Source organism: Alternaria triticimaculans (genome assembly GCF_023758025.1).
Source record: "Alternaria triticimaculans strain BMP 0046 chromosome Unknown scaffold_14, whole genome shotgun sequence".
Classification (NCBI taxonomy): domain Eukaryota; kingdom Fungi; phylum Ascomycota; class Dothideomycetes; order Pleosporales; family Pleosporaceae; genus Alternaria; species Alternaria triticimaculans.
In genome coordinates, this window is record NW_026055971.1 from 222709 (window position 1) to 500230 (window position 277522).

At 46.0% G+C, this 277522-nt stretch overlaps 72 protein-coding genes and 1 non-coding gene across 73 annotated transcripts in view; 34 read left to right on the forward strand and 39 right to left on the reverse strand.

Annotated features, from left to right (window-relative positions):
* Positions 1-24524: 24524 nt before the first annotated feature.
* On the reverse strand, positions 24525-26033 carry J4E78_008270 (uncharacterized protein; the record flags this gene model as incomplete). The annotated part of the gene is made up of 1 exon (XM_049368872.1): positions 24525-26033. One exon carries the CDS (start codon positions 26031-26033, stop codon positions 24525-24527), a length of 1509 nt encoding a protein of 502 aa, XP_049219316.1.
* A 41856-nt stretch (positions 26034-67889) lies between these two features.
* J4E78_008271 (uncharacterized protein) lies at positions 67890-68330 on the forward strand (the record flags this gene model as incomplete). Its single annotated transcript, XM_049368873.1, has 1 exon — positions 67890-68330. The coding sequence occupies one exon, from the start codon at positions 67890-67892 to the stop codon at positions 68328-68330; it is 441 nt and encodes a 146-aa protein (XP_049219317.1).
* A 1404-nt stretch (positions 68331-69734) lies between these two features.
* J4E78_008272 (uncharacterized protein) lies at positions 69735-70145 on the forward strand (the record flags this gene model as incomplete). The annotated part of the gene is made up of 1 exon (XM_049368874.1): positions 69735-70145. One exon carries the CDS (start codon positions 69735-69737, stop codon positions 70143-70145), a length of 411 nt encoding a protein of 136 aa, XP_049219318.1.
* Positions 70146-70392: 247 nt separating this feature from the next.
* J4E78_008273 (uncharacterized protein) lies at positions 70393-71149 on the reverse strand (the record flags this gene model as incomplete). The annotated part of the gene is made up of 2 exons (XM_049368875.1): positions 70393-71024; positions 71074-71149. The coding sequence occupies 2 exons, from the start codon at positions 71147-71149 to the stop codon at positions 70393-70395; spliced, it is 708 nt and encodes a 235-aa protein (XP_049219319.1).
* Positions 71150-72113: 964 nt separating this feature from the next.
* On the forward strand, positions 72114-73001 carry J4E78_008274 (uncharacterized protein; the record flags this gene model as incomplete). The annotated part of the gene is made up of 1 exon (XM_049368876.1): positions 72114-73001. One exon carries the CDS (start codon positions 72114-72116, stop codon positions 72999-73001), a length of 888 nt encoding a protein of 295 aa, XP_049219320.1.
* A 1246-nt stretch (positions 73002-74247) lies between these two features.
* Positions 74248-76482, reverse strand: J4E78_008275 (uncharacterized protein; the record flags this gene model as incomplete). Its single annotated transcript, XM_049368877.1, has 2 exons — positions 74248-75431; positions 75480-76482. 2 exons carry the CDS (start codon positions 76480-76482, stop codon positions 74248-74250), a joined length of 2187 nt encoding a protein of 728 aa, XP_049219321.1.
* A 1693-nt stretch (positions 76483-78175) lies between these two features.
* Positions 78176-80932, reverse strand: J4E78_008276 (uncharacterized protein; the record flags this gene model as incomplete). The annotated part of the gene is made up of 2 exons (XM_049368878.1): positions 78176-80891; positions 80928-80932. The coding sequence occupies 2 exons, from the start codon at positions 80930-80932 to the stop codon at positions 78176-78178; spliced, it is 2721 nt and encodes a 906-aa protein (XP_049219322.1).
* A 1233-nt stretch (positions 80933-82165) lies between these two features.
* On the reverse strand, positions 82166-82469 carry J4E78_008277 (uncharacterized protein; the record flags this gene model as incomplete). Its single annotated transcript, XM_049368879.1, has 3 exons — positions 82166-82254; positions 82284-82380; positions 82464-82469. The coding sequence occupies 3 exons, from the start codon at positions 82467-82469 to the stop codon at positions 82166-82168; spliced, it is 192 nt and encodes a 63-aa protein (XP_049219323.1).
* Positions 82470-84653: 2184 nt separating this feature from the next.
* J4E78_008278 (uncharacterized protein) lies at positions 84654-85514 on the reverse strand (the record flags this gene model as incomplete). The annotated part of the gene is made up of 1 exon (XM_049368880.1): positions 84654-85514. The coding sequence occupies one exon, from the start codon at positions 85512-85514 to the stop codon at positions 84654-84656; it is 861 nt and encodes a 286-aa protein (XP_049219324.1).
* Positions 85515-88166: 2652 nt separating this feature from the next.
* J4E78_008279 (uncharacterized protein) lies at positions 88167-89168 on the reverse strand (the record flags this gene model as incomplete). Its single annotated transcript, XM_049368881.1, has 3 exons — positions 88167-88609; positions 88660-88955; positions 89011-89168. 3 exons carry the CDS (start codon positions 89166-89168, stop codon positions 88167-88169), a joined length of 897 nt encoding a protein of 298 aa, XP_049219325.1.
* A 544-nt stretch (positions 89169-89712) lies between these two features.
* On the forward strand, positions 89713-91053 carry J4E78_008280 (uncharacterized protein; the record flags this gene model as incomplete). The annotated part of the gene is made up of 3 exons (XM_049368882.1): positions 89713-89803; positions 89850-90866; positions 90917-91053. 3 exons carry the CDS (start codon positions 89713-89715, stop codon positions 91051-91053), a joined length of 1245 nt encoding a protein of 414 aa, XP_049219326.1.
* A 269-nt stretch (positions 91054-91322) lies between these two features.
* J4E78_008281 (uncharacterized protein) lies at positions 91323-93659 on the forward strand (the record flags this gene model as incomplete). The annotated part of the gene is made up of 2 exons (XM_049368883.1): positions 91323-92756; positions 92805-93659. 2 exons carry the CDS (start codon positions 91323-91325, stop codon positions 93657-93659), a joined length of 2289 nt encoding a protein of 762 aa, XP_049219327.1.
* Positions 93660-94766: 1107 nt separating this feature from the next.
* Positions 94767-98291, forward strand: J4E78_008282 (uncharacterized protein; the record flags this gene model as incomplete). Its single annotated transcript, XM_049368884.1, has 4 exons — positions 94767-95534; positions 95584-97248; positions 97312-97778; positions 97832-98291. 4 exons carry the CDS (start codon positions 94767-94769, stop codon positions 98289-98291), a joined length of 3360 nt encoding a protein of 1119 aa, XP_049219328.1.
* A 396-nt stretch (positions 98292-98687) lies between these two features.
* J4E78_008283 (uncharacterized protein) lies at positions 98688-99410 on the reverse strand (the record flags this gene model as incomplete). Its single annotated transcript, XM_049368885.1, has 1 exon — positions 98688-99410. One exon carries the CDS (start codon positions 99408-99410, stop codon positions 98688-98690), a length of 723 nt encoding a protein of 240 aa, XP_049219329.1.
* Positions 99411-100185: 775 nt separating this feature from the next.
* J4E78_008284 (uncharacterized protein) lies at positions 100186-101358 on the forward strand (the record flags this gene model as incomplete). Its single annotated transcript, XM_049368886.1, has 3 exons — positions 100186-100620; positions 100671-101262; positions 101315-101358. The coding sequence occupies 3 exons, from the start codon at positions 100186-100188 to the stop codon at positions 101356-101358; spliced, it is 1071 nt and encodes a 356-aa protein (XP_049219330.1).
* Positions 101359-104874: 3516 nt separating this feature from the next.
* Positions 104875-110756, reverse strand: J4E78_008285 (uncharacterized protein; the record flags this gene model as incomplete). The annotated part of the gene is made up of 5 exons (XM_049368887.1): positions 104875-108630; positions 109083-109824; positions 109876-109997; positions 110044-110312; positions 110393-110756. The coding sequence occupies 5 exons, from the start codon at positions 110754-110756 to the stop codon at positions 104875-104877; spliced, it is 5253 nt and encodes a 1750-aa protein (XP_049219331.1).
* Positions 110757-111483: 727 nt separating this feature from the next.
* Positions 111484-113498, reverse strand: J4E78_008286 (uncharacterized protein; the record flags this gene model as incomplete). Its single annotated transcript, XM_049368888.1, has 3 exons — positions 111484-112450; positions 112500-112929; positions 112979-113498. The coding sequence occupies 3 exons, from the start codon at positions 113496-113498 to the stop codon at positions 111484-111486; spliced, it is 1917 nt and encodes a 638-aa protein (XP_049219332.1).
* Positions 113499-114463: 965 nt separating this feature from the next.
* Positions 114464-116021, forward strand: J4E78_008287 (uncharacterized protein; the record flags this gene model as incomplete). The annotated part of the gene is made up of 2 exons (XM_049368889.1): positions 114464-115632; positions 115889-116021. 2 exons carry the CDS (start codon positions 114464-114466, stop codon positions 116019-116021), a joined length of 1302 nt encoding a protein of 433 aa, XP_049219333.1.
* A 44-nt stretch (positions 116022-116065) lies between these two features.
* On the forward strand, positions 116066-118301 carry J4E78_008288 (uncharacterized protein; the record flags this gene model as incomplete). Its single annotated transcript, XM_049368890.1, has 2 exons — positions 116066-116073; positions 116267-118301. The coding sequence occupies 2 exons, from the start codon at positions 116066-116068 to the stop codon at positions 118299-118301; spliced, it is 2043 nt and encodes a 680-aa protein (XP_049219334.1).
* Positions 118302-119555: 1254 nt separating this feature from the next.
* Positions 119556-121630, reverse strand: J4E78_008289 (uncharacterized protein; the record flags this gene model as incomplete). The annotated part of the gene is made up of 3 exons (XM_049368891.1): positions 119556-121224; positions 121274-121296; positions 121346-121630. The coding sequence occupies 3 exons, from the start codon at positions 121628-121630 to the stop codon at positions 119556-119558; spliced, it is 1977 nt and encodes a 658-aa protein (XP_049219335.1).
* A 344-nt stretch (positions 121631-121974) lies between these two features.
* On the forward strand, positions 121975-122825 carry J4E78_008290 (uncharacterized protein; the record flags this gene model as incomplete). Its single annotated transcript, XM_049368892.1, has 3 exons — positions 121975-122070; positions 122126-122607; positions 122660-122825. The coding sequence occupies 3 exons, from the start codon at positions 121975-121977 to the stop codon at positions 122823-122825; spliced, it is 744 nt and encodes a 247-aa protein (XP_049219336.1).
* A 378-nt stretch (positions 122826-123203) lies between these two features.
* J4E78_008291 (uncharacterized protein) lies at positions 123204-124511 on the forward strand (the record flags this gene model as incomplete). The annotated part of the gene is made up of 1 exon (XM_049368893.1): positions 123204-124511. One exon carries the CDS (start codon positions 123204-123206, stop codon positions 124509-124511), a length of 1308 nt encoding a protein of 435 aa, XP_049219337.1.
* Positions 124512-127516: 3005 nt separating this feature from the next.
* Positions 127517-128304, reverse strand: J4E78_008292 (uncharacterized protein; the record flags this gene model as incomplete). The annotated part of the gene is made up of 2 exons (XM_049368894.1): positions 127517-128155; positions 128299-128304. The coding sequence occupies 2 exons, from the start codon at positions 128302-128304 to the stop codon at positions 127517-127519; spliced, it is 645 nt and encodes a 214-aa protein (XP_049219338.1).
* A 4755-nt stretch (positions 128305-133059) lies between these two features.
* Positions 133060-142839, reverse strand: J4E78_008293 (uncharacterized protein; the record flags this gene model as incomplete). Its single annotated transcript, XM_049368895.1, has 1 exon — positions 133060-142839. The coding sequence occupies one exon, from the start codon at positions 142837-142839 to the stop codon at positions 133060-133062; it is 9780 nt and encodes a 3259-aa protein (XP_049219339.1).
* Positions 142840-143328: 489 nt separating this feature from the next.
* On the forward strand, positions 143329-145603 carry J4E78_008294 (uncharacterized protein; the record flags this gene model as incomplete). The annotated part of the gene is made up of 6 exons (XM_049368896.1): positions 143329-143462; positions 143513-143530; positions 143580-143633; positions 143681-144806; positions 144855-145261; positions 145315-145603. The coding sequence occupies 6 exons, from the start codon at positions 143329-143331 to the stop codon at positions 145601-145603; spliced, it is 2028 nt and encodes a 675-aa protein (XP_049219340.1).
* Positions 145604-147811: 2208 nt separating this feature from the next.
* Positions 147812-149254, forward strand: J4E78_008295 (uncharacterized protein; the record flags this gene model as incomplete). Its single annotated transcript, XM_049368897.1, has 1 exon — positions 147812-149254. One exon carries the CDS (start codon positions 147812-147814, stop codon positions 149252-149254), a length of 1443 nt encoding a protein of 480 aa, XP_049219341.1.
* Positions 149255-150486: 1232 nt separating this feature from the next.
* On the forward strand, positions 150487-152207 carry J4E78_008296 (uncharacterized protein; the record flags this gene model as incomplete). Its single annotated transcript, XM_049368898.1, has 3 exons — positions 150487-151486; positions 151647-151964; positions 152023-152207. 3 exons carry the CDS (start codon positions 150487-150489, stop codon positions 152205-152207), a joined length of 1503 nt encoding a protein of 500 aa, XP_049219342.1.
* Positions 152208-153438: 1231 nt separating this feature from the next.
* Positions 153439-155657, forward strand: J4E78_008297 (uncharacterized protein; the record flags this gene model as incomplete). Its single annotated transcript, XM_049368899.1, has 4 exons — positions 153439-154480; positions 154613-155041; positions 155098-155141; positions 155334-155657. The coding sequence occupies 4 exons, from the start codon at positions 153439-153441 to the stop codon at positions 155655-155657; spliced, it is 1839 nt and encodes a 612-aa protein (XP_049219343.1).
* Positions 155658-157597: 1940 nt separating this feature from the next.
* Positions 157598-159290, forward strand: J4E78_008298 (uncharacterized protein; the record flags this gene model as incomplete). The annotated part of the gene is made up of 4 exons (XM_049368900.1): positions 157598-157765; positions 157816-158192; positions 158245-158390; positions 158437-159290. The coding sequence occupies 4 exons, from the start codon at positions 157598-157600 to the stop codon at positions 159288-159290; spliced, it is 1545 nt and encodes a 514-aa protein (XP_049219344.1).
* Positions 159291-162547: 3257 nt separating this feature from the next.
* On the reverse strand, positions 162548-162918 carry J4E78_008299 (uncharacterized protein; the record flags this gene model as incomplete). Its single annotated transcript, XM_049368901.1, has 3 exons — positions 162548-162796; positions 162850-162872; positions 162912-162918. The coding sequence occupies 3 exons, from the start codon at positions 162916-162918 to the stop codon at positions 162548-162550; spliced, it is 279 nt and encodes a 92-aa protein (XP_049219345.1).
* Positions 162919-163475: 557 nt separating this feature from the next.
* On the reverse strand, positions 163476-164159 carry J4E78_008300 (uncharacterized protein; the record flags this gene model as incomplete). Its single annotated transcript, XM_049368902.1, has 1 exon — positions 163476-164159. One exon carries the CDS (start codon positions 164157-164159, stop codon positions 163476-163478), a length of 684 nt encoding a protein of 227 aa, XP_049219346.1.
* Positions 164160-164618: 459 nt separating this feature from the next.
* On the reverse strand, positions 164619-165617 carry J4E78_008301 (uncharacterized protein; the record flags this gene model as incomplete). Its single annotated transcript, XM_049368903.1, has 1 exon — positions 164619-165617. One exon carries the CDS (start codon positions 165615-165617, stop codon positions 164619-164621), a length of 999 nt encoding a protein of 332 aa, XP_049219347.1.
* Positions 165618-165814: 197 nt separating this feature from the next.
* Positions 165815-166447, forward strand: J4E78_008302 (uncharacterized protein; the record flags this gene model as incomplete). The annotated part of the gene is made up of 1 exon (XM_049368904.1): positions 165815-166447. One exon carries the CDS (start codon positions 165815-165817, stop codon positions 166445-166447), a length of 633 nt encoding a protein of 210 aa, XP_049219348.1.
* A 1551-nt stretch (positions 166448-167998) lies between these two features.
* Positions 167999-169390, reverse strand: J4E78_008303 (uncharacterized protein; the record flags this gene model as incomplete). Its single annotated transcript, XM_049368905.1, has 1 exon — positions 167999-169390. One exon carries the CDS (start codon positions 169388-169390, stop codon positions 167999-168001), a length of 1392 nt encoding a protein of 463 aa, XP_049219349.1.
* A 200-nt stretch (positions 169391-169590) lies between these two features.
* On the forward strand, positions 169591-171071 carry J4E78_008304 (uncharacterized protein; the record flags this gene model as incomplete). The annotated part of the gene is made up of 2 exons (XM_049368906.1): positions 169591-170940; positions 171060-171071. The coding sequence occupies 2 exons, from the start codon at positions 169591-169593 to the stop codon at positions 171069-171071; spliced, it is 1362 nt and encodes a 453-aa protein (XP_049219350.1).
* Positions 171072-171235: 164 nt separating this feature from the next.
* J4E78_008305 (uncharacterized protein) lies at positions 171236-172967 on the reverse strand (the record flags this gene model as incomplete). The annotated part of the gene is made up of 3 exons (XM_049368907.1): positions 171236-172299; positions 172357-172459; positions 172512-172967. The coding sequence occupies 3 exons, from the start codon at positions 172965-172967 to the stop codon at positions 171236-171238; spliced, it is 1623 nt and encodes a 540-aa protein (XP_049219351.1).
* A 1228-nt stretch (positions 172968-174195) lies between these two features.
* Positions 174196-175963, reverse strand: J4E78_008306 (uncharacterized protein; the record flags this gene model as incomplete). The annotated part of the gene is made up of 4 exons (XM_049368908.1): positions 174196-174921; positions 174968-175627; positions 175682-175809; positions 175858-175963. 4 exons carry the CDS (start codon positions 175961-175963, stop codon positions 174196-174198), a joined length of 1620 nt encoding a protein of 539 aa, XP_049219352.1.
* A 2832-nt stretch (positions 175964-178795) lies between these two features.
* Positions 178796-179700, forward strand: J4E78_008307 (uncharacterized protein; the record flags this gene model as incomplete). The annotated part of the gene is made up of 2 exons (XM_049368909.1): positions 178796-179421; positions 179472-179700. 2 exons carry the CDS (start codon positions 178796-178798, stop codon positions 179698-179700), a joined length of 855 nt encoding a protein of 284 aa, XP_049219353.1.
* A 2708-nt stretch (positions 179701-182408) lies between these two features.
* On the reverse strand, positions 182409-184094 carry J4E78_008308 (uncharacterized protein; the record flags this gene model as incomplete). Its single annotated transcript, XM_049368910.1, has 3 exons — positions 182409-182840; positions 182901-183714; positions 183763-184094. 3 exons carry the CDS (start codon positions 184092-184094, stop codon positions 182409-182411), a joined length of 1578 nt encoding a protein of 525 aa, XP_049219354.1.
* Positions 184095-185207: 1113 nt separating this feature from the next.
* On the forward strand, positions 185208-186565 carry J4E78_008309 (uncharacterized protein; the record flags this gene model as incomplete). The annotated part of the gene is made up of 3 exons (XM_049368911.1): positions 185208-185214; positions 185337-185603; positions 185691-186565. 3 exons carry the CDS (start codon positions 185208-185210, stop codon positions 186563-186565), a joined length of 1149 nt encoding a protein of 382 aa, XP_049219355.1.
* Positions 186566-187197: 632 nt separating this feature from the next.
* Positions 187198-187872, reverse strand: J4E78_008310 (uncharacterized protein; the record flags this gene model as incomplete). Its single annotated transcript, XM_049368912.1, has 1 exon — positions 187198-187872. One exon carries the CDS (start codon positions 187870-187872, stop codon positions 187198-187200), a length of 675 nt encoding a protein of 224 aa, XP_049219356.1.
* A 544-nt stretch (positions 187873-188416) lies between these two features.
* On the forward strand, positions 188417-189772 carry J4E78_008311 (uncharacterized protein; the record flags this gene model as incomplete). Its single annotated transcript, XM_049368913.1, has 1 exon — positions 188417-189772. One exon carries the CDS (start codon positions 188417-188419, stop codon positions 189770-189772), a length of 1356 nt encoding a protein of 451 aa, XP_049219357.1.
* Positions 189773-191055: 1283 nt separating this feature from the next.
* Positions 191056-193108, forward strand: J4E78_008312 (uncharacterized protein; the record flags this gene model as incomplete). The annotated part of the gene is made up of 2 exons (XM_049368914.1): positions 191056-192642; positions 192692-193108. 2 exons carry the CDS (start codon positions 191056-191058, stop codon positions 193106-193108), a joined length of 2004 nt encoding a protein of 667 aa, XP_049219358.1.
* Positions 193109-195116: 2008 nt separating this feature from the next.
* On the reverse strand, positions 195117-196736 carry J4E78_008313 (uncharacterized protein; the record flags this gene model as incomplete). The annotated part of the gene is made up of 1 exon (XM_049368915.1): positions 195117-196736. One exon carries the CDS (start codon positions 196734-196736, stop codon positions 195117-195119), a length of 1620 nt encoding a protein of 539 aa, XP_049219359.1.
* Positions 196737-197522: 786 nt separating this feature from the next.
* J4E78_008314 (uncharacterized protein) lies at positions 197523-197780 on the reverse strand (the record flags this gene model as incomplete). Its single annotated transcript, XM_049368916.1, has 2 exons — positions 197523-197713; positions 197765-197780. The coding sequence occupies 2 exons, from the start codon at positions 197778-197780 to the stop codon at positions 197523-197525; spliced, it is 207 nt and encodes a 68-aa protein (XP_049219360.1).
* A 5606-nt stretch (positions 197781-203386) lies between these two features.
* On the reverse strand, positions 203387-207675 carry J4E78_008315 (uncharacterized protein; the record flags this gene model as incomplete). The annotated part of the gene is made up of 3 exons (XM_049368917.1): positions 203387-205233; positions 205281-206750; positions 206802-207675. 3 exons carry the CDS (start codon positions 207673-207675, stop codon positions 203387-203389), a joined length of 4191 nt encoding a protein of 1396 aa, XP_049219361.1.
* Positions 207676-208846: 1171 nt separating this feature from the next.
* On the forward strand, positions 208847-210206 carry J4E78_008316 (uncharacterized protein; the record flags this gene model as incomplete). The annotated part of the gene is made up of 3 exons (XM_049368918.1): positions 208847-209063; positions 209111-209239; positions 209290-210206. The coding sequence occupies 3 exons, from the start codon at positions 208847-208849 to the stop codon at positions 210204-210206; spliced, it is 1263 nt and encodes a 420-aa protein (XP_049219362.1).
* A 1092-nt stretch (positions 210207-211298) lies between these two features.
* J4E78_008317 (uncharacterized protein) lies at positions 211299-212900 on the reverse strand (the record flags this gene model as incomplete). The annotated part of the gene is made up of 4 exons (XM_049368919.1): positions 211299-211406; positions 211457-211516; positions 211599-211653; positions 211885-212900. 4 exons carry the CDS (start codon positions 212898-212900, stop codon positions 211299-211301), a joined length of 1239 nt encoding a protein of 412 aa, XP_049219363.1.
* Positions 212901-215132: 2232 nt separating this feature from the next.
* Positions 215133-216039, reverse strand: J4E78_008318 (uncharacterized protein; the record flags this gene model as incomplete). The annotated part of the gene is made up of 3 exons (XM_049368920.1): positions 215133-215779; positions 215836-215842; positions 216034-216039. 3 exons carry the CDS (start codon positions 216037-216039, stop codon positions 215133-215135), a joined length of 660 nt encoding a protein of 219 aa, XP_049219364.1.
* A 621-nt stretch (positions 216040-216660) lies between these two features.
* J4E78_008319 (uncharacterized protein) lies at positions 216661-217323 on the reverse strand (the record flags this gene model as incomplete). The annotated part of the gene is made up of 1 exon (XM_049368921.1): positions 216661-217323. One exon carries the CDS (start codon positions 217321-217323, stop codon positions 216661-216663), a length of 663 nt encoding a protein of 220 aa, XP_049219365.1.
* Positions 217324-218473: 1150 nt separating this feature from the next.
* Positions 218474-218929, forward strand: J4E78_008320 (uncharacterized protein; the record flags this gene model as incomplete). The annotated part of the gene is made up of 3 exons (XM_049368922.1): positions 218474-218602; positions 218676-218752; positions 218806-218929. The coding sequence occupies 3 exons, from the start codon at positions 218474-218476 to the stop codon at positions 218927-218929; spliced, it is 330 nt and encodes a 109-aa protein (XP_049219366.1).
* A 7631-nt stretch (positions 218930-226560) lies between these two features.
* Positions 226561-228300, reverse strand: J4E78_008321 (uncharacterized protein; the record flags this gene model as incomplete). The annotated part of the gene is made up of 2 exons (XM_049368923.1): positions 226561-228166; positions 228212-228300. 2 exons carry the CDS (start codon positions 228298-228300, stop codon positions 226561-226563), a joined length of 1695 nt encoding a protein of 564 aa, XP_049219367.1.
* A 1894-nt stretch (positions 228301-230194) lies between these two features.
* On the forward strand, positions 230195-231298 carry J4E78_008322 (uncharacterized protein; the record flags this gene model as incomplete). The annotated part of the gene is made up of 3 exons (XM_049368924.1): positions 230195-230264; positions 230326-230414; positions 230468-231298. 3 exons carry the CDS (start codon positions 230195-230197, stop codon positions 231296-231298), a joined length of 990 nt encoding a protein of 329 aa, XP_049219368.1.
* A 1542-nt stretch (positions 231299-232840) lies between these two features.
* J4E78_008323 (uncharacterized protein) lies at positions 232841-233956 on the forward strand (the record flags this gene model as incomplete). The annotated part of the gene is made up of 1 exon (XM_049368925.1): positions 232841-233956. The coding sequence occupies one exon, from the start codon at positions 232841-232843 to the stop codon at positions 233954-233956; it is 1116 nt and encodes a 371-aa protein (XP_049219369.1).
* A 384-nt stretch (positions 233957-234340) lies between these two features.
* On the reverse strand, positions 234341-234412 carry J4E78_008324. The gene has a single exon. It is a non-coding gene; the product is annotated as a tRNA-Met (tRNA).
* Positions 234413-235019: 607 nt separating this feature from the next.
* On the forward strand, positions 235020-238361 carry J4E78_008325 (uncharacterized protein; the record flags this gene model as incomplete). The annotated part of the gene is made up of 3 exons (XM_049368926.1): positions 235020-235251; positions 235299-237284; positions 237334-238361. The coding sequence occupies 3 exons, from the start codon at positions 235020-235022 to the stop codon at positions 238359-238361; spliced, it is 3246 nt and encodes a 1081-aa protein (XP_049219370.1).
* Positions 238362-238517: 156 nt separating this feature from the next.
* J4E78_008326 (uncharacterized protein) lies at positions 238518-240237 on the reverse strand (the record flags this gene model as incomplete). Its single annotated transcript, XM_049368927.1, has 5 exons — positions 238518-238682; positions 238739-239270; positions 239320-239734; positions 239783-239988; positions 240041-240237. The coding sequence occupies 5 exons, from the start codon at positions 240235-240237 to the stop codon at positions 238518-238520; spliced, it is 1515 nt and encodes a 504-aa protein (XP_049219371.1).
* Positions 240238-240719: 482 nt separating this feature from the next.
* J4E78_008327 (uncharacterized protein) lies at positions 240720-243119 on the reverse strand (the record flags this gene model as incomplete). Its single annotated transcript, XM_049368928.1, has 3 exons — positions 240720-242256; positions 242303-243056; positions 243104-243119. 3 exons carry the CDS (start codon positions 243117-243119, stop codon positions 240720-240722), a joined length of 2307 nt encoding a protein of 768 aa, XP_049219372.1.
* A 1133-nt stretch (positions 243120-244252) lies between these two features.
* Positions 244253-244829, forward strand: J4E78_008328 (uncharacterized protein; the record flags this gene model as incomplete). Its single annotated transcript, XM_049368929.1, has 3 exons — positions 244253-244642; positions 244694-244725; positions 244778-244829. The coding sequence occupies 3 exons, from the start codon at positions 244253-244255 to the stop codon at positions 244827-244829; spliced, it is 474 nt and encodes a 157-aa protein (XP_049219373.1).
* A 1688-nt stretch (positions 244830-246517) lies between these two features.
* On the reverse strand, positions 246518-248122 carry J4E78_008329 (uncharacterized protein; the record flags this gene model as incomplete). Its single annotated transcript, XM_049368930.1, has 1 exon — positions 246518-248122. One exon carries the CDS (start codon positions 248120-248122, stop codon positions 246518-246520), a length of 1605 nt encoding a protein of 534 aa, XP_049219374.1.
* A 2590-nt stretch (positions 248123-250712) lies between these two features.
* J4E78_008330 (uncharacterized protein) lies at positions 250713-251525 on the reverse strand (the record flags this gene model as incomplete). Its single annotated transcript, XM_049368931.1, has 3 exons — positions 250713-251015; positions 251122-251388; positions 251409-251525. The coding sequence occupies 3 exons, from the start codon at positions 251523-251525 to the stop codon at positions 250713-250715; spliced, it is 687 nt and encodes a 228-aa protein (XP_049219375.1).
* An 834-nt stretch (positions 251526-252359) lies between these two features.
* J4E78_008331 (uncharacterized protein) lies at positions 252360-253937 on the reverse strand (the record flags this gene model as incomplete). The annotated part of the gene is made up of 1 exon (XM_049368932.1): positions 252360-253937. The coding sequence occupies one exon, from the start codon at positions 253935-253937 to the stop codon at positions 252360-252362; it is 1578 nt and encodes a 525-aa protein (XP_049219376.1).
* Positions 253938-254399: 462 nt separating this feature from the next.
* Positions 254400-255062, reverse strand: J4E78_008332 (uncharacterized protein; the record flags this gene model as incomplete). The annotated part of the gene is made up of 1 exon (XM_049368933.1): positions 254400-255062. One exon carries the CDS (start codon positions 255060-255062, stop codon positions 254400-254402), a length of 663 nt encoding a protein of 220 aa, XP_049219377.1.
* Positions 255063-256022: 960 nt separating this feature from the next.
* J4E78_008333 (uncharacterized protein) lies at positions 256023-256657 on the reverse strand (the record flags this gene model as incomplete). The annotated part of the gene is made up of 2 exons (XM_049368934.1): positions 256023-256444; positions 256492-256657. 2 exons carry the CDS (start codon positions 256655-256657, stop codon positions 256023-256025), a joined length of 588 nt encoding a protein of 195 aa, XP_049219378.1.
* A 522-nt stretch (positions 256658-257179) lies between these two features.
* J4E78_008334 (uncharacterized protein) lies at positions 257180-259087 on the reverse strand (the record flags this gene model as incomplete). The annotated part of the gene is made up of 1 exon (XM_049368935.1): positions 257180-259087. One exon carries the CDS (start codon positions 259085-259087, stop codon positions 257180-257182), a length of 1908 nt encoding a protein of 635 aa, XP_049219379.1.
* A 1539-nt stretch (positions 259088-260626) lies between these two features.
* J4E78_008335 (uncharacterized protein) lies at positions 260627-262117 on the forward strand (the record flags this gene model as incomplete). The annotated part of the gene is made up of 4 exons (XM_049368936.1): positions 260627-260995; positions 261047-261344; positions 261397-261511; positions 261565-262117. 4 exons carry the CDS (start codon positions 260627-260629, stop codon positions 262115-262117), a joined length of 1335 nt encoding a protein of 444 aa, XP_049219380.1.
* Positions 262118-262529: 412 nt separating this feature from the next.
* On the forward strand, positions 262530-265095 carry J4E78_008336 (uncharacterized protein; the record flags this gene model as incomplete). The annotated part of the gene is made up of 3 exons (XM_049368937.1): positions 262530-262608; positions 262703-263353; positions 263414-265095. The coding sequence occupies 3 exons, from the start codon at positions 262530-262532 to the stop codon at positions 265093-265095; spliced, it is 2412 nt and encodes an 803-aa protein (XP_049219381.1).
* A 201-nt stretch (positions 265096-265296) lies between these two features.
* On the reverse strand, positions 265297-265684 carry J4E78_008337 (uncharacterized protein; the record flags this gene model as incomplete). The annotated part of the gene is made up of 2 exons (XM_049368938.1): positions 265297-265335; positions 265382-265684. 2 exons carry the CDS (start codon positions 265682-265684, stop codon positions 265297-265299), a joined length of 342 nt encoding a protein of 113 aa, XP_049219382.1.
* Positions 265685-268809: 3125 nt separating this feature from the next.
* Positions 268810-269750, forward strand: J4E78_008338 (uncharacterized protein; the record flags this gene model as incomplete). The annotated part of the gene is made up of 3 exons (XM_049368939.1): positions 268810-268908; positions 268986-269110; positions 269201-269750. The coding sequence occupies 3 exons, from the start codon at positions 268810-268812 to the stop codon at positions 269748-269750; spliced, it is 774 nt and encodes a 257-aa protein (XP_049219383.1).
* A 108-nt stretch (positions 269751-269858) lies between these two features.
* J4E78_008339 (uncharacterized protein) lies at positions 269859-271155 on the reverse strand (the record flags this gene model as incomplete). Its single annotated transcript, XM_049368940.1, has 4 exons — positions 269859-270392; positions 270440-270817; positions 270918-270964; positions 271080-271155. 4 exons carry the CDS (start codon positions 271153-271155, stop codon positions 269859-269861), a joined length of 1035 nt encoding a protein of 344 aa, XP_049219384.1.
* A 2323-nt stretch (positions 271156-273478) lies between these two features.
* Positions 273479-274368, forward strand: J4E78_008340 (uncharacterized protein; the record flags this gene model as incomplete). Its single annotated transcript, XM_049368941.1, has 2 exons — positions 273479-274073; positions 274136-274368. The coding sequence occupies 2 exons, from the start codon at positions 273479-273481 to the stop codon at positions 274366-274368; spliced, it is 828 nt and encodes a 275-aa protein (XP_049219385.1).
* A 1379-nt stretch (positions 274369-275747) lies between these two features.
* On the forward strand, positions 275748-276724 carry TIF6 (Eukaryotic translation initiation factor 6; the record flags this gene model as incomplete). Its single annotated transcript, XM_049368942.1, has 4 exons — positions 275748-275854; positions 275963-276049; positions 276122-276546; positions 276603-276724. The coding sequence occupies 4 exons, from the start codon at positions 275748-275750 to the stop codon at positions 276722-276724; spliced, it is 741 nt and encodes a 246-aa protein (XP_049219386.1).
* Positions 276725-277373: 649 nt separating this feature from the next.
* Positions 277374-277522, forward strand: part of J4E78_008342 (uncharacterized protein) — a gene marked incomplete at both ends in the record, with an annotated part of 1449 nt that continues 1300 nt past the window's right edge. The window contains one exon of the mRNA XM_049368943.1: positions 277374-277522. This exon is cut by the window's right edge and continues 1300 nt beyond it. Coding sequence (XP_049219387.1) covers positions 277374-277522 — 149 coding nt within the window.

Here is a 277522-nt window from a genome sequence, read left to right on the forward strand (position 1 = left end):
TATAGATATAATAAGTAATAGTATTAGTTATTAGAGGCTAGTAGTAGTGCTAGCTAATAAGGTAATATATAGGCTTTTTACTACTATATTTTATAGAAAGGCTATTATAATAGAAGCTAATAATATAGTTATATAGATTATTATTAAAAAAGATAACTAGTTAGTTATAGAAGTAAATAAGTCTATTACGCACTACGTAGTTCTTAAGCTCTATCTTAAGTCTTATCTTAGTAACTAGGCTATAGAGAAGGTAATAAGCACTTTTAGTCTTAGCTCTAATAATATTCTTTATTATACTATTCTAGTTATACGTAGCGTAGATAGTAGCTATAAGTTTATCTAGAGTGCTTTCTATAGATACTTATACCTATAAAGCTAGAATATCTAGTAAAGAGTTTTTTATAAACTTTCTCTCTAGTTTAATGTCTAAGTTAAATACTAGGTTAGGCGCTTTATCTACTAAGTTACTATTACTATTAAACTTCTTACTTATAAGATAAATTATAGCTACTAGTGTAGGCACTAATTTAGTATAGTTATTAAATAGTATTCTAGCTAGATAAGCTATATATATAGCACTATCTAAATAGTATATCTATAAGACATTTTTATAAAGAGTAGAGTTAACGTAGTAGAAACTTAAGACTATCTAAGTCTAGTATAGAATATAAAGATTATTTAGATTTATAAGTATATTACTAGAATACTAAGTAAGTGCGTTAGGCTTTAAGCTAAGGTAACTAGGCCTATAAGTAATCTTAAAGTTAAATTTACTAAGAAACTCTACCTAGTAGACTTATTACTAGTTAAGTTTCTTATTTACTATAAAGGTTTATAATATAGTATAGTTAGAGATTACCTTAATAGAGTTAGTAGTGCTAGCTAGTTTAAAACGCTATTTCTTAAATACTTTAATAATAGCTATAAGCTTCTTATTATAGATAGCGTAGTTATATTTAGCTAGTAATATCTTAGTAGATATAAAAGTAATAAGCTTAAGTATACTATTAGGCTAAAGCTATAATAATATAGTAGCTATAATAGTGTCTAAAGCATTAGTCTCTACCTAAGTTTCTAAGTCTAGATTAAAATAGAAAAGAATAGGCGTAATAGTAAACGCGTACTTTAATTTCTTAAAGGCTTTATATATAGAAGACTCTTAAATAATAAAGAAGTTAGTATAGATATTACTATTAGTCTTTCTATAGATTAAGTTTATAAGTAGTTTTATAATATATAAGAACTTTATAATAAAGTGTTAATAGAAGTTAGTAAACTCTAAGAAGGTTTATAGCTTCTTAAGAGTTATTAGTAAGCTCTAATCTAGAACTATCTTAACCTTTAAGAGATTTATCTTAAGCTTATTAGTAGTTAAGATAAGCTCTAGATACTTAACCTCTATAACTATAAACTTACTCTTATTAATATCTAGATATAGGCTAGCTTTACTAAGTTTATTAATAATAGTATAGATATAAGTCTTATAAGTCTCTAGTATAAAGCTATATACTAAAACGTTATCTAGGTAAGTAGAATAAAAGTTATTAAGATACTTCTAAAGAACTTTATTAATATAAAACTAAAAGGTTCTAGATATATTATAGAGGCTAAAGAGTATTACTAAGTACTTAAATAGTCTATAATAAGTAAAAAAGGTAGTCTTATACTTATTACCTTTCTTAATATAAATCTTATTAAACGTAGTAATAATATTAACTACTATAAAGTATATAACCTTAAATAACTTAGTAAAAGTTTCTTTAATTATTAGTAGAGTATTATAGTTTTTAATAGTAACTATATTAAAAGCGTAATAGTTAATATAAATATAAAAACTACTACCTAGCTTCTAGATAATAAGTACTAGTAAAGCGTATTTAGACTTACTCTTATAGATCTTACTCTAAAAGTTTATATTATAGATATATACCTTAACTACTATACTCTTATCTCTACCTAGGCTATATATTCTAGTAGAAAGATACTTAGAGCTAGAGATAATATTAATAGTATAGTTAATAGAGCTTCTATATTTAGAAAAACTAGTTATAAATAGGTTTAAGTTAAACTAATAGACTATATTATAAAGCTAACTAAGTAACTTACGTATAATATCTACGCAAGACTTAGTAGATATATTAAGCTTATTATAGAACTTCTTAATATTTTCTTAAGTAAAAGTACTAAGCTTAATAGAGAATATTAAAGTAAATATCTAATAAATATACTTATAATTATTATTATTATTACGCTCTAAACGCTTAAAGTTTTAAGAATATATTTAAATAATATTATAATCTAAGTAGGTAGCTATAGTAGTAGCTACTACGCTAGTAATATAATAAATATCTATAAGCGCGTACGTAGAGTTAGTCTTCTTATTAGTAGATTTACACTTATAATACGCACTATAAATAAGAATATTAGTGCTATAGATAAGATAATTAGTGTAATAGTGCTTACTAGTAAAGCGTATAGTCTTATTCTACTAGTTAATATAGAGGTTATACTTCTCTAGCTAAAATAGGCTAAAGATAAAGTTATAGCTAGTTATATTAACCTAGTAAAAGAGCTTCTTAGTCTTATAGTTACTATAAGTAATAGAAACTAAAACGCTACGCGTAATAGTCTACTTAATAATACTACTATTACTAAGATAGAGTTATAGTAGTTACTTAAAAGTAAATATTTATAGTTTATATTATTACGTAAATAATATAGATATATAGTTACTAGTAGCGCTAGAGTTTATTAATTCTTTTATATTAATAGTAGTGCTAGTAGATAATATAGCTTTATATTTAAATATAAATTACTATTCTTATACTAGCTACTTACTCTTTATAATTATATTTAAACTAAGTATTACACTTCTACTAGCTATACTACTATTATTTTTATATATCTAGTTCTCTAAATATTATATATAAACTTAAAGTATATCTACCTTCTACTCTAGTAAGTAAAGTATTAGTAGAGTTAGAAGTTTAGAGAAGAGTAGTTTAGTAAAAACTTTAAAAGAAGTATTAGAGTAAGTAGATAATAAGTATTATAGTAGAGAACTTAGACTATATATATTATAATTATTCTTCTTTTTTATACGTCTCTAGTAGTAACTATTACTAGAGATATCTAGTTTTCTAAGCTAGTAATATTCTTAATAAAGGCCTAAAGAGTAGCGTTAGTAAGAGTTAATATTAGCGCTAAGATCTTAGAGGTAGTAATAATAGAACTATTTTTATAAGTAGTAGAGATATTATTATTACTAGCGCGATAGCGCTTACTACTATTATTAGTAGTACTACTATACTTAAAGTACTAGCTCTACTTTAATAAGATAGTAAGCTAAGCCTTAGTATAACTATAGTTATTATAAGTGCCTACTATAGTAGTCTTACTACTATCTAAAAATATAGCGCTACTACCTCTATAGCTACTATAACTACTATTATTACTACTAGAGCTAGTGTTAGAAGTAGTAAGATATAGAAACTACTACTAGGTATAGTAGTTATAAATAAAGCTATTCTAGGTATTACTAACGTAATACTAAGACGTAGTATTATAACTATACTTTATAAGCTAGATAGTGTGCTAGATAAGCTTACTATTAGGTATATTTATAGGTATAAGAACTAATATAAAATAGCTAACCTAGATATTAAAGCTCTTACTATTCTTTTATATAAGACTATTAGAGCTTTTATTATAGAAAGTAGCTATAGTATTAGTATTATAGTAGTAAAACTAGTAACATAATAATAGGCTAAATAGCTATTAGGCTTAAGAGTTAGTACGCTAGAAAAAGCTAGGTCTAAATAGTGTTTAGATAAGAATAATAACTATAAATATACATAATATAATTAACTATATTAAGTACCTATTCTAATAGAGATACTTCTAATCTCTCTACTATATATAGCAACTAACTAAAACTTAACCTATTTAGTCTTTTACCTTAGAAAGGCTACGCACTACCTTTAAGTGCGCATTTTACCTACTAAAGGCTTATTAGAATAATAGTTTAACTAGGCTTTAGAAGAGACATAATTATTACGTAATATAATAAAATAAGTAATAGGTAAGTATATAAAATAAAGAATAAGATAATACGTAGAATAGTATACTTAAGAGATATATAGAAGTAAACTATAAGCTATAAAAACCTAATAGTATAGACACCTAAGAAGTAGGCGTACTAAGAGACCTCTAATAATATAAATAATTAGATAATAATAACTACTACGTAGGCTAATAGATAATATAGCTATAGTAGCGCTACGCTAAGTAACGTAAAGAGCTAGATAAAAGGTTTAGACTAGGCTAATTACTCTTTAGATAGCTATATAGATAGAAAATAATATAATAAAAAGTATATAGCTATATTATTCTACTAAGAATAAATAATAAGACTTAAGAAAGGTTAGAAGAGCTAACGTAGTAGATCTTAATTCTAGTACAGCTAGAAAAGAAGAAGCTAAATAATAAAATAGTAGTAGAAAGCTATTATAGTATATAAAAAAAGTAGTAATAGTTTTTCTAGTAAAAGATATCTAACTTTATTAGTAAGTAAATAGTTAAATCTAATTAATAGTACTTATACGTTTAATATTTACACTAGCTATTATACTATTTATAATACTTATATACTACTTTATATAAATAAGTAAGAGTTAATCTAATAAGACTAAGATTAATAAATAATCTAAGTTAGTTGCTAAAGCCTTTTTAAAAGCCTAGTTTGCTAAATAACTATTTTTACCTTTCTAAACTAAGCCTATAAAACCTAAAGTAATACTTATATTATTCTAGAAGAATATTAAGATGCTAGATATTCTAGAGTTCTTAGGCACTACTAGCTAGTAGCCTTAGGCATAACTTCTAGTATAACTCTAGAATAATAATATAGTAAAGCTTCTTTAGATAATAGCTTAGTCTCTCTAGTAGCTAAGTAATTGCCCTCTAGTCTATTCTATCTAGCTTTTTCTATACCTATTAGAAATAGTTCTAGTGTTTAATAGAACTAATATTACTATATTTCTTAAGCGTTTTAAGAATATATTAAAGTACTATAAGTTTATAGATAAGATAAAGATTAATTATCTTTTAGCGTACTATAAACTTAAGTAGAAAGTAATTATCTAAGCTTTAAATAAATATTCTAATACTCTAGTTACTAAATTCTAGAAGAAGTTTAGAGAAGCTCTTAGAAAGCTTTTTTATACTAATAACAAAGACTAATAGAAAGCTTAGACTAAGTACTTTAAGCACTAGCTTCTCTAGTACTAAGTAAGGTTTAATCTAAATATTAAGAAGTACTTATAAAAGTTTTAGATTTATAGTAAGCGCTATGTTAAAGTATTAACTATTAATAAAAATTACTAAAGTTTCTACCTAGTTAAGAGACTACTCTTTAGATATGCTATAAAGATACTTAATAAGTTTAGTTTAAAGACTAATAACCTAAAGGCATTTAACTACACTAAGATTAGTAACTACTTTACTACCTATCTAGAGGTAGAGAAAAAAGCTTATATACTTAACCTCTCTAAAGTAGTTAAAGAGATTATTCTAGAAGTTAAATTTAACCTAGCGCAGCTAATAGCCTATTAGTAACTTTAGTAACTAGCACTAACTCTCTAAAATAACTACATGTAGGCTTTCTAGCTACCTAAGCTTAATATTTTACTCTAAGATAAGCTGCTTAGGCTCTATACCTTCTAGTCTTCTCTAGAAAAAGTACCTACTAATATAGAGGTAGATAACTTAGTTAATAAGATACTTAATCTAAAGATTAATTATACTAGCCTAAAGATAGAACTATAAAAGATCTAGTAGATTTACTATAAAACTAAACTTATAAATAACTTTAATATACGTAGTAAAGTAGACTATTAAGCTAATAAACGCGCGAACTACCTAAGAGCGTATCTACTCTAAGGCTAGAGGTAATTCTAGCTAAATAACTAGTATTAACCTTAGTAGTAGTAGTAATATAGTAGTTACTAATAGAACACTAGTTAGACTTTCTATAATAACTTCTAAGGCTTTTAGAATCTAGAAACTAGATATAATTAAGGTACTATAAATAGATAGACTCTTAGAGTAACTATAAATTATTAGGTATATAATAAGAGTAATTATTATAAGTAGAACTACCTAACTCTTTAAGTATATATAGATAAGAGCTAGCTTTATATAGATAAATAAAACATGCTTTAGTAGAGTACGCTAGAGAACCTCTAGAGTTATATTAATAACCTAGGCTAGAGACTATAGGCTAAGAGTATTTTAGCTAAGATTAAGTAATAATTTCTAAAGAAGAATATTAACTTTTTTATAGTTAACGTCTAGTTTAGTAACCTAAAGGCTCTAATTAGTGTAGAGACTAACGCTATTTTAGTTTAGCTTATACTAGACTTTACTAAAAGCCTCTAAGTAGATAATATAGAATAATTCTAGAAGCTTTTAAGCATCTTTACTAAAGATAAATTAGACTACTACTTACGTCTAGTAAACCTAAATTAATATAATAACACTATTATAGCTATAACTATTTCTAGAGTATTCTTAGAATCTAAGAAGATAGTATCTTATAATTTTTCTAAGGTTTAGAAGAAGATAATACTATAAAGACCTAGTAATAATTACATCTTTTATCTCTAAGATTATAAGAATAGAATAGAACACTCTTTAAGCTATTAGGCGCTAAATAAGAAAAAAGTTATCTAATTTAGTAAAGAAGATAATCTTATATAACTAGATAATAAAGTATCTAGAACACTATAAGAATAATTAGAACTAAAGTCTAAGATAACTAATAAGTAACTAAGAAAGCGTAAGATTATTAATAAGCTTAAGCCTAATATATAGGCTATAATCTATAGTATTCTAGGCACTTTAATCTCTCTTTAGATTAGTACTCTTCTTAGTAATATACCTAAAGTCTATAAGACGCTATTTAACTCTAACTATATAAATAAGAAGCTAGATAAGTTTAAAGTTAATATTATTAAGATATTAAAATAATAGGCTAGATAAGAGAAGCTATAAAAAGAGAAAGAAGAATAGAAGTTTAATAAGCTTTTAGGCGCTGTAGTTAATATAATTACTCTTAGCACTTTCTCTAACTATATACTAGTAGAAGTAGAAGCTAGTAGAGTAGTTAACTACTATAGCCTAAAAGTAGAACACTAGACTAACTAGAAGATTAGCTATATATAATAGTATATTATTATAAATTAAGGCTAAGAGTATAACTCTAAAGATATAGATTATAACTACCTAAGAGATAATTAAGCGTATAACTAACTAATAGGTATTAAGTACTTACGTTAAGACTGCCTAAAGGTCTCTATTAATATTAGAGAGAACTCTTTTCTCTACCTCTTAGACTTAGACGCTAAGCTAAATACTATTAAAAAAGAAGTAGCTAAGAAAGCTATATTACTAATTATATTACTACTAGGTAGTATAAAAGCTACTTAGATAGTTACTATAAATAGAAGTATAGTAAGCTTTATAAGTATTATCTAGAGTATCTTTATTATTATAGAGTAGATTAAAGTTTAAATAAACTTCTTTATTATAGAATTCTACACTAATCTAATTATTCTAGGTAACTCTTTTCTAATAGACGCTTAGGCGCGTATTAAGTATATAACTAATAGATTAATATACTATTATATCTTTAGCGTAGATAGCTAAGCTAATATAAGATTTATATATACTAGAAGTAATAAGCTTATAGCTTCTAGTCTTTATACTAGACCTATATTAGAAAAAGATATAAAAGTATAGTAGCTAGCGCTATACTCTAGCACGTAACTAAAGAGCTAGTAGATAGTATAGCGTACGCGTATATAGAGATAGTAGGTATAATAATAGAAAAGATTAGAGATAATAGACTAAATAGTAGTTAGATATCTATATAACCTATTAGTAAATAGATTTTATAGAAAAAGCGTAGAGCTTTTAGAAAAGATCTAATAGCGTACTTATTAAGATTAAATAGTAAGTTAATAGACTTTAGGCCTAATAGAAGCCTACTAATAAGAGATAATAAAGGCCTATATATTTTTAAGATAGAAAATGTTAAAAAGTTATTAGCTTAACTTCTAAGTAATATTATAAAAAGTATTAGTAATAAAGATACTATAAAATAAAGTAAAGCGTTCTTTTAGGTAAAGAACTTAGCTAAAGTAGATAAAGGCTTTATACTAAAGGTTAATATAGTTATAGTATTATGTAAACCTACGCGCCTATCTACTAAGTATATAGTAAGTTAGCTAAATAATACTTAGATTAATAAAGCTTATAAGCGTAAAGGCGTTAAGATTAAACCTATTAATAACTTTAGCTAACTAACGTAACCTATTAAGAGGTAGTTAGACTAGAAGAAGAGAGTAGTAGTAAAGTAAGTACCTAATACTAATAGCTAATTAGCTCTATTTACTAAGTATTTTAAGCTATAATATACTATATTTCTCTAAAGTACTTAAATAATACCTAAACGTATTTTAGAGATAAAAATCTTATTAGAGTTATTACTAGTAGAGAAAGATATACTCTTAGAGGTTCTCTACTAATAAGAAGTAGCACTAGCCTAGAACTTTAGAGAATCTAAAAGAGTTAGTAAAGACGTTATCTCTTTAGTTATTATTAATATAGTACTATATTAAGCCTAGAAAGCTAACTAGTTCTCTATTCTAAGAAAGCTTTAGTAGATTATAATTAATATAATTTAGAACTATATTAATAAAGGTATCTTAGAGTTATATAAGAGCTAGTATTATAACCTATAGTTCTTAGTTACTAAGAAAGACAAAAGGTATTACCTAATTAATAACGCTTAAAAACTTAATAGAGTTATAATTTATAACGCTAACCTACTACCTAATTCTAATAAGTTTTTAGAGAAATTTATAAAATATATTATTATAAGCCTATTAGACTTCTTCTTAGAGTATAACTAAGTAGAACTATATAAGAACTTAAGAGACATAATAGCTTTTTTAACACTATTAGAACTTATATAATAGTGTATACTTCTAATAAATATAATAAACTCTCTAGTAGAGTTTATACGTATTATAATAAAGATTTACAAAGACTATATCTTTAATAAGTATATACTATACTTTAATAACGTATATATTAAGAGGCTAAAAAAGCGCTATAGTAACTATAAGATAGAACTAGGTATAAGATAGTTTATTACTAAATATCTTTTAAATATTAATAAAGTACTTATAGATATTAAGCGTATAGGCGTAATAATATTAGGCTATAAGTCTAACTTTTACTACTTTTCTATAATTATTATTAGCTATTAAATTAATAAATATAGCTACTACTTTAATAAAAAAAAGGTTAATAAAATTACGCGTTAGCTAGATTATTACAACGCTAAGAAAGTCTAAATATTTCTTAGAATCTACGTTTACTATAGAGTATAGGTACTAGGTTTTACTATTATTATAGCCTTTTTATTTAAGCTTTTTTATAAGAATGCACTATTTAAATAGAGCTTAGAGTAGAAGTAGATAATAGAATATCTTAAGGCAGCTCTAATAACTACTCTAGCGCTAGTTTCTATTAATTATACTAAGCCTATCTAAAAGATTATTCTTATAGTTAATAGTAGTAAGAAGAGTTAGAGTATAGTTATTATATAGCTTAATCTAAATAGCTATTATTACTTTATACGCTTTAAGAGTAAAGTTTAGTCTACTACTAAGAGAAATTAGAATTTAAGTAAGTATAAATATAAGGCTCTTCTACTTTCTCTAAAGAAGTTTTAGTTCTATATTTATAAAGTAAACTTCTAAGTTAAAATAGACGTAAAGATACTTATTACATAACTCTAATAAAGCGTAATAGATCTCTCTAAAGCTTTAATTACTTAGTAGCTTACACTTTTTAATATATAGAAGTTTAATATTATCTATATAGCTAGTAAGAAGAACGTTATAGCTAATGCTCTTTTAAGAATACTTAAGCTAGATAGCTAGAAGCTACCTAATAAACCTAAGAAAGATGTAGAAAACTTTATTAATGCGCACCTAAATATAGTTTAGCTTATCTTTAGTAAAGCTCTAGCGCACGCGTATAGAATATACTAAGTAGATCTTTCTTTTAATAATTAACTACTAGTAGATAGCTATAGTAATAAGTTATAAGTAATTATAGGCTAGCTTCTATTCTGTAGAAGGCCTAAGTATATATCTACTACTAAGTTTTATAAGTTTAAGAAGAAGGCGCTCTAAATAACTATTAGAGAATAATATTTCTTTATAATTCTCTTAGAAGGCTAGCCTCTATAAAAAGTAGTTAACTTAATAGATAAGTAGTATAAAATTATTAGATCTTTCTATAATAAGTCTAGCTACTAAAGTAAGAAAGATACTTAGCGTAAGATATAGGCGCGCTACTATTAGAAAGAATAGTATAATTAAGTTAAATACTATATATAGTTCTACTCTAAGTGCTAATTATATATATTAGTAATAGTTTAAGAAAAGCTTTAGCCTATAAAGCTACTAATAATACTATTTATATAAATTACTATTAACGTTATTTATATACTATCTAGCCTTAATAGTAAGAAGTTTCTTATTATTATCTAAGACTACCTTTTGTAATAGGTAGAAGCTAAGACCTTAGCTAAAAATAACTTAAAGAGTATTTAGAAGTTTCTACTATATAATATATTTTATTAATAGAGTATTCTACTTAAGATATTAGCTAATAGAGGCTCTAAGAATAAGAGCCTTATTAAAGAACTTTAGAAGTAATAGAGAATTAATAAAGTTATTTTAAGCGCCTACTACTCTTAGAGGTAAGAACTTATTAAGTAAGAGTACGCGCCTATTATAGCTACTCTAAAGAAGCTTTCTAGTAACTAGGTAGATAATCTACCTAATATTCTATAGACTAACTATATAACTATTAAGTAATCTATAAATAAGATACTAGCTTACTTAGTCTTAGGCTAGTAGTATATCTTGCCTATTAAGCTATCTATTCTAACTTAGTAAACGCTTTTATAGAATAATGTTTAGAATATATCTACTCTTTTTATAATATAAGTCTACTAGTTTAACTATAGAGATAAATAATTTAAGAAGTTTATTAACTATACTATACGTTTTAGGTATAAGAATAAAAACTATTTTAACTAGTTAAGAGTTCTTTAGCTAAGTAAGCTTTCTTTAGATAATTTTATTCTATTAAAAGACTCTTTCTACAAAAATAACTAATTTATACTTACTAAGTTTCTATCTAAGTAGAAGAAGCTATTTTGCATTTACAGCGTTAATAAGAAAGGTTAGTATTAGTTAGAAGAACTTAATAGTACCTCTTTCTAAAGTTATATACTAGAAAACTACCTAAAGGCCTTTTACTAGCGCATAGTAGTAGATCTTACTAAGATTAATAGACTAGACTACGCTGTAACTATATTCTCTACTAATAAAACTAATAATATAGATTAAGAAGTAAGTAGTAATAATAATAATAAGACGCCTAAATAGCCTACGTATAGCTAAGATATTCTAGATACTCTAGAGTTAACTAAAGTTTAAAGAAGCCTATAGCTAAGAGCTTAACTAGATAATCTATTAGTTAATATAGAAGAGAAATAAGACATAGAATAGGTATTATCTAGACCTTAGTAATTATTAGTAGTTATTCTAATAAAGAAGCTAGATTTTAACTAGAATAAGTATTAGGTATATATATTATAGGTATAGTTTTAAGTAGTTTTAGATATATATATATTAAATACTATAACTAAGCTCTAAACTATATCTATAAATATATATAAAAAATAGCTACTACTATTTTAGCCTATAACTAAGTAACGTACCTACTTTTTACTCTTCTTCTTTTTCTTACTAGAGGTCTTCTAGACTAATAAGCCTTTAGACTTAGATAGAGTAAGAAATTTATTTCTTTTATTATTATTAATATCTATAGCCTTAGTAGAAAGCGTAGTAAGCTTATAAGTGCAAAGAGTACATATAAAGGTAGGTAGTAGTACTAGTTTCTTTATCTTCTTAGTAGAGGTAGACTTTATAGTACTTTTAGAAGAAATACGCTTACGCTTAGAAGATAGTAGAGCTAGAAGACTCTTTAGAGTAGCTATAGCCTTTTCTAGCTAAGTAAGCCTTAGCTTATAATTCTTCTTAGAGATACTTTTACTATAGTTACTAATATCTAAGTTCTAAAACTTCTTAGTAAAGTTATAGTTATTATTACTAACTAGCTTCTTAGAAGCACGTAGAGCCTAAACTATAGAACTCTTCTTATATAACTAAAGTGCGCTTAGACTATTAAAGCTATTAAGAGAGAAGAATAGCTAGAATAATTAATAAGAGAGGTAGAATACTATAGAAGGCTTATTAAGATCTACTAGCTTAGTAAATATAATCTTCTTACTAAAGAAGTTAAGCTAACCTAAGAATAAGTTAGCTATTATACTAATACTAAGAAAGTAAATATCTAAAAAGTAGTTAGAAACTTATAAGTAAAAGAGCACTAAGGTTTTACGCTCTTTGCGTAGTAATTAGTGTAAGTTCTCTATAGTATTAGAAAGCTATTTAATATAACTAAGTAATATAACTTAAATAGAAGCTTTAAACTATATTTATAATAGCTATATATTTTATTATATCTACTAAGCTTTTTATTCTTATCTAAAGCTAACTTATACTTAATTACGCTAATAAAATAATAGTATATAAGTATAGTAATAAAAAGCTTAAAAATAATTTACTTATAGTTTATACTAAGAGAGAAGAACTTATAGAAGAATAAATAGTTTTTAAACACGTCTAGAGGCGCTAAATTAATTTTACGCTTAATCTAAGATTCTTTACTCTAAGTTAGAAAGTAGGCTACTATAAGAACTAGTCTAGCTAGAGTCTCTAAAGTATTAAGGTTAATAATATATTTATAAAGGTCTTTAACCTAGTTAATAGTAAAGTCTATATATAATATATATATTACTATAAAGAAATATAATATTAGTAGAATATCTTTTAGAAAGTAAGAAAGAAAGATAGTAGACTTACTCTAGCTAATAATAGTATTAGAGGTAGAAATACGCTTTAGTAGCTTATATAACTCTACTACCTAATTACTAAGAGCTCTAGGTACTAGATACTTTTTTATAAGTAACTTAGAAAGAACTTTAGACTTAGAAGAGCTAGAGCTCTTAATAAAGAGGCTAAATTTCTTAATATTAGATAGAGTTTTATAGTAGTTAGGTAGCATAGTAGAGTATAAAGTGTTCTTATCTATAATACTCTAAAGCGCCTAAGAGGTGCTTAGCACGTAATTAAGGTTAATATCTATTTATATAATATCTAAGAATATCTTAATATTAATCTACTCTTAAAGACTAAGAAAAGATTTCTTATTATTTAAAGTAGAGAAGTTAAAGTTATTAAAAGGCTGCGTATTTAGCTTATTAAACTTATTAGCACTTATAGGTATAGGCTAAGTAGTAATAGTAGCTAAATAGTTCTTAGTATTAGACTTAGTAGTTATCTTATTAGTAGAAGTTAGCTTAGAAGTAGTAGCCTTTAGCGTAGTAATAGTAGATACTTACTTAGGCGTAGCGCGTAGAAGAGCTTATAGAGTAGTAGAGTAGGCGTTATTAAAGTTAGAGAAGATAATAGACGCGCTTTTAATAAGAAGCTACTTAATAGTTTTATCTTTAGATATAGTATTAATAGAGCTAAAAGCTATAGTAAGAATATGTATAGAATAATAGTAGTAGTAGTAAAGTAAAGAGTAAGAAGAGATAGAAGAGCGCGTAGAAGAGTATAAGGTAGTTAAAGCGTAGAAAGAGTAGAAAGTAGTAATAGAGATATTATAAAAGAATTTACTTAATGTATTTACTACCTAAAGAGCTATTAAGCCTATAGTAATAGACTTACTTTTCTTATAAGAACTACTACGTAACACTAGATTATAACACTAGAATTTTAAAGCTAGCTAGTATATAATAATACTCTTAGAATATATTAGTAATATAAGAAGAATATTATAATACTATAATATAGAATATAATACATTTAGAGTAGTTAGAAATTTAACTAAAAGCTACTTAGCTAAAGCTATAGTAAAACTCTAACTAGATATCTTAAGTAGACGCTTAGATTAGTATCTACTAATAAGAAAAGGCTTTTAGACAGGCTAGAAAATAGCTTTAAAAACCTTAGAAATAGATCTTAACTTTATAGAAAAATTATTTTAATTTAGAAAGATATTAGAAGATATTCTATATAATTATAAAGGCTGCTAAGGCTATTACTATTAGTACTTCTTTATTATAGCTTAGAATCTAGTATTATTATAATAGCTACTAGAAATCTAAGAATATTATAATAGAAAGATTATATCTAAATAATATTTAGAACCTAAGGCTAAAGAAGAAGAGACTTTCTTTCTTTTAAGTATAGAAGAAAAGTAATATAAGTTTAGCTATTATAATATTATAGGCGTAAGAATATAAGATAATAAAAGAAGATATAAAAGTATATTATAATTTTATTTACTATAACTATAGAGTAGAATAGATAGATCTAAGAGTTAATTAGAGAAAAAAGAGACTAAAAAACTACCTACGCATAGAAGAGCTAGTAGAGCTAGAAGTTATAGAATTAGTAGAAGTTAAAGAAGAAATAAGCTTAGTAGTTCTAGTAGAAGTAGTAATAGAAGTAGTAATAGTAGAAGCCTTAGACTTAATAATATTATTACTAATAGTATTTACTTTATTAGTAATAGCTTTCTTAGGCTTAGACTACTTATAAAGTTAACTATAACTACTACTTAGAAGCTAAATAGAAGAAGAAGTAGTATAGAAAGTGTAATAATAAGGTTTTCTAGTTAGTATAATAGGCTTAAGAACACTAGTAGCTAAATAGCTATTAGGTCTAATAAAAAGCGTAGTGTCTAGAGTAGGCTAGCTAGTAGATAGATTAGACTTTATAAGTTAGCTCTAACACTTAGTAATAGTTAACCTAGACTTATTATTACTCTTACTAAGAATCTTTAAGTATAGTAATAATAACTAAATATAAGGCGCGCTAGTAGAAGTAGAAGTAGCCTTAGTATTAAAAGCTTTTTTAGGCAAATTATAGCTAAGATCTTTTAGGCTTAGTTAGAAAGCTAAGTTATAACTAGTGTTAATATTACTTAAATAGTATTTATACTAAGTAGCTAGACTATTACTAGCCTAGGCAAATAAAGCCTTATTACTCTCTTTAGATATAGTAGTTAGCTTCTTACTAGTTTTAAGATAAGTAAGAATACTCTTAGAGAAACTAGTAATTATATTAGAGGTAACTATAGACTTAGTAGCTATAGTAGACTTAAGGCTACGCCTTACTACTTAAGTCTCTAGAAGAATATATTAGTAAAGATACTAGAAATAAGAAAGTAAGTATCTAAAGAATAGTTAGTAACTTACTATAAAAAGAGTAGACCTAATAATTACTATACTTTAAATAATTAGTGTAAACTCTACTTTTTATTAGCTAGCTATTAATATAGACCTAGATACACTAGCTAAACATCTTTCTATAATTTAATAACGTATACTAACTATAGATAATAATCTTAATAGAAGAATTCTTAACTAAAGAGTTAATTACACTAACTAACTTAGCGCTAAAATAATAAGATAGTATAAGCGCCTCTATATTAAAGTTAAATAGCTAGCGTATAGACTTATTATCTAACTAAAAGAATTTACTAATAGTTATTTCTAGATTAGCTAAGTAGAAGTTACTATAAGTATTAACTTATATATTAGACTAATAGCTTTTCTAATTAGTAGCTAGAATAGATAGAAAAGGTCTAAGTATACGTTCTACGCTTTGTAAGGTATATAAGTAATCTTATATATCTATAGTAAAGCTAAAAGTAATAATATAAGCTTACTAGTTAGTTACTAATAAGATAAAAGATATTAGAATAATATTTAGTTAAAAGGCTCTAGAGAAGAGAAAAGACTTACGCTAGATAATATACTAATTATAACTAGAGTTAGAAGTTTTATACTTATATAACTTTACTATATATATACTACGCCTACTTTCTTTAATAGCTTTAGTTAGAGTAAAAATAGAAAGACGCAGAAACTTACTCTAGTTCTTCTACTTCTTAGAAAGATAAGATATAAGCATCTAAAAAGCTTTTATTAGAGCTAAGTTAGGCTAAAAAAAGCTAGTAGAGTTAATATTATAAATAGAAAAGAGTAGTAGAGTAGTATTAGGTACGTTAGTTATAATAGTATTAGTTTAGCTAATACTAGCGCTAGTCTTAGCTTTAATTAAGAGCGTAGTTTTAGGTAGAGTAAGTAGAGTAAGTTTAGCTAATAGCTATTTAGGCGTACGTAAAGGTTAGAATAATAGTATAGTATTATTACTAGTACTTTTAGTTATAGGCTAAGTAGTAATAGTAGTAGAATTATCTATAGCCTTAAGCTTAGTAGTTATTTTATTAGTAGAAGTTAGCTTAGTAGTAGTAGCTTCTAGCGTAGTAATAGTAAACGCTTACTTAGCTATAGTAGGCTTAAGAGTAGGTATAGTAGTAGAGGTAGTAAAGCTATTATTAGCTTTAGCTATAATAGCTAGCTTAGTAGTAAGCTTTTAAGTATAGAAGATAGATATAGTAACTAGTATAGTATCTATAGTAGCTAAATTACCTTTAGAGCGCTTAGGTAAAGCTATAGTAGAAAAAGAAAGTTAAGGTAAAGTAGAGTAAAAGAAGAAAAGAAGATAGAGAGAGAATAGTAGAAAGCTACGCGCGTAAAGATAGAGTTAAGAGTAGTAATTACTATACGTAAGAAGAAAAGTTATAATATTATTATTTTAATAGCCTAGTTACTAAGCGCTAAAGAGCTCTTAGGTAAAAAAGTAAAGTAACTAGCGTATAGGTTCTAATAGTAGTATAGCACGTATAAACCTTCTAGAATATCTCTATAGATATACTAGTAATATAATAAAGATAGTAGAATATCTATTAGAGAAAAAACTAATATTATAGAGAGTTAAGAGCTAAATAGGTAGACGCTATAAAAAAGCAAAGGTTAAACCTAAGAAGAATATAGATTTAAGCCTAAGAGATTATTAGCTGCTAATATTAAAAGTAATTAAGATAAAGTTTAGAATATACTAGAGAAATAGAGAAAGAGGCTATAGACTAGTAGAGAAGATTAGATTAAAACAAGAAGAGTAATAAAGAGAGATGTACTAAAATAGAAATAGCCTAAAGAGATTTTGTATTTAGATTTCTAAGTAGAAGTTTAGTGTATAGTATATTTAGATTAAGTAGATAGAATCTAGTAATATAATAGGTAGAAAAGAATATCTAAGAGCTATTCTCTTTTTTATACTTAAGAAGAAAAGAAAGCCTTCTTCTTAAGTGTAGAAGAGATATAGTAGTAAAACTAGTAATATAATAATAGGCTAAATAGCTATTAGGCTTAAAAGTTAGTACGCTAAAGAAAGCTAGGTCTAAATAGCGTTTAGATAAGAATAATAACTATAGATACACATAATATAATTAACTATATTAAGTACCTATTCTAATAGAGATACTTCTAATCTTTCTACTATAGTATATATATTAGAGGTATTATAGATATAGTCTAAAGTAGTAAAGATTTTATTTACACTAATAAACTAGTTATATAAGATAGCGTTAGCGTAGTACTTAACTTACTAGGCTGTAGAGCTACGTAAGTAATTAATAATATAGTCTATCTAGTTCTAGATAGTAGTATAAATATTAGACTTTAAGAGAAAGTTCTTAGTAGTGTAGTACTAGTACTTATACTTAGTATAGTTAGTATTATTACTATAGAATATCTTAATATTCTTAAGCTTTACGCTAGTAGACGTAAGGTTATTAGAAATATAAAAGCGTAGTATAAATAGATAAGCTATCTACTATAGCAGCGTAGGTAGTAGACTACTCTAATAGATAGTAAAGCTATATAGTCTACTAGGTAGAATAGCTAAAGAGTTATTACCTTAACTAATAAATAAGTTAGATAGAAGAATAGTAGGCCTATTAGAGAGACTACTACTATAGATATAACTACTAGCAACGCTACTACTAGCTACAATACTACTACTATTAGTAGAAATACTAAAGCGTTACTAGAGCTAGTTCTTCTTATTAACTAGCTTACTAATATAAGTCTAAAAGTAGATATTAGAGTTATAGAACGCTTTAATCTTATTATTAATAATAGCTAAGTAAGTAGCGTATAAGTTCTTAGTTATAATTATCTAGTTATACTTCTTAGTTAGGTTCTTAATAGTAATATTAGTAGTAGCCTAAGTCTATTAGTAGGCCTACTTAATATATATAAGCTTTATTAGTAAGTTATTTAACTTTATTATATTAATTATAGTAATTAGTTATAATAGTAAGAAAGTAGGTAAAGATATACTTACTATACTTCTTAACTACGTTAAGAAACTACTTTATATTACGCATATTAGAGATAATTTCTTATTTATTATTCTTATAGACCTAGAAGAGATAAATATATATAATATTAGTCTTGTTGTTGTAGCCTATATCTAAGATAGTAGACTTAGCTAGCTTAGTAGCTACCTTAAGAGACTAGTAGTAAAACTTATATTAATAATAAATATAATTAGTATTATTATTACTATTATTACTATTACTACTACCTTTACTACTATTACTATTACTACTAGTAAACTAGACGTAGCGCTGTTGCTAGTATTCTATAAAGGCGTTAGCTTACTTTTAGTAGAAGTTAGCTTTTTTATTATTATTAAAGTTATTATTATTTTTAAAGTTACCTAAGTTATTATTAAAGCCTTTAGTGTTAACCTAAGTGCCTATTACCTAAGTGTTACTATTAGCGTTAGCGTTAGCGTTAACATTAGCTAGCGCTAGTATTACTAAAGTACTACTAGCGCTAGAGTTTAATTAGACTATATTACTACTTATTAGCGTAGAGATATAGAATATAAGAAGCTATAGTAACTTTATATTACGCGCTAGAATATAAAAAGCTATAGTAACCTAGTATTACACGCTAATATATATTAGTATTACTTTATAACTAATATATAATTTGCGTATAAGTAGGTAGAGCTTATTTTAAAAAGAAGCTTATATAATATAAAAGATATAAATAGTAATAATTAGATTTAATAAAATATAAGCTATTATACAAAATATAAAGGTGTAAGACCTTTATATATAGAAAGCTAGTAGGTAGCTTAGCCTAATTAGGCTAGGCTAGTTACGTAATAACGTAATAGAATAGAAACTAGCTAGAACTATAATACTAAGTTAAATAGTATTTAAAGTTAAAAGTAAGTAATATATTAGTCTAGTTAATATATAGATTATAAAACTAGAACTATAAAGTATTTAGAATTATCTAGACACTAGTAAGCTTAGTAATATAAGTAAAAACGTCTTTAATATAGCTACTAAATATTACTATTACTTATAATATATAGATAACTTCTACTACTTTAGACTTATTAGTAAGTTCTAAAATAGTAAAATAGTCTAGTAGTATAAGTTTATATTTATATACGTAAGTATAAGAAGAATTAATAAATATAAATATATAGCTAAAGTTACTTATAAGTTTAATATATTAAGAAAAGAAAAGATAGTTAGAAAATATAATAATTTCTTTAAAAACTAATTACTAATCTATAAGAAGTTAGTATATATTACTATATATAGTAGTAGTAGTAATAGTTAAGATAGTAATATATAACCTAGTTAAAGTCTACTATTTTAGAGCTCTAACACGTTTAGTAATTATATAAAAAATAGAATTAGAATTATTATTATTAATACTACTAACTTCTATATAAGAAAACTAAGTGTTAGTCTAAGAGTTAATAAAATAAATAAAAAAGACTTCTTTCTACTTATTAATATTCTCTACTAAAGGTAGAGATAGTTAAATAAAGATATTAGGTACTAGAGCTAGTATAGATAGCTTCTTATACTAGAGAGGTCTCTAGAAATAACTATTACTAGAGACTAAGCGTTTTCTAAGTAGATAAAGAAGAAATTAGTAGTAGTACTAACTTTAATAGTAGTACTTTAGATTTTAGAATAGATAGACTTACTAACTAAGACGCTTCTATTAGTAATAGCCTTTTCTAATATATCTTAGACCTTATAGTAGATACTAAAAGATAATATAGATTATTCTAAATAATAACTACTTTAGAACTTATAACTATAGTTCTTCTTTAAGTAGTTAAAGCACTAGTTTATATACTTAAGAACTTTAATTTAAATATTAAAATATTCTTAGAGATCTAAACCTAAAGTACCTCTATAGCTACTAGTAGTAGTAGAAGCCTTAGTCTATCTACTACTATTATTACTACTTTTACTTTTATAGTTATTACTATTATTACTTTTATAAAAGCTAGTAGATTATAAGTTAGCTTATTTAAAAAGATAAAGAGTCTAATAAAAGTTTATAAAAAAAAGCTAGTTATTAATAATCTTTATAGTAGTTATATTACACTACTAGACTAGTAGATAGTTATATATAAACTAGATCTTAACTAAGTCTATTTACTATAGAGTAGTAATACTAATATTAAAGTAGATAATATACTTACTTATAAACTTACTTATCTTTAAGTAAAACTTATTACTTTTATACTAGTTTATAAAGGTAATATTACTATTAAAGGTATAATATATAAAATTAAAAATAGTCTAGACTTACTTAGAGTTTATAAATTTAGCGCTAAAGATAATAAAGCTCTACTAAATACTACTAAATACTAAGCTCTTAGTCTTCTAGTATAAGTAGTTTACTTTCTTTATTTTTATAGTAAACTTATATTTATAGTAATTAAACTACTTTAGAATATCTATCTTCTACTTAATATAGTTAGCTTTAGTAGTACCTTTACTAGAAAAAACTTCTAGCTTAGACTTTTTAGAGTAGAGTAAGTAGTAATAGTCTTAGATTATCTTCTTAGCTTTAGTGTCTAATAGTAATATACTATAGAGTTATTAGTTCTAGTAGCTAGAGAAGTAAAAGAGATAGAAGGTATAACTAAAGTTAGAGTTATTATTATTATTATTCTTATTAGAAAAAGAGTCTAAAGTATTAAAAGAGTTAGATTCTATAGCTAAGTAATAGAAGAACTTATACTTTTTCTATATAGTCTCTACTTTCTTCTATATAGCCTTAGCCTTCTAAAGTTAAAATTAGAAGTTTAAAATACTAACTTATTATTTATACTTAGTAATAAGATAAGCTATATATTTATAGTAGTAATAGTTTTTATAAATAGCTTTACTTAGCTTAATTTTCTAGAGACTAGTAGATATACGCTAAAGCTTCTATTAGTTAATATAAATAGCGCTTTTAATATTATAAAGTTACTTTTCTATCTAAATAATTTATTAGTTAGAGCTAGTAAGTTATTCTTATAGATAAGTAGCGTGCTTAATAACTTTATCTAAATTACTCTTAAAGCCTTTATATTTATTTTAGATATTCTCTATCTATATAAAAAAAGTCTTTACTTACTTAGACTATATAGTATAGTAGTTATAAAGAAAGTTTAATTAGTAGCGCTTATTACTAATATCTTTCTATATAGAATATAGTTATTTTATAATATTAGTAATAATAAATAGAAGCTTAAGATTAGCTTTTATATATTTTAGATTATTAAGCTTAAAAACTTTATTCTAATAGAAAAGCTTACTCTTATTATCTATCTTCTATAGCTTAAATATAGTAATATTATTTTTCTAGAAAATAATATAGAACTTAGAAAGCTATTACTTAAAGTATAGATAGTTAGGTAGAGTTATAGATATAATAGAAGAGGTATTATATAAGGCTTAGTTACTAGTAATTAGTAAGCTATTAAGTAAGGTATAACTCTACTATAAACTTTACTAGGTACTTTCTATATCTAAATTATCTATAATATATACTAGATATAATACGTAGCGTTATTTACTTATAAAGAGATAGTAGATAAAGTCTATTACTTTTAAGATATCTTTAGAGTTCTTAAGACTACTAAAGGTAATAGACTTCTAGGTTAGGTAAGTAGTAATAGTAGTAGATAGCTTACTTTTAGAGTTAGATAGGTTAGTAGAAACTTTAATAAACTAGAAGCTATTATAATAAAAAGTATCTTTACTATAGAAGATAAAGTAGCTAAAGACTTATATATTATAATTAGAGCTATAATTAAAGTAGAAGTCTATAGTATCTAGTAATTACTAAAAACTACTACTAGAGGTATAAAAAGCTATAGATAGCTATAATAGAAAGTAAGTTAGTTATAATAGTTATAAGAAAGTAGTTATTTAAGAGAATATACTACTAAGAGTATATAAAAAGTATCTAGAAGTCTAAAACTTCTAGGTAAGTCTCTTAGCTAGACTATTCTTAGCGTAGTTTATAGTAGTAGTAGTATTATACTAATAATAAAGTACTAGTATAATAGTGTATAAGTTAGTAGTCTAAGCTATAATAGACTTAGAAGTCTTAGAAGTATTATATTAGTAAGTAATCTACTTAATAGCGTTATCTATAGTATTACTAGAGCTTCTTTTATAAGTTACGCTAGTAAATAAATATATAGTATTAACTATAATAATATATAAGAGTTTTATAAAAGATTAAATAATAAATATATATAAAATAATAAAGTTATTATAGTAGAGAGTCTATATAGAGCTTAGTAAGAATATATATATATATAAAGGCTATATAAGCTATAAACTCTATATTATATAGAGGCCTAAGGCTCTAAACTATTATAGTATATTTTATAAATAAGTATTATATATACTTATTTAAGTACTTAGAAAAAGTAAGTATAATTTTATATTTTATATTTTTTAAGCTAAGTATAATAAGTAAAGTTACTAATAAATACTAAGTATTTTTAAAATAAGTTTACTAGTAAAATATAAAGTTAGTAAGTAAGCTAAGTAAGTATAAATATTAAAGTAAATAATTATAAAAATAATAACTATTATAAAAAAAAAGTATAATTACTATAATTATATATATATTATAAAAGTAATAAAGATACTATAGTATACTTTATATACTTCTCTCTTTAACTTATTACTATATATATAAAATTTAAAGTTTATAGTTTAGTATTACTATTTTATAGTACTATAATAACTTAAAAGTAACTTAAAGATAATAAGCTAACTATATCTTTTATATTTTATATAACTTATATATAAGAAGATACTTTATAAAGAGAGAAGTATTATATCTCTAAGAACCTCTAATAGTTAACCTTCTAGATATCTTAGATACATTCTACTAAAAGTGTGTCTAAACTAATATCTTTTAGGCAAATAAAGCGTAGCTAGATTATTCTTCCCCGCTTAAATAGTAAAGTAGAACCTTGTAGTGTTAAATAATAGTCTAAAAAAGGTTAAAAATCTTTAAAATCTAGGACGTGCTTACGTTCTTATACGCCTGTTACACGTCTTAACACTATATAGCTACTAACATATCGAGACATATACAGCATCTAATTAGTTAACGTATTTAACGTAGAGAAATCTAATAACGTAACTATCTTACGTAAGACTCTATATTAGATGTTACTATTGCAAATTAATTTAGAAAAGCATAAAGAGCAGTGCAATGCAGTTATATTCTACACTACACAGAAAGAAAACAATAGTACAGAACACCTTTACTCAAGCTTTATACCATCCAAAATGCAACTTGCGTCCCTCTTCTTCTCTGTCCTGATCACCGTGGCAGCCGCCGCTCCAGTCGCAGAGCCTCAAGGTCTTGGCTTCCCCGATGGTGGAGGCCGTCTTGCGCGCGCCGCTGATCCCCAAGTTCGGTGGAGTCCTCCAGCCGCCCGAGAAGCTGAGCCTCAATTCATTAACGACGATAACAACATGATCGATTCAGCTATCGCGAAGAGAGCTCCCGTTCGATTTGGAATCGCTGAACCCCGCGCAGTTCGACCAAAATGCGGCGACCGCGGTTGCCCTCCTTAGAGGCACGACATCCGAGTTCTGGTAAGCAGTTCAAAAGGCATGAACCCTATGAAAGAGGCTTATTATCCTGTAGATTGGAACAGAGCTGTACCGAGAGATCAACAGCTGGATCCGGAGGGCCTGAGATTAGTTGATGGCTCGGAGCGTCTGCTGTACTTCATTGGATACGTGGGCTTGAAAGAGATCTAGGTTGTTGTGTGGGGCGGATACACTGTCGTTACATCTAACCCTTTATGCTGTTAGTCATGGAAAGCTCATAAGGAAAATGATAACATATGCGTATCGCACAGGATTTGAAGTGCATAGCAGCGTGACAATCTAAACATGTGGACGTGATTTGTTAGCCTCGTGCGGGTCGCTTGTATAATGACTGCTGGTTACTTGTGATTGTATTGTAACGCCATAACAGTCGCTAATGTTGATGTATGTATAGTAGAAACGTCTAGTAGATCGATAAGCTACACATCAACGTCAGCTGTCCTTTCCTTCTCAGCCTCCTCCAACTCTACCGTCCAAAGATGATATTTCGACTTCGCTCTAATCCTCGGACCAAACCGGAAGAATAGCCACGGCACAGGCGCCATGAGCAAGCCAATAAAGCCCAGCGTACTGCTAGCCCACGGCGTCCCCATCTTAACGTACATCTGCCGCGCAAACAGCGGGAAACCAGCCGTGAACAAAGACCGCATCACCGCATTAGCAGCGAGTGCACTTGCGGAGAAACGCCCGTAGCAGTCGGTGAGATATGCGTTGGTGCCAAGGAACAGCGTGACAAAGCCGATGCCAAAGGGTATACCAGAGAAAATGCATACGATCCAGTGCGTCGGCGGATTCGCCGTCCATCCGAACCAGAAGAGTGCCACGGGTATGAACCACGCTGTGATGGTGAGATGAGGGAGTCGTGCTTCTGGCTTTGGGCCTCCAAGCTTCTTGACCCATATGCCGTGTACATCGTTGATCCAAGGTGAGCTCGCCGTTGCAATCGCCATGCCGAGTCCGATGCCCAGGAAGGATAGACCTGCGACGCCTTCACTCCAATGGCGTGTCTGCCGGAAAACTACTGGGTAGGCGGTGAAGTCGAGATACAGTATACCCCAGACGAATGCGGAGTAGAGTCCCAGGACGAACAGGATGGGCTCTGTGAAGAGCATGAGCCATGGTCGAGTTAGGTTGGTGGAGTATTGCTCTTTGAAGGATTGGCGCGGGGGCTTGATGCCTGCTTTTGCCATTTTACGTTCTAGCAACGTTGTCGTGTATGTCTCGGGAAGGAAAAAGAGCATGGCGGTATACACGATCGCGGCAATGATGGTCACGACCCAATAGAGCCATCTCCAGTTCAAGTGCTGCGAGATAAAACCTCCGACCACCGGCCCTAAAACCGGACCAAGGGAACTACCCGTCGTGAACAGTGCGAATGGCACCGAACGATGGCTTTGGGGCCAGATGTCTGCCAAACACCCGCCGCTGTTGGTCACAACAGGTGACCCAAAGAACCCACTGAAGAACCGAAATGTCAGAAGAGCGGCAAGGTTAGTCGATAGCGCACAGCCGATGTTGAAGCAGAAGAAGAGAAACATGGTAATGCGGAAGACAATCTCTCTTCCCAATGCTTCCGAGAGCGGTGCGAACAACATTGGGCCCGAGGCAAAGCCGACGAGGAAGGTCGTCACTCCTAACGTTGCGACGGTCGGGGAACATGCGAATGTTTTAGTGACGCCAGGGATTGCCGCTGCGTGAATACTTGAGCAGAATGTGATGTTCGCTGTCATGAAGACAATGACTATCGTCGCCATCCACTTCTTTCGCGCGGGCCAGTTGAACGGCTGTTCTTCGGGGTTGAGTTTAATCTGGGAGCAGTCATCTTGCACGGCTTGATCGATGAGCACTGCCTTCTCGGCTGGTACGCATTTGGTGGGGTGAGAGCTGAGACTTTCGGGGTCTTGACTAATTGTGGCGTCTTGCTGCATCGTGGACGACGAAGAATGATGAGAACGAAAACGAGTGCGATTTGATGAGAGATGAACTTGGCTACACTCTGGCCTGGCGTCATTTATGGGCTTAGATCATGAGAGCAGCGTTCATGGGGGTTGGCGGAGCTGTCAGCGTCTACCAGTCGAAACGATTGCTGATGTGCCCATTTCAGTATGCCGTGAGTCATATCGACCGTGGCTTTGGTGGCTTTCATCTCGTATGGCGTGTGACTGGTGGACATGGCGAGGATATTCAGAAAGGTACCAGAGCTCTGCATGTCGTGATGCGCTCAACCGGATTGTAGGCGAAGGACTAGGATCATGGCCTGGCGGTATCAGACGGTGACGGGACAGTTCGCTTCGATCTAAGGGTACCCGCAAGTGATTCGTGGTCCGAATAGGCAACGTGTTAGGAAAGTGATTTCCGGGTAATTTCGCTTTGCAGACTGAAAGAGCAGCAGCGCGGTACTAGGTGTCAATGCGCAGGAATGCCTACCCGCGTGATATCCCCAGACTCCAATGACGGGCGCTATCCTGACCCTGTGGGGTATCTGGTGGAGGCAGCATGCGGAGCAAAACAGAAGAAGAACACAGTCGTGCCAGGGGCGGTCAGGCTCTCGTGCCGACATGAACAAGCTTCGGTTCCATGGTCTGAGGATTCAGCGCGCCCTTATTGTGCCTCGGGAAAGCGACAAGGGCTGATTCTAGAACGGCCTTCGGCTAAGCGACCTATGCGGCGTCGAGTAAGACCATGAGCATTGGTGGGAAAACTGCTGTCATCGACGCCCTGCGACAGTCATGACACCCTCGTCTGATCCCTCATTGACGTGAAGACACGTAAGGCGCAGGGCGTAAAGTCGAACAGCCGACCAATGTCGAAAGAATGTCTGCATCCAACGAGGCAGCATAACTGACTATTTCATTGCTGCTAAAGACGCGGTGAAGCATCCTCGAGTTCATACTGCGATCGCAAAGATGTTCCGCTCCGAGTAGTGGGTAGAGGTCGCAGTGGTTCTGCATCGGATGAAGAATCAAGTCTTGTCGGCTTCTCTCTAAGAGATGCCGTATTCAACTTCAAACGACTCCACACCGCGCTGCTTATTCGGGCTGTCCAGGTCGCAGTAGGAGGAGCGGCGACGCGATCATCACCGGGCTCATTGACTGGGGGCGTTGACCCTCTTCCCGATTCCGGTACAATATAGCCGTAGCCCTCTTCATGACCGATGAACCAACGGAGTTCATAGTCTTTGCCTTCAGGTCCATCTCCGCAGCTTCTTGCAAGCACTTGAGTAGGTGGCGAGTTCACAGCGAGTGCGAACAGCTGCGCTGGTTGGGTGAAATCGGTTACAAGGCCCGGGTGCATAATGAAATAGCATAATACGGAAGCGTTGATGAGGAAAGTGGAGATGAGAACCACCAGCCAGCCTTTTGATGCGTTGTCGGCTCCACCGGAGGCATATTCTTGAGACTTGATCTTTGCCTTGTACCATTGCGTTGCTGGCTCGTCAAGTACTGAACTAGTATGATTCTTGGAGTCGTTAGTGCCGAGTGGTGCAAGTCTAAAGCACGATGAAGATCCATCCCTGTCAAAGACTTACCCACTGGTCCACAAACGGGGAATTGTGCAAAGAGCCAAGTATAGTGTCAGCAGCCATGACAGCCAACGTTTCAGCTAAGCTTGGAAGACGTGGGTTGAGCGAGACCTGGAAGCTCCCAGGATTGGGATTTTTGGGTTCTAGGGCTAGCGTCATCAAGACTTGCTGGAGGTAGGTGATGCCCGTTCCAAGAGAAAGACTGTTGGCCCACCTGACACCAACATCTCCCCAGCTCTTGACACCCCGGATCGTCGTAGCATTTGCATTAGTTTCAGAGTACGCCATGTTGCTTGCTCGATCGTCACACAAAGCTTTGGCCAAGGTCCCAGAGACCAACACACTGTGGAGTGTGCTACAACGGGGTGTTATGTCAACCTCGAGCTTGCAAAGCGGGTATGCACCGGTCAGATTTCCTTCTCCAGATTGTGCTGGGCCACCCTGCCCCAGGATGTATATGGCGGCTCTCCCCCAAGCCCAACCCGTGAGGTTAAGAACTGTGCTGAACGGTATTGGTCATCGACCACTGTCTTATTCACGGTTGTTGCATTGTCGCGTTCTCCTGGAAGATCGAGCCACGTAGTAGAGTTGACTATCCTACTGTTTGGCCAAGCATCGTAAATGATAGGCTCGAGTTCCGTTCGGTTCATATGAACACATAGAACTTTCATCACAGGTGAGGGCACCGATGCCCATAGTGAGTATGGCTGGATAGAGTCCGAAGTGTCGGATAGTGGCATAACGTTCCTCTGATCGTATGCGGAGCTGAAAACGCCAATATGAGGAAAAGCAAGCGAAACGTTATTGATGACTCGGTTGTATGTCCCTGAAACTTCAGCAGTCTCGATGACGTCGACCCATTGGGGAGCAACATATGTCCCGTTATAGGGTAACCCGATCCAGGTGGGTCGATGCTCTTGACGTGTTGACATGTTATGATCAGGTGTTACGATGCTGCGCCAGCGGCCAAGGAATTCTGCCAGGTTGGAAATACTCCTTCCGGTATTTTCGACATCCACACACGATCCGTACAAAGGGTATAATGGAGTCTGACAGATGCGTCCAATGTGAGTGGCGTGAACAAATTCGCCCCTGACCGAACCCATCATGACCTTGTCATGCCAATCGCTTTGCTTGGCGACAGGTTGAACAAGAGTAATTGCAGCTGTCATATAGACCGTAGACAGAATAGTACTAAGCAATGTAAGAACTCCGAGAGCAGAGAGCCCAGCGTACCGACCGATCTCGAATGATGTGATCATGGACCCGGGTTGTACTACCCAGCGCCACAGGGTTAGTTCTGAAAGCGATGCACCTTGGCTCCTACTCGCTATGATGGCTTTTCGGCTCACAACCTGGCCTAATAAAGTAACGACACAGGTGGCGAACGATAGCTCGATTGTTTTCGCGATGATCGAGGTCCAGAGTATAGCCGCGGAGATGTTCAGCTTCGCTTCCGGACTGTTCCCAATGTAACCTCCATAGCGTTGGCCCTTTAGCGCCAATGCAACAAATATACCTGACAGCACTGTTGACACGCTGCATGTGAAGATGATGGCACCGCTGAACCATGTGAAACGAGGACTACCGAAGTCACGTCGCGTTGGGCAGTCATTGCCGGGAGGCAAGTCGTCTTTCGTGCTCAAGGGTGAATCTTCTGACGCGCCGAGGGTGGCATCGGTCTCTTCGTCTACTGGGTATACGTGGGAGAACGCGTGGAGTCGCGCGGCTTGCGGATCGTTGTGCCGTGTGCCTTCGACGTCATCGATGGCCGTAACTGTCGGAGTGTATCCTCGGATTTGTGCGTATCTGAACGTGTCTTCGGCTGCTACGTTGGTGGTTGGCAGCGTGTTCCTCGCGAGTGATACGCCTCTCGCGACCTTGGCATCGTGGCTATTGACTGGGTCGGTCACCCTAGCATGACGGCGCCGTGTGTCAGGACGGCAATCAGGTAGTTGTTTGCGTGATGCTTCGAAAGGGAGGATATGATCCTCCGACCCTAGTGCAGGTGCTGCGACATGTGTGCCGTGGTAGTTGAGAGAGCGTCGCGTTCTCTTAATATATTAATGTAATCCTAGTTTTATTTACTAAGGCGCTAGTCTAGAAGTAGATTTTTCTTTTTATAATTCTACTTACTTATATAAATTAAAAATGCTATAAAAGCTTAAAACTAACTTATAATACTTCTTTTTTACTTTTACTAAAATTACTTATTATAGTAATTAATTAATATATTTACTAACGCTATTTACTACTTAAGTCTTTTTACTTATTTAAAAAAGATTTTTTTACTAAGTATAAGCTATAGCTATACTAAAAATAGCTTTTAAAGTAGTATTTTAAGCTTTATAAGCTTATTAGTTTAAAAGTTAAAAAAGCTAAAGACTAAAAAAAATATTAGTAACTTTACGCTATTACTTAAGTAAATTATATACTATTATTAAGCTACTTAAATATAAATATAGCTACTATTACTCTAAGCTTATAAAGTATTTACTACTTTTTTTATATATATATATATACTTTTAATAGCTTTTTAGTAAATAAAGCTTTATAGTAGATTATATTAAGTTTAAGATCTAAAGTAAAGACTAAAAAAGTAATATAAGCTACTTAGTTATTAGTAAAAATAAAAAAATAGTAGTTAAAAAGATTTTTAAAGTATAAAATATTTATAATTATAATAAAAAGATAGAAATAGTAGTAGTAGACGCGCTTTTATAAATATATTATTTAAGCTTTAACTCTAGTTTTATATAAGCTATTTCTATTTTATAAGCTATTATAATAACTTATTATATATTTATTATAGAGTTATTTTTAGCTACTATAAGTATATATAAAAATAACTACTTTAAATAAATAGCTTAGTAAACTACTATTACTAAATATTTTCTTCTTTAATATATATAACTAAAGTATATAAAAAGACTTTTTAGGCTTAAGTATAAAAAATAGAAAGTATTATATTCTCTTATTATTTATTATTATTAGAAGCTAGTACGCTAATAATATTTAGTTAGCGTAAGTAGCTAGTGTAGAAGAGTTTCTTAAGCTATTAATAGTTATATTTATAGTACTCTAAGAACTATTAAGTCTAGTCTAGTAAACTTAGAAAAGAGAAGTTTATATTCTTTTTATCTATTTTAGCTTATAAGTAGTCTATAGAACTAGAAAGTAGTAGAACGTATAGCTACTTTATTCTCTTTATACTATACTATATATATAGCTACTAATAGCTTTATTATAATTATATAGTTTTATAGTTAACTTATAGATATAATCTTATATAACTTTACTTAGTTTACTTTTATATAAAGCTACGTAAGATAGTAGCTAATATACTAGTATATAAGGTGTTTTTATATAAATTAGATCTTTAATAATCTAAGAATTATCTAAAGAGAGAACGTCTTTTAATAAGAGCTCTTTAGAATTATTTTATTATCTATAATTTTATCTTTTACTTATACTTTTTAGTATTAAACTTTTATATAATACTTTAGATAATAGAATTTCTTTATAATAGAACTCTTTTCTACTAAACTAATATCTATATACTTTCTTACCTATACTAATTACTTTATATTCTTATAGTAATATATCTTTATACTTTCTAATATCTATATAAATAGTAAAGCCTATAAAGATGTATTCTACTACGTAGTATAAGAAGTAGTTAGTATATATTAATATAACGCATATAGTAATAATAGCTACTATAAATATAATAAGTATAGACTTAGCTTTTTTTTTTAGATTAGCTAGAACTATAATAGTAGTTATATTTAGGCTAACTACGTTCTTACTACTAAGTAATATTAGATAAGATAATTATGTAAATAAAGTAACTACTTAGAAATACTAGAAAATAGTAATTTAACTAATACCTAGAATAGTAACATTAGAAGTATAATAAAATGCTAAGCTAACTAGGTTAATATAATACTATAATAGTATATTTAGAATATACACTAGTGTAGAACTATAGTTTAATAGAACTAATAACTTAATAAAGTATTATAGTAAGTAAAACGCTAAGCTATACTAACTATAAAGATATTTAGAAAGTATTCTCTACTATTAGATAGAGAGTATTAAATACTATTAAGTATTTAGAACTTATTTTTTAATTATATAATCTCTATAGTATAATATCTATTTAGTATTTAAGCTATTAAGTAAAAAAGAATTAGCTTTTTTATAAGTTATTTAAAACTATAATAGCTACTAAAGAAATAAAAAAAGTATAAAATATTAAAAAATCTAGTAATTCTCTTTTCTAAGTATTTATCTACTACTTCTTTAACTACTTTAACACTAAAGATACTAACTTCTAAAACTATCTCTAAAGTAGAGAGTATATTATTATTTATAATAGTAACTAATAGTATAGTCTTTATAGTTTACTCTAGATATACTACTTTAGTCTTTACTAGTAATAATATTACTAAGTTTCTTAAAGACTATAACTAATAAGCTAATAATAAAGGCCTCTCTAATAAGATAAGAGTTTCTATTCTTCTAGATTATATTAGTAATAAGAATTACTCTATTACTTATATTATTAAGCTTTTTACTAGTTATAAGAAGAAGAACTAGGCTAAGCTTAAAGTAAATATAAAGAAATACTAAGTAAATAAGAATACTACTATTAAAATAAGTAAGCGCTTATACTTATAAGCTTTTATCTATAAGTATATAAATAATCTACTTAGTCTTACTAAGTATTATACTTACTTCTACATAATAGTAGAAGCTTATATTACTAATAAGTAAGTTCTATAAAAAAAACTTAGCTTTCTCTTCTACTATAGACTTCTAAAGTATAATAAGTAGATAGTTACTTTTATAATATCTAACGCTTCTAAAGATAATAATTAAGCTAAGTACTATGTAGATAAGATTTATACCTTTTTTAAGAAATACTATAGAAAAAATAATACTATTAATAATATATATACCTAGAAACGTAGTAGTATAGATACTAAGATAAAATGTATTATACTTACTAATAAGCGTACTACTTTTAACCTAGAGAAGATAAAAAGTATTATTACTAATCTTAAGAAGTAATAAAAGAAGTAAGAATCTTTACTTTCTTCTAATATAAATTTTAAAGTAGAATAACTTATAACTTTACTTAATAGACTAAGGCTTAATATAAATATAGTTTATTTCTTTATAGCTTACTTATTAGTTACTTTAATCTTTAAGAACTTTTATAATACTCTATACTTTATAGACTATATAACTAAGAAAAAGCTCTTTATTAAGAGAAATAATAGTTTTTTTATTACTAAAGTACCTAGAAATATAGTATACTAGTGTATAAGGTATTCTTATATAAATTAGATCTTTAATAACTTAAGAATTATCTAGAAAGAGAATGTTTTTTAATAAGAGCTCTTTAGAATTATTTTATTATCTACTATCTTATCTTTTACTTATACTTTTTAGTATTAGACTCTTATATAATACTTTAGATAATAGAATCTCTTTATAATAGAACTCTTTTTTACTAAAACTATTATCTATATACTTCTTTACTTATACTAACTACCTTACATTCTTATAGTAATATATTTTTATACTTTCTAATATCTAAATAAATAGCAAAGCCTATAGAGATGTATTCTACTACGTAGTATAAGAAGTAGTTAGTATATATTAATATAACGTATATAGTAATAATAACTATAATAAATATAATAAGTATAGACTTAGCTCTTTTCTTTAGGTTAGCTAGAACTATAATAGTAGTTATATTTAGGCTAACTACGTTCTTACTACTAAGCAATATTAGATAAGATAATTGCGTAGATAAGGTAACTACTTAGAAATACTAGAAAACGCTAATTTAACTAATATCTAAAACGTTAATATTAGAAGTATAATAAAATACTAGACTAGCTAGGTTAATATAACACTATAATAGTATATTTAGAATATATACTAGTGTAGAACTATAGTTTAATAGAACTAATAACCTAATAAGGTATTATAGTAAGTAAAACGCTAAGCTATACTAACTATAAAGGTATTTAGAAAGTATTCTCTACTATTAGATAGAAAGTATTAAAGACTATTAAGTATAAAGAACTTATCTTTTAATTATATAATCTCTATAGTATAATATCTATTTAGTATTTAAGCTATTAAGTAAAGAAGTATTAGCTCTTTTATAAGTTATTTAGAACTATAATAACTACTAAAGAAATAGAAGAAGTATAAGATATTAAAGAATCTAGTAATTCTCTCTTTTAAGTATTTATCTACTACTTCTTTAACTACTTTAATACTAAAGATACTAACTTTTAGAACTATCTCTAAAGTAGAGAGTATATTATTATTTATAATAGTAACTAATAGTATAGTCTCTATAGTTTACTTTAAACACGCTACTTTAGTCTTTACTAGTAATAACGTTACTAAGTTTCTTAAAAACTATAACTAATAAGCTAATAATAGAGGCCTTTCTAATAAGATAAGAGTTTCTATTTTTCTAGATTATATTAGTAATAAGAATTACTTTATTACTTATATTATTAAGCTCTTTACTAGTTATAAAAAAAAAGACTAGGCTAAGCTTAAAGTAAATATAAAGAAATACTAAGTAAATAAGAATACTACTATTAAAATAGATAAGCGCTTATACTTATAAGCTTTTATCTATAAGTATATAAATAATTTACTTAGTCTTACTAAGTATTATACTTACTTCTACGTAATAGTAGAAGCTTATATTACTAATAAGTAAGTTCTATAAAAGAAACTTAGCTTTCTCTTTTACTATAGACTTCTAAAGTATAATAAGTAGATAGTTACTTTTATAATACTTAATACTTCTAAAGGTAATAATTAGGCTAAGTACTATATAGATAAGATTTATATCTTTCTTAAGAAATACTATAGAAAAAACAATACTATTAATAATATATATACCTAGAAATATAGTAGTATAGATACTAAGATAAAATATATTATACTTACTAATAAGTATACTATCTTTAACTTAGATAAGGTAAAGAGCGTTATTACTAATTTTAAAAAGTAATAGAAAAAGTAAAAATCTCTACTTCTTTCTAATATAGATTCTAAAATAAAATAACTAGTAACTTTACTAAATAGACTAAGGCTTAATATAAATATAGTTTATTTCTTTATAGCCTACTTATTAGTTACTCTAATCTTTAAGAACTTTTATAATACTTTATACTTTATAGACTATATAACTAAGAAAGAGCTTTCTATTAAAAGAAATAATAGTTCTTTTATTACTAAAGTACCTAGAAATATAGCTTCTAAGAGAGAAACTATTTAGTATAGAAAGACTAAGTATACTAATACTTACTATATATATAATAAGAAGAGTTATAAGATTACTAATTATAAACTCTATAATAACTTTTATAATCTAGATTAGATTAGTTACTATTAGAATAGTAAGTGTAAGTAAGAAACGTACTATTTTAGCCTACTTTATAATTACTTTAACTAAATCTCTAGTACTTTTTTATTAATCTATAAGCTTAAATAGCTTAGGTCTAAAATTAAAGAGTATTTTAATATTACTAATAATATAATAGAATAGCCTACGTTTAGTATTCTTTCTAAGAAATTTAAGAAAGACTCTTACTTTAAGTATATTCTTAAGTAATTAAACTTAGCTAATATAATTACTTACTTAGACTATTACGTTAGTTATAAGAACGCTTAATAGTAGTTTATTTAGTTTTAGAAAGCTATTAAGTACTCTAAGAAGGCCTAGCTACTTAATAATATTAATTCTAATAGTATTATTATTAGTAGTAAGAATACTACGTTTCTCTATAGCGCTAAAGGTAATACTATTAGATACCTAAATAAGAGTATTCTTAATAACTCTAATTAAGTTTATAATAGCTATATTAAGAAGAGAGGTAGACTCTCTAAGTAATTATAAAGCTCTTAGCTATTACCTAAGAAGAATATAATTAAATAGATTTCTAACTTATAGGCGTTAAATACTACTATAATACTAAAGAATAGTTAGTTAGAATAGCTATTTCTTCTATAAGCTTCTAATACACTATTTATAGTTATTTATTTACTAGCTAATATCTATATTAATAATAGTATATTAGCTAATTCTAGATATTTATTATAAGACTATAAAAAGAAGGTAGTTAAGTTCTTAGATGCTTTTTCTAACCTAGAACTTAAGAAGCTTATTAAAGAATAACTTAATTATATTATAATAGCGCTTCTAAGTTAGAAAGTATAAGAAGTAATAGTTTCTAACCTAATTAGTTAGAATAATATTACTAATCTATTACGTAATTTTCTAAAGAAGAATAGTATTAGTATAAATAGTATTAGAATAGTAAATAGCTTTAAGGCTAGCTACGCTATAGATTTTAAGTAGACTCTATTTTTACCTAAAATCTATACGCTCTTCTACGTATCTATACTCTACTATTATATCTTCTATAAATATCTATTATAACCTTTACTAACTATATAGTTATATTAATATAACACTAATACCTCTTATAACACTATTAATATATACTACTTAAATACGTAAACTTAATATAAAGTTACTAGTTATAGTAACTTATAAAGTAATACTCTTAACTATATATCTACTAAGATAGTATATAAAGTATAGAGACGTGCTAGACGCGCGTTTATATAGATAGACTTACTAGAGGCCTAGATTTATATTTATAGTAATTCTATTAAATACCTTATTAATATAGGTGTATAGATAAATATCTTTTACTTTAGCGTAGCGCGCGCGTTAAAGATACTATATAAATACTAGATATAGAAGCTTAGCGACCTACTATAAAGTATTACTTCTACTAATAGTAGCTATAAACTATTTATTAGTACTACGTTTAATATCTTTATATATATTAGTACTATAGTTATTTATACTACCTTCTATATTATTATAAATCTTATATACTTAGCTATACTTAGAAAACTATAGTATATAGCGTTATATATTAGAATATAATATAATATATTTAGTAGAGTATAATATTATATTTAGTCTAAGAATAGAACTAAGTTAGTTTTCTTTATTATTTTAGACTCTAAGCCTATATATCTATTCTCTACTATAGATTATAAGTAAGAGAATAAAAATAATAATACTATAGAACACGTATAAGTTAGTACTATAACTAACTCTACTTTAGAGCTACTTTAAAATCTTTTTATAGTTTAATATCTATACTAAAGAGCGTAGTGTAATCTAATATATAGTTTTAGGTAATATAATATACTATTTCTAGTAAGTATCTAATAAATATAAAAAAGATAAATACGCTCTCTCTTTAATAATAGCGTAGAAGTACTTTAGATAGATAAGAATACTAAGCTAATTATTTAGTATAAATAAAAGCTTACTAAGTATATAGTTATATATAAGATTAACTATAAGAAGATGCTTAATTACGTACGTAGAACTTATTAGTAACTAGAAGTTACTACCTTATATAAAATAGTAGATAAAAAGATTTAACTTATTAATATTTCTTAAGTAGATAAGCTAATAGAGTTTAGATAGAAAGACTAGAAGAAATAAGCTATTTAGCGTTAATAACTTTACCTATCTATTTATAAACTAGACCTAGAGCTATATAATAATATATTTAAACTATAATATACTATATTTTTATAAGAAACTTACCTTATATCTAAAAGACTAGCTAACCTTTATATTAGATTATAAGTTACGTAAGAAGAGAAAGATCTCTTTATCTAGATACTCTATAATAGAGAAGTAGCTTTATTATAAAAATTTACTAAATCTAGTAAAATATACTCTAATATATACTTACTATATAAAATCTATATAGTTAAATATAAAGCTTAGTAAGTGTAAGACTTTACTATTTCTAAGAAGCTTAAGTAGATTATAGTAGATATAGCTAATACTTATCTTAATAAAGGTATCTAAGAATGCTATAATAGTTAGTATTATAACTTATAGTACCTAGTTTCTAAAAAGAATAGAGAAGCTTAATAGATCTCTAATATATAAAAGATTAATACTATTAGTATATGTAATATAAACCTACTTCTAATAGTAGATAAGTTCTCTAAATACTTTACTAGATATCTTATTAACTCTTTTATAGATCTTTATTTTAGTTATAATTAGATTACTCTTTACACTATAAGCTAGAATATAATAGTCTTCTAGATACTAGTTAGTTTTTTTTATTTATATACTATAGTTATAGAGGTAACTAACTTAGTTATAGTATTCTAGCGCGTTATAATAAAGATTCTTAAGAATTATTAGCTAAATACTATAGTATTTATTAATAACATTACTTATAAAGGTTCTAAGATAAACTATAGTAGTAAGATAGCTATACTTAGTATTTATTACTACGTCTATAAATATATTCTCTAACTTAACTACGTTTTTATAAATATTAAGTACGTAGAAAAGATAGTTTTTAGTAAAAAGTGCTACTTTCTTATAGAACGCCTAAAGGTTATTAGTTATAAAATTAGCTCTAAAGAACGCTATTCTAATAGTAAGAAGGTTTAGAAGCTTTTAAACTAGCTATCTTACTATAATATATATAATATTTACTCTTTTCTTAGGCTATATATCTACTACTATATCTAGGTAAAAGAATTTACTACTATTACTAAGCCTCTCTTTTATTTTCTTTATAGAGATATAAAGTATAAGTAGAGTCTAGATTAGAATTAAGTAATATATATACTTAAGTATGCTATATACTTAGCACTAGCGCTAGTAAGCCTTAACTACTCTAATACTTTAAAATATAAAGTTTTTCTTATAACTAACACTAGTTAGAATAGAGAAGAAGCCTATCTTAAATAGCTATAGGCTAATAGTAAACACTATTCTATTTAATTTAAAAGCACACTCTAGTTAGTAAGAGAATATCTTTAGTATTCTACTAAGCTAGAATATAAGATAGTACTATAAACTTTAAAGAAGTTTTATATATACTTATATAGTATATACTTTACTATTAAAACTAATATAGTAATACTTATTACCTAGCTTAATTACTCTTCTACTAATAACCTAGAATTAGTTATAAATTAGTAAATCTCTACTATTCTTCTTTAGAACTTTAATATTATTTATATTTCTAAAAAGAAGAACATTATTATAGACGCTTTCTCTTACTACTCTAAACCTAATAATTAGGTTCTACTAGAAAAACCTAAGAATAATCTTAAGAAGTTTATTAACTATATAATTAGAAGTATAAAAGAAGAGCTACTACCTATTAGAGTATTTTAGGTACTTAAGTATAAGTATACTAAATAATTTAAATAGATTACCTAGTTTCTTATTAATCTTAAGATTTCTAAAAGTATAATACTAAAAGAGCTTTGCGTATAGAAGAAGAGAGCTCTAAACTTCTTTATATATAATTATACGCTCTTTTATAAAATCTTAAGAAATATTACTATACACTATGTTATTAATAATACTAATATCTACTTATAAGCTATATAGTTAATATATAAGACTATTAGCTATTATAAAACTAATACTATATACTTTATACTCTTTTAATATTACTAGTAGCCTAATATATATAAAAACGTTTAAAGAAGAATTTAGCATTATTCTAAATACTAGCTTTACTTCTCTAAGAGAAGAGTTAATATATTAACTAATATATATAGCTTTATAATCTAGAAGTTAGTTATAATTAACGTAGTTTATATACTTTATTACTAAAGTAAGAAGTATCTTATTATTACTAAAGAATACTTAAGTAGATAGCTAGAGGCTAGAGCGCTTTCTAATAATAAGTCTAGCACTATTACTAAGTTTATTTATAAGAATATTATTTATTAATAAAGTATAATATATAAGCTCTTAGTTAATAGTAGACTAGACTTTACTAAGATAGTAAAGTATCTTATAGCTAACTATAAGATTAAGTGTATTTAGTTATTTTTATATAATCTATAGACTATAAGTAAGATTAAGAGTAGATATAAGCCTATTATTAATGCGCTTACTAAGCTATTAGACTTATAAATAAATAACTTATCTACTATTCTTCTTACTAACTATATTTTTACTTAGTTTTAGATAGGTTATTTACTATACTAGTTAATTATAAAATAAAACCTAGTTCTTCTATTAGAATTAGAGCTTCTAATATAGTAGACTCTTCTATTCTAGAAAGTAAAGAATTACGTATAACTTCTAGTAATACGCGTAATATAACTAGACTTCTAAAACTAATTTACTAAGAATACTATTACTTATACTAATTAATTATATTAGACTAAGAAAGATTATTAAGATAATACTAAGAAGATACGCTATAAGAAGCTCTAACTTAGTAATCTAGTTCTCTTATAAAACTCTATATAGAAGATTAATATATCTAGAGATAAAAAGCTTAATACTAAGTAGATAGATCTATATTGCGTTTAACACCTATAGCTAGAGTAAAGTACTTACTAGATTAAGAATCTTAATAGAACGCTACTTCTATACACTATTTTAAGAAAAAAGCTAAAGCTCTTTTACTAATAAATACTAGAAGATATTACTAAGTAATATTATAGCTAGATAAAGCTCTATAACTTAGATAACTAGAAAAATACTAACGTTTCTACTAACGTGCTAGCTAGCTCTATTAATAATAATAAGAAAAATAGTTAAAATATCTCTTTCTAACTATAACTTAAAAAAGAGAAAGTAAGTAATACTCTAAGACTTATTAGCTAGCCTAGTATTCTTCTAAAGCTTATTAGTTAGCTAAGTATAGTTATTACTAAGCGCTTTATAAAAGAAGAATAGAAAGTATTTAGACTAGACTTTATTTCTTTCTCTAATTTTAATATATTATTAGTATTAGTAGAAGAAAGAGCTTAGGCTATAGAATAGCTTTTACTTAAGAAAAAGAAAAAAGAGCTTACTATAAACTCTCTTATCTAAAAGCCTCTTTAATAATATAAAGTCTACTATTACTAAGTATTTAAAGTATACTTCTTTATTCTTTTTTTATTTCTTTCTCTTTTAGTGTATTAACTATACTATAAAGAATCTTAATATTATAAATATATATAAACTATATTAGTTTTATAAAGAAGTATTCTATAAGTTCTACTAAAACTAGAAAGATAACGCTTTCTTTTCTTTTAACTTTAATTTATTCTAGCTTCTTTTCTACTATACTTATATCTTAATAGTAATAATAAGTCTTTACTTATTATACTCTCTTTCTAGCTTTTATTAACCTTTACTACTACTAGTAAAAGAAGTATCTAACTTCTCTATAGTCTTAAACTATACTAGATAAATATATTATAGACTATAAGATAAGTAGTAATAAAAATAGCGTAGTGCTTATAGTAGCGTTTAGCTAGAAGCTACTACTAGAGCCTAAGGTAAACGCTACTCTAAGTACTTTTTACTACTTTTAACTTTTTTACTATAATATTAATACTAGATAATATAAATAAAGAGTTTACTATATATATTAATACTACTTTTTGTAAGCGCTAGATAGTATACATTTAAATATTTTTAGTAGAGTATAAGTACTATAAACTTTAAGATAAAGTAGAGAAGATAGCTACTACTATTCTTACTATCTTACTATATTCTATCTTATATTAAATTCTTTACTACTAGTTTACTAGACTATAGAGTTATATAACTACTAAGGCGTTACTTCTACTTAGTAATAACTACCTAGACTTAGTTAATTTACTATTCTAAGCTTCTTAAGCTACTTAAATTAGAGCTTAGAATAGTAATTTCTAGTTATATTAGTCTACCTATAGTTAGGTCTTTAGAAAGTAACTACTACTAGATAGATAAGAATATATCTATTCTACTACTATCTTAATATACTTAGAACGCCTAAAGAACGTAGTAGCTATAATTCTATATATAATAACTAGCTATAACTCTACGCGTAACTACCTAGAAACTACTATAATAACTATAACTATCTTATCTTTAGTAACTAATTCTTTATTATTTTTATACACTTTTAGAAGTAATAAGAGAGAGAGCTATAAGTATTATAGCTCTTTTATAACTTTAATATTAGAAATACTAGTACTAATTATAATAAGTATTACTTTTTTAACTATCTTATCTAGCTTTAAACTTTCTTTAAACTATATTTATATAGTTATTATAGTCTTTTAGCTATAATTCTAATAATTATAGGCTAAAATAGTTCTAATATATAGATTTTAGGTAGGTTAGAATTTTACTTAAAATCTAGTTATTACTACTATAATAATATAATACTATCTATTTACTAATACTATTATACGCGTAAGAACACTACTAAGTATAATAGCTAATTACGTAATTAATTGCCTTACCTTTACTATAATTTTACTTTCTAACTTTACTTATTAATATTATAATATTATAATACTATAATAGATAGAGATTTCTTAATTATATATATATATATACTTCTTCTTAGCTATTACTTCTTTTTTTCTTCTTTAATTTTCTTAATTTTTTTTTCTTACCTCTATACACTATAGTTACCTCTTAGAAGTAAGCTATATCTTTTTTTTCTTTTTATTAATCTAACCTTTCTTATTTCTCTTTTTAGTAATTATAACTATAACTATAACTATAACTACTACGCTTAGTATAAAGAAGTATAATAAGTCTATAAGCTATCTAAACCTTCTCTATAACTTCTAGTTACTATTAACTTTATATATAAAAGCGCGCGCTTAGCCTACTATATCTATAACTAATTTTATAAATAAGCGTATAAGCGTAACTATATATATATATATATAAGCTTAGTACTATTAGTTCTATACTCTAAGCTAGTTTAGTAAGAGTTTCTTTATAAGAGCTAGTTTTAGATTACTAAAGAAAAATACTTACACTACTAGAGGCTTAGTAGAAGATAGCTAGTAATAAGAATAAGAGTAAGAGTAAAGCTATAGATACTAGAAAGTTAACTTTCTTTTATAGCTAAAGCTTTTTTTTATAAAAAACTCTTTTTTAGAAAGGTCTACTTTTTAAGCTCTATATACCTAGTCTATTTAAAAATTTTACTACTTTAGGTATCTAAGGTTAAGCCTCTAGAAGCAACGCTAGCTCTTTTTCTACTACTTCTTCTAGTTTATAACTAAAGAAAGACACTCTTATAATTATCTAAGCTTTATATACTAAAGCTAAGAACTAAGTTCTTATCTTAGCTTAGAACTAAAATCTCTAGAATCTAAATATTAATAGTAAGGTAATAGAGTTTATTACTAGTCTTAAATAGTAGTTTTCTAAGTAATAGAAGGTTATTCTTAATATATTTATAACTAATATAACCTTCTTATTTAACTAGATTACTAACTTTATTCTTAAAGTATCTAATATAGTTAAGATACTACTAGAGCTTATAGATAAGTATAGTAGTATTAAAGTATTTAATAGCTAGTATTAAGTCTTAAGCTAAGCTAAAAATACTAAAGATAAGTATATTATAGAGCTAGCTACTACTACTAAGAGTATTAACGTATTAGAGCCTAGTCTTATAAGCTACGTCTTTTACTTTTTAAGTAAGATTCTATATAACTACTAGACTATATCTAATATATAGTTCTACTTTAGGCGTCTAGATATTAGTAACGTAGCTCTTTTCTTAGTCTAAGTAGTAGCTATTTATATCTATACTTTACGTAAAAGTACTAAGACTAATATTATTATATAAAACTAAGCTATTTTAAAAATTTTTATTAAAGTAACTATTTAGTTTACTAAGAAGAATCTACTTTCTAAAACACTATTTCTTTTAAAGTATTCTATTAAAGTATTAAAAAAGAACTATAAGAAGTATAGTATAACACTAGATATACTTAGTCTTACTACTAGAAATATTATAGTTTCTTTTACTTGTAAGTATAAGAAAGATAGTACTTATAATAGTTAATATAAGTTTTAGTAATATATCTTTCTATATATAGCTAATAGGTATTCTAATAAGAACTACTAGATTACATATACTTTTTATAGTAGTAATAACATAATAATTACTAATACTATAGCTAGATACTAGATAAAGCTTTACTCTACTTATTAATTAGCTATCTCTATTATAATAGAACTTAGATTATCTTTATATAAGTTAAGAGTAATTAATAAAAGTAGTAATTATATTAAAGTAAAGCTAAAGAAGATTAGAGTAAGGTAACTTAGTAGAGCTAGATTAGTTACTTCTTTAGTAAATCTAAAGAAGTAGGTATACTAAGAGTACTAGGCTAGTCTTAAGGTAGTTAAGAAGAAAGTAGTAGTAGCTAAGTTATAGAAATTAAAGCTTTATAGTATATAAACTAGCCTTTTACTACTACTACTACTATTTAGCGCTAGCGCTCTAAAATCTACTCTAGCTTACTAATTTTTATTTAAGAAGATAGACACTACGCTTAATAAAGATAATTTAGAAGATAAAGACTAAAATTCTAATAAGCTTAAAGCTTTAACTATAGCTAAGAACTATAAATATTTAGATAAAACTTCTAATTTTCTTTAACTAATTCTTAATAGCTACTCTAAGTATACTAAACTTAATAACTATAAACGTATTAAAGTTATCTAAGCGTAGTATTAAAAAGTCTATATTAGTTACTACTCTAATAGCTTATTAATTAATAGTACTTATATTTATTAGACTTATATATAAGTAATAGCTACTTATATAGATCTTTTTAAGTAAGCTATAAATATAAAAGCTATAAATAATATTCTTCTTCTTTTATATCTTTTCTAAGATAAGTAGTATAAACTCTAAATCTACCTAGTTATATCTATTCTCTTTATTAAGTAATATAAGCTAGGTAAATAAAACTCTAACTTTCTTAGCTATTACTTTTGTTTTTAGATAGCTTATAATTTATATCTAATTTCTTTCTAGAAAGTAGTTAGTAAAAAGATAAGTTAGAGTAAGCTAGTAGAAGACTTTAAGTAGAAGAGTAATATTACTATAGAGAACTTTAAGTAGCTATTCTTTAATAATAAAAAACTTAAAAAGATTATTAAAGAATTCTTTAAGATATACTATTACTACCTTTAATATATTAATAGTAATAAGAACCTTAGCTAGCTTTATATTATATACTATTCTCTTATTTAATAAGCTATTTATACTAACTTTTATTACTAGATACTTTACTTAGTACTTTATAAAGAATATACTATAGTTTTCTACTCTTACTACGCTAAGTACACTATACTAGGTAATAAGACGTTCTTTTACTATATTAATCTTAATCTATTATTTACTTACGCTTAAGGTTAAAGTATAAATATAATCTAAGAATTAGTTTTAATTAATAATAAGAACTCTTAAAACTATATAAAGGTCTTAGAAAGCTTTTATTAATCTATAAAGCTATACTTATAATAGCGTAAGACTACTAAAAAGAATTCTACTAGCTTTATTAAAAGATAGTATAATAATATTAACTAGACGTAAGAAGTATAAGTAATAGCGCTAGACGTAAAGTAGAAGAAGTCTATTTATAGAGAAGAAGATATTTATATTATCTACTCTATAACGCTCTATAGCTTTATAGAACTAGTAACTAAGATTTATTAAATAATTCTTTTATAGTATATTATAGTACGCTAGAGCGTTATAGAGATTCTAGCTATAGAAATATATAATAAGATTTTAAAAGCTTATTATAATCTTATAGCTTTTTCTATAATACTATCTAAATATTATAATAAGTATAGTAGTATTAAGTAGATATTTCTAGTAGATATATATATTAACTTTTCTTTCTAGATCTAGAAGGCTATTCTTGCGTAAGTCTTCTAGAATAACTCTTTTGTATATAAGAAGATCTATAACCTTTTTAGTAAGAATAAAAATAGTATTCTAGAGTATATTTAAAAAGAGCGTAAGTATATTATTAGAGAAATTAAAATACTATAGCTAGTAGTTAAGAAGCTTAAGAAGGCTGTCTTTGCTAAGAGTACTAATAGTAAATATCTAAATATTTTCTTCTTTACTAATAAAAGTATACTTTCTTCTTATAAGAGATAGTAGTATATTTAGAATTATAATTATAGTATAGAAAATACTATTAGATATTTTATTAATAAAATTAATATAAAACTAGATATTTATTACTACTTCTATAACACTACTAACTTTAATACTATATCTACTTTTTTCTTTCTATTTAAGACTCTTTAGGCTTACGCTAGTAGTCTAGCGTCTAGTCTATTATTACTTTCTAGCTTTTTACGCTCTCTAATAATATTACTACTACTAGTTCTACTACTTTCTCTTTAGTTTAAGATACTAATACTAGCTTTATTAGCTTTTTCTACTAGCTTATCTAAGCTATATTATAGTAGATAAAATATAAAGTAGACTAGATATACTAGTAACGTTACTAGTACTTAGATTTTAGATAAGCTTCTTATTTTATTTAAAATCTAACTACTATCTATACTATAGTAGTGTATTACTAATATCTTTACTTAATTATTTATTTTACTTTTTACTTTCTTTCTTATATTTTTTCTTTATCTTTTCTTTATACTATAAGTAAGTAACACGTTCTAGATAGTATAATAGAACTATACTACTAAAAAGAGAAAGTTTATACTAGTGTATAAGGTGTTTTTATATAAATTAGATCTTTAATAATCTAAGAATTACCTAGAGAGAGAACGTCTTTTAATAAAAGCTTTTAAGAATTATCTTATTATTTACTATCTTATCTTTTACTTATACTTTTTAGTATTAGACTTTTATATAATACTTTAGATAATAGAATCTCTCTATAATAAAACTCTTTTCTACTAAAACTATTACTTATATACTTTCTTACTTATACTAACTACTTTACGTTCTTATAGTAATATATCTTTATACTTTCTAATATCTAAATAATAGCTTTTAAGAGAGAAACTATTTAGTATAAAAAGGCTAAGTACACTAACACTTACTATATATATAATAAGAAGAGTTATAAGATTACTAAATATAAACTTTATAATAACTTTTATAACCTAGGTTAAATTAGTTACTATTAGAATAGTAAGTGTAAGTAAGAAATATACTATTTTAGCTTACTCTATAATTACCTTAACTAAATCTCTAGTGCTTTTCTATTAACTTATAAGCTTAAATAGCTTAGGTCTAAGATTAAAAAGTATTTTAATATTACTAATAATATAATAGAATAGCCTACGTCTAGTGTTCTTTCTAAAAAGTTTAAGAAAAACTTTTACTTTAAGTATATTCTTAAGTAATTAAATTTAGCTAATATAATTACTTACTTAGACTATTACGTTAGCTATAAGAATACTTAATAGTAGTTTATCTAGTTTTAGAAAAATATTAAGTACTCTAAGAAGGCCTAGCTACTTAATAATATTAATTCTAATAGTATTATTATTAGTAGTAAGAATACTACATTTCTCTATAGCGCTAAAAGTAATACTATTAGATACTTAAATAAGAGTATTTTTAATAACTCTAATTAAGTTTATAATAGCTATATTAAGAAAAGAAGTAAACTCTCTAAGTAGTTGTAGAGCTCTTAGCTATTACCTAAGAAAAATATAATTAGATAGGTTTCTAACTTATAGATATTAGATACTACTATAATACTAGAGAATAGTTAGTTAGAATAGCTATTTCTTCTATAAGCTTCTAATACACTATTTATAGTTATACGTCTATCTACTAATATTTATATTAATAATAGTATATTAGCTAATTCTAGACATTTATTATAAGGCTATAAGAAGAAGATAGTTAAGTTCTTAGACGCTTTTTCTAACCTAGAACTTAAGAAGCTTATTAAAAAATAGTCTAATTATATTATAATAGCGCTTCTAAGTTAGAAAGTATAAAAGATAATAGTTTCTAATTTAATTAGTTAGAATAATATTACTAATTAATTACGTAATCTTTTAAAGAAAAATAGTATTAGTATAGATAGTATTAGAATAGTAAATAGCTTTAAAGCTAGCTACACTATAGATTTTAGATAAGCTCTATTTTTATCTAAAATCTATATACTCTTTTACGCGTCTACGCTCTACTATTACACTTTCTATAAATATCTATTATAAACTCTACTAACTATATAGTTATATTAATATAACACTAATACCTTTTATAACACTATTAATATATACTACTTAAATACGTAAACTTAATATAAAGTTACTAGTTATAGTAACTTATAGAGTAATACTCTTAACTATATACCTACTAAGGTAGTATATAAAGTATAGAAACGCGCTAGACGCGCGTTTATTTAGATAAACCTACTAGAAGCCTAAGTTTATATTTATAGTAATTCTATTAAATACCTTATTAATATAAGTATATAGATAAATATTCTTTACCTTAGTGTAGCGCGCGCGCTAAAGATACTATATAAATACTAGATATAGAAGCTTAGTAACTTACTATAAGAAGTTACCTCTACTAATAGTAGCTATAAGCTATTTATTAGTACTATATTTAACATCTCTATACGTATTAGCACTATAGTTATTTATACTACCTTCTATATTATTATAAACTTTATACGCTTAGCTATACTTAAAGAACTATAGTATATAGTATTATATATTAGAATATAATATAATATATTTAGTAGAGTATAATATTAAATTTAGTCTAAAAATAGAACTAAGTTAGTTTTCTTTATTACTTTAGACTCTAAGCCTATATATCTATTCTTTACTATAAACTATAAGTAAAGAGATAAAAATAATAATACTATAAAATACGTATAAGTTAGCACTATAACTAACTCTACTTTAGAGCTACCTTAAGATTCTTCTATAGTTTATTACTTATACTAAAAAGCATAGTATAATTTAACGTATAGTTTTAAGTAATATAATATACTATTTCTAGTAAGTATCTAATAAATATAAAGAAAGTAGATATACTCTCTCTTTAATAATAGCGCAGAAGTACCTTAGATAGATAAGAATACTAAGCTAATTATTTAGTATAAATAGAAGCTTACTAAGTATACTATTATATATAAGATTAACTATAAAAAGATACTTAATTATACGCGTAGAACTTATTAGTAACTAGAAGTTACTACCTTATATAAGACTATAGATAAGAAAGTTTAATCTATTAATATTTCTTAAGTAGATAAGCTAATAAAGTTTAGATAGAAAGACTAGAAGAAATAAGCTATTTAGCGTTAATAACTTTACCTATCTATTTATAAACTAGACCTAAAGCTATATAATAATATATTTAAACTATAATATACTATATTTTTATAAGAAACTTACTTTATATTTAAGAGACTAGCTAATCTTTATATTAGATTATAAGTTACGTAAGAAGAGAGAGATCTCTTTATCTAGATACTCTATAATAGAGAAGTAGCTTTATTATAAAAATTTACTAAATTTAGTAGAATATACTCTAATATATATCTACTATATAAGATCTATATAGTTAAATACAAAGCTTAGTAAGTGTAAAGCTTTACTATTTCTAAGAAGCTTAAGTAAATTATAGTTAATATAGCTAATACTTATCTTAATAGAAGTACTTAGAAATACTATAATAGTTAGTATTATAATCTATAGTACCTAGTTTCTAAGAAGAATAGAAAAGCTTAGTAGATCTCTAATACGTAAAAGATTAATACTATTAGTATATATAATATAAATCTACTACTAATAGTAGATAAGTTCTCTAAATACTTTACTAGATATTTTATTAATTCTTTTATAGATCTCTATTCTAGTTATAATTAAATTACTCTTTATACTATAAGCTAGAATATAATAGCCTTTTAGACACTAGTTAGTTTTCTTTATTTATATACTATAGTTATAAAGGTAACTAACTTAGTTATAGTATTCTAGCGTATAATAATAAAAATTCTTAAAAACTATTAGCTAAATACTATAGTATTTATTAATAACATTACGTATAGAGGTTCTAAGATAGACTATAGTAGTAAGATAGCTATATCTAGTATTTATTACTACGTCTATAAATATATTCTCTAACTTAATTATGTTCTTATAGACGTTAAGCACGTAAAAGAAATAGTCTCTAGTAAGAAGTACTACTTTCTTATAAAGTACCTAGAGGTTATTAGCTATAAAATTAGCTCTAAAGAACACTATTCTAATAGTAAAAAAGTTTAGAAGCTTTTAGATTAGCTATCTTACTATAATATATATAATATTTACTCTTTTCTTAGGCTATATATCTACTACTATATCTAGGTAAAAGAATTTACTACTATTACTAAGCCTCTCTTTTATCTTCTTTATAGAAATATAAAGTATAAGTAAAGCCTAGATTAGAATTAAGTAATATATATACTTAAATATACTATATACTTAGCGCTAGCGCTAGTAAGCCTTAACTACTTAGATATATTAAAGTATAAGGTCTTTCTTATAACTAATACTAGTTAGAATAGAGAAGAAGCTTATCTTAAATAGCTATAAGCTAATAGTAAACGCTATTCTATTTAATTTAAAAGTATACTCTAGTTAGTAAAAAAACGTTTTTAGTATTCTACTAAGTTAGAATATAAGATAGTACTATAAGCTTTAAAGAAGTTTTATATATACTTATATAGTATATACTTTACTATTAAAACTAATATAGTAATACTTATTACTTAGCTTAATTACTTTTCTACTAATAATCTAGAATTAGTTATAAATTAGTAGATCTCTACTATTCTTCTTTAGAACTTTAATATTATTTATATCTCTAGAAAGAAAAACGTTATTATAAATACTCTCTTTTACTACTCTAAACCTAATAATTAAGTTCTACTAAAAGAACCTAAAAATAATTTTAAAGAGTTTATTAACTATATAATTAGAAGTATAGAAGAAGAGCTACTACTTATTAGAGCGTTCTAGGTACTTAAGTATAAGTATACTAAGTAATCTAAATAAATTATCTAGTTTCTTATTAACTTTAAAGTTTTTAAGAGTATAATACTAAAAGAGCTTTATATATAGAAGAAGAGAGCTCTAAACTTCTTTATACGTAACTACGCGCTCTTTTATAAAATCTTAAGAAACGTAGCTATATACTATATTATTAATAACGCTAATATCTACTTATAAACTATATAGTTAATATATAAAACTATTAGCTATTATAGAACTAATACTATATACTCTATACTCTTCTAACGTTACTAGTAGCCTAATATATATAAAAACGTTTAAGAAAGAATTTAGTATTATTCTAAATACTAGCTTTACTTCTCTAAGAGAAGAGTTAATATATTAACTAATATATATAGCTTTATAATCTAGAAGTTAGTTATAATTAACGTAGTTTATATACTTTATTACTAAAGTAAGAAGTATCTTATTATTACTAAAGAATACTTAAGTAGATAGCTAGAGGCTAGAGCGCTTTCTAATAATAAGTTTAGCACTATTACTAAGTTTATTTATAAGAATATTATTTATTAATAAAGTATAATATATAAGCTCTTAGTTAATAGTAGACTAGACTTTACTAAGATAGTAAAGTATCTTATAGCTAACTATAAGATTAAGTGTATCTAGTTATTCTTATATAACTTATAGGCTATAGATAAGATTAAAAGTAGATATAAGCCTATTATTAATACTTTTACTAAGCTATTAGGCCTATAGATAAATAACTTATCTACTATTTTTTTTACTAACTACATTTCTACTTAGTCTTAGATAGGCTATTTACTATACTAGTTAATTACTAGATAAAACCTAGTTTTTTTATTAGAATTAGAGCTTCTAATATAGTAGACTCTTCTATTTTAAGAAGTAAAGAATTACGTATAACTTCTAGTAATATATATAATATAACTAGACCTTAGAAACTAGTTTACTAAAAATACTATTATTTACACTAATTAACTATGTTAAGCTAAGAAGAATTATTAGAATAATACTAAGAAAATACACTATAAGAAGCTTTAACTTAGTAACCTAGTTCTTCTATAGAACTCTATATAAAAGATTAATATATCTAGAAATAAGAAGCTTAATACTAGGTAGATAAGCCTCTATTATATTTAATAGCTATAGCTAGAGTAAGATATCTACTAAATTAAGAATTTTAATAAAACTCTACTTCTATATACTATTTCTAGTAAGAGGCTAAAGCTCTTTTACTAATAAATACTAGAAGATATTACTAAGTAATATTGTAGCTAGATAAAGCTCTATAACCTAGATAACTAGAAGCATACTAATGTCTCTACTAACGTACTAGCTAGCTCTATTAATAATAATAAAAAAGATAGCTAGAATACTTTTTTCTAACTATAACTTAAGAAAGAGAAAGTAAGTAATACTCTAAAGCTTATTAATTAGCTAAGTATTTTTCTAAGACTTATTAGTTAGCTAAGTATAGTTATTACTAAGTACTTTATAGAAGAAAAATAGAAAGTATTTAAACTAGACTTTATTTCTTTTTCTAATTCTAATATATTATTAGTATTAGATAGAGAAAAAGCTTAGGCTATAGAATAGCCTTTACTTAAGAAAAAAGAAAAAAAGTCTACTATAGGCTCTCTTATCTAAAAGCTTCTTTAATAATATATAGTCTACTATTACTAAGTATTTAAAAGCTTACTTCTTTAGTTTTTTTTTATTTCTTTCTCTTTTATTATATTAACTATACTATAAAGAATCTTAATATTATAAATACGTATAAACTATATTAGTCTTATAAAGAAGTATTCTATAAGTTTTACTAAAACTAAAGAGATAACGCTCTTTTTACTTTTAACTTTAATTTATTCTAGCTTCTTTTCTACTATACTTATACCTTAATAGTAATAATAAGTTTCTACTTATTATACTTTCTTTCTAGCTTTTATTAACTCTTACTACTACTAGTAAGAGAAGTATTTAACTTCTCTATAGTCTTAAACTACACTAGATAAATATATTATAAACTATAAAATAAGTAGTAATAAAAATAGTGTAGCGCTTATAGTAGCGTTTAGCTAGAAGCTACTACTAAAGCCTAAAGTAAACGCTACTCTAAGTACTTTTTACTATTTCTAACTTCTTTACTATAATATTAATACTAGATAATATAGATAAAAAGTTTACTATATATAGTAATATCTTTTCTTATAAGCGCTAAGTAGTATACGTTTAGATACTCTTAGTAGAGTATAAGTACTATAAATCTTAAGATAAAGTAGAGAAAATAGCTACTACTATTCTTACTATCTTACTATATTCTATTTTATATTAGATTCTTTACTACTAGTTTACTAGACTATAGAGTTATATAACTACTAAGGCGTTACCTCTACTTAGTAATAACTACCTAGACTTAGTTAATTTACTATTTTAAGCTTCTTAAGCTACTTAAATTAGAGCTTAGAATAGTAATTTCTAGTTATATTAGTCTACTTATAGTTAGGTCTCTAGAAAGTAACTACTACTAGGTAGATAAAAATATATCTATTTTACTACTATCTTAATACACTTAGAACGCCTAAAGAACGTAGTAGCTATAATTCTATATATAATAACTAGCTATAACTCTATACGTAACTACTTAGAAACTACTATAATAACTATAACTACTTTATCTTTAGTAACTAATTCTCTATTACTTTTATATACTCTTAGAGATAATAAGAAAAAGAGCTATAAGTATTATAGCTTTTTTATAACTTTAATATTAGAAATACTAGTACTAATTATAATAAGTATTACTTTTTTAACTATTCTATCTAGCTTTAAACTCTCTTTAAACTATATTTATATAGCTATTATAGTCTTTTAGCTATAATTCTAATAGTTATAGGCTATAATAGTTCTAATATATAGATTTTAGGTAGATTAGAATTTTATCTAAAATCTAGTTATTACTACTATAATAACACTATACTATCTATTTACTAATACTATTATACATATAAGAATACTACTAAGTATAATAGCTAATTACGTAATTAATTACCTTACCTTTACTATAATTTTATCTTCTAACTTTATCTATTAATATTATAATATTATAATACTATAATAGATAGAAGTCTCTTAATTATATATATATATATATACTTCTTTTTAGCTATTACTTCTTTCTTTCTTCTCTAACTTTCTTAATTTTTTCTTCTTACCTTTATACACTATAGTTGCCTCTTAGAAGTAGACTATATCTTTTTTCTCTCTTTATTAACTTAACCTTTTTTATTTTCTACTTTAGTAACTATAACTATAACTATAACTACTACGCTTAGTATAAAAAAGTATAATAAGTTTATAAGCTATTTAAATCTTTCTTATAACTTCTAGTTACTATTAACCTTATATATAAAAGCGCGCGCTTAGTCTACTATATCTATAACTAATTCTATAAATAAGCGTATAAGCGTAACTATATATATATATATAAGCTTAGTACTATTAGTTCTATACTATAAGCTAGTTTAGTAAGAGTTTCTTTATAAAAGCTAGTCTTAGATTACTAAAGAAAGATACTTACACTACTAGAAGCTTAGTAGAAGATAGCTAGTAATAAGAATAAAAGTAAAAGTAAAGCTATAAATACTAGAAAGTTAACTTTCTTTTATAGCTAAAGCTTTTCTTTATAAGAAACCTCTTTTTAAAAAAGTTTATCTTTTAAGCTCTATATACCTAGTCTTACTAAGAATTTTACTACTTTAGGTATCTATAGTTAAGCCTCTAGAAGTAATACTAGCTCTTTCTTTACTACTTCTTTTAGTTTATAACTAAAGAAAGATACTTTTATAATTATCTAAGCTCTATACACTAAAGCTAAGAACTAAGTTCTTATCTTAGTTTAGAACTAGAATCTCTAGAATCTAAATATTAATAGTAAAGTAATAGAATTTATTACTAGTCTTAAATAGTAGTCTTCTAAGTAATAGAAGATTATTCTTAATACTTTTATAACTAACGTAACCTTTCTATTTAACTAGATTACTAACTTTATTCTTAAAGTATCTAATATAGTTAAGACGCTACTAGAGCTTATAGATAAGTATAGTAGTATTAAAGTATTTAATAGCTAGTATTAAGTCTTAAGCTAAGCTAAGAATACTAAAAATAAGTATATTATAAAGCTAACTACTACTACTAAAAGTGTTAATATATTAAAGCCTAGTTTTATAAGCTACGTTTCTTACTTTTTAAGTAAGGTTTTATATAACTACTAAACTATATCTAATATATAGTTCTATTTTAAACGTCTAGATATTAGTAATATAGCTTTTTTCTTAGTTTAAGTAGTAGCTATTTATATTTATACTCTACGTAAAAGTACTAAGACTAATATTATTATATAAGACTAGGCTACCTTAAGAGATTCTATTAAGGTAACTATTTAGTTTACTAAGAAGAATCTACTTTCTAAGATACTATTTCTTTTAAAGTATTCTGTTAAAGTGTTAAAAAAGAACTATAAAAAGTATAGTATAATACTAAGTATACTTAGCCTTACTACTAGAAATATTATAGTTTCTTTTACTTATAAGTATAAGAAAGACAGTACTTTTAATAGTTAATATAAGTTTTAGTAATATATCTTTTTATATATAGCTAATAGATATTTTAATAAGAACTACTAGATTATATATACTCTTTATAGTAGTAATAATATAATAATTACTAATACTATAGCTAGATACTAGATAAAGCTTTACTCTACCTATTAATTAGCTATCTCTATTATAATAAAACTTAGATTATCTTTATATAAGTTAAGAGTAATTAATAAAAGTAGTAATTATATTAAAGTAGAGCTAAAGAAGATTAAAGTAAAGTAACTTAGTAAAGCTAAATTAGTTACTTTTTTAGTAAACCTAGAGAAGTAAGTACACTAAGAGCGCTAGGCTAGTCTTAAAGTAGTTAAGAAAAGAGTAGTAGTAGCTAAGTTATAGAAATTAAGGCTTTATAGTATATAAACTAGCCTTCTACTACTACTACTACTATCTAGCGCTAGCGCTTTAAAATCTACTTTAGCTTACTAATCTTTATTTAAAAAGATAGACACTACGCTTAATAAAGATAATTTAGAAGATAAAGACTAGAATTCTAATAAGCTTAAGGCTTTAACTATAGCTAAGAACTATAAATATCTAGATAGAACTTCTAATTTTCTTTAACTAATTCTTAATAGCTACTCTAAGTATACTAAACTTAATAACTATAAATATATTAAAGTTATCTAAGCGTAGTATTAAGAAGTTTATATTAGTTACTACTCTAATAGCTTATTAATTAATAGTACTTATATCTATTAGACTTATATATAAGTAATAGCTACTTATATAAGTCTCTTTAAGTAAGCTATAAATATAAAAGCTATAAATAATATTCTTTTTCTTCTATATCTTTTCTAAGACAAGTAGTATAAACTCTAAATCTATTTAATTATATCTATTTTCTTTATTAAGTAGTATAAGCTTAGTAAATAAGACTCTAATTTTCTTAGCTATTACTTTTATTCTTAGATAGCTTATAATCTATACTTAATTTCTTTCTAGAAAGTAGTTAGTAAAAAGATAGATTAGAGTAAGCTAGTAGAAGACTTTAAGTAGAAGAGTAATATTACTATAAAAAACTTTAAGTAGCTATTCTTTAATAATAAGAAACTTAAGAAAATTATTAAAGAATTCTTTAAGATATACTATTACTACTTCTAACGCATTAATAGTAATAAAAACCTTAGCTAGCTTTATATTATATACTATTCTCTTATTTAATAAGCTATCTATACTAACTTTTATTACTAGATACTTTACTTAGTACTTTATAAAGAATATACTATAGTTTTCTACTTTTACTACGCTAAGTATACTATACTAGGTAATAAGACGTTCTTTTACTATATTAATCTTAATTTATTATTTACTTACGCTTAAAGTTAAGATATAAATATAATCTAAGAATTAGTTTTAATTAATAATAAAAACTCTTAGAACTATATAGAGGTCTTAGAGAGCTTCTATTAATATATAGAGCTATACTTATAATAGCGTAAGACTACTAAGAAGAATTCTACTAGTCTTATTAAAGAATAGTATAATAATATTAATTAGACGTAAAAAGTATAAGTAATAGCGCTAAGTATAAAGTAGAAGAAGTCTATTTATAGAGAAGAAGATATTTATATTACTTACTCTATAACGCTCTATAGCTTTATAGAACTAGTAACTAAGATTTATTAAATAATTCTTTTATAGTATATTATAGTACACTAGAGCGTTATAGAAATTCTAGCTATAGAAATATATAATAAGATCTTAAAGACTTATTATAATCTTATAGCTCTTTTTATAACACTATCTAGATATTATAATAAGTATAGTAGTATTAAGTAGGTATTCTTAGTAGATATATATATTAACTTCTTTTTTTAGATCTAGAAAGCTATTCTTACGTAAGTCTTCTAGAATAACTCTCTTATATACAAGAAAATCTATAAACTTCTTAGTAAGAATAAAAATAGTATCTTAGAGTATATCTAGAAAAAGCGTAAGTATATTATTAGAAAGATTAAGATACTATAGCTAGTAGTTAAGAAGCTTAAGAAGGCTGCCTTTACTAAAAGCGCTAATAGTAAATATTTAAATATTTTCTTCTTTACTAATAAAAGTATACTTTTTTCTTATAAAAAATAGTAGTATATTTAGAATTATAATTATAGTATAGAAAATACTATTAGACGTCTTATTAATAAGATTAATATAAAACTAGATATTTATTACTACTTCTATAACGCTGCTAATCTTAATACTATATCTACTTCTTTCTCTCTATTTAAGACTTCTTAGACTTATACTAGTAGTCTAGCGTCTACTCTATTATTACTTTCTAGCTTCTTACGCTCTTTAATAATATTACTACTACTAGTTCTACTACTTTCTTCTTAGTTTAAAATACTAATACTAGCTTTATTAGCTTTTTCTACTAGCCTATTTAAGCTACGTTATAGTAGATAAAATATAAAGTAGACTAGACGTACTAGTAATATTACTAGTACTTAGATTTTAGATAAGCTTTTTATTTTACCTAAAATCTAACTACTATCTACGCTATAGTAGTGTATTACTAACATCTTTACTTAATTATTTATTTTACTTTTTACTTTCTTTTTTATATTTTTTCTTTATCTTTTCTTTATACTATAAATAAGTAACACGTTCTAGATAGTATAATAGAACTATACTACTAGAAAGAGAAGGTTTATACTAGTATATAAGGTATTCTTATATAAATTAGATCTTTAATAATCTAAGAATTACCTAGAGAGAGAACGTTTTTTAATAAGAGCTCTTTAGAATTATTAAATTATCTACTATCTTATCTTTTACTTATATTTTTTAGTATTAGACTTTTATATAATACTTTAGATAATAGAATCTCTTTATAATAGAACTTCTTTCTATTAAACTAACGTTTATATACTTTCTTACCTATACTAACTATCTTACGTTCTTATAGTAATATATCTTTATACTTTCTAATACCTATATATTACTAAGTATAGTAATATAGTTACTTAAGAGTAAGCTAATAATATTTTATATTATAATAAGCGTACTATCTAGAAGTACACTAATAAGTAGTATACTTATAACTTTAAAGCTAAGAATAAAGTAAAGTAAGAGTATTATAACTAAATTACTTATAAGTATTATATTACTAGTTAAGCTATAGAAAAGAAGTAGTATATATATTATAAGTATAATAAGTAGATTAAGCGTAAATTAAAGTATAGTAATAAGAATTCTAAAGCTAAGATAGTTACTAAAACTAAGTATATTAAGTCTAAGAATAAGTACTTTATTAATAAGTAGTATACTAAGTAAAAATACTTTAAAATTCTACTTCTAAAAGCTATTAAGCTCTATTAAAAGATAGTTTTAAAAAAAGTAATTTACTAAGTATAGTAGTCTACTAATTCTATTAGCGTAATAGAAAAGTATAATAATAAGTAGACTAGTAAGACTACTTAGAAAGAGTATACTAACTATAATTTTAATATTACTACGCTTTCTTAAAAGCTTTTTAGTAATTTTTATAAATAGCCTTCTAAAGTTACTATTATAGTTTCTAGTTCTTTAGCTACTAGTAATACTTATTTTAATATTCTATTTCTAGATTTTTTAAGTTCTAAAAGCTTTACTTCTAAGAACTCTACTTTTATCTTTTTTAATACTCTTAAGCTTTCTACTAAAGTCTTAGATAAGCTTTCTATTTCTTAAGAGAGTAGTACTATTTATAATACTTTACTTTTTTTTAGCTCTACTTTTAAAAAAAAGTAGTATTCTTTTATTATTATAAGTAGTATAAAGAGCTCTTTCTTTAATCTAGAGCTTTTTATCTAGTTTAATAGTTTAGATAGTACTAATTCTTCTAATAAGTATAATAATAAAAAGTATAATAATAAGAAGTATACGCTTAATAAAGATTTTAATAATAAAAATAATAAAGCTTTAGTAACTAAGTTTATACGTAAGTATAGCTCTAAGAAGTCTACTTTTATTACTACTAGTAAGCTCTATAAGATAGTATACTTCTAATACTTTTAGTTTATAAGTACTAGAAAGGCTACTAACTCTTTTTATAAAAACTATATAAGTATTAATAAAAGTAAGAAGTCTAAGCGCTACCTTACTAGTACTATTAGTAATTATAGATATAATAATATATATATATATACTCTTTTTTAAGCTTAAAAAGCTTTACTAACTCTTTTTTAGATCTAAGTATATAAAGAAAGTTACTAAGTGTATAGTTAATTAGTTTTATAATATAAAGTAAAACTTAAAAACTAGTTATCTACTTAATATTAAGAACTCTTACTTTTATAAGCTTATTTATAACTATAATACTACTTTTAAGTAGTATCTTAAGTATAGCTATATAATCTAGAGGCGTAGTAAGAAGTAAAGCTTTAATACCTTAAAGATAAAGCGTAACGCTAATAAGTTTAAGAATACTTCTAGTATTAAGTAGTCTTAATCTAATCTTAATAATAAAGCTAATAATACTTCTACTTCTAAGTAGCGCTCTTCTAGTAAGTTTTATTTTAGTACTTTAACTTTTTAGTACTAATAAGCTTTATAGAACTTTATTTAGTAGTTAAGTAAATTAACTATAATAAAACTATAGATAATAGTATAGCGTTCTTTAATAATAATAATAGAAGTATATCTTCTAAGACTATTACTAATAATACTATTATAGTTACTTATAAAAGTATTACTACTAAACTTAGTTATATATTTATATCTATAGAAAAAGTTATACTCTTTTAGTTTTTTATCTTAGAGTTTAAGTATTTTTAAGCTTATAAAAATACTACTAATAACTAGTAGTACTTTTCTAACTTTGCGCTTAGATAACTAAAAAAGTATTACTCTAATTATAGTTTTAAATATATACTTTTTTATCTTACTATACTCTTTAGAGTATATACTTTAATAAAAGCTTTTTTTAATAAGTAGTTTTTTATAAGCCTATAAGAAAAGCTATACTAAAAATATACTTTTTACTACTTTCTAAAAAAAGTAGCTAAAAACTCTTTTATACTTTATAAGCTTTATAATACTACTAATAATTTAATATTCTTTATATTTAACTACTTCTTAAAGTAGGTAAATTACTAAACTAATAGATTTTTAGTAAGTCTATTAGCTAGTATACTTTTAGTCTTTAAGTACTTAACTCTAAAAAACTCTTTAGTATACTTTTATCTTAGCTATATATTTTAGATATTAATATATCTAAAGCGTATTATTATATACTTATTAGCGCTAACTACTAAGTATATAGTTTACTAGTTATTATAAAAAATTATCTATACTACTTCTAAAGTAAGCGTAAGCTTCTAAAATAGCCTCTTAAGAGCTATTACTTCTTTACTAATATACTTAAGAGTAAAAAGCTTTACTTTTATAGTTAAAGTTATTATAGTTACTTATTATACTACTTTCTAAATAATAGTATTTTTAAAAAGTATAATAAGATAGCTCTATAAAAAGTGTCTAGTCTCTAGATTATCTATAAAAGAAGTATTACTATAAATTATAAGCTTTACTCTAAAGTGCGCTTTATAGTAGATAGTCTAATAGTAAGTTTTATATAAGTATATAATTACTTAGTTAACTACTTTAATATACTCTTTACTTAGATTTATAAGAAAGTATAAAAGCTTTAAAATAGTATATACTATATTAGACTATAGTATAATAGCTATATAGAGTAGTAATCTAATACACTCTTAGTAATCTTTAACTATTTTCTTATCTACTTTACTTATTAACTTTATAAGCTCTTAACTTAGAAGTAGTATAGTAAAACTTAATAAAGTACTTTCTAAGTTAAACTTCTTAGTAAGCTTATCTAAATACTTATTATATATAAGTATTATAGTATAAGTAGCATAATTATATAATACTCTTACTTCTAGAAACTATTTAACTAAGCCTTTCTCTTCTAAGTTATATACTACTTTTATTATATTAGTAACTTATAAAGCTTTTTAATAAGTAGTATAGTAATATATAAGTAGTATATTATTAATATAGAAAAGTAGAAGAATCTTTTTTTATTTATTAAAGAAGAAATAAAGCTCTTTTTTAGAAGTAATAAAACTTACTTTTTTTACTATATATAAAAGCTCTTTATACTAGAGTAGTAGAAAGTTCTTTAGTTTATAAAGAGTACGCTTAAGCTTTATATACTTACTAGACTTTTTAAAGCTATCTAGTATATTATATACTATAACTAGCTAGTACTTATAGTGCGTATAAAGAAATACTCTTATAATATTAAACTAAAGAATCTCTAGATTAAACTTAGCTACTATTACTATTACTATTTTAAAAAAGTATAAAGTAAGTATTACTATATACGTAGAGTATATAGAGTTAATTACTTATAGATTTTCTCTTACTACTATATAAGCTTTATACTTAATAAAGTAGCTATTCTAATTAACTTTATATATAAATACTTACTTTAGTAGAAGTAGGCGCTCTTATACTAAGAAGCGCTTAATCTTCTTTTAGGTACCTACTTTATAAAGTATATTAATTTTTTTTTTATAGACTTTATAGAAAAGCTTACTATATAAATAATTACTAAGATTCTTATACTTCTTTAGAAGCTATAGTAGTTAATTATAGTATATATATTTAGATAGCTTATACTTCTATAGAAGTATATTATCTAAGATTATAGCTACTATAATTAAGTAAACTATTATAAGCTTTTTTTAGTTTTTTTCTACTTTATATAAGTATTAGAAAAAACTATTTAGAAAGTTATTATCTTATATACTATTTTATAGATTATACAGCGTATAAACCTTTAGTTCTTCTACTTCTAGGTCTTTATATTACTCTCTAATTCTAAAGCTTAATTATATTAGCTTTTTATAATTATACCTCTAGCGTGTTAGTTTAAAAGTAAGTAGTAGTTCTATTTTACTTTATTCTAGAGAAGTTCTAAATATAAAGTATACGTAGAAATATAGTATACTTAAAGATACTCTATTTTAATAAGTACTATATATCTTATTCTAATAAAAGCTTTCTATATTAGAAAGCTATTTATTACTTAGTACTAGTAAGTGCTTTTCTCTAGTTTAGTATACTTTTTAGGCGCTACTATTATACTTCTAACTAAACCTTATAGTTTAGTATACTTTAGGCTTTAGTATTTACTCTAGAGTAAATAGGCTAGTATACTCTTAAAAGTTTATATAGATTTCTAGTAGTTAGCTAGCTAAGCTTTCTATCTATATAAAAAATATATTATATACTACTTATTAATTAGGCTAGCTAGTCTATTTAATAGTAAGCTATAATATACTACTCTCTAGCTTCTAGATAAAGTTTTTAGAAGTATACTAGTTTTATATTTTATCTACTATAGTATAGAGCTAGTTAAAGATATCTTTATATACTTCTTCTATATTATATAGCTTATTCTTATATAAAAAATTAATAATATATATAAGCTCTTCTACTAAGTACTTCTAGCTACTTTTAGTACTACTTTTATAGAAAAGCTTTTTATTAAAGCTTACGTTTCTTATTATAATTATTTAATTAAGCTTTAGAACTTATATTCTATAAATATTAGATACTTTATATTCTACTAGGTATCTAATATAGTCTTTTAGTATAACTTTAAAGTTATACTTATTTTATTTAGCTACTTACTCTCTATTAAGTAGATAAGCTTTATAGCTATAGATATAAATAGTACTTTAATTTAGGTAAAAGTTAGCTATAATAGTATAGACCTTCTTACTATACTTTATATACTATATATTAAGTATAGTATTAAGTACTAAAAGATTATAAGTATATAATAGGCTTATATTATATAGCTAGGTTACTACTTCTATAATATTTAGCTAGAGCTTTTTAGAAAGATTTATACTAACTCTTATCTTAATAGACTTAGTAATTATTTTCTAATCTACTCTCTTTACTTTTTTATTTAGTTTATAAGTATAAATAGAAGTACGCTCTATAATAATACTCTACTCTTTAGCCTATATCTTAAAGCGTAACTTACCTCTCTAAAGTAGTATTATAATATTATTATCTTAGATAATAATATAAATATTAAGCTTATACTAAGCTATAAGAAAGCTTATAAAGTTATAAAAAACTTTTATAATCTTTATAAGCGTTTTAGCTTAGAGAGTATATTAATAGATCTTACTACTATAATTATCTTTAAGTACTATAATTTAAAGCTCTTTATTATAACTAGTAGAAAAGTTAAAAAAATTCTATAAGATTCTCTAATAAGGTCTTAGAGCTTTCTTATATAGTTACTTAAAAATACGCTACTTTATATAAGTAATAGCATAATACTTATACTTACTTTAGCTTATTTCTTTAATATATATATTATATATATTTTTAATAAAAGCTTAGAGCGCTTTTAGATCTAAGTAGTTTACTCTTATATACTAAAGCTTTTCTAAATTAGACTAAGAAAAGCTTCTCTAGAATTATTATAAGCGCTAGTTATTAGTTATACTTATTATAGTAGAGTAAAACTTTAAAAAATTATATTTAATAAACGTAAGCTTATACTCTCTCTTAAGCTTTACTAGTATAAAGTTATTAGTAAGTATTTCTATATAAAGTATTAAGTCTAACTCTAAGTACTATAGTCTAGCTTTATTAAGAGCTACTTCTAAAATAATATTAATATAGAAACTCTTTATAAGTACTATACTTATTAGAATAAAGTTCTTTATATATAGTTTTCTTTTTCTAGTTAAAGCGTTTCTAATTTTTTATATACTATATCTAAGTACTTAAAAGAAAAAGCTTTCTACTTTTATAGTATAGAATTTATATACTTTTATAAAAGTCTTTAGCTTAAGTAGAGATATATTATTAATAAGATATACTACTACTTTATTATCTAAGATAGTACTTATAGAAAGTAAGTAGATATTAAAATTTATAGTAGAGTATATACTACTAATACTTAGCTAACTTATAATAAAAGTAAAGTTAATAAGTATTACCTAAATTAACTCTAAGTAGATAGAGTTTAGGCTCTTAATCTATACTTACTATAGAGTAGTCTATTAACCTCTATAAAGATATTTACTTTTATTTTAACTATAGTTATCTACCTACTTCTATAGCTAATAGAGAGACTTCTAGTTAATATTACTAGCTCTAAAAGCTTATCTAGACGTATATTTCTAGAATTTTAATATTTCTATAGCTCTATAGCTTGCCTATTACTACCTCTAAGTTCTTTAAGTTCTCTAGAAAAGCCTCTATTACTATTACTTCTTATAAGTACGTTACTATTATTATTAAGGCACTATATCTATAGTAAATATTATAGAAAGAGTTTTATTAATACCTACTACTATATTATAGTAAATATAAGATATTTAGAAAATATACTTATATTAAGATTACTATATAGAGTTACTAGACTATGTTTTATTACCTTACTTTATATTAATATTCTACTATAATAGAGTAGTCTATCTCTTCTTATTAAAAGCTTTTTATAAGCTATTATACTTTAAGTTTCTAAGCTTAGTAGTAATCTTAGCTTTAGCTTTATTAGAAAGCTTTAGAAGTTTATCTATAAGCGCTGTTTCTAAATACTTATATATAGTAGTAGACTACTTATAGTACTATTTATATAAGTAATTTTTTTTAAGCTTTTAGAATAAGTTATTATTATTAGAAGCTTACTATAATACTTTTATAATAGTAAATATACTATCTTTACTAGTAAAGTAAGTAGTATACTCTTAAATTAGTATAGTAAAAATCTTTAATACTTATTTAAAAGTAATCTAAGTTTTACTAATAGTAAAAGCTTTAATAAAGTTTTACTATATAAAGTACTTTTATTCTAAAGTAAGTCTAACGCTAATTACTTTTAAATAGTTCTAAATAGTAAGTATATTATTAACTTTAGTAAGTTTATATACTTTAGCTTAGGCTAAAATATAAAAGTATTTCTATTACTAGCGCTTAGTATTAATATATTCTTATTATACTTTCTAAAGGTATACTCTATACTATAAGTATATAAGATTTTTAGTATAGTTCTTTTTTAAAGAAAGTATAAACTTAAAGTATTTAATAAGTACTTATAATATAGCTTTTTTCTTTATAAAGATAAAAAGTATAGTAAAAGCTAAAAGCTTTAGACTAATAGTCTAATTAATCTAGTTCTAAAAATACCTAATATAAGTACTCTTTAACTACTATTTTATTACTTATACTTTATACTTTATAATAGATAGATTATACTTATTAGCGTAAAGCTTATTAACTAAAGTATTCTATATAATTACTACTAGCTCTAGAGTAGTTAAAACACTTATTTAAATAAAAGTAGCTATTTTAGTATTAGAGTTAATATTAGCTTAAATTTCTTTACTTAAAGTATAGAATTTAAACTAAGTAAACTACTTAAGCTAATATACTAAGTTAGTAAGTATAAAAGCTTTTATAAAGATTATTATAGAGTTACTTATTATAAGTAATAAAGTAGTACTTTTATAAAAGCGTAAAGATTAGTAATAAAATTAGTATTACTATACTCTATTAAATATCTTATGTCTTAAGTATATAAATATAGAACTATATTATTTTTTTAAAGTACTAGGCTTATAACTATTACGTCTAGAAGTATAAAAATAAATAAAAGATAAATTATTATATTATAAGCTTACTTAAAAAGCTTTTTTAAGTAGTAAAGCTTCTAAAAGCTTATCTTAATCTATACTAGTATAATTATATACTATACTCTTAGAGAGTATCTAGAAGTACATTCTATAATACTTAATTATCTAGCTATTATTTTATACTTTAGTATTATTATATTTTTTAATAAGTACTTTAGTTTTTATAATTATTTTTATTACTTTTAGTAACTAGCTACTAAAGTACTATTTTAGTAGTAGTAATAAGTATACTTACTTTTAGTTAAGAACTAAAACTAGAATTTTAAGCTAAGTAAATATATTAATAAAGAGTTTAAATAAAAATAGTATACTATAATAAAGAATAATAATAGTACTTTATATATCTAAACCTTAACTATAGTTCTATAGTATAAGCTATTTTATTTTAGAGTTATTTTAAAAACTTATTACTATACTATAAATATATATAAAAATATACTAGCTTAGACTTAGTTATTAGTAAATTATAGTTATTATATACTTAACTATTTAAAGTACTATTAAAGTTATTATAATTAGATTATTACAAGATAAGCGTGTAAATAAGAATATATAATCTTATAGCATGTAACCTGCTAAGGCATTTCTGATTTAAAGAAGCGAGCCTTGTGGGGGCCAAGAAAGTGCTTTTAGTCACGATGCAAAGGGCGGCAGAGATGTCACCATATGATGGGAAATTGCAGAGTGAGTCGACTCGGGACATGACTGAGACTTGCATCACGATGAGGAACAAGAGTGACATCAAGAACGCGCGTCGGGAATAGGAGAGGACGATCAGAGATCAAGATGTTGGTGCAGAATGCCATGGCACGGGAGAGAATCCTGTGGGCTAGAATCACGGCAAAATCGGGCTTGGCGGCATCCGCGACAGGGGACCCGAGTAAGGCTGCCAGGTACACCACCAATCTTGGTCAACGTCGCCAGCTAACGTCTGTCGAGCCACAATTCACCCAAGATTGCTCTCCGTCATGGTTTCGAGCTCGGTCTTCTTATTGACATTCGCCTGGTTTCGGTGGAGCGGTTTGCGTCTCAGAAACTGCTTGCCTCGGCGTCCACGACGAAGCCGGGAATGACGACATGCACGTCTCATCATCTTCTTGGTACACAGAACATGCACCGAACTCCGGGCCCCCAAACAACGCGTGGCTGGTTGCCTTGACAGCAGGTGGACCCGCGTATACACTTACCTTGGTGCAGTTGCTGGGAGATGGGAGTTGGCAGCAGCGTCGCGGTACGCAGATGTCGAGCTAGAGGAAGCGTGGTGCTGGTTGCTATAGCGGTCGCTGGTCGCACGCCGGTGAGCACCTGCATTTCAGGGTCATCAAGCTCGACGCCGCACTCGCGTCGCTGTAGCATTAAGAAAGCTTGGCCAGACGACAAGTGCTGACTTGTTTCAGAGTGAATTGATCACTGTAACGCTGGAAATAGCACTGGCACGCCTTGCCATAGCCCGAATTGTCCCATGGGCAGCTGCAGAGACATGCATGGCTCCGCTGTCGATGAGACGGGGCGTCGCAGGCTGTGGCTTGGATGCAACGCCTCTCGCCCCAGTTAATCTCGTTACACGGCGGACAAATGTTCGTCAACAGACGTCATAGGCTCAAACAACCAGAGGCGGCCCCGGATCAAGCTTCACTCGAAAAAGCAGGAACGGCTGCCGATGACTGGGATGGGCTGTGATGGCTTGCCGCATCTGGGCAAGGACAAGGACAGTGCGCTTCCATGTGGCGTCACTTGCCTCACTGGCCAGTTAATTGCGTGCATTACGTGGCTAAAAAAATGTGGAGGAGGCGCAAGCGAGCAAGGGCGGTGGCCGCTGTGTTTGTTGCTGGCCGCTGGGGCTATGGCGACATGCAAGCGCGCTAGTTCTTATGCACTCACCTGGTATAAGAGCTCTCCTTTCGCCCTGCCTTCTACTCCCCATCTACAGCTCAAACAATCTCCACATCAAACCAACTACACTCAACTCTTTACCCACTCACCCAACCAATTCACCCACCCAAACCATCAACATGCGTTTCTCCACCATTGCCACCGCTGTCATCGCCGCCGGCGTTGCCAACGCCCAGGTCGACTCCATCATCTCCCAGATCACCTCTGCTGTAGGCGGCGTCCCTTCTGACCTCGCCTCCGTCGCCTCATCCGTCGGCTCTGAGATCACTTCCGCTGCTGCCTCCATCACCAGCGCGGGCGGCTCTGCCGCTGCCTCCGGTGCTTCTTCCATCCAGAGCGCTGCCGACTCTGCCATCAGCAGCATCGCCTCCGAAGCCGCAAGTGCTACTGGCTCTGCTGCCAGCGAGATCTCCTCTATCACCCAATCGCTCGGATCTGCTGCCAGCTCTGCCGCCAGCGCTGCCGAGAGCGCCACCGGCACCGGTGCCGCCGACTCCAACAACGTCCCCGCCATGGGCGCTGTTGCTGGTGGTCTCCTTGCTCTTGCCGGTCTCTTGTAAGCGGGTCGACACTCAACCGCTTCCTTCCAACATCGTCATAAAACGTCTCCTTTGACAGTTTCTTCGATCGGTTAGCGACATCAGCCATGAGCTGACATCGCTTCGTCTCTCGTGAGACAGGTGTGGGACCAGAATGATTCACAGCGACACTTGGGATTTACCAATCGGTATACTTATAATAAGTCATTTCAATGAAACATTCAGAACACCCCAAAGCTTCCTTTTCTCTTCTTTGCTCTACTACCCATTGCTGTGATGTTCTTTTTATTCATCTCCACCTTACCAGCGGTTTTCAGGGCTGCGTGGTTTTTTTAGGGCTGCTGATTCGATCGTGTTCTATTGTTAGAGTTCAGCATCGCAGCTGAGTTGCATGATGTGAGGTTCTCGCTTATGACGTAAAGCCGCGCGTTCAATTCGGTGGCGTTTTCCGAAACCCAATGATGCGGCTGCGGTTAGCGGCGTCCCGTATGCACTCCGCATTCTCGCATGCGCATTCTTTATTCAACCCCTTCCAGATCACCTTCTCACCGCTGATCAGACAGGAGATGCGACGAATTGGTCGTACACAATCCTTCATCGCGCGCATTAGAAGGCTGACAGCATGATCGAGATGCACCGGCTCATTCGAGAGATTAACAGGTGGGAAATGTACCTGCAACGCGCCGTGCAACTGACACAGTGGCTGGCCGCCTGGCTTGCGGCACAGCCACGGAATGATCCCCGACATGCATTTGGCCGGGTGATCTGCATCGCGACACATGCCTCCCGTTATGTTTTTCGGCGCGCCCCCGGGGACACCTGGTTGATCTTAGCAACGAGAACAAACACGGAGAAAGTTCCTGGAGATGCGGAACGCACACCACTTCGCTCCAAGGGCGATGCAATGACGACTGGTTGCTCGATTGAATTTGGCTCAAACAAGAAAGCTGGAGGCTGACGATCTGCGGAATTGCTTTTCCTTGGACCTTTGCCGCATCGAGTACCACGTCTTTTGCAGGCTGCAGCACTAGCTGCTTCGCGCCTTGGAGATACACGCTGCATCACATTCCACAACACGTTAGTGCACAAGACGTCGCATTGCGCAAGGCTGCGGTGTACTCAGAGGTGCAACCAAGAAGCAACGAGCGTCTTCGTAATGTACTTACACAATGGGCATACTGCGTTTAAAGTACGGTATGTCGAGGAACCCGATTCACGACATTATTCACGGACATCACTATCCAAGTACACAACACTACAACTACTTCATCCGAAATTACCACGAAGCTTCTCAGTCTTTCGTCATTTCGTCAGCCGGACAGGGAAATTAAAGCGCTCCACCCGGTATTGTCTTCTTTATACCGTCCTCACTAACACTACATACGCACCACCAACCTGCCCCCGAAATCCATGACCACAGCGACCATGTCAACCCTATCCGGCTTCACCTGGCCCCGGAACGCCAAGACCAAGCGTAGCTCACCCTCCTCGCCTATCCTCATCTCCGACCACCGTCCCCTTATCATCGGTCTGGCTGTCGCAGGTGCAGTGACGAGTATAGTCTTAATCTACACAGTCTTCTTCTTTATTCTCAAATGGCGCAAACTTCGTGCGGCTAAACAAAGCAAGGATATCGAATCTGAAGGTAAAATCGAGCTCCAAGACAATGACCCCTCACCGTATGTGGGCAACGGCCACCAGGGTGGGGATTTAGGCGATAGTCGCAGTGCGCGCATATCTTCAGAATTGCTTGTACAATATAGTGGTGTGAGGAAGGAGAATGGGAAGCTGGATTTTGTGGAGGTTGACTTGGGTGAGGAGAAGAGCAAGGAGTGATGTGAGTTTGGTGAGTAGGCATGGCTTGAGAGGTAAGGTTGCACGTTGACGAAAGTATTTCGTTGTATCAGTTTCATGGCTTGAGCGAGGCGAAGCGATGACTAGCAGTGCCTCTGCGTGCCTAATTCGTAAGATCCGAACAATGGACAATACATTTATCTCGCACTATCTATATTGATAAAGGTTATTCGAGAAGACAATGTAAGACGGTGAATATGTCTTAAAGCTACATGTATCGATTGAACGCTTACGGAGAGACCAGATCATTTCGACTCCCCAAGTCTTCACCCTCTGCGGTGTCCTCATCCTTCTTTCCTGTCCATGTAAGGAACGTGTATCGTCCCTCAATAGGCTCTCTAGCAGTAACTAACGTCTCCAGCTCCTCGACTGTACGAGCTTGTCCAATCAAGCCCCCCTGAACGTCCGGGATGAAGCCAGACTTGATCGCGGTCTGCATCCACTCAAACACACCGTCAAAGAAGCCGGATGCGTTGAGTACAACCACCGGCTTCGCGTGAATGCCTAGCTGGCTCCATGTCGTCATCTCGAGTAACTCCTCGAGCATCCCGAAACCACCAGGCAGCGCCACAAAGGCATCAGCCTCCTCAGCCATCATCCGCTTACGCTCGTGCATGTTGTCCACGACCGTTGTACGCCCGAATTCTTCCGGCGCGGGCGGCGGCCCGCCCAGTAGAAGAGCACGTGGAATGATGCCATGTACCGCGTCGGATCCCTGCGATGCCACTACGTTTCCAGCGAGTACGCCCATCAACCCCATAGTCCCGCCTCCGTACACTAACGACCACGATCTCTTCGCCATGATATCCGCTAGCGCTTTGGCGGCATCGCGGAACCTGGGATCTTTCCCTTCACTAGACCCTGCCATTCATCAGTATACATTCACTCCTGGGTACTCATGGGGACGTACCGCAGAATACGCATAATGTGAATGGTTTCGAACTTGTTCCATTCGGTGGCTTTGTGTGTACTTGCTTTGAGCCCATGGTTGACGATATTCAGCTTGCGAAGTTCTGCGTAGAATAATGGGAGTAGTGGCCGAACCTTCAGATGATCGAGTTGTGAGATTGTCTATTGGAGCTCATCACCGCGATTTATACATCGGAGTTGACTCAGCAGACTATCACGAAGCCTGTTGTGCCATACGGTTGTTGTAAGCTTTCACGTTCAGCCTAAACTACATCTCGCTAACAGTAGCTTGTATCTTGTTTCAGAGCCACGAGGTGGAGTGTTACTATGTATGTACTCGGGCCAAAAGAATAATGGCCCGGTACCCAGGTAGCCAAGGTTTTGGCCAATCAAAGGACTAGTGCTGTGTCCGACACTTGGACCACTCGGGTTATTATCTGTTTAGTCCGGGTACCTAGGCACACAACACTCTTCGCATTCGCTAAGACGGTTTCACATGCCTTGTGTCTTCTCGGCCCCGTAAGTGACGTAAAATCTAGTAGCTAGGTACAACTTCAATGACGAGCCCAAACAAAGTCTTGGGCGTCTTAGTCAGAGTCAATGGCGCACTCTCCGATGTCTTCTTCGTTGAGATGTCGCTAAGACTTAGCAGTCTATCTACCCTCAAGCGACGTGAGTTTTAACTTTGCCCTGAACATGAGCCACCGGAAATGCTGTAGGTTACATCACTCTACGATCCTTTGCGGATGCATCTTCCTGGCCGGATCTGTTACATCATTTTGCGCCGGCTTGTCGCACCGCTTATGGGCGAGCAGGAAGAATGAGGTTTCAGGGAATCGACCATGTCATAGCTAAAGTGTATTCTGGAGAAAGTTGGTCGACGAAGGAAGCCTGGACTTTGTGAGCAGCCACTCCTCTGTTCATAAAGACACCCTGTGGCGCACTGTCTATCTAACCCGCTCACAACTATCAAATCTTTTTTGTTTGCGAAGTCTACGACACATTTCTCATCTGTCTTCTGTTCGTTCAAATCATTGCACAATGGGACGCCAATCTATCATCGCGATCATTGGTCCGACCGGCGTTGGAAAGACCAAGCTTGGTATCGCACTCGCCAAAGCCATCAATGGCGAGGTCATCTCCGTGGACAGTCTTCAGATCTATCAGTGTGGAGGAATCATAACGGCGCAGCCTACTACGAAGGAAATGGATGGTGTCAAGCACCACCTGATAGACTATCTGCAGCCCGATCAGGAACCAACCACCTTTGTCGACAATGCTATCTCAAGCATCCAGCAAATACACGACGACGGCAAGACCCCTCTTCTGGTCGGTGGATCCATCTCGTTGACCGAGCCACTCCTCTCGCACCCGTTCGTCCAGCAATGCGACCTGTCAGTCATCTTCCTCGACTCCAAGCTGTCGCACCTGAAGCCTCGGCTGGAAAAACGGGTAGACGAAATGATCGACGAAGGCCTCATCGAAGAAGTACGCCTACTCTACGAGCTCGAGCAAAGACTGTTGGGCTGCCCAGACTTCTCCAAGGGCATCTGGAAGGCTATCGGATACCCCGAGCTGCGACCGGCCGTCGAGAGCTGGAGAGAAGACAGGAAGAACCAACAATACCTGGACGAGGGGATCGCGGAGATGAAGAAGCGGACGGTTTCGTATGCTGAAGAACAGCTCAACAGGATACGCGGCAAGCTTATACCGGGAGTGCACCAGTGGGCCAACAACTACATGGTGCTTGTTGTACAAGACGTCGCGACGTTTGAGGAACGCGTTGTTCAGCCTTCCGTCTCGGCGTGTCGGGGTTGGCTCTCGGAAGAGATACGCCAGCGCATGATGGAGACGAAGCGCCGCAGTAGGCCGAACGTGCCAAGGGTAGACAGTTTCTCGAGGCAGGCTGTGAAAATGGCGGAGAATTAACGCATGGTGGATGGGATAATGTATCTTTCTTACTGGTCGGGGAACCTTTGATGGTTTTAAAATTTGCTGTATGTTAATGAAATAAACGATTCTCTTGTCACTTCCATCGAGCCTACAACAGTAGTTGATAAGCTATCGCCTTTTGATTATTCTATAATCATCATCAACCAGAGCCGTCTACTCTAAATACCTCGATACCCCTTCTGCAGTCTCCCTGCTGTCCTCTCCTGCAGCGGAAGCGGAACCTGCTGCTGCTGTGGCTCATAACTCACCGGTCGCGCAGGGCGATAAGCTCTATAGCCGCCTACAGGCTGAAGAGCATCCGGATGTGGATACGTGTCCTCTGACCGCGAAGGTAAGCGCGATGGACCCTTTTCTGCGTCATCGTCGTTGTCGCGTTTGCCGAAACAACCACCGAAACAATCGCAGACGTTGATACCGCGGTATGCTGCGAAAAGTGCGTAGATTGTCAAGCCGAGGAGGATGAAGCCAAACACGGAGCCAACAACTATACCGGTGATTTTACCTCTGCTTAGCCAGGGGCCGGGATCGACATCTGGGTGAGGGGTTTGAGTTGGAGATGCGGTGGGAGATGTTGCGGATGCTTCCGTGGACCTTGTTCTAGTTTCAGTGGAAGTCGGAGAAGCGGTAGTAGTAGCGCTGGTCATTGTAGACGGTCGTTCGGTACTTGTCGGCGTTTCCGTCGTGGTTGACGGGGCTGGTGGAGGTGGTGGCGGCTCAGAGGATGTATCTGGACTACGCGAAGGCACGATGACTGTACCAGACGGCTCGGCAGTTACGAATGCTATCGAGGTAAGGAAGGTGATGGACGTGACAAAGGGTGGCGGCTTTGTATCATCTTGGCGAGCCACTAGAGTCGCGGTAGAGGCTGGCGACGACACGGCGTTTGTTGCGCGGTTTGAAGAAACTGACTGCGAGGCAACGAGAAAGCCTGCAGCGGCGATAGTGGTGGCAATCGGAAGGCGCATTATGGACGAAAGAGGTGTGGTGTTGTAGCAAGAGAAGAAAACAACATATACCACTTCTATGGCGTCAAGTCTGGTCTTGTCCATTGTGTGTCTACGTATTGCATAGTTACGAACAATCACTTTCGATGAAGAGAATGCTGGCGTGATGAAATGTCACGTATGACAGAGTGAAGCGGTGACTATCACCAGATCGCGACACGTTGTCAATTGACAGTGTCAATACTTTGGTGTGTCTAGGTTCGCCCGATTGTTGCTTGCTACAGCTCACCACCACCACCTAGCAGTGCTGTAGGCTCGTTCAAAACGACTGGACAAACATCTAGCCCCACACCATAGGTCTCAAATGTCATGTTTCCACTCTCGTCGACCTGAATCCACCTGCGATTAAGTAGATCGCCATCCTGCGCCCTGTCGAAGAAGTTTTGCGGAGCGAATACAATACTGGAATAGGCCTCCGTATACAATGTCACAGGTACATCTTCGCTCCTAGTGTAGTGATGCATGCCAAGGTTGAACCAAATGACGAGATCTTCACCTTCGATGGATTCGCCGTCAAAGAACTTGCTGAAGTCCTGCTGCGGCGTGAAGGGGAGATTGATGTTCTGAACGCTGTTGGCAAATGGCTCGTTGTCGTGCTGCTTCGTAACGGCTAGATGTGATTTGGCGAATTCGGAGTTCTTGCGTGACCATGGAGAGTTGAGGGTCGAGAGGTGAATATCGGAACGGCCGGGTACGAGACGATAGCCGCGTTTCTCACCCCAGGCATTGGTAGCGTTCGGGTTCAATACGACGTACATAGCCTGGTTGTTGGGTGCCCAGTTAAATTGCTGCTCTTCGGCCATGTATGAAATGTTCATCTCCATCTGTTCAAATTCGCCAAGCTCGGGGAACCACGGTTGGGTTTGGTTCACAACTACCAACTCCGAAACTTGGAGCGAGTTGGCTGCACCAACGATGTCGAAGTCGGCCTTGTACGTAACAATGTGATCGTGAAGTGAGCCTTGGGTGGCTTGTTGGATTCTCGGTCCGAATTTTGCTTGCGCCGGATAGTAGAAGCTAGATTGCAGATACCCAGATGCTCGTACAATGACTTCTAGCGAGCCGTCCATGTGAAAGGAGTAGTCAAACATGTAGTCATAGTTGCCAACTGTAGCAATCGCGCGAACAATCAGTCCAGCGCCTTTGACGCTGCCGAGGTTGCTGAAACCGTATTCGTTGGATGCGCCCGTGCGATGACGTGAGAGCGGGAAGTTCATGTCGGTTTCGAAGATGCAAATTGCGTTCTTGTTGACAGCCGTTTTGTTGTAAGATGGGTAAGTGATGTTCCAGAATGTCGATCCCCATGGGCAATCGAAGCCTTCTACCAAGCTGCCCATCTCAGTACCAAGCTGGTAGTAGGTATCGTGGTATACTGTATTGGCAGCCTTCGGTTGGTTGCCACCTTGTAGTAATTAGCTCTTGTCCAGTAAGAGACAGAAGGAATACTCACCGTATTGAGCAGTCGCCTCTTGCATCGACAACTCGTAAAGAATACGTTCACCTTTGAACTTGATGTCATAGAACATGATGCCAAGCGTCCTCGAGAATGACATGTAAAACGACCAACCCATATACTCAACATACTGGTTCTCTTTATCAAGCTTGTATCGCTTTCCTCCGATTTCCAGAGTGCTTGGCGCGAGCCGCTCCTCCAGATCCCTCACGCCTAGCTCAGGCTTGTAGTCGACTAGCGCCCAACTCGCGTCGAGAGTCTGGTCGAACTCCATAGCAAGATCGCCTGACTCGAATCCACTCCGTAGGTCTGCGATGGTAGGGTAAAACTTTTCATTTGTCACGAATCCTTTCAGTGAGTAGAGAGAAGGATCAGTGCCGCTACAGTCGATTAGGAGATAGAAGTCTAACGGTGTCATGTAAGTTGCTGGACCTGGAAAGCGGAACATGATGTTACGAAAAGCGCTAGAGCCATCGAAAGAGATAGGCGTGCCAGTCGTCGAGGAGAGATTGGTTCTTTCGTCGGCCGATCCGAAGTAAACACCTCCTTGGAAGAGAGCTGCTGTAATGTCTGAGATGTTCGACATGATGGATGTGATGAGCGGCTCGGTTGCCGTCGTCCTTGGGCCGTCGAAGTACCTGGCGTTGTATGGCACGGAACCACCGGAGCCGCCGTTGTAGATGTAATCCAGCTTCTCGATCTTGGTTTCTGCAGATACGGGAAGTGGACCGATCATGTACTCTTGGGAGTCTGGCTCAGCTTTCCCACCTTGGAAGATGATGGCTCGGGCGTATTTGGCGGGCATTGCTGCACCCTCGTCCATGTACTTCAGGACATCGGTCTTGTTGGTGTGCAATGCATCAAGCCAGAATCTGGTACCTGTCAGCCGCGTGTTCTTCTCCTCAAACACCACTTCGAGCATAACGTACACGTAGTTGTCCGTAAGCACAGCTTTCGTGGGATCAGTAAGATTGAGACCGGAGGATGGCGAATGGAGCATTGTCCAGACGGCGAGATTCTCATCCGGTGTCAAAGGAGCCCATGGATTAGTCTTTGGCGCTACTGTGGTGGTAGCAGCCTCAGTCAAGCAAGAATATGCCGTTCCATTGTCGGTGCGTTTGTCAAAGTAGTCTCGCGCTACTCTTCTATCATATCCAAGGAAGGGGATGGTGGAAGAGCTCGCTATACCGAGAAGAACGGTCGAGACCAGAGCTGAGCAACGCATGTTGATCAACGGTACTAGCAAAGGATGCTGTGGACATTCCCCGGCACTTCTCTTACACTTTATACACCGTCGCGAGCGCTGCGGTCCCAGATAAGACTCTAGTGACTTGCGACGATGACAACGAGGAAAGATGGTATCTCAGGCTCGAACAACGATAAGAGGAGGAATCAAAGGTAGTAAGGGCCTGCAAGGAACAGTCTCCACTCAGCCTGACCACTTCCGGGGAAGGGCGCAGCACGGACATCACCGCGTCTTACAGTCCATGTCTTCGTACACTGTCTCGAACTTGACCCTATGTCTGGTATCTGTTATCATCTTGTTCGTAACCAGCGGAGCACTTGTCTTGCTGCTATCCAATATCTTCAGGGTCCTGTTCAGTGTTTTATCAGGCTGAAACATCCGAATCTTGTGGGAAACCGACCGTAACATTATGAATGCTTCGTATCCGCGACGCATGAGACTATTGCTGTATAGGAAGTCGTAGCCTTGATGCGTCGTTAACCCACCTGGCGGAAAGGTGGGGTTACATGCTGTGGTGTATCTTATCGCTGCGAGATAGTGTCTTTGCATGTGCCAAGCCGTCCCCCGCTTCTGTCATTGGGAGCAACGAGGACTGCCAAGATCGAGGCACTAGTACCGCCGAAGGAATGAGTGGTGGTTGAACTATCGGTTAGGTAAAGAGGAGAACTTGTTATGGCACGCCTCGACTTCGGCGTTCGTTCAAAACTCCAAGTGTCTTTCGGCACATCGGGTGTCAGAGATCGGCATAACGTCTCTAGACAGTTAGAAGTGTGGGTCAGCTGTAGTGAGGCACTATCGCATGGTTATATGTTAAAGATTCCGTAACATGGAAGATGCAGCTGCGGCCTGAACATGACGAAGATCCGAAGGATAGATCGATATCCCCAATGAGCAGCGCAAGGTGAGCGCTACATGGTCACTAAAGAGGCTTCGATCCCCGTACGAGCCAATATGTTGATATGATCCATGTCTCCTATGGAAGATGTATAATTTTGAGAAGCGGTTGTCGAACGCGTAGAATCGAATCCGAATGTCAGGGAAATGTGATGGGTTTCTCTTGAGAAAGGCGGCCGAGACGGGTTACGCGACGCGACGGGGATCGATTGGGGAGTCAATGTCGGCCGAGATGACAAGATTCTAAGCTTGCTTTGGAACTGACGCGTAAGCGATAAAGGGACCAGAAGATGGCAGTGTGGGCATAAGATGTTGAGCTGAGAGGACGCGCCGTGACGCGAGAAGCTAATGTTGCCAAGACGGAACGGCGATGACGTCATTGAGGTGCGCCCTCTCACCTATCTCTGCATCCCTTCATCGCATCTACCCAAAGGTGAACCATCCAGTGAAGAAATCATCGTTGCTATCTAGAAGCCTCTACAAGTACTGAAAGTAGTGATTACATTATAAGTAAGAGCTATGTATGATGAGAGGTTATGTGATGTAAGTCCGATCAAAACGTCGTGCCTTTACCTTTCTTCTTCTGATTCTTCGGCTTCTTCTCTGTGGAATTCTGCGCGGTCTGCCTCGGCATCCTCTCGCTTCCGTCACGTTGCTTGTGCAGCTCGGGATGTCTCTCCTGAAGAACCTTCCCCAGGTTGGCCCTAGAATACTTGGCTAACTTTATCGAGTTAAGACTTTTGAGTGTCGTCTTATCCCAGCCTCGATAAAGCATTTTCATGTTTCCGGGGCCAGATTCCTCGTAGAAGCAGCCTGGGTAATATACTTTTTGGGCAGTAGCAGAAGCCTGAACCATTGTGGTACAAATACACAAATCGCCCTCCAGGATCGTACCCCACCGAGTGGGGGTTACAGGAGTCTTTATCATCTCATCCAGAACAGCGGCTACAGTTCGAAGACCATATCCGTATGTGAACCACCGACCTTGGAGCGTTGTATCCTGGGTATAGTCGAATGCTTCAAGCGCTTCGAGCAGTATTTGTGCAACGAGACACACCTGTGGGCGATGGGCCTTGCGGAATTCGTTCGGGTCAAAGTACAAACTTCTCTTTGACTCGACTAGCCTGGAGTATATACGAGCCCACATTTTCGCGCACTTGTTGTGTAGGGCTAGCCAATCAAAATGCAGATCGATAGCATCAGCCCCCATACACTGACTGAGTTGGCTCAGTATCGCGTCCGATCTGTTGTTTTTGGCTCTCGCTTGGAGTACTTTGATGGTTTTGGCATCTGCCGATGGGTCGAGGTTGAGTTGACGAAGCAACTGAGTCATGCCCTCTTCACTCCGAACTAGTACAATCCACTTTGACACCATCGAGTCAACTTCATTGTCGCTGCTCACTGGATGGTTGAACCTGTTCAGAAACACATCCTTCAAGATACTAGGGTCCACAATACGCCGAACTCGCTCGGAGTCGTGTCGTTCCCTAGAGTCTTTTGTCGCCTCTTTTGAACGCAACATGGGAGACATGTCACAGGCCCATTCAAAGAAAGTAAGGGCCTCTCGGTAGTCTGTCGGTCTGTTCTTACCAAAGAACAGTCGCTCAGGATTTTGGCGGAGAATGAGCAATTCCATGTCGGGCCATGCAGGGCTATCTTCAGAAAGTAACCGAGTCGCTGCATAAAGATATATCATGGGCCGAATGCAGTCCGTAGCCGTTTCAAACTGGAGACCGTATTCGTGGAGATCCTGAAACATGCTGTACTGAAGAACACCGCAACCTAATGGATGACGGCGCAACAAAGCATGATTCTCACGCTTGTATCTTGATAGATGAGGAAGGTGTATTTCCTGCAAAGTCGCCTTGAACACGTCTCCCCTAACCCAAGCCTCGGCATCGACATGACGCTGCTTAAGAGTCTTAATAGGCTTGGTAAATGGCTTCTCCGATGTCCAGTTCCACATGTCGATCTCATCATTGTCACAGAGGAACTCGTTCAATCGTTGGTGGGACACCTCCACCCACATCTTGAGTTCTTCTAGTGGCGCATCTAGACGATCGCCTAGTACATCTTGAATGTCGATATAAATTTGGGCGGCAAACTGTACCCAGATTGGAATCTCTTTGTGCTCCACCATGTGCCGAACGCCTCTCACTATTTCGTCTTCAGCAATACTGTCATATTCGCCTTCTGATATGGAAGGCTGCTTGATATGAGTTTGCCACTGCATCAGATGACACATCTCTGCGACTCTTGGCAGATGCGGGTGCCAATTGTCCCCGGATCGTCTGAATCTGGCAGGGTCAAGCTTATTTATACCTCCTTCAGGAGTAGCATAGAGGTACCACTTAAGACCAGAAAAGACGGAGAATAAAGCAAAATCGCTCTCGTCCTCAACGCCCCTGCGGTCATGCTTGAACGGCCTCATATCTGCAAATTCCTCATATGTGAATTTCTCTTCGAGCCCAGGAGCCCACTTGTAGTATAGTAAGGCTGGCAGCTTCCAAACTGGAAACACGTCCGCGGGGAATCGTTTAGGTCGTCTGAGCAACAGGGCGAACTGTCTTTCAGCTAGACGGACGACATCTATTGCTGTGTTCGTCATCAACGAGCAGACGTTGTTCTCCAGCATGCCATGCTTGTACGAAGTCCATATGGATTCAATGTATTGACGGACATAAAACACGTCCTCCATGAATATTTCAATGGCCAGGAAGAATTCATCTTGAACCTCCATATCGTCGAAGTCGATGTATACGGGTGTGAGGTTGTTGAATGGCTCCTCACTGATAGTGTCGGATTCGTCGGTGTCAGGCATCGACAACGAAGCAAGTCTGTCACTGAGTGATGGCATGGTATCTGCCTGGGGTTCAGGTTCAAAACGTTGCCCTGTTGGTCGCAGCACGTCTCGAACCTTGCCCAGAATCCTCTCTGTGAAATGGGTATGTGTGCTATCTTCGAGTTGGCTGCGTTTGCTTTTGGCGCCAACTGACATGACGTATCGGGTTTCTCTGCGGCGCAATTTGATAGCTCGAGAGATTGTTGCTATCACATCTTGCGGAATCGTAGGCTGGGGTTTGTGCGCCGCGATGGTCTCAGCCATGGGAATGAACTCGGATGTTTTGATGAGATATTCGGCTTTCTTTCCGCTACCAGATGCTAGACTCGGTGGTACGGCGCTGGTAGCATATCCGCAGTTTATAGCTGTCTGGCGAAGCCATGCCGCTATATTTCGCGTGTCTTCCGTATACCGCTTCACCCGAGATCTAAAAGTAGGCGGAGGGGGTGGCCTCGTAGCCGACTCCATGACAGAACAAAGTCCTGTACAAGATGCAATACGTTGAAGATGATGGTGATGCACAAGCACAGGAAGGTAGCAGATGTGACGCGATCGCGTGGGGATAAACGGCAGAATTACCAGGCGGTGTGATTGATCTAAGCTACTTACATCCTAGCGCGACGATTCTACGTGGATACGCGCACCCGTGGACGCGTCTGTGTGGACGCTCAGAGGCTCCCCTAGCCATCTTTCGCTTTCGCCAGTCATTGCGAGCATCGTACCTACGACTTTGTCACATAGAATTCTTCTCCTCGATTGAAGACCGATCAGGCTCGTGTCGCCAATTCACGCTCGCCAGGAATTCTTCCATCATGCCTTTCGCCCAGCGCTCCCAATGAGCGACTCGGACCGTTGGACCGCGTTCTCCATCTCTTTCGCCTTTTGCGCGCGGACCGCTGCGTTTATGTCGCCCTGAGAAGACGTGCAGGGCTCGTTAGCTGGAAGCCGCCGGGCAGCTTCGTGACGAGCTGCAGGCTGATTGTTGGCCGGTGCTGGACGAGCATCACCGTCATCATCAGACTCACTCCCGACCAAAGTTTCAGCTTCAGAATCATACTCGACTTCTTCGTGAGCGGGTCGTGCACGAGGCACACCTGTGGCCTTGGAAGCCTGAGCTTCGCGAGCAGTTGAAGCAGCATGAGCGGTCATGTTGAGAGGTATCGTGGCGCTTTGGTGCGATAACTGCCCAGGTTGCACTCATACTGGAGGCCTAGACGCAGCAATTATATGTCCAAGATTTTGATTTGACCAACACAGATTATCAGCCAGATGACGAACGACGAACGACGAACAACGAAACGAAAGCGATGTCCAAACGTAATACATACCTGCTACGATAGCACCCACACCATGATCGGCCGCGCCAAACGGAGACGCCATAGCATATACCTTAGCTAGTATCGTGTGGCCACCGGTCTATATACAACACACTGTATGATGTAATTACACATACGTGTAGGGCTGGGGCGCCTTCATTTGCCTCTAGCTCAAGTTTACTTAGCTTACGGCGCATCCATTCATCTCTTCCTGGCCAACGATGCATTTGCAGCTCCTTACAGGCTAAAACAAGATCTCCACCAAACGGAACAACGCGAAATCAAAGTTACACGGGTCGTCTATCCCCGGAGCTTGAGACACCAACGGGCTTTTCCTCGCCCCCACCCACGTTGTGCTGCCAGCAGCCACTCAACAATGACTGCATCAATTCCACCAACCTCCAGCACGATGCTTCGCCAAGTTCAGCATTTGCTCGGCTTTCTCCACTGGCACAGGAGCAAAGTCAGCGTATGCTTCACATGGATACGTGGAGATTACTTACCTTTCTTCTCACATTCCTCGAACTTCTTCTTGGCTTCCTCGTACTTTTCCTTTGCTTTCTCAAACTCGGTTTGGGCCTCAACATGTGATCGCGTCGCCTGTTCGACTGAGCCCGGCACGTCGTAGTATGGAGTATCAAAGCCGGTATCCCACACTGGATACCCTCCCAGACCACCCATACCACCATGGCCGCCAAAACCTCCTAGATCGAAAGCTGGCCATTGGTATCCCCGCATGCCATGTCGTTTATGCCGTTTGAAAGGAGCAATTTCATACATCGCTTCGATGCTATCGCGACTGGTGGAAACGATGCCTGTCGCAAAACCAAGCGACAAGTAAGGGTATAATGATGTGCGGAATTTTGTGAGAAGATGACGGATGAGTATGAGCTGATCTTATACCATAGACAGAGCACGCCTGAGGCAGACAGAATGGTCCACGTGTGCCAAAAGCAGGATCTCACAATTCGGGAGTTGAGTTGGCTCCAGGGTCACCAGTGCCACTCAAACGTTTCGCATCGTGAGTCTTGACCTAGGGCGACGATAGACTGCGTAGGGTCTACCAATAAGGAGCATTGTGTTGTCATTGCGGGAGCGGTCTATCATCGGAAGCTATTCTTCATTCACTCAAGCTTCTGGGCGGAGGCAAAAGCTCAGCCACGTCTTTTTGTCTAGCCGACCGCTAACAAAGTTGAGCAAACAACGCGACCGCGTCGATCGCACAAGAACGAACGCGCTCCTCGACAGACGACTGTACCGAGGTGCAGTGAGGCATCAGGGTTTGTGTAGCGCCTGGAAAGACTCGAAGTCATATGCTGAATACAAGACGTAATGTGGCCGGCTTTCACCACTCCTTGTATCGGTTGCGACATTCCTCATTGCTGGCAGAGATAGAGCAAACCCGAAATTGACGCGCGCAAACGTTATCGGGATATCCGATCGGTCGTTACCCAAGACGTGGGGTATCATAACGAAAACCATTGTACGCCCCGTTCGTCTGTCTTACGTAGCCGAGGGTTTCACGATGAGAATCTAAGCGATCTGCATGCTACCAAAGAGGGGCTGGTGTTTGGCATACGGAGGAATTGTCCGCTATTTGTGATCTCAAATGCCACCAGAGCATCGCCGATATTCCATGTCGCCGCTTCATTCATCATATCGTTCTTTTGCGAATCATCAATGTCGGCCTCTCACCAACGAGCGCCAAGTTACTCCCAGTTACCTCACAGGCATTTTTTGCCACCTGGTTTGACCGTTGTTCAGTCGGCTGGCTACCACGGGCCGATTCCCCGACATTCATACCTGCGTGGAACCATCGTAGCTTGTACGACCAATGTACGGCCATCCCGGATGTGCTATACTATTCAGCACTCCGCGATTGTCTTGGCGATTGCTGTCTTTACTGCTGACCTCATGACTTATACGTCAATCACCGCTTTCTAGGCATGTCGTGGCTATCTGCAACCGCATAGCATATACCTGGCTTGCCACTCCCTAGGACACCGCAGCCTATACGTAATACAGGACATCAAATGAAGGTATATCGACACATGCTGTCATATAAGCTCCTGGTGCACGCCCTCACTGGTCAATACAGAGCGTTCGAGGGGTAGCTAACTTTACTCAGATCTGTGATACCGAAATCTGACCGGCGGTTGGTCCCGGGTTTTCACATGTACTCCATGCTAAACTCGGCTAGGCATTGAAGAAACTCATTCTACCACTGCAACGCTTAGTGGTAGCCCAATATTGATCGCGAAATTGCACAATCAAGTATACAACGCATACACTCCTCCCAACCAACACACGCCTTATTCATCTCCAGACAACTATTGTTGACCTCATCATGGGACGCCTCATATCATACTATCGCTGCATTGGTCCGCGCCGCCTCCGTGGATTGTCTCACGCATCTTCTCCCTCTCTTCTTGCCACTGCTTTCTCCTGGTCCGCATGTCCTCCATCATCGCTCGCATGTCGTTGTGAAGGATGTCGCTCATATACATCCAATCGTAGGGATTGTGCATCGGCGCTCGCGAAGATGAGCTTCGCGCATATCGTTGCTGGTAAGGTCGAGGATCAAGCGGAAGATAGTAGGGCGATGCGCTGGATCTTTGGTAGGAAGACATGACTGCTATGTAGCGGACTTCTCGCGATGAATGATGAATGGGGATTTAGTGATGATGTTGCTAACAGGCTACAGATAAAGAGTGTTGTGTTGCTACAGCAAGTACCCACGTAGATGATAACGCGTCGTCATGGAAAACGACAAACAAATGAGCGAACGGCTACGCCAACGAGATGACGACCAGAAAATCTACCGAGATTCTTGGAAAAACGAAAGTCACGAGCCAGATGCGTCCACCTCAACGCTAAGACCTGTAACAAAACTTGTACAGCCGCTGGAGTCTTTCCCTGAATGCTGCCATATCCTGCTCCATTCTTCTACTCTCAACAAAGGCATCGGCCCACATTTCAAACAAGAGGTCGCGTTCCATGGGAGGAGCCATGTCTCTATCCAATGGGCGTGGCGGTGCAAACGGCATTCGTTCGTTCTGTCTTCCATCGGGACGACGCATGATCGGCACAGACCGATGAGGAAACAAGTTGCGGGGCATGCCTTGAACACCACGACTGTATCCACCTGGCACGACGCCCCTTGGGTAGTAATCTTGGACGGATTCACCGTGAAAGGGTAGAGCTAATCGAAGATGATTTCGACCACTTCGACCACGTCGTTCGATCGATTCGGGAACGCCCTCAACGGAGTACCACACAGGCTGAGCTTGATGCGCATTTGCAAAGACCCTAGGATCGAAGTTCGCAGCATCTCGGAAGATGAAAGTTGGAGGTGGAGCTATAGGAACCGGGTTTTGCTGGACCGGAGCTAGTGGACATTGCGGTGGCTGTACAGCGGCACGGTAGTTTACCCGGAACTGCGGTGGAGGCTCGTTTCCGTTAGAACACAGATATGGCATTTCGCCACGCTGCTCTTGCTCGTATCCGCCTGGAGTGGACTGAGAGTCTTCAGAAGGATCATCGTTTACGTTCTGTTCTTCGTCGTCGTTGATGTTCAGGTTATTAAGCGCGTCGTAGGCCGCCCAATACTCCTTGATGAACTCTTGACTGAGCCCTTCGAACGCATCATCACCTTGGGAAGCGGTGTCATCCTCCGCGAACGGTGCTGGAGGGTGTTGTTCTTCAGCATTCTTCATGTTCTTGCGAGGGCTCATTGTGCTCAGTAGTTTGGATACAAGACTATTAGGAGTATAAGTGATGAACTGTCAATAGGATGAGGGTCGTAGATCTCGGATGAGCTATACTTATGTTCAAAGACTTCATCGTCATCAATGGCGTTTGGGTCGACAGCTGATCATTCGACAGGCGATTCGGTTCGATAGATAAGAGATAGCAGACCGATCGCTGTCCTGAATTGCTATTACAAACATGCAGCAGCTGTTTGCAAGGGCTCGTACGCACAATCAAGCAGACGATGTATGAGCGACTGCTAGATCACGCACAGTATTTTTCCGCATCTATCGACTAAGACCTGAGTGTATGACTGTACGGGTATACTCAGTCTTCATACAGCTTTCACAAAAGGTCATGTAGTTCATGATCTCAATCACACTCCCGAGACCAAGAGCCCCATACACACGACAAAAAGGTACGGACAATGATTTATTGTTACAACACAAAGACAAAAACACTTCTAGTTAAGCTTTTTCCACGCTCGGTATCCTTCAACAGCTCCTCGCTGCCACAGGCCTAGACACTAGAAGTCGCGATCTTCGAGGCGCATCCTCCTCTGCCGCTGCATATCGAAAAATCCATCTAAATCGTCTATTCTAGCCTGCAGCAGCGTGTTGAGCCCCTCAAGCCCATCGAGTTCGATGTAAAGCATCTTCAAGACGGACGCAACGGTCGCTAGCACACTTTTGAGTTGAGGGTTATTCCTGGTACCGTAACTGTAGTTTATCAAACTCGAGAACACTTGGTCGTGGGAGTCGTTCGACGTGATAACCACGCCGTCGACTATACGATGCACGAGCGTTGGATATTGGAAAGGTTCGTCGACAGGTAGCTGACTGCAACAAATTTTCTCAGTCTCCTCGGGTACCGATGATGGTGGAAGTGAGCTAGGTTCCTGGACTTCGGTGCCTGGCTCGACCTCCTTCCCTTTGATTTCTTCGTATGGTCGACCTCTCTCGTTCTCTTCCTCCATAGCGGCGCCTTCTTCACAGTCGAAGTCGGACTAGAATTTGTAAAGATTCAAGTTGTTTCGGTCGTAGTTGGAGGTCGTGACTGCTATGATCAACTCGAAAGCATGTAGATGCCGGGCTGTATTACTGGAGAAAAGATTGAAGCTTACAGTGGCTCTACTACGCACGTCGACTAAGTACTTGTACAAAAGCACTGATGGGATCGACCATATGCACCAAGGTGTTGGAATAACTAGCTAAGCATCTACGTAACCGAGTGGAAACGAATATGATGGAAACAGTCTGACAAGTACCACCAAGCGCACTATTGGGCTAAGGAAATGCTCATCAGACGCCAGCGAAGTACATACCAACAAAAGAAACTAGGTAGTAATGAGAAGCCACCGTCCCATGACCAGAGACAAGTCGTCAGCGTCGCCACAATGTCCATTCACGTAACCACGAACCCTCAATCTTTCCAGAGATGTCACTCTTCATGAATGCGATGATCTCTTTCATCTCCGCCATGTTTTGCTCTCGCATTATGGCTTCCGCTTGCGACCTTGGAAAATATTCCACCTGCCATCTTAGTTGATCTAGCCTCTCCATTTTCCTATGCCAAATCCAAAGCAATTCGTGTGATACAGCGGAGGTGGACACTACAAACGCTTGCTGGTTCTCCTGTGTTTGTTGGTTACGTAGCCGCCGCGCTCGCTCTTCATCGTGGTCGTTCATACCGGAATTCGATGGATCTTCATGGCGTGGGGTTCGGTTACGTCTGCTTAACCAATTGGGAAGCCGAGATGGAGACATGATTTGCTGGCGGTGTTGCTCTGCTCACTTTCTGTTCGATACCTGTGCGTTGTAGTGGTTCTGACGAATAGATATAGGTAACCAGATCAGTAAGTTTGCCACGTACCAAACGCTCCGTATTGACACGTCTTGAATGAAGAGAGGCAAACCGAGAAATCTGACGATAAACCGTGAAAGAGCTAGAATAGCCTCATAGATAGGCAAACATATGCATGCGAGGGCGCTGCGCGGGGAAGACTATCCATTGTCCTATTCTACTACCGATTGGACGATTAATCTACCAACTCATTATCCCCAATCGCATCTCCCAAGTTCCCTAACAAACGTATCAGCTCGTCTCTTGCAGACCTTCTGATACGTTGATTAGAATGAGCTACGTCGTCGAGAAGAGCATCAATATCCAACAAACTTGCACGCCAATTGTCTCGCAATTCTCTGTTTGTGACAGCCAGTCTACGAGGAGCGCACATGTCGTTGTGACTTAGTCCGGAAACTGGATTTATACGTGCGGCAAGTAAAATGGAGTTGCTTTGGTGACGCCTGGGGACCAGACAGCCCGCATCGTCAAAGTCGTAGTAGCCCCAGTGCGTGTATTGAGAACTTGTACCAGGCAAGGCATGGAAGTCACCGCCTGGCCAGTAACTCATGATGAACTTTGACTGTTGATGATTGTGAAGAGGGTTATGAGGATAGTAGATGATGGTATGATGCGACTGAGAATGGGATGAGTTATATAGAGCAGGCTGATGATGAAATGCTGGCGGTGATGGGTGACCTGGCGGATAGCTACAGCACCAACTGGCCGCCAACTAAAGAACAGAGCACAGGTACGTAGATAGCTCAGGCGGTTTTGTCTACTAACAGCATGAATCAAGTGAAAATGATACCGCCGTCAATGACGATAGTCTGGCCCGTCATGTAGTCGCTGTCCTTACTGCATAGGAAGCTCACCGTACTGCTCACGTCCTCTGGTACACTAGTCCGACCCAACGCAATCAGTTCGTCGGTGTACTTCTTGATCGTGTCGCCCTTCTTCGCGCCGGTCTTCTCACCGAGCTTCTCGTCAATGAGATCCCACATGGCTGTACCGACGATGCCGGGCGCGTAGGCGTTCACGGTGATTTTGTGTTCAGCCATTTCCATGGCGAAAGCTTGAGTAAGTCCACGGACCGCCCATTTGGAGGCGCTGTAGTGAGATAGTAGTGCGAAGGGCTTGAATGCCACGATTGACGCTGCGCCTAGGATCTTGCCGCCGTTGCCTTGCGAGATCATCTGCTTAGCGGCTGTGGAGTAGCAGTTGTAGACGCCGTATACTGCAAATGTATTAGTGGGCCGTCTTCATGCTGTTCGGAAAAGCACTTACCATTGACTTCGAACATGCGCTTGAGATCTTGTTCCGTAAGATCGAGAAGTGCTTTGACCTGTGCGATACCGGCATTCGCTACCATGGTGTTCAAAGGACCTAATTCCGAGACAGATGCTTTCACCAGGCCTTGAACCTCGCTCAAGTTCGATACATCGGCTGTGTACGCGAAAGACCTTCTCCCCAGGCCTTGTATCTCTTTGACAACTTCATCTGCGCCAGATTTGTTGGCTTCAATATCGTTGATGCAGACATCGTATCCGTCATTGGCTAGTCGAAGAGCAATGGCCTTGCCGCTGTTACAGGTTAGTCAACCCTATTAAGTGCATTCATTAAGTACATGAGTCTCACATTCCGCGAGCAGAGCCCGTTACGATGGCTGTTCTATTCTGGTCTGAAGTGACTGCGTAGCTACGCGCCCATCGTGGTGCTCGGGAAGCCACTCGTGGTATACTTGCGAGTCTGGGTACTGCTTGACACACTGTTCTTGTTGGTAGACGAAACGACATGTTGATTGTTGTTCTGGTGTGATAGCAAGTCGAGAGCCCGATACGAAGAAGAGAAGGAGAGGTAAACTAAGGAGACAACGAGGCAGTCGAGCATGCACCTCAGCGGCTACATATGCATATACATTACCCCAGATCTCCTCATCGACAGTACCGGCAAGCTAAGATGGGCTAACCGGGCATGCGGAACAGGCGTAGCGTATGCATAACCCCTCTCGTGCCATGGGCATGTCGGTCGCATGGCGCAAACCTACGCATCCTCATCGGGTTTAAGAGGTCCGGGAATGACGTTGATAACCTCGCCATTCTACTGCGGGTGCGATAGTCACACGAGTCGAGCGGTACGGTTCCGCACGCTTGTTTGAGCAGGTATGAGTCGAGTTTGGGAAAAGCATCGTTAACGACAGACGCGTGATGAGGAGAGCTAGTGTTGAGTGAAGGTGCGGGGAACTTCGGGGGTGCCAAGGAATCGCGAGTCTTCGTCCCGAACACGACAAAGCGCGTCGGGCACCGATCGCGCATACCATTGCTAGACGCGAACTACACCATGTCGCGCATGAGTATGGCGCCGCAGCGCAATCTGTCGCTGACAGAGGAACTGGAGAAGCTAGAGCAGTCTATCACTCTCACACTGCAAGGTAAACACAGCGTCGAGCACCCCACCATCGCGACTGACCCAAGCAGAAATCGACCAAAACTTCAGCCGCGCCCATCGCATCGTAACAACCGGTATCCTGCCAATCGTCGAACAATACGGAAAACACTCGGAAGCTGTTTGGGAAGGCTCCAAGTTCTGGAAACAGTTCTTCGAGGCTAGCGCAAATGTCTCACTTTCGGGCTACGAAGCCCCCGAGCAAGACGAATCAGCTGTACAAGACGAGACTGAACAGTCACAAACGTACGATGACGAGACGGTCGAGGACGAGGATACCGTGACTGGAACGACGACCACACCACCACGGCCCTTGTCCGCACAAGAAGACGCCGAATCGACTCTCGGTTTCGACTCGCCCTCGCTCGGTCACAGCACTCCGCGGGCTCCACCTTCCACCACAAGAGGCAAACACCACGAGGACGAGGAAGAGAGCGAATGTGAGGAGCAGCCTCAGTTCGCTGGCATGTCTTCGCCTTACGAGGCATTGAAGTCCGAGTTTAGACCCAACATTGGCGGCACGAAGACGCCGAAGCTGGAGCCCGTCACGCCTGGCAAGTCGCAAGCTCTTCCAGACATGAGCGGCTTTGAATCTTCGCCCTTCATGCAGCCCACCGCCACGAAACAATCTTTTGTTAACAACGACCCGCTACTCCATCGCGTTCTAGACAAGACATACCGCGTACAAGCTACACCACTTATCAGTCCGAGAAAGTACAAACCGACGGGTGCTTTCACTCCTCGCACCGGCGGCCAGCGCGGAGCACCTACACCACGAAGCGCAGCTACCAAGCTGCTAGACTTCGACTCTTCACCTCCCTCTTCACCAGCCCCACAACTACGCGCCGATATCTTTTCGCCCATGAAGACGCCGCGGACACCTGGTATAAGTATACAGACGCCTGCCAAAGGCAAACAACCCATGAGCATCCACCGGACTGGCGGCACAATCTTCGATGACAGCGACGAAGAGGACGACGATGTCGACTTCAGTCCTCCGAAGACCATACAATTCCATATTCCACAGAGCAAGCTGATGCAGACGCCTGGTAAGATTTCCCCTCCTCACATGAGAAGCAATTGCTAACATACGGAACAGCCCGAGAAGCTAGTAAGCGCATTGTGGATGACCTGCTCATGACAGCTGGCGGCGATATCACAGACTCAACAGGTGGTATGGACGAGGACAGTCCGAGCGTGGTAAGACGGCAAGTGGATCTTGACGATAGCTTTTAGATGATGGATCGATGCCGCGAATACTTGAGTAGTTCTTTGAGCGTACTGCAGATAGACTTCGATACCCCACAGCACATAGAAATATGGTCGATCTAGAATCAGATGCACGGTGTGGGCGTCTTGCATGTGATGATCCACAGCGGAACACTAGCGCCTCAGACCCCTGCAGCAGCTGTGTCCGTGGTCGTCATTTCACCATAATCGCAGGCACCAAGTCACGAACAGCAAACTCCGACCGACCTTGATTCCTTCGCTCTCCCCAACCTACAATGCCAAAATCAAAACGACCGCCAACTTCGGGTTACGCCCGAATAGCCCAAGCCGAGGAAGAAGAGGACGACTCCGGCAGCGACTTCGAGGGCGACCACCACCAGAATCCCCTGTCCAACGCGCAATATGCACCAATACAACCGCAGCGGAACTCGAATATGCGCATGAATGGCTCAGGCGCGAGTTCACCGAATCACAAAAAGGGTCCGTTGGGGCGACGGCAACGTGCCAATTCCGGCGTGGACATAAAGGCCATCAATGCGCGATTTGAGCGATGGGCCGACGAGATTGCGCAAAAGTTCAAGATCAAGAAGCAGAAAGACTCGGCAGACGAGGAGACGCTCGAGATCCATCACTCAGTCTTCCAGGCGCCAGACTGGGTGCGACCGGCAACGGCTGAGTCGCTCACATTCGACTACGACGTGCCCTCCGATCGCTTGACGAAGCTCGAATTCGACGATATCGTGGAAAGCGTTAGGACGGCCATCGAGATGGATGTACATCCCCTGTTGATTACACAGGGTAGTTCAGGCAGCTACTTCGCGCGCACCACACAGGGCAAGGTGGTGGGCGTGTTCAAGCCTAAAGACGAAGAGCCCTACGCGTCGCGCAACCCCAAGTGGACCAAGTGGATACATCGCAACTTGTTTCCATTCTTCTTCGGTCGCGCCTGCCTCATTCCCAACCTCTCCTACATATCCGAAGCCGCCGCATACGTCCTCGATACCCAGCTGCGCACCAACCTCGTACCCTACACCGACGTCGTCGGTCTGTCCTCAAAATCTTTCCATTACGACTTCTGGGATCGGCGCGCATACTACAGGAAAAGGAAGCCCTTTCCTGAGAAGCTTGGGAGTTTCCAGGTGTTCCTGAAGGGCTTCAAAGACGCGAACATCTTCCTCAAGGAGAACCCGTGGCCAGATCAGCATAACACAAACCACAATGCGGACAGGGCGGCACGGAAGAAGAAGCGGAGATGGGCTGAAGACTGCAGACCAAATGGCTCGCAGTCAGATGGCGAGGACGAGGACGAACAATCCGGCAATGGGGACGCACAGCACCAACGGAGAGGCTTCTGGACCCCTGCAATTCAGCAGTCGTTCAGAGAGCAATTGGAGAAATTGGTCATCCTCGACTACATCATGCGGAACACCGACAGAGGCCTAGACAACTGGATGATCAAGATTGACCAGAAGACGCAGCAGGCCTCCATTGTCGCAGAACCACCGAAGATGGAACGCGACGATGACGACGACCATCAACCGAGCTCCTACACAAGGCAATCGATGGAGGAATCTGACCCTTACGGGCGAAGGGAACCCATGACCACGACTAGCCGGTCGAACACACCCATGCAGAGTGGGCCGACGCCCACAGTGACCATCGGTGCCATTGACAACAGTTTGTCGTGGCCCTGGAAGCACCCTGATGCTGTGAGTACCTGCTCAGAACTCCCCAATGCTATACTAACATGATCACAGTGGCGCAGCTATCCCTTTGGATGGCTCTTCCTACCCGTCTCGCTCATCGGCCAGCCCTTCTCCGAAGCCACCCGCCGCCACTTCCTTCCCCTCCTCACCTCGAAACAATGGTGGAGCGACACACAATCGGCACTCCGAAAGTGCTTCTCACAAGATGCCGATTTCAAGGAGCGCATGTATGCGAAACAGATCGCGGTCATGAAGGGACAGGCTTGGAATGTGGTGGAGACACTGAAGACACCGGATCTTGGGCCGCTTGAGCTCACGAGAAGGGCACGTGTATGTGTCTGGGATGACATTGTCGAGATACCTATCGCTGTGCCGCTGAGGGCTCCGTCCGCGGAGATGCGGAGGAAGCAACCACTAGGCAGACAGCCAAGGGTGGAAGAGGAGCATGAAGAGATGGACATCACAGCTGTCTCTACGCCACCACAGAAGCCTCAGAAAGACCTTCTCATGAACTCGCCACCCCTCGAGTCTGCACACGAGAATCGCTTCAACCTCACGCGCGGCTCATCCTCTCTCGACGTACGACGTCCTGACCAAGGCCCAGAATCACCAGCGACCGTAAGCGACGTGTACTGGGGTTCGCGTAATTTGAACAGTCACTCAAATGGCCGGCCTCCGCATCAGTCGCGCATGAGTTACGATGCGCCTCGCCGAAACACGCGCGACTCACGACACCATAGGCGACACTCCTTAACCCATAGGAGGGACCTTGATGATTATGGTTTTGACGACGACGGCGATCTAGGATACGCTGCAAACGAAGATATGGAAGGTAACAGGAAAAAGGTCATCGTAGAACGTTTGGAGATGGTCAAGGGGCGGAACCCGGTGTTTACCTGGTGTTGAGCAGATGATCGCCCAGTTTGAGGCATTTCTTTTATACATTATGGCATTGTGCGTGAGAGAGTCGTCTTGCATCACGGGCGCAAGATTGCTGTGACTACAGCATAGGCATCTGGTTGGGCAGCATGGGAGGCGTTTTGTCGTACAGAATCTACGGATAGCAACATATGTGTAGTAGCGGGACAGCTCCGCTATCCTGCTGGTGCACCCACACCTTCGCGTACGCTGCGCAACCCCCACACCCTTTAATAACCTGAGTGATACATGCGCGTCGTCCGCGAGCTGATGAGACTCTTGCTTGCTTCTCTTGTGCAATCTTTATCGGTTCCCCCCGACAATCGCGGGCAGCGACCCTTTGCCGATGTCCCGTGAATTATCGAGAGGGTCATCTGACACTCCTGCTAGCCCTTCTCAGCCACACGCGATGACTTCCCACGATCAACAGGAAAGGCAACAGCGCCATTTCACCCACGCACCACGGTACAAATGAATGACTCTTTGTTCATCTGAACCTGTATCTGACCGCATTGTTGCCTGGCAAACCTGCCGCCGCTGGGACGCGAAACCATACGTCTACCTTCACTTACCCGACGACCGGGTATACTAAGCGACTACGCGCCATCATCTCAACATTTCGAGCCTCGGAACTTCGCGCCCTGCATCGACCGCAACCAGACTTCAGAGGATCCGCAGCAGTTCTGGGGGCTCTCTGAGCGCATCGAGACACCCTGAAAACGCGTGATTTGTGGCGAGCGAAAGGATCAGGGCTTGGCATCCGGACTATCAGATGCGCTTCGGCATCAACATCGTTGGAAGGGCTGGAAGAGCTTGGAAGCGCTGAGGGGACCTGCCAGAATTACCTGAAGCTCTCTCACCTGTAGAGTCCTGGTGACTTTGTTTGCAAGCCCATCATGGACAAGTTTAATCCCGCCCTATTACTTGACCCGAGGAGGGTACGTAGAACAGGTATATCTTCAATCTCTCTCTTTCTCCTCACCTTCTTCCACCTCTTTACCCAAAATTGCCCACCCGTCTTTGATATTAGTCCTGGTGTTGAGGACTTTCACGCATCTTCGTCATCGTTCCTTCCCTTTGACCACCACGCCCAGCATGGAGACTATGGAAGGCAGTCCAGCGTCTGACTCCTCTGCGAGGTCGGAGCTGGCCGTGTACGAGCCTGATCCTGCCGCCTACGATCCCAATGTCACCTCCTCACCCGTTGATTCGCTACCGGATGCACCTGCGTTCACAAGTCACCCAAGCGCCGACGTAGAGGCAGAACCACACCCAGAACTAACCACGCACGTGCCAGGCGACCACATGGCCCACCACAACCAGACATACAACAACAACAACGGAACGCCTGCAGCACACACTCCGCAATTCGATCCACGCGCGCTTCTCAATCCGAACTCGTCGACTCCTAAGCGCCCTGCGTCATCCGGTAACGACACTGACCGCGGCCGTACTGACCCCACTATTGCTGGCCAAGTCTCGCTCGTCGAACGCCTACACAACGTTCAAGAGCGTACGTCATCACCTGCCAAGCGCATAAAGACTGAACGGAAGAACGGCAATCGGCCCAACTTCGCTGGTGGGAGTGCACTTGAGCTTCAAGCCGGACAATCACCTGCCCCACCGCCGCAACAGGGACCCGCAATCGACTTGACCATGAGCGACGACGAAGACGAGATCCAGGTCGTTCACGACAACAGCAACGATGACATCTGCATTGGCAAGCTCAAGCAGACCTACATCCAGGCTCACGTGGTCCCTTTTCCCGACCCTAAGAAGTTCCATGGCAATCATGGTGGCCAAAGCAGAATCAAGGTATCCTTCCGCAGGGGTGGCGGCCACAAGGGAAACCAGATCATCATGGTAAGATTGCAGTTCAAGATACATGTGTAACATAAATTAACCAATCCAGGTGCTTGACGGTATGGGTAAAGAGTTCGGCAGGGTTGACATGAAGACCGCACAAGGTCTCACACCACTGATCGATAGCGCGCAGACTAACGGTCTAAAGTGGCTGGCCTGGACTGAACCACGCCGAAAGCTTCCCAACGAAGGACCGCCTGGCAGTCAAATCTCTGCACTTGTTGGTATGACCTTACAGCTGTACTGTCCACGTAAATCTGCGGATCACCTTGGAAGGTATCTCAGGAGCAAGAATCTCATCCTTGAGAACCCCGTCTTCGAACTCGCGCGCCATGATTACTACAACCCACAGTCGAAGGAGGGGTTCCAGAAAAATCAAGTAGGACAACCCGATTTCCAGCCGTCCACACAGTACGCCGTTGGCGCTGCCACAAACACCTATGTCCTTCGCAGTGTCGACGAGATCCGCGCTGATGTCGAAGACGTCTTCGATACGGTTGTCAGTGGCTCGGAAGAAGTTCCGATTAGAGAGCCTTCAACGCTCATCAAGACCGAGCTGTACCCTCATCAGAAGCAGGCGCTTTATTTCATGGTTGATCACGAACAAGAACATCCGCCAGACGTCTACGATAAACGCAAGGACTCCTTATGGGCCCCGAAGTATCGGGATAACGGACGCAAGTACTACATGCATATCATCACGGGCGAACAGACGGAAGATCAGCCTAGACCTAGTCTTGGTGGTATCCTGGCTGACGAGATGGGATTGGGGAAGACGCTCAGCATTCTATCACTCATCTGCGACGATGCCTCGATTGTATCCGCCAAAGACTTCTGCCAGAAGCGGCCACCTCCGAGGCCCTACCCAGGCATGATCCAGCCCACCATCAACAGTCGCGCAACACTTCTTGTTTGTCCTCTCAGCACCATGACGAACTGGAAGGAGCAGATCAAGGACCACTTTCCACAGGGCACAAGCACCCTGAAGTGGAAGCGGTACCACGGCTCAGAGCGGTTCAGCATAACACCTGAGGTCCTTGCAGATCACGACATAATCTTAACAACGTACCACATCATCGCGAAAGACCTCACAGACAAGAAACGAGCGTTGCCCTACATCAACTGGTTCCGCATTGTTCTGGATGAAGCACATACAATTCGCAACCCGACCAACCAGTCCAAGGCAGCATGTACGATGATGGGTCAACGTCGTTGGGCTGTAACCGGTACGCCTGTTCAGAATCGACTTGAAGATCTGGGTGCTCTCTTCAACTTCATCAAGTTGAAGCCTTTCGATACTCCCAGCGGCTTCAACCAGTTCATCCTCGGTCCTTTCAAGAACGCCGACCCCAACGTTGTAACGAAGCTTCAGCTGCTTGTCAGCACCGTTACCATTCGTCGTACCAAGGAGATCATCAAGGACGAGGTCCCCAAGAAGCTTGACTACGTTGTCAGATTGCAGTTCTCTAAGGAAGAGCAGCAGTTACATGACTGGTTCGAGAGGGATACTCAACGCAAGGTGAATGCTGTCACCCAGGGCGATAAGATGGGTGGACGATCATACGCCAAGATTTTGACCGCCATCCTCAATCTTCGGTTGATCTGCGCTCATGGTCGTGATCTGCTCAGTGAAGAAGCGCTCAAGACTACCGACGGCATGACCTATGAGAAGCCCATGGAGATAGATGAGGAGGACAGCGATAGGCCACAGCTCGTAAGTACTATCCGCATACAAACTGTTGTGAGACATTCACTGACTTAGTTCATCGATATTTAGACACGTCAACAAGCCTACGAGATGCTCACTCTCCTCGATTCGACGAGTGCAGCGGACTGCCTGTACTGCCCAGATAAGAAGTCTTTATTAGAGGATGATTCCGATGACGACGAAGATGAAGATGGCAACGTCCAGGAAGATATTGGCTACATGACCACATGCTACCACCTCGTCTGCCCACGTCACATCAAGAAGCTGAAGGATCAGTGGAAGAACAACCTCATGGCGGATGGTTCAGTTCGTTGCCACGTATGTGACGACGTCAACCGGCCCACGGTCCTCAAGCTCGAACGCACGGACTACTACAACTACATCGAGGAGCAGAATCAGATCCGAAAAGATCCAAAACTGGCGAAGAAGATCGGAAGCTACACTGGCCCGCATACGAAGACCCAAGCTCTACTCAACGACCTGCAAGAGTTCCGTGTATGGAGCGAGCAGAATCCGGATGAGAGGCCGATCAAAAGGTGAGTTGATGCCTACATTGCCACACCGAGACGTGCTTTACTGACTTTCACAGCATTGTATTTTCCTCATGGACCACACACCTCGACCTCATCGAAATTGCTCTCAAGAACGCCGGCCACTCGCTCGTCCGCCTCGATGGCCGCATGTCGCGCGAAAACCGCGACAAGTCTATGCAGGCACTCCGCGAGAACCCTGCAGTCCGCGTTATGCTTGTATCTATTGGCGCAGGAGGTCTCGGTCTCAATCTTACAACAGCCAACAAAGTGTTCATGATGGAGCCGCAGTTCAATCCGGCAGCTGAGGCGCAAGCTGTTGATCGTGTTCATCGGCTTGGTCAAGATAGGGAGGTTACTATTAAGCGCTTTATCATGCAGAACAGCTTTGAAGAGAAGATGCTAGTACTCCAGGATAAGAAAAAGGCTCTAGCTAATATGACGATGGCAAAGGAGCGCAAGGGCAAGGAGGAGGCTACGAAGCAGAGACTGGAGGAGCTTAGGAGTCTTTTTAGATAGATCACGTGGGTCTTCCATGTATTCGGTGGAGAAAATGGCTGGTTTTGGTGCGCGGGATGCTCTAGGAATGGGCGAAAAGGCGGTACGCTGCACGAGATCTCATGGTATCCGGACGGATACATCTGCGGGATTAGTGACTTCTTGAGAGTTTCCAGTCTTACGTAGCCTCCAGGCTTCGGCCCAATATTCTTGATACACTTTAACTCATCTCATGCTCTGCAGCCTACACTGATATTAAACCTTAAAATGGACGAGATGCTAAGGCGATGTAGGCTTCTGGGTCGTTTTGTTTACATTGTTGTCAGTGGACTCTGTAGCCTACACCAGCATCAAGTATCACCATTCGGAACATTTGAGGGCAACGTAGACGTCTAGGTGATTGACTTTACGCCAACCTCACTTGCTCTCCTTCAATTTGATCAAGAGATCCTCCATACTAGACGCATACAAATCGAACTCGCCGAAGACATCCGTACACGGATCGTGTTCTTCAAAGTCCAGATACGCAGTCTTGAACCCAGCCTTCCTCGCAGCAATCAGATCCCACGCGTGCGCCGCAACAAACCACCTCTCTCCGTCTCCCTTAGCCAAGCCTCTCTCCGTCAAATGCCTATCCGCGTTCTCATACACCCTCACATCCGGTTTCGCAATCTTGATAGCATCACAACTAAGCAAATGCTCTGCATCCAACTCAATCCCCGCATTATGATAATACGCCAAACTTGTCTCCGACCCCCCATTCGTAACACCATAAACATCCCACCCCGCCTCTCTCAACCCATCAAAACACTTCTTCAGCCCATCGCGCGGCCCCATGGCTTTGAACGCCTTCATCACTTCGTCGACGTCCTCGTCGGTGATGGCGTCTAGGGGTAGGTCGACCACGGCACATGCGCGGCGGAAAGTCGACTTGAGGACTTGCGCGATGGGCACGTAGGAGCCGCTCATGGACACATATGTGAAGTCGCGTTGCGCAGCGTAGAACCAGCTGAAGAAGAGGGTTTTGGGGTCCACGGCTGCGGTGGTGAGTTTGGGGCCGAGACGCGATTGGATGGTGGTGATGGGGGCGGAGAAGGCGAAACATGTGCCTATTACGTCGAAGGAGGCGGATTTTGTCATTTTGGATGATTTCGGGGTTGCAATTGATTCTGGTGAGGTGGGATCTTCCCGCTGGGGATGGAGGGCGTGGGGTGTGTAAGCCGAGGATGCCACCGAATTGGGTTGAAGACCCTGTGACGTCAGCCTTTCCGGGGATGAGGCCGAACGGCTACCCCCAGCGCTGCTACTTGCATCTCATACCAGCGATATGCTCTCGGCGAAGCAAAAACTTAGGCTCGGTGATGAGGTATGCCTGGAGGTCCTTCACCAGCCCACGTGCTCCGCGCGCGGATCGAGGGATGATTTTTACTGGGGCTGAACGGAGGCGCCTTGCCTGTTACAACCCCTGCAAGCCTTGCTCAGCCGTACCTCTAGGTATCAACGTGAGATAAAAGCTGAGCCTTTCCTGCATTTTCCATCTATATTTCATCCTCGTTTTCTTGCGTTTGAGCTTCCGCAATGCCTAGCATAGCGAAAACCGTGTACTGGGCCCTCGTCGTAGCGTGGGGCGCGTCGCTCTACCAAATCTATCTGAAAGATCTTTTTGCAATTACCTTTGGTGTTGGGCGCGTGATACAGAGCATCGACGACTTTCCAGAGTTTAGTTGTCGCCGTCTGGTGCATCCAAGGCTGGAGGCGTGCGAGGATATTTGGCTGGACAATGAGGGAAGAACATTGTATGCGGCGTGCGCAGGTACAGCGCCTAGATTGGCTTGGAATCAAGCGTACGTTATCTCACAGCTATGCCGCTACAAATGAACGCGGTTTCGCTGTCTGAATTACTGACTGGTATAGCATGAATGACCTCAACGTAACTGGACGGCGGCCCGGCGGCTCAGAGCTCCTCGCCTTGGATATCGACGAGCCTGGTGAAGACGGTCTCTACAATCTTCGCAGTATCAAGCCAATCGGCCATTATAAAGGAGTAGATGGTGGCTCTGATCTCGATCTTCTGGGCTTCGATGTCCAGATCTTGGACGACAACACCATGCGCTTCTACTTTGTCAACCAACGACCACCAGTCGATGCGTCCAATAGCATTGTCGATGCTTCTGAAAGTGGCGCGAACTCAACAATCGAGATCTTCGAGATGAGAAAGGGTCAAGAACAGATGCTTCATGTCCGAACCGTCTTTTCTGACGAGATTTGGACGCCGAACCGTGTTGCGGCGCTTGGCGATGGCTCTGGTGGATTTCTGGTTACGAACGATCATTCAGTCAAGGTTGGCATGGTACGTGGCAACCGTATCTAATCATATATCAAGTGACTAACGCAAACCAGCGTCTCGCACTCGACTACTTCATCGGTGGAGGAAACGTCGCCTACTGCGATGGAGCTGGGAAGTGTCACGCAGCCTACGACGGCAGCGAGGAGCGCCAGTTCACCCGATCAGACGCACCCAGTGAACCAAAGTATAAGACCTACCTCAACAAGGCGCTCAGCTACCTTCCCAAAACAAAACTTAAATTCCCCAATGGACTAGCGCTCGGCAGAGACGGCCTCTTCTACGTCCCCAGCACCATCGACGGCCAAATCCGCGTCCTAGCACTCCAGCCCGACAAGACCCTCAGCTTGGTCGATAACATCCACGTCGGTATGCCACTCGACAACATCTCACCGGACGCGAACGGCGATATGTACGTCGCAGGTTTCCCGAACCTATACCAATCCAGTAAAGGCTTTGACGATCCTTATAACGGCATTTCACCCGTGACTATCTGGCGTATCAGGAAGACGGTAGATGTAGAAAAGACTGGAGTAAGAAGCGTGGATTATAGGGTTGAGAAGGTTATTGAGGACAAAGATGCGAAGGTGCTGAGTGGGAGTACGACGGTTAGGCATGATGTCAAGAGTGGGCGGTTGTTTGTCAGTGGTAAGTTCATGATTGTGGTGCGCGTTGATGACATTGTGCTAATCCTCAATAGCTGCGGTGCACCCGTTCCTTGTGGTTTGCGAACCTACGAGATGAACGATCATACTGAGGGCTGCATGATGTCACGCTCGAGGAAAAGACCAAACCTCCATCTAAAGTTGCCAATCTAGAAGTCTACATTGGCTTCAAAGTTTGATGTTTCTCGTTCTTACGCTACTGTAGACTGCAGCGCAACTGTTCGACTTGTTCCTTGTACGCGGTGATCACATGGAGCATATGAGCCACAATATTGAATTAAATATTGAAATTGTAGTTTATTTCTGCTGCCACTTTCACTTTCGGGAGAGGATCTTCGATCACGCCATCATTTTTGTGTTTCAACGAAAAAGACATCGAAAAAGCGTAAAACGCTTTTGGTGAGTCGTGCAACAACCCGGCTGCTCGAAAGCATGGGTAGATGACGGAGTACTTTGAGAAAACAGCAGAGAACCGCAGTCATGTGATCCTTGCTTCTAGGATTTTGTTAGTCGAACTTTTGCAGATAAGAGAGAAAGAAGAACGGAGGAGAAGAAGATTATATACCTTTCAGAAGAGCCCGAACGTCTTGCCACTGGCTTTCCAAAAGACGAAAGCATGTTGCGCTGGTACTTATGTCTACGAAAGCTGCGACACTTGCCGGTATCGCGTATAGACTTTGCATAGATGTTTCTCAACTCATTATGTGAGTGTTGTACTAGCTAATTTGAAAGCGGAAACAGAACAGACATGCCAGGAAAGCAGTCGAATTTTAGGGGCCTGAATTCGGGTTACATGGATGGTCGACCCAGAGATTTTGGAATTGCACAGATTATAGTGGAGTGCAAAGATGCAGAGAAAGAAGTGGCACAGAAGATGGTTTGTACAACCACTCCAAACGCCATAGACCGCCCAGCAGCTTCATTTGGATCTATTCGGTATGTTTCCAAAAAGCCGTACGATGTTGGTTTCGAAGAGGGTGTCCGTAGAAGTTCCCGACGACATCTGCTGAATTTCCATGCCTTGCGACTTTTGACAGCCTTGAACATATGTCCATAGCCTCATACAGCTGGGTCGATGAGATCTTTTGGAGCAGCAAAAACATGACCTGTAACATACATATAGAGTTCATCCTTTTGCTCGATCGTGTAGTAGCTTTCGAATTTTTCCAGGCTGAGACATAAGATATCTCGACTGACATTTTGGAAACAATGTAGGGGAGAACATGAACTGAACTCATCCAGCTTTGGTAAGCACGTTTCGTTCAAAAACGGAGATGAAGTGTGTTGATAAGAGAAGATATCCGCAAACCCGACACTTATATACCTCTCATCCCCAACCCTAGCTCCACATCCGCTCTAGCCTCACCCTCCACCTCAGACCTGCGCAACAAGACCCCTCGCGTCTCTGCGCCATCTCACCAGCGCCACCAGATTCGCACACGGAGCACACTGCACCCATGCGTGTGTCAAGTTGCAGACCACCTCATCCAACCTTCTCTTGTCCCCGTCATCGAGCCCAGCAGCGAAGTCCTCCCAGTCTTTGGCCGTGATGTTCTCGTTAGTCTGAGATTCGCCGAAGATACGGTAGACAGCCATGGTGACGTCGTTGTCGGCCTCTGCAAGGATCTGTTGGCAGCGGTTGGTAGACATCGTTGTATTTGGCTTGGGTGGGTTTGGTAATAGTTTGGGGCGTTGTGGCTTTGTTGTAGTTGGCAAAAGCAGGTTATGTATTAATTCGAGTAAAATGGATATTCGACTTGAAGGAGTAATGTGGGTGAGGTGGCGGAATATATACGAAATGGTAGCCGGCTTCCATGTTTGCGCAGCCCAAAGATTGAATGATGCGACATCGATTGACCCTTCAAGTGTTGGCACCATTGGCAAGACTCGATGTCAACCTCATATATCAATGTACCGATATCGAAAGGTTGATTTTTCGAAGGGTGCACTGGACATGGAAGCAGCCTTCGTTGCTGTTGTAACAAACTGGAAAGCAGACGAGGCAAAGACATCGCTTCTTGTGAATGACGTTTTGGGAATATAGACACCGCTATGGTATGAACAAGGGATGCAGCACGCAAGAAGAGTGATGTTGGGCCCCGCCGTCGTCTTCTGTGTTGAAGCAGCCGCAGAGGGCGGGCGCGGACATTGGACGGACTATTCGTATCTTGAACCCGCAGACATAAACTCGTTCGGTTCTGTTTTCGATCTTGCCCATTGTTATATAGTATAAAAATGATAAGGCAGAGCAGAAGCCATGAAACTCAGGAGCAGGAATCTTTATGCGAACCGCGAAAGTTGGTGTCGCGATCATGTATTCCCATCTGCACAATTTTAGACACGAGCAGAGACAACTATTCTACTGAGACATGCGCAGCTAATATTATTAATTTGAGTTCATTGTGAGATTGAGAGAAGGCCAGAGAAGCGTTCATGAAGAAGGCCTGGGCGTAATTTTGTAGTTCTAATGGGAGAGAGCCATCTTGCCGCAACCATCAGGCTCATCCACGGCGTTTTCGATTCTTTGTCTGCAAAGGAGAATAGAAAGTAGAAATTGCGCAGTAGAACCCACTATTTGTAGGGAGAAGAGAACCGATGTGCTCACATGGTAGCGTCGCCATTTTTGTTGCGCTTTTTTAAGAACGGAAGCAACCCAAAGGCCAGACATGGCGAAATTGTCGCTGCTTTTGAGTAGGTAGACAAAGTCCAGGAAATAGGGACATCGAGTGACCCTCGGGGTTTTTGGTGTAGGAGAAATGCTCCAGGAGGAGAAGACATAAACCAGAATATGACCTTTTTTGGTATCTTCACGGAAAAGATGAGGGAGGAAGAAAGGTAGGCCCCAGGAAGATTTTATACCCTGGCGGGCGAGCGCTCGCTCCAGTTACCAACATGCACCTTCATTTCTAATCCTTCAATGAAGCACTGATCTGATGCCGCAAGCATCAAATCCTCCCAGAATTCTTTTGTTTTCTTTCCTGGCACCGCAGCCGTCAGACACAGACATGTGCCACAGGCATCTACTATTTCGGCTCTGCGCAGTCTTTCTTGCACACCATAAACATGATGATAATGAACTTCGTTTTCGAGTTTTTCTTTTAAGGAGCGTTCCCAAAGCCGCCGACCATGAAAGCTGTTGGCAGAGGTTTTGAGTTGTCCAAAAGTGCAAGACGGGACTTTCATCAAGGGGTGTAGACGTGCTTTTGACTAGATAGCGAAAGAAGGTGCAGAAGCGCACATGAACTTGTCCTCGACTACTTTTCGAAAGAGGAGAGCAGCAGCCATAAGATCGGTTTTCCAATGTTTTTGGTAAGAAACACTGGAAGGGACATATAGGAAGAAGGGTTTGGGAGTCGAGCGAGAAGGTTTATATACACGTCCAGGGACAGTGAGCACGTGCGCTTTAGTGGAGCCTGTTGCAAGAAGGCGCACCAGCGGAACGATGGGATACGAGCGAAGCCGGTCGCATACTCCGTCGCAGCAAAACACATCAACGCACAACAGCAACTGAGCAGAGAAATGATCAATTCTTCATACCAAGATTAGTCTACCACCAAAATACTATATGCACCTCTATATCCCACTATTCCTCCATCTACCGCTTAACCAACCCGGCAGCAGCAGCCTTCATCTCCGCCTCCTCATTCTTCTTCCTCTGGGCCTCAATCTCAGCCCTCGCCTTCCTCTTCTCCTCCTGCTGCAACTGATCCGGTCTTCGCTCGGCAATATCCTTTGGCTTGTTGTCCGAGAAGAAGAACTTCAGACCCTTCTCAATGATGTAGCAGGCAACGAAGTCAAACGCCATGATGCTGGTAATCATGATCTTGAAGTCGGTAGTGAAGGGGACAAGCTTGAGCTTCTCGTTGAGCTCGGGGATGAATTCGGTGGCGCAGGAGAAGGCGACACCAGAGACGGAGACTAGACCCCAGTACATGCCCTTGTTCTCGCGGATGGACTCGCGGAAAGGTCGGCCTTGGTAGTTGATGGCGAAGGTGGAGATTTGTTGAATAAGCTGCAGGAGATAGATTGCGGAGTTGAGCAGAGATGGCTCAAAGTCCTTCTCTAGATCTGGGTTGGGGTCCTTGGGCTCAACACGCTGGACGTATTGACTGACGTAGATGAGGGTGATGATGTGGATAGCGAACTGTCCGAGTACGGAGCCGATGATGTATGTGTTGAAGATGTTGTGCTGAGGACGTTCTTTCGACAGCGTCTCGACGGTCTTTGCGCGCGAGATGGAAAGGAAGCAAACACTCATCATCATGCCGGAGATGGTAACTTGACCGTCGCCGAACTTGATACCATCCAGGTAGAGGACTGACAGACTGTAGGCAGAGATCAAGCAGTTGAGAGCAAGGATCTTGTACATCTGGATTGTAGCGACGAGTGTGCAACGGCCTTGGCGGATAATGTTGGGAATGGCAACGACGTTGGCGAGCTTAGAGGTGAAGGGCGCAGCGACGGAGGCATCACCAAGCTTGATGGTCGGAGGCTCACCGGCCAACTCTTCCATCTCTTGTGCCATCATCTTCTCTTGCATTTGCTGAGCGAAGTTGGCGGCGGCCTGAGGAGGCTGAACTTGACCAGGTTGCTGTTGAACAAGGGTACCAGTAGATGCCGAACCGTTAGCAACGCCGTTGGCTCCGGGAAGTAGACCCTTCCTCTTCGCTTGGTTCTCCATAGCTTTCTCGTAGTGTGGGTTGGTGGGACCAGGTGGGTAGAGATGCGCAATCATGATCGGAACAGGCGGCTGGGGCTGGTTGAATCGTGTCATGAGGTTGCACTGCTTCTCGTAGACGTTCTTCATCTGAGTGTTGCGGAAGTGCTCGCCAATCTTGTCAAGATCCTCGCGAGTACCGTTCAGAAGAGCGACACCAATGTGAGCCTGCTTCAGCGCACCAACGTCGTTGGTACCGTCACCAGCCATGAGTGTAGTGTAACCGCAGTCCTTGAGACCGAGAAGGATTTCCTCCTTCTGCTTTGGCGAGACACGAGCGTAAACCCAGGTGTATCGCAGAATCTGCTTCCATCCTGGCTGGCCAGCGAACTTCGAGAGTGCGTATCCGGTAAGGCAGATGTCCTTGGACTTCAAGATCTCGGCATCCAGAGGCTTGGTAGGGTCGACAGGAATGCTGACCTTGTCGTCAACACTGCGCCAGACAAGCTTCTCGCCAGAGTCGTCGTTTTCAGGTGCATCAAGGATGTAGCAATCGCGGTCGACGATTTCGACCTGCTTGGCGACGTGGACAGCGGTCAACGGGTTGTCACCAGTAATCATGACAACACGATGGCTGGACTCGTTGAGGGAACGGACAGCCTCGACAGCGTCAGGCTTGAGAGGGCATTGGAGGACAAGGAAACCGGCAAAGTGCAAGTCAGACTCGACTTGCTCACGCTTGAGATCGTTGATGCGGTTTTGGCCCCACTCTCCCTCTTCGGAGATGAACTTGTATGCGAGAGCGAGGACACGGCCACCATTACGGGTGAAGTGCTTGAAAGTCTCCTCGTAGTTCGGCGGGGTATTGACCAACATCTTGCGAATAGTCTCGGGCGCGCCCTTGACTGCAGCGATTGTGCTCTTGACCTTGCGGCCAGTCTTGGTGTTGTTGACGATGACGGTAGCGACGGAGCTCTGGCGTTTGAGGGCGGACGAGAATTGGAAGCGGCGGCGGATGTGCACGAGTTCGGCTTGGGATTTGGGGGTAGTCATGGTGGCTTGAAGTGTGTCCTTCGCTCCGAGTTTCCAGCCGAGAGACTGGAGGGTTGCCTTCTCCATAGGCTCTCCAACAGTCTCACCATCGTCGAGTTTGACCAGGGCGTGAGCGGCGGCGAGCACCAGGGTCGTCTCAGTAGCGACGTCCGTAACCTTTGCGAGATCGGTGTGCGCGCCGTCTGCTGCAACTGTAGCTCCATCTTGTCCCAATGATAGTCCAGCAATGCCGTCCACGACCAAGTCTTCACCAGTCAGAGTACCGGTCTTATCGAAGCAGGCAACGTCGACCTGCCCGGCGAAGGGAATGCGGAAAGGCTCGGTACAGAAGATGGCGTACTTGCTCAGGGCAGCGAGGGAAGTGTTGACGGCCAAGCTGAGCTCCATTGGAAGCTCGGGAGGGACGACGCTGGTGACGATGAGGACGCAGTCGAGGAGCAGCTTGTTACGCTGGCGATCGAGCCTGACACCCTCCTGCCAGACGTACCACGAGGCAGCGACGGCGAAGACGGTAAGGAAGAGAATGAAGAAGAGGGCTTCGACGTTGTTGGCGGACACGCGCTCGGTAGCGAAGATCATGGTCCTGACGAGGCTGCCCTGGTTAGTCTCGAAGCCAGTCTTAATAACAACAGCAACAGCGCCCTTGTCCGGCGGCGGTGGGACACCAGACGAAAGCCTAGTGACGTTTCCGCCATCCTCCTCAGCGTCGCTACCGTGCGAGACCTGGAGCACCTTGGTGCCGCCCCAGAGGAACGAGTTCTTGTCCAGACCCTCAGGCTCGATGCGCGCATCGCCAGGTCGCAGTTGTACGGACTCCTTGAGCACCGGTGTGCTCTCTCCGGAAAGCATAGCCTCGTTGACAATCGCGGAGCCCTCGAGTAGGAGCATGTCGCATGCCACACCAGAGTCTTCCTTGGTCCGGCCTGCGCTGACGACATCGCCGGGGAGCAGCTTGTCGCTCATGATCTCCTGCCACTTCTTCTGCCTGTATACCAGAATCTCGTAGGGCTTGATGCTCATGCCGCGGAACTCGTTCAGGGTCCTCTGTCTCTGCCACACGACGGTGCTCTCGAAAGCGACCAGCATGAACAGCGTGAACAGCGAGTAGTACCAGTATTCGTCCAGCATCCACAGTCCAACGCAGAAGATCTGGAAGACGAAGAAGGGCGCGACGGCGTGTTCCTTGAACAGCTCGGTGAAGGTCGGGACGGGAATGTCGAACGCGTTGTCGCCATAGTGCTGGGTGAGGCGCTCAATCTCGGCGGGCGAGGTGAGGCCCTGCGTCTGCTGGAACGTCTTGAGCTGGGGCTTGGGTTCGATGTCGAGCGGGTAGGACAGCGGGGCGAAGGAGCCTTTCTCGGTGTCGTAAAGGAAACGGCGCTTCTGGAAGAGGAAGGAGAGGTTCGACTTTCCGCCCACGTTGTCGCGCACCAATGGCACAATCTCAGCGGCACCCGCGTTCTTGACGGGCTGCACTTTGATAAGCGATGCCGAGCGCACGTCGCTGGCCGAGGTGGTGGTGAAGGCGCTCTTGAGGTTGACGTTCCAGTGCGTCATAAGCCAGAAGAGCGACTGGAAGGTGGTGATGCTGGCGACCCAGACAAAGGTCCATTCCGACGACTGGATGTACTGCTCATAGCGCTGCGGCGAAAAGTATATGGCGGAGAAGGCGGGCCACACTATTAAGAAGGGCCAGATGTACGTGTGTAGCTGCAGCGGCAGCGGGTTGTGCAGGCTGGCCTGCTTGATCTGGGGGTTGTCGACAAGCGGGGCCATGGTTGTGGTTGTCGTGTCCAGACGAACGTCAGTCCTCGAAGATTATTGAGACCCTTTGCCTTCGCGCCCGCCGCCGTCGGCGCTACTTTGCCCGATGCACGTGGCGGAACATTCACGAACATGGATTGAAAGCGGGTTAGCGTCTGCCGTGATTGGTCCGTCTGCTGAACTCCTCTATCTCAACATTCTGTTTTCACCTTCGACAGCTTCACTCTCTTTATTCTACATCATCCATCGAACAATGAATGCTCCACAGCGGTCGCAGGAATCCCCGCCAGCGACCCCCTGCAAAGCGCCGGTCCTCGCAGCCGCATCACCTCCGCCCAGATAGCATCCATCCGATCTTCGAAAAACGTATCCGTCCATGCGACATGCCGCATTTCATGCTCGAGATGATGTGTACTTCTAACATGCATCACGCCACACAGCTCTGATAGCTGCGCGATCCACCACATGCGCTCTTCGCCTGTAGCAACACAACTCGCAACGACGAGAACCCAAAGCAACATGTTGAGATTCTTCTCTCGGTTCCATGTATCCAGCAATGATGCATTTGGTCGATCGACAGCGGCACGTAACCGAGAAAGAAGGATGGTGAAGATCTTCGTGTTCAGTGGTAGTGCACGAAGCACCGCATATACGAAAATGAGGGCTGCTGCAAGTAGGGCCTCAACCACACTCGCTGCATCCGCTCTAGCCTTGAGATAATCGTAGCAGTCGCTTTGTTTGTCGTGGATGCTCTGGTCAAAGTGCAGGAAGTTGTATGACTGATCAGGTATTGAGAGGATCGTGAACTGCGTTTCGTAGAGGAGATTGCTGAGAGTGAGGCGCTCGACACGACCAACCCAGTGCGATGATAGTGCTAGCACGAGTCGATGCAGTCGATAGAAAATGTTGAAGCAGTCGACCGCGCGGCAAGAAAGGTGGAGCAGTGACGTGGGCGACGTTTGTGCCGCTTCTTCTCTGAGCTCGTCCGGCAAAGGAGGCATATCCGGGTCTAGACTGATATGTGGGAAAGATGGGTGGGCGCGAGAAACAGCTGCAGTGTGAAAGTCCATCCTGTCAAGTGCTTTAGCGGTGAAATTATGCGATGGATGGCATTGAGCTTACCATATGATGCCACGCAACAAGCCATCATTGTGTCCAAAGGCAAACAGCCCACCTCGCACTTTCAACATACGTTTCAGCGCTGTGACGTGGAGCTGAGCCGCTTCATAGTCTCCAAGAAGATTCTGGAACAGTTAGTATGGGTCATTCCATGGGAAGACGTGATGGTACCTCCAGATTTGCCAAAGTCAGCACAGTGGCAACTACCTCATCAGATATATATCCTCCAGACGTCGCAAGTTTGCAATTGACGATCTTGATTGCTTCATTCTTGTGCTTGAGTTTACGCACTCTCAAGTCAGTGAGTTCATTGGCCAGCATGCCGTATAGTGCCCAGCTCGCTAGAGTTGCGTGTAGCAAGCCGGCATCACTCAAGATGAGTGATTTCCACGTGTGCTGGGCATCGACGGCGACTGCATTGTTCCTGGGTGCACCTTTGTCTGTCTTGGTGTCAGCGAACGGGGCCCTTGGCTTCAGAATTCGCCCTCGTAGTTGGACAACGTGTATCGACTCTACGTACACAATTGGAATAGCGCACTCAGCTCTGGAGTTCCAGGTATGGGTGAAGCCTTGGAAGGATCTATCCGATCATCATCCAGGCCGCATTTCAGTGCTGGCGCTAGTGTTTCATCCGTGTCTTCTCTCTTGTCTTTGCCATCTTCCCCAGCTTTCGAAGATGTCCTTGGTCGCGACCTATCTCTCAGATCTTTTGGCCTTGCTGCGCCCTTCTCTCTCACTCTCCGTGCATCTTCCCTCTCTCTGCTATTGGCCTTCTTTTTCTTGATCCGAGGTTCGGATATCCGGAATCGGCTCTTTAGCTTCTTCTTCGCCATGGCCGTGCTGATCGAAGAGTGTTGAGACGGGTTGGTCTGCGGTCCAGCCATCTTCATATCGAAGTGATTGCGCATCACCAGCCGCCGGATCATGCATCGTTCCGCACCAGCTAGGTTATATGGCTTATCCGTAGTTACAAAGAATTCGTACTCGCGCTCCATGATTTTGGTGAGCCTTGTCGGTAGATCTGATGGGAGGGGTATGTCCGTAATCTAGAATTATAACTACGCAGTCAACAAATAATGGCTTGCGGCAAAATTTAGAGACTGTGGCTGGGGCGTTCGATATACCTCCTGTATATTCAATGTGGTACTTCGGCCTCCGACTACCACACCTCGTCATGTGCAACCATAAGCCACCTTATCGGCCGAAGCAGCGACCTATGCCCGGAGATAAGCTCGCGTAAGTGGTATCGAGTGTACGGGAGGTCATCTTGGCTGGCTTATATAAGACCTATGCTGATTACGGCAGCGGGGTCAACATGCGAGGTACTGTGCCATTGGACAACAGCAACACACGACGCGCGCCTCGTATGCGATAAGCGTCGGGCTTTCCGCCGATGTTTGAGGTGGCTGAGAGGGAAGCGCGGGGGGCCAAAACTCGTATTCTGGTAGCGACGCGCATGGACGAATGATTCATGCAGCCCTACAGCGCCTCGGAAATGATGGCTGCTGCATTTCGGGGATGTCTCTACTCTACATACACAACGCCTCTACAACCCCGAGTTGAATGCCACACCTTCAACGCCAACAGCCTACCCGAGAGTCATTTCCATATTCATTTGCCCTTGTCCTCTCTCAGACTAACGATCTGGTTGAGCACAATCTTGTCTTCCGTAGAATCGATATCAACGCAGAAATAAGCAGTACGCAGCGCCTGGAAGCGCACAAGAGCATCTGATGATCCACTCAGATCGAGTGAAGTCTCGCTGATGAGATCCTTGATACCCCGCTCGATGACCGCTTTGTCGTGAATGATTTCGGAGTTGGGGTTAAGATCGTCAGCCCAACCACCTGTCTTCCAGTCTAGTGTGTTGGGTGACTCGGTCTTGAAGAGCGAGGTGTACAGACGTGCTGTGACCGGAACGGCTGTAGCAACGTCCACCCATTGAATGTAGGCCTTGGGCTTCTCGGTACCTGGCACCTTGACAGCCTTGATCTCGGACACGTTGCCGTTCTCGTCCTTGGAGAAGGATGTCGCACGGATCGCGAAGGGGAGGTTGTATAGACCCACAGCCTTGTTTGGCGCCAGACGGAAGTAGTCGGCGCTGTCTTCCTCTCTGAAGTCGCTGCGGTCTATGTAGACGGCGCTACCAATCTTCACCTTGCGCTCACCAGGTATGGTGCCCTTGGGGTCGTAAGGGACCGTTATTTCTTGTTCGTCTTCGGTCGCGAAGTCTTCGATGACTACTTTGATAGGGTCGAGCACCATCATCTGGCGTGGCACGGTTCGCTCGAGGTGTTTGCGGATTGAAGCTTCGAAACGTGGAGGCTCGATCTCCGAAAGCGCATCCGTGACGCCGAGCTCGTCCACAAAGTTGAGCATGGCCTTGGCTGGGATGCCGCGACGGCGCAGCGCAACCATGGTGAAGAGTCGGGGGTCGTCCCATCCTCGTACTACGCCGGGTATCTTTTTGGTCTCGACTGTGCCATCCGCGTTCTTCTTTTCGACAGTTGTGCCTTCGACGAGCTGGAGGATGCGTCGCTTCGAGAGGATCGTGCCGCCAACGCTTAGGCGTCCGAATCTGTGCAACGTTAATATGAGCGATTTCTAGATGGGAAGCTGTCGCTCACTCTCGCTGCATTGGTCCCTTCTCCTCCGACTTGGGCACTTTCATGTCCAACTGCTCCAGCAGCCAGTCGTAAGAGATACGCGACTGGCGGAACTCGACTGTACACAACGAATGGCTGATTCCCTCGAGTGCATCGCAAATGCAATGGGTGAAGTCGTAGGTAGGGTAGATTCTCCACTTGTCGCCAGTCCGGTGGTGGTGGTTCTCCTTGACAACGCGGTAGGCGGGCAGATCCCACATCTGCGGGTTGCCCTCATCCGGGTCCGTCAACTTTTGTTTCATGCGCAAGAAAGCCTCTCCAGCCTGGTATTTGCCATCGCGCATCGCCCGGAATTCGGTGAGGGACTCTTCGATCGGCCGTGTGCGGTGTGCGCAGCCATAGCGTTTGCCTCTGTTGTCGGGTCCTCCGCGCTGGTTGTTGATCTCCTCGCCTGCGCCAGAGTTAGTACCTCGCATATGACGATAGACATGCAGACTTACGTGAGCAGTGGCACACATAGGCGCCGTCCTTCTTGATAAGCTGCTCTGCAAGCTCGTACAGCTTGTCAAAGTTGTCGCTGCTGTATGTGATCTTCCACGGCTCGAAGCCTAGCCACCTGACGATGTCCAGGATGGCCGTGAAGTAGATCTCGTCCTCCTTCTCCGGGTTGGTGTCGTCGTATCGCAGGTAGCACTTGCCATTGTGATGTTTCGCGAAGCCAAAATCGACGGCGATGGCCTTGGCGTGACCAATGTGGAGGAAGCCGTTTGGTTCGGGAGGGAATCGGGTTCTGACTTCTGGCACAGGCTTCTCTTCGTAGATGCGCTTCAGCCAGCCCTCAGAGAAGATGCTCGTCGGCTCGCTCTTTGTGCTGGGCTTGGCCTGCTCTTTGGGTCGGAGGGCATGCTCGGCCTTCTTGGCCTTTGCTGCTGCTTTCTTCGCCGCCTTCTCGAGCGCACGCTTCGAAGGGCCCTTCTCCTCCTCAGCGGTCGGTGGGGCGGGAGCTGTGGGTTCCGCCATGTCTGCGCGACGTCAGTACACGCGTTATCGAAGGTACGTTAAGCAAGATGTACACGTGACTTTATAGCAGAAATAATACGCGTCGAGTTCGTGACTTACCGGGCAAGTGTCGATGTTGGGGAGCTCGTGTGCTGCGGGAGGGGCTCTCTCAATAACTTTGGAGGGGCATTGACTCAAACGCGCTACACCAGCCACACCCCTAACGCCACACTAACACGGTAGCTCAACTTTCTCCGCTCGCTGCCCTTCCATCACACATCACACGCTGTGCCACATATCCCTGAGTCGTAATCGCGTGCGATTCAATAAAACTTCCAGTTTACATGGTTGTCAGCGACTTGACACGCTTCAATTGGCGTGCATCGGCACCTGATTCCTTCACAACACGACTCTTACTTCCGGACTCTGAGCCAGCGAACGCTTGAGGATGTCAAGGGCGTGATCAAAGTATCATGTTTGTCTCTGAATTACATGACTACAGTTACGCCACAGCCTCGCTTTGTCGAGACATGGAATGCACTGCGAAACCAGACCTTGGAAACAACAAAAAGCAGATTCAGAGCTTGGACACGAATCCGGCAACATGATATCCAAGATTGACATAGAAAGACTCTAGTGGTAACTATGGATTCGATTGGTGAACGACTAACCTCATCTCCGATAGTGTTTCCAGCTTCAGCATGCAATTTCGCCCCTTCCAAAGCATCGTCAACTCTGCAGGTCGGAAATACCGTCCTTCGGTATTGACACGAGGCATGGAAGGTGCACTTGGAGCTATGTCAACTTCAATCTCAAGACGTGAAACTTGTAAAACAGCAAAACTCAGCGACCAGCATGCCACTCCTGGTGCATACCCGATCCTTAACCATTTCTCACGACAGATGCTCAACGCGCGCCAATCTTTATATCGCTCCTTGTTTCGCACACGCTTTCCTACCCAACGAATAACATCAAAATTTCCATCGATGGTGACCACAAGAAACAAAAACTATACCTACGACAACGTCCCCCAGGAACAAGGCCGAATGGGGGCAGCAACAGAGTCACTCGATGATCGGCGAGCAAGGCAGGCGCACCTTCTCCTTTCGAAGCACTACGAGCCCGTCATCTCTGAGGTACTCAACGAAGAAATACCCAAGTACAAGAATGGCACTACCATCAGTGCAACAGACCGTGTGAAGTATATACGAGAATGCGCGCGAATACTCGCTTCAGAACCGCCCATACTGCTAGCGGCAGTCGACGGCGACTTGGTGCGCCGCATGCGGACTGATCCTGATTTGAAGCGAGAATACGACCTCATCTGCAAGAATGCAGCAAAGCAGCCGTCCATATACATACACCAATTCGCAGACCTGAATGGTATTCCACCTACTCCTAATCAAATGCTCATCATCTGTAATTGGATAGCCGACTACGTAGCCGATAATCTGGCAGAAGGCAAATCTTACGAGCACTTCTGGCAAATAGACAACGTCTCACCGGGAAGACCGCTGATTGCCCGGCAAAACTCTGCCAAAGGCTACCGTAAGTATCTCTACACGACACATTCCAGTCGATCAAAGAAGCGTGTCGGTACCCTCGAACTTTTCTGTCAAGGTACCCAGAAACGTTGGCAGGAGACGTCAGCATCACTACGCGATACACCCCTTCGATATCCTCTTGGGGAGTGTGGATATTCTGAAAACTCGGAAAATCGCCTGAAAGAGCACCGGCAACGGAAGTCATCCAACTACATAATGAACCTAGTCGAGGACATATCCACCCACCTCCACAACATCGGCATATTTGAACAACACTTCACAATGCACCAGTATATTGTCTATCTCATCGACCGACGGGAACAAGTAGAGATTGCGGAGATCTTTTGCTCCGCATTACTTCGAGTGTGGGTGAGTAGCGGCGGTGGTTTCAACTCGTACCCTGCTGGGCTTAGCGTCAACTCTTCGAAGAAGGTCAGCAATATAGACTGGGCTTCGTACGAGATGAACACCACCTTGCACTCCCCCATCGCCGAAAACATGAGGATGCAGCAGCTCAGAGCAGATGAATACCGACAAGCACTGGAGTGGACAAATGACAACACTGTAGACTCGGAGACGAGAGAGCCAGCAAGCCAAGAAGAAGAGTGCATGTAAGTTGAACTACTGAAGGGCTCAGATCAGGTACTGACGTAGCGATTCTAGTGCTCATCTCTCACAGCTGTCGATGTAAACCCACTACCCTCGACCATGACTGCTATATCCTAGGATACTTCTCATTACTAAACCTTGCCACATTGTATGAATTCGAAATAACTCCTACTCCAGATATCACGATGTCCATTTTGTTGTGTCGCAAGTGATGTTCCGAGGTCGCCCCCCTTCGAGCCCCATAATCCCACGTCACAGTGACCTGTATGGCCACTCTTTCATATCAAACCAGAAAGACCGTATCTCGCTACCAAACACGACGATCGGGTGCAATGCAGGCAAATCTGCAACGTCGCTTCTCGAAGGCCACTATCTCAACCTCCTGCATTAACCCGAGTGAATGTCATAGCATCGCCACGTTACCGAACATCAACCATGTCTATGTAAGTCATCAAATTTAGTTTTGCGGAAGACATAGCATTTTTTGGGGGCTATCTCGAAGACATAGAGCACTGCGGAGGTGTTCGCAATATTTAAAGTGGCAAAATTCCATGAACCCCATTGTAGATATCATAGCCATCCATCTATCTAGAGCAAATCTATATTGCACATCAGATGAAAACTAACAATGAGCAGAACATTCGAACACCCCCGCTCCTACCCTGCCGCCCTGCTCAAGAAGCGCCACTCCCTCCCCTCCCACCTCCACATCTTCGTCGAACGACCAAGCCGACATGCAATACGCTCATCAAGAGACTTCAACTACGACGCCCTCAACAAGTCCAGCATCGAAGCCCACTTCCAGCGCAACGTCGCATCGAGCTTTATCTCATTGTACGAGAGCAAAGCCACTGCCTCGAGCAAATATCCTCACACCGACAAAGTGGGACAAAAACCGCGATCATTCGATGCCGCTGAAATGTCTATCCACACCAGTGGGCTGACAGCGGCATGGGTGACCGTAGACAAAGACGTCCGTCTTCCAGTATGGTTTGACAAGAACAGACAGGAGTCCGACAACGCAGACGACGAAGAGGTACTGTGGTTTTGCCTCCAAGAGCTGAAAGCAGTACTACAAGTCGATGAGAAGCTTGGGGAGAAGGACGAATGGCTTGCCTGTGGGTTCATTCCCGAAAGTAGGGTTGTCACTCGTCACGATTCATCGAATGAGGAGTACCCAGAGGGGGTAGTCAACGACAAGGAAATAGAAGAGGCTTATAGACAGGCTCGCCGCGACCGCCAACGTATCGAAGGGGAGAGGCTTCAAGTCGACGTGCCGGAATGTGAGCACAGACTCAAGAAGACGCTGTCTTCGGGCTTCTTGAAAGCCCCTCAGATCCCCAGCCGGAAAAGCTCTCTTGTCTCGCTGGATGGCAAGGCTGTGAGCCAGTCCAAGAAGACAGTTAGCGGGGCTTCAAAGCTTCGCGTAGATACGCGCGACGTGTCGGTCTCGCTGACGAATGCGGATCCACGGCGCGCAGCGTCGCTGATGAAGTATGCGTTGTTGCTGGCGCATGAAAAGAGGTTTGAAGCCGAAGAGTCGTGGCTTTCGGAGACGACTCGTTTGGCTGGGGGTGTAGATCGGGGGGATAGTACGAGGACAATCGATGATGTGGTTCGTAGAGAGAGGCGAAGCGGGTTTGTAGAGCGTCATAATGAGGCCTACTTGACGCCGCCGCAATCACCAATTACCTCATCTGGACGAAGGGGCATGCATGAGCGAAGGAGTCGTAATGGTGCTGATAATCCAGTCAAACGATACGAAATCGCTCGACAAGATGATGAACAATCAGTCCAGGAAAGGGGAAGACGTATGCGTCGCTCTGCCGCTCCATCGCCCTCGCAGTCTTTGCTAGGACATCATCTTGAAGGAGGCAACGCGTCTTCGCTTCGACCGCGTCTTTCGCGCCGTGAGCTCCTCTTGGAGCTGCAATCAGACGAAGACTCTGTTCTACGAGAGTACGCAAGAGTCAGTCTGCAGGATCCCTCTTCCCACCACCACACCCGGCACGACACGCCTAATGGCGCACCCTCAACATCGACGGCCCCGGGAACCCAGCAACCACCCAACCACACCGCCCAGGGTGCAGGTAACGATGAATTTAGCCCACCAGATGAATCGGTCTACTCCACCATGTCGTCTCTCTCCTCCTTGTCCGACCTCGCGCATGCTACCATCGAGGAGGCCACGTACGCTACCGTCCATCCTGGCTCCCATGTTAGAGAGATCGAGATACGGAGAAGGAAGTCGAGGCCGTCGTCTGCGGAGGCGAAGTTCAGCGAAAAAGAGGAGAGAGGGAGGAGTAGGAACGGACGGCGACAACGAAGAGTTTCGGGGGTAGCTGTAGAAACACCAGCGGAAGAGGATGTGGAACCTTTTCCTACTTTTGATCCGATCGTACCGGGTCACGTACAGCTTTCACGGTCTGGAAGCAATGTTTCTGCGGTTGCTGTTGTTCCTTCGGCATCAACACCGACACCTTCACCAGTGGTCTTGAAATCCGAATCTTTCTTTGCCAGAAGGAAGAAACTGTTCGAGAAGGGCAAAGACGTTTCTGAGCGTTTAGCAGAGGTACGGGAAAGTCCGGCTGCTCAGAAACCAAAGGTCATGAAAGATCTCTTGGAGTTTGCTGGGTGGAGATCTGGTGATAAGAAAGATGGGTCGAAGTGAGCAGGGATGAGAAATGACTTTTGTAGGGAAAAGGTGAGTTCATGACGAGGCGAGCGAGCTGCTGTTAGAGTTCGCTAACGGGTACTCGGATCAGCGAAAGATGGAGGTGCAAGTCGAGGAGAAGAAGAGCGTCTCATCATCGCCAAACCACAACATCCAAGAAAGCACCACTCACACTCGCACCTGGAAGATTATCATACCAAAACGTCGCGGTGGTGAGGCGTCCGTCCCCAGTTTTCTCGAAGGTTTCCACTCGGACAAGCCAACCGCCACCAACGAAACCACGACTCTACCCGCCTATCCGCATCCTACGATCCCCAACCCACATTCCCACCCCACAACAATTCGCACCGTTACCCACCCCTGATCCTACACCCGCGCATCCCTCTGCATCCGTGCTAGCTCACTCCCTTCCCATCCCCAATGCGAACCCCTGCCTTACCCGATTTACCCGGAAGCAGTAAAACGCACGGATCCGCACACCCCAATCGAGCAATGACGTGCCGAAAGCAGTGCTGGCGAAAGTTGGCAGCGAGGCATTGGACGCGCACGTTCGGCGCCGGGGGCAATGCAGAGAAAAGTTGGCACCGTGTTCCATGGTGGACTTGTGAGTTACTGCATTAGGCATCTAGAGAAGATGACGACGGGGATGACGGTGGTTGTGACGTTGGAGGTGTCGTGACGTCGAGGGTAATTATAAATGTGGTGGACAATGCGTGCGAGAGATGGTGTAGGCGGACGGAGCGGAAAGATTGCGCGGTGTCGTGATTGGGTGTGGTGCAACATTAAAACACCATCATCGATGTATTTGCAACATCGAGATTACCATATCGCGATGTTAGTTTGATTGTTCGTGAAGTTATAAGTGCACTGGTGATGATTTGCTTGTTCACATGCTACTTCGTGTATTACTATGGATGCGTGAGACGTGGTGCTCACAATAGGCCCGACCTTGCCTGCCTGAATTCCCCAAAGGACCGTTTTCGTATGAAGACACCCCATCGCTGCTGCCTACGCATGTACTTTGCTTGCGCCTCTACGCGCGGCTTTGTAGGCAGTTGTATAGGCTTTAGCCGCGATCTCTGGTGTGCGACGATGACAGACTCTAGCCCCAGTGAGGTGCATCATGGTGGCTCCTGCGTTGTCGGTTGTCAAGATGATCGGACCGTGGCGGGGGCTTTGAGAAATCGATATTGTGACCATGCCCTATAACGGGACTGGTTATTGTTCGGAAGGATACTCCCTCGGAGCTGTTCATCCAGGTTGTGGGCTAGCCATGCCACCCTGGTAAGCACTGGCAAAGTCTAGTTGTCCCAGTTGGCCATTAATCTGGTCAATCTCTTTGTTCAGGTCTTCCACATTCTGCGCCAAACTGGATACTTCGTCGAATCTTCGGTGTTTGGTGGCATCAGCGACCATTTCAGATACTATGAACTTCTGTTCCTCAAGTACGATCAACCGCTCTTTGAGTTCTTTCTCTTCTGATTCCATTGCGGAGACCTCGCTGCTGCTTACGACACTGCCAGTGGAGCGGTCGTTGTACTTGATGGACGCGAGAGCACTACCTCCATTCGTTCGACCTTGCGGGGCTGCATGCTTGAGGATCTTTGGTAACGCTCTGAGGGGTAGCATGTGTAAGCTCAAGAAGCTGTAAGCTTGCTGATATACTGCTCTTTGTAGCTTCTGCTGTGTCGGCGAGTCGGTGGGGAGATCTCGTATTCGTTTTGCGGCTACATCGAACTGTGCAAAGCCGTCCATTAATCGTTTGCGCACCTTGGTCGCGTCAGTCAACTGCTGCGGCGTGGGTGACTTGTCTGGGTCTTGCAAGGCCTGCAGGAGCTTGTGGAATCGTGGAAGGAGTAATCGGATGCCACGTTCGAATTGCGCAAGGTTCTCGTATGCACGCTGGTCCTTTGGCTTGTCGGCTAGCTCGCGCTCAAAGTCGCCTCTAGCGAACAACGTGTGCTGGCAGTCTTTGCACAAGCGCACGTCAACACTCATCTGCGCAGCATCTTTTTCAGTCGTCTGCGTGCTAGCAACATTGAGACCTATCTCCGAGGAGCAGCCAGTCTTGGGGTCGCTGCACACGACGCGTCCGCACATGCGACAATGTGATCTTCTGAATGTGTAGGTCGAGAACTCCTGCTGACAGAAGGGACAGTTCGGAACTTTGGCGTCTTCCTCCCACGTGATTATTGATTGCTCTAGAGTCTTGCGTTGGTTCTTGACACCCGGTAGTGAGAACCAGCTCCCTGCAGTCTGCGTTTCTTCTATCGGAGGCGGGTTTGCGAGAAGTTGCGTCAACTTGGTAAGACGCTTCTCGAGCCGGCTGACTTCCATGCGCTCTCTGTCGACACGTTTCCGTCTGATCTTGGCGAATTCGTCGAAGTGGTCGCGCTCGAAGCCGTGGTGATCGTTGTACCCGTCTCTCGACTTGTAGCATGTCTCGCACACGCGACACCAAACGCCTCGGACAGGGTCGTGTTTAGCCTGCCGCGAGAGCTTCATCTGGTACATGGTGTGCTCCTCGCAGAATAGCCTGCCACACTGTCTGCAGTTGACTGCTGGCTGACTTCCGCCTAGCGCCATTTGTGATGCAGTGACCGGCCTCGCGCACATGGGGTCTGAGCAGACATCACGGTAGCCAGGCCTCTGCCAATGTGATCGCGTGACTTCCTCCTCGGGGTCTCGGCGGACGGGTGCGGGTTCGTGGGGAACGTGGGCGGTCGAACTGCTCGCGGAGTGGGAGATTTGGGGTGGCGTCGGAACGTCGTTGGATTCGAAGACGTCGAGTCCCTTCAGCTTCTGGTTGAGCACGGCGAGCGGCTGGAACTTCTTGGCCTTGTGCATCTGGGCCTCGAACCAGTTCTTGACCTCATCCTGCTCCTCCACGACCAGGTTCTGGTGGTTGTCGTCGAGATGTCTAACACTGGTCAGGGCTAACATACTGGGTGGCTACGAGGCGGTGGTACCTGTTCAGTTGTAGTAATGTTACCTGCTACGTCAGACGACTGTTCTTGCTGCAGCAGGTGCTATGAACCCACCATTTCCTCATTGCATATCGGGCACACGAGTCTGCTGGAGGCACTCGCCGCGGCATGCTCGCTCGGGCCCACCAGGACCTTGCTGCCGATATCCTCGCGCGTCTCTGCAGTGCTGGCGGGGCTGTTGGAGGCCTGCGAGTTGAGCGAGACGGAGCTCTCAGATGGCGAGAGCAGGCTCGCGTTGCGGCGGTGGGCGGCTGCAGGCTGCGGAGGTGCAGCGGCGGGCGACAGGTTCCTCCCGCTGCCGAGGACGCGGCCGCCGCCCAGAGACCTGCGCGAGGTCATATTCGGGAGTGTCTGCTGGAGTCGTGAAGGTACATGGGCCGGCATGGGTAGGCTAGGGCGTGGGTCTTGGGCGCGCCGTTGCAAGGGCCGCTAGGGATGCGCTGCAGGACCACATGCCGGCATCTTGGAAACGCGTCCCCGTCCCGCAGTCGCACCGTCCAGGGAGACATGGCTAGTGGCAGCGAGGGAACCATTATTGCGTGATTGCAAAGTGCATGCGATAAGAAAACTCTACAGCCCAGCCAGCCCGGCCGACGTCCTCAGCACGGCCTTGGCAATGACGCGGAATCGAGACATGGCTATCTCCGCGCTGCATGCTCCATCTCCGCAACACTCTCCGCACCATGAAAGGCCCCTACCCCGAGATCCAGGGCGGCGGCTCTCTGATTCTCGCATGGCAGATCCGCAATAAGCGCGTCCTGGTCGTCGGCGGCGGCGAGGTACGTCAACACCCCCAGGCCCCTTGCAAAGTATTGACAGTTGACAAAAGTCTAGGTCGCCGCTGGTCGCATCGTCAACGTGCTCAATGCCGACGCCAAAATCACCCTCGTCTCCCCGCGCGACGGCCTCAACGAAGAAGTCGCCTACCGGATAGAACAGGGCCAGGTCGACTACATCGATCGCAAGTTTGAGCCCCAAGACCTCGATGGCGTCGACATGGTCCTGACCGCCGTCGACGATCCCGAGGCCTCGTCGCAGATCTACAAGCTATGCAAGGAGAGGCGGATAGCAGCCAACATCGCCGACGTCCCGCCCGAGTGCGACTTCTACTTTGGCAGCGTGCACCGCGATGGGCCGCTCCAGATCATGGTCAGCACAAACGGCAATGGCCCCAAGCTGGCCAACATCGTCAGGAGGCAGATAGCAGCTGGCCTACCATACAACATCGGCAACGCCGTGCAAAGAGTCGGCATGCTGCGGAGGAAGCTGCGAAAGGTCGCCCCGAATATCGAGGAGGGCCCAAAGCGGATGCAGTGGTATGTTCCCTACATCGCATCCGGAAGGTACTCGCTGACTCAGCCCATGCAGGATGTCCAAGGTGTGCGAACAATACTCGCTCGACGACCTCTGCGCCATGACCGAGGAGGACATGGAGATGCTCCTCGGTTTCTACCGACCCGGAACTGTGCCGACGCTCGAAGAAGTACGACTGCAGGAAGCCGATGGAGCGTACGACGGGCCTTTCTTGATCTGATTGCATATGGATTCGGCGTTGGGTAGACAGCATACAGTAGGTATGAGCGGGAGTTGCGGCGACGCTATCAAATTCTTGTATATCAATTGTACACTCTCCTACGCTCTCACTACCTCCTAGAAGTTTTATGTTGCCTTGGGATTTTGTAAGCTTTCCTTTCTATACTAATGCAGACGGCAGCGCATCTGTTGGGTTTCCAGCTAGTCGAAGGTGCTCCGGTGGCTCATTCCTCGTCTCATCTCCTGCTGTGCTGTCAGCCAATCAGGATGAGTTGGCCCAAGCGTCATCTTCCCGGCACTTGCCTGTTGAATGCGTCCCTCACCACATCTTACAGATCACATTACAGCAACGCTACGATTTCTGCGCTCTATCACTTAGATGTCGGCGTCAGAGAACACGATGGATCTTGCGCAGCGACCACCTTACGACACCGTCGATTTCAAGGCCCTCACCAAGAGCGACAAGGAATTCAAACAACTATGGCAGCGAACGTCTGGCAAATTGGATTTTCAAGACCCCGAGACTGCCCAGACCCTATCAAAGGCTATCTTGAAAGTCGACTTTGGCCTCCAACTAGACGTGCCATGTGATCGCCTGTGCCCGCCAATTCCCAATCGCTGGAACTACGTAGCCTGGCTGCAAGGCCTGATTGACTCGACATCACCACACTATTCTAGCAAGTACGATCCAAACCGTCAAGTTCAAGGCCTGGACATTGGTACCGGGGCTTCCGCCATATACACTTTGTTGTGTCTGAGATCACGTCCGAGTTGGTCAATGTGCGCTACGGATATCGACAAGAAGAGCTTCGACTCAGCAGCTCGCAACCTCGCGCTCAACAACTTCATGACACGTACCAAGCTACTCCAAACCACCGAGTTGAACCCAGTGATACCACTGGCAGCCCTTGGTGTAGACCGTCTTGACTTTACCATCTGCAACCCACCCTTCTTCACCGACGTGTCCGACATGCAGTCTAGCTTGAAGGGTGAAGGAAAGAGCTGGAAGCCCAACGCCGTATGTACTGGCTCAGAAAACGAAATGGTCTGTCTCGGTGGCGATCTAGGCTTCGTCACGAAGATGGTCAATGAGAGTCTTGTTTTGAAGGACAAGGTACAGTGGTATACCAGCATGTTGGGCAAGATGGACAGCGCCAAGGCTATCATCAATCTTCTGAAGAAGCACGGCATCACCAATTGGGCGGTTGGTACTATAGAGGTTGGATCAAGCACCAAGCGATGGATCGTTGCGTGGAGCTTCGGCGACCTCAGACCAAGAAACAGCCACGCGCGTATAGAGCGAATGGCCAACGAGTACCTCCCGTTCCCAACATCCTATCCCATCGCCGTGCCACCTGCAGTCGAACCTCAGACTGCCAAAGATGCTATCAACACCCAACTCGAATCGCTTGACCTAACCTGGACCTGGGATCCTCTTACATCTACCGGTATCGGAGAAGCCAGTCAAAACGTATGGAGCCGCTCCTATCGCCGCGCATATGAACGTAAACAGAAGGAAGGACTCGTCGATATGAAGGAGGATTCTGCACGAAAGATTGAGCTAGCCTTTCGTATTCGGGTTGTAGACCTGGCGCGGGAAGTCGTTGTTGAGTGGCTGAGAGGCACGGACCAAGTGTTATGGGAGAGTTTGTGCGGCTTGATACACCGTCACTTCAAGAAGTCCTGAACGCCGGTAGAGGTGCTTGCTGCATACACACTTCAATCTACACAAATGGGTAGCTTCCGAGTTGATGTAGCTTCAAGAATTCCTTTTTTAGAATACGACACAGATCATAGCGTTACAAATAGGAAACCTTCCTGTCAGACTGCTGTTGTGGCATCGCATCAGCATATGTCAGCTTATCCTTGGCGTCACGGTGCTTCCTACCACTCTGGAACTGTTTTACTCAAGCCATCCAACAGTATTCGGGTTACGTACTATAACGCCCGGTCATGCGGTGTCATACGCCTCCAACACGCATACTACCCCTTTTCGAAACCCGTGCCTCAATATCAGCACGTTTTGCCGGCGTAAGGAACACCCTCTTAGTCTCCCGTCATTCAGCCTTTATCATCTGTTAGATCTTCTTTCTTTCCTCGTTTCCAGACATCTCACCATCACTTACCCATTGAACCGCCATCCGAAAGCCTCCTACGCAATCAAGGCCAATCAGCGAAAATGCACGTCCCCGTCGTAACCCTACTTCTCACTGCCCTCACACTCATGACGACAACTTCCGCGGCTGTCATAGTGGAGTGTGGAGCTGTGGCTCCCATGAGCACTTGTCTGCAATCATGCCCTGGAAAGTGCGTTCAACAGAGCAGTTATGTGTGGTGCAAATGTCCCTGGGCCCAGGGAGGAGGTGGCGGTGGAAGTGCGTAAGCGGTATGTCAATCTCTGATCTGAATGAAAGTAATACATTGTCTGATGAGTATGCAGGTTGAATCAAAGAAATTGGATTGCGGTGAGGAGGAAGACAGTGGCGGGAGTTGGACTTGCCAAGGGATGGGAATGTCAGGTTTCCTAATCGAGCCTGAAAGATGTTGGAAGCAGAAGGAATGTGTTTCCCGCTGGTATGACAAAGGAATCCGTCGCTGCATGTGTGTAAAGACGACAACCTAATGCATACATGTGTCATGGAAACACATCCCTTGCATCACTCATCTTTTTATCTCCTTACATCTTAATATCCTACCTCATCAATCTCATAGCTCATCTCCTTGCAACCAAACACACTACAAGATAAATACTGCATCAGTCCACTCAGCTCCCGTTGCCTTGCAGTACAACCTTTCCATTCTTACATCTATACTACCAACTATGCATCTACAACACCTCTTCATCATCATGCTCCCAACCATCGCCACCGCTATCGCTCTACCTCAGAGCGGCGGAATACATGCAGGTGGTGCATGCGGTGAAGTTGCCCTCACCGGTTACTGCCATGCAAACTGTGTGCACGGTCGCTGCGTTGCTTCCGGTACGACTCTGAACTCGGGGTTGTCGATCTGTGTCTGTCGATAAGAGGCTTTCCAGCAGGACATGAAATGATACGAATGGGGGGGGAATAGTAAGTACCCCGATCTTTTGGACGCATCGGTCGCTAATGTTGTAAACATAAGGTGATAGGCCGGCGATGCGAATGAAAAGGCGAGATGATCACAGCGGATGTTAGAAGCAGGGTATAGCAAGAGCAATATTCAGCTTCCGGGAGCCACAGCTTATGGAAGTATGCTGATGGCGTGATGTGTGAGCGGCAGCGGGCAAAACAACGAGAGACGGCAGTGTGGTCAGATAGTCAAAAATAATGACGTGAGACGTGCAACGAAGCTCCGATCCTAACAATCCCTTACATTTCACCTCCATAAAGAACTCACTTTTCCATATCCAACGCCCAAGCCATCTGCACAGGAAGAAGAACTACCACTCTCAACCATCAAAATTGACCAACAAAATCGAGATGCATTTTCAACCCATCCTCTTCGCCCTCTTTGCTCTTTCCTTCGGCCTCGCAGCCGATTCTCCTACCCCCGCAGACGTCAAATGCGGCTCCTTAGTCTCAGCATCTGCATGTCGAGCTAACTGTCCAGGGACATGTGTGCAGAAAGGGGAGATGGCGAACACAGTCATGACATGCAAATGCTAAGAGACTTGATAACGGAGAAAGAATGAGAGAAATGCAAAAAGGTAAGTGTGAAGCAAAAAGACTAAACAGAGGTGTAGCTAACGGAGAAGAAAGCGGGACAAAAGTGGGTGGTCAGGTAAAGCAGATGAAGTGAGCAAGCGGTTGTGCGGAATTGGAAATGTATTGAAACGAGATGATGTGAGATCAAGTCATGCTAGCAAGTTACCGCATGTAAGTCTTCGAAGGAAAGTAAGCTATGTGCTGATCTGGACAATGCTGCATGTGCTCTCGGCATGAGTAATCGTCAGATGAGAAAATTCCATGTTCCAGTTGAGCGTTAATGCAGAACACTCGTCCCTTAAAAAGCCTAACTTCAGATCTGTATAATATCTGATGAATCTCTTCCATTTCCGCACATTACCTCCGCTCACCGTACCCAGAAGCTCTAGCTCTCATCCTATCCCTGTCTTTGTTTCACCAACATGTATCTCCCGACCACCCTCCTGACCGCTCTTACCCTCTTTGTGGGAGCAAATGCTCTCGCTCTTCCATGCGACTCAGGCAACAGAGCTATCTGCAACCAAAGCATCGCTCTTGCAACTTGCGTAGCTCAGTGTCCTGGGCGGTGTATTGTGGGCAGTTTACCGACGATTGCGACATGCAAATGTGCGCCCATCTGCTGAGGTGTTTGTAGAAGCAGTATAGGAAGAATGAAGGGTGAGTTGGTTTGCTGAAGGAGGAAGGGAATCTGGAGATGCTGACTGCTCGTAGGGATAAGAGGCAGAGACGAATGATATAAGGCCAAGAGACAGGAAGCTGGTCCTGGTGATGACGGGTATCATCGAAACAAGTAGATGCAATTGATGCTTTGTTCTCAGATGGAGTGGCACTAGGAGAGCCGTAGCATGTCTTGGTAAAACCATCGCATTCCCCGACTTCATTTCGTAGAGGTACCTACGATATCATAGCAGTCAGAAGCTCAAGAGCCCACCTCATCAGCGACGCTGAGGCACACATGAAATCCCACATACCACCATTCCACTCACTCAGCACATACCCATCTCCCCTAGACTATCGGTCCGTCCCAGAACATGCTCTTATCCATCTCCTCCGCCATACCCTTCGCCATGGGCGGGCAATCATAATCCGGCTTCCTACCCGCACACAGTCCCTCCAGCATCCCATCATCCCTACCACCACGTCCCGCACCACCGGCCCTACCACCCCTAGCCGCGCCACGACCGCCCCTATCACCACCTCTGCCCGCATAGCCTCCTCCAAAGCCTCCCCTACCACCGCCGCTCATACCGCCCCCGCCCTGTCCATTAGCAGCCGCCCGGTTCTCGCGATGCAACTGTCCGCCATGCAAATCTCCCTTGAGCTCTTCGCGCTCGTTGACTTCTTCAGTAGTGTATTGGAATGTGTTCCAGGCGTGGACTTGGCTTTCTAGACCGCGGGGTGCTCGACCGGCGCGCGCGAGGACGGGACCTTGGGCGTGGAGGGCGAAGTCGCGGTCGCCGACTGCGGCGGTGTCTTGGTCGAAGCGCGTGATGCCTAGATCGAAGAGCTCGACGGAGTTGTGGTAGAAGGTGGCTTCTTTGGGGGTGTTGTTGCCATTGGCGTGGCCGTTGGTGTTGCCATTGCCGACGGTCGCGTTGTTGCTATCGGACATCTTGGGCTGGAGAACGAGGACGTTTTTCTCAGGCTGTGGGGTTTCGGGTGTGGGTGTGATCGTGGGAGTTGGTATACTTGTGACGGCCGAGATGATATCTGGGCTTTTTCTGTGGTGTCAGTGTTTTACCCGCGGTGAAGCGCAGGTGAGAGAGGACTCACTCAAACCACGAGAACAGGCATCTCAACGTATTCATTGCAGATTAGTGGCGAAGGATGCATATCATGTTGTTGCCCAGCAGAGGGCCAGATAAGCGAGCCAATGGTAAAAAATCACTATCTGGTGATGGTGAGGAAGTCGCGTCCAGAGTCGGAGGCAGTGACGTTCACCTTCACCACTTGGTGAGGTGTGACGCATCAACATGCCGCCACAACGACTATATTATCAAGATAGAGATTTTTGAATCAGTGTGGTACATGGAAGTAAATGGAGCGATTATGATGGGATCTCTGTCGAGCAGACTTGACATCATACGACTGCTGGATTGCGCAAAGCAGGAAGTAAACGCTTTTCGTCTAGTGCACATTGAAGGAAAGGGTTTCGATGCAGAGCACTAAGAATGATAAGATATGAGATCAAAATTGGTACGCGGCTGTGATGATGACAGCCTTCCGCTATTCGGAAACAAATACCGTTGGAAATGGAAGGCTCCCAGCGCCGAAGTTCATGTGTGCACTTACATAGAGTATGCGAGCTATTTTGATCCTGATGAGAACAAGCCTTGATCAGAACAAATCTTGACTAGGTCATGCCCCAGCGCGACCATGTGACCTAATCGTAAGACACACGCATTATCCGCCCCGTATTATACTAGTATGCAGAAGTAGACCAACGGTCGTAGTCGCCACGCATTTTTGGCTAGAACTACCATTTGAGACATCGCGACCATGGGTGAAATTTCGGAAGGAACTGAAGGGGCAACTCAGCAGCCTGGAAATCGTGTCGCATGCGGAAACAAATTCCGACAGTGAACATCGCTCATGTCGGTCACGGCCGAGTCTGGTGACACTGTGGCGTTGATATAAGCCAGTGAGTACGACGGACGTGTCTTACTATATTCCTGCCTCGCCCATGTTGAGCCGGAACAGTATGCCGAATGTTGGTTGCAGGTACACGTGCTTGGCTAAATTCGCCATGGGTACGGAATTGCCATGATGCGGACGCTACTTGCGAGTGTCGACTAGTACGAGAATGCCTCCTCGAAAAGGTCAATGCTTCGTACACCCACCCTGCGTCTGACAGCTGCCCTAACGCCGTCACTGAAGCCCATTGGCCCGCACACTGAGACCGCCATGGCACCGATCTGTACAAGCACCTCTTCATCTAGTACACCTTGCACATCGCACCGCTGCAGTCTTACGTCGAGGTACGCGGGCACACAACGGCTTTCAAGTTCGCATGAGCCCATTCTGGACGCATAGACCCGTATGCTCACGACTTCGCCAAAATGCTGTAATAACGCGATTTCGTCAAGCCAAAGCCGCACCCACTCCACGGAATCAAGGTTGGCTATGCACCAAACGAGTACAATCTTTCTTGCGGCGGCTGTATTGCTGTTGTGTGCGTTGAGCAGATGTCGCACAAAAGACAACTGGTGTGTAATTCCTACCCCTCCTGCGAAAAGCACGACAGTGCCGTATGAGTCAAGCGAGTGTTGGCCACCATACGGTCCCTCTATAGCTCCCCAGAAGTGCACCTGAGTGTTCTCGTATTTCGCTGCCAATTTATGAAGAGCACAAGTCATCCCTCGGCGCGAACGGATGATGCACGAGACGGTGCTAGGTCCATCCTGGGATTCAGGGTCGTCGATGGTGAAGGACAGCTTTTCCCCCAGGATCTTCGCGTTCCCACATTGCTGGGACCAAGCCACAGAGAACGGGTGTGACCCCACCAGTGCTACTCTTGGCATGTAGATCTGAACGTGTGATCCGGGATTCGCGTCCCACGAGTGGGGTAGAGTGAAAGTGACACGCGTCACCTCTCCGGGTAATGTTTCCAGCTTGACAGAAGTCCATGTTTTCCTCTTCCACGAGAAGTTGAGATGTAATATCCTAAGGAAGCGAGCTAGGGGCTCTAGTGACAATAGAATGACAACCAAATACATCCAAGGCAGTTGGGGTAGGGCATGTTTCGCCAGATGAAAGTAGACGCCAGATATCGCTATTGCAATGCCGATGCGGTGCAGTGAGAGGAATGTTTCGTAGAATGAGCGTCTGAGGGGGCCAATGGAATGTATCATGAGAAATACGAAGGCGACGAAAGCTGCAAGGCCGCTCCGATACGACAGTGAATGCTGTAGAAGCCGGCCCACACTGTGCCAGCCGCTTTGCCCATTATAGGTCACCTGGTACGTGCTGTATAGGAACGCGGAAACATGGGCTATAGCCTCCACTACGACAAGTCTGGCCGTCCATCGATGGAAAAGGTTGAAGGTATCGTAGCTGACCTGGAGCAAGTTGATTAGAGGGTTGTTCCGGAGAGCAGAGAGTATCGTGAAGACGAGGTTGAAGGTGGCTAGAGTCCCGCAGCGGCCTCGAAACTCGGCTATCATCTCGGAACGTGAGCGTACAGATATTACCACGCAATACGCTGTATTGCTCAGAATGTAGAGAGCGATCACAACCACATGAGCGCGAGTGGGTAGTGAGACCGAAGTTACACCAGCCGTAGAGGCTCCCGTTGGTTGCCGGTATTTGGTCAATCTGGCTGGCGCATACAGAAAGTGCTGCTTGAGGGCTCCCCAGAACGCGTAGCGATCCCGGGCCCAGAATTCTTGTCCTCTGCATGAAGCAATGGTTGAAACTCGTCGTCGATCATTCCTGGCGGCGACGATGATACGAAGGCAGAAGGAAAGTATCGTCGGTATCAGCGCCGTCGCGATAAGGATATGGACAAACATGTCGTTGGCAGATTGATTAACACCAGCGAGTCCGTGACTGAACTTGAACGGATCTGAGCTTAGGTTGGTCTCGCCATTGTGAATGTCGTCGAGGGTCGGTGCATCCGATGGTAACGTTGAAATCGGGATTTTGGCGGCGTCCATTTGTCAACGAATGTCGGATGTAGCGTCTTTCGCTCGAGATTGGCTATGAAGTGTGATCGGAGAGAATTCCAAGGTGCGATGGAATACTTTATAGCATCTGTTGAATCTGGTGGACTTCCGGTGAACGTATAAGCTTGGTGCTGGGCGTAGCCTGGCTCTGAGTTGCTGTCTGCGATGCAGAGTCCGCTGATTTCAGACCTCGCCATCGGAGCCTGCATTGGCCGGTCCGTTTATTGCCAAGTAAGAAAGCCGCAGGGCCTGGTAAGTGCAAACAGCCAAAGATTGAGGTCCCGTAGCCGTCTCCTACAAAGTCAGCACGTCTGCACTACCTTGTCTGCAGCCATTTTGGCAGCTAAGAGTATTAGTGTTGGTAACGTAGCAAGACCCTGGGGTACTACCATTGGCAGAGCCACGATCTCAAGGTAGATTGGGGAATGCTAGGTGGATCGATACCTACAAACGTGAGCAAGTCGCCGTCTCGTGGTTGCCACAGATCGTGGCTCGAGCTGCTTACTTTACAACCGCAGGGCTGCAATTGTGCGCGAAGGCTTTTGGGTCGGTCTGGCCGTAGATAGTACGCAACAATGTGGGTCATCGTGACTACTTAAAGTCATCCTGTTGGCCTTCGCGTAAAGTCGGAGGAGAGGGATGGCAACAGGTGTAGTACAAGGACTCGAGGATAGGAAATTAGCGCTGACACGAGATCCATCGGGCTAAGCCCTACCGTGTCCCGACTTTTACATCTAGCCTCTTCGAGTACGTGTCAATATCTCACTCAAGGTCGCCGGTGAGGATATTATCCTTCTTACCGCATGTTCAAAAGTGATGAGGACAGTTAGAGAGTTCCTGGTTGTAACGTGTGCGCGGTAGTGGTGAGTCAAGTGTGGTGGAATTGCGCTATCGGAAACCTTATCAATGAACTTGGCAACAGCGAGATGGTTTGTCGTATATTCCGCGTTATGGCAACGACCCGTAGATATGGTAGAGGTCGTTGGGCGTGTCATGAGCTCCTTCTGTACCAGGACAGCTAATCATGACGAGCAGCGTTTCGTCGACCGTTTGCCGAGCTTTGCCGAGCGTGCTGTTCTTTGGTCTCGGACATCAAGAGCCGACAGAGGTGGAAGCCAGTTGCGCATGAGGTTTCTCTGATTAGTCCTAAATAAGGTGCGTCACGCAGCGGGATTCCAAACAACCGCTTCGAAATGAGGCTGACGTGGACGTGGCTAAGGGGGTGTCAACAAAAGACACATAGGGTGTGGTCTTGTAGCTCGGGTGCGACTCAGCCCGCTGTTCGAGACGAGAAGAGGCTTCAAGTTTGGCTCCTGGGCAAATGCACTGGCATTCCATGCTGTGCTCCATTTGGTACCGCCAGATCCGCCACTTGGTAGCACAAGATCCGTAAATTCCACACTGGAAGATGGTATTTCATTAGCGTAGCTCACGCAGAACCTGTGTGGATTGTGGCTGTCAGAGTATTCTCAAAGTCTTGTCATCTGGATAATGTAGGGATGAGAAGGTTGAGAGACTGTCAAGGGATTTTCGAGGAAAGAGGTGGTGGCTGGTGGATCAAGGTTTTGTTGATGGCTTGGCGGCCTAGCGTCTGACGTCACCACGCGACGCGACGCGATTGCCTCTTCGCGAAGGCTTTCGCGGAGGCGGGAGAGCTAAACATGCTACGTGCAACAGCCGGAAGGACCCCAAATGACAAGATCATCTTACATATTAAAATCATGCCGAATACCTATACAGCAGAACACGCTTTTACGAAACGCCAAATACCCAATGCACCAAGCCCAGGTCTCTAACTCCGACAAAAGCACATCTAACATATATACATCCCAACACTATTCATATCCGCCTTTCATGTTCCCTCTTTTCACTCCTAGTCTTCCATTCAACTGCTCCCCAGAATCCTCTCATAAGCCTCCTCCACCTCCCTCGCAATCTCCAACAGCGTAACGATGACAATCTGATGCGTGACGTTCGGCAAGCGATCCCGATGCAGCCCAATCCACTCCAACGGCGGTGTCGCTTCACCCATATCCCTCAACTGTGGTGTCTCGATTAACGGCGGCTCGAGCGGCGTATACTCGTAGCGTGACTGTGGCACATTCACCACCGCTGTGATCTTTTCTTGGCCGTCCGGTGACACGGAGGGGGCGCGGGGCCGATTCGAAGGCATGGCGGTTGTTTTGTCTGAAGCAGTGGAGGGGGAATCGGGTGCGGGCGCGTTGGGGTCGTCTTGCAACGTTTGAGATGTGCTGATTTTGATGTTGGACTCGGGGAGGGGTTTGCCGAGGCGGGAGGCGAGGGTGCGAGAGTGGTTTGACCACATAGTACGGATGTAGGAGATGCGCGAGTAGTTCCAGCCGACATCTACCTTGCCCTCTAGGGAGCTGCGGAAGAGGTAGTCGATGTGTGTTCCCTTGGGTACTTGCCAAGTGTGCATTGTAGCGATGACTTTGGGTACGCGTAGGATGGTGCCGCCGCGGGCAGAGCTGACACTCGCTGACACGTCTTCAACGGTGAGTTCCGTCACGGGTTTGCTCTTCTTTGGTGTGGGTACTGAAGCCAGTGCGACAGAAAGTTGGCCCAACGTCATCCCGAGACTGGAGTGAATCTTGGTCTTCTTTTCCAGTGCGACGGCAAAGCGCGCTTGCATGTCACCAGCTTCGAGCATCAAGACCTGATTGTCTATGAAGGTTGATGGGAAGACCCCAAACCTGATTGACCGCAACGTGACCACAACATCGGTATGTAGTGAGATTGGTGCTTTGAAATTGTCTTCGTCGGGCTTCGCGATGAGCTGGCTGTTTGATCCTGATCGTTCAAAGGGTTCCGGCACTGATGATTTGCGACGAAGGAATTTTTCGATATCCCTGAGAGACTGCTTGTACGCTTGTTGGTTCTCTTGAATCAGCCGTTCAATCGCTTGCCATAGCGCGAGACCCTGTGCGGCACTCGTAGCATGACAAAAGACGTGTACTTTGCCACCATCGAGTATAGCCACCAACCGATCTTGTACATCTTCACCCTCTGGGCGAACGTTGTACATCAGGAAGCCGAATTCCGCAATATCCGCCATAACGAAAGCTTGGAAGTCGAACCCAGTCCGGACGCGTAGCTGACGGAAAGCGACTGATGCTTGGATCAGTGGTGTCTGACGAGTATCCGCGTCTTGTAAAGGCCATCCAATCGACGTACGGACTTTGATCTCATGCAGCTCAATGAAGCCACTAGTGCGGCCTGTACTCTCTATGCCAATCTTTTCTACTCCGACACAAAGGTTCTGTTCGGATGTGGTGGTCTTCTTGGACGACGCCCACAGATTGTGAATGTGGAGCCATGACTTTCCGATAGATTGGCCCAGATCTAGGTCGACCTTCACATCTGCGATGGCTACATTGGCGTTCCAAGGGAATGCAGTGGCGGCAGCAACTTGCTGATAGCGTTGGATAAGATACTCTTGTGGCTCCGAGTTGGCGCTAGGTGACGTGGGCTTGGAAGCTCGGCGGATTTCTGGTGGCACCCAGATCTCTCGGAACAACAGGAAGTCCTGCAGTTGGCGAGCATTGATTTGCAGAGCCGTCGGGTTGATTTTGAGAATAGCTGATATGCCACTAGTACCGCTGAGATGCTTGCTGTTCATCAATGATAGTACAATCGATTCCACGTCCAAGCTGAACGTCGACTCCCGGGAGTACACATGCTGCACAGTTGTTACAAGCTTCTCGAACGTAGCTGACGCAGCGAAGAAGTGACCGTGCTCCTGAGACTTCACACTATTGACGGTAATGTAAATGTCCTCAACCTTGGCGATTGCCGTGACACGGGCGATGGGTTGACAGCTGAGACTAAACTCCTGCTTGCATATTCGAAGTCCCAGGTTCAGTCTAGTTCTGCCCAAGATGGTCGTTGGGTCCGCGGTGATGATGTTATCTTCTTCAAGTAGCTTCGCCGTCGGCTTAGACTGATCTTGGGGCTGCTGATGTGATTCGTCCGCATCCTCGTCTTTTTCGCGGACTACGGCCTTGATACTATCGGATATGTCAATAATGATGGGTACGACAGTCGGTAGCAACGTATTGGTCGATCCATCAACACGAAGCTCGGCGTTGAGAGAAGGATCACTTCCATCATCCATATATTCGACGCGTACAGCCACGCCGGGCGCGCGTAATGCCAGACTGCTCTTCGACTCGTCACCAACAAACTGGCTATAACGTCCCTTTTGCTGAGCTCGGCCGGAAGCACCTTGAACCGGCGCTGCATCGCTCCCGTGAATGTGCACGACAGCTCCGGCGAAGTTGATGTCGGCGGTTAGAGATGCAAGGCGTTTGTTCCCAAAAGGATTCTTCCGCTGCGCACCGGTAGTTGTCGGAGTCATACTCCAGTTTGCAGAAGCTTTCCGGAACTTCTTACCAGCGAGGGCGATAGACCGTTCAATCACATTACCTGGCAAGACAAAATGCGAATCGAGCTGAAGGTCAAGCGATTTACCAGCAGCAAAGAATGCCAGCTTGCGCGTGTCTTTGGTGGATGCGTATGCTACGTTGAACACCATTTTCGGTAACAACGCCGAGTTGAGCGATCGCACCTTTTTGTTTGCCGAAACTGGTACCATCTGCAACCGCATCTCTTCGATCATCAAGCGTGCGGCATCATCTTTCTGTGTTGAAAGATCAATCTTTCCAAAAGAAAGCACAAGATCGTGGATCTCATTTCTTGGGAAGGGAGCCACAGAGTTTCCGACAATCCAGCTAACCTGTAGGTCCAGTAGTTCCAAGGAGTACGTTGATGTGAAGAGAGCTCCAGAACTGATGCTGTCAGAGTCTTGATGCACATCGCGCTTGACGCTACGGTCGCGTCGATGAGAGATTCTGCTCTTTGTATGTCGGAGGCGACGCAAATACTTCTTCTCCTTGGAGAGGTCCAGGTCCTTGATCTTGTCTTGAAGATGATTCATCACATCCACGACCGCTGACGCTGTGTCCGCGAAAACATTGACCTCCAGCCCTGAGCTTCGCAGGCGGTAGACCCTGCGGACAGGTTCAGAGTCTTTCTCTGTAGTGGCCTGGAAAACCGCGCCGAACGTAAGATTACCGCATTGGCGGAAGGAAGTCGCGTCTTTCAGATTCATGTCAATAGTGACTTCATGAATTCGAACCACAGCTTCTGGATACAACAGGATGCTCTGATCCAGGTCAATATTCGTAGCCCTTAACTGCACCGTGGATAGTCGGAACGCAAGGTTGGCTGTTGGTGAGTCTGGGTGTTGACCAGGAGCGCTAGCTGAAATGAGCATGCCATGCAAGGTCATTTGCACACTGAACAAAATATCCCGGGACGAGGTCGGAGCTTTGACCACTGGCGATTCTACTGAGGCCGGGAACAGCTCCTCAATGTGTGTCTTCAGCACCCCAACATCGTCCTGAACCGCCTGAAACATGTGCGACATCTCTGGCTTGTTGACAGTCGCGATGAAGGACTGTATTTCTGAAGCCTGAACGTGTACCATCTCGACGATACCAGACGCCAATACTTTCGTCTCATTCTCAGTTTGCGTTATAGATACTCTTCCATTGAGGGGAGGCAGCTCAAGCGAGCTGATGACATGAGAGCCGTCTTTTGAGGTGCTGTAAAGCCGATGGAAATTGGCTTCGAGATCGTAATCGACACGCAAAGTGACATGTTTGCCAAGAGTAGGTATGACAGCTATACGCCCAGAAGACCCTGTTATCGACCAGCCGAGTGGCTGGAGCACAGCAAGCTCGATCTGGTATGCATCCATGAACAGCGCAAGCGAAATGTTGGGCAACTCGGTGGCAGGCTTGCGAGGCACATCGTTGTCCGAGGTCTTGCTCCTGACTTGTTGTATGATTGCGGACTGTCGATGGAAGTACGCAATCTCGTCTTTTAGTACATTATCGGCTACTTCGATGAGACCCAGAACATCCTCTTGCACTTTCACGATGATCCTGCGGCTTGCAGCTGCCAGCTTAATCTCATTGGTCAGTTTGCTCTCATCTCCGGATTCTACCATGGCGAAGTAGATGCTTGGTCGTTCGAATTGTGTTTTGGCCAAAAGCCGGGAGTGGGAAGATAGTTCGCCGACAGCGTCATCCACATCCAGATGAGCTGATATGATCTCGCCGTGTCCCGATGCTCTGCTATCGGCGTCAAGGAACGAGAATCGCATGCTGCTGCCCGTGTTGATGCTTCGAAGGTTGATAGTGTCTAGCGTTATCTGAACTTTGTCGGTCGCAAATACTACTTGGAGATCATGGTCGAACGTCGGCTTCGACTTGTGCCCGGGTGGCGGATTGATGGGCTTTGTCTTCTGCGCTGCCCTTAGATTTTCCTTTTGGAACAATTCAAGTAACGACTCTGCCAATTCACAGATTTCCCACTGGACATGTAGAGACATCTCTCCTGAGCTGATTTGGACGATGGTGGACTTCTTCGGGATGCTGGCGTCTACCAGCATAAGCCCGGCGGTTTCTGTCGGAGGTAGCAAGACGACGTTCAGTGTTAATAAACCTAGCGACACCTCGCTTTGTCTTGGCCCCGGATCAATGATGAACTTGATCTCAGCGGACCTGATGTCGACATGTACGGGTGCAGAATCGGGAGTCGGAAGTGGATCCTCAAGATGGCCAAAGAGTGATCTCATGGCGAGACTCTTCTTCACATGCGCCAAATCCCACGTGCGCCACTGGTCCCACATTGCGATGATCTTCTGCTCCGCATCCTCGGGACATGCCACATCAGACTGCGAGCAGTCACCGAGGATAGCATCTTTCTCAAATTGCGGAAGGCATTGCCAGGTGTATCGAAAGCGGGATATGATTTTCCATGAGTCGTGACTGCGCAAGTGGTCCCTAGCAGCTCGCAGGGCGTACGACGCCTTGGTGAGAAAAGCTGGATCCGGATGTTGGTCTTGTACGCTTGTGAGGTACCAAGCCAGATAGCGCAGTCGATTTTGTTGTCTTTGCTCGACCTCGGCAAATCTTGTCACCAGTTTCTCCGATAACAGCGTCGTGCGATGGATGAGTGCGGCCAAATACTCAACCTTTTTGCTTGCGATGGCGTTCTCCAAAGACCGAAAGGAAACATTTACCGATGTTTCCTTGCTTTGCATCATCCACAGTAAAACATCCCTGATTTCAGCCTGTACAGCAACTGCTCCACCATCGCCATGAACGTCGCGTTCGGTCACTGACAGGCCAAGCGAACCGAGAGTGGAATGCAATGAAAGAGAGTTCTCGCCAGCTCGCTCTCCCGGAAACTTCTTGATCCTTGCCGCCAAAGTCAACTTGTTGAGAATAAGATCGTACTGGTCCTGCCCGGTCTCATTCATGGAGTGTGATTGGAATGTGTGTTGGAAACGAACGTGTGTAAAAGGTATGCGGACATTGAACTCCACAGAACTGCCCTTTCCTTCTAGTCGGTTGCGATTCTCGAGAATTTTGGTCATCACATCGACCTGAAACTCGTCCAACATGTCCTCAGGACGCTTCGGCTGGAGTAGTTCAATCAGACTCGATACACATGTAACGAACTCTGGTGTACAAAAGACGCGTATGCCTGGCTCCGCGCTAATGAGTATGCTGCTATGTGTGAAGCTCTCATCCAAATGCTTTGTCGATACATCATTGAAGACAACGTCATCCGCGTCCTGAAAATAATTGGTGGGAGGTATGGCAGGGAAGGTCGGAACATTCGACAAATCCGGCTCGACCCGATCGAAGGTAAAGTGAGGTACAGCCAAGCTGCTGGAGTACGCAACGGAAGATGGTACCCAGCCTGGCTTGGCATGCTCATCCTCCTTGAAAGGTGAGTAAGATCGATACCTGGCCCCTGTTGGGTTTGGTGATCCACTGAGCAGGGTTCGACTTTCACTGCTACCCGCAGTCTTCTTGGCAGTCTTGTGTCTGACCGCGGATCGGATGCTGCTGGCGATCGACTTCGAAGATGATGAGCGCTTGCTAGTCGTACACAGCCGTGCTGCCTTAGACGATGATGCATTTGAGGATTGTTTGGAAGACGTGAACGAGCTGGTATGATGAGGTGGTTGGAAGAGGAAGATAGGATGAGGCACATCAGGATATTGCATTGCTGGTGTGCGCACATACTGTCGATTGGCATCGTCTTGATATGGGGAAGAACCGCGTTCGTCGGCAAACAGAAACCGAGTTCGATTCGTGCGCTTGTCGTGCATTCGTATGTGAGCCTGCTGTTGCGCGCGCTCCTCCGAGAAGTCCAACTTCCGCGTCAGCAGATTTAGCGACAAGGCAGTTTGAAGGTAGGCCTGCGTAGTGACCGCTTCCTTATCCTTTGGACGCGCCCGGTGATGCGCCACGGATTTGGATGGAACAGCTGTGATCGTAAAGTCTGGTATTGAGAGACTGAGTCGCTGGGAGAACGTACTTCCAGCAAGATCATTGAAGTCGAGGCTAATGGGGCTCGTTTTGAACAGCAGTGCTTCTTGTGCGATGTGTGCACAGACACTCACCTCATCGGTCCTCAGTCTAAGGTACGTCGCATCGTGGATCACCGGGACTTCAGTGAGGGGCAGGGTGTTTTCATCGTCGTCGAGAGTGAAAGCAAATGAGCGTGCTGCTCCTGCCGCAGTTTCAATGAACTCGCATGTGCAATCTCCCAATATTCTGCCTACATCAAAGTCCCAGCTACACACATAGGTCGGCTCGATTGGAGGGAGGCCGAAAAGGCGATGTCCAAAAATGACAGTGGAGTCCACAAAGAGCTCCGTAGGCCCACTTGTGAATTCGTTGGGTATCTCAGTATCTGGTACCAACCCTCCAAGAGAGACGCTGATGGGACTGAAGTTGACCATCAGATCCATGTAGTAGTTGGTAAATCTGAGGTCTGCTGAAACGAATGGAAGGTCGGCTCGAATGCCACGCCCCGCTGCATACAGATTGGCTGGTAGTAGTGCACATGATTCTTCGGCGGAAATACAAAGAATTACGTCCAGGTCGTTAGAAAGCTTGGCTGGTTGGGCGTCCGGTTGGGCTCCATCTGCAGCTAGGCTTGCACTTGGTAGCCCCTGGAATTCTTCCAGTGTCTTGAAATGCATGTCGTCGCCGAAGTAGTTGTCTTTGATCTTCATAAAATGATGTATGAGCCAACCGTACAGTTCAAGACTGAGTTTTTGACCTTGAATGTCCATGAAGAGCCTGTCGGTGTGCATCGTTGATGTTTCGTTCATCAAGGTATGACTACCGGTCAAGGTAAGTCCGCCTAAGTGAGCCACCTTCGGCGACTGCAGAAAGGTGCGCAATGTGTTCTTCTGAGGCATCAGAACCTCGAGGCCCAAATTTTGGCCCTTGACATCGAACTTGATCACACTTTCAAGTGGCCGGAACTTGTCTAGAGGTATGGACACTTCTCCTTGTAAGTTTTGGCCCGACAGAATGACAAAGTTGTTGTCTTCTAGATCAGAGGGGTTGTTTATAATGTTAGCGTCGTTTGTGTTGAGATACAACTTGAAGTTGGAAAAGTCGACGTTAAGTAAGTACTGGAAAGGTACAAAAAGAAAGTAATCGGGTGGTGGCCCAGAGCCCCAGTCAGCTACGAGATCCATGATAAGGAACATATGATCTCTCAGCAAGAAAAGTTCCAGGTCTTGACACTTGATGTTGAACAGCCATTTTCGTAAAGCGTTCCATCCAAGAGGATTAGAGAGGTCACAGTCAAGAGCGATGGGACCGGAACGCCACAGAAGACCATGATTGACGCTGGATGAGATCTCTGTGCTCGCGATATCGACATCGACCTTGCTCTGGTATCCCTGCTTCGAGGCGTACATGTCCATAACATAATTGACAGTGGATTGCTCCGCTATCTTGACATCAATCCATGCGAACGGACGGACATTCTGTGCACCACCAGCATCCCGACGCTTCCCTCTCCTGATGCGAGACTTGGTCTTGCCCTTGTTCTTCTCAGCGCCAGACTTGTCGTGTGTAGCTAATGTGTGGGCTTTCCCTTTCCACTTCCAGTCCTTGGAAGGCTCGCGGATTGGTATGCGTAGTACCGTATCTTTCTCGATACAGAGGTAAAGTTTGAACACGGTTTGAACACGGAGCTCACCGGCCTTCAAAGGCGTTGCGGGAACGGCGTCGACCCGCGAGCCAGGAAAGAACATATTCTGGAAGATTCCGCGGTGGCGATCCGCCCAGGGTCCGTAGTTGATAGTGCCACCAAATATCTGTATGTCCATGCCATAATCAGGGGGGGTGCTTCCGTTGATGTCGTAGGGGCGAGCAGGATCGATTTGCGTGCTTTGGTCGATATCGTTCTGGACCGGGCCAGGGACATCCCAGTAGAAGGAGACGTTGACACAAGGGCAGTCGGCGATCAATGATGTCTTGGCGTATTCGATGCCGTCCCATTCGCCGTGACCATCGTTGGTAGTATCGTCCAGGTACCTTGCCAGACCTTTCCAGCGCTCGCGACCAGGGAAGTGCCATTGTGAGTTCAAGGGCGGGTTGTTAGCCGTGCCTGACCGGGTGTGCGTGTGGATAGAATCCGAGTCGCGGGAAAAGAGACCGGCCCAGGTAGGAATCCCCTTCAGCCATCGCCAATGTCGCCTATGCCTTGCTTCCTTTTCGATGATGGAGTCCTCCGGAACACCCCCTGCTGCTTCCTGTTTATACTGCACAGCGGACTCGAGTTGTCCAATCTTGTAGTCGGGGTTGGGCTTCATGTGCACGACGGGATGGGTGACCTGGAAGTTGAACAGCTGCTGGTACACATCCAGTGGCCCACAGGTGGACGCATCAAGAGTGCCGGTAGCTTTCTCAAACTGCGCGGTTATGACGGCCAGCGTGTGCTCGTTCCCGACCACGATGGCGCCCTTGACAATGTCGACATGGACGGGAAGGAGCCGGAGGAAGGCGGGAATGTCGGCTTTTTTGGGGCTTGACGAGGTCGATCTACCCGTGTCGGCTCGTTTGACATTCTTGTCATTGTCGGTGTTGTGTGGCTTCCTTAGCTTGACGTGGTGGTGGTGCTCTTCCTTCTCCGTCTTTTCATAGTCCGCCACTGATCCTTCGGGCGATTTCGCATCTTGGGCAGCGGCCTTTGCCTTCTTCTCAACTGCATCGATGATACCGTCGTATGCGGGGCTCCGGTTGTACATGAAGGCTTCGATCCCTGAAATCTTGATGGAGAAGCGACATGGTAGCTCCTTCCGCGTCTGCTTGCCTCCCTTCTCGGCCTTGTCTAGATTCCCGCTCCGACTTCCAGAACGGCTCCTCGGGGTGCTTGGTGTGCGTTCGCTATCGGCCTCGGAGGCAGGGTCGCCATCGGTGTATACACCTGCATCTTTGACCCGGCGCAGCCAGTAGTTCCAGGTGATGTATCCGCCATGCACCAGTATCGTCTCGTTGTGGCCATGGTACCGTATGTCCTTGAAGAAGATGCGACCGCCCAGTAAGGAGATCTGCAGCGAGGTGATGTCGATGTAGGCGTCGAAGGTGCGCCAGGTGTAGGCGCGTATGCCGTAGGAGACGAGCGTGGCGAAGAGGCGGTTGAAGTAGAAGAGGAAGAAGATGGTCAGGATGCCGCAGATGAGCAGCTCAACCAGGAAGACCCAGTTGAAGCCGTCGCGCGGGTCCAGAGGCTCCGCGACGATTCTTCCCGCCATGACTGCAGCGCGTTGTGTGTAGGAGGGTGAGTGTCTTCATGGCTCGAGGGGGAAGTCGCGCATTGTTGTGGACGAGCAGTGAGGAAAGAGCGCCCGGGTCGCTATGGCGCGTTCACGCGTGGTCTTGATACCTCGAGACGGGTAGGGCGACAATGGCGTGGAAATGTTGGAGCATGTCCTAGGGACGACGGCGCTACTGGGCCAGGGCCGATTGAGGTTCGAGGCGCGCCCGGCAGCTGGCAGGATGCGCGTCATGGGCGTGTTGCAGGGAAGCGAGCTTGGGCCTGTGCTGCCTCTCCGCAAACCTACCACAGTGTGGAGGGCAAACGTGCACAAGACCACCCGCTCGACGCCCGGCGCAAGTCGACAGCACACACCATGGCTGCGATCCATCGCTAATACCACCGCCTGTCCCTCTAGCAACGACCGACCGAGGACTGCGACTTCAGTTCTTTCCTGTTGCGTTCCCTCGCTGGCCTACGCCTCACCATGTCTCTAGGCACCCTCCCACCCGACTTCACGGCCGCCGACTTCTCGTCTGGCGGCACCGGCGCCCGGTTTGCACGTGCGATTATCATCGTGGCCGGCGTGTGCGCTCTGGTCGCGAGTCTGGTCACTTTTGTGTAGGCAGTAGAGCTTCCATCTTGCATGACATGAACTGACGTAGCTGTAGTGCTGTCTGGTTACAGACGTGAGGAACACCTCCACCTACCGATAGACATGTGTTGAACAATTCATAGGAAGAACTACCGCAAGCCGGTGCTACAGCGATATGTCGTCCGCATCCTCCTCATGTGAGCCCTCTCTCCAGCTGTCGTGTGTCATCGCTCACGTTATCAAGGGTCCCCATTTACGCAGGCGCATCATGGGCCAGTTTGGTGTCGACCATAGCCGCGTCCTATGTAGAGCCCTTCAGAGATGTCTATGAGGCCTTCACCATCTACACCTTCCTTCAGCTGCTCATCAACTTCATCGGCGGCGAACGCGCCCTCATCATCCTCATGACCGGCCGCGCACCCGTCTCCCACCCATGGCCTCTCAACCTCGTCTGCTCCAAGATCGACATATCCGACCCGCATACCTTCCTCGCCATCAAGCGCGGCATTCTGCAATACACATGGGTCAAACCGCTACTGTCCGTGGCCACCATCATCATGAAGGCTACCGGCACATACAAGGAAGGATACATAGGCTTGACGTCCGGCTACTTCTGGAGTGGCATGATCTACAACGTCAGCATCACCATCAGTCTGTACGCCCTTGCCATGTTCTGGGTATGCATGTCTACTGATCTCAAGCCCTTTCGGCCCATGCCCAAGTTCTTGTGCATCAAGGGCATCATCTTCGCCTCATACTGGCAAGGCTTCTTCTTATCCATTCTCGTCTTTCTGGGCGCCATTCCAGATGACGTGCCTGGCTACAGCCCTGACAACCTCGCCGCTGCTGTACAGGACGCTCTCATCTGCTTCGAGATGCCACTGTTTGCACTCGCCCACTGGTATGCCTTCTCTTGGCACGATTACGCCGACGATACCATATCGGCCGCCCGCTTGCCCGTCAAATATGCCCTGCGCGACGCCTTCGGTCCCCTGGATCTCATCCAAGACACCAAGGAAACCTTTGCCGGCAATCACTACGAATATCGCTACTTCGATGCGCGCGACAACGTGCTGGCACACGAGGAGTCATCATCGCGTGCTGCACGCATGGCCGAAGGCATGAGATACGAGCGAGGAGGCAAGGGCAAGTACTGGATCCCCAAGCCTGGACAAGCATCGGAGCATGAACCACTCCTTAACAAGGTCACATCGAGCCGCGCTAGAGCCATGAGTCCAGGGCCACACAAGGCTCTCAAAGGCGAAGGTGCCAAGTACGGTACACCCGACGTAGTCGAAGAGCCCAATCTGGACGCCGAGGAAGAGCGCTTATATGATAACGCACGTACGCTGGAGTTCGGAGACTGGAACGTAAGTATACACCCTTCTGCAATAGTGTCTTGTCTGACCCAACTGCAGTACCCCGTCATCGAAGCCCACCGTCCATCTCGTGAAGACCGCATGTACGCCGATCCCAACATTCTGACCGCATCGACCAACCGAAACCTACTGCAACCCACCAAGGAAAACAAGCGCAGGAGGAAGAGTCAAATCCAGGATCTACAAGAATCTGTAGACAAGGGTAAACAACGCGACCAATCGAGCACTGGAGAGTCATCCCGCTCAAAGTCCTCACATTCCAAGTCGCGTGCGCCCTTTGGCAACCTTCTCCGTCAGAAGTCTTCTTCGTCCAGCTCAGCGAAATCGGACAAGAGCCAGCTCGTGGATCTCGTTGTCGAAGATCATCAGGCAGAAGAAGTCGACCGCGTCAGAGCGCGTAAGGAAGGTGGTCCAGGCTGGAATGAGGTTCCTTCCAAGCACTTTGTGTAGGTTTTCCCTCCATACTCGAGACCAGATAGGAGACTAACCATTTCTGCAGTAAAACATACGAGCCAGGCGAGGAAGAAGAGGTTCGAGAAGGCTTCAACCCCGATGAGCCTGAGCCGCAGAATCCAGAAGCTGAGCACAACCTGAACTATGCGTTTACCGAGAACCAAAGCGAAGAGGAACAGCGGAAACACGACATCAAGCCGCACATCGTTAGCGAAGCCAATCACTGGGAAACGCGCGATGTCAGCAACCAGAAGACCAATGAAGAGGCCGAGGATCATCCCAGTCCGTCCTACGGCAGTTTCAGAGAAGAGCGCAACGCTTGGAATGCCGACTGATGACGCGATCCCGATCCCGATCTCAAGGAGGCACTCATTGTCAGACTTTGGGCCATTGATCTGTTTTATACCCAAGCTTATGCCACATATTACACCTTGCGACATCTTTTTCCTGCGGCGTTAGAATGTCAGCGATATCCTTGTTCGTTTAGCATAACTACGGCGAAATTCATCTACTATACATCTGCCTAAGAAGTGCAAAGTACGGTCCGTTGTGCATTGTGCATTCGTTTCCGCTGTCATCTAAATCATGCGGCCAATTAACCAAGCCCGATAGAAACCTTCACCCCAAACGGGATAGAGGTGGAGATTTGCTCTTCCGCTTCTGTGGAATGGGTACAAATCAGGACGAGACGAGCTTTTTTCGTAAGGCCTCCAAGTCTCTCAATGCGCTGGCACCGGTGAAGATGGGTAGACTATCTTCACTGTAGCCTCTAAAGTCCATTTCTTGTCTATGATTGGATAAGTTGACTGTCGATTTCTTGCGTGCTTGTTTCAAGAATTATGCATCTCACCAATTGCAAACTACCCGCTAGCATGAAGGTTTATACCAGAAATCATGAGTAGACGACTGATTCGCTGTCGCACATCCTGGGATGCATGCCGGTGCGGGAGCGAACTTGGCGAGAGCCTCAGCAACCGATGGGGCAGGCGCACGCGTGATTTGCACCTTCCACCAGACCCAGGCATCACGGACCCATCAATTCAACACTACCCTCATATATCGGAAATCCGTTCGTGCGCGTCTCAAACAATGACGCTCGTTGCGATGCGCATGTTTCAAACGTCGCAGATAAAGGCCAGTGTTCCAAGGCATCCCCGCCATGTCGCGGTGATCTGCCCAAGGACGCGACAGCTGTGCGCATGCTCGAACATGGCGATATGGAGTAACAGCCCTGATGCCAGATCTGCCAACGAAAAAGGACCCAGCGCGCCACATGCCGACAAGGCCTCTGGCAGTTTCAAGCCGCAAGCGCTATTGCCTCGTCACTGGTCCACGTTACTGCGAGTCTCCGCTCTGCCTTGAGCGCTTACTCTATTTTCCTAGCCAATCACACCCGGCACCCTACCCTTCCGCCTCAATGCGCGCAAGCCTCCACACGAGCTAGCTGGTGAAGTTGACAACCTCCATGGTAGGGATGCGCTGCCATTGGGCGCGTACAGAATGGTCAGGGACAGGCCTCATCTATAACATGCGAGCCACTGTCGTCCTGTGAAGTGCGAGTGGTTCGCTGTTCCTGACGGCCAGACCTCCAGGATTTGCGCATTCTAGAAGCGAACCATCCGTTGCAGGACAACACATTCGTCGACAGGCTGCGACTTTATCCGAATGGTTCGCGCAGTCAGCCTTTCCTCTCTCATCCTTACCCTTTCCTCCAACCTTCTTCTACTACTCTCTTCTAGTATCTGTTAGTCTTTGCTTTTGCCTGCTTCAGGCACCACGCTCTCTGTCACGCTTCTTGTTCGACTGCTTTTGATCATTTTGATGATGGGTTATTAGCTGTACTGGTCTACAGCGTGAAAAGAAGATGAATTACGGGAATATGCAAGAGAAGGAACCCAGGTCCCCATGGCTGGCCATCAAGTTTGGATGCTGTGCATCAAAAGAGGATTTTGTGGACGATGGGAGAAATGCGCTCAGGGCCGCTGGTAAGTTCGATCCCTTCTTCCACTCTCCATCCCCACCACTGTCTCTTCACTCTGCGCTCTCTTTTCTGCGGTTGTCTCTACAGATTCCTGCCTCGATCATAGCAGTCTGCTGTCCGTTGGTTCCCAACTCCAACGTTCTTGTTGAGATGCACCATGCCACTCGCTTACGCTCTCCTTAATCTGCTTGATGCACGACTATACCCGGGCGATGCTCCAACAGACATCCAATATGTTGGAGCCGCATAGGGCAATCCCGATCGATCCAACATAACGCTAACGTCTTGATGCATAGGGGAGACTGATATGCGCATATGCTACGAGCAACCGCGTCCCGTACCCCAACCTTGCGCGGAGCCAACACTTCAACGCCCATCGACAAGTCAGTCGGTGAGCCGTCATGTCTCACAATGGGTTTCCAACAGTCGCGAGTACGCTACACGTGCTTCGTCTCGTGCAAGCATCTCGACCCTTGCGCGACCAAGGCGCTCCCATTCAAGGCCTAGCATCAGTCGCCCAACCAACTTTCGGCACTTCGACGGTCTTGATGATATGCCTTCAATGCTCGATGATGCTTCCGTGCCTACCCGCCGTCGTCGTAGCTTCCGTCCGCTTGAGCTATCCATCTACCTTCCTGACGGTTGTGGACATCTATCTCCACTGCCTGACTTCGACGGTGAGGATGCCTGGGCTAGCCTACCGTCGCAGCTGGAGCGTCCTGCTGAAGCCCATGTCCGCGTAAGAGACTCACGTACAAGTTCTGTATCTTCAAACCCTTCTGCCTCATCATTCGTCATCCAACGTAAACCCGTCGGTGGGCAGTCTCGAAGGAGCAGTGTCCAGAGCCAGAAGAGCACCGCCACCCACGAGAGGAGACTCTCAGGAACCACCATGGGCACCATGGCTACGCCCACTCTAGCATACTTGCCAGAAAACTCGCCGATTGCCGTTGATCAGATGCTTGAGAAGCCCACCATCCAGCGATCGCGCACGTCCGGCACATTGTCGCCTGCCCGTGTGCTTTCACGTCTCCCATCGCCGTCGCGCAATCGGGCCAACACTGCCCCAACCTCTCGCCCAGGAAGTCTTCGCCGTACAAAGACTGACGTAGATGATGCCATCCGCGAATTGAACACTATAATCGAAGAGCGCCGTGCCAGCGCTTACCGCTCCCACGCCCATTCACCCGCACTCATCAATCGCCCTCCACCCTCTCCATCTCACCACGTGCCTTACATCGCGCCGTCCATGCGTATGCACGTCCGCTCTGAGACCCTCTCGGACATCGGCTCTGCCTTCTCAGCTCCCCTGGGCTTCAAGCCACTCGCCGCCACCCCAGAAGCTACCGCGCCTCGACGAGCAACGATGGGACTCACACTCTCCCCACCATCCTTCGCTCACACCGGCCCCTTGACCTCGAACCCCATCACGCCGCCACCACCCGCTACACCCACCACACCCATCGCCCGCCTAGGAGCCTGGCTCAAGCGCTCAACCTCCACCCTAGCCTCTTCCTCGCGTCCCACGACGCCAAAAACAGCAGACTCTTTCTACCAATGCTCGCCCTACCCCGCCCTCCCTACCTCAACATCCCGACCCTCAACCTCCGGCTCCCGCACCTTACACACACGACAGGAAAGCCAGGAAAGCAACGGCACAGCTACCGTAACGCTCTTCTCTACTACATCCTACACCTCCACGCGCTCCACCTCGCCTACACCAACAATCCACTCTCTCGCCTCCACCGTCGCTACTTGCTCGCCGCCCCGCAAACTCCGCCGCGTACCTGCTCCTTTGACGCTTGTGAAGGAGAAGGAGATCGCTGCTGAGGCTGGTCTCTTGAGCGCGACAACAAGGAAGAGCGGTGTCATGAATGTGAAGCCACCTATGAGTCCTCACTTTGACTTGCTCAAGGGTATGGAGATTAGTGCTAAAGACGTTGGCATTAATGGTAGGGCAAGTGCGATGGTCATGAGTCCAGGGGCCGTTGGTGTTGCCTTCTAAATATCTTTCACCAGTTTTAGCTTTTTTAGGTTTACGGGTTTTATGAGGTATGGCCAGGGGAGTTGTATGTTTTGGTCTGGCAACGGAAAACAGGAACCGGGACCGCACATGTAGGACTTTGGACTCGGCTTTTCTGGGATGGACTTTCGGATGGGTACTATTGATGTTGTCATGTCGTTTTTTGATATCCACTTTCTTCTTCTTCTAGCGACTTGGGCATATACCCTCCGTTTCACTCTCCTGTTGCAAGCTGTCTCGCTTGTACGGAGAGGCGGATGCCTGGGCGTGTATTCTTAGCTTCTTATAATTTATAGCCTTTTGCTTTCTACTCTACCATTTCAATGCCGCAATTTTCGGAGTGACTTCCTTGGCAGCTTCCAGTGTTGTGGCTTGCTCGTGTATGGGGCATCTGGAAGGTGAGGACGCTAAACCCTTTACGGCGTAGTGTCACCAGAGGTGGGCATGGTTTTTGTCTCATTCTACAACGGATAAATTAGGGTAGAAGCATACATCATCTTCGAAACTGCCTATTCATCAACATGTGATACTCTGAATACTGCAAGTTGCAAGTTGCGAGAGCTTCTGCTCGTGTCTAGATGTCTCATGTGCACCCGCAACCGCGGCACCTGCATGGAGGTGCGGCTATCACACTACGATATTGGGAGGAGCGATCAAATTCATTTACAATCACGAGGGCACTTGGGGTGGCTGGAATTTGTGTCGCATTCTACAAAAAGGTATGAGTAGAAATATGCACTGTCTTGTATAGGTACTTCCTATTTGCATAGACATAATAGCGTGAATGCAGCAGCTTAGGGATGCGACAGGAATAATAGCCACTCCCAGTGCGGATATACTTGTGAGCGTTACGGAATGAGATAATCTACGATGTGAAGGCATCTCACCGTAGTCTACCTCCGCGCCTGCCACGTAGCGTACGAGGCACTTCATTTCACGCGAGCATCGTGATTGCTTCATCCTCACCTAAGCAAGAGCTTGAACCCGCGAGCTCTTTCACTTTCAATATATCGATTTGTTTACTCTCACATTGCTATCTTCTCAACAGCACTGTTGCATTAGTAAGTGAGCGCCCGGCGAGAAGAGCTGAATACTGACCTGGCAAGATCATTAGTCTTCCTCACTCGCCTTTCGAACACAGCATCGACTCCAAAATCGTATCGTATCCCCCAAGGCGTATCGATACCCATATCAACACGATCCACACTCTCGATATGACCAATGTTGTTGATATGCCTTTTTCTGACATCGATGACTCGGATGCGGATCTATACGCGATGGACCTTCCTTTATCGCTCGCAGGCGAACTGGCCGCACAACAAGCGACAACTCACTGCGCAAATGTCAGCGGTTCAACGCAATCGGAGCAATTAGAACTTCAAGCTACTCCAGAGCCTCCGCCCAGTCCTCCTTTCTTCAAACCAGCATCCTGGAACGCGATTGATGCCGCCACCGCGGAATACTATGCCAATATGCAGCAGGAGATAGCCGCACAAGAGCTTCGCGATGTGAAGCGTTGTCTAGACCTGCGACATAACATCGCTCGCACCGCCAAAACGAAGATTTTCGATTCTGAGCCGCTCGTTGTACCCAGCTCCTGGTCGATGTCGGGAGTTCACCTAAAGAGCTTGGTGAAGCATCCTTTTCTGCTTGAGGAGTACCTGGAAGGCGAGCACTTTTCCCGCGAGGCGATCAGGATTCGAAGGGAATACTTTGAAATCAAACACTGTGGCTCACCGGAGATCAAGCGTCTCGCTGCCATGGAAGCAGACTACAGAGAAAGCCAGGCGTCACGGTCGTTGCTTGATCTCCTGCTAGAAGCCATTCAACATGCAACGCAAAAGCTCATCTTGGAGCTTACAGAAGGCGATAAGACTACGAAGAGACCTGTCTTGGATCTATGTCGTCGCCTGGTCGCTTATTCGACCCACACAGATGATGATGGTGAGCTCATTCGGGCCGTGGAAGCGATCAATGATATAGAACGAGGACATATGCAGTTGCAATACGATAACGTGTTGGAACGGTCCACGGAAACTTCGTCAAAGTCTTCGATGCCTCATGCAGTCGCTCCACCAGACTCACCACCGCCTTATCACATCTGTCTTCCAGCAGAGCCAGCGTCGTCGCCACCACCGGTTGAGACATCCCCGCCCAAGGATCCGAGTCGGCTGCGTGTAAAGTTCCAAGAGAATTTGACATTGCTCAGTTCAGGTAAGCGATATGCAATCCAGCCCTTCAAACCAGCATACTAACTCCGTGCTACCAGGTAAATGGAGAATGCCGGGAAAGAGCCAATCAAAGCCCTCATCTAGTTCACGCAAGCCACTGAGTAGTCAGTCTTTACGAGGTAGAAGTCACCACAGAGCCACAGACATAGGCCATTTGACACATCCCATCGTCATGATGGCCCTCGAACCGCCGCCTGTAGCTTCAAGGCCCGCCGACCTCACTCCCGCTCCTCACACCATAATCCGCCCTGTGGCTTCAAGACCAACGCCTATCAGGCCGGAAGCGACGCTCTCACCGGGGTCTTCGCTCGCAAATACTGGCAAGAAGCGTCGGGCAAGCCGGGAACTGGCTGCTACAAGCGATTGCGAAACAAACCCGACCAAACGACCCAACAGGAGTGAGCGTGACGGAAACGCCCACTCCGCGCAAGTCGAGAGTCGCGATGCCAATGTCGAAATAGGTGTGTCTATGTTTCACAAGTCTTCTCCAGTACGTCACCCTACTAATCAATTCAACAGGCAACACAGCGCGACCGACGTGTCCTACTCCGAGCCCCCAGATGCAAGCAGCGCTTGCAGAGGCATGCAGGAAGAGGGATGAGCGACAATCGAACCAATGGCAACTTGTGATTTACAAGCGCGATGAGTATGTCTTCTGGAAGAAAGAGTGGAGAAGATTTGAAGATACTGACAATGAAGCGTAGACAGAACACTTTGGAAACTGGGCGGTGCTATTATTTTGGGCAGGGTTAGATATGATGCAGGCAGTGAGGTCGTGGTATTGCGCATTGTAAGGTCGTAAGAAGACGGCGAGCATCGGTATCATTATTACCGCAATCAAGCTCGGAAAGCTGCTTTGCTTTCAACAGCGGTCTTGATGCTGCATAACTGTGGTTTTGCGTGTGTTGCGTCTCTTCCCTCGTCCCCATACATGTGTACTCCGTTGTTGAAATCGATGCACCATATTCAAAGGAAGAACTGAAACGAGCCCCATAGAGCCGACATTGACGTCGCGTCGCCTTCTTCTCATGTGTTCATGTTGATGTAGGCTCCAGCATGATGAAGCTTTTCCTTATATGAGGTGTATGAGCTGTAAAAGACGCAGTAGGAGTAGCGCACCTTCAGATAATGTAACAACCGCGTCGACACCGGTTGTATACTCACAAAGCCGTACATCCGCCATTTTTGCAAGCCGTCCAGATCAGTGCCCAGCCCACGTGCATCCCTCCCATTCGCTCCCATCCTCTCATCATCCACGATCCATCGTCCATCGTCCACCCGCCTCTCATGTGTACTCCACCGCCACACCTCCCAAGCCGCTTCTCCTATACCACGCATGAAAACCACCCATCGCGCCATCCCCACACGTGTCTTATCTCTCCCAACTGATTGACAGCCCTCCGCCACGCCTAGCGGATGTCGCCGCTTCAATCTCCCCAACCTCCCGCTTTCGAACCAATCACCGTCCCACCTTCCCAAAGAAGCTACAGCCTCGGCCCGCGCCAAACCAGGGTCCAGCGCTGCACTCCGACCAACCAAACCACGCGCGTCGCTGCACGCGTCGAAAACATGCACAAGAAGTCAAGAGAATCAGTGGTATTGCCAAGGGCTATCGGCGCTCGCGCATGGCCGGTGGTATGTTGTTCTCTGGCTGTGATAGGCAAGCTGCGAAGATGAGTTAGTCGAGCAAGAGGTGGGGTGGTGTTTAGTAACGGATGGGTCGGACGGCCAGCGGCGATAACTGTCAGGAACAGGTCAAGTGGAGTGTAGCGCGATCGTCATTGATAGACAGCAGCGGGACCGGGTTCTTGGAACGCGCTTTTTGACTTGGTAGCATGGTAGCATGGTAGCAATGCGGATTATAAGAAGATAGTGCCCGAACCTCAATACTGGTAAACGCTATTCCGGTTCATACCTTCGTTTTTACTCTTCGTTATGGCGCCTTTGACGCGACTTTTTGCCCTTTCGGCCTCGGTGGCGGTTTCTACTGCGCTGACGATTGCGGAGATTAATGGAAACAAGTTTCTCTCGCCATACAGAGATCAGACGGTTTCGAACGTTACTGGTGTTGTTACGGCGAAGGGACCCGATGGTCTTTGGCTGCGATCGACACAGCCTGACCGCGACGAGCGGACATCCGAGTCTGTATACGTTTTCGGTCGCACGTTTGGTGCGAACTTGACGGTTGGCGATACTGTTGTTGTGGGAGGCAAGGTGGTGGAGTACCGCTCGAACAAGGACTACATCTACCTGACCCAGCTCTCGACACCAGTATTGCAGGGGCGACTCAGCTCGGGTGCTGCCGTAAAGCCGCTGATTATCGGAAAAGACACCCGCGACCCTCCAAATGAGCAATACAGCAGTCTGGATGGCGGAGATGTATTCGCTGTGCCAAACAACGTGTCGCAGATTAGCGTTGCGAACCCGGAGCTGCAGCCAAAGAAGTACGGTCTTGACTTCTGGGAGAGCTTGACCGGTGAATTGGTCACTGTCAAGAAGCCTACTGCGCTCACCAAGCCCAACCAGTACGGCGACACCTGGGTAGCTGGAGACTGGAAGGTTTCTGGTCGCAATGACCGTGGTGGATTGACCTTGACTGACAAGGATGCCAACCCAGAGGCCATCGTTATCGGAACTCCTCTCGACGGAACCAAGAACCCCACTGGCACCAAGATGGGCGATTCAGTCGAGGAGATTACTGGCATCGTCAGCTACGCTTTTGGCTTCTACCGCATCCTCCCTACTACCGCTATCAAGGTCACTAAGAGCCAGACGCCTGTTCTTCCTCCGGCGACCAAGCTTGTATCAAGCGGCAAGTGCGATGGCATTACCTTTGGCGACTACAATGTCGAGAACCTTGCCCCTACATCTGACCACCACCCTGATCTTGCCAACCACATCGTGAACTACATGAAGAGCCCAGATATTCTCTTCATTCAGGAGGTACAGGACGACAACGGTCCCACCAACGACGCAGGTAAGTGCCACAGAAACCTTTCACAGCGTTGCCGTTTTCCTTGACCGAATGTCGTACCCGGGACGGGGCGCATACGAGCCGCACTCCTCTCCCGCGTCGCACGCATTGAACAGAATCGTCTGACATGTCTAGTCGTATCCGCAAACCTTACCCTCAGCACACTCACAGCTGCCATCTCAGCAGCCGGCGGCCCAAACTACACATTCACCGATATTGTGCCTGTTGACGATCAAGACGGTGGCCAGCCAGGTGGTAACATCCGCGTCGCCTACCTGTACAAGCCGAACCTGATTCGCCTCTACAAGCCCAACCCGGGCGGTCCGCTCGATGCCAACGAAGTGCTTGCTGGCCCGACATTGAAGTACAACCCTGGACGTATCGAGCCGGCAAATGACGCCTGGACAGCGAGCCGAAAGCCGTTGGCTGCACAGTGGGAAGTTATCGGAAAGGCCGGCGCGAAGAAGACGAATGTGTTCTTCACGGTCAATGTGCACTTTGGCTCAAAGGGAGGATCAAGCAGTTTGCATGGAGATGCTCGACCACCAGTCAATGGTGGCGTAGGTGAGTTCATCAATCTGAGTAGATTCGTGCAACAGTCGTTAACGATATGCTTCTAGATGATCGTCTCGAACAGGCGCGTCTCACTGCAAATTTCGTCAAGGTACGTTGATATGTCGGTTGCAGCTCTATGCGGCAAGGCGGCGCGGAGAGGGGTGGCTGCAGCACGCTTCTCGTACCTCCGTCCCTCGGTGGTACCAAGAACGCCACGCTCGCACGAAGGGAATGCCTTTTCCTGCCCCTGAAGCTATGAAGTTGGAGTGTAGATGAGAGCACGGCTGACGTTGAATTGCAGGATATCCTTTCCAAGGACAAGAACGCCCGCGTCGTGACTGCAGGGGACTTCAACGAGTTTGCCTTCGTGCAACCCCTCGAAGAGTACACCAAGATCTCAGGGCTCAAGGATCTAGACGAGGTAGTCCGCGAGGACGAGCTCGAGCGCTACACCTATCTCTTCGACATGAACGCTCAGGAACTAGACCACATGTTCGTCTCGCCGTCCTTGGCCAAGAAGAGCAGGGCAGACTTTGAGCACATTCATGTTAATACATGGCCCGAATATGATGAGCAAGTCAGCGACCACGACCCATCGGTAGCGAGACTGAACGTCTGCGCTTAGACGATGCGTTTCGATAGTTTGCTAGACGCGCATAGCCGATGTCCGCGTCTGATGATGCAGACATATAAATATCAAGCGATAACCAGACCCTGATTCTAGATGCTCTCGCGTAATTGAAGATGAAAAAAGCAATCACTGTGTGTTGGAAGTTGCCTTTGGTATACTGCCAGAAGGCATGTTGCATGTGTTGAGATGTCAGTACGCAGTATTGATACCATGTTTCATTGCGGCGTAGTTGGCCAATCTCTCTTCTACCATGTTTACGAAGAGACGAGAGAGCACGTTCCCGATGCTGACGGTTGCTTACAACAAGCTAGGGAGCCCTGTCGCAGGTGGGCGTATTTTGGCATGCATTCGACCTGTGCCGCAGCAACGCAACTAGATGATCGCGCAGCACGCAATTAGGAGCTGCGGAACGTTGAGATGGGTGGAAGCAGTCAAGGGGCTCAGTCAACGCTCGTCGATCTTTTGGATCCCATCCGGCGGACGGCCACGCGACAACCACATGGACGATCGGCTTGGTGCGCTGTTTGGCGTTTCTGGGCATGACATCGTGTGCGCCATCCAGGTGTTTGGATTCGTAGGCTATTCGCCGGGGCAGCGCAACGATTACAAACTGCCTGCGGTATCGCCGTGGGCCACGTGCGGGTAGTCCAAAAGTCAATGCAAATGCCGTGCCCAGATGTCGCTTGTTAACGGTAGACCGGGTTCAGAGACCGTCGCAAGTAGCCTCAGATCAGTGCTGTCGCTATCCATGGTGCAGGGTGGTGCAGGGTGCTTGACGCTGCCATGCAAGAACCAGCAGCTTCCATTGTTCCGCTCGCGCCGTGGGCGTTGGACGGCACTGGCGAATTGCAGGAGGCCAGTGCTCCATTTATCCGATGCACCATCTGGGCTCTCGTCAGCTTTATCCCAGTAGTGGACAGCGGGATTTCCAGAGAGCACCAGAGTGCGCGATGCCTGGCGAGCGGGGCGGCCTATGTGAGTCCGGCCGACTCTAGCGCTGCCAAGCCACCCCACAAAACCCCCGGATGATGGGCATGGCGGGGAAGAGTCCGCTGTTTGATGCGCGCTGTGTTGAAAACTCAACACCAGACCGTGAGAATCGTGTGAGATTTAGGCGCTGTGACACGACATGACTATAATTACTGAGCGAAGCTCAGCAAAAAGCTTCGTCCTGCCGGCTGAAAAGAAACACCCTGTCGCCCAATCCTTATCCGCGGCTCCATGCGTGAGGGCGTTGTGCCAAGGTCTTGGTGGGCGTTTTTACGAGGCTTCGAATGGCCTCGTCGGCGATGCCCAGAGATGCCATTTAACGCAAGTCCCGGTCGTTCTGGAACGCAGTAAGTTCCCAATACATGCGCTTGGTCCGGAGCGAGGAGGGGCTCTGCCTAAAGAACGATATGGTGGAATAATTGCTTTCGTAGGGGCCGCAGTGGCATCGGTCCGCACTCCTAGGATAGGGATTGCAGTTGGGAGGCTGAAACCCAATCTACGGATACGCGCTTCGTTTGGATCCGCTGAGTAGACGTGCAAGGTGATCGGTGAAGCGCGAGAGAGGGTGGACCTCCGCAGCGAGTCGGTTGGTGACAGATTTGACAAGCCAGAGGCAACGTGGTACTGCAGCCGATAGCGCCAAGCGAAGGCGCGTCAAGATATCGCGTCTTCGCCCTCTTCGGCGCTCTTACCACCGCCACGCTCGGACGCAGCAGCAGACGGGCTAAGTCAGATCCACAATCTTGTCCCATCCAACCGCCCCATGGGGTCCCGGGTTGCGCTAGGTTAGCTGGTCATATCAACCCTAGCAGGGTCCGTCTCGTTTCGAGCGACACACCCACGGCGTTCGCGAGCCTGAGTACATATAGAGACACTTGGCTGCCCCTCCTGCGAACGTTTCCTCAGACTCTTGTACTCCAGTCCACCCTCAGGCACCAATCATCATGGCAGCCGTACAGCAACACTCCAGCCTCGAGGTCCACGAGGCCAACGAGAAGGGCCAGCACATCTACGCCAACGACATTGACAGCTCTCGGATCAGCACACCTGGAGATGTCGATGACCTGCCCGACCCAGATGCAGGCAAATCTGATGCCGAACGCGCCGCGCTTGTACGACACGCTCTTATTTCTTCGTCCCGTAACTCGCTGACTTCTGGTAGGACAAAGCATTGGTCTGGAAGATGGACAAGTGGCTGATCCCATGGCTGTCGCTGTTGTATCTGCTCTCCTTCTTGGACCGGACCAACATCGGTAATGCTCGTGTCGCGAAGATGGAACCGGCGATCGGCATGGACGGTCGCGACTACAACGACGCCTTGACCATCTTCTTCGTCTCCTACGCCGGTTTCGAGCCGCTTACCAACATCGCAATCAAAAAATGGTCTCCTCGTGTTTTTTTCACGGCCATCATTCTTGCTTGGGGTGTTTGCATGACACTCATGGGTCTTGTCCAGAATAAGGGTGGCCTCCTCGCATGCCGTTGGTTTCTGGGTATTGCCGAGGCTGGTCTATTCCCCGGTGTCAACTACTACCTTTCGTAAGATGTTCCTTGCCAACTAAGCTCGTATCATTCACTGACAGTTGCATAGTTGCTGGTACAAGCGTCAGGAACTTGGTTTCCGCGCTGCTTTGTTCTTCTCGGCTGCAGCGCTTGCTGGCTCTTTTGGTGGTCTCTTGGCTGCCGCTATCACTCAGATGGATGGAGCTGGTGGTTATGAGGGCTGGCGTTGGATCTGTATGTTCACACAATCTGACCTTTTGATTGAAGCTAACATGCGCAGTCATCATCGAGGGTTTAATGACTGTCTTCGTCGGCATCTTCTGTTGGTGGATGGTCTTCGATTTTCCCGATACGGCCCGATTTCTGACAGCCGATGAGAAGCTGCGAGCTCAGCGTCGCCTCAAGGCCGATGGACAAGCCCGCGCCAAGGTCGGGGGCATTGACCGCCGACACGTTATGGCCGCCCTTCGTGACTGGAAGACCTGGGGATACGCTGTCATATATATGGGCTGCCTGTGCCCGTTGTACGTCTTCTCGCTCTTCCTCCCTACGATTCTACTCGGTATGGGCCACAAAGGTACCAAGGCTCAGCTCCTGTCCGTCCCTCCTTACGCCGCTGCTGCCGCCCTGACCGTGGCTGTTGGATGGTTCGCCGACAGGACTAAGCTGCGTGGTATCTCTAATCTCGTGGTTTCGGCGATTGGATGCGTTGGTTTCGCTATGTTACTCGCCACCACCAACCCGAAAGTCCAGTACGCTGCCACGTTCCTCGGTGCCATGGGTATCTACCCCACAGTCTCCAACACGCTGACTTGGGCCTCCAACAACGTCGAGGGATCATTGAAGCGTGGTGTTATGGTTGGTGTCGTCGTCGGGTGGGGTAACATGAACGGTGTCGTCTCGTCCAACATCTACGATCCCAAGGAGAATCCGCACTACCGTACCGGCCACAGCATTGTGCTCGCCTACATGTTCTTGTTCCTCTTCGGTGGAACCCTCTTCATGCACATTGCGCTCAAGCGTGAGAACAAGCTGAGGAAGGCGGGCAAGCGCGACCACTGGGTACAGGGCAAGACCGAGGAGGAGATTGAGGATATGGGTGATGTGCGGCCCGACTTCTACTACACCACCTAAGCGTTGATGGTGGCATCATGTACTCGTTCATTCGATATCCGTGTGCGCGTTCGGTAGTATAGCAGTTCTTCCAAAACTCTAGCCCAGGAGAATGGGTAACTTTCCAAGTCAGTCTTGTTTGCAGAGGGAATAGTGAGGCTAGTGATCCAACGTCAACCACACTTACTTCTCTCCTGAAGAGGCTTTCCGATCGCGTGAATACAGTCCTCTGGCGTTCGTGAAGTCTTGGTGTTGAGAGCTGTCGCGTTGACCTCGGGAATTACAGTGGAACGGGCAGCCACACATTAGCCGCACCCACTGTGCCGCTCGTCCGAATTACCGTCAATCATGCATCGCGCAGAACTTCGATCTGGAAAAACACGCTTCGATGGGGGTCCATTTGCACGAGTCCACAGGAATGCACCTCGAAAGTATGGAGATGAAGTGCTGTGGCACTTCCACTGTCGTTGCGATGTTCGTGGGAAGGAACGCGATGACGTCATCTGGTTTTTGTGAGGAAAGCGCGTTCTAGCGCTCGACACCAGCAGTTTCCCTTCACTGTCAGACCTCCTCTTTCGCGATTCCTTCAGAGTCTCTCTTCAGGCACGTTTCCATACGTTTTGAATTCTCACATTAGATCCTGCTATTTCGAAGCAGCTCATCTGATCATTTCCTGACAGAAACCATGTCCTCACCAGCACATCCGGTGAACGCGTCGCTTTCGACATTTAACCTAACAGTACAAGATACCGCAATTTGGTATATGTATTTCGGACGTTTCGAAACTAATGAAGATAAGGGAGTGAAGATAGACGAAGAGATGCGCGCGCGGGCAACGAGCACGACGACCATCATATACGCTGGGTTCGCCCCACAATTATACGCCATCTCGAGCTCTCTCATTTCACGCCAGGACAACACCCAAGCCCATGGCACATCTCAAAACATCGGCCTTGCAGGAAATGGTTCGCTTGCCTTGCAGGATGCGCTGATAGAAGACCGCCAAGGCATTCAACGGAGCCGCTTCCGGCTTATATCCGCGGATGAGTATTTCCAAGGTAGCTCAGCGCCTGAGGACGACCTAACCGAGGATGGTACGTTTCCGTTTAACCCAACGTGCCAACGTCTCTCGGATACGTTCGACGACAGGAGGTTCCTCTTAGTAGCGATTGTGAAGTCAGAGAAGGCTGGCGCTTTGGAAGTTGTCTGCGCGTACTTGTCAATGCTTCGTTGCTTCCTAAGACATCACAAACTGATCAGACAACCTCCAACAGCTTCAAATAACCGGATACGATCATTTTTAAATGGCAGAATGTGCAACATATTCGGTAAAGACAGATTAAACTCGCACCGAGTCGCAGGAGCCAAGGAAAAAGACGTTCGAACAAAGACTAGGACACCACAAAGGCATATATGGAAAGTCCAACAGCCCGGCTACATCAGTTGGTCTGCAAATCGAAGTCCTTCGCCGTAAGATTGCTCTTGCAGGAGAACACGCGACGGCCGCGAGAACGGCTACCACAGCTGGCGCGATCATAACCGTCTGTGGTATCGGGCATGCACTTGCCCTGAGAGCCACTGCCATCCGCGGCCTCCATTTCGAACCCTTCGTCCTCTATTCAGGTCATTAGCTTGGGACATGGTGGTAAACCAACGGATTCCCACCATAGATAGTCCAGTGCATGCCATTCAAGGTATGCACTTCGAGCTCTGTAATCACACCGTCCCAATAAGCGCAGCCACCTGCTGGACCATTGCCTTCGCAACGAACTCCGCCATCACTCGCGTCGTCCGTCCCGCTTAGATTGGATGTTCCGCAATCATTGTCACAGTCCGGTGGGCCGTCAAAGAACTTCCACCCCACCTGGAGCTGCGTCAGCTATACTCTGATTCCATGGATAATATACGTCTTACGTAATCTTCACTCGTCAAGTTGCTGTCTTCAAAAGTGTAGATCACGAAGTCCGCAGTGGCGAACCCGACGACAACGGCGAGGACAGGAAGGAACAGACGCCTTTTGATGAAAATTTAGGTTGTTGCTCTCTAGAAGATGTTGGGAATGTGCATGGAGTAAATGGATAAGGACGGCTCGATCTTGCACTTTACACAGCACCATTGCTGGCTGTTCTCTTCTCATAGCAGCACCCGGTCTCTTTGTCCGGGCATGCTACCGCTCTCACAATTAGGCTGATAGAAATTCCGGCGTTGGCGACTGGTTATTCCTGGATTTCATATCGGTGCGTGCGAGAGGTACCATGGAGCATCCCCCGCTTGCTTCGCTCCTCGTCGATGACACTTGACAACGGAAATTGCAAACAAAGCACGCCCGAAAGTAGAAAGACTCGAAATGACACGGAGTCGCTCGATGAGGGCACAAAGTTCCAAGACCCACGCGAACCGAGAGGCTGAACAAAGGAGCTGAGCTGTCAAGACGATGCATTACCTATGGTTAAACCGCGCAACTGCACCTTGGTTTCACGGCATACCTACCGGCTGAATGACATTCGTTGAGGTCCTGTCGCTCCAACAGGAATCCCCGTAAACTCTCGGCTCTGAGAGAGGTGTGTAGAACTTCTAAAGTCTAGAAGACTTTCTAGGAGAAGCGAATATCTAGAATGACTCCGCCGATAGAGCGGACAGACGCTCACGTTCGACGAAGGAAGATTTTATTGAGGCAGCACTATGATTAGGCTACATTGATACAACCGGACAGCAACCGTCAGTGTTGCGGCACAGCACTCGGCTACAGGGGACAATGAGCTTGGCTACATGAAGCAATTTCCAGACTGCATACCTTCAAAACGTCCACTCTATTCACGAATCACTCTGCATCACATTCAACAACTCTTTTCTATTGGATGAGAACAGAAAGAGAAAACTAGGCAAGCATTTGAGCATCCGAGAACAGACGAAGTGTATCGAATGCAGCGATGGAGTTGAAAATGGACTACATTTGTGAGTTTGACAACCGCCATAACGCTTTTGTATTCAACCAGCTATTTGACCAGAGAACTGAAAACAGCAACGACAGTGTAGAGATAACAGTGACAGTGTAGCTCATGTTTGCACCTATTTGGCAGGGATAAAGTTTTCCGGAGTAAGCTCAGACTTACACGAAAAGAGACCTCTCCCACCCTTTCCGTTGGGAAAGCAAACACACTGATACGTATCGGCACCAGTAGGTGTACACTTCCCGAGTGAAGCCCCGCCACCCGCTGGCTCCATCTCGTATCCTCTTTCTTCTATTCAGCTAGTGTCAGCCTCGAGTAGTGGTCCATTCAAGAATAGTTACGTTGAGGCTTACTGTATATCGTAAAATGGACTGGCGGGTCACTCCACTTGCTGTTCATCTCCAGCTCTAGGATCTCGCCCTCGCCACCGGAGCATCCGTATGGCGATTCTTTGGGCGTCTTGCATCGCGCACCGCCACCACTTGCGTCTTCCGTTTCGGTCAACCAGCCACCTTTGCCATCACCGTCACATACGTCGGCACAGTCTGGCTCGGCCTTGAGAAATAGGAAGGCATTCTGGGTTACATTAGCATCTGCAGCTTACAACCAGATAACTGGGCATATCGTACGTAGACTTCGCCGGCATTGGTGTCTTCAAAACTGTATATCAAGAAGTCTGCCGCTGAGAGACTGATCATCGCGGCGAGGGTTGGTACAATGAAACGCATATTGAACAAGCCGAAGTGAGATATGGAATTGCCTTTGAGAGTTCTGAAGTTGAGAGCCAGATGTTCAGTAGGATAACGGCTCGGTAGGCGTTGCTTATATACATGCCTTGGTAGGTGGCCTCCGCCCTATCTTCACCCTGCGCGCGTTGATTCTCTATTCTGCATCGCCTCCACTGTACATTGCAGCAATACTAACACCAACCGGAATCGCCACATCGTATACAGTTCTTCGCTGCCCATTCGTGCAGTAGAGTTTAGCCTGTCTGCACTTCCACGTACGTGTTTGTTGGGATCTCTCACATCAAAACCACATCTTACACGACATAAGAAGAGGGGATGCTAAGTATCTCGTGTTGATTTGCCATGATTGATCCCCGAGAATAGAGTGCTCTACTTCGAAGCCGAGTATATACCCAGAGGCGCAGTCATGCAGTGTAGGGCATCCCAAAGTATGCCAAGGTTTCCATGTACGGCCAAGCGATGCGAAGCAATTATGTATTTCAGGCTAGTATTGGGCTATCAAGGCTTCATAGCAACAGGCCTCCGATTACACCAGCAGCGATGCTAAGAAGACCTCCACCAACCACACTCTTAGCATTGGCAGCGCCAGTAGCATCTGCCGCAGCGGCACTGGCAGTTTGGCTCACACTTCCAGAATTCGCTGCAACGCCTGTGCTAGCACTCATCTCTTCCACAAATCCAGACATCGGATGTGATTTGTACAAAGTAGCGGTGGATGTCGCAGCGTCAGTGGTAGTAGCTTCTGTGGTCTGGCTGAGTTTCTCTACACCAGCCGTGATCACCAATTCAAACGTGCCTACAGCTGAGCCACTGTATGGCTCTGTGCTGCTGCCGGGGAAGTTTGCCTCGGTTCCACCAGCCGTCTCTTTGCATACCGCGCTTTCGGGCATGATCACGCAGTCCATTGTAGCGGTAAAGTCGGACTCCGGGCTTGGGTCTCCCATGTTGAGATTCCAAGTCGAAGGACCGAAAACGAGGGTTTCGGCTGGAAAGAGACCACAATCGATGGAGGTAGCGCAGGCGAGTGCAAGAGTCGTAGCGGTGGGATTCGCGGTGACAACGGAGCCGACCATGTTCGGCAAGACTGAGCCTTCGAAGATGTCGCCGATCCATGGGACTGACATGGTTGCTGGGATGTCTTGCGCAGCAACTAGGCTGATGAAGGAGACGAGGATAAACTTTGAAGCCATGGTGACTGGATTGATCTTGTGAAGATTACGAAGTTTGAAAGAGTGAAGTTGTCGATGAGACACAGAATTTGGAACGAGTGACTGTACGAAGAACGAGCGACGATGAGCGATACCCACGATTTGTCTACAGCGAAAGTTCTTATGTATAGAATTTTCGCGTCGCGAGGCCCTCCATACTATCGTGAATCAAGCTCTTGTGGCGTTCAATAGGGGCGGCTGGCGCCTGATCTTTAGCGACCTCGGTATCTCGCAAGTTCCCGCTCCCGCGGAGGCTCAACGCACATCTTATACCGACACAAAGGCGAGGCTCTATAGAAAGCTATGCTGTGGATCGTTTTATACCGCTGCGGCTCGCTGGCTATCCAAAGGCAAACATAGGCCGTAGACGCGCCCTCGTTGTGCTTGTTGACATTTGGGGAGTCGCACGATGCATCTGTAACCGAGGGGGCTCGTGCGCAATTATTCGACATGTTCTTTCGGAATCTGGCCCGCTTGTTCCAGCAAATTGTCCCACCATGTAAAGTACGGCTCGTAGCCTCCACCGCCTCGTGCATGATGGAGGCTGTGCTTTCTTGCTCCGCCTCCCCAACCCTTGGGCAGTATCTTGTCATAACCCCACGGTAGATCCAGCCCCGAATGCAGCTCGACTAATAGCCATACGAATATGGGTACAAACAAAGTCCGCGTGAAGACATGGCTCTTTATGATGTTGAGGCTGAAGTTGGCCAGCAGCACCAGGCCCAGTCGCTCGAGAATGTGCAACTGGTTGGTAATCTGGGGGTGTATCTCGGCGTGTCGATGGTGCGGTGCGTGCCATCGTTTGACCACGGGTATGACGTGAAGCGAGTAGTGGAAGAGGAAGAATAGCGCGTCGTAGAGGAAAAAGCTCGTCGCGAGCTCGAGGGCGATTCTGCGGCTCGTAGGAGGAAGGTCTGGAAGAGCGCGTTGCGTTTGCAGCGGGGAAGACATCGTCATGTTGTGCAGTGTTGGCACCAGAAACGTGCTGTGATACGCCGCAGTGGAGTTGTTTGCTGCGATTGCTGCCGCGGCCGCGTGGTAATTGCCCGACTCTAGCATTGCAGTAAGCGGAACATCGGCAAACTTCTTGATCATGGTCAGATCCATGAGCAGCAGCGGCGTCATGTAGGTGACAGCCTCGCCCCATCGTCGCGAAGGGCGTCGCATCCCATGTGGCTTCCTAGCTGCATCTCCCTCTTTCGTATCCTGCTGAACCGCAAATCTCCATTGCGGGTTTCGCATGAACACAATCGTCATAGACACCTCGATTACTGCGTAAAGAAGGACTGTCCATATCGTCTCAAAGGTTGACAGACGATATAGAGGGTTCCGTATCAGCCATTGCCACAGAGGTGTGAGAAGAGGTTGGTATAGGCTTGGGAAGGCGACGGAAGAGAGGAATAGGGTTCCTAGAACAGCTCGATACGTTGGAGCCATCATGATATGTGCTTCTGGGTGGAGAGATTTCCACGGTGTGTTGAGTAGGATGTATTTGACTTCCTTTGGCGCTCTCTGGGCGTTGATGACTCTTGACGTCATCCGATCGGAACGGTTCCGAAGGCATTCTATCTCGAAATTGCATCTCACCCATCCATGGATCACCATCATTCGCTATCCAGTTGACATCTACCGCAGTCATGTTAGACATCCAGCTTCGACCAATTAAAGACACGCTCTTCGATTCTATCACGCCACTCGTTCCCTCCATGTGCTCGCCACTAGCCATCACGTTTCTGGCCTTCTCCTCGGGTGTGATCTCCTGTATTTACGCTGCATCCAACAATACTTTGGCGAGCACCACGTTCTGGGCACTGAACAGGGCACTGGATTGTCTCGATGGCGCTGTCGCCCGCAAACGCAACCAGTCTTCGGATCTTGGCGGCTTTTTCGACCTCTTGGGCGACTTCATCGTCTATTCGGCCACCCCTATATCCTGCGCTTTAGCACGTAATGGTGAGCCCAATGCAAAGAGCATCTGGCTCTCAGTGGCTGTTTTAGAGGCATCATTTCACGTCAACAACTTCGTCTTGTTCTACATTGGCGCCATTCTCGAGAAGCGCAAGGGCAGCGGGAAAGATGGAAGCCGGGTTAAAGAGCTGACCAGCGTGGCAATGCGACCAGCACTTATCGAAGGGACGGAAAGCGCGGCTTTCTTCACAGCCATGCTCATCTTTCCTCGCTATCTGGAGCATCTCTCATGGACTATGGCCCTTTTAGTATGCTTAGGCATTGCTCAAAGGACAAATTGGCTTGTGCAGGCGCTGAGCTAACTTGTATCGAATGGAACTCGCTACAGAGAAGGAGAGACCGCTTTCTGCTGCATGATGCCCTTCTCTCGAAGCTTCGAGATGACACTTTGTGCATTGCCTTTACAAGCCGCAAGCTCCGTGTTGCTCATCACCTCTGAGAGACTACCATTGCTTCCGCTCGACACAATGGTCGGATAACGGATGTTGTTGGACTCGATGAAGTTCTTCACCTGCAAATGGTCAATACTTAGATCCCAGTACTCGGAAGATCTCATCGCGACTACGAACCTCTTCAGAGAGCTCATCTCTATGCCACTGCACGATGTGGTATCCAGACTCAGCCTCTATTGCTTTCTTCGCTTCAACCCAAGCTGGTGTTTCCGTCAATGATAATCCGCCATGTGTAATATCACCTGCGGGAATCAGCATACTTTGTCACATTATCAGACGGATGAATTCGCCGAGGGTAGCATACAGGCAGCACAAGCTGGATTCTCCTCTGAAGAATGGCAAATTTTCCGATAGCCGTACCTCAATTTGCCCATGATAGATGCGTCGGCATTGTATAGGATGTAAAGTGTACGAGACATTACTGCGACTCGCTTTAACTGAGAATAACGTGATGATGTTGTCTGCGGATCGGGTCCAACTCGGTGGCTGGGATGAAGGGGTCGATGACGTGCATACCGCACGGACCATGAGTGTCAGTCAGCCGAGGAGCGCCCAAGAAGCCACCGCAGCCATTTCATCGCCTCCCATCAATACGCTATTTGCATGGCACTCCTTTAGCCCTGAAAAGAAACATTCCGCAATACCGAACCTCGAGGATGCCAACAGATCCAATCAGGTTCAATAAGGCCGTTTCAGCAGCGCATGCCACAACGTCTTCTATCACTGCATTGTTGTTACTGCGATACGCGTCATGGCCGATACTACCGTCACAAAGATCAGCCCCTCAAGACTCTCACGGAAAGAGCCACCACCTAGACGATTCGCGGAACCCTACGATCAATGGTCACAACAAGTTGGCTAACGCGCTGACTGCATGGGAGACCGCTTACCTCCTGTACGACACTTATGCGATGATTCATGCACGCCGTAAGAAGGACCAGTCAGCAGTTCGCGCTGCCTTACGCGTTGTGGCCCGGGACTCACCCATCACTCTCGTTCATCACGTGCTGCTCTCATCCGCGTTACTCGTGTTGCAAGCGTACATTGCAGCCGGCAAAGAAAAGGGGATGTGGGTGATCACCGCGTTCTTATTGATGAATGGCAGTACACCACTAATGCATGCGCGATGGTGGAACCGACAGCGCACAGGAGCATCAAACACTGCTCTAGATATGGCCTTCTTGGCAACATTCGCGGTTTCAAGATTTGGTGTCGTTCACTGGATATTGACGAAATACGGCCAGCATCATGGCCTTGGTCCGTGCCAAGCGTATGGAATGCTCAGGAAACGATGTCAGATCGGAACCGCTATGCTGGTTGGGCTGAACGCTATCTGGTGGACCATGCTGGCTTTCAACATAGCGAAGAGGAACATCAAGCGACGAATACATTGAAATCTTTCTATAGAGAGCTACGCGACACACGTATCATAATTGGGTCTGACGGTCTCTGAGTCGGCAACTGCTTCATATCTCGAGCCCAATCCTCAGGCATCACCGAATCGTTCGGCTCCCATCCCAGCCAACCGCGTACTCCACGCGGTTTAATCTTCCCATCAATCTGGATTCCCAGGCGCAAAAACGTCTCTGCTACAGCCAGCACGATCTCGCGGATCGCATCGCGACCCAAACAAGTCTTGGGACCCGCTCCGTAGGCTACACCGGGCGCCAGGCCCTTGTCAAGATATCGATCTGGGTCGAACACATCCCAAGTCGACCCGTAAGTCGATCGATCGCGGCCACCGCCCACGAAATACAACCAACAGTCCCAGCCCTTTGGTATTCTGATGTCAGCCTGCTCTCCCGGTGACGAGATGATATTGTCTCTTGTTGATCGTCTCATGACGCCTACAACCGGCGGGCTAAGTCGTTCAGTCTCTAATAATATGGCGCGTAAGCGTAGCGAAAGCCTCCCTGGTTCAGTTTCACCGACCAAAGTATCGGCCAGCGATCGACCGTCCTTCGTCCGATACAAGAATAGGTTTGACAAGAAGGCTGTCAGAAGAGATGCTAGCGCTTTGACAGCGAGGCTGCTGGTGAAGAGGACTGAATGCTTTGCAACGTCCTCTCTTTCCCCTTGGTCCGCAACAGCAAATGGACATGCTTTTACTTCTTCTTTCATATGACGCAAAATCCTGTCTTGCAGCTTCTTGTTCGCCTCTTTACCCTTCTTACGAGGCGAGTGCCAGAAACCTGTGTTAACTGTCACCGGGAACAGCGAGAATTGGCCTCGAAGCAGGTCTTCCTGTAGGCTCTCCAGGGTATCGAAGAGACTGTTGTCGCGGTCGAGACCCAGGAATGTTCCGAGCAGTATCTTCCATGAAAGCCTTTTCAGAGACTCATACATGTCTATCTCTGACGTTGACGGCTCAGAAAAATGTTGATTGACCCGCTCAGATACTGCAGGAGCTAGCACTTTCTTGAGAGACTCCATTCTCGCTTCCCATGTTTGACGCATAGATGCATGTTCGTCACCATCCGTCAGTAACAAGTTCGGTGATGGAAAGAACGGTGCCATCAGCTCAGCATATGCGCCACTGGCTTCGTAACCTGCCGCATCTTGGGCCAGGACTTGATGGATTTGCGCATGCGAGGAGACGATTGCGACATTGCGATTCAGCACCTTTGCCCGAACGATAGCTCTATTCTCCACAGCCTCCGGGTGCTGTCTTTGGAAATCGATGATGCGCGATGTGATGAATGCCTCTGGCGAGTTGTGGAACGAGAAGCTTTCGGCAAACCCGCGCAGTGTCGAAGAGCTGCCCTGGGGAAGTTGCGGTTCTGGCTTAGGCATCGTGGAGAGTGGATTTGGCTGCGAACTACAGATCGCAGCAACGTCTAACCTCATATCGCAACGGGTATCTCGGCTGCGGGGGTGTGGTGGTCGCTACGTCATCGACTTTACGCCACCGCTTGGTATCCAACGAGTCTAGACACAGCTTATCCTGGAATTTCTGAGGTTTCAAAGCTCACTGCAAACGAAATCACTTGAGAATGGATATAAAACGTCCCTATGACGAAGGAACGAAACGACCCTACCAAGACGAGGTGATACCGACCACGCATGCAACTACTTTCAAGCAACCGCTTCTCCACAACGCCTACGCATACCTCTGCATTGCGCTTTTGTTCGTCAACTACTTCCTCGCGCAATACGATAAATTCATTCTATCATACTTCCAGACTTCTGTGTTAGCAGATCTCTCGTTGAGCTCGACCCAATATGGCCTGCTCTCAGGCTACGCAACAGGCATTGTCTACGCCATACTCGCTCTCCCCATCGCTTTCCTGTCAGACTATACATCTGCTCGCGTATGGGTTCTGTCCGTTACAGCGGCATGGTGGAGCTTATGCGTCATCTTCCAGTCTCTAGCAAACAACTTCGGACAGCTATTCTGTGCAAGACTTGGAATGGGTATCGGACAGGCAAGTGTGGAGGCACTATCCATCAGTCTCATCAGCGACCTGGTGGGATGGAGAAACGTGTTCATCGGAGAGAGTGTACTCTATGTTGGAGTATACATTGGCGAAGCCATCAGTGGCCAGATTGCAACCGCGTTTACGGAAACCGGCACGAGTTGGCGCATAGCTTTACGAGCAATCGGTATCACGGGATGCGTTGTAGCGGTGCTATTGAGACTCGTCCTACGGGAACCAAAGAGAAGAGAAAGCCTGGTTCAAATGCACGCACGCCATCACAGCAACAGCATAGACGAGGATTTCGCCGATATACCACCGCACATCCAAGGTACATCGAGGATGAAAGCAGCAACGTCTGATCTGCATGCTACTTTTACGTACATCCTCCGCATGAACTCCTTCTGGCTCCTCGTTCTCTCCGCCGGCTTCCGTCAGTTGAGCGGCAACGTCTTCGGATACTACATGCCCAGCTATCTCGGCGATACATATCCTTCGCATACCGAAATTTTCTCACGTTACGGCATCATCGTCGGCGTCGTCGGGTCAGTCGCGGTACTCAGTGGCGGCATCATGACCTCGGTACTATGGCCACGTACGAAACTAACGCCTGTCTATCTGACCGGCATTGGAGGCATGATCAGCTCGCTTTTCGTTCTCCTCATGATCTTCTCGCGCGATATTGCCAATGGTTCGGAAGACCGAGGCATCAAGATTCTCTACGGCGTGATGAGTCTTGCTTATCTCACTGCAGAACTCTGGCTGGGCTGTCTTTTCGCGCTCATTGCGCTGCTTCTTCCTCCGCGTTATAAGACATTTGGACTTGCTATCTGGGGTAGTGTGCAAGTTCTGATTTACTCTTCAGGGCCTCAGATCATTGGCCTGTCGCTGATGGATGAGGAGACAACGAGTGAAAGCTACAGAAGGGTGACACAATTGTGCTTGGCAATTATCATCCCTGTTGGTTATTGGCTGGCTGGTATCGGGTTTCTTCTCTCGATACCTTTGGTAAAAAAGGACTTGAGGGAGGAATTTGCTACGGGGAGGTTGAGTCGTAGAAGGACAATTGGGTTCAGCATCTTCGCAGGGGTGTTAGCAACCGTTGTAATCACTTTGTTCGTTGTAAGCTTAGTGTATCAAGCGTAAATGTTCATAGCACGTTAAGCACGAATAACTTTCCATTGTGCTCTACAGAGCTGGTTTCTAGGCGCAACACCATGCTTTACTTGAAAGACAAGCCCAGAAGATCTTCAACGCCTGCGTATAGTGGGCAAGCATAGTCTGCCTCGATCAGTGGCCGAATAGTCACGCCACTACTTCCGTCTTTGCCCAACACACCCAACTCCTTGCCAAGCGCACTACCCACCTTGGGCCATCCAACGCCACCAGCGGGGTTCTTCGCAAAGTTTGCCCAAGTCTTCTGCATGAAAGCACTGAGTTGAATCTGCTGCTGCGTCGCAGTGCCGAATTCGCTTGAAAGCGGATACGTGCCAAAGACCTCAGGGATCTCAGCAGTGTGGTAGGCGCCTGGGTTGGGGAAAAGGGCGACCGAAGGAAATACGGGCGTGAACTGGTATCGATAGGTTGTGCGACCAGAAATGGCGAGGTAGTTCGCTAGCCTGGCTGTCGTACATGTGAAGACTAAATCTGTGCCGAGACGATCGGCTAGTTCGTAGAAATCTGTGATACCCTGTGCAGCATATGCCGCAATTATGGAGTCACGAACGGCTTGGGATGTGATGTTGTACTGGCTGAAGAAGTTGTTCACGGCGGTTTTACCGTCCGTTACACCGGCTACTGCCAGGAAGGCACGTGCTTCGTTCAAATTCGTCCCTAGCATCGTTGGTACGTTGGCGAACTTCCCGGTGGAGATGCTGAGTCTAACGTCGGGAACAGAGGTGCCATCGTTGTTGACAGGTGGGAATGCGAGCGAGTTCGGCTCGATATATGCTTTGATGTCCTCGGCGGATACCTTGCGAAGGCAAGCAATGTCTGTGCAGCCAAAATGCAGCAAGACCTGCTTGTAGTTGACTAGGCCGTTTCCGGGAAGTACCGCATTCTGAGACTCAAGGATAGCTGACGAGAATGGAAGTGGGCTGGGTGGGTTGGCCAGCAACTGCTTGACCGATTCGCCGCCTGCGGATTCACCGAAGATCATCACGCGAGAAGGATCGCCGCCAAATTGCGCAATGTTGTCTTGTACCCATTGCAATGCGAATCGCTGGTCTAAAAAGCCAGCGTTTTGGGAGCCAAAGGGTATTTCCGGCGAGTTTGAGAAGCCGAAGACTAAGTTTGGCATGTTAGTCACAGAACATCTGGACTTGGAATGACAGAGACACTCACTGTTCGTGCGATAGTTGATGGTGACTACGACGACATCTTCGTTGATCGCTAGAGAGCTTCCGTCGTAGAATCCCAGTCCGCCAGTTCCGAAAGCTAAGTTACCCTACATATGTCAGCATACTGTCAGTTTCCGCAAAAGGAAAGTGGATGCATACTCCGAACAGCCAGAACATAACGGCCTTCTTGCTTGAAGATGTCACACCTGGCGGTGTGTAGACATTGAGGTACAAACAATCTTCACTCTCCGCCGGCGGTGAAGAGGTAGGGTTGTTGAAGTACTCCATAGTCCGTGCACGGATATCGCCAGTGCCAGAGAACTGCTGAATACATGCTGGTTTGATCGTCTGAGCCTGTAGAGGACTAGTCCATGGTGCCGCTGCTTCTGGTGGCGCGAATCGAAGAGGAGGCGATTTAGCAAAAGGAACTCCCAGATAGGCGTTCGCTGAGGCAGTCAATGATGGCTGGTTCGAGGGCTTGGTCGTGGTTCCTATGATGACACCAGAGGCAAGCGTGACCGTTGGCCCGTTTTCAACGGGCGCTGACAGGACTCTTGACGCGAAAGAGCATAGTAAAAGCGCTTTGCTCACGGACGAAGCGATGTGAAACGCCATCGTGGAGGTAGGGGATGATTGAGAGTGTAGAGTTGGAAGTCACACAAGACTCTTGGATCATCTACTTCCATGTCGGGAAACAACTGTTATAAGTCAAGATGACAGCACGCTAGGGCGATCTGAATTGGATGCTAGTCTGTCAGCACGATGTCGGTAGTGTATATTGTGTCGGTGTTGTATGCAGATCATCGTCGGTCTTTGTTTAGCCTGAGCGGTAGTCGAGGCTACTCCAGGGTTTAAGCATCTTCGGAAGCATGATGTAGCCTATGATCGTGGAAGGAAGAACGGCCCACGACTCAAGCGAAAGCGAGAACGACAGCCTATGCCCCAGCATCCGGAGTCGTGGCTCCAGATGATCGACAAATAGCGCGTGCGACCAGATGCAAGAGTCCATTTCCCCTGCAACAGATCTGGATGCGGTCTACAAATCGCTTCCGGTGAGTTCCTCTTATAGTCCGACCACCAATCAGCTCGTTGACGATGCCTCGGCACTGCACAAGCTCCCCTTTCGCCGCAGATCACCGTTCGTTCAGCCAATCATCGCACTCGGGTACCTCGGCAAGAGTTACAGGCATCGACCGTCATCGGGGGTACTGACGCGACCGTGGCTATCAGACACTCAAATCGATGACTTCTCCGCATGTCGTCCGTCTCACAGTGATCTCGTTGACCGTACTGTCGCGTAGGAAGCCTCGCTACTGAGTGCGGGGAGGTTAGGCTTGCCGCCAGAGCTCGTCGTGTTCTACCGGGGCGATGGGATCGCTTGCAGCTCTGGTGTCGATGCCGCACAGTCATTTAACATGCGATATACGTCGTAAGAGATGGTGTCCGGTCTGTTCTAATTTGTATGGTTGGGTTGCCAAAGCGAAAATGCAGGAGGCCAGCTTCCCGTTAAGAGGGTTTGCGATCGGTGCCAAGCCATGATTGCCTAGGTAAGCAACGATCCCCTACGCGGGTGGCTGGAGGACTAGGCATCTTGACTTAGTATTGCAGCATCGATGCAGGCGAACAATGGGAGAGTCAGTATCAGAAAACCAGTGCATCATATGTCACAAGCGCTGAGAAGGGTTCAAGAGTATGAAGACGGAGTTGTTGATTGAATGCCGCGTGAACCTTCCAGGGTTGGAAAAGGTCCAAGCGCGTCCGTCCGCCTTCTTTGGCGACAAGAGGGAATGACGCCGAGTTGTCGGCCATCATCGATCGCGCCCCCTCGTCGCCTTCATTCGTCTTATCTCTTTACTGTTTCAATCGTCTCAACACCAATGTCCTTCTCATGTTCCATACCCTTATTCCTTGCAACGACTTCTTCCTCGGTCAATATCGGCTTGCCGCGAAGCTGCGCCCAAACAGCCTGGTGCATCGGCCTTAGGAAGAGGGCGTCCATCTCCTCAAGACTGATACCTTTTGTCTCGGGTACAAAGAAGAAACTCCAGATACCCATTGCGACTAAGATGGTGGCGAAGAAGAAGTAAGCCCCATAACCTAGATCTGAGATCATGTATGGGGTACTGCGGGCAATGATGAAGGAACCCAGCCAAGTATCCGCAGTCGTGAGCGAAACGCACAGCATACGGATGTCGAGTGGGAAGATCTCGGAAGCGTAAGTCCACGTGATCCCCTGCCACGTAGCGCAGATGATGAAGGCGTTGATGTAAACGCAGACCATAGCGAGGTAGCCCCAGCCGTTGCGTGTGACATCGCCTCTCAAAGCAGCTCCAGCTGGATCAGCCTTCATGACATAACCGCCGATGTACCACATGGGTATGCAACCGAGTGCAGCTCCCCAGATAAGGCCCTTGCGACGACCAACCTTCTCGACAACGATGAAGGTAAAGGTGAACATGCCGAGTGTCTTTGCGATACCGTAGAACCCAGTGGAGAAGAGTTTCAGCGACGTTCCAGAGATACCAAGTGTTTCGAAGATGCGAGGTGCATAGTAAGTGATGATGTTGACCTGACAAATTAGCCTCTATCGTGCCGTGCAGATGGTATATACTTACACCAGTGAAGGACTGCAGAAACATGAGCGCAAGGCCAATGGCCATGCGGTTACGCACACCCTTCTGGAATAGCTTCATGAACTGTTGCTTCTTGCTCTGTCGATTGGCGCTACGCCGTTCGACTTGGGCGCGGATCTCGCTCATTTCGTGCTGGATGTACGCATGTGACTCGTCGAGGCACCTAATCTTACACAAGATGCGTTCTGCGCCTTCGAAGTTGTCCTTCTTTGCGAGGTATCGAGGCGACTCAGGGCACCATGCGACACCGAGAAGCAAGAGCAGACCAGGGATGAGCTGGATCGCAAGGGGAACGATCCATTGCGTCTGGCCTTCGACGCTAATGGTCTGATCACAAGCATAGTTGATCCAGAAGCCCAGCATACCTCCACCTTGCGAAGCGATTTCGAAAATACCGACCAACCTGCCACGGATGGAAGGTGGAGCTGTTTCAGAGATGTAAACAGGCACGACCATACTTGAGGCGCCAATGCCTAGACCTGCTACGGCTCGACCACCATAGATCATGTTAAGACTACCTTGAGAGGCAGTCATGAGTGTGCCGCCAAGCAGGAATACCGCAGATGCAAATATCATAGTCTTTTTTCGACCAATGCGTTCCGCGAAGGGGAAAGCGATAAGCGCTCCGAAGAAGCATCCCGCCTACTCATTGTCAGTCCGGGACGACTTGGCAACAGCTCGTTTCTTGAAACTTACCTGGAAAGTAGAAACGATGTTGCCTTGAATTGTGTCGCGATTGCTCTTTGCGATGTCGTTCATGCCGAAGTCACGAATGAAGGACTCGAGGGCCATAGTCCCGCCAATAACGGCTGTATCGTAACCCACTGTTTCGACATTAGCTTTTACACTCAGACTGATTCAATCGTACTTACTAGCTAGCGCAGACATCGAGGCGATGAGTGCGATGAGGTGGATCCGCCAGTTGCGGACCTCTGGCGGGTCCAGAGTACCGGATGCATGAGTGTTAAAGCAACCCATATGTTGGTTTAAGGTTTAGTGAATTTGATCGTAAGATTGATTGACAGAGTATGGTTTCTAGCCCGATTATGAGCATTCCGAGCGAAGGGTGTGTGTCCTCTTATGCCCGCTGCCTCGCTTTGCAGGCCTTCATTGCCGAGCCATCCTTCATGATGCTACCTCGCCATCACTACAGTCATACCCCGCGGGGAAACTGCACGAGGACTAGCATCGTCCCATTTTTACCGCAACAGTTGCTGTTCCAAGCTATCTCTCGGATCATGGTAGCGAATCTGGGGAAGGGTCCACTTGGCAGTCGACAAGGTCAAGCCTTACCCTATGGTTGGCATCTGGGGTCGAGGAATTTTATAGGCAGAGAGCCGCATGGAGGATGCACACAAGGCACTTGGCGGCCAACCGTTATCGACGGTATGGATGGTGAAGCTTGACAGAACAGTGGACGCCGGTAGCGTGTGCGGGGTAAAGTGGATCGGGGGAAAATCTATGCCCGTGGCGGACATCCATACCTTTTTCGACCTTGCATCGAGTAACCTAGTACCTTCACCTCAACCAGACTACCATGGAACAACTTGGGTAGTAAGTATGTTTGCTGTCTGAAAACGGCCTGCTCGTAAGATCGAACCGTATAATCGCGGTATGCAACATCCGTTTCCACGGACAACAGCCGAATCCCACAACACAGCTGCACAGTATCATACCACACCCGGGCATGCTCGCGCTCCGCTGGCACGTGGCAGGATGAATATTTCCGCCCCAAGATACCAAGCCCTGGCATGGTCTTTCTTGACATGCACAAGATGACGAAGCCGCCGTATACGATAAAATTGCGGGACGGTCCATCGCACCTGGGCACGGCGGCAAGTCGCTTAGCTCGCTACTGTCAGCAGCATGAACGTGTTTGGCTGGCTATATCATGCTCTACACCTCACAAGAGTATTGGCATGTTGACTTGGACTACGCTAGGGTAAGACCGCGGCCGACAAGGTATCTGACGTCTCGCAAAGGCGATGTTTGTCATCCCAATGAGAAGCGTGCGACATCGCATACAAAGTGGCGAAGCCGTGAGTGCGGCTTTCGAATCTGACTGGTAATTTTCGAAGATGTCGAAATCCTCTAACACAATCCCGTCGCATGGCAAGATTGCGAATGGAGAGGCCTTGCTCAGGTGGTTGGAGGCCTTGAGAGTTGAGACAAGAAAGGAGCGTCGCTTCTTGGATTCCCATTAATCGCGTCGAATCCGGACATGGAAGGTATCTCGCAATCTCTAGGACGATTGGGATAATTCTCTAGTAAGAAGATGTGTCCAAGCCATGCGTATACCGCAACACTACACACCAGACACCAAGAACGTTCGAGATTACGAGAAGAAGTCTTTGGATTAGGATTACAGTACAATTCAATGCCATGCTGATTGTAGGAGTGATTAAACACCAAGTAGCGTGCCCGGGCCAGGTACTGCTGGTTGACCCATATCTCTGCTGACGGTGCCCGGGAGTCGGGGCGTGCAAGCTACGCGAATCAATTCCTAGCCCACGCCTTATTACTTTTACTGACAAACAGTATACTAAACAGCACAGCGAAGAAAGCTGTTGTGTTAAGGATCATCCAGTATAGCAGCAACTGAAGTGCAGCCCCGTTCAAGTAGTTCACAGTCCATAGATCTCGCTTAAGTAGATCATATGAGAACTGAGACTTGTCAATAGTCACCACTAGCCGACTAGCCAACACGGTCAACTTGAATAGGAAGTGAACCCAAAGCACTTGAACGCCGGCGTATATCAAGTCCAGTATGTAGTATGTAGACAGAAGAGCGGCCAAGTTGCGGAGAGCCCATGGCCTGAGCGATCGCGACTCCCGAACGAAGGTCCACTTATGAAGGAGTACACGCTCCCTGCATATGAACCATCCGCTGTTTGTGATCGCGCCCAACAAGCGTATGCAACAAAGCTCGTGTTTGGTGGGGTCTCGTCGAACAAATCGAAGTTTGTGAGTCCAATAGATGCATTTCTCGGGTTGTCGTTTGGCCCACTCTGAAAAACACGCATCACCGACGATGTGCATGCAGGGAAGCAGCTGGATTGGGCGACAGCCTTGGGCGGAGGGTAGGATCGAAGTGTTGTATGGCTCTCGGCAGATGATACACACATCGTCTGGGGCGACGGAGACGTCGGCTCGAATGTTGTAATTCAGTCTCCACAAAAGATCTCGGAAGAATGTTTGCGGCCTGACGGACATTATGGTGTGGAGGCTTGGCTGTCCAGTGACTGGATTGAAGCATTCACTTTAGAGCTATATGTAATCATCTCTTCACAATGTCGTTTGCACTCGTTCATTGGCGCATGTCCAGAGACAAAGCGGAACTTATTGTACAAACGATGTGCGGGAAGAAACATCGACAAGATAGACATCAGCCGCAATCCCTAGCAATCAATGTTGATGTGTAAACTGTGTTGGCCCTAATGTCCATCAGATGTACGTGTCGTTTTCGTGGCCGCGATATCAGGAAAAAAGTCGTGGTCATAGTATGCTGTGGTGCAGCCTCGATGTCAAGGGTCGTGGTGAAAGATGGCAAATCCGACAGGATCGCAAGTGCTGCACGTGTTTTGCACTAAAGCGGAAAGGCTAGTTAGTAAGCGGGGCAGCAGGTGCGGGAGGGGCCTAGGCCCAAGCTCCTGCCGCGCCCGCCAGCTCTCCAGGTACTCTCCCACGGCGCTTCCCTCGATGCTAATAACACCTGCCACACGCGCATTACGACCACTCCGACCACTCATGACGAGCGCATATTATCTCGCAAGACCTTTGTCATCCCGATCCCGAAGCGCGTCACCCAAAATGGCCGACACACTGTCTCTCGACGAGATCCCAACCCTCACCTTGCTCTACAAGCTAAAGAAGATCGTGCCAAGCGACGACAAGACCCAGTCCACATACAACGCGTCTGCTACCCTCAACGACAAGATCAGCGTCATTCGACAAGACATCACAACGCTAGCCATCGATGCCATCGTCAACGCCGCGAATACGTCACTTCTGGGTGGTGGAGGCGTGGACGGGGCGATCCATCGCGCAGCCGGGCCCGGCTTATTAGAAGAGTGCGAGACGCTGGACGGTTGCCAGACAGGCAGTGCCAAGATCACAGATGGCTACGAACTGCCTAGCAAGAAGGTCATCCACGCCGTTGGACCGATATACTGGAAGGAGGGCTCGCGCTCAGCAGAACTATTATCAGGCTGCTACCGCACGAGCCTGGAGCTAGCAGTCGAGAACGGCTGCAAGAGCATCGCATTCTCAGCCTTGAGCACTGGCGTCTACGGCTACCCCAGTGGTGAGGCCAGCACAGTCGCGCTCGAGACGGTGCGCAAGTTCCTTGAAGAGGACGGCAAGGCGGACAGGCTTGACCGCGTCATATTCTGCAATTTCCTCCAGAAAGATGAGGACGCTTACTTCAAGAACATCCCGTAAGTCTCAGGCGTCATCAGTCTCACTCCATACACTAACGACTACCTAGTGACTACTTCCCACCAGTCGACTCCGACCCCAAAGCGCAAGAGGAACAGTCCACCGAACCCTCCGAACTCGCATCGCAACTTCCAGACGCCCCGACAGCCGACCCTAAAGATACCGACGATGCTCAACAGCCATCTCCGAAGAAGCAGAAGACCACCGACACCGACGATGACTTTGTCGTGGTCGAGAAAGATGACATCAAGGAGGACAAGGCGAAGCCTGAGCTGTGAGATCATCACAAAATAATGCGATAATGACGGCGAAGGTTATGGGGTTTTCATTGGCTTATGTCTGTACACGTTGTGATTTGGGCATACTGGGCGTTCGGTCATTGGGCATGGGAGGCTTATACCCTGGATACGAGTCATGAACGAGCCACATTGATTTTCATCAATTGAATGACATACACGCTCAGTCGTGTCTTGCTCTTCGAATTCCGCGCTGTCCCTTGATCTGGTCGCAGACTAACTTCTCCCGACACCTTTCACTGACAGATTTGTTTAGAGTACTTCAGCTATGTGTGCTCGCACAGGGTGACGCTCAGTCATTTCACCGGAAAATACAGATTGCAGTCGAAGCCAGCGAAGGCTCTTTCCACCGACATTTCGCCTCTAGTATAACTCGCGTTACGACCGACTTCTCGCAGAAACAATCACTACAAACCACAGTCAACAAAACGTTCCCGACATAAGCCATGCCGCACTTCCTTCAGCCACTCGTAGCCGTCCCATTAATTCCCGCTTACAAATACAGAACAGCTTCCGTTGAAGAAGACGACGTATGCTACATCTGCCGCGAGCCCTTCTCCATCGACGACTGCTCGCCCCTCCAGATCACTCCCTGTGGCCACATCGTGGGGGAGAAGTGCTTGTACGAGTGGTTGAAACGACAGCCGGACAAATGCCCATACTGGAATCACCGTCTTCCGTATCGCCCTGCCGTTGAGAATTCTATCATCTGCGCTCTGGTCAACTCACGCATCGGCTCCATCTGGTTCCATGTTTTCGAACGCTACATACTTGACTTACCATGCTTGTCTATCCGCGAGGAAGTTCAACGCGTCATGCAGAACCCTGACTGGTATGTTGATGGAAGTGTTCAAGATTTCCATATTATTCTGCTGGTAATACGGAACGCTGTCCTTGCCTGGCAGATCGGACTTGTAATGTCGCTTTTCTGGCGCTCGACTGGCGATAAGCAGTTCAGTCAAGACCCTATAATGTTAGTGGGGAATATTCTGGTGGTGGTCATCACTTTGCTCAACATCTTGACTTTCCCGACTTTGATAGCTATACTTGTTGACTGGTCTAAGAGGCGATCTAGAGCTAGGACCGCAAGGACTCGACTGCGACGATGGTAAGATTGAGGCCGATAATCAAAGCCTTCGTAATCCAAGGAGTTTTCATACGGTGCGGTCGAGCCAGTGTTAGATCAACAGTTCCAAGTTGCGATCTATAAACAAGCGTCAAGAGTGCTAAAAAGAGTTTCTAATCATCCATTGCGCTTTGTTACACCACACCATCGGTATCATGCATGAGTGCACTCAATGGGTAATTCATTACTTCTAACTCTCAACTACTGAACTTCCCGATACCAGACTCTGCGCGTCGATGTGAACTCCTGCTCCATCTCCCCAACCGGCCAATGCGTGTCCTGAGGAGGAATGTTGTTTCGATAAACTGGAGAGGGGCGCCGAGGGCCATAGATCAGATCATCAGGCGATTCAGCTAGACGCGGCGCATCGACGATGTCACAACCTTGAGTCGGTGTCGATATAAAACTGTCGTTACTCCGCGCAAGATCGCTGATAATTGCTGTGCGGGGCGTGCTAGGGGTCAGTGCCTGCGAATCGCGTTGGACATCGACGTCGGCTTCGACATCAATTCCATCCTTTCCAGATGCGGCAAGAGCACGCCTGTGGAAGCACTGCCGCACAGTGGTAACAATCCATATGAGAATAGGTATGCCGATCAGAGCGCCAATGACGCATCCGGCAATGATGCCGTTTGTCTTAGCGTCGTTGGGGTCGGGGCGATGGGTTTCATCATATGAGTACGTCGGCGTGGATGCAGGCACGGTAGCTTCGACGTACGGATATGATGGAGAAAGCGTCCAAGGTGGGACCGTTGGTACCGGTGCGATGGCTGGATCGGACCAGGCAGGTTGTGTCCACGCAGGTTCGGTCCATGCTGGCGCTGAGGGTGTCCACTCCCACTGGCGCGCATGAAGGTCTTTATTGCCATTTGGCGCGGATGGTGCACCTGCGTTTATGGTTGCGGCCATTACCGTAACTTTTGACGGCTCCGTGATGGACAGAGAAGGGCGGACCGGCGCTGCACAGACAACCGATACGCTTATGAGAGCGAAGGTGAGAAAGGGTAATAACATACCTGGTGTAGATGCAAGCATTTAGAGAATTGATCTACAGCTACTAACGAGATACTCACTACTGTGACGTTCGATCCAGCGAACTGTGAAGATGTTTATCGTGTGTTTGCTGTCCTGCGTGACCTTTACCCTGTGGTCCGCCGAATGCAATAGTCACTTCGCGCCTTGAAGGATCTGCTCCAGGACTGCGCTTGAGATTTTTCAATTAGTACAATGATGGTGTTGTCAGGATACAGGGCGCGTTGTGAGATGACATCGATGAGGTTGGGGCTGGCAGTGATACGTAGATAGTTGATGGCATGTCGTGGTGCTGGCGATTCATCGTCGATGCAGTATACACTTCGACAAGATAAGATACAGCGTTCATGTATGAGCTTCTCGTATAGTAGAATTTTAGTAGTGATGCCCGGATTTGTGTCACGCCGAAGCCGTGTCGATGGGTACACGCACCACATACACGCCCTTGCAGAGCTCCCCACAACAGATCTGCGATAACCATGCTGAGACTATGAGCTTGGGTGTATGTCTTCGGGGCAAGAACGAACTTCGCTTATGTCATCCGAACATATTTGACCGGACCAACGTACGCGTGTCTGCCACGAAGAATGTAGTACAGTATAGCAAAGAGAACGACAATTCCATATCCCAGGACCGCCCAGTTCATATCTGTTACTGTTGGTCGAGGCCCAACAGGGAAGAAGCAGAAGACCCAAGCAAACAGCAGGAAAAGTACAGCGATGATGTTGATTGGTAATCCAAGTCTTCCCAGGTCGAACTTGGACGGCAGGAGCGGCTCGCCTCTTATGCGCTTCAGGGCAACGCACGAGATCGTGATCAGATATGAGGTCAGCATCGAAGCTACACCAAGTGAAATGACCTGCATGAACGCGACGGTGGAGCCAAGGTTGATACACGACAGAATTACGACGAAAACAACCGTTATGTAGGTCGAGTTGATCGGTACTTGGCGCTTCGTTGATACCTACTCGCTGTCAGTTCTCGTTTGAAGTAATAGCCATGGCAAAGTCGGCTTTTGACGAACCTTGCTGAAGACATGCGCAAATGGGACGCCATTATCACGAGCGAAGGCAAATACCTGGCGTGAACTTGTTGCCATAATAGCAACGCAAGCGAAAATCGCAACGACCAACATTAAAACCGTCAGCGCAGTCGCGCCGCCTACGGACTTGGTCGTGTCGACGAAAACTTGAATGAAAGGCGTGCCAAGTGGGGTCGTAAGTACAGAGACCGTATCGGTGACGCAGAAGCAGAAGGTGATTGCCATGATCCAGCCGAGCAACCCGTTCCCGAGCCACGTCCACATCATAGCGCGCGGAATCACATGGGCAGCATCGCGTACCTCCTCCGCCATGTGTGCTCCCGCTTCAACGCCAACGAAGGAGCTGGTAGCGCTCGTAAGGCCAAGAATGACCGCGAGCGGAATATTGTCCCACATCATATTGTCCTCAAAGACCGTGAAGACGTCGCTGGAAGAGTGGCTTCTATCGCTCATGACCCAGAGTGGAATTACGACAGCGAAAAATCCAGCAACGTGCAGTATGACGACGCCTCCTTCTATTAATGGTAGATGGCGAGAGAGGTATGTGTTGAACCCCAAGCATATGGCCAGGACAGCCCAGATGAGGAGCGTTCCGTGCCACGCCTTCGGGATGTATGATGTATTGTTCAAGATGATGAGGCCCTGGATCTGTTTGCCGGAAAGATACGAAACGGTTGCTACACCGGTCTGCCAGCCCAGAACCCCGAGCCAACCTACCAGATAGCTGAGAAACTTCTGGCAGCTTGGTGGTGCGAACTCTGATACCCAGTGGTACTGTGCGCCAGCCGTTGGTGCCCTGCTAAAAGTGAGTAACTATCATTGGAGGTCATTAAGCTGTACCCACATTGATGCCATTTCAGCCAGCGAAGCAACAACGAAGCCGAACCCAATCATGACGATGAAGTATCCCCAGATAAGCCCTGCTGTTCCGCCGTTGGCAAGAGCAAAGACGGATGTGGCAAGGATAGTCTCCCAAGTCGAAAGAAGAACTATGCAGAATCCTAGAATGGTGATAGAACGGAAGTTTCGCCGGGTTTCCTGCGTCTTTCCCATGCGGTGCATGTCGTGCGCGTCCGCTGTGGTCGCATCCTTCTCCGCCACGTTGTGGTCCAGGCTATGATCGTTGAATATATCTTGAGGTTCTCCGATGTGTGCTTCTGCAAATTTGCTCGACATCATCACGCTGGAGGATCTTTGAGGGGAATACGATGAAGAGGGAAGTAGCAAGTCCCCATCTCATGCGTAGACAAATGTGTTCTTATGCCTGAGAGGTGATGCGGGTGTATCCTAGTCGACTTACGCCCTGCATATGTATATGGTAGCTCAATGAACTCAATACCTGCGCCTCGCTGTAAAGACGATTTCGCATACCGATGCTGCAGTATTGATTAAGCAGCTTGCGACCCAGCGCTCGTCATTGGCAGACGGCTGGGCGTACAGCAAGCAGCGATAAGTTTTGTCTTACGGTGAATATCGCACTGCCGAAAGGATATGGATGATGCCGTTTGTGCTGACAGGTAGATATAGCCAGGCTCTACGATGCAGGCAATCTGCCATCGGAGAGATTATTGGTAGATAATATGCTGTGATCTGGCTATCTGCAACGTGTCGCACATGTGGAGATCTAGACGCTCATACTCATCGGTCAAGAACTCAAGGACCCGCAGCGAGACAATGTTTCGAAAGTCGTGATAGAGTCGAGGCCGTCTGTGCTGTGCGAGAGCGTGACTGAGCTCTGGAGATGATTAGAAGGCAGGTGCCCCTGCGCCAACCAAGAAAGGCTAGCTCATTACGCGTTTTTAGCGTCTTCGGGGTCCAAATGTCGCCAGGGTCTTCGGCATCTTCAATCGCGTCGCTTTCACGCAGCACCTGGAAACCTTCTCAATCCACATCACACCTGGGCATTGCCGTCGAATTGGATGCCTTCTTCTGAATCGCGACATCATGCTCGACCTGCCTCACTCGCATGCCTAGAGTGTCGGCGTACCCACCTCAAGTGCGACGGAACCCAACCTATATGCGGGCGCTGCCAGACTCGTGGTTTTGCATGCACCTACAAGCGTTCTGGACGAGGTCGCCGACGTGGTATAACGCGCGCAGATACTGATGAGCAGCCGACACTGTCTCACACCCCACCCGTTTCTTCTGGCCCGGTCGCGCAACCCGCTGTTGCACAAGCGCTGTCCTGTACGTCCTCTGCAGCGCAATGGCTTCCTCTCGACGATGCAGCCGTTCCACCAAACTCGTCCCTACTGCAGCGTCGGATATCAACCACTCCGCCAGATCAGAATGCCGAGTGGGCTGACGATGAGCAACTGGTGAATCTTTACTATCTGAACTTCCACGCGAGTCACCCAATCCTTCTCCCAAGGGGCATGTATTGGCAACAAGGATACCCTCGTTATTTGAAAGCGGTAGTTCATCTCATCGGTGGTCGCTATTCACATGCTGTCTCGCTCGACGAATTGCGCGAGAACGTGGCACGAGAGTTTGCTCAAAGCGAAGGAAACACAGCCGAGATGGTACAAGCAGGACTCCTGAACAGTATCGCCCTGTTCGCGGAAAACGCTACGGATCAGGGGCAGAAGATGCTTGATTCCACGATCGAACTAGCTTTACGACTCGGCATGCACCAGCGGAGCTTTGCTTCGACGCATGCTGGTGATCTGACTGTGCTGGAAGAAAGTATGCGGAGAACCTGGTACGAATTGTACGTGATCGACGGCTGCATCGCGGCATTGCAGCGAAAATCGACATTCAAAACCAACACAGTAAACGCTGATGTTCTTTTACCATGCGAAGACTTTACTTACGAAGCCGGAATGTGCTTTATGCCAGCAACTATGGCCGAATTTCACGGCAACGTCTTTGCCGAAGAGGAAAAGGTGTTTTCTTCCTTCTGCTACCGCATAGAAGCCGTACGTCTTCTCGGACGAGTTCTGACTATCACTGGAAAGCATGGGGTGGATCGGGATTTGGTGCAGGCCGTTGACAATGCGCTTGCTGCATTCTTATACCACTTACCACGCTCCAAAAGCGAAGCGGAGATCTCAAACACCTTTGGTGATCTGGACGAACTCATGTTCCAAGCACACACCATCATCCAATGGAGCACCATACTCGTGCATTATCCCAGAGGCGATCTCATATCTTCTGACCTATTAACCCAAGACGTACTTGGAGCCAACTGTACCAAGCTCCTTTGTCCCTGCAATCGACAACATATTCACTCCGTCAAAGCTATCGAAGCCTCCAAGACTATAGCTATGTTAGCGGCACTGCGCACTCCAACTCAAAAGCACACACCATTGTTTGTGTACCCACTAGCTCTTGCTGCCGTCGTCCAGCTTTCCATCGGCGCGATGCACGACAAGAGCCCCCGGCGTTGCTTGGACCAGCACGCTGACCGAGTCAAGCTGTTACTTGGGGTACTCAAGTCTATGAGCCGCCAATGGTCGGCTGCTGGAATCGTGTTACGCACCTTAAAGAGGGTAGCATCCGCAGTATTCCGTAGTTCCTCCGTCGATTCATCGTCCAGCATAGTGGCTCCTCCAGCCACATCAATCGATAACGATGCTTTCCCCGACTTCGATCTCCAGGATTTGTACGGACTTGTGGGTCTTGATAACAACTCGTTAGGCATATGATAGGCTCGGTTTGGCCTTTAAAGTCTACTTCAACCATTAGGTCGAAAGTGCAACCATACATCAGTCGCTTCATCTGCGCGAACCATTGGAAAGGATCGTTGTGCCGTGTACATACTGTCTAGCGTCATCCCCGCCAACAAAGTGCTTAGGCCTGCGCAGAGGTGCTCATCGCCGCTCCGTCCCCGTCTCCCATGACCCTTCCTTCATCTTGATGGGTAGATGCATCAAAAGCTCACCACTTGGTGTCGGTAATGGGAGTCTACCAGCGCGTATGTTTATCTGCAAGGACGGATGCAGCAATTTCGGCGCGTTGAGACTCGCATCGCGTTCTTCTCGCAGGATTCGGAAATCGTCCTCCGCATGGTTCGCAAGATGCCTATTCTTCTCCTTATGATCCCGTACAGTCATCCAAGGCACGGCCTCGCATCGTTGAGGACACGCTGGATAGTCATGCCCAGTCCAAATCTTGGTTTCACCCGGTAGTTCCAGTAGCTTTTGTGCCGAAGCATACAAGCTCTTTGCACTACCGCCTGGAAAGTCACAGCGTGCTGTGCCTATGTCAGCGTGAAATATCGAATCTCCGCAAAATACATTGGCTTGGTAGTGTTAGCATTGAGTACAAATACAGATCGCTACAGCGAGCACTTACTGCCGACCTGGTAACCGATATGATCTGGGGTATGACCTGGAAGATGAAGGACCTTCACCCTCAAACTCCCAACCTCGAACATCTCATCATCTTCAAAAAGATGATCGAACGCGTTTTCGTACTCAACGGCTGGAATACCGTATCTCACAGCAAAACGCTTCTGGACCTCCCGAATTCGTTTTCCGATGCAAATGGGTGGTTTGAAACCTTGCCGCGATGAGAGACGCTGCTGGAGGTAAGAAGCTGATGTCAAGTGATCGGCATGTGCGTGCGTTTCCAGTATCCTCTCGATGTGGTACCCGCCCTCCAAGATCGTGGCCAATAGATCATCAGCTGTGTGAGAACTGATTGTCTGGGTAGGCGCGTCATAGTCGAGCACAGGATCGATAATGACAGCTTTCTTGGACGAAGCGTCTGCTACCACGTATTGCCATGTCCCTGTCTTGTCTTCAAACAAGCTGTGGATTGCGGGCTCGTAGGACCTTATGGTGTGAGTACTGTAACTTGATCGGTTTCGGGCTTTCCGCGGGATCTGTAAAGTCGGATTGGTCAGGTTGGTGACGGTGCGGCCTGCCCAGCTCGCATAGTTCGGTGGATTTGGCAATCTGACTGTTCCTTGTGCGATGCATTGAGGTGTCGTAGGAGTCATTTGAGCCATCGATCGTTGCTGTTGCCTCCAATTGCGGACCTCGGGGGTGTGGTGAGACGAGTTCGGCGATCGCCAAAGCGCCTGGATGCGTCTAGATGAGCGTAAATTCTTCATGCCCTAGGATGGGATAGTTAATATTATCCGTGTATCAGCGTCCACTTGTTCATTACCTCCTCCGCTTCGTCTTAAGTATTTATCAATCTCGGGAAGCTGACTGTGCCCAGGTGGTGCCACCTCCATGCAGGGTTCGGCGTTTATCCCACGACGACCCCGACATGACTCGCTCTTGATCCCCGACACGAAACGCTTTTGATCGCCGACATGACAATGGCCTTTGGAATGAATAATTTACTCCCTTACTATTTTCGAAGCTCTTGAAGAGTCGTTTCGTCCACCATCCACAAACCGCAAAATCGCAAGGAATCACATTACCACGGACCTACAGTTACTCGAGCGAAACCAAGGATCGTTCATATCGCCTCTTCGACTTCCCGTTAACCGATACGTCCACACGACCATCAGCAGCTAAGAAATAGCAGTCTACTTGGCCGGAATGTATACGTCGTGCCATCGCTTCACATCGACGTCGCTCCGAACTGCGCTCACAACGCAAAGTCGGCCAGCTGTTCGAGGCCTCGCGACTGTCTCACCTGCGACCAGTATATCAAAACATCACAAGGTCGTTGTCATTGGAAACGGTTCAGCTGGTGTCGCAGTCAGCCATCAACTGTTACGAAAACGACGCTTCAAAAAGGACGACATTGCGGTTGTCGATCCGAGCACTTGGCATCATTACCAACCGGGCTGGACATTGGTTGGCGGCGGCTTGAGCAACAAACTGCAATTCAAAAGGCCGATGAGCGAACTTGTCGCATCTGAGACAACGTTCTACAATGACCATGTGGTGGCCATTTACCCGCAAGACAACTATCTGTCGCTGGGAGACGGTGCCAAAGTCCAGTATGACCATCTCGTCATCGCCCCAGGCATCAAAGTCGATTACAACAGCGTCAAAGGCCTTAGCGAAGCAATGGCCAACCCTGATAGCCTTGTAGCGTCCATATACAGCTACGACCACTGCGACAAAGTATTTCGAAACATTCAGCGTCTCAGGAAGGGCTCGGCCATCTTCACCCAGCCTTCCGGTCTAGTGAAATGCGCAGGCGCGCCTCAAAAGATCATGTGGCTCGCAATGGATCACTGGAGACGAGCAGGCCTCTACAGCAACGATCCCGAGAAAAGCACCATCAAGATGACTTTCGCGACTGGTCTGCCCACTATGTTTGGCGTACCGAAGTACAGCGTCAAACTGAACGAAATGCGAGAAGAGAGAGGAGTCACAGGCCTCTTCGAACATAACCTCATCGAGATTAATGGGAATACTGCGACATTCGAACGACCGAACGGCGAACAGCCCGTACAGCGACATTTTGACTTCCTTCATGTTGCGCCCCGAAATGTACCGCACGCTTTCGTGAAAGAGAGCGGGTTAGGCAACGACGCGGGATTCGTAGACGTGGATCAGCACTCTCTCCGGCACAAGAAGTTCAACAACGTGTGGTCGCTCGGCGATGCGGCGAGTCTGCCGACCTCGAAAACAGTAGCTGCAATCACATCCCAAGCGCCGATTCTCACACAGAATCTCCTGCTTACCATGGATGGCAAGGAGCCAGAGTCCGAATACGATGGCTATACTTCATGTCCGCTTCTGACCGGTGACAAGAAGGTGCTTCTTGCGGAGTTCAAATACGGTGGTATACCGAAAGAGACGTTCAATACATGGTTTGGTGTTGACCAAGCTGTTCCGAGACGCGCATTCTATCATCTGAAGAAAGACTTCTTTCCTTGGGTTTATGATCGATATCACGTGAAGGGCCAGTGGGGTGGCCCAAGTGGCTGGATCAGGTAGCTTTAGATAAGTGCTGAGAGGTGTTGCGATGCGTCTTTTCGAAGGATTGATCCCCTGTATGGAAGTGTTGGATAACGTATCGTATGTATCGGCAGGGCTATATTGGCAATGGCGCGCAGTCGGCGCAAGGACTAACTTTGGCGTATTTGTCCTTTTGCTCGCTGGTGTTGATGATTCTACTGCTATCATGGAATAAGGGGCGATATGTGCATGGGCGGCTATTACGAAGAACACGTGGATGTGTGAAATGTTCATGTTATGTTCTGGACGGCAGACGCGTGTTGGCGGAACAGCACGCTAAGGACAAAGATAGCTTAGCGCAGAGCATGACGTAGGCGTGCTGGCTGACAGGGCGCGTTTGAACTTTGACAATAGGGCGTGCAACAAGGAGATATGTATAACCAGCGCCCAAGCCACTCTTCCCTCTGCTACTGTCAGCCCGAATCACGTACGCGTTACATCCCACTCCGACTACTGCAATCGGTTCCGATTACCTAGCACCATGACTACGAAGACCTCTCGGATCTCTTGCCGGACTTTCGTCGGTCATGCATTTGCCATTTCGAAGGCCTGTCGCTCTTATCACGGCATGTCCGAGTCTTGGAGACGAGGAACAGTCGGCACATGGCGCTAAACCTCTGGTGCAACGTTGCTTCTGTTGTGCAGGACCTCGAACTGGATTTCCCTTGGCCGCTCTGCACGAGAGACGAGGCGCGACGACACCCTCAAAACCCTACGCCACGGCGTTGGACCAGCTGGACACCGACGCAAAAGACATGTTTGCATATCAATACCCTCTTATCTCACGCCCACATTGATATGCACATTGCGAGCCCAACCAGACCGAGCATGACTCCCTTCCAAGACGTGGAGGTGCCGTTCCACCCGGACATACCTTGGCTGCCAAGGCGCGCCTCCGCACCCATGGGACATCTCCACCTACCAAGTTCCTGCGCAAACGCCTCCCACGGGCCTGAATGTTGGTATCAGTAGCTGCAGACGGGTATCATGCCCGTAGTGCTACCCTGGCACGCGACATGTTATCATTGAGGCGTCGAGTCGTCGCTGGCCGTGGCTGCGTGGTGACGCGCGCCGCGACTCTGATCTAAGATCAGGAGCGCAGGGGTGTGCGACGACATCATTAGAAGAGAGACTTGTGCCCAGGCTGGGTTCTCTCACTGCACCTCTACCGGGCTTGTCTCTTTGCCCTCTCCATGCAGCCTCTCATATCACTTTACTCCTTCACCTCGTCTCACTGAGCGCATCGATACCATTTGCCCACCATGAACGTCATCCGCAAAGCTGTGCGGGCGATGTTCCCTCCGCCTCGCGTGGCGCCTGACGGTCGCGCGGAATGGCCCTCTCGAACACCATACGTACTTGCTTCCATGGGCGGAGCGATGGGATTCGGAAATTTGTTACGTTTCCCTTCCCAGGTCTTCAACAACAACGGCATTCAATGGTTTATACCCTACCTCATGGCTGTCTGCCTCCTCGCGATCCCGGTGCTTATCCTGGAAGTGGCTATTGGACAGGCCTACCGCAGCGGCTGTGTCATCGGTTACAACGGTCTTGATCGACGCTTTACCGGCGTTGGATTCGGAATGGTCTGCGTTGGTTACGCTGTGGCCATCTACTACATTCCCATTCTATCCTGGGTCATGGTGTACTTCCGCAGTTCATTCCGTTCCGCAAACGACTTCCCCTGGAAAGATAACCCACAGGAGTACTTCAGTCATGTCGTCAACGAAGTCCCCGCCATTCCCGCGGTCTACAGCGATGATGGCAGTCGAGTCCTTCAGTATGCCTCATATCCTGGTGTGAACCTCGATGGCGAGCTTGTCGGTTGGGTACTCTTTTCTTGGTTCATCGTTTGGATCTGTTTATACAAAGGCATCGCCATTACCGCTCGCGTCGTCTACATTACCATCGTCTTGCCCATTATCATGACCGTTATCCTTGTCGGCCGTGGTGCGTCTTTGCCCAACGCTGGCCGAGGTATCAAACTATACTTTGGGGAGTTCAACGGCGATCAGCTTGCTGCAGGCAAGATTTGGCAAGCTGCAACTAGTCAGGTCTTCTACTCTACCGGTGTCGGTTTTGGCTATTACTCTGCCTACGCCTCGTACAACTCCAAGTTCTCTGATGCTGTCCAAGACGCCATGATGATCTGCAGTGCTAACGCACTGTTTGAGTCGTTCGCGGCCTTTGCTGTCTTCGGTGTCGTCGGTTACTTGGGCCTGCAGCCTGGTGTTGGTGATCCGGTCGGAACATATACGCTCGGCTTCTACACCCTCCCCAGCGCCATCCAGGAAATGCCTGGAGCTCCATTCTGGTCTGTTCTGTTCTTTCTGACTCTGTTCCTACTCGGTATCAGTTCATCGTACGCGCTGCTCGATGCTATGATTACTACCATCTGCGACACTCACTGGGGAAGGAAGTACAAGCACTCGACCATCGCCACGATCATCACCGTCATCTCGGCCCTGGTATCATTGTTCTACTCAACGGGATTCGGTTATGAAGCTACCAATGCTGTTGACGCACAGATCAGCAACATTTCACTCATCTTCGTAGTATGGGCTGAGTGCGTATGCGCTACTTCGTTCTACCGCTTCGTCGACGTCATAGGTCAGGTTGGCGCACCATCCTTCTGGCTGTACCAATGTTCGTACATTGGTGCCCAGATCATCGGCAACGCCATCGCACATACAGTTTCCGACAAGATTGGTGCTGGTGTTGGCTTTGGTATCTACATCATTGGCACAATCCTTGCAATTCTCGTCGCCAAAGATCCCACAGTTCCAGCTCCTAAATTTTGGGGCCGTAACAAGATCTTGAACCGCGTTTGGTGGGTTGGCCTCTATTCTGTAAGTATACCCTTCTCCAGTGACATATTCACTTGCTAATACTATATAGGGACACCAACTTGCGCGCGACCTCAACTATGTCGTGTGTGTGGGCAAGCAGTGGCGACTACCCGTCTTCTGGGCACCCATCCTTCGATACTTCGCCGCACCTGTGCTCTCGATCATCTTCTGCTTCGCCTACCCCACGTTCTACGCCATCCGTGGCGACCCCCTACAGATCTTCGGTTTCATGGTCGCCCATCTCATCGTCCTAGTCGTCCTTGTCGGCTTCATCATCCCCAAGAGCCTCAATATCTTCGTACCTCCAGAACGCCGCGAGGAAGGAAACAGACAATACGCGCCTCAGACGGTACTCGGAAAGGACGACACAAACATTGTGGGTGGTGTTGCGCCTGGGCAGGAGTACGAAGCCGGCTTGTCAGTGCCGCCAGCTTACGACTCTGACAAAATGGAGGACAAGAAGTGAGTGGTATATGCAGCGGCATCTGATTCTGGTGGATGTGCGTATGAATGATCCGGCCCATTGCAACGATTACCCAAGCGCCCAACCCAAATATGACAGCCCAAATGCATTGATCTCAAGATCACATCCATTGCGCCAGACTTGCCCATTGCACTTCCATTCTCCGGTTTTGCCTTTCTTCGCCCATGACGCTTGGAAATGTTTGTTTCTCAGGCCCCGTTGGAAGCCTACCTGGTTTCGTTATCCACATGTACAATTCGATATCCAATTATACATACCATTTGTTCAACAGTTTCTACACAGCCACTGAGCTGCTACACACCTTTCCCAACCCAGTCGGCTGACTGTTATGATGCCGATCATCCGAACCCTCCTCGCTTCTACTTCCGGTGTATCTCATCGATCGGGGCTGAGCTGGCATGATCGTGGCCGCGGTTCTTTGAGCCGTGCCGCGCCTCCACGGTCACACTCGATCCATCGTAACGTATGCAACGCCATGTGTCAACTCACATGTAACCCCTCTGGAAAGATTCTTCACTGTACTGCACGATGCGGTTCTCGGCATGAAGGGACGGGAAGCCTCACGCCGCATTCGATAAACATAACCCTACTAGCGACTTTCGATCCGACAGGATGCGATGCTGCGATGCTGCGATGCATTCATCTTATTGCGGACTTCACAGCCGACCATTCATCAGTCTCTCCGACACTAAAAGCATGGCCATTAAAGACGATGGATGCATTGCGACAATGTGGCTGAAGCTTATGGTACGCCGCGCTGCAGCTGTTCCCGATGTGTGATTCTGTCGCCTTGACACGCGGCCAACTCCGATCTCAGAATCCCCAAGCCACTCCACCAAATGCTGCTACTCCACCGACCATCAGCATCGCGCCAGTCGGCAGCGGTATACCCGGCGCCCGTCCTTCGCTGTCCGAAGCCTCTACCCCAGTTTCCTCAGCCCCACTCGCATCACCCGTGCTTGCCGGTGTGGGTGTGGACGTAGCGCCTACGATAGTAGCCATCGCAAACTTCAGGTCTGTCCACGCCCTCAGTTCCGATTGCGAAAAAACCGTCGGTGTTCCACTAAGTATAGAATATTTCTCGTCGTAATAATCAGCGTCGCACGTGACGGGGACTTCGGTTAGCACACCCGTCCATGAACAAGCACCGTTCCTGGTTATTGCACTCGGCATGGTCATGTGGTACTCCCATGTCTCGGGGCCTTGAAGCATGGTGAAGGGAATGCAACCGTCGACTTCTGCTTCTGGTGTCTCTATTGGTACGGCGGTTTTGTAGAATGACCGCGCCCAGGATATCATGCTGTCGAGAGACGCTTCTCGTGCTGATTCTTCGGCTGGAGCTGTTGAGTAAGGGTCAGCGGCGATGTCAGCAGAGAGTGGGTACGTGTATCATACACAAGTACGTCGACGAAGGTGTAGGAGTCGGAGTCGTTGTTTCAGGACACTTCTTCTCGTAGGTGGTGGCAGTGTCGTCGGACGACATAAAGGTAAGAGTCGGCTCCATTGGGTTCATCAAGTGTAAATACGTGAGATTATATTGCGCGTTCGTTGCGCTCGCCAAAAGCGACGCGATCAGAAGGCTCCTCATTACTACCCTCCTGCTATGCGATGCGATGCGGTACGATCATGTGGGGTGCAGCCTGAGATGCGTCGACACCACGATGGGCGCATGAGTCGCAACTTATTGCTTTCCCACAATCAGGACTGCAGCCCAAGTAGGCAGCTGCCAAGGCGTTGTCGAGCGATTTTATGAGTAAAGGAAGGAATCTAACTAGAAGCTTGACAAGCTCGCTGACGAGTCGCGGGACAAGATAGGGATGGCGATGTTCACATTCTTGTGTCTGGCAGGCCTAAGCGACCCGGGAGCTCAACGGCGAATGGGTCGCGTGTCTGTCGCGCCCTCAGGCATCCAACGCGTAAGGGGGGGAATGGTCTAGACCACAACCTCATAGTCTGTTGACCTTGTGCGCGCTCCTCCAAAATTTCTACATTATATCCCGATTCGACGACTACCTTTCGGTGGAAAGCGCGAGAGAAGTAAGACGATAAAGCCAAGCAATGCAACAGCGGCATTACAGATGAAAGTGAGATGACTTTGGCCAGCCTCAGCAAGCGCAGCGAAGGCCACTCCAAAGACGGCCGACGTCGAAAGACGCGCGATGTTTTCGACAAGCGTAATGCCGCTTAGCGCGTCGACACGCTCGCTGTTCGGTAACATTTGCAGGATCGATCCCTTGGACGCGGCACCGGTACCTGCAGCAAATGGCAGCATCACAGCAACAATGTACATTTGCCAACCCTGTGATACGAATACGGCAAGACCGGTAAGTATGCCATCAAGCAAAAGGCTGAAGCGCGCATAGAACAAATCGAATGCAAATGTTTCCTGCTCGTTCGTCGGTTCGGGGTTGGGTGGCTCTTCGCTCTCCATCGGGTCGACAGTTTCTGTTACTGCCGGAGTTGGTGGTATTATATGAACCTGCACTGTCGATTCTCTTTCTTCGTCTTCCGCCAACTTGCTCTTCACGCCGTCACCCAGCCACTGTCGCCCTGCAGCGACGATGAGGGGAAAGACAAGAGAGAGGAAACCACCTCTCAATGCTGAGTATAAGAAGATGAGTGCTCCGTTTTCCTTGGGGCCAAAGTTGAACTCAACGGTAGCATACATCTGGAGTAAGATCGGGATGTAGCCAGTCGCAAGGATACCCAAGAATACGCCGATACCGAGGGTGAGTGCTCCAAATTGCAGGCGAGTACGTCCATTGGGTAGTTCCCACTTTTGCGGTGCAAAGATGCGAAGGGGGCCAAAGAAACGCGCGATGCCAGTAATTTCGCGAGGTTTCGCATCCTTGTCTTCCTCCGGCGGTGGCATGGCAGGTAGTGACACTGCTACGTATACGCAGCAAAGCAAGAATAACACCAGAGTCATTCGGAAGGGCGCAAGTATGCCAAAGTAGTCGCCGACAACACCTCCGATCAAGAAACCAATGGCGCTCCCAAAGTACATGCAGCCTTGGAGTCTGCCCAATGCACCTGTGCGCCTCTCATGCTCGACGACGTCCGCCACCAAAGAATTGAGGCACAAAACGTATCCATTTGGGCCACCAACTACTGTGATGACTTGCGAGCATTGCACGATCATGATGCCAACGTTGCCGCCATGCATGATACCGATGTTCTGGATCAAAAGGCGGACCGCAGGCCAGAAGATCTGAATGATCAGAGCCAACTTGACGCCCAGGCGTTTGATAGTCCATGCAGCTACCAGCAAATTGACAAGGCCGAATATCGTAGTCGATGATGCCAGAAGTGCAAAAGCCCTGGCTGCTCCAGCGTCGATTTCGCGTCTCGCACATCTATCCACGGCGTGCGGATCCGGCTCATGATGTTCATAATACGCATCGCAGGTCAATATCCGGAAAGCGTATAGCATGGGAGCCTGCGTGATACTGAATGTCAACGACACGAGGAACGCGCATATCAAAGCCCGGAATAACACCGGTACGGCCGCTTTTTCTTCTCTTGGTTTCGGCTCATCGCGCGGCAGGAGGGGTGTGGTCTCCTCCTCTTGAATGGTCGAAGGACGTCGGAATTCTTGGGCGATAGCCATGCTGGAGGTCTGGCATGGGAATGAGAGAGCAAAGCTTGGTGCTGAGAAAAAGTCTTATCGTGATGTGCATGGCGTTGACTAACGCTCTGTGGAAGCTGCGTCCGGGTATCGGCGGGGTAGCGGCTGCGCGTATCTCCAGACTACCCACCTGGGCACACCGACTATATCGCGTCCGTCGTATACTGGACGCATTGAGCCCACACAAATTGCGAATTGCTGATTTGGGACGCTGTAGTGAGATGTGAACAGCAGGATGCAGAAGCTCGCGATGACGTCAGCTTATCAATACCCTCGCCACTGAACATCTTCTTTGCATATTGAAATTGCTCTACTTCGGGGCTGTAGATAGAAGTCGTGTGAACAGAATAAAACAGAGTCTACAAGAAACTCTCCAAGTACCGCAACGTGGTCGCGCCAGTTGCATATGCCGGTTGGCAGTGTCATCCCACAGCCAAAGGAAACTAGGACACGAAAATTCACTAATGTTGAAGCATCTTAGAAGAGTGTATGAAATCGATTGAGATGCGATACGAAGATTCTATCCTCGTGGTGATATACAATCGCTCAAAGTAGGGTATGCCGTTTCCTGTAAGTTTCCCCCATCCCAGAATTAACGCCGCTTATGCCGCCCATCCAATGCCCAATGCCATGCCGAAAGATTTGAAATGTCGTAGCCCCTCAATGCCAAAACGCCAGCTTTCGCTGTCGTTCGGGAAGAGAGTTCTGATAAAGTACAATGCCGAGTGTGTTTTGATTGTCGACAGTTGTGTTTGAGGTGTAGTGCGCTTAAGCGAACTCGAAACGCTCATTGCAGTGCGACATCTCGCGGAAGCAGTGAGGGCAGAGGTCAAGACCCTGGGAGGTCAGACCAAGTGCGGCAGATGCGGCGTGGAGGGTCTCGCGGGTTGACGTGGGTGCGCTGGTGGAGGCCGGGGTTGGGGCACCCGAGGCACCGGCGGGAGTGGAAGAGACGGAGTCTGGAGACATTGTTAGGGAAAGTCAAAGCCTTGGTGAAGAAGTGAACATACCCTTGAAAGAAGGCATTTTGATGTTGGTTGTTTGATGGATGATGGATTGAGATTGAGTTATTGAGGTATGACGTATATTATCTTCGTCTGATAGGAAGTGGAATAGATGCAGATGTGGATGACAGAAGGCAAAACCCCAGAGCCACAATCCCTCTTATACACCTCCGCCTTCGCCGCGCCTTCCCAACATGACCCTGAATCCAGTCACCAACGAAAAATTGGCGAGCAAAAAATCGTACGCAACAAGCACCATCCCGACTTGTCCCGGAACCGTTTCGAGAATTTGCGTCGAACGACATCAAGATGATGCGCCACGCTCGCCTTACGCGCTAAGTGGAGTGATGATAACGCGTGCGGACCCACTGTTAGCCGTTAGTGCGGCTGAGATTTTCAGGGCCGCGAGCAGGAGGCTCGCCATCGTGCATTTGATATCGGCTAGAATGTGTTTTCCGGCTACGGAAAAGGTTTCTTGTTGACCGGTTGAATGTATGCTGAGTCGCGCTGGTCAGGTTTTCGATGCTCAAGATGGAGCGATTACTGGCTCGGACAGATGGAAAGTGAAGTTTTGCTTTCAACGGCCTCGAGACGGGAGATAGTCGGTGTAGCGTGTCTGTGCTACCGGTCCTTCACATGTCAGACGTGTTTTGGGATGTCGCGGCCTCAGACGACGTCATCGCGTTATCGTCATCGGGGGTCGCGATCTTGCGATGCATCCACAGCCTCGCCTATCTCTGACACCTTCTGTCACATTGCTGTCGAAGATTATGAGGCTATATCTTGGAATGACTCAGAAAGCTAAGAATCATTGGCAAGTGACCGCAGAGGTGCCATTGACACGTTGACTGAGCGATGCAGCTGTGTGGGCCATGTCGTTGGTTAGAAGGTGGAGCACTTGGGATAGCACCACGCATAATGATAAGGTGGTCGGCCAAACAAGCCTGAAGGCAGTACGGAACTTTGGGTAGCATCGAGCAGTAGATGGATTCGACGTTTCAGTGGGTTTCGACGCGTTCTCTCAAACGCGCTGGAGAGAGGTATGTGGCTAAACCCAGATGGGTATAGTCGCTGCATCGCTCCAGCTGGTCCCGAAGTCGACGCTTCGATAGCACTCACGCGCGTTCCACCTACTCAACTCTTCCCACGTTCACATCCCGACCGCACCAAAAGCTCCATGTTCATGACTACGACCATGTCTGAATGGCGGAGGAACTTCCAAAATCGCATCTCTCGTCGGCCCGATCCGCCTTCGCCCTCATAGACCCAAGCACGTCCTTGTTCCACCGCCAGATCGACCGCCACGCCTACCTGACCAGCGGTTTCCGTACCCATGTCGCGATATCGTACGTCTGGAGCGAATGGCGAGATAATGCGTCGGATAAGCTTCCGAGCTGGGCAGCGCTCCAGAAGCGGCTCACGTCTCTTCTGGGCGAGCGTGCCTCTCCCGGCATGAAAGCTATCACGGGGAAGGCAACTCGCTGTTGGTTGGATTGCATGTGCATCGATCAGGAGTCGATTGAGGATAAATCATATTGGATACCGCGGATGGATGAGATATACTATGAGGCGCGATGCACGATCCTGCTCCTACGGGTACCTGGGCTGGATCTAAGCCCAGTGCTGGAAGTCAAGAGGCGCATGCACTGCCCATTGTCTGGACCGTTGAGACTTAGAGACATTGCGCAAATGGTCCCACACAGCTGTCTTCTGTGTCAATCGTGCACGTCGGTGCCGGAGCTCGAATCCGAGCTTGAGACATCGGCTCTCAATGCGCTGCGGATCCTATGCCATGCCACGTGGCGCGAGAGAGCATGGATTCTACAAGAGATACTGCTCAGTCAAAACTACTTGCTCACTTGGGATGATAGTGGCCACTGGCTCTCCCTTGCCGACATCGCTGTGACCGCTGCGCTTCTACACCGTCGTAATCTAGAAGAAACATGGCTCGATGAGTTTGCGTCCTGGTGCCGCAGATTATGGTATCTCAGGCAGAACTATGACGAAGCCCAAACGTACGAGCTATGCGACGCGAACGTACTGCAACTAGCTTCTACACTCAGCGCGACGGTACCTTCAGATAAGTACTATGCCTTGTGTGGCATGTTGCGGCTCAAGCATGTGAAGCCAAACCCGGACCATAGTGCTAATGAAGCACTTGGAGTTATTGTTAATGCCCTGGTGCAAGAAGGCCGGATGAGCTGGTTGTATGCTGTTCTGCCATCGCTTGGTGTTCCTATGCAACTTCGAGATGGAGAAATGGCCCCGTTTGTCCTGACTCGACTTGAGGATCGTCTGAAGCCCAACAAGAAGCATAGGGCTGCCATTCAGTCCACAGAACTTAGTCTCGAAGCGATCAAGCTCGGGCGCATCACCCGAGTGCTGCCACTTGCGCAGGCGTTGGACTCAACATCCAACCACCTACGCGAGACGCGTGACTTTGACTTTCCCGAAACCTTGGCCTACTGTCATCGCGTACCAGACATCATCCGACGGCTTTCACTTGACTTGGTAGACCCTTTACTTCTTGAACCTACTTTCGGGCACATATGCAGAGCTTTGCAACCTTTACATGCCGTCAAGTCGGAAGCCCGTAAGGGTTGGCTATGCGTCATATTTCTCAGCTTCATTGACAAACCCCTTATCCAAGAGATGTGCGAAGGGGCTGCGGAGGAAGACGTGCAGATTGTTAGATCATCAGCCATGTCACTCCAGCAGCATCTGATGAAGATACGGGATCTCTTCAGCGTTTTACTTTGGACTAAAGAGGCCGCAGATGATGCTTCCACAGTGGTAAGCATAACGACGTCGGGCTGTCCGGCTGATGCTCAAGTCTTCTCATTGAACGGTGAGCCTGACTCGATGTTTGTGGCTCGCCTGCGAGATCAAGCAGAAGGTTATGATGAGTTTTGTGGCCCGTTGTTTTCGTTGAACGTACGAGACACCATTGGTCCCCGACCTTCCAGACTCTTCACCACGCCGTTCTGGCGGAAGAAATCTTACTTTCCGCATGCGCAATCACTTCGTTTCAGATATAGGGAAAGCAATGAAGTATCATAACACGTTACTGTCATTATGTTTTGTTATGTAACGGAGGGAAATACATGCGAGCTCAAAGGCACAAAGTAATCAAATCCTCCGCCAACCTAACCTGCTTTGCACTCAATATTGCTTCATCCTCCCATGGCGCTATTGACCTTAGCTAGAATGCCTTGACACAAGGCAAGAAGCGTTTGTTCCATGCGAATCCCTCCATCAGTGGCCTTTGTTAAGATGGTCATTCAGCTTGTCCTGGCGATAGAACACCTTGTTGCAGTGAAGAACAGTGCAAGGGAAAAACGGGCCGTTATGCTTTTTCATATGACGGCGGTACTCTCCAGGACGACCGAAAGTGCTAGGGCACCCATAGGGGCACTGACGAGAAGCAGTGACATTCGCATGTTGGACTTGATTGTTGACCGGTAGTATGGCCGGCAATATGACCGCAGCAACAGGAACTTGGGTGCGGAACTGAGGTAGGGACACATAAGGTGTAGTGTTCTCGCTGTCGGCTTGTGGAACGACGCCTATGTCAAGAAGACATGGGGCTACGGCTTCGAAAGTGTCTGAATCAATAACTTGGATGCCACCGACGTCGGAGAGGAATTCATTGTTACGCAGTAGGTGGTCAGCGTCACCGTTCAGCACGGCTCTGGCGTCATCCACTAGCGTGCGGCTCCCTTGGATAGCGTACCGGTCCGTATGCCCGCAAGGCTCAAGAGATAGTTGCCTAATCGGGTTAGCAATTTTGTAAAAAAAAAACCTACCCAGGGCCAGCCTCGCTAGCCACATGATAATCATCCGGAATATCGATCGCCCAATCAAAGTCTTCATCGCCTGTTTCACCGAAGACCGGATTAGGAGACATATCGAGCAGTCTTTGTTATGACTCGGAACGCTGGATTGCTTGGTGTTGTTCGCGAAGATTCGTGCAGACGATGGGGCAAACGAACAGACGTCTTGAGCTGTAGACAGTCGGTCACGAGAGGGCCCTCGGATTGCGTTGGTAGTTTCGTGTCTTGTGTCGTTCGTAGTAAGTTGGCAGTGATGGGTGATTCTCGAAAGCGAAATCTGAGCACGATGCGCGTGGCGGGCGACGGCTGCTACACATTCTCTCTCCATTGTGAGGCTGAGGGGGACCTCATACGAATCCGGTTAGTACAAAACGCCACTGTGCCCTTCGATGCATCACGAGATTAGACATGCAGCCGCCCACTGACTATCTGACCACTCATTCGTTGAGAACAGATCCGCACTGATATCGTGTGAAACAATACTGTGCCCTTTGACACGTGGCCAGTCACCGCCGGAGGAATAGACATTCGTCATTCTTCGATCTCGCTCGTGCCTGGCTGGCTCAGCAAGGAGAGCAGGCTGCGAGCAAGGCTGACTTTGAGGCTCGACAATCAAACAGGCCAAAGTACATTATGCTTTCACCAGATTTGTGTACTTCACATCACCTGGCAAATACATCTGGAGGAAGTGCTTGTCTCACTCTTTCCTTGGTCAATTAGTGGACGATATAAAACACTTCAGCTATGGTAAAGACTGCAGTGAAGATGAGACAGCTTGATTAAAGAGAAGAAGAAGATGCGACGCGTGTCATGTATGTTACAACTATTCCCTGTTCACATTCGCATAACGCGAACGTTTTCACATGACCTTGACCTAACCCTACTGCTTCCCATCACATCCCATCTCACCCTCACCAACCCTTTCAAATCCCCCATCCACCATATCCCCATCAGACTGTCCATCAATCTACGCTTCGCGTTCCGCACTATCCACAACGCCATAAACCGAAGTCCTCAAATAAGGATGTATCTATACTTGTTACTCCCTACTAGCACCCATCTGTTGACAAGTACTCACTGCATCGCTACGTCGCGCCTCAGAAGTCTCGGTTGTCTGTGAGCCCAACGGCTGCGGTACCAACTCACGCGTCGACTCCGAAAACGAAGTCTCGTAGAAGCTCGGTGGAAGTTCAAGCCGCTCCGTGAACTTCGACGGCCCAGACTCCAGCTTCTCAGCGTGGGACTCGCATCGCTTTGGTGACGGAGGAGAAGCGGGAGCAGCAGGAGGAGCGGATACTAACGGGGTATCAGGAGGTGTAACGAGCGGTTCGATGTGTGGTTTGGGATGAAGGCGAATGAAGTTAAAAGACGATTCTTTCTTCTTTGGCTTGTTGATGGTGAGGGAGAGGCAGAAAAGATTCATTGTGGGCATGGTGACATAGCAGGATGGCAGTATGGTAGTAAGGCGATATGTCAAAATGGCAAGATGGCATGGCGAAGCTGGGTCAGTTAAGTTTAAGTACCGATGAATCTCATGTGGTTCTGTTTACACGATGCTCGAGAGACAGTGTTGTCTCATCGTTGATTTGCGTGGTTGTGGACGAACAGTGTGCGACATGGGATGGGGTGTCTTACTAGAGGTGTGGGTGAATGGGGACGCTCTGCTTCGTACGCACACTGTCAAGTTCCAACGTATCAGGATTTTCGAAGACGACGCGTGCTTCTACCTCAAATAACCTTTCTTTCATGTATGCGACATGAATTGTAGCCAGCTCTAGTACTGCGGACTGGATTTTCATGCCACAGGCATGAGTACCTCGCTCATCCATCCCTTTACGTGTTTGCATAACTGCTGCTTCCTGTGCCCATTGGTCTCCCCGGAATTCTTCGTTCCCCATCTTTCTTCGACATCCAACGCCAGCTTCTGGAAGAGCTTTCCGACCTCTTCGTCTGCGTCGCTCCAAACCAAGCTCTTCAAGTCGCCATCTCCATGTAGCCAGTTCTTTAAGAAGTCGCCTTCGACGTGCTTGTGCTTGGCACCTCGCTGAAGACTTTGCCCCAGATAACGTGGATCTACATCCCTAACCAAGATCGCACCATGTTGATTGCCAGGGGTGTTGTTCATGAGAACGTTGAAGATGTCGCCACTACGGGGTTTGACTGTGTCGTGTTTGTGGGCGCCCGAACGATTCGACTTCACCGCGATCAGGTTTTGTACCAGGCGAAGTAGTAGACAGGCGGCCTTGGAAAGAATGGAGAAAGAGAAGATCGTGCCATCGGTACAAGCGCCGACGATATCGTCGACAAGGACTCCGGTGATCTTGCCTACAGAATTTGGACGGCGCCAAGGTGGGCGGATATCGCCGCGGTCGAGACGAATCACAGATCGGGGAAGACATGCTTCGAATAATGTCGGTGAAGCGTTACTGTGGGTCCGAAGAGGTGGCTGGTAGAGACCGGTTACCGAACTGCTCTTCTTGTCGGTGAGTAAGACGAATCGATCGTTGCTACTACCCTCCTTGTTTGGCAAATCCATGACCAGATGTCGCGCGCAGTTGCGCATACCACTATCAGAGAACTCCCGCACAAACTCAAAAGTATCGGGTCGTGCTGACTCCACAACTTTGAAGCAAAGATGTGAGTGTTGGAGCGTCGAAACGTAGACAAATGGCTGAATGATAGACACGTGGATGCCTGGAGAGTGCAGATCTATTTTACCACGCTGAAACCATCGACCGGCTTCCTCGTCGAAGCGATCAATGCACAAAGACTTCCCGACGATACTGACTGTAGTCTGATTGTCCCACAGCGCTATTCCATAGACTGGATCGTTATATGTTGACTGTTTCTGCAAATCCAGCTTGGAGCCCGATTTGCCAGTGTTGAAGATCAGTCGCCTTCCACTATGCTGCGAGGAGCCGGTCTGGATTCCGGTGCCAACAATGATGAGATTGTATCTCTTGCTGTCTTTGTTCAAGAACTGCCATTCGACGATGGAATATACTCTCTCGGCATTCATCAAAGGAGCCTGGGCAACGACTAGTCGCTCCACCGGCGCTTCCACCTCCTGTTTGATCTCGACGTCATCGGTCGGTCTGTCGTCGCGCACCATCAGTAGCTTGATCGATGAGTGCAAGAATCGCTCGCCAGAAGGTGGCCCTCGTCTCTCTTTCGCTTCCATAGTCGACACTAGTACTCGACGTAACTTCTGCATGTACAGTATATTGCTCGGCTTAGCACCCGTGATGAGTTTCCTGGGAATGATTTTGGAGTCGTGCAGAAATGTAGAAGGCATATCCTGACTTGACCATTTTACGTCTGCATCCAGTTGCGAGAAGAGAAGACGATCTCCGGCGACTGCAAACAGAAAGCCGCCGAGGTTCCTCCCAACAACGTCCAGTTTCGGTAGAAATGGCAGTTGATAGATTGCCGATACTGGCGATTGATTGTACTCGGGGTGGCCGCGATCGGTAAACCATATAGAATCAACGTCGAGACAGGAGAATTCATTTGAAGAGGGGCGCACTCGGCAGAAATCTGATCCACAAGAAACAAACGCTGCAGATACATCTGTCTCGCTGCGGGTAATCTTGGCTGAAGCTGCGCCCATATGAGTAGAGCTCCAGGACGGGGATGATATGACTGTACGATGTGAGAAGCGTCTCGTATTAGGATCTACTCAAACTTACCACCGTTCTCTATGTGGATTTGTGAACTCAGAAGAGTGCCATCACGCATTGCGCACACCAGAACATTCTTGCCGTCCTTGCTCAGAACTGCAACACTCTCGCAGAGCTTCTGCGAACCGTTGAGAGCATCTTGGTCTTTCCAGGAGTCTTCCAACATCAACGAGGTCTCATTGTACGAGTACTGAAAGAGGAAGACCTTCGAATCGAATGTACTGACGAATACATATGAACAGCCGTTGATTTCCAGCGTCTCTACGCATGTGGGATCATGAGCTAGCTGGTATTGGAATGAATTTGATCGGTCGAAGTTGCCGCCCTTTGAGATTGGTATGATCTCCAATAGCGCATGACCGCTCTTTCGAGATGCAAGCGCGATGAAAGGGCATGCAGTATGGGTGACAGCCAACAGCAACGGTGAGTCAAACTTCAAAGACTCGATTTGTCTCAATGCTGGCCGAAGAAGAGTGCGGGCCTCTCGTCTTGTAATCTGGATCGATATCGTGTCAGACCAAGGACACGCCGAGATGGTCTCCTCTTCTCGCATCAGATCGTCTTCGAGTGGATCATCGTCGCTGGGTGTTTGGAACTTATCCCAGAAGCCTTCTTCCCATGCTCCAGTGAAGTCTGCACGGCTCTCCGGTTGTGTACGAACGACTCGAATTACCAAGGTCTCTGGCGGGAGCGTTATTGAAAATATGGCATAATGCTGTCTCCTCATCGTGCCTTCGATGTCTGCCATATGACTGCCATGGTCAACCACCCATATCCCAGCGCATCCGTTGATGCCGCTGAAACTATCGTCGACAACAGCTTGTATGCCGCGTCGCAGTTCCGAGATCTCTCCATGTGGATTATTGCCGTTTGCGACAAAGATGGAAGATCGTTGACGTTCGTCTGACGCGCGCGGGCTAGAAAGTTTGGTTACTACAAGGTCTGTAAGAGGCGTCCAATTTGGGATGCTATCGACGAATGAGAATTGATTTGCGCTTGGATATTGTACTGCATACGAGTACTCAGTGGGCCAGGCACCGACTTTGCAAAGCAATCCATCATTGCTTGCCCCGCCGGCAATCAAAAGATCTGGGTATTGCTGCGACATTTCTGAGTTGTCGATACCCAAGCATGAAAAGGAGGTGTCAATCCGGTGTTGCCAATCACCAGCCTCATCAATCTCCAGAGTGCCCGCGGGCCCTCGCATCACATATATGATACGGCCATCCTCTCTTGCAATGTAAAACACCTCCTTTTGGTAATCGGAGTTGCGTGGTGCCTTATCCCAAGCGGTCCACTTGGGTGCGTGCTTGCCATCGCCTGGTAGTATTGATTGAAGTATTGTCTTGTCGATCGGCACTGTGGTTTGCGTTGGATCTCCAGAGAGAATGTTTTTGTAAACCGAGATGTGGGCGTCGGAAACTAGAAGGAAATCCGGACTCCGGCGAAGTGGTATGAGTAGAGAAGGTATTGTGTCCTCTAGACAGGTCAGTAACGCTCATATACCAATTAGTACGTCTATACACTTACCAGACTGGACAAGGTATCGCTCCGTCCGAGGGGTTGCTTTACTGAGATCCTGTCTGCAATCCCAATCGAAACAGGTGAGCCTGGTCCTCCCCTGGAGGACGACAACGAACAGCAAAACAACGTGGTAATCGTCCTGTCCACCTCCTGATGATAGGAAATCCATGTGCATAATTTGACCTTCAATAGACATGATTCGCTCATCTTCGATAGGCGCAGCAATCTCATTGCTCATCCTAGAATCCCTTCTCCATCTTTCCATCGGCTTCGTCTTGTACAGGATAAAGCGCCCTTCGTGTGCTGCGACTGCCATTGCTCGGCATTTGGGATCTATAGCGAGGAAGGTACCAAAGCGATCCAAGCGGGAACTTCCTGCCGGTAGCTTGATAGTCTTCTGGATGAATGTGGCAGTACCTGCCGTATCGTGTCGAGCCCACAAGAATATCAACGATCGGTTTGATAGAGTAAGCACAATGACTTCCGGAGGTAAGGCGTTGTCTCCATTTGCCGTGGTTGGCCTTGTTGTCCTGTGATAAATGTAATTTTGATGTAGCGAAGGACTGCCACTTGTGGTTGCGGAAACTTCACGAGGGTCGCCAAAGACTTTGGCGGTGATGATGCGGCCGCCGTTGAAGTCAGTCTTGGAAGCCACATGGCGGATCTGGCCATAGTCACGGATCTCTTTGAGTCGTATGAAGTCCTCGCCAACCATGACAACGTCAATCAGATCTTTGTGACGTATCTTCGCCGGAAGGATGAGTTTGCTTAGCGGTGTCTCAAAGACAGTCTGCGACAGTATGCCGTATTCAGGCACTTGGCTTGTTGGCTTGGGCGTTGCATCCCGCATCTCAACGTCATCTTGAGACGCGTTGGCCATGATCTGATAAGGGTCGAGCGGTCTGGAAACCCACTCACCGTCGACGAGGCTGAGGCCGTGGGCTTGGGCCATGACGTTTGATCAGGACCTCTTCGGAAGGCTGGGGACAAAGTATAGCTTGAAGACCGAAACCAATGGTGACAGATTCCACGCACAACACGGGATGAGATCAGACCAGTGTAGGTAGAAGCAACGAAGGCACACTCGGAGCTGAAACAGATGACATGTTGCTGCCTGTCGCAACAGGCTTGTCAGACACGCTGATGAGGCAAGGAACTTCAGCAATAGGTGCTGGGATCAATTGATGCAAGAGAAAGCCTGTCGGATGTGGCAAGGGCTGGATTGGGCGATTAGCGGTGGTGAGTGGAATAGCAGCAGCGACCTAAGGCAACTGGAACCGGGATGCCTTGACCAACTCAAGCCGGCAGCTAGCAGGCCACTACAGCACCCTGGACACCTTCTCAGAGATGGAGTTACCGGATGCACCTACTACTAGCACGCAGCACGTGTAGAGCGCGGAAAGGCTCGTGTAGTGCGCTTCAAGTATCGGAAGGGGGTACCGATCTAGATCACCAGATGATCGTGCAGCAGGGAGTACGATCTTAGTCGGATCGCGGTCGGATCGCGATGGCTATGTGAGTTGGTTGCAAGTCCAGTGGTGCGGCGCAGAAGTTGACCAGGGTACGGGAAGTCTTCCAGCAATGGTTGGTCGGCGTGAAGGTGTCGAGCATGCAGACAGTGCGCCGACACGGAAGATTTGGCGGCACGGCAGCGTCTCGGGCCTTGGTGGCCGCCGGCGAACAGGTGGGCGCGAGTGGTGTTGTCGGGTTACACGGTCGTCACCCCCGCGCAGACAGCGGATAAAAGATGATGGCGATGGGATAGGATACGGCAAGTGCCGGTAGTTGACCTTCACAACTCGGTGGGGTGCCAAGCGCCTCGGTTGGACAAGGAGGAAGGCGCGACCCGTCACGTCAACCCGGCAGCTGGAACGCCTACGCGCAACAGCATGTAGCTCCTCCAACAAACATCTTGCCACCCTCTTGCATCTCTTCCCTGCGCTCTCCTGCGCACACGAGGGCCCACGTTGGCCACGTCATCGCGTCCCAGATCCAGCTCTTTCCTGCCGCTGCCGCGTACTGAGGGCACGTCTCGAAATGCGGGCACTGTCATGGCATCACGCACTCCCTCTGGCTCCGTGTCGCGCTCAGTGAGCTCTGGCAGCTTGCCCACGCGACACGCCACCCCCGTTCCCCAACTGACGCCTGCCGAGAAGGAGAAGGAGTCTCTGGTGCGCGCCGCAATCGACAATGGCGACGTCACCGCCCTGGTAGACCTCGCGACCAGTCCCTCTGGCCTCGTCAGCGATAGCTTGCGTTGCACTGCTTGTAGGCCTCCCATTGCACACATCTCCACACTAAGCTGACAACTATAGGGCCTCTCTTGCTAGGATGCTCTGACAAGGATTCAGAGAAGGAGCCATGGAAACATCTCTCCGAGCACAAGGATGAGCATCAGGTTGGCCTGGATGTCAACCGCGCGTTTGTTTACTACCCCAGGAACGGTTTGTTGCATACAAGCGAACCAACTTGTGTTTCATACTAATAGGACCAGAATCTGAGAAGCAGCTCAATCGTCGAAAAGAGCAGCTCTCCGATGTCATCCTCGACGTCCTGCGCCATCACCCCACGCTCTGCTACTTCCAGGGCTACCACGATATCGTCCAGGTCTTCCTACTCGTTCTCGGCCCCGAACATGCCCCCGCCGCAGTCGCCCGACTAAGCCTGCTTCGCATTCGCGACTTCATGCTGTCGTCGCTCGATCCAGCCCTTGCCCAGCTCGAATTGCTGCGACCGATCCTCCGCGCCGCCGATCCCGTCCTGTACGAACACCTCCCCAAGAGTCAACCGTCGTTTGCGCTCGCCGGGACAATCACCATGTTCGCCCATAATATACAAGACTACAAGGATATCACCAGGCTGTTTGACTTCTTCTTGGCCCGCCATGCCGTTATGCCCATATACCTCTTCGCGGCTGTCGTGCTATCCAAGAGGGAGGAGCTGCTGGAATACGAGAAAGAGGACGAGGACATACTCTACGTCATGCTAGGGAAGCTCCCAGAGCCCTTCGACGTCGAGTTCCACATCGCTCGGACCGTTGAGCTGTACGAGAGACTACCTCCTGCGTCACTCAACAGCTGGGAGTGGTGGCGCATTTCGTCCTCCAGCGTACTAAAATCGTCTGCGACAAACAACAGTCTGCGTCATCTTACCTTGGAAGATGGCGAGATGCTGTTTTTGCAGCAGGAGCAGGACCTCCGCCGCGCGCAGACCCTGAGACAGGCCGTCAAGACAATACACTACATCAAGCTGCGTGTTTGGCACCACCGCCGGTACGGAGCTGTTGGGCTTGCCGTGGTAGTGGGTGCCTATGCTCTGTGGCTCGGCAGGAACGGAGGTTATAACACAGGATTCCCGCTTTTTGGACCGTTGGGAGGGTACCTGATGAGGTTTCTCGGGGGCCCAGCATGAACGGCGCATCAGGAGTTGCGGTTACAACAAAAGTGGTTTCAAGCATAGCATGGCGCCAAGGCAAGATCGGCGCAGGAAGAGGTACAAAAGTTTGAAGAGTCGTTTGGCTCATATAGAGGTATTTCACATTTATCAGTGACCAATCCCCCATTTTGCTCCAGATGGTTCGTCTTTTGTGCTACTGTCTACCACCATCTATGCGGATATATGTTCCAAATTCTCACCAGGCAGTTTATGCTTATCTCTCTCACAGCACGCCCGTCAACGTCGCTAGAGGGTATACTCTACATCACAGTACCTAGTCCCAGGACACTACAACCACGTCAGCCAGCCAATCTCCCATCCCCATCCTTCTCCAACCCAACTTACCGTATCATGAAACGCACAAGCCCACAGCTTACACTGCTGCATCTGCAGCTGTCGCGTCAAACCCATCTTGGTCTATTGAACCGTCAGCTCGAAACCAGCAATGAATCTCTTTCTCTGGTCTCAGTTGCGCATACGTACCTTCATGCAATACTCAATCTCCTCGTCACAAACGCCGGATCCGGGAATCTCGGATAGCAGGGTTGCGGGTTTGGGGATCCATCGGTAGGTTGTAGTGCGGGGGTTTGTGGTTGGTGTTGCGGCGGAGGCGAGGGGGGTCAGGAGAAGGGTAAAAATGGGTAGGAGGATGGGGTGCATGTTTGCGCGGTTGTTATTGTTATGGTTCTCTGGTTCGTGTGTTGGGAGAGGAATGCATGGTAACTGAGTGTTGGGTAAAAGAGGTGGGTGAGAGTGTTGATCAGTCGCGTCGGCGTTGTGAAAGATCTTATGACGTTGGGTTGAGGAGTGAATAGTAAGACAGGACTATATCGACTTGGAGTGTCACCGGCTTGCAAGTTGTGATTCAGATGGTAAGCCATTCATTTTGGTAGAGGACTACAGGTGATTATACATAGGGTCACCCAAGGACAGAATGCTCGCCATATCGGAGACATATTGACATCCCTCCTAGGCCGTGCGTAGTTTCCACCACACATCAATCCCATCGCCAACTGCCTTCTTTATACTCAAGCCGACATGGTACTTCACCCCACTCTCTCATGACTACTAGTCAAAATTGTCAGGCACCGGCGAGCCATGAAGGAGGGTGCGGAGATCAGGTTGTAGCACCTCGCCATGTCCGAGTTTGTAAGTACAGCGATCGCAGTCCATGCACTGCAAGAAAGTTAGCCCACTCCATCTAATCTTGATGATATTCCACTTACAGCCTCATCCGCGCACATGCTCTTGCGGTACTTCTCCTTGGTCTCAGCATCAGGTGAGCCCTATTGCGCATTAGTCATCGTTCGCAAGGCCCAGGTGCATCGTCGTAGTAGAAGAGAACGAGCAGGGAAGGGCGACACTTACAGCAGTAGGGTAGAGATACATCATGTACTCGCAGCTTCTGACCGTTTCACAGACCCTGTTGTCAGGGTAAGGGTAGAGATACTTCGGAAAGTCCGCGCAGGTCATCCTTCCCTTGGGGAAGGCATCTGTAGGTCCCTCGGGTTGGCAGCCACCGGCCCTGCTGCACTGGTACGGCGCCGACCAGGTACCGTTACTGTTGCATTTGTACATGAAGCGATGATGGCTGTCGCAGGCCCAATCTCCGTAGGCGCATTCAGTGCTGTTGGTTTGACGTTGCATTTTCGACGGACCTACACCACCAGTCTTGCTGTGCGCTTGCCCTGGGCCGTCAGTGATGCAGTCTCCGTAAGTGGTGCACTTCTTCTCGGTATGCCACATCTCGTTGTCTCCGCAGAGCATCAGAGCGTATGCGTCAGAGTCGCACTTCCGATCGCCTGGTGTGCATGGCTCTGGTACGGTCGGGGGAGTTGGAGGCTTCATCCAGCATTGCACGACATCGTCATGTTTGACGCATTCGGAAGTCTTAGGACACATGGTAGATTTCCAGACGTTGTCGACACACTCCTGACGCTTGTTGCCAGAGCAGCGAGACGTGCCAGTATCGCAATACTCATGAGCATCTGGAGTACCTTGCGAGATCCACGACCGAGAGTCGAGGGACTTGGGAGGAGGAGCAGTGGACAGGATTTCAGGGTCGTAGACGCATTTTGTTTCGCCTTGGCTGACGTATTGACCAGGCACCCAGTGCATGCAAAACTCTTCCGATCCGCAGGTCCCATAGGCAAGCCAGAATTGATCATAGTTGCACATCTCGATGCGGTAAAGACCGTTTGACCAGTTTGAGCATCGCGTCTCGGTCACTGTTTTGCAAGGCTCAGGTTGCGGTGGAGTGCCAGGAGGGAGAGGCGCCGGTGGCAAGTCCGCAGTCGCGCAGGAAGTCTTGTTCATGAGTGTGTTGCATACTCCGGGTGTAGGGCATGATTCAATGGCTTTCCATCGGTGCTCATTGTTGCATGCGACACGCCACTCATTGCCGAGGCAGCGCTCTTCGCCGGGGATGTCGCAGATCGCGATACAATGACCATGATCATCAGGGTTGTTGGTGTCAATGGTACAGATTTCGGTCTTGCTACATGACTGATCCGACCAGTATTCAGTGCCTTGGGGATTGCAGATCACCACGTCGTTGTAGTCGCACTTTCGAGTGCCTGGCTTGCAGAACTGCTCCGAGGATGGAATGCTGGCAGAGAACACCACAGGTAGTACCATGGCCAGAGCCACGAAGATCTTGTTGAATCGCATTTTCAGTGAGCGTGTAGGATGAAGTGGTAGTGAAATGTAGTGGTAGGGAAAGAGAATTGAAGTTGATGGTGCAGGAAGGGAGGGAGGAGTGGAAGAAGTCGGTCTACAAAGCACATCGACGTACAAAAGGGGGCCAGGCTAGAAGCACGAGCGGTGTAGAGGTAACGGCTGCCTCATGGTTTGAAGCAGGTGATAGGTCGATAGTGAGGGAAAGAGCTACCCCGACACTGACAAACACCCGAATCAGCGAGTAGTCAAACTCATTCTCGAGCATTTGCGCCATCGTTCAATTAGTAGCCTATCAGATAGCATGCAATACTATAATCTAGGGCCTCAACACATCAAGCCAAGCCTTCTCCGCTCTCAGTGTTTGTACCCTCAAATCAGCGACTCGATTGGGCAGGCTCGACCAACAGTTTCGATGGGCTATTGCTCTTTTTAAGTTTCATTATATCGTATTGGGAGATTTCGTCGAATGTCATGGTTTGTCAGAGTGCCGAGATGAGGGATTGCAGAATGCGGGATACAAGCCGGACATTCGCGATGAGTACCAGTCACGTGACTCGCGCGAGCTCGCCCGGAATACCTAGGTGGTCATTTCACTCTCAGCTTTTTCTCTTAGTGAAGACTCCCACGATGCACTTCCTAGAAACTTACTCCTCTGGCGTTCAAAGCTTCGGGCCCCCGCTTTGAGGTTTGTTTTGTTACAATCAACCCGCACCAACCCATCCCATTCGCCGCCATGCTACTACCAAAAGCCTCCATCATCTTATCTCTTCCGTTCGCTGTACGCGCACTGTCTTTCTCCTCCTTATTCGGCATTCGAGGGTCGAAACAGCAAACATGCGACCGTTCATGCTACGCCGACTATCGCTCGCTCATGGGCGACGCTGCTGAAGACCTCGTACTTCCAAGCTCGTTATCGCATCGAAACACAGCCGACGATCTGTGCAGCGATCTGGAATGCTCCGAGTGCGAGTTTTGCGACGTCAGCCTCTCCGGTCGCTTTCCTATCCTGTCTCTGCGAAATGTAGAGCTCAACCGGATAGCGAATGCGGAAGCGAGAAAACGTGCGAACAACGCGGAGGTGAAGACTTGTACGGATTGTCAGTTATACCTGAATGACTGCGAGAGACCTCACGAACGCACAATGAGATACAATCCCCCGTGGCATGAACTCGCCCCGCCCTACCCACTCCACACAACAGACCACCAGCGAACTCTACAATGCGAGCTCCAGCTCTGCACAGCCGGTCCCGTACACTGCGGTGTAAACGGGGCGTGCGAGCGCCAGATCTGCAAAGACCTCGCTGATCGTGCTGGCCTTCTCGAACCGGCGCATACGGTGGAGTGCGAAGACTGCGTGAAGTCCTGGGTCCGATGCATACACGATAGGTGTATTCCACCTACACTTGACGCGTTGGCAGACAGTTTACGCTCACCCAATTGCTTCAAGAACCATACTCAATGTCAGCAACAAACATGGCAAGAGATCAACGCCTCGCTTGCGCCGGATCGGGACTGCGTGGAGTCTTGCTGGGGGGGTACCCCAACGTATTGCCATACTGGTTCTTGTGCCTTGCCCTTTCGCTCCTCGGGAACGCGAAACTCGACTTTTCGCTCGCTCACTCCCGCCCCACACAGACTCGAAACTTTATCTCGGGGTTGCAGTGCGTTTCGCGATACATGCCTGGAGACTTGTGACCTGGGTAATGCTCACTTGAAGTGCGAAGCAAAGTGCGAAAGACTGCATAGTAGCAATGAATGGTTCAAAGAATTATGTGAGCAGACGTGCGGGAAGAGGACTTGCTGGACCGAATGCAGAGACATGACATGCTGCGTAGGACCAGAGCAGTGTAGAGAGGGTGGAGAGGCATACAGGTGCAACAACAAACTGAGATGCGAGAAGTATAAGAAGATGGTAGAGAAGGGCAATATGATGCTACGCAGTTAGTAGGTGCTATTCCTCAACTTTGTGGCCCTTATCGCATTCGTGTCAATGACGATGGTGAACTGCACTGGATCATAATCGATGTATTAAACAGGATCGTCGGCCTGCGACCTCGATGTTTTGGCAGAACTCCACCCAACGCCTTGCATGTAGCTCATGATATGGTAAATGTAATAGTAGTTGTAGCAAGCTGGCGGCCCTGATCATGACCGCTGCATTGCCTTTGGCCGAGCGTCGGCCTGCATGAACGCCGTCATGCACCGTGATGTCATGCTCGCCTCTTATTTCGGGCCTGAGCCATATCCAGCGCTATTCTTCGGTTCTTCAGCAAGCAAATCGGCGCTGTATACACGCTTGTAGTCCTGCTCGCTCCAGCCCTGCTGCTGGGCAAGACCACTGAGACTCAGGCCACGCGAACGAGTCTTCTTGACTGCATCGCCTTGAGCGGCGCCAACGGGAGTAGAGTTGTAGTTGAGGGGCACTACACCTTGACCGGGAGGCGGGAATGGAGTGGAGCCTGTCGGCGACGCGACTGTTTGGCCCGCAGTGACGTTGTCAGGTACTTCAGAGTCGGCGGAGAAGTCGGACGAGACGGACGCTTGCTGCGCTCGCTTCAGTGCGTTCTCGTAGTTCGCTGAGCTTGCTCGAGCCATGCCAGGGCGGCGGTAGCCAGTGTAAGCGCGGACAGCTTCAGTTGGGCCATTGTCTGTGGTCTCGTTTCCTCCACCAGCACCCATCAGGGGCAAAAGATTTGGGTCGGGAGCAGCCGCATCGGTTTGCGAAGCGCTGTTGGAGGTGAAGGCGGCTTCGGCTTCGGAGCGTGTGTTGGGTGTGAGGCCCGAGGGAGTGAAGGCGCCCGATGAGAGGAAGGAGCCCTCGGTGGGCGGCATGAGAGATGGTCGTGAGCTCATGGTGAAGACAGTGTGTGCTGTCGTATCTTAGTAAGCTGCAAGACATCCTGGAACCTTGAAAGCGTGAACGTACGTGAAGTCTGTGAACTACTATTAGGGTCTAGGCGGTGCCGTGTCGAATAGTGTGATTGGAGGGTACTGGTCCCTGTCTATCAGTCAGCTGGGTAGTCCCTAGAGGCCGTAGAAGGACCGCACCGAATGTTCAGGGTCTTTGGTATGCAGGTGCAGCAAAAAGAATCGTAATTGTTCGTTCACGTCGGTCCTAAGCGACTGCCATGTATTTGAGCAATAGCGGCTGATGCTATGCCATCATATCTTGGCGGGTGACGTCTTTTCAGGGTCCAGACTTGCGGGGCCCTCTAGCCGCATGTGGCAGCTTCTCGTGCAGCTCAATCAACATTGAGGGCGATGGCGACGAGCCGCAAGGGTTTGCGCTGATCGCTGACATGCTTGCTGTGGAGAAGGGCCCTTTCAATAGGTGGGAATGGCGCGGGCGAGATCTCTAAGCGGAGAGAAGACGTGCAACATGCATGTCACCGCGCGTTAGGGCTGGTGATACTCGGAACACGGGACACGGGTGAGTATTGGATCTGTGAATTCCTCGACTAAAGATCCAACAGCCATCTGACCACTCACTCCCATTAATTCGAATCGAAGCATCGAAACACTAACAAAACCAAACATCGACCAAATAGAGACATGGTGCCTACGTCGCCGATCTACAAAATCTTGCCACAAATAGCCCCTTGCTTCCTGCCCAAAACCGCCCAACACATCTGGCGTAATGAAGCCTCTAGACAATCTGCGATGCCGTTAGACGAGGATCCAACTGGAAGGTGAAGGGGAAACAGATGTCATACCTCAATACATTCGCCGCGAATCATCCGACAGTATCGAATTAGAGGCCAGAGTGGCAAACACCAATGGCGGCGGTAGTAGCACCACCAACCTTGGCAGTGCATTCAACATAGGCAGCATAGACTGCGGCGAGAGCAAAGCCAGCGGTGCCTTCGACAGCGGCCAAAGCAGCGCCAGTGCATCCAGCGATACCGGAAGCGCCTGCGAGCCCAGCAGCAACGACGCAAGAGCCACATGCCCAGTTCTGGAAGCAGCCGCTTCGGCCTGACTTAATACGCGCATCGTGAAGGGCAAGCGCCTGACGCTCCATGCGACGGACCGAGTCGTTGCGAGCGGCAAGCTTGTTGCTCTTGACTTCGGATACAGCGTCAGCACGGGCGGCTTCCGGGGCGACCAAGGCCGAGACCTCGAGCGAGAGTTCGGTGAAGACGTATTCTTTGACGTGGTCCGGCCAGGCCTGGACGGCTTCAATGGGTTGCTGAAGGAGGGGGCACCAGTCTTCCACGGTCATCGTGACATAGTCGACGGTGTTGAGGAGGTCGACCATGGCCTTGGTCGGAACATGGACCTTCTCGGCAATGACCTCGATGGGGATTGCTCCCAAAGAAACGTCGATGTCGATGTTGGCCGTCGCATTGACGCTGGCGGCTGCAGCAACGCTGGCAGTAGCAAGGAGAGATAGCTTGAGGAATGAGGCAGTCATGGTGAGGTGGGGTAGCTGATGAAGGCTGTGGTTTGAGAATGAGATGATTGAAGGGTCTGGAGTAAAGAGAGGATAGTGAAGTGTTGAGCTGGTGTTCGAAAAGAGCATTGTTGTCGGTACTTATAGCTTTGGTAGTTCCACCCAAAACACAACGACACGATACCTGATTACTGAGAAGCAGTATGTAGTGTCGGATACGGATGCAACAATTCACAACATGCCGTTCACCTTCTCACTGACATCTGCTCTATTCGCGCGGAAGCAGAATGTCACGCGACAATAGCAGTATACCAAGCGCACCTTGACTATCGAAGGACCGAAGGAGCCATCAGCCCTAAGGACTTGGGTTTCTCGCATTCTGGTTGATACCGGTTCTATTCATGCAGAAGCGGAATGCCCAGCACTCAAACGAAATTACCTGAAGTACGGTCACTGCCAAATGCAGTAACTATGTGAGTTCCAAGGACTTGGGTCGCTAGCTGAAGAGATAGCTTAGCCCTCTTCACCGCTGAGTATCAGTCATCAGGATTGACTCGCTGTTCCCACTCAGTCCAAGGTAAGGCACAAATCCAGACTTATGACCTGCATTAGGACTGTCTCCACCATGTCAGCCCTACGATTCAGGGTCTTGCCGAATACCTAGAACGGTCCGAATGACCAGTTCTGTTCAACTGTCTAGACCGGCCCGAGCACGGTCTTGGTAGTGCTCCGATGTATACTAATCCAACGGCTGCCAAGCATGTTACTTCGAACTTCACATCTTGCGTCTATCACGGTATGTCCAAGAGTTGATCTGCTATACTTGGTCTGCATCAAGCGATTACTTGTCGGTGAGGTGTAGGGCCTTTGCAACACATCTCAGCCTACTTGGCTTCATTTGCTCGAATCAGTGACGCTCGTATCCAAGTCTCAGCAATGAGATACCGCCGATATTTGCTCATGGCTATGATTTTTGGGTTTCAAAGACAGTGCCGGAAGATGGGATAGATGTGAAAGGGGGATGGGTTGAAGGTGCTGTGAAAGCTATAAGAACTGGAGGAGTTCCGCAGAAAACAGGTATCTCTCATCATCTACAACCATCACTTTCCAACACTCAATCATCACATCTTCCCACTTCAAGTCTTCCATCGACTCCTCTCAACTCAACAACATGTTCTCCAAGACCATCATCCTCGCCCTCTTCGCCTCTTCGGCCGCCTTCGCCGCCTCCATCCAGCAGAGGCAGCTCAACCCCAGTGTCCAGCTCTGCTCCAACAAGGACTTCAACGACTGCGACAATGTGAACTTTCACTACGGCATCTGCGGCAAGTCAATTTTCAGCATGCACATCTCTTGAACATGGTAACTAACAGAAAGCAGAGGCTTCGGGAAGGCTGAACGACAAGGTCAGCTCGCTCAAGGCAAACGGCCACAACTGCATCTTCTACAAGTAAGTGATCACAGAACAGCAGTTATGGGTTGCATATGCTGATTACTTCATAGCGACACTGGTTGCCGCAATGGAAACGGCCAGATTGCTACCACTGGTGATGTTGCCAACATCCGCTCCCACAGCTCCTTCTCCACCATGAACGACGACATTTCCTCTTTCTTGTGCAGCATCTAAGGGTTCTCTTCAGCATGCCTTTCCTGTCTTTCCCGATGCTTAGCAATTGTTTGGTGGTTTTGTCCTGTTTCGAGGCGAGCCTGGTGCGCGAGCTCGGTATCCACTGGAACACATCACGGGAACGTCAGGGCGGGGCAGGCTTTCAGTCCACACAGCTGAAGATGGGCGATCTTTTACTTTCTATTTCTTTTCTTGGAAAGACTCTTTTGACAGAGGGTGGTTTGATTTGGCTTGGGGATAGATTGTGTAGTACGGAAGCCTTTTGGTTTCATAATAAAGCAGTTGTCTCCTGAACGCGCCTGGACAAGCATTCCTTTCATGAGGCTTCATAAAGACGCTAATTTGCAGGATTTCGGCGGGTGCCGTCTCATACAAGGCAGCATTCAGGTCTGGAGATTACGTTGAGATGAAAGAAGCGAATTAGAAAGCGTGGCGTCGACGTAGGCTCCAGGGTGTTTGGTGTTGGTGTTCTCTTTGATTGGGGTGGGGCAGCTTTTGGAGGGGTCGATCTACATAGATCGGCCCGATCCTCGCGACACTCCCGGCCTGCGATATCAGCCTTCCTTCACAAACACAGCAAAAGCAAAAGCATCTTTGTGATCAAGCTTTTCGGTAATGACTGTGGTATTTTGATCGATGAAACTAAGGCCAAACATACTTGTACGTGGGTAACGGCTGACTGACTGAAGGAAAGGTTACCTAGGTACAATCTGGTGGGAAACAGAGATCCAACATTCCACCCAGCACACCAAACTTCAACAGAGACTGAGCAATACCATGTCCCATCCCACGTACATACTGCATCAGAGCAAACTCCGAGGCCCAACCCTTACAAGTTCATCTTGTGGCCTTGGCGGACGTGGTCACGAAGTTTGTCCATGCGGTCAAACTTCATGTGGCAACCTTCCACAACACACCTGAGAGTGGGAGCTCGGTGCGACCGCATGTGCCGGCGGCAGTCACCAACACGGCGGTATGCCTGCCGAGTTAGAGACAAGAAGTCAGTATATGTCTTAAATGCACTTCATACAGTCAAAGCTCACCTTGGTGCAACCATCAATGTTGCAATGAAAGCGCGGTTCGATCGTGCGGCGACGAACAGCGGCATGCGCACGTGACGGCGGTGTGATGATGTTTGGCTGAACAACAGCATTCAGAGCGGGAGCGGGAGCGATGGGCTGGTAGGCCTGGCCCAGTCCGGGTGTAGGGTAGGAAGGCTGCGTCAGCAATTCGAAAGGGTCGAGCTGCGGAAGCATCTGCGAGTAGAAGCCATTACCGACATAAGGGTCGATGAGATGATTATCGAACACAGGCCAGTCTATGAACGTGCTGGCTTCTCCAGGCAGACTAACCAGGGTGCTCTCAATGATAGGGTCGTATGGACCTAAAAAGGGTCCTTCATCAGGTGCAGCGGGGAAGTACCCCTGCATGTCGGGGGCCTCATCGATGATAGGTTTACTCGGTGCCCCTCCACGCCAGGATGAACCTGTCCCCTGGGCAGCCAGCATATCCAACGTGTCGTATGGAGCAGGAAGGATGGCTCCAGAGCGTATCAATGTTTGCCATAAATGTAGATGGTCTAGACATCCTTCATGTCTACACTGCGTTCAGAGTTTGCCAATTGATTATCTTAATACTGATGTAGACGGCCGAGCGTCTCAAAGTTTCACGTTGAATATAGAGGTTTGATGTATCTGGGAAGCCTACATTGCGCCAAAATCCCGAAAACCTTTTGCTCGAGCAGTCGACGTAGACTCCACGGTGTTACGTAATTCCCTTACAAAAGATGAACAAACATGGAGTATTTCGGGAATGATTATTGTATTGTATCATCGAAAACATTCATGCTCGAAACAGTGTGAAACCTTGAAGCACTACAGATAAGCTTGCGGCTTTAGTGTGCTTCCTTTAACTGCTCACATAAAGCCAGCCAATACCTCAAAACGCACACATAGCCCTTTCAGTGCAGCGAACGCGCATAAGTCTTTGCTCTGTGTTACGACCCCACTAGACATGTACAAGCACGACATCGACTTGGCACAGCGCGACAATCGTGTACCGTTGAGGGCTTCGCCTTCAGAGCCACTCGCAAAGACAATATCCGTCAACATATCCGCAGAAGCCACCCAGAACTGCCTGTTGGCCCTCCTAATCTCCGATCCACTCGTCCTCGGACAACGCCGCATGACTTGCTGACGCCAAACCCACTCGATTTGCCTCGGACTTCTTATTTTCTGCAGCCTTGTCGAGTGCAATCTGCTTGTTCGTCCTACGAGCTCGCTTGGGAATTCCACATGTCTTCTTGTGCGCTTTCATGCGGCTTTTGTCCATTGTTGTGTATCCGTTAGGACAATTTTCGCAATAATGCATAATCTTGTTTGTGTTCTTTCTCCATAGCTTCTAGTTCTCTTTCCTCTTCTTCTCCTTCTCTTCTTAAGTGTTCTTATCGTCAACTTCAAGAGCATCAAAAACTTTCGGAGAGCACACTTCGCGAAGCGCTAAGATGGAGCATAGACCGCGGTAGGGAATTGTGTTTTGCGGCCACAGAGAGAGCTCAGTCAATAAGCCAAAGGTTGCTCGTTTGAAGAACCAGAGTTTAGTCGTGAAGGTAGTCTCTAACAGCAGTATCAGTGCTCTCTGGAAGTTGGAGTCCAGAGAATCACTGTAAATCGTACTCGCGGCCAGACATGACGTTCCCTTAAGCACGTAACCTTCATCCACTAGGTCTGTGATGCAGTGTAGGATTGCAGCTCCATTAGAACAACCAGCAAAGTAACTCTCGTAATTCTTAAGCCGTGTAATCAAGCCAGTGTCAGCGGTCCCTAAACCACAGTAGACGTTAATAAACAGTTCTCCATCCTTCCCCATAAAGTAAAGATAAACAACCCAGGTAGAAGAAGCAATAATGTCGAGAGAAAGGGAACAGGCCAGCAGAGAATCCGGAGTAGGCAGTTAAGAACTTTGCAGAATCGCGAGTAAAGAATCTAGAAAGAGTACCGCAAAATAGGCAAAGGCCTCAGAGATAGATGCAGAATTGTAAAACATGTTCCGAGCGAGGTCAGTGGCGGATCGATCACAGGATAGGACTTCAAAAGCTTCGTCAGCAATTGCAGAGTAGGTTTGAGAAGCCATGATGCCGCTTGAGAAGGGTTGGAGAAATTGAGAGAAATGAGACGAGCTGAGAAGAAAGAACGAAGGATATGACGTGATGCTGCTCCGACATACCTTAAGCAAGAAGGCGCGACGGTTGTTGTTGACTTCAGCCAAGCATCTGGAATGGCAGGCACCACCCCCCACACATCGGCTCTGGGTATTGCGACATCGAAGGAGCATCTCAATATTGTGGATACAATACTCCAGCATCTTACAGTAATCGTCAGCAGAGAACACCGAGTGAGATACATGAGTTTACTTACCTTGCATCTTGCACGTCGTAGAGGAAGCATGGGTGTCATACCGCTGATGCGCAAAGCCTTCGACGACCGAGGGCTCGATGTCGATGTCCAGGATACATCTGGCCTCCGGATGATGCCACTGCCAACCCTGTTTGCGGTGGGTACGCAGAGGCGGTAGCGCTCTTGCCACATCGACAGGATGTCGATGTCAGTCGAACTTTTGGTCCTTCGAAGATGGGCTTGCGGCACCCGGCGGCGCAGGATAGCAATCCCGAGATGCTGCGCGTATTACTGGAACATGGCCGGGCTGATTGGGACGACGTGAGGGATAGCCGGACTTCGCTCCTGTTCGAGGGGCTCTCGGAAGGACACTGGGGTCTGGTATGAATGCTGTTGGACTTGACCAAGGTTTTCTTGTATGCCACCCGTCGAAGCTCGATTGTTGCGACAAAGCCGTATGGAGTGTGCGTCGATACCGTGGAAAGAGGGCTACTCGAATTAGCATTTGCTCAAGCCCAGAAAAAAGAACATCTGGCATCGAGCCGCTCGTAACGGCAGCCTCAGTTCAACAATGCTCTTACCTGAAGATGCTCCAACGCACGACCGTCAGACTCACCTCATGGTGCATGTCAATCGTAGAGACGCTCACGGCCGAGCACCGCTACACGTCGCGGCGCTATGCGAGAAGCTTGGTATCATAGTGCTCCTACTCCGCCGCAAGCACATCGATACTGACCTCACTATGAAGTGAGGTCGTAGCCGGCGCGATCGTTCTGCCGTGGAGAGCGTCGATGGCACCGAGTGGATTGATTGTTGGCGTAGGTATGAGGAAGAGTGTTGTTATATAGTAGACCTTCGACCATCCCAGGACGCACGGACTGCATCGCGCGATCAAGCACATGACGTGTACAAGTTCGTTCTCTCACCTTCAGACAAGAGCGTGGCGAGGGAATATCAACTTTATGCTGGGCGCAGCGAGGACCTTTGAAGGGATAGCCATGCGTCATGAGCTTCAGTCGTTGGAGATCACGATGATGGTGGCGGACCTGGAGGAACGCGTTCGGAAGACCAGAGCACTGTCGCCGGCACAATCTCAATCTATGTCGATGATTCGATAGAAGAGGACACCGATGCGACGTTGGAGGCGTGGACGTGCTTTGACGGTGAAGAACTGTTCGCGAGCGACGGCTTGGTGATGTGGAGGCGAGAGCTAGCTCTTGAATTTGCTCGGTACTCTCGCTTCCTCGAGGTAGCATGCGCTACCTGAGATTTAATTCGTTTGGTCGTGTTCTGGGCTTCGCAGCGGCAGCCGGTGCTGGGGGGTATCGCGAGGCTTCGTTGGGCTCATTTCGTTGTTTGCAGATAGACTGAGTTACTGTAGTCACTCATTATAGAATCAGAGGGTCTCATGAAAAGCCGCTCGTTCAGTTTCCTTTCTAAAGCAGGAAGCCGAGAGAATTGACTGACCGTTGAGACCCAACGCGCTCAATCACGTGTCAGTGTTTTGGGCGGGGACCGCGGGCGTTGGCGCGTCGGGTGCGCTAGCGGCAATGCCCTGCATGTGAACACCAGATCCTCGGGCGAGCATCATGGTTAACCATCGACTCTTCCAGCCCAGGCTCTATTGACTCCCTGTCTACCAATCGTCCTATCACTGACTTTGCGCAAACACCGAACATGTCGAGCGCAACCCGTTCGTACGCATATCACGACAGCGTGTCAGCACCCTCTAGGGCCGCGCGTGCGAAATCGCCGACTCGAGCTTCAGTTAAACTGGATCCCGGACATGTCTTCTCGCTCATCGAATAAGACCATTACAGTAATTGCCACTCGAGAAACCAAAGCTGCTTCGCCGTGTTTGCACACGGACTTTGGAAAGGAGAGACCATTAGGAGTGTCTGCGTCATCCAGTTCGCTGGACGCGATATTACAACTAACCCTCTAGGCTTTACAATGCTACTACCTGCTGCCAAGCTGCATTCACAATAGAGGCTTGCTCGAGAATTGTACAAGGTAGTCACAAATGGCGATGTGTGCAATTCTGTCAGCTTCGATCAACATATCATCCGTTGTCGCGTTGTTCTGGTACGTCTTCCCCTTGACCTCGTTGTTGTCTACCACTAACGTCAACTAAGTTCGACATCCTTCGCATGTATCCTCGAAATACGGCCCTCCTCAAGCATACCTACACCACGTCTCAGCGTCTCGAAGTTGGCGATCGCGCCCTCCCACCTCATACAAGGGAAAAATTAAACACCCAGGAGCCTACGTCGCGGTTAGGCCACCAACTTCGCAGGATTTCATCTTCATGTAGGCTCCAGGGTGTTCGGGTTTTCCTTTGAATGGAGTGCTCCCTATCCCAGCGAACACCTACATAAGCACAAATATAATGGCTATACATACTGGGTGGAGTCGCCATTGTACAGCCATCGCGCTGAACAACCCTCACCATTGGCAGCGGAGCTATCGGCGGGGAAACATGTCGCGCCAGCGATCTCAGCTTTCCGCCTGTAGTTCGTTGGACTGTGGAACTGCCTTGAGTGAACACTTCTTCCTTGTCAAGTTCGGCAGTATGCTGGCGTTGTTGATGCACACGCTCACTTGATTTCTACCGAACATGAAGAGGCTGTAGACTGTGCGAAGAGAATATTTGAATATGGACAGAACAACTGTGGCATGAGAATCATGTTACGCGTGAATGGCGTTGGGAAAACGAAGCTGAAACGTCTTGCGAGGACTTCCGGCTACTCTCGCAAAGAGAGCTGAACTCATCCCGTAAGGCTGAAACCAGCCACGAAATGCCACTTTCCAGTTTGTCGTACCAGATAAGCGACATGAGCCGACCGACTTCAAGATCGTATCTGTATAAGATTGGCTATCGCTCCTCTCCAATGATCACTGTATTGAGCCGTGCGCAATACTAATTCGAGCCAGCAAAAAGAACGCCTAGGAGTATCATCACAGCCACTGCGCCTTTGCACTACACAACCTTGTTGCGTATTGGTCCAGCCTAGCGAATTTAATGTCACCCCCACAGACGATCCTCAGCCGCACCAACTCAAGCTCGCCCGGTGTGGCAATGTCGTTCCTTTAGGGGCTTCGCACACTTAGCTGGTAGGTACACATACCTGGGCATGGCGCGCGACGCGCATACCAAACCTTTTTCTACCCCATTGATACATCATTGCATCAGTCATGATACTCTTTAAACATCTGTTTGCTGTTTCCTACTTTCTCAGCGTCGCATACAGTGATGGGAACAATTTTATGAGCAGCCCTGCAGCTGGTGAAGTCATCGAAGCTGAGGAACCGTACCTGATTTCATGGTCCAATGGCACACCAGGTCCCGTGTCGATTGATCTTCGTTTTGCTGATACAACCGCGCTGTTGATAACGAGTAAGATTTCTCTAACCTGCAGGCTTCGGTGACACGGGGAGCGTGTCGCGATGGAATCAATGCTGATGTCTCCAGGTGAGACGACAAACAACGGGAGCTACACCTGGATACCATCCGGTGTGCTTGCAGGGAAAGACAACTACTTTATGGCAATTTGCGATGCAGGCGTGAACGACTGCACCTACACCTTCAACGGACGATTTGCGATCGAAGATGCGGGAGCCTTGTCGTCTTCATCGAGCTCGACGATTAGCAGGTCAGTCACATTCTTTCACGTTGCCGTTATAGTTCTTCCATGAAGCAACTTTCGCTGACAGTATGGTCGCAATGCAGTACCATCCTCGTTACGTCCTCATCAACCTCTAGCGCTGCTACCAGCTCAACTCTGGTTCCTACTACCAGCGAGCCGAGCCCAAGCGCAACAACGTCTTCCTCTCCACCCCAAAGCACCGGGACCGGACTACCCATAGGCGCGAGGATTGCGATAGGATCTGTATGTGGTGTTGTTGGAATAACTCTCATTCTGCTTGGGACGTTTTGCGTGCTACGCAAGCGCAAGCGAAGCAAAGCTGCATCGGAACCGCAATTTGTACACGAAGAAGCAGAAAAAGTTCCCGCCTTAAACATTGATAATGGTGCATCTGGCGGACGCGTGGCGGGGTTGAGCGAGTTACACGATGTGCCAGTGAAGAAATCGAGGGCAGAGCTGCCTTGATGGATGAAGACATGCGCGGCAATGAGGCCTGGTGTAATGGATTGCGAGACTGATGTCTCTTTGTATGCACATTTCGATTCAGATATCTACAGCGAAAGTGATCAAGAAGGTTTCACCCAGTGTCTTAACCCATGCGATCGTCCCAGACGCACTCAACATCACTCGCCTCATCGCCTCCCCAAACGTTCCCAGGCACGTTCTTCGCCGCAACAGCAGCCCTAAGCTGAGTTCCTAGCTCAGGCGGGCCCGATCCGATGACTTGCGTCCTACCCTTCTCGACCGTCTCGGTCATGAAAGTGTCGACCAAGGAGGGGATGTCCGGTCGTGTGTTGTTAAGCCATGTGATGGTGAAATTAGGGCATTGGCGGCTGAGCTCCTCAATTTTGCGGTCGAGAAACATGGAGTCAATGGAAGAAGTTCGCGACAATGAGCCGCCGTCACCAAAGTCCTTGTTCTTGTCGTCGTGAAGCTGATGAGATGGCTTCTGGTGCCTCGTCGCATCGGGCCGAGTCACGAAGATGCGAACCCTGAAGCGTTTCTTCGCCTCCACCGAGACTATTGGTGCCTTCTCCAGCTTATCCTCGGTGTAGGCTCGATCTGTACCGGCACCGTCAAGTTGTGACTTCAGAGAAGCCAGTTCAGGCGCAATCCAAGCAAGGTTCTCCAGGTGTCGCACTGTCCAGACAAGTTCGATGTTGCGCGCAGGGGAGGCTTCGCTTAATGCGTGCATGATGACGGGAAGGGTATAGGTAATTCCAGTACCGCCAGAGACAGCGAGAACGTTGGAGACCTCGTCGTTCGTGATGGCGCTGCCGTATGGTCCCATCATTATGACTGGCGTGGAGGCATCGCGACGCGGATAGCACATGGCGGCTTGTTCAGCGAGAGCAGCGAGCTTGGCAGTCTCGCCCTTGCAGGCGCGGATGATGTATGTGTGACTCTGTACTGACGAAGAGCTTGTAGGGTTGGAAGCCGGAGTGAAGGGGTGTGATTGCCAGATGTTGAGAGCAGGGAAGGTCAGGTAGTAATGCTGGCCGATCTCCCAGGCTTTGTGGCCGTGAGCGAATGTCATGCGGATGATGGTACCGGTTGGGTCTTTGAACGTCTCCATGGTTGTTGGAATGGAGCGGAAACCGAGACCGAGACTTCCGTCCTTGTATCCGGTGTGGATGAGCCAAGTGCGGACGCTGCGGGCGACCAAATCGAAGCCCATGATGGCTAGTGATGCAATCATCCAGCACGAAAGTTTCTCCCAGTGGCCCCAGCAGGCTCCCAGATAGAGGCCAGCGACAATGAGATGCGATTTGCGGAAGAACTCATAACCCGTCCAGCGGATTACCGGCCTGAGACTGAAGACGAACAAGAAGGTGATGAAGCCTTGTGCGATACAACCCCAGATCATGTACTTCTGACTGATGAATTCTCTGTACGTTGTTGGTTGAGGTTGGTAAAGCTTTGCTTCAACGATGGTCCACATGATCGCGTGTACGAAAGATTGAACAAGGATGATGCGGCCCGTCCAGCGGTGCAAGAAGTTGAAACTTTGATAAGGGATACCTGTGACCATGCTGAGCATAGAGTCGCGGCTACACAGAGCGATGGTCAGGGGAGTCAAAGCAAAGGCGAAAGCACCAACGCGATCGGCAAAGCCACCAATACCGCTGCGGGTGTTGTGTAGGTTGGTGCCTTTGATGGGTGTAATCCACGTCTTGTAGGTGATCCCGGTGAACCTTTGAACGTCAGCTATGTTATGCCGTAAGGGTATCCTGACTTACGAAAAGACTGTCAGATAGACGCAGAGCAGCGCCAGGATCAGGACTTGCAACCTCGTAGTATATCTGAATACCTTGGAGCATTCAGGCATGAGATGTCGTCGTACAGTTGAAGATGTCAGCCTGACAAGGCGATACAACAGGCTCTGTCTGGCACCATCTTTTCTTCGTGGTCGAACAAGTCGAGATACGAGAATCGCAAGTAGGATCGCACCAAGGACAGCCCAGAAAATGAAGGTAAAGATCATCGATGTTTGGTGATTGCCGTAAACGGAATCAAGATACTCGCACGACCCGGCATCATTGGTGCACGGGAAGTTCCGCACCGCATAACCCCAATAGTCGATGGTATATTCGACATCGGCATCGTTTTGGATGTGACGAGCGGCTAGCGCGTTGTCGGTGAAGTTGGAAAGCATTGTAATGAGAGGACGCAGCGCAGCTGCAAAGCAAAAAGAACAACAACAAGGAAGAAAGATATATCGTAGTCAGACACAGCAATATGGCACAACGGCCTGGGAGGAAGTCCATCTAATAAATCGAGACTGCCACCCAATTTCGCAGGTTCCACCCCGTAATTGAACCAAGGCTTGTCGTGCGTTGACAGGATGTGGGTTCCGCTGTCAGGTTCCTTCGAAGTGAACGTCCAATCGTGTCGTTTCCGTTACTGGCGCTGAAACAGGAAGATACCCACCGACCCGCACTGATGGCGCCGTTCGTTTGGGAGTTCGGATCGGACGGGTATTCGGCAACAACGTCAGACTTCGATGACAGCCGCAACACACCTCGTAAATAGCATTGTTGGCGTCGTGTAGAAAATTGGGAGACAGCATGATGTAGCGCACGCGTCGCTCTAGTCACGATGGACTGTTCTCGTGGACGTCGGAAGGTAGCAACAGGCTGTTGCGCAAGAGCCATGCGCCAAGATTTTTATGCTTGTGACTTGCCCTCGACTCTTCAGCCCAAGCATCAAAGGTGTGGCACCCCATCATCGTGCAATATGGGATCTTGGAAAGCAACTGAGGCATTAGGAGAGCTGGAGCGCTCGAAACGCGTTCTATCATCGCGCTAACGCAAAGATCATGACGTAAGCAGTCGCGTCGAGAGAGTCATTCTGATTGGCCAGCACAGTCCACCGCGACAGGAGCCCAAAGATGCAGCTGCGACGTGCAACATCTTCACGACTTCAACCAGTCCCGAGGTTGTGGCCTCGTCGAACCGTCGAATTCGAACGCACATTGTGTTCTCATGCATAATCAGCCGCTTTCTCACTCTATCCACACTGGCCCACCCGAACCATGGTCTGGCTCCAGTCTTAGCGAAAGGCGCCTCCCCCTCCACCAAAACTTCGTTGTGCTTCGGCTGTAGCCACTGCTCGTCCATACAGAGACACACACATGACTGGGATACCACGTTCAGAGCTCCAACCTCTTCAGAGGAATTAGTGAAGCCAGGGAAACAGTAAAAGCCGGTCCAGCCAACGAAAAGAAAGACGTCCTGATTTCCACCATAAAGACACTCATCACGTTCTCAAGATCAGCTCCGGCGAAGATGTCACGAATTCGGTTTGCTACAACCTTTGCCGTGTCAACGTTGGGCGAGGACCTAGCTAGTTCTTCCAGCATGCCGGCTGAGAACAGGAATTGAGCTGCTGATACGAAATAAGCACCGGAGAGGGCATTAAACACCGGCCGAGACGTTAGCCAGCGCAGCCGGGGCTGATTGAGATGTCTCACGTTACTACATTCATTGAGCAAGTCAGACTCACATACAGTGCGGAATTACGGGTAGTACCTTATGTCCGGCGCGGCATATTCAGCCAGTGTCAGCTTGGCCGCCCTGCCGGAGTTAATCGGGTGAAGAAGGTGCCTGACGCGTATTGAAGCAATGTTGAATATATCTATCTCATTGCCCTGGTCTGGTCTAGCACAAAGATCTCATCTCAATTCACAAACATCTCGCCTTCATCTTCAACACGGAAGCAATATGTCTTTTTCGTCCGCCCCTAAGACTATCGCTGGGAAGCCTGTCGGTCCCATCGGCTATGGTCTGATGAGTGAGTTGCCATGCAGACGACGACAATGCGCCGTTGCAGTTGCTAAACATCATCTGCACAGCCCTCACGCTTTTCGGTAACATTACTTATGACGAGGCCATCAAGCCAATGAAGGCCGCTTTGGAGAACGGTGCCACTTTTTGGAACGCTGTACGACCTGCGCCAGAAACGTTGATATCAAATATCGGCTGACATCCTCGTAGGGAACCTTCTACGGGCCTCCAGATGCGAATTCTCTCCAGCTCCTCAAGCACTACTTTACCAAGTACCCGGAAGATGCATCGCGCGTTGTGCTCAGCATCAAGGGCGCTTACGATGGAGCTACTCAGTCACCGACCGCTAGTCCGGAGGAGATTCGAGCCTCCGTTGACGAGTGTCTGACCTTGCTCGACGGTACCAAGACGATCGATCTCTTTGAGCCCGCGCGCGTTGACCCTAACGTGCCCATCGAGAAGACTGTCAAGGCGCTTGTTGAGCTGATCGAAGAGGGCAAGATTGGCTCCTATGGTCTCAGCGAGGTGAACGCTCAGACCGTCCGCCGTGCTCACGCCATACATCCTCCCGCCGCTGTTGAGATTGAACTGAGTCTGTTTTCTCAAGGTGCTCTAGAGGAGGCAGGCGTCGTCGACACTTGCCGCGAGCTTGGCATCCCCGTCGTCGGCTACAGTCCCCTCGACCGCGGCTGGCTCACCGGACAGTTCAAAACTCTCGACGATATCCCCCAGGACGACTTCCGCCGTTTCTACCCACGCTTCCAGCCCGGCAACTTCGAGAAGAACGTAGAGCTAGCTAGTGCTGTTGAGAAAGTTGCTAAAAAGAAGGGGGCTACCAGCGCCCAAGTCGCCATTGCTTGGGTACAGCAGCAGGGTGTTTTGCCTATTCCTGGTTCCACCAAAGTGGAGCGCGTCCTGGAGAACACCAAGTACGTAGAGCTTACCGAAGCCGAGACTGGAGAGCTTCACGAAGCTCTTAGCAAGGCACATGTCTCAGGTCATCGATACCCTGAGATGTTCCAAGCTCATCTCGATAGATAGTAGGGCGGCATGAGTAAAACAGCTCGGCCCGCCTTTTGTACGGTGGGTACTCGTTTGAGTCTTCTCGGTCGTGGAATGGCAATGAACCTTCAATGTCCACCCATTCTGTGTCTTCATCAGTTCAGTGCCTTGATATATGACGCTACATTGGATCAAGATGTCAAAGGGACTTAAATTTAGGCTTTTAGGGAGTCTTCTGATACAAAAAAACCTCACGCGCGGACGCATTCAGTCCCAACTCTCGATACAGATCTCGGGAGCGGCCTTGCTCTCAAGATTTGCCAGTTTGTATGTACCAAGGTGCCCCACAAAGTCTAGCTACTCCTAGTGCTGCCAGCTTCCTCCACTTCATCTACCATCTGCTTCGTCTGCTTTGACCAATTCTCAATCTCTTCCTTCGCAGTATGAAGCCATCTCCTAGCAACATCTTCGCTGCTCATCCGGTTCGATTGTTTTCCACGAAGGGCCTGTTCGATAGCATATGATGCGTATTTGATAGATCGCTGATGCGCACCGAGAAACTCGATGAGCTGGACTTGATGTGTGGCTTTAGATATCTCTGAATCGAGGTCTTGGGAGGAAACGGTCGGACTGACTGCGGCTGCGGAGTCTGTCCGGCACAACGTGGCTTCTGTGGTGTTCGCTTGCGGCAATTGGCAGTGCGTTTCTGGGGTCTTGTTCTCGGTCATTTCAGCGATTATTTCGAAGATGTGGGAGATCAGGGCGAGCTGAGGGTTCTGAGTGTTATCACGCGTCCTTTTTGCTTGCAACGTCACTCTGATTTTGTTTACTTATCTTCAACATCTCAATTCCCGTGTCTTCGATTAGCGAGTTATGATGCACCCCTCTTCAAGACGCAAACACCGTACGTCAACGGTGCCCTCACATTCCGCCGCTCCAACCACGGCCGTTCGATTCTGCGTCATAGTTTGACAGCACATCGTCAGCTGTGAACGGGTCATATCCATAATTCGTCGCGTTGTTGCTTCTACGCAGTCACAGTTGACTTCAACCAGTACACCTAGCAAACAATACGCTTGGCCAACGGCTGAGCAAGGTACAGCCTAGCTTTTCCAACTCATTATGCATGCAGCACCACTTTGCACGTGAAATCCTGCGAACAGTCTCATGATGCGAGATTATTCGCTGTTTTGGTGTAGCCGTCTTCCAAGCTGTCAGCCTTCTTGCAGCGACGGGAAGCGAGCGCAAAGCTAGCCGTTTTCAGCAACGCAACCCCACTTGTCCACTCGCACAATCCATCACAATGCGTCATACCATGCGTCTCATCACTCAACCATCCAAGGCGAAGCCATCGTGCTTGGTACAGAATCTCCCAACGTGATCTAGACAGGAAGTTGCGACTGCCTCGTATCCAATGTACGCGTCATGACCTGAGTACCTAACCTTGGCGGTGCTGCACTCCGCCTGTACATAGACTCAAGGCAGGTAGCATGCGCCAGTGTTTACCCTGCGAGATCTAATTTCGCATCATCCCAGACGATCATTCTCGCAACAATAACCCTAGCATCGTGAAACTCCAACATGGCGCCGCTATCCGACTACCTCAGCTTCTACACCTCCATGGCAAAGGCTATGTTTACAATCATCTTCGCACGCCTCTACACACCTCAGCGCCCTCCGCGTCGCGACCTACAAGGGCAAAATGCCATAGTAACAGGTGCAAATAGCGGCATCGGTCTCTCGATCGCGACTGCGCTAGCAAAACAAGGTGCAGTCGTGTATCTCGCCTGCCGCAATCTCGAAAAAGGCGATGCAGCCGTGGCTTCCATCGTTTCGCAAATCGGTTCCGAGGCTAGCAAAAGGGTGTTTTGCTGGAAACTCGATGTTGGGGATCTAGAAAGCGTACGTCGGTTCTGTGAGAAGTGGAAAGAGGAGGGCAAGAAGATTGATATGCTTTGCCATAATGCTGGGATAGCGGGGCCACCTGACGGCTCGAGGACTAAGGATGAGAAAGGCCGCGACGTGGTTCTTGTTACGAACTTCCTTGGCAGCTTCTTGATGACGAACCTGCTCGAAGGATATCTAGGCGAGAAGGCGAGAGTCGTTTTCACGAGTAGCACTGGGCACTATGCTGCGGCAGAAACTCTGATGCGCCCAAATCTAGAAGGCATGACAGCAAAGACGACTGGTGATGAGGGCGGCATTATGCAAAGGCTCATGGGAAAGGCAAAAGCGTACCTTGGTATAGGAACAACTACCCTTCAATCATACGCGCTCTCGAAAGCACACCAAGTCCTCTTCGCCGCTCTCCTCCAGCGACGCTTCGACTCCACCCCACACAACCAACGCTCGGCGCACTCCTTTAGTCCTGGGTTTACGTCTACGCCTATCTTCGGCAAATTCGCCGTCTCTTGGAAAACATGGTTGAGCAACCCTCTTTTCGCCGTTCTCAAAATGACGGAAAGGTATGTCGCGGTGGATACGGATGAGGGCGCAAAGACTGGAGCCTGGCTGGCAAGTTGTGGTGGGGAGGAAGGGGTCGAAGGGGGATATTGGGAGTGGATGAGTAGAAGGATGAGCCTTGTCGAATTCGTGGAGAGGCAGCTTGGAGAGAAGGAGTGGAAAGTACAATGCGAGAGGGTTTGGAGGGGATGGGAGGAAGACAGTGGCTGTACTTGGGCCACTATTCAGACTTGATGTAGTATTGATTGAGAAGGTCGGAACGTAATTAGGGGTTTAGATTTATTGTCCATATAACTTTCTATCTACCTAGCTTCCTGTGGTGCCTAAACATCAAGAGCATCCTGTATCTAAAGCACGTCAGAATAGTTTATGTGTTGCATCAAAAGAAAGCGAAGTCGCTATAGAATGAAGCAGTGGTATGTTACAAAGTCTATAATCTCACGAGTAAGATGGTTACCCCTACACATGTTTGTATATCCTGACCCTGATGGAAGCAATCTATTAGTACTATGAACGAAGGGGGTAGCAAAAAGGAGTTGCTTAACCCGGCCTAGGGATGTAGGTGATCAACTACCTGAGCAAAGGTCTAGCAAAAATAAAAGAAACATGCACAACATGTAGCTGCTCTCGGTTTCGATCCGAGGTCCTCCGGGTTATGAGCCCGGCGCGCTTCCGCTGCGCCAAGCAGCTTTTGGCAGTTGCTGCTTGATGTAAATTTTGAGAACTAATAGACATATCACTGCTACTGCTTCTGTTCCAGCCCGTTCTGACCTCGTGTTAGCAGAATATTCCGACGTCGAATAGAAAAAGAGTAGTTGGAAGTCGGGCTGATCCATTCACCAAGGTGACAAAAGTGGGGCGGGGTATGACTCCGATTTGACTCCTCGCGAATACTGGAGAGTACAAAGTTTACTTCCTAACTGCTCAGGTGTCTTGTACGCGTAGAAAGCGCTAAGGATGTGGAGCGTAGTGCATTGTGCGAGGGGCAGATTGAAGCTCTTGTGAGGATGGAGGGTGTTCGAAAAGACGAACACAGCAAGATTAACGAACCGCAAATTCAGGTCGTAACAAACATCAAAGTCTGAAAGTAAGATAGCGTGGTGTGGTTGATCAACATATTGCTGCGGGACAAAATTGCTGTCAAGCATCGTGGGCAAGCCAGTCGATTGCATGGGACGAAAGCGAAAGCGGTTAGCGGCAAAACGCGCTCCAACGCGACATCTGGACGCGTCCCACGCACTTTAGATCTCCGCACCCGCGTCTCCTCCAACTCCAACCATGACACCTGCCAGAACCAATGAGTAGCTACTCACCTGGCATTCCGTCCTCTTTTGACCCCGCGCTACTACATTCCGAATTTGAATTCCTCGACAACGCGCCCGCTCCGTCCTCGCATTCCGACGAACTAGACGCATTGCACGACTGCATAGCCGAAGACACGGCAAAGAAGAATAGTGCCGGCATCGTCATACAGCATCGCGCCTGGAACGTAGCGGATATATTCAGGAGTGAAGGAGAAGGACCAACTGGTACTTCCAGCGTGTACGCGCGCTTTAACTGGTACTAATCCCACCAGACACGCCTGCAAAGCGCCAGAAGCAGTCACCAGTCAAGCGCCTCCCTACACAACCTTCAATTGAGATCACAACATTCCCTTCGTCGCCTCCGACTTTCGAAATGCCGCTCATTTCGTCACCCATCGCATACCCGCCGAGCTCATCGATGCCACAGCCGCCCTCGCCGAAGAAGAGGAAGCGCCCAGAAGACGCACGAGAGCCACTCAAAGATGTGCCAAACAACAATGCAACACGCAAGATTGGAGGCTTTTTGGACGACTCCGACGATGAAGAAGACATTGCGGCCCTGAAGGAACACACGTTGAAGCGAAGGGCTGTCAGCAGCATCAAAGACCTCCCAGCTGTTCCGGAAGGTTTAGCAGACTACACGCCCCCTGCGAGCCAGGACGAGTTTGCAGACCCCGAATCGATACCGGTAGACGATCTAGACAACTACAGCTTCAAGTCACAATCACAATCGCCGGTAAAGCGGCCGCACACATCACATCAGCCAACTTCAGCACAATCTGCACCGGGCGTTCTGGCCCGTAACGCGTTGGGGAAGGCCTTTCATATAGGCAAGAAGGCCCAACGCGAGACCCAGACGTACGAAGAGATCATTGCAGCACGATCCGAACCCGTGGAAGGAAAGGCCCGGACGAGTTACTATGGTCTCAATATTCATCAGCTCATGGACGAGGCGAAGGCGCTTGATCAGGAGAAGGCCATGAATGCGTCTCTGAAGAAGCTTGACCTAGCAGCACAACCGTCGATCGAGCAGCCAGTGGCCAAAAATGGAAAGACCAATCGTACACTCATGTGGACTGAGAAGTACCGAGCGAAGAAGTTCACAGACTTAGTGGGAGACGAACGTACACATCGATCTGTGTTGCGGTGGCTGAAGGCGTGGGACCCAATCGTATTCCCCGGTTCGGGCAAAGCGAAGCCCAAGAAAGCAAAGGACGGGTTCCAGGAAGACGAACAGAGACACCGCAAGATTTTGCTGCTGACTGGGCCTCCGGGGCTCGGAAAGACAACCTTGGCTCATGTCTGCGCACGACAGGCAGGTTATGAAGTACAGGAAATCAACGCTTCGGACGAGCGCAGCGGAGCCGTCGTCAAAGGCCGCATTCGAGATATGGTGGGAACTGAGAATGTCCGCGGTGTCAATACCAGCACCGTGAACGGCAAGGTGCGAAAAGCTGGAAAGCCAGTATGCGTTGTGGTCGATGAAGTAGATGGTGTCGTTGGCAGCGGAGGCTCAGGCGAAGGTGGCTTCGTCAAGGCACTTATCGACTTGATAAATCTGGACGAGCGAAACACAAAGGCAATCGGTCAGCAGCAGTCAACAGCGGGCACCAAGAAGAAGAAGGGTGACAACTTCAGACTCTTGCGACCACTCATCCTTATCTGCAACGACCTCTACCACCCTTCGCTGCGGCCACTGCGACAGTCCTCAATGGCTGAGATTGTGCATATCCGTAAGCCTGCCCTCAACATGGTCGTCTCGCGCATGCAGGAGATCTTCGGCAAGGAAGGCATCCAATGCGATTCGGATGGCGTGCGCCGTCTCTGCGAAGCTACGTGGGGTGTCAGCACAAAGAAAGAGGGCGGGACGGGCAGTGGCACTGGCGAAGGAGACATACGTGGCGTTATGGTGGTGGCCGAATGGATAGCAGCTCGGTTACGATCATCACACGATGTGAAGTCCAAGGAGAGGCCCCATCTATCGCGGAAGTGGATAGAAGACAACCTCATTGGCGACTTGCGACATGGTGGTGGAGCCGCTCGAAGCCTGGGGAGAGGCGGTGCAAAAGACGTTGTCGACCGTGTGTTCCGTGAGGGTGCTGGCTTCCCGAAGCAAGCTGAGACGACCGATGCAAAATCGGCAGCCGCGAGGGCCAAGAGCGGTGTGATCGGAGTTGCTGAAGCAGGCAAACGGAGAGCTATGGATCGTCTTCGGGAGATGGTCGATACGAGCGGGGATTGCGATCGCATCGTGACAGGTATGTCTCACCTCATATCACGGCCTCATCAAATACTAACACTGAACAGACTGCTTCACTGCCTATCCCGAGAAGCCGTTTCAAGACGATACTCTTCTCAGCAAACCATCTGCTGCATACGAATGGTTGTACTTCCATGACACAATCAACTCGGCCGTTCACGGATCTCAGGAATGGGAACTAGCACCATATCTGTCGAACTCTGTCCTTGCCTTCCACAACCTCTTCGCTTCGCCTATCCGATCATCTGCAAACCCCGTAGCAGACCTAGATGCACAGCCAGCACCTTTCTCGGGACCGGGCGCAAGCTTTGCAGCTTTGGAGCAGACCAAGGCTAGCAGGAGTCAGTTGATGGCGCTGCAGACAAGTCTTAGTCTACCGTTGACGCGCATGTTCCGAAGTCCAGAGGAGATGGCCATGGAGCTCATACCTTACGTCTTACGTATGTTGTCACCAGACGTCAAACCTGTCCTCGTCAATACTGGTGCATCGGGGTCAAAGTCCTTTGCCACTGCCTCCGTCCGCAAAGCATCTGAAAAGGAACTTGTGAAGAAGGCTGTAGAAGCAATGACAGCCACTGGCATTCGGTTCGAAAAGTCACGAATCGAGACCGAAGACGTGGCGAACAGAAATGCTGGCTTCGTCTGGCGCATGGAGCCCGCTTTGGACGTTCTGGCAACTTTTGAAACACTTGCCGGCAGGAAAGACGACAAAGGGCGCTACGCAGTCCGCAGCGTCTTGGAACAAGAATGGCGCAAAGAATCCGCTCTTCGTGAACATGCCAACCGCAAGCGCCGCGGTGGTATGGATGAATACGAGGAGGAGATCGAGGCCAGCAAGAAGGAAGAGAAGACGACGGAAGAAAAGGTCGCTGAAGCCAGCAAGAAGGCCGTGAAACGCGACTTCTTTGGCAGGGTGATTGTAGAAACGGATAAGAGCAGGAAAGAAGCGAAGAGGAAGCAAGACAGTGGGGAGATGCAAGGTGATGTGGGGAGGATATGGGTATCCTTTCATGAAGGATTCTCGAACGCGGTACGGAAACCTGTCACTATTGACGACATTATGAGGGGACTCTAGCTTTACATTACACGGCAGGCTGAGGAAATCAGCACCGGTCGATGGCGATAATATATCTGTATTCGGCAAGCTCAAGCAACCCATTTAGCATTCTCAGCTCGTCCATGCGATCGGCATGGCAAGCCCGGAGACTCCGACCTCTCCACACACCTCAATCTAATGCACAGCCGTAACTTGGTTGCCGGCGAGCTTCTTCTTCGCAGCATCAATCCTCTCCAGTTCTATGATCCGCTGCTTATCGTCCAAGTTATCAGGAAGCGTGCCAAGCGCACGATCGCCGAATAGCAGGTCGATCTCCTCAAGTGTGAGCTGCTTCGTTTCCTACAAGATTGGTCAGCATGAATTTCTCCAACGAGTCCTTCCGGGAAATTACGTACCTTGAACACGAACCAGATAGTCGGGAACGTGACGCAGAGATTGAAAGCCACAAAGATGAAGTAAAACTTGTAAGTAATCTCACCCAGCCCGATGGGCGACACCTGACTCCACACAGTTCCCACAAGCCAGTTACCAAATCCAGTAGCGAAAGCAGAACCGCGTCCACGGATACTCAGCGGGAGAATCTCACTGGCGTATACCCAAGAAATTGGGCCGAAAGACATTGAGAAGATGCAAGATACCAGGAACAAGAAGAAGACGCCAGCGGCAGATAGCGAGTCTCTTCGGGATCCTGTGGCACCTTCGACCTGAGATCCGATGATCGCCTCGCAGATGAGGGCAATGGAGATACCAATGGTGCCGAAGAGAAGGGGCTTCTTGCGGCCAACGCGATCGAGGAGGAAGACGATGAAGAAGAGGTTGAATACGGGGCCGACGATGTTGTAGATGCTTGTAACGAGGAGGTTGCGGTCGCCGACAATACCGAGGTTCTCGTAGAGAATGGTGGAGTAGTAACCGATAACGTTAATACTGAAATCACGTTAGTATGACTAGATCACCGAACTGATAGAGAACGTACCCAGTCATCTGCGTAAACACCTGAACAAGCGTAGCATGCATAAGCCTCTTCCGCCACACCGGAACAGTAAACATGACCTTCCATCCGGGCGCCGTGATCGCCTTCTCAGCATCGATAGTCAACTTGATTTCATTGAACTCGCTTTGGATCCAGTCGTCGTTGCTACCATTGTAGTGCAACTTACGAAGCACCTTCAGTGCGTCGTCTGCACGATCGATCTCGACCAGGTAACGCGGCGATTCAGGGAAGAAGAGCATACCGCAGATGATGATCAAACAGGGTAAGCATTGGAAAGCGAGGGGGAAGCGCCAGGAGAAGGAGTTTGTTGCGGGTACTTTCGAGGCGCCGTAACCGATCCAGGTGGAGACGATGAAACCCACGCCGATCATTTGCTGCGTGAGACCGGTGATTAGACCTGGGTTTTGTTAGTATTGGAAGTTTGGGTTGATTTGGAAGGACTGACCTCGCGTTTTGGGGTGGGCGCATTCGGTTTGGTAGATGGGTACGGACATGGACATTAGACCTACTGCCCATCCAGCCAAGATTCGTCCGACGAGTATCATGGCGAGGTCCTGGGCGGCGCATTGGAGTATAGCTCCGATTAGGTTTATCAGGGCTCCGATCATGATCGTCTTCCTGCGACCGAACCTATCCATAGTAAAACCTCCCCTACTATTCGTCAGTACATGCCAGCTTCTCTACACAAGAGACATCCACGTACATCAGCGAACCGAAAAACGCTCCGCCTGAAAACGTCGCATTGATGGCTCCTATAATCGGCGATGTCTTCTCTGTGTCGAAGAAGGCGAGGAAGTTGGGTGATTGGATGACAATGGTCATTACTCCGGAGTCATATCCGAAGAGGAAGCTGCCCGTGCCAGCGAAGACGGCGAGGGCAATGTTGAAGATGAGACCCATGGTTGCTACCTTGGCCGATCAGATCAGCGATGCTTGCACGGAAGGCTGGAACTTGTGGGTGACAGTCCTTTTCAACGCGCTGTCGCTGCAGGTATATATTGCCCCGGGCAACTGGGTGCCCACGCCATCGACGCATGCTGGTCATGTTACATCTTCAGGCCAGCCTCGCGTAACAAGCATTTAACCGGAAGTTCGCGCCTAGTTTCCACGGTGCGATCCCGCATAGACTTTAAACATGTCTGCTGGCGGACAAGTATTTGCTGATCTTGCTGCCATAAAACCCGGGGAACAAGTGGAAGGATGTTGGGGTACAGTAGCGTGCGGGGAGGCATGTTGAATTTCCGCCAATGAATGAAGCCCCCACTAGCTCGCTTCGCTGATGTACGACCGTTGCAGCGGCTCTGCTTTACGCTCATGGCCGTTGAGACTGGCCGTGAACAAGTGCGGGATACATGACCCCTCATGATGGCCGGAATGCGAGCCTATCCTAGCTTCGAGACCTTCCAGTCTCCACCTAGAACATCCATACCTTTGAGCTCACCATCGGCGCTGACCTCCAAGACACCCTTCTGATCACCCTTGGTATCCACCAAAGTCGCTTTGTCACCTTCCTTCACACCATAAAGTCTAACCTCACCACCGGTAGCGAGCCAGTCATAACCAAAGCCGCCTTCGCCCTCTGCTTGCCCGAGCACGAGAACAGTGCCTTCCCTAACAAACAACGGTAATTGGAGGAAGCTATACTTCTCTTTGATCCATCGACCGCCCTGCATTTCTTTACCGTCCCAGAAGCTGAACCAACGACCTGGTGGCAGGTAGTATTCAACGCTACTGTGTTCCTCGAAGACCGGGGCAGCGAGGATCTGACTGCCAACAAAGAATTGGCGGTCCACATACCAGGATGTTGGGTCATCTGGAAACTCTAGAGCCGTCGCGCGGACGCTGGTAGGCCATCCATTAGCAACGCTCTCTTCCGCCTGCGCGAACAGATATGGCATGAGGCTGCGCTTGAGCTGCACCCAGTGTCGGAGGACCTCAGTGCAGTTTTCGGGCTCTTCCGATGAATCGTCGACTAACCATGGCACGCGATACGAGTTCGAGCCATGGAGTCGACTATGCGAGTTGAGCAGACCAAATGCAACCCAGCGCTTATAGATCCAGGGTGGCGGTTTGCCCTCAAAGCCACCAATGTCGCTCGTCCAGAACGCGAAGGATGCAAGCCCAAGGCTCAGGCCACCACGCACTGACTCAGAAAGCGCAGCGGGTGTTGATTCGCAGTCGCCGCCCCAATGAAGCGGAAAGCGTTGCGATCCTGCGCAGGCTGTGCGCGCAAACAGTATGGCTTCGTGCTCGCCCTCCCGCTTTTGTACTGCCTCGTAGACAAGTTTGTTGTAGATGAAGGCGTAGTAGTTGTGCATGCGGCTTGGATCCACGCTCTTGTCGTGCCATTGGACGTTCTTCGTTGGTATGCGCTCACCAAAGTCCGTTTTGATGGAGCTGACACCCACGTCGAAGAGCTTTCCCATGCACTCGCGGAACCAGTCGCAAGCCTCGGGATTTGTAAAGTCTACAATACCCATGCCAGTCTGCCAGAGGTCCCACTGCCACACGTCTCCGTTCGTCTTCTTGAGCAGATAGCCTTTCTCAGCCGCATATTTGAACACAGGACTTGCTTGGCCGATGTAAGGATTAGTCCAGACACTGACTTTGTTGATGAGTCCATCATCTTTCATGCGCTTGATCTGACCAGCAGGGTCGGAGAAGCTCTCTGGATCCCAGATAAAGTCGCACCAGTGGAAAGCGCGCAGCCAAAAGCAGTCGAAATGGAATACTTCGACTGGTATCTTGGAATCTGACATCTTTTCAACGAAATGGCGGACGGTCTGCTCATCGTAGGAAGTCGTAAATGATGTGCTGAGCCAGAGGCCGTATGACCACGCCGGAACCCTATTCGACTTGCCAGTAAGAATGGAGTACTTGGTAAGTACTTCTTTGGGGCTTGGTCCATAAATGAGATACCTTGGAAGTTAGCCAGGAGATCAATCGAGTTACTCGCGATGCTCACCATTTCAAGCGTTGCCCTTCAACTGTAGTCTGCAATCTTGAGCATCGTTCGCTACCAATCTCCATATCAATCTTATCGGGTGTGTCGATAAAGACGCCGTAACCCCTTGAGCTGAGCCAGAACGATACGTTCTTGTAAGCCTGCTCGCTAGACGTACCTCCGTCTTCGTTCCAAACTTCAACATTTTGACCAATCTTGTTCCATGCACCAAAACGTTCACCTAAACCGTGGATAGTCTCGCCGACACTGAGTTCGGTCTGAGTGAACATGTAATGTTTATAAGCAGCAAGATCCTCCACACTCTTGGGGGTGCTGAGGGCGGGTGAGTACGCTAGTCCGACGCTCCGGTGGAGAAGAGAAGTCAATGTTTTAGATTCGTCAGTGGCATGGAATTTGATGTCGAAGGTATGCTCATCAGAGCTAATGGTCGCGCTTAGTCCCCCTGAAGTGACCGTGGTTCCTTTCTTTTGCTTCAAGATCTCGCCTTTGCACTCCGGCTTGCCTGCCGGGTACAAGTCAAAGTCTGGTCCCATTCGCCTGGCACCAGCGAAGTGTGTCGCTTCGAGAGAGATGACGCCGTCGAACTGGGCTTCGATCTCGACGGATATGGTGCTCAGATTCAAGGTATCGCCTCTGGTGAAGATCTTCCTGCTAGGACATAACAAAGTGACCGCCTTGTTGTCTTCCCGAGGCGTGACAGTATAGACTTCTTCAGCATGCTGAACTGTGAACTGGTCATTGACCAGCCACATACCTGTACGATCATTAGCGGCAACATTTCACAGGCTGCGAGGCTCATACCATCACGAAACTTCATGTTTGCGTCGTCTTCGAATGTAGGCGCTCACGACAAAGTATAGGACAGTCCGACGATGATGTCGTGATTGACGTCTGATGTTCTTCTCTCGACATTCCATACTACTAGGAACCATATTGGCGTTCGGATATGCGGTCCGTCCCGTTGGCGATGCTTGGAGCATACGGTTCTGTATGGACGGACACTTCGGTGTAAGATTGCCCGACGCTCCTTGCGCTGCGGGGTACCGCTCGAGACGCTGCAATGATCAACATTGCTATGCGAAAATCAAAAATCCCGCTCGCAAAAGGCCATCGCCTCAGAGAACTGGTTCCGAGTGAGCACCGATCTTGTTATTAGCCGACTTCTCGAACATACAAGGGTCATGGAGCTTTTGCCCTTACCAGCTATAAGGACTCCGGTCCTGCAGCGCTTACACGGCACTTTCTTGACCATCACCTGAGCATGCCCATGAACAGTGCGCGTCGGGATAGTTTCCCCCACTGATTCGTGTGCAGACTCAAAAAGACAGTTCCGACGATACCTTCTGCAAGGGGTGTTGTAGTTCACGTGAAGGGGTAGTCGCGACGCCCCGCATCAACAACCAGCCACTGAGATGACGGGAGGGCGTTTCACCAGTGTGGCATCCCGCGCACTTCCTTGGTATACCTATTGCCTTACGCGGCACAATGTGAAAGCTGCACGTATATCAACAGCCACACTTCAGCATGGGAAGTCGAAAGTAAGGGGAACATCGCAAAGCGAATGAGGACGGGACCCTGCTGCCGGAAATGGCTCCGGCGCGAAACGTTGTCCACCGACCCACAACCCACCCTTCCCAACAGGGCGCAACGTTGTCGCAATCGCCGAATTCGTCTTGTTATCCGTGCAAGGCTTCGACACGGTCAAGGTGTGTTGTAGTCCCACCCATAGGGCATCGTTGTCCATTGAAGATAAGCAGATCTCATCTAGCTCCTGAGAAGCCGTGTGTGATTTGTTGACTCGGACAAGCCCCAAGCCGCTTCTTCTCTGCCATAAACTTCAGCTTTTCTATTGTCCACAGCATTCTACTACCACACGCACCTTAACCTCTTTCTGTTATAACTGTCGAATCGAAAAGCAGAGATTTGCTGCCGACACTACGAACCGACACCATGACGGTATCAGTTCTTTGTTTCTATTCCCGTCGCCCAGAAGTCACCCCGGAGCATTTCCAGTCGTACATGGAGGAAACTCATCTGCCTTTGATCAAGGAGGTCTTCGAGATGCATCCCCCGCAGTCTTACAGGTTGCGCTATGTAATACGCGTCAAGACTGGGGCCGGAGACCGACTGGGTGCTGTCACATCAAGCAGAGCAAAAGCGGATCCTGATGCGCCAGTTGTACTTGTCGGGTCTCCCCAGGATATGGATTGGGATGCAGTAGGAGAGATGGTGTTTCGGGATGAGCTGCACATCCAGCAGTGTCTGTCCGTAATGAATGGCCCCGGTGGGCAGCGAATAAAGGAGGACGAGGAAACTATTGCGATACCGGAGAAGACCCGGGTAATATTAACGGCTGGGGACAACCTTTTCATCTGAGCCGGGCACGCGCAGGCGCACTTCAAGGGAGGACAGTACTATCTAAGGTACGTCTTCGAGACAGTTCTGCTTGCGGATACACTGACATCGATAAATCAGGGTAGATCGACAAGCAAAGGACAAACGCCACCGGGTGGCGTCCGAGGAATAAGGGGTTCTCCAAAAGCATGGAAATTTATTGAAACCGAGATCGCACAATGTTCCCGTTTGTGCCATCTACGTGGGAAAAGTGTACGACAACTAGGACGCCGACGGAGAGGCATATGCGATACCATAGACAGTTGCAGTCTGATAGAGAATGACTATCAATTTCGAAAGCCAGGGAGTTGCAAATGAGCTACGTTCGCTACACTTGTGGACGGCTGGCTGTTCCGGGAATCTGAACGATACGTCATCAATGCGCTTGACGAAACTTTGCGACGCGTCGGGATCTGCACGCCCAGCGACGCGTACGCGGAAGCTCAACATAACGATCGAGGTTTCCAGATTGTGAGAGGCGAGATTAGATCATTGGCGCGTACAACAGAACAGGCGGACAATGTGGTGCGAGGATGAATGCAGGAGGGGTCAATGAGCGGACTTGAACAGTCGATGTTGCAGCGACAGTACCTAGGCAGGTGCAGAACACGCTAGGTCGCATCACGTGACTCTGTCGTCATCGATCAATTTCCTGTGGCCCAGCGCAGCGCAGCCGCTTCTTACAGTGAAGTTCCTTCCACAGCTTCAAGAGACCGACAACGGAGTTTGCATGCAAGGTCAACACACGAGTGCAACCTGCATTGGATCCAGAGCACCCGCGTTGCATCGAGTGCTGAGAGGCAAGGCGTACACAAGCCGTTCAGGGCTGTCGCGGATTGGATACCCCCAGGGCTACTATCCATTACTGCAGATTCACCGCCTCCGACAGCCGTGTATAATGGAAAGCCTATTACTTTAAGTTTTGCTACTGCTGCTAGGTGCTTCGCAAGCCAGCTACGACGCTCCAGGTCGTTACGCCATTACCTAGGTCTCCCGTTACGGAACGGCTCGGTTTCTCTCCGTGGGTCTTTTTCCGAACCAATATGATAACGTTTCAATACACAGTGGATATCGCAACAGCGCAATGTGGTCATCGGCAACATCTTTGCGAAGCCAGCATTGTATGCCAGATTACTAAATGGCGCTGCTATGAGGTAGGTTACAGCATGCACATGAGTAATGTGCGTTTGCATTGCCACAACGCACACTAGCAATGCCCATCAAACCCGAGGGCTCCATTTGCTGCAACCCGATATCTTCAGGCCTCACTCAATTCGCCAAGGTGTCCCGCACGCAAGTTTTGCTCGCGCACCCACACGCATGACATGGCTAGGCTGATTCTCCTTCCCTTGTCTCACCGCAAGGTCATGATTGGCGAGGAACGGGATCGGGCCGTAACCACGACTCAGCAGTCGAGACCTCTCTGGCCAAAGACGATCATGGGATGGCACCGGTCAGCGGCGCGCAGATATCGATGAAAATCTTCGCAATACCTTGCATCCAATAACGAGACTACGGAGCCGCGCAAACTCTGGGTCATGATGGGTCTCAGGATAAAGGGGAAGCGTGGTTTCAGTGGATGTAACCTCTCCATATACTGAGCTATCTAAGGCGAACGCCTATACATGATCCAGGGTCCAAGAACTATCGGACCAGCAGATACGCTAATTCGCCGGCATTCAACGGCGAGTCTATCGGGGAAGCTGGGTCGCTGCAGGCATCGTGTTCGGCCCTGTAAGCCCGGACTGCTCTGATGGGACGACGTTCGACTCCGGTATAGTGATCAAGTACGAAGGAGGCAGACCAAACTAGGCATGGATGCTAATTCTCGACGTCGTTCGCGGTGCCCATCACTCCTTCTAGACTTTTCTCGGTACTTTCCCACTCCCTCCTCACCGCATCCAACACCCATGGTCCTCGAGGCTTCAGACGGAACCTAAATGGCCTTGGCTCAGTCATGAAGCCAACGACTATCATTTGCCATGGATCCACCTCTTCTCCCTGTATGGCTTCCACATCAAACGCCCATAGCAGATTTGCGATATTCATGAATGTTCCGTCAGTAGCGACACGCTTTCCTTGACATATCCTTCGACCTTGGCCAAACACAGGGAGTGGCAGATCACCGCGGACCTTCCCATCACGCAACCAGCGCTCAGGAACAAATTCCTGTGCATCACCAAGCGAAGGATCGAAGACTGCCTCGTCGCGGCCGATGGCCCACGCGTTCGCCATGATGGTCACACCCTTGGCAATCTTCACGCCAGCGAACTCATCCGCGCGATCAGCACGGCGCGGAATAGAACCAGGAGATATGGGTCGCCATCTGAATAATTCATGTGCTATAGCGTCAACGTAGGCGAGGTCGTGCCGATCTGAGAATGTAGGAAGGCGCTCTCTGCCAACGACTTTGTCTAGTACTTCATGCGCACGGGTCATAATCTCGGGATTGTGCATTGCTGCGACAAAGAGCCAGAGAATCTGACGAGGGGACGTTTCCATACCACCCTGAATAGATGTCGCGAGTGTGAAGGCAAGGTCAAGATCGGATACTGGCGAGTCGGTGGGAGCATATTTCGGTGCGGATGCGATTGCTTGCTTTGTCGCGTTCCAGCCTGGCGCATCTCTGCCATGGCGGAAGAGGCGCATGTAGAGCTTAACCTGAGCCGCGTAAAGCTTGTCAGCATACTGCTGCCACGGGGAGATAAGAGTAGGCAAGTGTCGAAGGACTGGCATAAGATCCGGGAGCTGCGGATTCGCGGCCAGATGTGTGACCTTCGCTTGGATTGCAATGACTTCGTGCAGGATTGGCTCTTCGAACTTGGGTATGCGGAGACCGTAATGGAGGGCAAGGATGACACTGGACTGGGTCCGCTCGAGCAGAGGATATATCGTCTTCGTGGTGATTGTGGAACCATCTTTAGACTTCTCCAAGGCAGCGATGAGATCGAAGAGCAGTTGCTTAGCTTCGAGTTCCATAAGAGGCTGATACTTGCTTGCCGCCGGCGCACCAAGACTTGGTGAAAGAATGCGGTGGTGTAGTTTAAGGTGATCGTCATAGTCGTGCATCAGCGTGAATCGAGAACGACCTGGCCCAGCCCCAGTGATCATCTCCATGCTCACTGAGGCCGGTCGGTTGCTGTACCATTGGCTACGACGACTGAAGAGTTCAGTGACGGCCTCGTACGAGTTGAGCACGACGATGGGCACAATTCCAAACAGTTTCGGAACTGTAATCGGGCCGTGTTGTTTGGACCAGGCGCTCCAGTTTACCAATGGTTTCTCGATTGGCGAGCTGTGGAGATCACCAATGAGCGGCAGCTTGAGGAGGGGCTTCTCGGATGCATCTCTGCTCTTGTTGGTGTAAAGGTAAAGTGCGGTCAGGGCACTCACGGCCAGAAGGACGGTCACGACAAGGCTGGACATGGCTGGAGGAGCAACCCACGAAAGCTGTGGGCGACACAACCACTTGTAGGTGTCCAGAATGGCGGATACGTGCATGCACGGCATTACTCAAGTGGATTGTTCCTGGAGCCATGTCCAAAACAAGTTAGCCCAGCCGGCACTTGGCAACAACGGCCACCTTTCGCGTATGAAGCCCCGAAATCGTGATAACAGCTTGTTCGGATCTGGACGGCAGTGTCTCGGCGCCATGCCCTCGTATTGCGCGTGATGGGCTCTTCTTCTTACGACTAGACTCCCATGACAGATGCCGCCATCACTGACGTGATCAAAATCGGAAGACCCGAAACGTTCCCCGGACAGCATCGCATTACACATCAACTGAGCGCTGCGTGCGCGCGTGGGCTGAGAGGCTCTGATATAGATCTGCTCGGGTATGCAGGGCGAAACCGTTCGCGTCGCGGCACACGCTTTATCCGGTTTTTACACGGTAGCCCGCCCTCCCCAGGGCCTGAAGCGTAGTGGGCAGGCTCGGATGGGAGAACCTGTTTGCACAGGTCTTGTACAAGAGGAAAGGCAGGTCACGCGTCCTATCAGCAACGAGAATACGACACCGCACAGGATATGCCCCAAAGCCTAGCCGGATGGGGCCGCTGTCACGGCTTTAGTGCCGTGGGTGAACGCCTGAGCCGGCACGTCGGGTGAGGAACGGCTCTTCAGGCCTGCGAAGGATTTCTTGTTGGAATCCTAAGCTAAGGGGTATGTTGATCAGCGCGGGAAAAGACATGGGGTGCGCAAACAGAAATGCAAGGCTTCGCGCGGGGAGGTCGGCAGCTCATATGCCCAGCTCCTCCCCAAGATCGATCTTCCCGCGGTGGACCAGCTTGTTTATACACCTCCGAGCCTGCGACGATACAGACGTCGGCGCGTGAGTCGCACACCAGAGTGTTGCATCGGGATCTGCACGACAACATGACCACCACATTTCCTATTCGAACTCATGACCAGAGAGCAGTACTGGGTGTCGCATTCAGCTTCTCAATTCTTGCTGCACTGGCCGTCACCCTACGACTGATTGCTCACGCGATTGCTCACAAAAGATGGACAATTGCCGACTACTTCATCATTGCCGCCTGTGTAAGAAATTCAGCTCCGGATATCGCCAACACTACTAACACTTTGCAGATTTTCGCTATCGGGCTGCAATCTGTCAGTGTTACCGGAGTCTTCCATGCCGGCATTGGCTACGATCACGTCCAGGACATCGTAGTAGCGTACGGCCTCGAACCTATCACCAAGCTCTCGCAGCTCATCATACCCCTGCAGTTTCTGTGGGTTCTGAGTCTTAGCTGTACCAAGATTTCGATTCTGTCTCTCTATATCTTGATCTTTCCGATTCGATGGGTGGTTTGGAGCTCCTACGTGACCATGTCCATCATCGTTGCTTGGACAATCGCAACCATCCTCGCTGGCTGTCTGATTTGCCGACCTTTCGCCTACAATTGGGACAAATCAATTCCTGGAGGAAGCTGTGGCGATCAAGTCATCTCATTCACGATTACCGGAGTCATCAACTTGGTCACCGACGTCATGGTGCTTCTTCTGCCCATGCGTCCGTTGTATCAACTGCAAATGGCGACGTACAAAAGAGTGACTCTCGTCGCCGTTTTCGGCCTGGGTACTTTGTGAGTCGAAATGAGATCCTGTCGTCAGCTCTGATCTAACCGAAGCAGTACCTGTATCGTCAGCGCCTTCCGCATCTCCGTCCTGTCCAGCATGGACTTTACCGACATTACCTATACGATCCCCAAAGCCAATATCTTCAGTGGCCTGGAGCCATGCCTCGCCGTAGTCCTCGCATGCGTGCCTCTGATGCATCCACTTCTTGGTCGGTCCGCAGCAACACCTCACGCGTCGGGGAAGAAGAAGTCCTCGAATGCTGAGTCTAAGTCCAGTGGGCCGAAAGCTGTCAGCGACGACGGGTTCGAGCGGCTAGACGATGATACGAGCAACCTGTGGCTCAAACCGATGGGGCTGCAGCATCGCGCTGATGAATCGGATTTGCAGGAAACCATAACCGGAGATGCAAGCGAAGGAGATCAGGAGTCTCTTCATAGACATCGAGGAAACATCGGTATAGCTACTTGAGCTGTTAGCTCTCTTAGATCCTAGTAACGATCACACGACCTGAGGAATAATCACAAACGAGTCCCACTGTTCACCGCTACCACTTGTTCATGTCACCAAGCCGTATTGCCAGTAGATGGTGCGAACTTGAGTCTGGAGACAGTCGCAAAGGTCGATCCAACGCTTGACAGGAAACTTCGGAGGTATCTGGACAGTCGGCTGCGCAGATCCAATGTTACCATGCTGACGACAAGGCTCAAACGACCGGCTATATACATCGCTCCAGCCATAGCATCTCGTAGGTCCACTAGAGATCAGCCTTTGCAAGGGAAAGTAGAGAACGTCGAGAGGAAGCGACCGGCGTGAAGATCTTGGCGGTATCATGGCCCGTGCTCGCCACCCGTCCCCGCTTTCCTGTCACGCGTCATTCACGCGTCGGACGTTCCTGCCTTCATGCCATCAACCTTACTATCCGACAGCAGTACCCCTACTTTCTGACGTCGACGAGTATCTTGATGTGTTTCTCCTTCTCGTGTAGCAGCGCGAGAATACCATCTTCCACCACTCTGTCCATCGAGATTGTACGCGTGATCATCTTCTCCGCATCGATCGTTCCTTTATCCAGCGCGTCAATAACTCGCTCAAAATCCTCACTGGTGTAACTCAGCGCTCGGAACAAGTCAGCAAGGTTTCGAATCATCGCAATGGTTTTGCGTGATGGCTTACCTGTGACCAGCCTCTTTTCTCCAACCAAGAGATAGTCCGGGTTGAAGGGGATCTCTTTGCCCCACTGGGCAACATTCACCACCGTGCCCCTGCTTCGAACTGATAAACACGCAGACTTGATACTGGCAGCTACTCCAGCGCAGTCAAAAGCAACATCAGGGCCTTGGCACATTGCACAGCATCTTGCATCTGGAGACCATGTCTTCGTCCGTCGGATCGATCGCCGCCGCAGCTCCAAAATGTAGAGCTAAGTCCCTTCGATTCTGAGCAACTTCTGCAACTATCACCTGGGCAGTGTTCAAGGCCTTCAGGCATTGGAGAATGGCCAAACCAATCGGGCCGGCGCCGATAACCAAGACGTTGTCCCCTGCTTTGGCGGCCGACTGTTCGACAGCATGCCAAGCAACTGCAAGCGGTTCGACCAAAGCTACGCCAACCTGTCAGTGTCCTTCCCTACCTCAGTGAGCTTGCCGACTGTCTTACCTCCGATTTCTGACGTTATCTTCTCAGGCAGTTTGAATACGAATTGCGCATCTAAACACACCCGATCCGATAATCCACCTCCCCAACCCATGATTCCCACGAACCCAAACGAATCGCAACAATTGGTAAAGCCGCCTTTGCACGAAACGCACTGCTTGCAGCAAATGGTGGGCTGAACGGCCACTCTGTCTCCAACCTTGAGACCTTTGCGCACCTGCGCTCCGACCTCGACGATGTCCCCAGAAAACTCATGCCCGAGAGTTACAGGCCATGTCTCGCCGGTGATCGGATGAGGCGTGTCTTTGAAAGGAAGAGCATCCGGTATGCAGTAGAAGTGCAGGTCAGACCCGCAGATCCCACAAAAGGAAGGTCGAATCTTCACTTGATGGGCATCACATGTCGGCTCTGGAACGTCGTATTCCAGACGCATGTCCTCGGTCCCATAGTAGCGAAGAGCCCGCATATTGGTGGTACGAATGGGTTGGACGAAGCAGTCTGAGAAGGTACAATTTCGTGGTTGAGTATCGACCACAGACAAGTGAATGTATTGTACGAAAGCAGTCGTAAGTTCATAGGCGAATATACATGCTAATCTTATAGCTCTATACTGAGGCTGACGTTAGAAGGAAGGAGGGGTACTAGCCGACGTCTCGCAAGATGCGTGTCAGCCCTAGAGACTCATGCGCAAAACGCGCCAATGCTAGATAACGTCAGAATTACTGCATATCATACCAAGCGGAAGAAAATTACGTCACAGAACTGATGTTATTCTATTTCAAACGTGTATTGACGTTCCATCTTGGGGAAACAGTATCGCTCAAGGCGAGTTTACATCTTGACTTTCTCTGCCTTTACATGAATTCTTAACGATACGGTAACTACGTGTCATCTCAGATCACTGACACTTCAAAGTCCGGTAAGCAGATCAACTTCCAGCTTGATCAAACTGCGCCCCCGGGCCTTCAAAATAAGCTAACACAGCATCGATATCTCCGACCGTGAATTCACGGCCACAAGGATGCGTATGGGACCGCGCCCACCGCGCCGCACGAGCCAGCTCGCCCCAATTGTTCGGGTCTTGCGCCTCCGGACAATCCAACAAACGCATGCCAGGATGATAAGAAAACCGAGGCACAAGCGACGTCGACGCCAATCGTTCCACGTCGCTGTAGTCAAAGGTCTGGTTTGCTGCCATGAGTGCATCCATTTGCCCTGCTGCTTCCTGGGGATCGAGGTATAGCCAAGAGTCGGGGAAAGCGTTGTCGTCTTGTACATAGCCTTCGGGTATGCAGATATCGGGAATGGCGGGCAAGTCTACCTGGGCTGGCTGAGAAGCCTGGTATACGAGCTCTGATGCTACTGCCGCAGCGGCCTCTTGCGACCTCGATCGTACTGGGTGCGCTTGGAGTGGGTGGCTATAGCTGTGCTCATTGAAGTTCAACCCGTTGTACTCTTGGGGATGTGACTGCATCTGCGGAGGCCACTGGGGTAGATCTTGGGAGTTGGCTTCCATCGCGGGTGGATGATGTACAGCATTCGGCATTAAGACGCCCATTCCCGTCGGAGGCATACTGCTGTACCCTTCATCCCAGGACGAGAAGCCAGCCATCGGCTGCATTTGCTGTTGAGCCAATGGGTCCATCGGAAAGGCTCCAAGCGGCGAAGGCTGACCAGGGTAGAAATAGGGAACAGACTGAGCGGCCTCCTCCTCGGCAGCCTGTCGCTGGCGCCGCTGTTCATGCAGCTGCTTACGACGCTCACTTTCTGCCACTCGCACTACTTCGGAGTATCGACTTATGATAGCTTCATCGTAACGATTTCGGGTAGTTTCAGTGGGACCAATGCATCTGAGAATGAGCTGGATATCATCCGGGAACATAAAGTCTGTCATCTGGCCGTGCTCATCAAGCTTCTGGTACCGCAGCGCGAAGTCCAATGCGCGAGTAAGATCGCCCACGTCGTCATTCACGGGCAGACTCTTCAGACCAATCGCTAAGTTCTTGAATGGTATTGATGGCGGTGGAACAGAATCAGCTTTCTTTGCAGCTTCCGGAAGGAAATTGTTGATGCACATCACCGACTTATCCCAGTTACCTGGGACGTAATGCTTCGCTTTGGTCCAGGTTGGGTAGGTTCTGCGCATCGTCTTTCGATATGTGTCCGAGATATGGTCGCGGGCGCGCTCTGCTTCCTCGGAACTGGTCAAGCCGAGGTGACGATGCTTGTCCAGAATTGCAAAGTGAACTGCAGCAGTGATGCCGTTGTTCAGCATGCGGTATGCGACAGCAGGATTGCGGAACCATTGTGGGAGTATTACAATCAGATCCACGAGAGTTGCATTGATTGGCCTATCGCAACGCAGCTTATACTCGTGGGCCGGAATGTCAACCAGGAATTGAGCGCGAGGCTTTCCTCTCGCAGGAGCTTTTGGCACTGCTGTGTCATCACCCTTCTTTGTAGGGAGTTGATGTGGCGTAGGCGAACCTCCAGGGCCCGCTTGCATTGCGTTTCGGTGTGGTGATGGCGTGTAGCCTGGATCAGGCTCCGTGAAACTCATACTATCTTCGGGATAGTTACAGTCGATTCTAGTAGATTCTAGCGAGAGTGGTGGTAAGTTGCGAGGTGGTGGGTCTGTGCCAAGGGCAGAGTAGGGCGGTTGATATACTTGAGGCGCAACAGCAAGCAGAGTGAATACGAAGAGAGTAAACTAAGTTTCACTGACCGTTGCGGTGAAGCCTATTCTACCATGGCTTCGTATCCCTTAGTATGTTCGATAAGAGAGTTTCATTTCTGCGCCGAAAGTCGTCGCCTTGAAAAGATTGAAGCACGAGGGCATTCTGAAGGAAGTGAATATGATCTGGCTTTCATGCTGATCTCGTATAATATCTCCAAGACTTTCTGAATATGCCATGATTAAAGGCGTACCAATGCCGGACTCAGAGGCCTAGCAGCTTCAAACGCCCTTTCAGCTGGGAAAATATCCTGGCGGATAGTTCCAAACTTCTTTGATGGCAGCATAACTCGGGAAGTTTCCACCTTCAACAGTATTATCTTGAGTCAAATCGATAACCTCCGCAGTCGCAGCTGCCAGCTTCACCTTCTTGCGTCTCTTGTCTTGCTCGAATCTGCTGTTTCCCAAGAGCAGCTTCTTTTTCCTAACCCTTCTCTCTTTTGCCAGGCGTTGAGAAAGCACGCCTTCTGGCTCGTGGTATTGATCCCAGTGACATAGATGAACTGACTCTGTTTCCCATGTGTGACTCATTAGGTCGACGTTCGCAGGCCGGTTGAGAAGGAGCAGAGGTCGACATGGGCCAAAGTTTTCTGGCACGACTTCCCACTCGTTACGCCAGACTCTAGTGGTGACAGTATCTTCGTACGCCGCAACCTGCGCATTCATCGCAACATTTTCATGAAAGTAGGGCGCCAGCGGAATTCGTCTTTGTTGTGTAGGAATGATCGGCGCCATATGAGGTGGATCGGGTGGCGGGGTGCCGTTGAAGTAGCCGTGGAAGTGAGTCTTCTGCTGGTAGCTGGGCACTGCGCGTGCGTCTTCTGTTCTCTTCGACTTGCGGAAACCATAGTTGTGTGGGTTCCCAACGCGCTGTGAGTGTAAATGAGCTGGAGCCATAGTGAGGCGGCCGGATGGTTGGTGATAGTGGCTCTTTTGCGCAATGCGTAGTGGTGTGGGTGTCGTGGGCGTTGTCGGAGTGTAGCTTTTGACTGTCTGGTTGAGTTGTAATCCAAGGCTCGCATTGAGGTCTTGAGCCCTCGGGGTGGTGATGTAAAGCCACAAAGCTATTGTACTCCGAGCTATACGATGATCCTCTCACGTCCTCCGTTTTCACCATGGTGAGAATGACCTCAATAGGCAGTGGTGGACGTGAGGGACAAACGAGAAAGTTGCCCCATTGTGCGACGACGTAGCAGTAAAAGAGTGATGTTACCCAGGGAGAAAGGGTTTGTATCCCTGTAAGGACCTTCTAAACGCGCGTGTTGATCGACTGCTTCCATGGTTCACAGTAGCGGCCGTGGGTGGTGACTTGCTCTTCGGGCAATCAGGTAGGCGCTATCGCCGAAAGCGGGCCCGGGCATCGTCGGCAGCGCCGTGCCTACCGCCGCAAAATAAAACGCGCATCACAAGCGAGAAACACGATTATGAGAGCGCAAGATAAGAGGGAGGAAGCAGGAAGAAAATTGCAAGGCAGCTGATATTGGGGGTCAGGTTGGGGTTAGTAAGCGGGGGTGGCGGGCGCGGGCCCGGAGACAGTGTATGTAATGCACGATTTTCGCCCCACAGGATCTTCTATTCAATGGTGTGTTTCACATTTTTGCTTTTCTAAGATGTGAGACGAGGCTGTAAATTGCTTGTCCACCTCGGGGGACAAAGAAGCGGAAGTGCCCGCTGGATTGGTAACTTGCAAGACAAAGCTTTCAGGTCACTGACACTTCGCAGAACACCCCATTATCAGAGTTTCTACAAGCGTAGATACACGATGTACGATATCTAGTTAACAAAGTTATAGTCCCTCACAGACAAAACCTCCTTGCAGCCATCCCGAGATCCACTCCATCACCGTGCCCCAGGAGATCAGCGAGGATCACGCGCGCTGCCATCATGAGAGGCTGCTGACGAGCTCTCCTTTATCCAGGACCACGTCTCATCGATATCCATGGGAGCGGAATGGACCGAACCCGCAGACTTGGTCTTAGAGTTCTTGCTCTTGACAGTACGAGGAGTCGAAGAGATCGCTCTAGTGTTCTTGGGAGCTGGGATATAAGAGTATCGGGAGGCATGAACTCTAGCAGCTCGGGCTACTTCTTGAGCGTCCTTGACAACCTGTCGGGCCCTGTAGAGCTCATCTCTAGCGGCCCGCGCGGCTTTCTGGATTCGCTTCTTCTCTCTGGCGTCGCGGCGCTGCCTGCGAGTAAGTCTGGCATACTCGTCGGCTGGTGTAGTTACTGGACGCGAAGACTGCGGAACGTTGACAGCGGGAGGGAGCATGGTCGTAACTGTGCGGAGTTAGTGCAAGATCGATGTAGATTCGAGGGGAATTTACCTGGAGCATTCGGACGCTCTGAACCGATGAGGGGAACGCTGGAGACGCCAACAAGTTGGCCATAGCCATGAAGCCTATTGTGCTGTCTCGAAGACGGTACGGCAGGTTCGTTGCCGCCAGTCCTCGTCTCGACGGTGCTGAGCGTGGCGACCGAACCGTAAGCCATGATGCCGACAGCTCGTCGCCGGTACTTCCAGGATGTTGTTTTCTGCGTGTAAGATGATTTGAATTGAAGTAGCAGAGATGATTGGGTGTGACTGTAGAGTGAGAACTCAGTTTGGCTTTGTGGGTGGGACAAAAGTGAGCGTGGAGCCCGTTATTGCCAAGGCAACGACTTAGTGCGCGCACTCTCACCGTCTCAGCAATAGATTGGTGTGCTACCGTATTTGGAAGCTGGGCCAGTCAAATTGGCACAAATGGGAAAGACGGAGAGGTCATAGAACATATTCGTCTTCGAAGACAGTACCATGCTTTCACCGTGATGAACCACAGTGAGCAGTGCGCTGATGAGGAGAATACTGTTCATTCAACAAAAGCAAGCGTATTTCGTAAGAACATAGCCCTATTCACTCTATTTATATATGCCATATGATGCCACAACAGGAGACAGGCCTAGAAGGATGCACTGTCGCGAAGAAAAGACATGTTACATTCCATCGTAATGCCGCCAACGTGAATCGCTCTCAACTCACCAATCAAAGTCCTCGTCATCTTCTCCCATATCGCTTTCGTCATCCTCGACAACGTTGTTTACACCCGTGTTCCCCGTGCGGCCAACCATACGCATCTCCGCCGGAGTAAGGATCTGCCTGTTCGGAGCTAGAGTGTGTTCTACTTCATTCTCGTCCTCTTCGTCATCATCTTCTTCGCCATCTACGGCGTTCTGGATATCATATGAGCCACTGAAGCGCTGGCCGCGAGGAGACGATCGTGTGCTAACTTTGGCCTTCTTGGTCAGCTTCTTGGGTCCGGCATAAGCGTCAGAATCAGAATCAGAGTCGAGCGCTTCAGGCAGCACCTCTTTGCTAAGGCGTGATGACGACCGGGTTCTCGGTGAGCGACGTGCAGGCGTCGTTGGCGACGTCTTCTTGCTTCGCTTGGACTTTTGCTTAGTTGATGTGTCTTCGTCGTCTTTGTTGGAAGTACGCTTGCGTTTCGATGAGTTACGGGTGCGCGGCATGAGTTCATCCTCGTCCGACGTGTCATCTTCTATGACGTTCTTACGCCTCGAACCCTGCTTAGTGGTAGTGACTGGCTCATCATCGTCAATGTCCAAAGCATCAAAATCGAAGTTATCTAGATCTGTTTCAGACTCCTCTCCAGAGTCTTCATCCAGTATCTCTTCTTCATCCGAGTCAACCACGAAGTTCTTCGGCTGTTTCATGAGGCGCCCATTCCTATCACGCTGTCGTGCACCGGCTCGCTTCGCATTGTTCCGCTTCTTTTCGGAAGTGTGTCTCCGAATTGCAGCATCGTCGTGATGGTGTGGGTGCACAGTAGAAGCACCCCCGAGTCGAGCAACCAGGTTCTGGAAATCTTGAGGATATTGCCAGCTCGAATCGCTATTCTTCACGCAATACTGCACACATCGTGTAAGATCTAGCGCATCATGCCCTGACGGCATGATCTTGACACCGTTTGCCATATCGCGAAATGGAATGCTAGGAGGGGGTTGAGTCGCTGCTACAGTCCTTTCACGGGAGTTGAAGTTGTAAGGTGGGTTAAAGCCTGCTACGCTGACACTGGTGGGATCAAATCCAGCGGGTCTCGGCAAAGTCGTATGTTTGGCAACTGTCCAATCCTCGTAAGTCGGTTCGGTCTTCGCGCGATGCTTCATTGGTCCCTTCATCATCCGATATATTGTATTGTTCGTGATCGGACCGTACGGCATGTCTCGGTAATGGTTAATCATGTCTGCGAAGGTCCCCGATAGGGCGCCATTGTGGAGAAAACGGTCCATGATGTCGAAGGATTTGATGGCATGCGGAATGAAAGCAAGTGTTTCTGCCAAAGTTAGGTTGCCATGAGGAAGATCTAGCCAAGCCGAAGGCGCATTCTTCAGTTTATCATAGTATGGGGTACCTGGGCCAGTAGATTTCCTTCCTTCGGGAATCGGTTTCCTTTTGACAATCTTACTGGAAGCAATGTCTTGGTGAGCGACAGGAATTGGGATTTCGTTTCCATTTCCAATGAAGGGAGGTTGGTCATCTGGATAGTTTTGGCCGTCTTCTTCGTCACTTTCAGGCTGATTAAAGAGATGAGCTGTAGCGTACCCATCGTGGATTGCAACCTCAGCGTGTAGTGGATACCACTGGAGGTCTGCAGGGATATTTTCTTCTTCCCTGTATTCTACAGCAATCATGGGGTCGATAACGCGATCATTGAAGGCGGTTCTCGCCTTCCCAAGGCGGTGTTTGTTGTGGCCATCGATGATCTTGCTCTCCTCGCGCAATGATTGATGAAGCACCTTCATTTGATCAATACCCCGGGAGTTGCATTCCATCAGGCTCTCTCGATGCTGCGTTTGAAGCAGTTCGCGCACATCTGGGAGGTTCGCGAAGAGATGGCCGGCATTTAATTGTGCTTTGTCGAGCATGTCCTGGACTTCGTCCCGCGTGAATGTGATTGAAGACATAGTTTCAATGCAGCGTGAGTATAGGGTAAAACAGTTGCTTTGGCTGGTCAGGGGTGAGACAGTTGAGTTGTGCTCACCGAAGTTGAGATTCGTGGGATAATATCAAATCGAAAGAAGGGGAGTTTACCGTGGTGGAGTGAAAGTTCAGCAACTGCTGGCCAGTATTGTTTTCACTCGCCGTTCTGTGTACTAAAGACACTGTGTATACAACAGGAGGACTGCACGTCTAGAGGGGTGTGTGGAGGCCGAGGCGACAAGGAAACAAAGACGTCGAGTCGAACATTGTTCGACTCTTTGTTTCAATGCTAGTAAGAAGACTCAAGACATACTGATTCTGATGTTATGACGAATGCAACCCGAGAATCGACGTTGCATAGACTCACCGTATATATCACGGCATGTCGATTGCTTCTCATCATCGTGTAGCATGAAGCAAAATCTCCAGCGCCAACGATGTAGACGGTTTGACGTGAGGTTTTGGCTCTTGAGCTGTGTTTCCGATGTAGCAGCCTTAATGAAAGACATGACTGCGCTATAGTAATCTGCTGGCAAAATCGGTACTTGAATGTCTGCGGACGACTTTGGATTGCTGGATGGCAAATGTTTCTGCAAGCTCTGGATGTAGCATGTGGTGGCCGTATCGGTCGGCAAACAGTTAGATTGAAGAAAACAATGGTTGCAGTTCCCCATGGCATTCGTATCCTGGTCGATGCTGCAGTGGCTGATGTGATGTGATGCGATGCGATGAATGGGCTCACGGATGGGGTCGGCAGCGGCAGCACTTGAGGCCAATCCGTCGGGGAAGCCGCTTATCCGGTTCCGCTCTAGCGCCGCTTCCGTCCGGAGATTATTCCAAGGTTCTTCACTCTATCCGCGGCTTCCCCTCATTTCCTTGCGGCATCCGGGTCGGTGCATTACAGTACGACCAGTTCGCAGGGTCGTTCGGTACAATGATTGCCTGAAGATGCTCAGATCCCACTATATTGTTCCTGGCCCTGCCATCGTCGCACTTGGGCAATTTGCGGAGGACATCCATAGAGCCCGCGTGAGCAGCAACTCCGCCCAGCCTGCTGCGCCGCAACCTATGCATGTAGACGCAACGCGACAGAACCTGCTCGGCTTACCTCCACCGAAATAACATATTTACTCACGAACAAAGTAAGCCCGCAGATGACGTTGCTACCCCTCGCCCAGGAATGCCATGGCAGGTCTAGTGCAGAACTGGCAGGTCAAGGCCACCACATCTTGGGGAAACGTCCCGATTACACCTCATCCATGATTAACCGGGCTCTTGGGCAACATCAATCATGTCACCGTGCGCACGTTGAGCTGCCAATGTCCATGGTCAGGGCTTGGAAGAACACGCTTTGTGCTTATCATGGTGCCAGCAAACTAAAATGCGCCTAGGTGAGGAAGATGGTCAGCTATATAAAGCCCATCTTCTACAATCTTGAATACCTCACGCTCGTCAATTGATCGCTTCCGTGGCGGAACAACATCATGAAGTTCGTACTCAGCCTTGCCTGGCTATCCCTCGTTGCTGGTGCGACCATTCGCAGCCCACAGCCTCGTACATATGATGGGTACCAAGTCCATCGCGTCCGAGCTACTGGATCCCAATATGCTGCAGCAAAGCGAGCTCTTGCTGCTGTCCCTCACGAGACTTTGAACGAGATTCGTGGAAACCTGGATGTTCTTATCGCACCCGGGCAGTTGGACGCCTTCAAGGCTTTGGGGCTCAAGTCCCGAACCTTGCATGAGAACCTGGCCGATTCTATCGCCCGGGAGTCGCACGTCAAGAAGGCCTGGAAGAGGCAAACTAACGGTTCAGAAGATGCGTGGTTTGATAGCTACCACCCGTATGAAGACGTAGGTGATGTATCACTGCTACTCGATCCGAAGCTGACTGGCCATTATTAGCACATTACTTGGTGGCGCGATCTACAGGAATCGTTCCCAGACAATTCAAACTGGACGAGCACTGGAACATCTTTTGAAGGGCGCGACATGTTCGGCGTTCATCTCTATGGAAAAGATGGTCCAGGAAAGCCTGCGGTCATCTACCACGGAACTGTTCACGCTCGTGAATGGATCACTGCTATGACCATCGAGTATATCGCCAAGGCCCTCACCTACGAATACAAGGCCGGCAACAACTACACGCAAGCCATTCTGGATAACTACGACATCTACATGTTTCCCTTTGTCAACCCCGATGGTATGTCAAGTCACCAAGGATAGATCCACTGGTTGTTGCTAATACATGCTAGGCTTCGTCTTTTCTCAAACAGATGACCGCCTATGGCGCAAGAACCGTATGCCGCCACCAGAGAACGCTGCCAATCAGACATGCTATGGTCGCGACGTGAACCGCAACTGGGAGACGTAAGCGAAGTTTCTGCCCTATGCGTAGGGCATACACTGACAAGTAATCTTAGGAACTGGGATGCTGACCCACGCGGAGCTTCCACAGACCCATGCTCGCAGACGTACAGAGGAGAAGCGCCCCGCGATACGCCTGAGAACCTGGGCATGGACAACCTGATCCGCAAGATCCGCGATGAGCAAGGCATCAAGCTATACATTGACTGGCACAGCTACTCCCAGCTGATCCTGTACCCATTCGGCCACAAGGAAACTCTCTATGCACCAGAGCTCGGCATGTGGACCAAGGCCGCTGCCCTGATGAGCGAAAACATTGCCTACTACTCGACCAATGCGACTACCTACACGTACGGCCCTAGTGGAGCAACCTTGTACCCGACAACCGGTGCGTCTATCGACCATGTGTACACCATCGGTCGCGCCAAGTTCTCCATGACCATCGAATTGCCCGATACCGGTGACTTTGGCTTCGTCTTGCCTCCAGAGAGGATTAGGCCTGCAGCTGAGGAACAGTGGGTGGGCCAACAGGTATTGCTCAGCCTGTTGGATGAGGAGTTCTTCGATGGCGAAGGCCCAGCGATTGGCGCATTAGGCACTACATGGTAGACACTTGTAGGTATTAGCTCAGCTTTGTTCTATTGCAGCTGGTACAACCCGCTGTCTATCAACCATGACCCGTAATAGCAAGCCAACATGGCATTGTCGTCTGTCAAGTCTACATTCGTCTTTATTTCTAAGAACTCTGCTCACATCTTGATATACTGTCGCACACTTTAGCTGTCCACCATCTAAAGCGACTGGGAAAGCTTTCCTTCTCTCATGTCTTGCCGCCGTCACCTCCACTCCCACGCGGCTAGCGCTCACAACGACGCGTCCGTGCGCCAGAAGTGAAGGTGAAGCCAGCACCTCTCGTCATCCTCATCTTCCGCATTTGGCATATTGATATCATCGTTCTTATCACCACTCCTCTTCCTCGCTGCAACGCTAACAGAGGTCTCTGTACTTCGACTCGCCCAGCATGCTGCTTCCTCCCACCGATCCGCACCTTTCGACCGCAAGCACGCAATCAACGTTCGAAACCATGGGACATACGTGGCGTACGCCTTCTCCAAGCAGAGAGGCTTACATTAGCTCTAGTGAGTTTAGCGGATACATGAAGTGGGCGAGAATTGAATACTAACACATAAGCAGGCAACGTCAACTCGCCGCAGGTCGTACCTGAAGCTCACGATGATCTCTCCGACGAGTATTCATGCTATCAGCAACGCGTTGAGAGCCGCGCTTCTGGTACTGCGGCGGTGGAGACTGCAAAGCATAATCGCCGACGCGACGCAGCATTGTCACGCCTCTACAACGTGTTCGACGGCAAGAGTGACTCGGGCGACCAGAAGCCATACAGTCAGACTGTTAGCGCCAACAGCGAGGACGGATGTGTAGGGCAGCCTGAGCAACCATCAACGCCCAAGAAGAACCGCGTTCCGCTCCTTTGGCATGGACTACCATCCCCAGAAACCCCGACATTTCGCAACTATACACGAGCTATTCCTTCAACTAGCACTGCGCAAGAGGAGCTATCATGGCAGACTTCCCTTGAGGAGACCAAGGTTAGTATCGAGACCGCCCTAAGCAAAGCGAAAGACGATTCCAATGAGTTTTCAATTCCGGCGCAGTCTCCCATGGACCTTGAAGAAGCCAATGAAGACGATAGCAAGCCTATGATCTCCCAGTCTCCCGATGTTGATACCCGGGCTGATGCGAGACTTGCGCGCCAACTGGAAGAGTCGCTCAGTCCGACGGCCACGCGTCGCAGTACCAGACTGCGCACGCAGCCCAAGCCAACTTGTAAGTTTTGTACTCCTTGGTGATATCGGTGCATTCGCTAACTCCCTTTCCTTCATTCAGATACTGTTCAGCCACTGCTGGCAGCGCCCAAGTCTGCTCGCAAACTACTTTCCGCAGCGAAAGCGGCAGAACCCCAAGTGCAGCCAGAGTACGACACTCAACCCATCAAGGCCGATCCTATACCGTTCGATGGACTATCCACTGTGCACTCGCTATCTTGGCAACTCCAATACCCTCCGGGCGGAAGCACTCACCCCTGTTACCCGTATCCTGCCCTGGACCCTCGTCTGCTCTTCCATCAAGCCTTTGTCCCAATCATTGGCGGCTTACCCGACTTCACCTTGGTTCAAAAGCTTGTACTTCCCATGGGCTGGAAGCAAGTTTCATGGTCAGGCCTGCTGCCGATCGTGTTTGATCCATATCGCCAAGCGTTCAAGCTCACACCAGTTGGGCCGATGCCACTCACATGCGAGGAACTTCACCAACAGGGTCTTCACAAGTATGTTCCCGGCGGCGAGCTGCACCCAGAATATGGCATGCTGCCTGACATGCTCAAACTCAGCGATGGGAGCGATACTGACGTATTCAACTTCGACGGGGTCGATTGGGTCTTGCCATGGAAGGGCCAGATTGACTTCCACGCCCCCTCCAATGCTACCACCGAGCAGCTCGGCAGCTATGAGATCACCAGCCCCGTTGGCTCCGACACTTTTGCGCCTGTTCTTATCCATCCATGGAGCGAGGCGCGAGACTGCCCGGACAAGGTCTTCGACATCTGCGATGCGTGGCGCTGGCTATCATCCAAAGAGACCAACCCTGACACGGACTTCACCCCTACACCTGGTATGAACTGGCGCGGAACCGGCGCAATACGCTCGATGCGTAAGTTCAAGTTCCCTATTCCCGAGCTGATGATGCTTGCCATGCCGGATCCGACTACAACGGAGAACAAGCATATTGTATTGCTCCAGAACCAAGATGATGGAGTCAAAGATAAGAACCAGTTCTGTCCATTCAAAAGTGTCGCGACATCCATCACGGTTGACATAACCCTCCTTGGCGACACCGAGTTCACGATCATGGAGCTACTGTCGTACTTTCCTCAACACTACTACTGGGGTCATGCTGCTGAGCGATTCATGAGAGCTGGGGTTACATGGAGCTTGGTACGGGACTCTCTCATTATGACACGAGGTCTTCAAGGCGATGAAGTCATGATGGCGAGTAGTATCTGTAATGCAGCAAAAGCTGCCAGGAAGAGGGATTGCGTCAAGGTCGAAGAGATGGACATTGATGAAGTTGGCAAGGATACACCGTCGCCCACGCTCACACCAGCTATCAATTCCACTATCGTTGACTTGACCTCGAGCTATACAGCTGAAGGGTGGACTTACAACGTATGGGAGAAGATCGACTACCCGCTGCTCGCGCTCGCGCACGGTTTGCAACTTTGGCCTACTGGTCTGGATGCCGGTCCGCTGACAGCACTCATACGGTGGTGCAAAGAGAAAGGTCGATACAAAGCCATGCTTAGCGAAGTTCCTGCGCTGCTGAAAGAAGCAGGCATTGAGCCACTGATTGAGCCGGGTGAGAACGGATGTCCGGATAAGGAATTTACAGGCAGACACGCTGGGGCATTGAAGAAGGATAGGCTCAGGGTGGTTCGAGATGCGGGTGTCAACAAGAGGGCACTCGATGGCGGTGCTAGTGAGACTCAGGGAAAGAGGAGGAAGGCTGAGTAGACGGTCGGCAAGGTCGTTCACATGTTCTCTTCGACACGTGGCATAGAGAACGAATGGCGATTGATTGGATCAGGTGACCGACGTCACTGAATTGGTTCATCTGATACTGCCGTTACCTACATACGTGTCGGCTTCTCAATGCCGCATAAGATAGGTAGCTAGTAGTAGGTATAGACTGAATGACAACATGAGAGCAAATCCTCAATGCATCGGAATACCCGGCAGCGGTCCAAGTCCACACTACACCTCGTCAGCAAACCTCCTTCCCCTCTAGCTTCAGACTTACAGCAGGCGCCGGCGACGGGCATCCACCATTGGAGCTCATGTAGCAGCCCATCTCAGCAGCATGCTTCATCAAGCACTTCTCATTCGTGGTGAGCAAGTTCATCGGCACAACCGGCATAGCGCATTTGCATGGCTCTTTGAACGTCGGTGTCGGTTCTTTGTGCCTGTGGTTGTGCGTGCGGTTGTGCTTGCGCGTTCCGCTGTGTGCAGGAGCGATGCTGGCCTGTGGTGCAGCCCACGGATATGGTGTTGCGAGAGCGGCGGTAGCGAAGAGTATGGTCGTGATGAGCGTTGAGATGTACATCGTGGGCGGTAGGGATCTTTGGTATGTGTCGGAATGATTCAGATGTTGAGTGCTCTGAGATGCATAGAGCCAAGCGTCTAGGATTCTTTGCAGACGATCTGAATCTTGTAGGAACCGTGGGCGCCACGCGGCAGAGGGCTTTCTCTACCGAGAATTCGCGATCCAGTACGCGGCGCAATATGGGTTGATGAAGTTCCATCTAATCATGCAGCGCCATCGTCCAGTGATGCGCCGCCGGTTAAACACCCATATTTGGAAACGGAAGTGTGAAAGCGGCGATGGACAATAGATACTTCTCGTTGCTCTTTCATTTCGAGTGTCTATGCAGGTGCAAATATTTGATGGTCGAGGATCTAGCGCATGTCTTGTCTCGCTTGACGCTACCGGCGTTCTCGGAGAGGAATGAACGATTCGGTATATTCTGGTATCGCTGGTCGTGATGCCTCCCGGTACTCACTGAATCGCTGCCGTCTCTTCATCACTGCTATCGTTGTTCTTGTCAGCTTCAGGTACATAAAAAATGAAGTCATATTCCACGTGTTGCTGGCACATCGCGCAGTGTCGGAAGCTTGACGCGTCGCGTGAGCTCAAGCCGCAATTTAGCGTGTCTTTGCTCCAGCCATCTCATTTGGAGCATCCACTTCACGGCCAGAACGCGCCACCCTCGTAGTCGGAAATGATAAAGTTTCTGCATGTGCCGTGCTTTTGGTACTGACGATGAGAGACCAATTTCACAGTTCCAACTCCAAGATCGAAGACGTCATTCAGCAGGCGGGCCCGCAGATCCCACTTTCGCGGGCAAGCGCACTGGAACAGATGCTTTAGATATCGCGACTGGTCAATCATACTCAAAACAATGATGCTGCAACGGCATGGGTGATTAAAAGCAGTGACTACAATACATGCATACGTTAAAACAAAGAGGAGAAATGCCAACTCCGAACTTACCACACCCATTCAATTCAACGTCGACTCGAGATTTTTCATCTCCCGTTGCAACCTCCCGTCATCCCTCAGATAGGTAAGTACATAAACCTCCTTTGCTGGGGGAGATATTCCGGCCACCTGTGGACTTGCCTCAAATTGAGCCTGTGTAAAAGTCTCTGTCACAGAATCAGAGATGCAAGTGATACGGCCACCTGGGCCGCGAACACTCGCGATATAGTGTCCGCCTGCGGTCTCTGTTCCTTCGCCAGAGTGAGAGATGACACTGGATAGCCGGTAGCGGAGGGGAAGATGAGCATTCTCTTGATATTGGGTCAGGTCGAGTATGTTGGGGTGAGCCATGCGGTGGTTGATCTTGTGTTCCGTAGCAGGCTGCGGATTGCCTTTTTTGTCTTTCTTTTCCGACTTTTTCATTTGGAAGATGGCAAGTTTGATCTTCAGGATTTGAGGACCAGCTTGAATACTGGTCGTGACCAGATGGTTTGTATTGCTTGCACAGATAGCGCAGTGTATCGTTCTCCGCTCTTGAAAAAATCTCGACAGCGCTGCGTTGAAAGTTGTTGTGGCCGTGGGAACATTTAGAAGGATGCCGGTTTCTGGAATCTTCGCAATGAGCCTTTCGTGACCACATGTTATACATCGGCCGTTCTCTTGTCTGTCGAGCTGGAATAGTGCGCGGAAGTCTTCTTCCCATTCTTGCGTCCTAGAACTGGTAAGTATGCATGTTGATAATTTACTAATGGGCGTTTACTCACTCACTGGCGACCTGCAAGCGCTGCAGAATCACCTGATAAAAGTCGTTAGAGTCCATCTGAACCATCGAACCGTTGGCGGCCAACTGCGCGACGTCACCAGCCAATGCGATTCCTTGTATTCTTGGCATGTCGGGGGCGACTGTGGCGTTGGGAGTGTTAGCCCAATAAGTGTTGACCAGCTCTCTCATCATGCATCCAGTACAATCTGGCACCGCATTACTGGTAGCTGCTCCCCAATACTGTGGAGGATTTGCATGACAGGCATTACGTATGTTACTGCCACCAGTGCCTCGTCTGACCGGGCGATCATGGTTTTGAAGCCAGTTCAGTAACTGGGGCTGATGCATCAGGGCCTGGAGCGCGGCGTTGATGTAGCACCAGTTGGTACCAGTTGTGAAGCCTTTGCTTCTCTGTGGCCTAGCACGCCCACGCATAAGCCATCTCTTACTTATACGTGTTGCCTATGCGATGATCAGTAAGAACAATAAAGCTCGGGAACAAACATACTATGCGGTCTCGATTCTCTTGCAAGTCCGAACGAAGGCTAACACGCGCGTTAGCTGGAGTACCGGTTATAGCCGCCGGGATACGGGCGCTTCGTCGACTGCCTGATGGGGCTCTATATACCCTAGGAGTGGTCATCTTGGATGTGAAATTTCTGTAAGAATAGCTGAATTGACCTGAGGTTTGGAAAAGAAGACGATATTGTTCACAAAGTACTGGCATCGATGACGGGAAACTGCGAGTTTAAAAGCCACAAGATGACCGCCACAAAGGAACAATGGATGGGACGTCAACCGCCATTGTCCTCTTGCAATCGTTTGTCATGCATCCAAAGAAAGGCGGAAGCGGACACGATGAATGCGATGTGACATGCCCTGTAGTTGCCGCAAGTCTGAAGTTGTCGTATCCAGTAGAATGGAGAGAAGGACATAGCCAAGATTTCGATAACTTGAGTAGCATACACACAGCCTTCATGAAAATTCATGATAAGAAAAGCCATCAGAACGCTCAAAGCCTTAGGCTGCAACATCTTGAGCAGAGAGATTCGTAATTTGATGAGCGGGGTCGTCTCTTAATCAGGGCGGAGAAGGAAACGGGATGCATATAATGCAAACTTCAGCATCATCGCATTCTGGGTCAGGTGTTTGCTATTTTGCCAAACGTAGTGGTCAGATTTCGATATCTGCCAGGTAGTTAAAAAAAATTCGGCGCTGAGTCTTCAGACGAGACGTTCTCATGACATCGTGAGAAGATGGAAGTGTAAAGCAGGAAAGACGCCGAGAGACGCACATTCGCATATCCAAATAGCGTCTTGGCACCCCCTCCACCCCCCATTGGCCGTTTCCCCATCCATCACCACTGCACGCACATCAGCCCTCCCTGCAGTCACATCTCCGCTCACCCATCGATGCAATAACCACTATGGCAACCTCAGAAATCCAAGGCGCAACCTACGAAGCCGAACACGTGCATTCCGTCTATGAAGAAATTGCATCCCACTTTTCTTCTACCCGCTACAAGGTGTGCGTCCACCCTCGCCATTACACTAGTGGCAGAAAATGGGAAGAGAGCATGCATGACTAACACAAAATCACTAGCCATGGCCTATAGTCGAGCGTTTCCTGAAAGAACAACATGACGGCGCTATAGGTGCAGATGTCGGATGTGGGAATGGGAAGTATTTGGCTGTTAATAAGAAGGTGTGGATTGTGGGTAGTGATCGGTATGTTCTATTTTATTATCCACGACTTTTGTATTTGCTATCAAACAGCTGGGGGTAAGTTTTGGATCTTCAAAGTTAACGTCGACGCAGATCTACAAACCTTGTCAAGATCGCGAAACAACATGAACCGCACGATGTAGTCGTAGCAGACAATCTCTCTTTGCCCCATCCAAATGGAGTGTTTGATTTCGCTATTTCGATAGCAGTCATCCATCATTTGTCGACACCGGCACGGAGGGTGGAGGCTGTGAGGTGTGTTTTGGATTTACTGCGCCCTTCATCGCCGTCAAGTCAGAATGGAGATGCTGGACTGGAGGGTGGCAGAGCACTCATCTATGTCTGGGCACTTGAACAGAAAGACAGTAGAAGAGGCTGGGACGAGGGCCACGAGCAGGACGTCATGGTGCCGTGGGTCTTGAAGCAGAAGAAAGAGAAGGAGAAGGGGCGGAGGAAGAAGAAGGATGAGGGTCAGGCTGACGAGAATGAGGCGCCGAAGCCGGACGGTGACAAGACGTTCTTGAGATACTATCACTTGTATCGGAAAGGGGAGCTTGAGGGGGATATTGAGCAGGCTGGTGGATTTGTATTGGAGTCGGGGTATGAGAAGGATAATTGGTGGGCTATTGCGAGACTTAGATAAGCATCTCAGTGATATTTACTTGTGCTATACCTCATACGTGAACGTGCAGCACATCTAAATGTGGTCTATTGCTTGCAGCCTGGTGCATTCCAACTGCGCATGGTGATCTTACGCCTTCGTCAAGTCTACAGGCAGGGCGTGACTGCTCTCAGTCAGCGGAAAGAGCTGATAGTAGAAGCCCAGAGCGCCTGTTACAAGCACAATATAGTAGGCCACGGTCCACCCAACTCCCCTGCCCTGATACAGTGGGACGCTCTTCTGCTCATCATCCTTCTTGTCAACATCTGGTGGTCCGATGGGACTGCCGGCTTCGACACCGACACGGCCGTAGAACCGCGGAAGGCCCATCCAGTTGCAAAAGGTATGCGCTATCATGCACGTGTAGACATTTCCGGTTCTGATGAAGACAAAGGCTGCGAAGAAACCGAAGAGCGACGTGTATGTGAACTGGAAGAGTGAGCGGAGCACGGCGACGAAGAACGGGACTTCAGAGTGGGTTATGCGGAACTCGTAGAGGTGGTGGAGATGCGCGATGCCGAAGTACAGTGGCGTGAGGAAGACGATCTGCTTGCCGGAGAACTGCGCGAGGACATGGAGGGGGATGATTAACGAGCGCCACACGACTTCTTCACTAACGGGGCCCTGGGCAGGTTAGAGCAGGAAGGGGTGGACTGGAGTAGATGACGTACGACTATGTAGTTCCTGTATCCGATCCAGCTGCTCAGGGTCTCGTGGACGCCCTTTAGTTTGATCCAGTCTCTCCAGTCACCGTCTACAATGCCATGCTCGAAGATGGGACCCGCGAAGAGAATAGTCACCAGAAGCATGGTCCGGATGGTATCTACAAGTGAAACAGGCCAGATGCCAAGCAAACGGATGATCTCCATGGCCGATGCGTCATGTTGGTACAGTACGACGATGGTGAGGACGGAGCATAGGACGGTGGAAAAGGTCACTGCGCGCACCCGGGCGCGTATCGACGACGGCGCATCGCGCGTAAGAGTCGGAGAGGGTCGCGTGGCGGGCGACAGGTAGAAGGGGATTACGTAGATGAAGACATAGGCGGCCTGCAGGCGTGGGTGTTAGCTACTTCAGCATGTTTGGCGCGTGCGGTGCCATTGGGTGAGAACAATGGCAGTGGTGGTGGGGAGCAAACATGAAACGTACCGACAGAAGCGCCGCAACTCTCGACGAAAGAACAGGCGGTTTGGGAACTGGCACCACGTTAGAGCTCATGGCGATGTTTCGACAGGAAAGCGCAACAGAGTTCGTCCGATGTGGGTCGCGCAGGCGTTTATGAGGGTTTGAGGTGGAGGAGCGCCAACTTACCGCCCTTGACATGGCGCTGGTACATGTCTTCGAGCGCACTGAGCTTGTCGCGCCAGCCGTTGAGGGGGGGAGGCATGGCGAGGTGTTGCAAAAAAGCAGCCGCACGTCAAACGCACTACAGGAGAGGCAGGAAAAGAATCATGGGCGTTGTTTATAGCTGCACGAGATCCCCCCGCGTTGTCGCGCGCATCTTGTTGGCGCAGCGCAGCCATTCACCTTCGACACCCCGCCAAGCCCCATCGGTCACGCTGGATCACGTGCTCCGATCGTCCGTTCCCTCGTCTCGGCTCCTGCGACTCGCGCCATCAGCGCCCACGACGTCTTAGCACGCCCTCCCGCGTTACCCCTGCAGCACGCACAACCAGAGGCCCACTGGCCAGCCTCTCTGCCATTCAACGGCTAGTCCGCCACGCTGCGCGTCGTCACTGGCCCGTCCCAAAATATAATTTCATTTTAAACGTTCAACCGCGACGCGCTTCTCCCGATTGACTAGGAAGGCTGTTCGACGAGGGTTCCCCAGGCGCGTCGCAGTGATCGCACTCCCAGGTGGACCGCGCATCCAGCAGCTCATATCATCTTGTCGACCGGTATAGGCTAGACGAAAGTCATATTGTGCGAATTGGGTCCATCTCTGTACAAGTCATCATAAGTCGCGGGTCGTGCTCCAGACTGGCCGGGGCTGAGCTGTCAATTGGATCGCTCCTGCAGCGCGAACCTGCTTCTGCATACAGCCACGAACCCTCTTTAGGCCGAGCTGCTGCCAGACGCCCGCCGTCCTCACCTCACCACCACTCCTCGTCCTCCCTCCCTCGATTCTTCATACCGTTAATGCCTGCGGGCCGCCATTCTTTTTGATATGTTTTAGCACTTTTGTCACTCTTTGACTATCTTCACATACTGTCTTTACGTCCTCTTTTTACTGCCTTTTTACTGCCTTTTTACCCATACCCCGTCATTAATGATCGGTTTCGACTTCTCCGCCCGCGTTTACCACCAATCCACATTTCGGCATCCTCGGCCCACACCACCACCACAGCATGTCCTCCTCACAACGCAACAGTCGCGCAGACTCACAAAACGCACTCGAAAAAACACTCGCACAAGGTCCTCGATTTGACCCGCCGCAGTCGCAGTCAACAAACACGTCTCCTATCCGCAAGCCGCTTCACGAACGCTCAAACTCGCAAACTAACCGCGACTCTGGGTCAACCATCCGCATTGTTCAAGATCCCGGACATGACATCTATCAGAAATATCCCGTACCCAGCGAACCCTCGCAAATCCTGCCCCCACCCCGTCATGCGCCGGGTTATGGCTTTGAAAGGCCGGGATCTCGTGTTTCAAATAGCAGCCAGGTCGCCAGTACCATCGCAAAGTTCGAGGCGAGCCGAGCGCGAACACCACAGCCTATCCTGTCACGGAAGAAGGGTTTCAGACATTCGGGCTCCACTAGCATGTCAGAGGAAGATACCCTCGTAGCATCCTCTTTTACGCCATCGTCTTTAAGATTTTCCCAGGGGAGCACTGCCCCATCCTCACCCCCACCGGAATTAGAAGATGAACCAAAAGGCCTCGAGGTACTTGAGGAGGTGGTCTCCTCACAATCTGCAAGGCCAACTATCCGGGCTGTTCCTCCCTCTTCTTCTGGAGGAGATTCCGACCGTGCATTAACGCCTAAGGCCTCTGCTGCATCTTTTGCTTCACCTGCTCCTACCACCACACCACGCCCAATTAGTAATGCCGGAAACTCGTCAAGTGTCAGTTTCGGTCGACCGTTACCAGAAGTTCCCCAAGGCCCAGCGGCAACCGAACGTCAAGCTAGGGGGCCTGCTCTCACTTGTGACACTGACTATCGACAACCTGTATTGCATCCTCAACAAAGTACAGAGTCGTTCACGTTTTCTGATATTTCCTACACCAGCATCGAACCAACACATACACTAGCTTCATCGCAACCATCGCCATCTCTTCATGAAGCCAGCACAGCATCCTTCGCGAGCGGAATCCGAATTAATTACCCCGTCGTACGCGCGCCGTCCGGCACTAGCTCGCGAGCCGAATCCCAGGACGCGCCCAACATCGCATCCCGGATGCACGACCCGTCGCTGGTACATCACTGGAGCTCCCAGCTGTCAACAATCGCCTCCGTTTCCGAACGCGATTCGCGATCCCTCGCACGAAACTCCCGGTCCCTCGGCGCCAGATCACATTCACAAGAAAGCTATGCGGGCAACGGTCGAACAGCGATTCCACGCCGGAGGGGACAGACAATCGGGAGCGCACAGTCGTCGTCGGACAATGTATCGTCGGAAGGTCATACCGAGTTCTCTGCAGTGCCAGTGCCCCGGCCGCTCTTCTCTCCTACGACAAGATCTTCATCCGATGATAACAGTGAACACATGGACACGATCTCGCCGCTGCCTACATCGATCCCTCTGCGCATGAAGAACTCGGGGTACTTGCGCAACAGAGCCAATAGTACCGATGCAGTATCGATGAGCGACGAGCGACCTGGATCCTCTCAGTCGCATATGTCCAGATTCATTGCCGACAACATTCCAGCTTGGGCAAGGGTTTACTACCAAAAGGGAGAACGCATCTCAGTTGGAGCCCCGGAATCCGAGTCTTCTGAGAGCGTACGGCTGGGAACCGCACACAGCGGACGGTCGCGCACCCCTTCAGAGAGCAACTTCCCACTCAGCATTTACCGACCACGGAACCGACCGAGGAACAATTCAAGGAACCGCGCTTCGCACGCCGATACTGTCTCGCTAGCAGACGACGTTCACTCGATTGACGGAGCAGTATACGCAGTCGGACCTCACATGTACCCGCTCAGCGGTTACTCAACACCGCACCTCCGGACCGATCGGAGAGGACAATTGTACAGCGCTTGGAACGCACCATCACTGGACGATGACGTTCACGCCACACTCTTCGGGCGCCAAAACAGACAGATCCTGCTTTTCTGCATAGGATTTCTGTTCCCACCTGGTAAGTCTAAACCCACGAGATACCACCGTGTGAATGAAGACATGTACTGATCAGAAACACAGCTTGGATAATCGCCGCATTCCTTCCTCTACCCCTCGACCCGAACGCTGTTGGTACCCCAACTGCCAGCCAGGCCGACCTGGAACAGCAATTCGCCCAAGCGATGGGGCCCGCCGACGACAAGTCCTTCCAGAAAGCAACTTGGTGGCGCAACCTCAACCGTGTCATGTCTGGAGTTGGCACGCTCCTGATCGGCGTCATCGTCGCGTTGGCCATTCTCGCATCGCGCATGTAATGAGTGATACCCACTCCGCAGTCCAGCGAACCTCTCCGACCGTCCTCTTCAGGCCGAATCCCACAATTTACACCCGACATTTGCACGCGATGCATTTGCATAACGAACCATTTACGATCATAATCATGCCATCACGCAAGTGTTAATGTTTTTCTGGCTCCGGCACACGACATGAACGCTCTCCTCGATATCTACTTCGATCTCGTTTTGGGTCTACTGTCTAGGCGCAGCCGCTATTGTACATTTTTCACTCTTCGATTCTCCACGCGTATCGTGTACGGCATGCTGCAGTTTAGCGGGCGTTCTCTTTTTGCTGCTTGTTCTAGTGTGACCGAAAGCGTATTACCCATTTGCTTTGCCCAGTTTGGCGCCATCAGCCACTTTACAATACTATTATCTTCATGTTCCATACCTGTTGCTTGTCACCTGTCAGTTCGTCTTGGAAGTTTGATGTGAGGCAAGGGTGCCTGTCGCGGTGGCTGGGGATCTGAAGCATAGCGGCCAACCGTGCGCTGCTCCTGGATAATCTCGCTGTGGTTCGAGCTTGACGAACTATATGATGTTGTAATTATAGTCATGCGTCCTACGTCAGCTGTACGATGAGACGTCAATATAACGAATACCTTCTCTATGCTATCGCGTCTTCCATTGATCATCGCAAGGTTGAACCTGAGGAGTTGGGCGCTTCACTGCGATCAGCCGGAAGACTACGGGAGTGTTATGACATGTGTCATGTGGAGCTTCACACCGTGCACTTGAGCAAAGCCGGTGCTCTGATCAGGTATCGACCACACCGATGGACTTGAGTCGCCTTTGAGTAATGCTCCGAAAGTCTATCACAAGGTTTCGTGGTCGTTGCTAAGCAATGCGGCCGGTTGCCATGAGGCTGCAAGTCGGGCGAGGCTACAGAATGGGCGAGTGCACAGCCATATGTCGCAAAGTGAAGGGATGTGGCTTGCTTCACGATAATGGACGTGCGATCCCAGCGACACGTCGAAAGTGCGCACGGTGACGGGTATGAGTCGCATCACGTCGAGATGAACATCGCATCTCATCTGACGCAGTCGCCAAGTGATGACTCTGCACTTCCACAGTCACGGCTGTACCAGCGCCAACATGGAGAAAGCAGTGGCGAAGGGACCCGGTGGGCCCTCCTGCCTCCCAGATATGCAGGGTTCGGTTCACTCAAGATGAGTCGAAGGCGCTAGGCCCAATCCAGTAGCGGGGCTTATGATGTCGCTCTTTACAAAATAGTCCCGCCTTCACAGTTTCTGCAGACTTCACTCACAAGCTCACTATCCACGTACTAAAGACCCTTCTTTTTCTTCTCCACTCCCCACTGAGCCTCACACACACACTCGACGTTCAACTCAATCATCATGGCTGTCCGCGCCCAGTTCGAAAACTCAAACGAAGTCGGTGTCTTCGCTACCCTGACCAACGCGTACGCGATCGTCGCAGTCGGCGCGAGCGAGAACTTTTACAGGTGCGCATAGCTCTATAGCTCTTCGCGGGTTGTTACTGTATGGCGATATGCTATGCGACCGTGGCCAGCAAACCCTGCGAGAAATTAGTACTGACGGTGGCGCAACAGTGTTTTCGAAGCCGAACTCCAGGATGTCATTCCCATCTGCCACGCCACCATTGCCGGAACCAGGATCATCGGCAGACTGACCGCTGGGTACGTTCAAAGTCCTGCGATAGCTTGCGCTATGCGACACACGCCCTAAGACAGAACCTAACAAGTCCACAGTAACAAGAAAGGCCTCCTCGTCCCCACCACAACCACAGACCAAGAACTCCAGCATCTCCGAAATTCCATACCCGACGAAGTCAAGATCCAGAGGATAGAAGAGCGACTATCAGCGCTCGGCAACGTAATATGTTGCAACGACCACGTCGCTCTCGTACACCCGGATATAGAACGCGAAACAGAGGAGATCATAGCCGATGTGCTGGGTGTAGAGGTGTTCAGGCAAACCATCGCGGACAACGTGCTCACAGGAAGCTACATGGCTCTGAGCAATCAGGGTGGTATCGTGCACCCAAAGACAAGCATTCAGGATCAAGACGAGCTGTCGAGTTTGCTCCAAGTGCCGCTTGTAGCTGGTAGTGTGAACCGCGGTAGCGCTGTCGTTGGTGCGGGTATGGTTGTCAATGACTGGATGGCCGTCACGGGTACGTACAAGTTCTTCAAAAAGTTAAGATGAGCATGGACTAATTTCAATTTCTAGGTCTTGATACCACAGCGACCGAGCTCTCCGTCGTCGAGTCTGTCTTCAGGCTCGGTGAGGGCAACGGCCCTTCCAACATCAACACAACACACAAGGACGCTATGGTCGAGTCATTCTACTAGATCATGGCTACTTGCTAGGATGCCGTATTTTACCCCACTCGCCATTAAGCCTAGTGCGCTGCTGAAAGAATCATGATTTGGCCCCGAGTTACGAAGTGTCACGAGGCACTCGCCCTGTATAGGGTCGGGATATTGGATATGATGTTATCACAGAAGAGCACAGGCTCAAAAGTATCGTTTCGTTGGTACCAGACTATCTGAGTTACCTGGAGTTTCTCATCATAGGGTACATTGATGCGACCGCACGTAGATTCAATGCAGATATGCTAGGGGAACAATGCTAAGAGTAGCGCCACGTTCTGTCTACTGAAGTGATCTCATTCTGCTCAAACAATGAAGATTTGAAACTATGCGGCTAACCGAGTGTCTTCCGTCACCGGTGCTGGTAATTATGCAGGTACCTTCACCCGCAACCCTGGGTAGGGCTGGAGGCGGTGGAGACTTTCTGCCAAAGCTAAGACATCATCGTCCACGAAAGTCGCTTTGCGCCAACACTCTTTCACCAGCCCGCGTGGGTGCACAACACTTACGGAAACCTACCTTCCGCCGTTTAGTGGCATCCGACCCTCGCAGTCCCTTCAACCCGCCTTGATTTTCGACTAGAAACCTCCAGTCGCCCTCCAAACTCGAACCCCACCCCGACCACATCATGTCCAACCCTAACTCAACAGCGCTCACGAAGCGTGGCGCGTCGAATGCGCTCATGCCACCACCTCCCGCACCGAAACGCATAAAACGCCCCTCCGTAGTCCTAGACGAGGATACCTATGTTTCCGCCGTTTCGCACATCATTCGCCG